The 288,358-nt window shown below is 45.9% G+C and overlaps 2 protein-coding genes across 3 annotated transcripts; both read right to left on the bottom strand.

Moving 5' to 3' along the window:
* Nucleotides 1–10,638: 10,638 nt before the first annotated feature.
* Nucleotides 10,639–68,391, bottom strand: SMAD2 (SMAD family member 2). Of its 2 annotated transcripts, XM_080919680.1 has the most exons (11): nt 68,347–68,391; nt 48,233–48,520; nt 28,442–28,531; nt 27,263–27,456; nt 26,242–26,376; nt 23,313–23,387; nt 17,273–17,326; nt 15,815–16,027; nt 13,962–14,099; nt 13,643–13,787; nt 10,639–11,616 (listed from the first exon to the last, which is right to left on the bottom strand). In XM_080919680.1, the coding sequence occupies exons 2-11, from the start codon at nt 48,466–48,468 to the stop codon at nt 11,493–11,495; spliced, it is 1,404 nt and encodes a 467-aa protein (XP_080775806.1). In that variant the 5' UTR covers nt 48,469–48,520; nt 68,347–68,391; the 3' UTR covers nt 10,639–11,492. The 2 variants fall into 2 exon arrangements, with proteins under 2 accessions (XP_080775806.1, XP_080775807.1); XM_080919681.1 differs by lacking the exon at nt 28,442–28,531.
* A 75,029-nt stretch (nt 68,392–143,420) lies between these two features.
* Nucleotides 143,421–267,735, bottom strand: ZBTB7C (zinc finger and BTB domain containing 7C; the record flags this gene model as incomplete). The annotated part of the gene is made up of 3 exons (XM_080919877.1): nt 267,679–267,735; nt 151,033–152,256; nt 143,421–144,072 (listed from the first exon to the last, which is right to left on the bottom strand). Exons 2-3 carry the CDS (start codon nt 152,238–152,240, stop codon nt 143,421–143,423), a joined length of 1,860 nt encoding a protein of 619 aa, XP_080776003.1. The 5' UTR covers nt 152,241–152,256; nt 267,679–267,735.
* Between the last annotated feature and the right edge of the window lie 20,623 nt (nt 267,736–288,358).

The following is a 288,358-nucleotide window of genomic DNA, read 5'->3' as shown; positions in this document are numbered from 1 at the left end:
AGAATGCTTCTTGTCACACAACACAGCAAGGTACACCGGTAGCTATAAACTGAGACAAAAACCACATGGCTTTGGTTTTCACTTTATATTGATTCAGTGTCCTATAAAGTCAAACACCTGGAACCAAATGAATATCGTTGACTCTGCTTGGTCTCTTCAGTCTCTCCATCTTCCTCTTGGATATACGGCCACCACATAGCAACAAACCAAGGGCCTGGTAGAGGAATTTCCAAGGCCCCCACTACCCGCAATTCTTGTGTCTCCATGCTTTCTTCAGCTCAGAAATGTAGCATTTTCCGCCGTGGTCCTGACCGAATGCTTACTTCTGTCAAGTACTAGTTAGCATGGGTCATGCTGACTTGATGAACTATGGGGATACTTAGTCACTGCTGCCGAGCCATGTCCACAAACACACGAGAGTGAAAGAGGTTAAGTACACAAGGGGAATCCCCACCTATTGAGGGCACAGTATGGCCATGCAGGTAGGACTGTTCTAGACACCCAGGTGATCCCAGGAGCAGGATGCTTCTGCACACTTGGCATTTCCTAGAGCTTCCTGTGGTTGGCATGCATTAGTTCTGTAGTCATGGCTCCAGATTTTAACTTTGCCAAGCTTGACATTCATTTTACAGACAGTGCGGAGTCTGACTAGTTATATCCGTGGTGCAAATGGCTCACATTCCAGCCCTTAGCCACCCTCAAAACTCAATGCCCCACTACAGGGAAACTTGGACTGATGAAATGATGTAATCACAGAGATACGCACAGCCAGATCTCAGGCCCTAAGTCTAACTTATTCCCATCACTCAGGAAATAAAAAGCAAGGCTTACGACTATCACAATATTCTAATTCTCTGACAGCTGGAGCAGGCAGCTAAGATTTGTCTCACACTGAAGACAGTGATCAGTACAGAACAATTTTCTTCAAGTTCTCCATCCCGTGCTCTCGGGGACACCACCTTTACATGTGCTACTTCTGTTGATAAATACTTGAGAGCACTTGCAATGTTCCAACCATGGCCCATAATCTTAAAGGGTTTATATGTGCAAATCTTTCCAACCACAGATACTGTGTTAAGCTATACTTGAAGAACTACTATCCTCAGTTGGTTTGAGTAAGGGCACACAGACTGTTAGGAGTCAGGCATACACTGAAAATCTGTGGACACACAATACTTACTTTTAATGATAACATCACTCTTGACTCTAAGCGTCTCTGTACTTAGCAAATATCAACAATTATATATTCTGATAATGGATTTTCTAAGGGTTTCTTTACTTACAGGGGGTAAGAGTGAAAGCAGGGCAGAAAATGTTGACATTCTGGCAAATTAAATTCCCCCCTGCTATACACAAACTGTTAGAAATTCTGAGCACCAACATTTAGTTCTCCAGAGTTTCATTTAACTCTATTCGCTTGTATTTGGTTTTATTTAAATAGAATTAAGAGTGTGTTGTGTGTAGAATGCTTTACTTAAAAATTAAAATGACACTCTTTTCAGTGATTTTCATTTTGAGAAAAAATTTTTTTCCTGTGTTTCTTGCTTCCCGTACACAAGAAGCCTATTATAGCCAGGTGGTGATGGCACACACCTTCAATCCCAGCACTTGGGAAGGCAGAAGCAGGCAGATTTCTATAAATTCAAGGCCAGCCTGGTGAGTTCTAGGACAGCCAAGGCTACACAGAAAAAACTGCCTCAACTCCACCTCCAACCCAACAAAACAACAAAAAACAACCAACCACACACAACAAAAAATGAAACCCTCAGGTGCACTGCAATAAAAAAGTTCCTCCTGTACCCACTACGGAGAGAAACCAGAGCTCTGCAGGCCACCAGCTCTGCTGCAGATGAGCGCACACAATTAATTCTATAAAATTCAGCTCCTTACAAAACATGTTCATGATTGACCAAGAGTGTTCTAAAATGCCACACACAAGATTAAAAAGCTAGAATGAGGTTGGGTAGCACACATCTTTAATCTCAGCACTCAGGAAACAGAGGCAGACACATCTCTTGTGAGTTCTAAGCCAGTGTGGTCTACAAAGAAAGTTCCAGAACAGCCAGAGCTATTACACAGAGAAATCTCTCTCAAAACCAAACCAAACCAAACCAAATCAAGAAAATTGGGTTGGTGGGCAAAGCATTTTTTTTTTTTTTTTTTAAACAGAAAGGGGCAAGCTAGACATTCCTATTAAGATACTTCATTCCAAGGGCAAAATAGACTTGTTTCAGTCTTCACCTTTTTACTGTAGCCCAAACACTTTTAGATAGCTACTTAAAAGTGAGTCGTGTACAAACATGGAATTTGCATGATACAGTATGATTAAATGTTGCTAATAACAAGCCTGGCTTCCTAGCAAACTGCTGTGAGGCACTGGCCTAAGACTGCCAATCTGCTAGCATCAAACCCCTAGGTGCCACTAGAATCTAGAGTTCTCTACCAAACCAGTTGTGTCAATGAATGAAAACTAGCATCTCCACATGCAGAGGCTGCTGGTGCAAATGTAGCACACAACACTGCCATGAACCTCACCCTCATGGGTACGTTCCTGAATGCTCCCAGCACAAAGACACCTGTGGTACTTCCTACAGCTCCCCAGACTTTATGGTAGCTTGTGGTTGTCAATCTTCTGCTCGACACAGGCAGTGGCTGCTTAGTGATGTCTGGGTTTCTTCCAAGCTCACATGCTCAAGGGGCACTCTGAGACCTCAAGACCACTCTAAGTCACCTCCTAACAAAATGAATCCTTGAACACGGAACTCACAACGTCCTTTCTGGATCAACTGTTAAGGACCTTTGCTTTCCTTCCTCTGGATCACATCTCTTTCCAATTTTAGAACTTTTAAAGTACTTAGTAGTATTATGAGAGGGACAAAAACAAATGAAACAAAATAACCTCAAATCCTACTTAAATTGTTAACCATTATGGTAACATTCAACTCCCAAGCTTCCTGGGGAAGTAAGCTTGGTCTATTACTGATTTATCCCTGAACATCTGCATGAATTTGAACTCAGTGATCTTGCCTTCTGTTAGTATGTTTAAGAATAAAAACCTTATAGTTCTAATATGTATAAAGTACCATAAAGCTTTTTTCACCAAAATGATCAGTTAAAAGGGTTCTTACAAATATTCCCATGCCTATTTACTGAAGACTTTTAGATTCCTGCTTGTGGACTTCTAAATTTCATAAAGTCTTGATTTTGACGGAAACAAGTCCGTCACAAGAGAAGCTGGAGCCCAAGAACTGCCGAGGAGGAGGAAAACATGTTAACTCCTTACTATCCTGTGTATGGTGTGTACATAGGCAGTGGAAGTCAGAGAACAACTCTGCAGTCACTTTGCTTCTTTTCTTCATGTGGGTTTGGGGATCAAGTTCAGGTCTAGAGGTTTGCACAGGAAGGGCTTTTACCCACTGAATCCTCTTGCTCTCTCCCACAAGCACTAAGAGCCGACTGCACGAGATGACAATCTGCCTGCCACCGACACTTCTGCTTCCTGAACTAAAGGACCTCAATTTACTTGGAGGAGGAAGAGTGACGTCCAAGTGTGAAGAGCTTAATGGTTCTCTGTGTTCTGCCATTTCATACACACGGCAGCCACGTCTCACCACAGAGAAACAGCACTATAGCAGGCTGGCCCACAGGCGCCAAGGTTGGGAGACACTCCAGGCAGGTTACTTCAAGGGCTGTTGCGGCAAGAATGTTAACAAGTGTTTTTAGACTGCTTTTTATTTTAGTTAGATGCTGTAGCAATGTTAATAGTAAACCTATTTACTTCCAATAAAAATGTTCAAGTTATTAATATTTGGGATGTTTGATGTCAAATAGGGGTGTGCGCTCCAGCTTTTGAGGTTCTTTTTCTCAGACAGGAAGTATGGCCCAACCAGGAAGCTTCTCAGTTACTTCATGTTGATCATGTAACTCTGAGATTAAGTCTCCTGTACTTTTCAAGGAGGCCTTAAAAACCAAACACAGCTACATGGTATTGTTAAGTATATTTACAGGATAAACTTGAATTTCATTATTTTAGTTTAAAACATAAATGTTGCCTATTATTACTAATTTGCCACAGATAAACTTGAATATGCAACTAGTACTGTGCTGTGTTTTGGGTAAGCAGAGCCAATCTGTCGAGAAAGGGACAGGAAAAGTCTGTGTGTATCATATCAAATTAAATTTTAAAAAAAGATATACTCTTAAGATTATACCTGCATAAATACAAACCCCTTTTTTCTTTTTGTATTAGACAGTAGATACCAAAATGTACTCATCTCATAAAGACTACCTTATACCAAAATCAAAACAAATCGGATCCCATAATAACATGGTAAATAACTCAAACGTTTCTTTTTAATGCTAGGGATAGAGTCCACCTTCCGAGGGAAAGAGGACTGTTAACACAGAGCAACAGCAGGAAGTGAATGCACAGACACACACAGATCTGTAAAAAAATGCACCAGGAATCACAGAACATTTAAGCAACATTTTCTTAAGCAGAACTATTTCTTTAATACATTAAATAGACTGAAATATTTGGTTGAGGACAGGAAATAAGTATTTCACAATTTTAACTGGAAACCAGCTGTAATAAAGCCTCAGCTCATTGTTTAACGCACGCACGCATGCACGCACGCACGCACACACCATTGTCTGACAATCACTGAGAGAAGGCTTACAAATAATACACTTAGTATCTCCATCACAGTGCATAGCATTAGCCACTGAGGACTAGCAGAGAACAGGAACAGGGTTTATGTCTGCCAAACAGCATTCTGAAGTCCATGGCATCTTAGAAAAACCCTTGGCTCCTGAGCTCAGTCTAGCTGGTGAGCACCTTGAGAGTAGGACATAAGACAAGAGCAAGTGGTTCCAATTCTATGGGGGACACTGATTCCTTTATCCACTTCTGGAAAACACATTTAGTCATTTTAAGACAGCATCCACCAAAAAGAAACACAGTATCACATTCTGGCTTCTTGGGCAGGACAGACTGGGAAATAGAGACCAAAGCATCAAAGACCATGTCTTCCCTTAGAAGAGAAGACATCTATAATTCCCACTGTTTCTGTTAGAAAAACTCCTAAAGACACAAAATGTACTCACACCTACACAGATCCATCACTATCTCATTGCCTCTTTTCATTACATACTCAACTCCATTTGCTCTTTGTGTTGTTTATCGTAAATCTTAGGTTGCATCCATAGTAATGAATGACTACAGAACACATAGGTGAGTCCTAAAAATGTTCTCAGCCATGGGCCAAGCCAACAGTTATCAGCTATGACCACATCAGTGTGAGAATAAGTCCTGAGGACACCTAAGGAGGACAACTCTTTCCAGGACCCCTAGAACTCACTTTGGTTAGCACTTAGCACTTATGCAGGACAGCTGTCCCAGGCATGTCAGGAAACTGGTCACCTTCCCTTAACATGTGCAGAGAAAAGAATTCCCAAGTACATAAGGCTCCTTAAAGACATTGGACTTTTAGCTCTCTTGCTAAAGACAACTTCCTCCAAACTAGCTAAACAGCTAGAAGCCCAGAAATACCTTAAGGTTAGTTAACTAAGACCAAGTACATTTAGTGGTAGTGTATCAGACCTCACTCTTGAATCCCACTTTCAGACAGACTTCCCAAGTCTCCTGTTCCCACCAGTTACAGAGCATCTTAACATGTGCTGAGATTTTCTAATGCTAAATGAATATTCCAGTTGTGTGTATTAGTTTATATCCCTTTATATGTGAAAACCTTCACTGCCAACTACTCCCACATTCTAATTTCATATATAAAGACAGCCAAGCTTGAAGGTCCAGAGCCACACTACTGTGTGTACTGTGCTCCCAGGAAGGCTGGCCTTAAGGCAGGAGGCAGCAGCATTCTCTGATGCTTTTGACTTGGCTTCCAATGAAGCTGCAGCCTTAGCCAGTCACTGAGGATTTTCTTGGTTTAGCCCACCTAGAACGTGCTGAGTGTTATAGATTACTGACACCAACATAGAGAGGCAAACACTTACACCTTATATTAGGGTTAATAAAAGTGTAAATAAAGCCTAAGGTAAAGCTGGTCTAATGTGTCCCCAATCTGAGTTTTGCAATTTACCAGGAAAAGGGCTGGATCAGCACGTACACATATGGTACGGTTAAGTTCAGAAGCCAGAGGCTGGTAAATTAATCTCCTAACTTAAACCCATCTCTGTAAACTCCCTCTACAAGCCAAGAATCCTCTGTACTTCTGAGGCAAGGACAGTTGTGCAGCAGCTCGGCACTAGCCTTTCAAGGCATGTTTCTTCTCAACTGGAGAAGATGACCAATGTCAACACTAATGGTGGCCGGCCAGTTTCTTAGGGACTTTCCGTAAGAAGATACTCTTCCATCCACACAGACAAATGCTCCCCAAAGCCAACTCTATGCCACAACACTGTGAAGGGCACAACATAATACAGCTTTAGAAACATAAAGTTACTTAGTGGTTAACACTGTAACCAGCCAGGAACCTTAAAGCCACAGAGGGAAAGGTAACAGCTGGGTTGGAAGTAGACTAACCAGATTTTTCCATTACTTTAAAGCTTTACATCTGTTTTTATATTGCGTATTTGGTTGTTCAAAAGGGACAAGGAGCAAATTCTTACCTTCCATCCCTACTCCCAAGGGATCCTACATCTCAAGCATCTGTGGAATTTACAGTCCACTCAGACTCAGAAGCTAGCCAACGAACACTTAGGTGGTTAGTGTACAGAGGCCTCAACAAGTCTTGGAAAGTAATTTCTGTTATCCCTGACAAGACAGGTCTCAACTACCTTCACTCAGGGTAGCATGTGGGAGTCTGACCTCATGGAGGTACTTCCCGGGTCTCTTACGTGGCAATCTCATAGGGAGGCATAACCCTCAGCACTGGGTGTACAGTTTAGGGACGAGGTGTATGGAAAGCTTTATTAATGGTAATTCATTTCTTATGATTTTCGCCACAGTGCCTAAACATCAAACAGCTGAATTGCCAAATTAGGACTGCTTCATTTTAAATCCACTTGTGGATTTAAACATGGATTGTGTCATGAGAGGAAAATGTCTACAAGAAAATGAGGAATGTTTTTACTGAGATCTAAGATTTAAACAATGTATCTTTCATCACTGTTAAGATAACCCCACTGTTTTTTGAGGGTGCATGTATATATTTACACACACACACACACACACACACACACACACACACACACACACAATGTTTGAGGCAACTCTCATATATATAAGCTAGCTATAATGTCCAAGGGTAAAAGTCTCTATTCAAGAAATAACACAAACACCAGTTCTTATTGAAAAAGCATTCATGAGATTAACTCAGCATTTTCTGGCTGCAAGTATTTAAAAACATAAACAAGACGTAACTTGTCCTTCAATCTCCTTGGACAAAAGGTAGTCTGAACAAGTAAAGTAATTAAGCAGGCTGGAAAACAGAAAAGGAGTTAATGGCAGAGGTCTAGCTCTGAAGACCACATACTCTTGACCTTACTAAATCTGACACTTTACAACAGTGGTTTTCAACCTGTGGGTTTGCAACCCCTTGGGGGAGGGGTGGTCAAATGACCTTTTCACAGGGGTGACCTGGGGGGGGGAACCAAAGATATTTACATGACAATTCAAAAACAGTAGCAAACTTACAGTTCTGAAGTAGCAACAAAATAATTTTATGGTTGGGGGTCACCACAATATGAGAACCTGTACTAAAAGGTCGCAGCATTCAGAAGGCTGAGAACCACACTGATCTAGACTGTCCCCAAACTGTGATGGAGATTATAATAAATAATGTTGACAGATTGCTACTTGTCCGTCACAAGGACATTTTAACTGGGCAAAACCCCAGAACCACCTGTAGGATTCCAACAGCAGAGCTGGAACCAACAATCCTAGCTTGCCTGTGGAGAAATGCACAGCACTAATGGAAGAACACAGAAAAGGAGAGCTGACAGGGGAAGGTAAGGTGCAAGGAAGCCTTGGGTCTCAAAGTGCTCACACAAAAACATGACAGGTAACAAGTCTGACATAGCAGGACAACAAAGCCTCAAGCCATGTTATGAAAGAGGGCCCTTGGCTGCCCTGAAGACACACTTGAGAAAGTTGCACAGGGAGGTGGAACACACAGGCAAGCTGGAAGGGTCAACTTAGATCATCTCCTGTTACTTTATACCCCATCACCACAACAGCTACTCTCCAGCAAAGGACACCTGAGAGAATAACTGTTCCAAGTAGTTAACCATCTTTTTAAAAAGGCTTAAAATACATATGGGCAGCTCTTGGCAGAGGTAGAGGAGGCAAATCTGCTTTCTTTGACTTCGACTAGCAAAAGCCTACTAACCTGACTGTTCCCATGTGGAGTCTCCGTCGGGATGTACTGACAACAAAGGCAGGATGGAGGTGAAATTAAAGAAACAAAGGGGGGAACTCTGACAGCATTAGAGACAAATGAGCTACATTAAACTGCATGTCATTTAAGGTAAAGAAACTAGGTATTAAGCAAGGTACAAATATATATTTAGAATATAGACAAAAGCTCAGAATTAGAAGATTCAGCTTTCAAGAAAGCACATGCAAATCCCTTCTGGCAAAGTGACAGGCCCTGAAAGCAACAGAAACTCTCACAGTACTAAGCCCAACTTCAGGGCCAGGACATGATCCCAGAATCATAGTGGCTAGGTAAACAACAGGCAGATACTATGCCAACCGGATGTGTGGCTCAGACGCTAGCAGAAAAGAGTCTTTAAGTCAGAGCCCACTTGGAATGCCAGTTTAGTGGCATTCCAAAAGGACTGGCCTAATCCTGCTGAATGTTCAAATCTGATCAAAAGGCATTCAAATTACTGCTGAGACATGATGCTAAATCATGTGAGTAACTTAAATAAAAAACAAAACAAAACAAAACAAAAAAAAAAAAAAAAAAAAACAACCAAGAAGAGGTCCTAGAAACATTTGGAACAAAACACTAGTCCTGCAAAAGAGGTAAAATCAACAAAAACTAGGCCACGGTAGACAAATCATAGTGCACACCCACAGCATTTCGGTGAAAAGCAAAGGTGACCACTGAATTCTTTTACCATGAGTTTACACAGTGACAGTCCATGTACAGTGGTACAGTGCTTCCCAAGGGAAAACATCATTCCATACTGTACAACAACCTACTCCTGAACCCCAATCATGGAGCTGTGTCTCACTGCTGACATCACCTTAACTGTTTGATAACCTCCTGCCACTTTGAAAGCTGTCTTCTGCCACCAGACAGCTAGAGTTTTCCAGTCTGTGAAAAGAGGGGCAGTTTATGTGCAATGACTATAGCTCAGCAGCAATAATGCACATGACACTTCCTCTATCACAAGATGAGCAGCAGGAGGGAACGTAGTGATAATCAGAATGCAGCAACCAGTCCAGAAGCAAGCTATGGGTCTCCAAACTGGACAGTATTTACATGAAGGGAGTTGTTAAATTAAGTGGCATGGACCTGGTGTAAGAAAACTGTACAACAAAGGACCAGATTACAGTGAGATGACAGAAGCAGCCTATCACAGAGCAGTCCCACCTTCAACAGATTCTAAACTGAACAACCACTGTCATCTTCGAGTGTGGGTGTGTGCAGGTGTGTGCACAATTATGATACCTGACAGGTAGTCTGGGCCTGAGCCTTTGGGTTAGATGCTGTCCCAGCAGTGTTAAATTGCCCTTGGCTCTTCACATGGCTTTCTCCTTCTAGGTCAGGTGTTGGCTTAAGCATCGCTCTCTCAGATGCCTTCCCAATGTCCTATCAAAAGCACTCTGCCACTCTCTAGACATACCCTGTTTACCTCCTAAGCAGACATTGAGTAGGCTTTAAACCAACTGCAATCTTAGCAAAGACCGGAACCACAGCTATCTTGTTCACCTTCACCCAAAGGTTAAGGAAGTTCATGGCACATTAACAGGTGAACAATAAATATTTGAATAAAAAAATTACTACACCAAATTTACATGAACACAGAACATACACACACAAATATAGGAAAATGAGAAATATCAAATAGAAAACAACCAAATGTTGAAAAGCATCAAAAATGATTACTGTACATACATGTGAGTATGGTCTCAAAGAGTTAAGTACCAAAGGTATTTGTCTGCAAAAATATGAAAGTTTACAAAAAGGAGACCAGGAAGTGTTTTTCCATTTGTACAGAGTTGCAAACAAGAAGGGAGTCAACACTGGACATGACTGCTGTGTGCTGCAGAACGGAGGGCCAACGGAACGCTGGGATCTCCTTTTTGCAGAGCAGAAAGGTCAGTAAACCACACACCCAGAATTAGTCAAAAGAGCTAAATCCACAGCTAACTGCAGGCTAGAAATCTTGCTAAACGGCTTAGCTCACAATATTTAAGTCTGAGACTAGGTAATATAACATTCTATTATAAGTTACATACAATACACTTTAAGAACAGATGTCCCTATCTGCTGACAATAGCTCAGCATCACTCTAACTAAAGGTCTGTTCTGTAATACAACCGGGCAGTGAAGTGAAACGAGGCCAAAGGTCAGCTGCCTTTACAGAAAGGTACTTTATTATTAGACTAGCGTCAGAAGAAGGAAACATACTGAGATGATTCTAGAATAGCCCTGAAAGTAATTATACTGCCACCTGTGCATATTTGAGAACAACTGGTTATACACCTCAGTTGTCATCTGTTGAAGTCTGGTTGTAAGACAAAAGGACTTACTGCCCACACACGCCATCAGTGCAACCACTTACGGGACATTATGCTGTACTGCTCCGTATCAGAACAGGAATGGCATGAAGAGCCTGAAGTTTCCAGTAAGGTTTCCTTCTAATGCAATTCAGCAGAAAACGATCACAAAAGAATGACTGCTGAGATCCACTGGACACATTAAGGTCAAGTTAATCCACTTTTCTTCCCCCAAGAGTTTGTTTATTTTTGGTAAAAGGCAGAAAAATTAGTTTCTACAAGGAAAATCTGCTTCTAAATGATAATTTGAAAATCTTGATATATATATATTATATATTAAAAAAGACACAAAAATAACGGAGAAGTGGGAATAACAGATTAGGTACTGTAATTTTATAAAGGCTTGCCTAGACCAAGAAGCAGCACACACAGCTCATTTATGCAAACTAAGAATGTATACAAACAGTACTGCAATACTGGGTCTGGACACATCACCTGGACACAACTACTACTGTTAGTAATAACCTTTGGACACTGTCTTACGCCCAACAAGACATCAGTAAGTCTTTAAGTCTTCTTTTCCCCTCTGGGGAGGGCATTTCTAGACACTAATTTTCCCATCTAATATTCAAATATAGGAAACAGATTCCACAAGGTGCTTTAACTGATGAGACCTCAAGTGCTGTTTTCGCTCTGGAATTTTTGGATAGCAAACAGTCCACGGGATCATACATGAATACTATGACGGAAGAGTTGGTACATGAAGTCTCTTGCTGAGCTCCACCGGTGATGGACTTTATGACATGCTTGAGCATCGCACTGAAGGGGATCCCATCTGAGTTAATACTTTGTCCAACCACTGCAGAGGGCCATTCAGATGAAGTTCAATCCAGCAAGGAGTACTTGTTACTGTCTGCCTCCTATTTGAAATAATACAAAAAACAATCAGAAAACTAAAAGGCTGTACATAATAAAATCTAGTTTTAGAATAATTATTAGTTTTATATATAGTTATTAATTTTTAAATGGTTGATTTTTACTGCTAAAACGAACTAATGAGTTTTGTCCTTTGTTAATAATTTTACTTATGTTGGTACATATGTATGTTTACAGGTATATGCAGAGGTCAGAAGGGAGTTGGGGGTCTTCCTCAACTTTACCTTGTTTCCTTGAGTTAGGGTCACTCACTGAATCTGAAGCTCCCTATGTGGCTAGACTGGCTGGCCTAGAATCCATCTGTCCCCCAGCCTCAGTTCCTCAGACCCAACAACCCCTTCTCTACCCCATGCTGGTGTCACAGGCACAGCCATGTCTGGTTCTTGTGGGTACTAGAGCTTCACACTCAAGTCCTCATACTTGCCAACTTCTGAGCTGGCAACTTACCGACTGAGCCATCTCTCCAGAATTCCATCTTTCTGAAAGATTTACAAAAACATCTTTTTCTTCTGAAGTTAGTCTACTGTCACTATTTAACAACCACCTCCAATGGGATGGCTATGGGGGAGAATTTAGGTTCTACTTTAATGAGGCCCGGAAGGAGAAACAAAACCCAGAAATGACTGCCAAGGAAACTGACACATATGGTCCCCCTAGTTTTACATGGATCAATGAAACCTAACTGGAACAAGGTTCAATTTTAAAGTCTGCTGACCTAAGCTACATCCTTGCCACACAAGGTTAATTTAAGACTTGAAGCTAGAGTTTCTCTAAGGTACACAACAAGCAACATCCTTGTCAATAACATCCCTGAGGCTTCTAGTTTAAAAAACAAGATTAAATCCTTCTAGTGCTGTGACAAGGGGCACTGCCTATTCCCTGGATCATAAAACATTGTTACTCTATTCTCAGGCACTGGACTGAGCTCTATCTGCTATACAGTTATTCAATACATTTACTTTTGCTTCCTTAACACAATATTCTTCAATTACGATAAAAGGCCATTATCAGCTCTCCATCTCTAAACACTTCATGCCCAATAACATTTAGAACTAGACACCCTAAGGGGCTGATGGCTCAGCAGGTAAGAGTATTCAATACTCTTTTTTAGAGGACCAAGTGTAGTGACCAGGACCCAGATCTGGCAACTCAAAATCCCTGTAACTCCAGCTCTAGGGGATCTACAACCCTCTTCTGGATTTCAGAGGCACTGCCATTCTTCACACAAGCACAGACATATGTATTCATGATACACACATAATTAAGAGCATTGTAGGGGGAAGCTTAGTGTCTAAGCAAATATGTAGTGCTCTTACCACATGGTATCAACCCAGTTGATCCCTGGGTTTTCAGTATGCTCTAGCCAACTTCCAGGTACAGGCATCTGATTTTCTATGCACGAGAATTTCTGCCATGCTTGCGTGTGTAGTATTTTGGGAGCTACAGTACACTAACATCAGCAGATGAGGGTAATGCGATGGAGGCCACAGGTGAGGGACTACACTCAGCTATCTCAGACGAACTGTTCAGTCTCACTTGTATCCTACTTCTAATCAAAGGGCTGCTCTGCTGCCAGCCTGACAGACCCACACTGCCCTTCCTATCTCCTGGCACCCACACGCAATGTCTGTCGTTCCAATCAGGAAGCTTCCTGAGTAGAAAGTAGACACCTCTAGTTTTATAAAATGCATGTTTACATACAATTTAGTCTTCTATAATACAGTGATTTCAAGTTTCTTATCTATGGACCTCCAACTTTCACTAAGTCTCAGTCTCATGTAATTCACGCACAACCATGAACTCCCAGAAATATCACAACACCTGGCTTATGTGTTTAAGAAGATCAAAATCCAACACCTCACACATGACACACAAGCATTCCACTAACTGAGTTACATACTTAGCCTTCTCTTTTATTATTTTATATAAAGATCTGTTGGAAACAGACATAAATGAACTACAGAAGATGTAAAGAAGGGAATAAAAAGAACCCAGGTGTGTGATTTGTACCGGTACTCTGCTCCCCAGCCCTTCACGAAGCTCATTCTTATGGTGCACATTCGAGTTAGCTGGTAAACGGCTTCAAAGCCCTGGTTAACAGACTGAGCCAGAAGAGCAGCAAATTCTTGATTGTTGAAGATCTTCAGGTTACAGCCTAGAATTGAGAAACAGTAAAATATACTATTGTCATTATTAGAAAATAATTTTAAGAGGATCTATGTTTTAGAATGAGCATACAAATCAGCTCCTCATTCCTAAAGCCATTAGCAATTAGCAAAGCTAACGGAGCAAGTAAGACAAGAGGCTTATTTACAAGTTGAATCCATACCTGGTGGGATCTTACACACGGTCGCGGGGTGCCAGCCGTATCTCTGGTTACAGTTGGGGCTCTGCACAAAGATTGCACTATCACTTAGGCACTCGGCAAACACTTCCCCACCTATGTAATACAAGCGAACTCCCCTTCCTAAAACGAAGCACAGGTGGTTAGCTGCAGCACGCTGCTCTCGTGTTCCTGTGCACATCCAGAGCAAATCCTAAGGTATCTCCATCACTTTGTGCTCACAGCCCTGCTTTCCTGAGCCGTAATTCTGAAATACACCACAGTATCTTCCCCAAGGATTTTTAACAATAATTTTGATTTTTCAAAGTAATGCTCATTTCTTGAATTGAAAAATATTTCAACAATATAGAAAAGTATATAATAGTGAGGCAGTTTCATACAAATTACCCGTTATTTTAAAATTCACTTAATAATTGAGTTAATTTTGAGAAAATTAATGTCTGGGCAAGTTATTCTTAAGGAGTTTACTAAGTCAAAAGTAAAAAGAAAAATCATGTCCACCCTGCTATGTAACTGCCTACTTCGTAGTACACTCACACACTAGGTTCAGAGACTTCAGACGAAGCTGAAGTAGCCGCACATCTACTTCTGTTATAAGACGGACAGAATAACCAGTCAAAAAAAATAGCCAGCCTCGGGTAGAGGAGAAAGGCAGATGCTGCCATCCTACTGGCCTAAGACCATGTGAAGCATCACTCGTGCATTTTGAGTAAAGGACGAGGTGCACACCTGTAGATAGAGCCAGAGGGCAGTGCCTGTGCAACACAGTCTTGGAAAACCCCAGCACAGGAATGGGTGGGTGGGAGAGGTAGCGATTAAAGTACAAAAGCAGACTTTTCAGACAATTCCCTGATTTAGCGGGGAAGGGGGGGGGGGATTTCTTTTAAACTGTAAAGATAATCTAAAATTATAATAAACTAAAATTCAGTTGGGTGACATAAAAAAGAGCAGAGGAAACCACTAAGGGCTCATGAAACACAAAGACACTGACAATGAAAACCTACGTAAGTAAATCAGGGAGGCTGCACACAGCTTGTATCTGCAGTGGTATTGGACTCCTTAGCAAGATGATCCAATGTAAGAAGATTTGACAAGCTCATACAAAGCCACCACACATTTTCTAGCTGTTATCATTTACAGAACCAGCATCAATATTTGGCAATCATCTTTCATCTGAGGAAATGGTCAATGTCAACTACACAAAAGTAAGCTGAGGTTGAAGACATTCAGGTGATGATCACTATTTGTAGCTCTACATTTTTTGCCTTGTTGGTTAAAAAAATACTACGTTTCCCAGACAATTTATGTATATGTGAATTATAATTATGAAAATTTACCACATTAGATGTGTAAACTGAGATAAAAACATAAAACAATGAATCTATTAATGCAAACATGTTTATAAAAAAGTAGCCATTTCAAAGTTAAAGCAGGAGCAAATGGGACTACTTCCGTTTAACCATCTTCTTCATGTCTGGTCAACAGAAGAGCTGCATCCCTAGATTAGGCCCACACTCATCTTAGAAATCCTGTGCGCTGAGCTCCACAATGCTCCACTTTCTGTTGAGAAGCAGCAGGCAGCCCCGCAGTATTACTGACCTCACACAAGTGCACTGCGTTCTGGATTATATACATCACTGAGAGAAGGGGTGAAGACGATGACTAAACATGGCTCTTTTTGTTTTTTGACAGACACTGAGCAAGTAGGTTCTATCAAAGGGTTTCACGGATGGAGACAAAGCTGAGCTTTTCTATATAAACTTTTGCTTGAATGAAAACTATATACTACTGTATTATGAGTAAATTGCAATTTTTCACACAAAGAAAATAAAACATACCTATATGCCTTCTTGTCATTTCTACAGTAGCATTTCGGTTAACGTTGGAGAGCAAACCTAAGCAGAACCTCTCCGAGTTTGATGGATCTGTAAAGCCGTCTACAGTCAGCGAGGGCTGTGACGCATGGAAGGTCTCTCCAACCCTCTGGTTTAGTTCATAATATGCGATTGAACACCAAAAGGCAGGTTCTGAGTAAGTAACTGGCTGCAAATCTGAAGTAAAAGAAGAGATGCTGCATGAACAATACAAGATGCTGAGCACCGTGCACACACTGCACACCGCAGACAGGCAGAAAGTCATTGGGACATCTGTACCAGTCTCCATACACCAGACTTGAGTTTCGGTGTTTTTCATATAAAACTTATTTCCATAGATCATACTAGATACAGTTTTTAAAAACCTCCCCATCTCATAAAGTAAATTTATGCTGGATTATTTATGTTTTAAATAACAACAGAGAAAATAGGTCACCCTACTGTACTTGGGTGCGTATCTAAAATGCATTGTGAAAGTAATTTTGGACATGACTAAATTAGAGTTGAATAAACAGAAAAGTCAAAAGTCACAGAAACTAGAGACATTACAATGAGAAAAGAACCAAAACATTTCCCAGACACCTACTGAACATCATACATGTAAGAAACACAGTGAAAGACAAATGTGCAAATGAAAACTGATTATGGCACCAAGAGATGACTTACTAAGAAAATGAGGACTGTGATGGTTTGTGCATGCTCAGCGCAGGGAGTGGCACTATTAGAGGGTATGACCCTGTTGGAATAGATGTGTCACTGTGGATGTGGGCTTTAAGACCCTCATCCTAGATGCCTAAAGTCAGTATGTGCTAGCAGCCTTCAGATGAAGTAGAACGTTCAGCTTCTCCTGAAAGACTGAATCTCTGAACCTGTAAGCCAGCCCCAATTAAATGCTGTCTTTATGAGAAAAGTTCTTGGTCATGACGTCTGTGCACAGCAATTAAAACCCTAACTAAGACAAGAAGTACATGCAAAAAATTAACTTTGTTCATTTTTACTGAGATGTATTGTAAGGAAGATTACAAGAGAAAAAAAATAACAGTTTTGTAAAATAAATTTCAAATATGTAGAAGCTGAAGAATATGAAACATCCAGGGAAATGTGGGCCCAAAATAAGAAACACGAATGTGTGCACATGTATGCGACTTTTGTATTACACATCTCTCCTAAAGACTACCACTGTAAAATACATCCTAAATAAACACCCATCAAAACCTTAAATTATACAACTTCATGAAGAGCAGTTCTAGTGACTCAGACTGTTTCTCCTAATCATGAAGAAAATGCCTTTAGTATAAACCGTTCTTAAAGACCTAATATAAACCATCTGAATAATTTTATTTTCCTCATACATACAAAAAGCAATTTCCAGAGAGAATTCTCCGTAAGACAGTGAGAACAGAAGAAGTCTTAGCTACTTACCCAAGCTGTGATTGACAGGAGAAAGAGTAGTAGGAGAGAGTTCAGCCGGAGAGCCTGAATTAGGGAAGAAAGCTGACATTGACATTTCTCCAGAACTCACAATCAAGTAACAAGGAAATGGTTCTGAATGTTTCACCAACAATAACTGTATAGACATTATTTAAGTTTAATTCAGGGAGTTGCAACACATGAGGCACAAAGGGTGATGCACTAAATAACACATTTCTCACGGTACAGACTGACTCATCTTAACCACCCAGGTCCCCCACCAGAGCCCACTACCTTCCAGAAGTATTCTATAAAATACACCAGCCAATATACTTCTATTTTGTGTCACTCCCTTTACATGACCAGTAGGAAGAGTTGTAAGCATCTGTATGAATTATCTCATTAGAAACCTGGGCAGATGTTTCTCTATAACTCTTCTACGATTACTTAAAGAACAAAGGTGCAACTGATCAGGGCCAGTTTTTATAAGTAAGTATCAGATCTAGGGGTCCGTGCCTTCCCAGTTTTGATAGATGCTGGCTAAATTATCATTCAGAAGGCTGTACCAGCACACATTCTCACTAACTATCGAGGTGTAACTTGGTTGCCCAGGGCATAACTGACAACAGATGAAAACATCTGCACCAGTGCAGCTCTGAGCTAGGATGGTGGTGCATGCCTGGAAGCTCACATCCCAGGAGGCAGAAGCACAAGATCTCAAGATCAGGATTTACGTCCAGCCTCAGCTACAGAGCAAGGTAGGGAGATTAGCATGGGTAGGCTTTTTTGAAGCAGGGCCTCAATATGTAGCACTGGCTGTCCTACCAGTTACTATCTAGACCAGGCTGGCCTTTGCACTCAGAGATCCGCCTGCCTGTCTCCTGAGTACTGGTTAGGGTTCAAGGTATACACCACCATAGCAGGCTAAGAGACCCTGTCTAAAATGGGCATTTGCATTTACATTTCTCTTGGTTTGTAATTATTTATGTTTTACTTCAGTTTTGTGATGTCTGCTATTTTGCTGACTCTCTTGTCCTGATCATTTACCCATCTTTAGGTGGCTCAGAATATATTAAAGGTTAAAATAATTAAAGTCTCTTCATAGTCAAGGTTATAGAGCATGTGGTCAGTTGTTCAGTGACTGGGTTATAATTTTGATAACAGCATTTATTGGGGCTCATGTCAATTAGAACAGCTTTGACAAAAGACACACACATTTGCATTGTGATTAGGGTTTTCCCACTAATAAAGCAGGACATCTGACTTTGAGCTGAAACAAATCACTTATTTAGAACCTCTCCAGGAATCTCAAGTAAGAGTAATAAGTAAACACAGGAGACAGGTATAAGGTTCTGTGACCAGACTTGCAGCAATTTACACCGATTATGTCATTTTCTACACTCTGTAACAAGTTCAGGTGTATGTCCACAGTACAGTTCTTAAAAAATTCTGTGAAATTCCAGCAAACAAATCTCTGAGAATTCTCTATCTGTGAGGTTTAGTTCTTTATTGAAATTAACTTTACAAAATTCTGTTTTCCTAGAAAAATATTCATTTTTCAGTCCTATGTAAATATTCTCAATCTAATCCAGAAAATAAAAGGCACAAAGACACAGAATGAGAGGAAAAGCCAGAGTCACAAACATCAGCGACCCCATGAGCAGTGCTCTCCTCTTCCAGGTCAGCTCCTAGCTGCACTGTGTGTGGCAGCACAGACAGAGGCTACAGTGCACCACACTCACCACCGTAATACCACAGACAATAGCGTGTTCAGGACACAAGTAAAGTGGCAGTCACCACACGCGGGTGACTGGAGAGAGCTGGCAATCACTATTTTTAGAAAACAATTGTATTTTCATTGAAAAGCCATTGGCTAACTACAACAGGTACAGATGAGAAATGTCAAAATACACTTGGCAAGATGAACCGAAACTCATGGTATTTCTGGCAGCAGAGATTTACAACTGGAGCTGGAGGAGCTGCTGGTAATTATTTACACATCTATGAAATACTCATTACAAGTAATCGGTAAACTTGCTGTCTGTTAATTCTTTAGACTGATGAAAGGCAACACAATCCTTTTTAAAGATACTGTTTTAAATAACTAATAACTGATCAAGTTACTATTCATGTTATAAATTCTGCTGAGGAGTCTGGCCTACCACAAGCCATCCTTCCATCCAGAAGACAGGGAGTGCCTGTCTTTACCCAAAGCATCTAGAGAAATACTTTCCTTACAAGTTTATGTATGTTTGAGTTTCTCAGAAAGGGAGCATAGTGTGGTTTTTTACGTGTCAAAGTTCACTCCCAAAATGTTTAGTTCTACTAAGAACTGACAAGTTTGTGTTTTTTTGGCATTATCACTGTGTGGTAACATTTGCCAAATTAGCATCCTTAAAAGAACAACTATTTTATAATTGTTTTTGTTTATAAGTAGTACATTCTTATTTTTGTCCACTTTTATTGTCTTTTCTCTCACTTTTGACTTCTGAATTTTAAAATCTAAACCAGTTTCTAGAAATCATTTGTAAACACTTTCCCTGATATTGAGATCTTCTTTAGTATATTTTTAAAGCTTCATTAAATCTCATTACAAAATATGAAACAAAAAATTCAACTTCCTCTTTAGAGTATTTTTAGAGGCAGAGTCTAATTGAGGGTCAAGTACAAAGAAGTCTCATATCCATGAGACTTCTGTCCATGATTCCCTACCCTGATAATATGCTACAACTGCTAAACATACTTTCAGGTATTGTTAATCAAGAGCCCAAAGTTTCTAATAACGCTTATTCATGTTTATTTTCCGTAGGTTTTGACAAATGTATAATACACTTCCCTCATTTTACTTTCACACAGATCAGCCTCATTGCTCTATACATGGAAAGGGTTTTACCTACTCGATTCTCCTCTATAACCCCTCAAGTCTTTACTTCAGGTTTGTCTCTTCAGAAGGTGACAGCTGGTGTAGAGTGCACATGGCCTTTACAGATCAGCATGCTTCATTTAGCATGCACCTAAAGTTTCACCACATCTTGTCATTTCTGACACTGCTGGATGGACTACACTTTTTCAACATGTTGGCTGTGTTCAGATTGTTTTAAAATTGTAAATCATGCTGCTATATGCACTCAAGCTAACATTGTTGTGTGGAGGATGTAAGTTCACCTGACTCTGTACTGTGTGATGAGTGTGAAGACAGTACTACAGAGCCACAGTTTTAAAACAGCAAAACAGATATAGTGGACCTGAACCAAACCAACCCAGCTGCAGCTACAGTGGCCTACCCCCCCCACGCACACACACGCACAGCCTACTCACTCCTGTGTGCACACACGAACTCATCCTGCCCTCAAGCCTCACACTCACACACACTCTTCTCACAATTAACACTATCATCAGAACCTCACACAATACAGAAGTTGTGCTAAAAGTACAGAAGAGTGGTAATGGGCTTGCCTAGCATGCATGAGACACTAGAATCTTCTATCATCATAACTAATAAATTGAGAAACAACTTTTTCAATCAGATAAAGAACATAAGATATTCAGTTAACATGCTCAATAGGGAATTGTGCAAGTATTTACTCTGTAATTAGAAATAATTATTATTTTATTTAAAAAATAAAACTAGTGTGTATGACATATACCCCGGTGTGTGTGGGGAGGTCAGAGGACAGACAGCTCTGCAGTTGCTTATCTCCTTCCCCTTCATGTGGGCTCCAGGTACAGAACTGTCTTATAAAAAAACATTGTAGGTTCTTTTCTAGTTCTTTATACTTTCATCTCAGTTTTTTACATATGCTTTAAAAGCACACATGGCCTGGCATTATCGTACATCTAAAATCCAGCAACTTGACAAGCTCGTGCAAGATGGCACCTGTGAGTTTGGGACTACTCTGCCGGGTTTTGGGCCATCCTGCGTATGATGATGGCCCTTTGTGATTGTGGTCCCATCTCAAAGCTTTAAAAAAAAAAATTAAAAAGTAGAATATAATAAGTACCTATGTAATTCATTAACTAAAAGTTATCAATATTAATAATGCATTCTCAAAACCTTACTGGTTTTATATTAGCCAGTGAAAACTTATCTAACAGTACCACAAGTTGACTAGCTTTAAACGAGTTTCTCTCACAGGTGTCAGCAGGGCCATGCTCTCTCAGGTTTCAGGTCATACTTATACTGTAGGAACATACGTCATGTTGTTCAGCCATTCAAAATATGGTAGACATCTGGGGTTGTTTCCATTTGGAAATGATACATAAAATGTTTACAACACAAACATTCTTGCAAGTTTTACATGGAGCTGTTTAAATCCTCTTGGGTATAGATCTAGGAGTCAAACGATGGGACTATGCAATAATATTCTATTTAATATTTGAAGAACAACAAAACTTACCTAAAATGATTATAATTTACATTCTTATCAGCAATATATGAGCACTCCAGCTTTTCCACAACCTCACTAACAGCTGTTACCGTCATGTTCTTCAAACAGATGTGGGCATCATCTCACTTGTAATACTTAGCAACTTTACATGCCACCCACTTTCAAGACCAAGGGAATGGCTATGACAGCACAGAAATACTGCTCATCAACAAATACTGAGGGTCACAGAGAGTTAACTGAAAAGCCAAGTATCTTATTAACATATGTAACATGCTATTTCCAATGATCAGTAGATTATCATCTATCTTTCTATCTGTAACTCTTACAGCCAGACATAGCTACAGCAAAGTCATCTTATCTGAGCATCTAACTAACAATGAAATTGATAGAAAGCCTTTCCCTCTCCCTTCAGTGCCCGTCCATTTAACAGTAACTTAGATAGGCTAGAGGTGGAGTCTCATACTCATGGTAAGTGGACCTGAGTTAGAGGGCAGTCCAGGCCTCATACCGAGTTTCGGGTCGATGGTTTGACTAAGATGGGTCCCCCCAAAGGCTCAAATATTTAAGTGCTTAGTCATTAGTGAGTGGCACTATTTAAAAGGATTAGAAGAATTGGCAGGTATAGGTTAGGTTTCCCTCTCTGCCTATCAATCGGTTACTGCTCCAACAGCTGCCTGCATGCTACCATGCCCCCACCAGGATGACAAAAGGCTAAACTTTGCATGCAAAGGCTATAAGCAAGACTTCAACTAAATGCTTTCTTTGCCTTGGTTGTGACTTCACTTCAGAGCAATAAAACAGTGACTAAGACACTAATCCTTAAGGTTGGACAGGTTGAATAAATCACAACAATGACATTACTTGGGTTATAGAATTACTATTTAACAAATAGTATAAAGCTTTAAGGTATATAATATTCATTACTTTATGCTGAAACTTTCCCAACACTGGATATAATAGCTAATTATCAGAAATTAATCAAAATTAGACCAGGAACAAGGTATTTTATATGAATAGTTTACTATATTCAGATTTCACTATTAAGTTAAAGACACATAGAAATGTGGGCCCCCCTATTCTGTTCGCAAATACTTCTTGCAAACCTGTTACTAGGGTGACCATGGTTTTTATGAACGGTACCCACTCATGGGGTAATTAGAACTTTAAACAGCAGCGTAGACTACTTGGAAAAGAAAAGCATTGAGAACTTTTAGGTTTTCAGTTAACTCTAGTAAGAGAAACATCTAACCAACTGCAAAGTAACACACATCTATGATAGTGGAGATACTGTCAAGATGGGAAGTTTGCTTTTAGGGTACATTTCTCAACATTTGGATACATCTCTAAATTCAGAATGCCAACAAGCATTACTGGTATTCTTTCACACTGTGAGGAGTAGCTGTTAAGAGTGTACATGCCTTCCGCAGTGCATGTGTGGTGGTCAAGAAACAACTTACAGGAGCTGATTTTCTCCTTTCTGCTCTGTGGTATCTGAGGACCAAACTCAAGTTGTCATAGCTGCAAACATCTTTAGCCATTGAGCCATCTTACTAGGTTCCACACTCAAGTTTTATCCTGACATATTCTTGATGTGTGGCTGGTGACATGCTCTAAGATCACAAAAGGCCAAATCAATGGCTAATTACTGAGAAGCTCATATTTACCTGTGTCCATACTTTGGTTCAACTGTTGGTCATTTGTTTCTCCATCTTCACTGATATATCCAGGTGGTGGTGTTTCTAGAAAAGTTTGGAACATGTCAAGTAGAGCTGGATTTGATTTCTGTTCTTTCTCTCAGTTACCAAATACATGCAATGAATCATTTGGAAAACCAAAGACGTAAGTATCATCATAAAAAGCAAAATTAGATACTTTGGGCGTGTGTACATAAAACATTAAGTTTTAATTCATATCTTGCAGGTGAATCTATAACACAGTTTATAACATAATCCAGCTTTCTTAGCATATTTTTTTAGACATTATTTACCACCAGGTATGTGTGTATATAATTCTGGGACAACAGCCAAAAACCTAACTTCAAAGATGCCTCTCATATGATTCAAAGACATTGGTACTCTCACTAAAAAGAAAACAAAACAAGACAAAAAAGGCTAGTGGACTGTAATAGGAGGTTACAGTAACATGACTCAGGACTGGCCTACCCTGGATTCTATCCGAAAAAGCTCCCACCTCCCCCTGCTCAGCTTCCTAAAATGATTAACCATTCAAAATGCTTAAAGCAGAAAACAGACATAATTACTGAAAAATTAGAATTCTAACACCATTTCCAATACATTTTCTGAATTAAATGTTTATACTTAAGAGGCATCTGTATAGCTGAGTAAATTTCAAAGATATTAAAAGCATGTATATAATTTCATCATTTGTGATTTTAGAGAAAAAAGTACAAAGATTTTTAATAGTATTCCATTTTCAATTTTTAACAGTAACTCAAAATAATGCAGGCACATGACATAAAAAAGATTCTGACATCAGTCAACAGGACAAAGGTACCTTAAAGCCCAGCATTTGGAAAGCAGAGATAGAAGGGTCTCTTTAAGTGTGAAGCTAGCCTGGTCTACATAGTGAGAACCTGTCTTAAAAAAACAAATACACAAACAAGTAGTCTGCCCCTAAATTCTCATTAGAAGTCAGTGTAGCAAAATAGCTAATGCTAAAATTTTAAGCTATTTTTATATAACCAAAAAATAAAAAGTAATAATTCATGTCACCATGTCCTATTTTAAAAATTAAAACTAAGAAAACGTAAAAAGCTGAGCTCTGCCAGTCTGAATATCAGTGTTTCAAAGTTCTAAGATGGAGAAAGCTCAACTTTAAGACTCTATCTCATTTTATTTCTTTACCATCCTCCACTATTATTTATCTACATATTGATAATAAGCTATTATCATTTTTTAAAACTGTCAAGAGTTCTTTCAGGGGCTGGAGAGATTCAGTAGTTAAGAGCAGGTATTATTCTTATAAAGAACTAGAATCAGTTTCTACCACCCAAGTCAAGGGGCTCAGCTCCAGGGTATCCAATGCCCTCTTCTGAACTCTGTGGACACCTACCCTCACATGCACATGGACACACAAGTGTGTGTATGTATGTATTATATGTATATGTATATAATTTTGAATAATAAAAATAAAAATTTTGAAGAAGGCTATTTTGAAATGGAGCAAAAGTTTGGTTTTGCTGTCACTGGCAGCTGACAGTGTCCAGAAAAACAACTGGTATATTTTATTTCTAATTTGCTACTTTATAAAACACTAATATCTAAAAGAATAAAGAAAAACATAAATCCAAACCTCTTAATATTTGAAGACCAAGCATTTTGAATAATGTAATTCTCTAGTGTGTGTCTCAGTGTGCTCACTTTAATTTCTTAGCATTATGGAGTAACAACAGGTGCCACATGAAAGACTTAAATCCTCCACTTTGTGTTTTACATACACACACACACACACTCACTCTCTCTCTCCCCTAGCCAGTTTGTAAAATTCTCGCAAAAAAGGAAATATTTCATTTTATGATTTTTCTCTTCCTTCATCTCACTCCACTGTAGTAGGATGCTCATATCTCCTCCCTGTTAATGTCAATAAAATGTTCTTTAATCCCAGGACTCAAGAGGTAGAGGCAGGTGAGTATCTGAGTTTGAGGCCAGCCTAGTCCATAGATCTCTTCCAGGACAAGCAGGGCTACACAGAGAAACCCTATTTCAAACAAAGCAAAATAGCAAAATCTTTTTAAAGTAAGTGAGATGAGGCAGGCAGAGACTGGGAGAGACGAAAAATCTAGAATACAATTAATTTCTAATTAGTTTCTGTTAATAGAAACACAAAGAAATAGTAGGTAAGAAAAATAACACAGTAGTTGTTTTTCTAGAAAATAGTAAGAACTATAAGCTTGGAACCAAATTGTGAACTATTATTAGGCCACAGACAAGCAGAGACTAGAGCAGAATTCGAGAGCCAGTGAATTAGGTCAGTGGGCAGTGTCCCCAACACGGTGTGGCCACCTGAGTTCACTCCCTGCATCCTTTTATTTCTTTTCTTGTTTTTTCGAGACAGGGTTTCCCTGTGGAGCCCTAGCTGTCCTGGAACTTACTCGTTAGACTAGGCTGGCAGTGAACTCAGAGATCTATCTGCCTCTGCCACCCCCTGTCCCCAACACTAGGATTAAAGGTATGCACCTCCACTGCCTGTCCAGGGATGCGTTCCTAAACCATACCCTATGCCTACGCTCTGCACTTGTCTCTACTTCAACAACTACTACAATCTTACAAGGGCCTTTTTTCTATTTCTCATAGTACCTTGTTTAAAGTCACTGAAAATAAAAGATAAGCCTTTATAATAAAAATATTATATAGTTTAATATTATACATTTTAATTTAATAATATGATTATTTTTATGTACTAAAAATATAAACAAGCCGTTTAATGTATTGAATACAAAATAACCACCCCACAAATCAGACTTTTCCATCCAAAAAGGGCCCTGAAAGATGAATCCATATTACTAACACTTAGCATTTATTACAAGACTGCTATTTACCTAAGTTCTAAGATACTCTCAGGGCAAAAAAGTACCTGGGATGTAATTACTCTGTGGCTCAATTCCTGCTGGGAAATTTGTATTCTCTGGAATGGAGTGGGTGTAGTCATCCAGCGGCGGCAGCTCTGTTAGAATCTCCGTGTGCCGAGGCACTAAGACCGGAGGCAAGACTGTAAGAGTTAGAGAAGTCTCTGTTAGTGACAGGGGTGAGGGGCCTTTGCTGAAGGTGGAGAGCAGTGGCTCACGTTTCAGAGTCTGGGCACACCTGCCTGGTATTATGACACTAGGGAACTCACAGATCTGATCATGCAGCTGATTTACATATTTACCATTTAAATCTCCAAATTAATGTTAGTTTATTTTGGGAGACAATGTGTCCCTATCATTACTATATTACCATAAGAATTTATAAAATTCTATTAGAAATGCTGAGGGAGCCCAGGGGTAGCAAAGGCTTTTAAATCCCAGCACTGGGAAGGCAGGAGGATCTCTGAGTTCAAGCCCAACCTGGTCTACAGAGAGTTCTAGACAGGCAAGGCTACACAGAAGAATCCTGTCTGAGGAAAAATAAAAAATATCTTAAATAAAATAGGATTTAATATTTTTTCTAATAATAAAATTGTTTTAGGTTTTAAGCCTACGTTCACTAAACCAATAGTCCTACTACAAAGTTCACTAAACCACTTCTAGAAAAATGTCATTCAAGCGCTTCCAAAAGAACTTAAAGACTAGAATGCTGGAAGCAAGTGGTACTACAGGGACACACGGACAGCTCTCAGAACAGCACATCCGAGGGGCTTCCTACATACATACCTTGCTGTCCAACTAACGAAGTATGCTCCCAAGAAACGGACGTGTCCCTTTCCAAGATACTTTTTTTTATAAAAGTTTAAAAAATTAAAAAAAAAAATTTAAGACTCCTACCAAATAATATGCTAAATTTAACATAGTTTATTAGAATTTTATATTAAAACTTCCCCAAGACACAGGGAATACTAGTCATCCTTTCAGTTTAAAAGCAGGAAAACAAAACCAAAGACCATCTAGTTTTCCTACCTGGTGTCTCCACCCTCTGGTAGTGGTAAGGATTTACACACACTTCATCTTTTTTCAGATTGAAAGCATATTCGCAGTTTTCGATTGCCTTGAGCTCATGATGACTGTGAAGGTCGGGCCAGCGCCACAGCCGGCAATATATAACATGTGGCAGCCCTTTCCGGTGTGACACCTGAAGACGGCCATCAAGAGACCTATTTGGAAGCAAGGGGAAAAAAGGAGGGCACTTTTAAAAGGAGAGACTAGGTGTTGTCAACAGGGCTAAGTTAACACACTAAGAGGACATGAAGGAAAGCACAGCCATCGAGTCAGCTTTAGTGATACCCAGGAAGGACACGACCTGGCTTGGATCTGAGCAGGCAGCGGCACTTGCTCCTGTCTCCTATCAGTGTGCATATAACAACTCACATGCCAATGCAAGGGTAGCCTTGTACGGCAAGTGATCTACAAAGTGTTTTGTGGTTATACTTGAAAACTTCATCAACATCCATATTTTAAAAGCTAAACCCTTTCAAAGGCATTAAATCTGAAGGCAGCTGGTTGTCAAAAAAAGGAAGTAGTATGAAAATGGCAAATATCAACAATGATGTGACAGTAACTTACTCAGACCAATGTGATTCATTTTAGTGTGACTCTCTCTTGATATCTGGGGCTTATTTATGAGGCTCACACAGAAATGCAGATGGTGATGAAATGGAATGGACAAATACCAATATGCTTAAAAGAGAATGATGTGATTTTAAAAAAAGGTGACAGGTAAACAAGTTAGCCTACTATTAACTGTGATGTAAGAGATTCATCAAATACGTATTAGTATAAAGATGAGCTTTAGATGGTAACAAGAAATTTAGAAAAAAACTAGTTATGTATCTACTTAAAAATTAGGCCAGTAACAAATTTATCTAATATTGGACTACAATGAATATAGTTATAAAAAGATCTTATCCTTTATGGGACACAATAATTTAATGATCCAAAACTAAAATTGCATTGACCAAAACATCAGCTGAAACATTGAATATATTTTTAATACTGGCACGCAGATATTTTACATGCTATGCCTTACTCACAGTATGTTAACATCCTAGGCAGAAGTTACACTAAACACCCCAGTCAAGATCTTCCACAGCACACCCTCCCACACGGTCTCTAGGGTCCCATGGAGGGCAGAATATTCACCTGGTTTGTTCAGAGAAGCTGTAAAGGCCTGTTGTGTCCCACTGATCTACCGTATTTGCTGTACTCAGTCCCCAAATTTCAGAGCAAGTGCTGTGCATAAATTGAAAAACAAAAAGTTGATGTGAACATGGAAGCATGGTTATTCAAAATACCATGATGCAAAGCATGGAGAATGTACAGAATACTTCCTTCACCCAGAAAATATACATAGCTTCACCCATAACGGGTCAGTACTAGCCACTATATTTTCTATATGAAGGAAGCCAATAAATGGAACATGTGACTCCAGATAAGTTATGATTATGTTTTTATATGTGACCACCAATCCTTGCTAACCTAATGAAATCATACCTATAAACGTCCTTGCCAATTTCTATTCAGAGTTCATCCTATGCTATCAACCCCATTAATGGGGCTTCATTTCTTTACTCAGTTTAAAAAAATAGCAACAAAAAACCACTTCAATTAACAGCTATCAACTGGCACTTTTAATACAGAAAAGGTCCAGCTAAAAGCAACACTTATTATCATTTGGGTATGGCAGCACACGCCTGTAATCCCAGCACGTGGAGGGTCAATTCACTGCTTGCCTAGGTTAACCCAGTAAATTCAAGGCCAGCAGGGTCTAAGAGATCCTATCTTAAAATAATCAAATAAACCAGGCACATCTACAGTTAATATTTATTTCTGGGTTATCTGTGATACTCAAAAAAATTCCATTTACATAAAGCTGTAATTGCTTTCATGCCACTATTTATAAAGGGCAAAATAACATAAACTAAGGTTATTTTATTATACACATCTTAATTTTTTTCACATCTCTTTCCAGAACATAGGCAGGTCAAAAGTAATTCACCCTATTTCCCCTGAACTATTATTTCATTTCAAAGTAACTATTGGCCTGTGGGTGAAGGGAAGACTTTAAAAGGAACCTTCAGAACAGACCTTTTGAGTGCCCTGTCTCTTGGCTATGAAGCTATGCTTTAAAATTCAGTCAAATATAATTTTTGAGACTCAGCTTTACTTCTTACATATTACCAAAGTCAATAAAATTTGAGGAAAAACAGGAACATTTCTAATAACTTTTAAAAATAAACAACTGATTAAGTTTCATATTTGTTAGGTAGGTGGATCAATAAAGAGCAACAGGAAAGCAAGTGCAGGCTTCCTTGAGGTTAGACATTCTATTGCAGTGGTGCTCAGCCTTCCTAATGCTTCAGTTCTTTAATACAGCTCCTCATGTTATGGTAACCCAAATGTAACAGTATTTTCATTACTACTTCATAAACTGTAATTTTGCTACTGTTATGAATTGTAATGTAAATATCAGCGTTTTCTGGTACTCTTAGGTGACTCTTATGAAAGGGTATTTTGAGGACCCTGTCAAGGGGTTGTAGCCCACAGCTTGAAAGCAGCTGTCTAGACTAACCCAGGACCCTTAAACAGCTAGCCAGCTGTAGGGTACTCCTGATTTTTAGAGTATGCAGTAACTGGAACTGAGCTTTCCTGGGAAAGAAGAGAGAAAGAAAAAAAAAAAAGAGTCTGGCAGACAGGAAGAGAAGGGTAAGGAAAGGAAAAAAATACACTTGGACATTTTCCTGAGCTGCCCTGACCTGTTTTAGACAGTCTCACTTTTTAAGAGTACATCACCATACTATGGTGCTTTTGCACAAGAGGCCAAGAAACAAGAGTAATCTAGACATCCCTCTTTTGACTATGAAGTGAACAGTATACAGCTGATTCTTTCTTTGAAAACAATATAAAGAAAGTAACAGCAGCCTAACTGGAGGCTGCTCTGCCATGGTATTAGGAAGAACATTTCACTCAGGTTCCTCTGAGAACAAAGAACCAGAATCTGGGGTACAATGGGTGGGAAAGAGAATGGCCAATGATGTAGACCCCCCTGCATGACCCACCTGCAAGCCACCAAGCAGCTCACAGCTTTCACTTGCTACATTCCTTCAAACTGGAAAGACTGTTTAAGAATACTGAGTCTAGCTAGTAAAACTGCTTGTTTTATGTGTAGCTCAGCCTGGCTTGAAACACAGAATCCTGCTTCAGCCTCCCAAGTGCTAGATTATGATTATGTGTCACCGCACCAGAACACTTCAAAACACATCCACTTAACAACACCCACAAAGCAACTAGTAAGTATGTGTAAGTATTAAAGAACCAACTTTAACATAACTAAACACAATGTACATGAACAGAAACACGCCCCTAATTCATAGAATGTTTATGACCCAGACAAGACTCTCCAAGTATATAACACATAATATGAGTCACGAGAAGGCCCAGGAGAGACTGGTCCTACCAGATTGAGAATTACATCACAAATCCGCCTGAGTTCAAAAGCACGCAGACACAAGAACATACTACCTCAAAGCAAACTGCTTCCAGTAAAGTCCAGGAGCTTCAATTAGGTCAGTTTTCCTCAAATCACAGCCCTGACCAACCAAATATTAAAGTATTTAAAGATAAATAGAAAAAAGTATGTAATGTGAAAGGTGCTGACTTGCAGATGAGTAAATGCCACACTGAATGCAAGCTGTGTTCTAACACTTTTTACCTGAGGGCAGTCCCCAGCCACAGTGATTCAGGACAACTGGAATGCATGCATAAAATTGGTAGTTTAACTGTAAATAAGGAGCCACAAGGGAGAAATCTTCAAAACAACAATGACCTCTGCCCAAACTCTAGACTGACACAAGTAGATAGTAGTGGGGTTGATGAAACCACACTTGGAAAAGTGCAAAGCTCTAAGAGTGCCAACAGCAGAAGTAGAGTCTGAACTGTGAAGCTACTAGACACTTGCTAAAACCAAACCCAACCTCTTCAGAGGGCGGGCGACACAATTCCACGTTTCTACAATGCTGTTCCACATAACTAGTATACAACTAAAATAACAAACAACTGGGAGAGCTTTATTAAAAATATGCTCCTGAAATTAATGAACAGATCAGGAATCTCAACAAACCTAAACTACAGAAATGCTAAAACTGGAAATTACAAAGTAAAATAATGAGCCCAATGGCCAAAGAACCTATCAGTAAATTTACATATTAGCAGAAATGACCTAACCAAAAATAGTAAAATAAGACTCACAAACAAAATAAAGCCAGTTATGTGTGCAGTTGTATAATAGAGAGGAAAAAAAAACCTGAAGTTAATGGTTGAGGAAAATGGCCAGAACATTCTCAAGTCTTAAAACATTCCAATTTAATAAAAAAACTAAACTGAAATACCCAAGAGGCCTGGTGAACACCAAAGAATTTAAACTACCTAACAAGTTATGACAGGCACTGACTTCTTTTAGAACTTTCTGGTATAAATCTTTCTCAAGTCTCTTGAGCTCCTCTAAAGACCCTCAGGCAGACAATTCCTCTTAAGGCCCTGCCCCTACTCCAGAAAAGCCAGTCCCTACCCCTGAGTGGGTACCAAGTTAGCACATGGAAGAGCCTACATGTACTGGCATGGATGGCTCTATGACCCCCTGTCCCTGCCTGGGGTCCCTATTTTTCTTCCTTTAATGCTCAGTCATCTCAAAAAACTGAAGCCACAACTACAAAGTAACTCCCATTCTTACTGCCTTTACAATCTTGCCTGCTTTATTTTGGCAGCAGTCTAGGAAGAACAAGCCATTACATAGAGACAGAAGCACAATATCTCTTAAAAAAACAATGAAAGCTGGAAGACAATGGAACATCTTTATGCAAGGGAAAGGAAGAACTTTTAACCCACAAGCCCATAAACAAGCAAAGTAGCCTTTACAAAGTTGAGATGCAAGTATGTTCTAAGGAACAAAAACTCAACCAACTTGTTTTTAGCAGACTTTGCAGAAATTAAATACCAAAGGAAAATAAATATTTCAGGATAAAGAAAAATTATAACAGAAAAAAAATCCAGTATCATGAAAAACTAAAACCTAAAAGTGTTAACAGGTAAATGTTATTTTCTTATAATTTCTAAGAAAGGGTGTGTAAAAAATTTTGCAACCTAAAGAACACATGAATGTAAGTTTTAGACAACAGTAGATAAACAGAATTATAAAAGCAACTGCATGATTACAAAGCTAAGGATGCTATTACAATACAAAAAGTAGCCAGAATGAAGACAACACCAAAAGGAAGACCAAAAATAAAATGAAATAGTAATAGTAATAATAATACATCCAAAGAGACAGAAGAAACACAAAGAACCACATATAGTAATAGACATCAAAGCCCAAATGATATTTAAATCTAGTCATAGCAACAGTAATTAACATCAATATAGCACTTCCAAGGAAAGGTAGAGAGAGAGAGAGTTGCCATATGAAAACAGAATCCATACAAAAATGATGTACTTGAACAAAGAACAGTTTTGATGATCTGTGCTTACAAAGGCAGTGTTTAGTCAAAGAAATGTTAAGAGTACTATCAGAAACAATGGTTGGCAGAACATAAAAATGGTGCAGTCAGTTTAAGAACAAGGACCAGATTCTTGCCCTTGGCCAGGAAGCTGGAAATACCCTTGGTCTCGTCCTAGATGGAAGCCAGAAATGGTACAAGTATTTAGGGATTTATGCTGATCCCTGGTCTGGTTTCTAAATAATTTAGAGTCTCAATTCTTGAGTGGAATCATTACAGGATTAACAGCTTTGGGAGACATTTAGGATGGGACATCCTTCCTCAACCTCCCATATTCCTGTAACACTACAAAGGCAAATATCAGAACTGCCTCTCCTTAACGCCCCGGTCAAATGAATGGAGTATATTTATCCCTGTGTAATAGCATGAAATCCCAACCCACATCAGTGATTAGATGAGTATATACTATTGTCTTTTCTCTTAAGAGTTAATCCAGTTGGGTTTGTAAATCACCTGGCTGGAAATCCACTTGAGAAAAGCTGATTTATCTGAGAACAGATGAAAAAAATAAAAGAAGGGCTGTAGAGATAAGTCAGTGATTTGTACTTGCTGCTATTACAGAATGCACTGGTTCAGTTTCTGGCACCCATACAGTAGCTTACAATCACTGCTAACTCAAGATTCAGGAAATCAAACACCATCTTTCAAACTCTGCGCACACACACGGTATGAACACATACATGCAAGCAAACAGTCATATACATAAAACACATGTACGAACATATACATAAAATACACAAGTCTTTGAGAATAGAAATCATTCCTTTATTGAGTAAAGTCCTTGACATCCTAGGAAACCCTCCACAAAGCCACTTACAAAGCTTCCACCAATGCAGTGCCCTGGGACTTGTGCTCTTTCTTGTTACCCAGGAAAGTGTAACTTTTCCTTTTTCTTCTTTACAATTTCCTTTTTCCCTCAAATACTGGCCAAAGCCTGAGCCTGCTTTCCTGAGATCCTTAGGGTTTTTTCACTCTCTCTGAAGCCCTTCCCCTTTTCTCCCTCTATTTGGTTGCTTGCCAAAACCCACTGCTTTATTTAGTCTTACATAAGGGGTGTGTGTGTGTGTGTGTGTGTGTGTGTGTGTGTGTGTGTGTGTGTGTGTGTGTCTGTCCGTGTCCCTTTCCTGGCAATTGCCAGGACAGTTTTCCTGTCCTGGTCTTCTCTGAAATCCTAAAAGTGTCCTTGAGTTTCCTTCCAAGTATACCTGTAAGTTCCTTACTGACAAGACTTGGAATACAAAAGAGATAGCCCCAAATCCCTAACAATAATATTTAAGACTAAAGATAAAATATTAAGACAAAGATTTAAAAGAAGACATGACACTAACAGTCCTGAAGTATTTAAAGTCAGATCCAAGATACAAATCGACTAGAGATATAGCTGAGGTCAGGGTGCTCTCTATCCTGCAGGAGGCCACTGCTCCACTCCTATCAGGTACCACAGGAAGAAAAGAAAGCAACAAAACAGGAAGCAAAACCTGACAGATCAGTAAGAAATCAATATGGGAACAATGTCAGTAATTCTTTAAGTGGACAGGACACACAAACCCTACCCACCTGCAAGTCACAGAAGACAGGTACAGTGATAACAAATTCAAATGTACAAAGAGTATTTAAACACACACAGACACACACACACACACACACACACACACACGCTAGAGCAATAAAAAGTCAATGAACTTTAGAATAACCAAGTGAATCTAAGTGAGAGAAGAAATCACAAAATACATTTTAAATTATTTTAAATGTTAATGATAGCACAATGTAAGAATGCTGGAGAGGTGGGAAGGCAGTACAGTGTAGAACACTTCAAATACGCAATTCTGAACCAGGCTTGGTGCTGCAGGCCTGTAGTGCTAGTGTGCAACTACTACAGATAGCAAAAGGAAGGTATGAAAAAGACGTGCAATGTGAAAATAGAGTGTCCTAAACAACAAGCTCTGTCTGTTGCTGTTTCTGTTTATTTTGCAGGATTGAAAGTTTTATCATCTCTTAACAATGATAGCAACACCCCAAACACATTGACTCTACATTCATTAGTTTGACTGCCTAACTTCAGGACATTTGTAAAACAGCTTAGCTATTGAAAATTATACCAAAAGAAATGGTCTACTCAGTCTAACTAAATTTACACTGCTTATTAATGCAGTTTAGAAGGAATATCGCAGCATGTTAAAGTAAGATGCACTAGACCACAGACCATCTACAATGATGTCCTTGCATTACTACAAAGTCAGATGTGCCAGCATGGTTGCATTTCACCTACTGCAGAGCCACACAAGTTCTTTGTATGGAACAGTTTCTCTAGAGCAAATGATCACATATGGATTATATAGCTTTTTGGCTTCTATACTCACCCTCCAAAAAAAGGAGGGGGTGTAGAAAAATGAAATACAACACATTAAAATCCCAAGGATGCAAACATGGCAACCATATTCATCAGCATAAGTAAATTACTAATTATCAAAATTATCAAAATTCCCTATTAATCACATTTATAGGAAGTACTATAACTAACACATTTAAAGTTTCCCTAGGCCTGCATAATGGTTCAGTAGTAAAAGTACTTGCCACGAAAGCCTAGCAGCCCGAGTCCAATCCCTACACATACAGGTGTCCAGTTATGTAATCCCAGCACTCCTAAGGGGAGATGGAAGGTAGAAACTAAAAAATCTCCTAGAAAGCTCCAGACTAGCAGGTCAGGTAGCTGGAACAGGCAATGTGACAAAGTAGATCCTGCTTCAACCAGGGGAAGGAAAGAACTAACTCCTGAAAGTTGTCAGACATTTACACTGTGGCATCTGTGCTCCCCCACCCCCACCCAGCAAACAAAAACAAAACTTTAAAAGTTTTTTATTCATCTAACACAATAAGCTTACATTTGAAGCTCAATTTAAAATTCAAATCTAACATCATTTATAAGATATACCCTAGAAGGCATATTTTATAAACTAACATTTTGTACTTCATTTCAAATATCCACAAACATGTTTGCATTCATATACTCTTTACATTTATGCATATACATATTATTGGAAAACAAAAAGAAGCACTTAGAACTCAGTTCAAGAACTAACTTGGTTCTAGATCTGCTGGTATACAAATTTGCTATACTAGCACTGCAAGCTAGCAGGAAACGTTTCAGGTTTAAGGCCAGCCTGAGCTACACAGCAAATTCAAAGCAAGCCCGAGATACAAACTGAGGTCTTCTTCCAAAACTCTCAGGGCTAAGGATATAGCCCAGTTATAGCATGTTTACCTAGCACATGTAAGGATCCTGGGTTTAGTTTTCAGTACTATATATAAACAGAAAGGAAAGACAAGGACAGGACAGGAGAAAAGTAGTCATGCCTTTTATTCAGCACTCAGAAAGCAGAGCAGAGGTAAGTGGATCTAAGTTCAAAGTTGGGGAGGAGGAGCCCTTGGGAGAGGGGGTTGGCAAAGAAGCATTAACTTTGGGCAAAAGAAGACCCAATCCTCAGAACCCAATAAATCCTTAAACTAATTTTACCCTTCATGTTATCTGCATGGTATATAACAGTAAACAACCGTTGTTTGACTTACTTGTTTTTTATAACCTTTGTCAAAGGAGAATGTTTCTTCTGCATATCCAGGCGGGTAAGAATATAGGGTACCCCATAGAAAAATTAAAGTAGGTTGAAAACTGAGCAAATTAAGTGGGTTAACCAATTAGAGAATGGCCTCACTTGAGACTCTAGCTTTTGATGAGTGATAAACTCACATAATGGATTTGTAGGGAACAATCTGTAACTAAGAAGTCATCATTATTTCTACTGATAAAAAAAAAATCAATCCTTTTATTTTTAAGTATCTAAAAATTTGCAATTTGGGTAATTCAGGAATCAAAGATGATCATAGTAACAAAAAGCCACCAAACTGAATACTCTACATGCTACCACCCTACACAAATGGTAAGGAAGACAGGGAGGGGAAGAGGAGGGAGAGGTTGCACATATGCAAGACAACCTTGGGAGTTGCTTCCCAGAGCTACATGGTGACTTCGGCTGATAACAAAGAACAACCAGTCCGCTCCATGGTTTTTGGTTTTTTTTTTTTGTTTTGTTTTGTTTTTTTGGCACCAAGACATCTCAGACACTAACTGATCGTGCCATTAGCTTCTGGAGATCCTCCTGCCTCCACCTCCCACTTCCCAATGAGGATATGCTGAGGCAGCACTCTGCTGCTACTGTATTAGGTTTTTATATGGCTTCCAGGGATCTGAACTCAGGCTTGAGCAGCCTAAGCCATCTCCCCAACCAAGTCCACCTTATGTTTATGACAGGGTCTCTCACTGACTTGGAACTCATCTAGTTATTTAGGCTAGCTGACAGCTGAGTCTCAGGGTTTTAGCTTTCTCTGCCCCCTTCCCCCCAAAAGTGCTGGCTCTGAAGTCCTCCTGCTTGCTTATGCCTTCTTCCCAGTACCTTCCATAGACTTTTCATGGTCCTTCTATGGCACCAAGAAAGCAGCTTTAGAATTCTTATCTTAACACATTAGCAAAAGATACAGGTAAACAATGAGTAAAAAACACTGACAAAAACCAAATCTATTGTATTAAAATGTTATTATTATATGCCATTTTATAGCTGAAGAAGCTACAATGTAGGCTGGACACTGCAGTGCATACGTTTAGCCCCAGCATGGGGAGGCACAGGCAGCTGAATCTTTCACTATATTCTTGAGTCTTGGGGAATGAACTCAGGTTACTGAAGGGCCTGGTAGCAAGCCCTTTTACCCACTAAACCACTCAAACATGTTTCAATCTATCTTACACTACTTATTTCTTTTTATGCCAATACCACACTGAAGTATTAAAGCCCATTAACCAATACTACTGAGTGCTTCAACTAACAGTTTCAATATCTAAGGTGTGTCTTGGTTGGCCACTCATAAGGAGCAGACAAGTTTTCTTTCTCTGCAGTTCAGTACTTCAGAGTTGGTTGAGAGCTGGATCTGGTGGATGGTTCTAGGTTTAGCCACATTCTTCCATCATCAGTCTCTGTTTTGGTTGGCTGGAATCAAATGGCACTCTGAGCAAGTCAAATCACTCTCTACCCTTCTTTGAAAAGACCTGTTTCTTTAATTTTCAGCAGGCTGCTGTAAGTCTGCTCTACATATGTGGTCAGCCAATAATCTTCAACATCATTTAAAAATATGTTGAGCTCCCCTATGTAGTCACTCCTTGCAGGGATTCTGGTCTCACTTCTCAGTTCAGTGTTGGTCCAAAGCTCAGACTTGTGCTAACTTCAGGCCCGAAACACAATGTGTTCTGCACTGAAACTTTAGCTACCTGAATAAAAGCAAAATCTACTATACCATTCCCTGTCTTCTTCCACCTGGCAACTGCTATCTAAATGTCTGCTCGTTTCTCTATCACCTCATGCTGCTTCAGCTCCATGCAGCATATTAAGTGTCACAGGATACCCTGGCTATGCTAAATAAAAACTGACTCTTCTTTGCATTTTCCTTTGATTTCTCTTAACAAAGCTTTACAATGTCATATAAAGATCTTCTATCTTTTAAGAAAGCTGTATTCCTAGGTATATTGCTTTACAAATGCAATTATTTTCTTATCATTTTATTTCCAACTGTCTGAGTTGGTATTTAAAATAATACTATTGGCTTCAGACAGACAATGAGTCTGTTAAGGTCAACCTTGCTAATTTCTCATTTGCTTCTTTCCTATGTTAAATCACATCACAATATGGTGATCCACTCCATTTTGTTTTCATTAACTCACTGAACTGATCAGTTCCTCCACTGAAATAACTAAGACACAAGAATAGGTATTTCTGTCTAGTTACTGAAGTTAAGAGAAATTGTGCTCTTCTGTAATTAAATGTATGAATGCCATCTCTTTTCTTCAATGTCCTTAATCAGACAGACTCCAATCTGCTGGACGTCTAAACAGACTGAGTTTTGTTAAGATGCTTTTGACCTTAACCTTCATGTTTCTGTTTTAAGACCAGTGAGTTGCAATGATTACATTTTGAAAACTACACTCTGACAAAAATATATTCATATAGTTTTATGCCAAAATGCCTTTAAAAAAAAAAGAAAGAAAGAAAGCTACACACTAATTCTTCACTGAGTATAGCATAGATCATATATACTCAGACCTGTGTTCCCCTTTTTGATGTTGAAAGACCCAAAAGGGCAGCTGTCCCCAGTGTCTTTCATGTCTAACTTTAAGTGTTGTCACAATGTTATCCAAGATCCTCATGGATGTTCACTGACTTTGAAAACAACAACAGGTCTCCCACAAACATACAACATCCTCGGCCATAGAAATAATCTAATATCAAGTCTAAAAATGGTTTGTGGGATTATTTCCAGCTCTTTAAAAATTAGGAACTTTTTACTTTAAAAAATTATAGGTAATGTTGAAAAGAGTACAAAGATGTTTAATACAACATACAGATGTTCTAATTTAATTTTCACATATAGTGTTTAACAACTCAAAAAAGTATCCCAAGTTGGAAAAAAAACCTAATAAAAATGCATCATTTTTCTCTTTCAAATTAGATGCAGAAAATCTGAAATATACACCAGACATAAGACGGGAACCACAATAAAGAATGAACTTTTGCAAAAAGCCAAAGCATAAATTTTTTTGTAATGCTTTAACTTGGTTATAAAGAAATGCTTCTATGGCCCTGAGAGATGGCACACTGGGGAAAGCAGCATCAGGTCAAGCCAGATGATCTGATTTAAACCCCGAGACCCACACAGGAGAGAGAGAACAAAGTTCTGCGGACTGTCCTCTGACTTCTATATACCTACTCTCCTACAAATACATGTTTTATAATATAATAACAAGTGTTCTAAAATTAGCACATCACCAAATAAAAATCAGCTCTCATTTATATTTCAAGGGTTTTCACAAAGAGATCAAAACGTTTAGGTAGAGCACCTGTTACCTACATCTGCTACTGCAAATGCAATATACACCACCATATACAGGCAATAAGAAAAAGCTTTCTATTTATTTATTTGAGACAGTGTCACACTACATAGCTCTGGCTGACCTGTACTCACTAAGTAGACCAGGTTCCAACTCAAGAGATTCACTTACCTCAGCCTCTGGAGTGTCAGGATTAAAGACATGAACCATCACACATGGCTTGGGAAAACTCTTTTATGTTACTTTTTCAATATATAATATACTAAAAAACAGTTTTAAAAGAAAAAGGCCAAGATGAACCAGTGTCTCCTAACACATTTCAATTCTCATTTCAGGATTTATTGATCAATTTCTCAAGAGTGTCAAAGTGACACTTCCTATAATATGTCTGCAACAAGCACAAAGCAGAGCTTTTGAAAAAGATTAAGCCAGGGCTGAGAGGTGCCTCAGTTGGTGAAGTGCTTGCCATTCAAACATGACAGACTTGTGTTTAGGCCCCAGCACCATACAAACAAGCCAAGCACAACAACAGACAAACTGGAAAGGCAGACATGTCATCCTGCAACTTACTGACTGGCCCAGTCTTGCTGAATCAGTGAGCTCCAATTCAATGAAGTCTGTCTCAAAAATAACGGAAACAGTGGTTCAGGAAGACGTCCACTGTCACTTCTGTCTTTCCTATACCTGAAACCACAAGTGTTCACGCACATGCACACACACTATGGCAATGATGGTAATAAAAGGAAATCCCAATTAAGGATGGTTTATGGTAAAATAGCTTCTAAGAATAAAGTAACATTGGCTAACTTAACAGACTTCTATGATCAAATAGTTTAAGCTGCTAAAATGACAGCTGCCTACAGATGCCTGTGATATCCTTCCAACATGCATTTCCCTTTGTCTCAGCTAACAAGTTAGAACTCCCAGTTCTAAAGGGAGACAACACATGGAACAAGCTGGCCCTGGCTGAGAGCCTCCAACTGCCCAGTACTAATACCCCAACAAGCTCTTGTCAGACTCTATCTCCTAAGGCTCTCATGGGGGTTCTAGTCATGGCCAAATACACACACATGACAAGTATCTTTAGAAATCAAATTTTCTGTCAACATGAACTTTCTTTACTACAATACTGAAAAGAACAGCTCTGGTTGGTCTCTCACTTTTTAGGCTTCTCCAAGAAGTCAGGTACTAATTTACACATCTCTCAAACCTTAGCAAACACCCAACAAATCGAGAAGCCATTCTGAAGACCTTCAACTTGAAGGGAAAGAGACATACAATCATAGATCCTACTCTTTCCAAGCAAGTTCTCATTTTGGGATTCTTCTCCTGAACGCATTTTACACAGTCTACACATGTGCAAGAAGTTTAAGTATAATAATCTTTAAACCATCACAATGGCTTGGTGGGGTGGGTAAATGGAGACTTGTTATCAAGCCTGATGATCTAAGCTTAACACCTAGGTCCCCTTATGGTTAAAGGAAAAAACAAACTCCTTCAAGCTGTCCTGACAGTAGACACAGAAGCTTCTAAGTACTCTACTCCAGACAGGAAGAGAATGAAACACAACTTTTAGAGGATACCTTGAATGCTAATGATCTTCCCAAAATTCAGTTAGCCATACAGGAATGATATGGACAAATTGAAATGGCTCCAGTTAAAACTGGAAACAGATTAAGGATATTAAGAAAACAAGAGGGTTGTCATTACTACTTTAGCTACAATGAGTTTCTCATTGAAGCCAACACAATTATGGTACAAGAAGAATCACGTTTTTTGCCCCAGATGTTAAAAATTAGTATTATAGGGACTATTTAATCTGGGAATAATTCACTAAGTTTTATAAATGAACAAAGGTCCTAAGGCAGGTATGTTTTCTCTGATGAATGATTAAAAAACAAAAATCCTGTGTGGGCTGGGACAATGCTCAGTGGGCAATAGCACTTGTTGCAAAAAACATGAGGGCCTGAGTTGGAATCCCCAGAACTCACACAAAATCCCGATACAATACAAGCATCTAATTCCAGAGCTCTAAGGAGGGATGGAAGGCAAAGACAGGACAATCCTAAATAAACACTTGAGGATCCAACTAGCCTGGCATACATAATGGAAAAAATGAGAAGTCTTGTCTTATACATAGTGGAAGGCAAGGGTGCCACTTAAGACTGTCCTCTAACCTCCACACAAATGCTGTGGCATGTGGCTGGCACCTACACACACATATGCACCCCCACACACAAAGTTCTATGCCTGATTGTATTATATTTACAAAAGGACTCTGAATGTGTTATAACAGAAGACCCCCCCCCCCCTTGCAAAACCTAAAAACCATAAAAGCAGGCATCTGGAAACCATCGAGAGTCTCAAACATGCTCTTCAAAGTACTTTACAGGATCCTTAACCACAACCCAAGCACTTTCACAATTTATAAACAGAACATATAAAAACTGTAATTGCATGCTAAGGCTGATAAAAGGCATTGTTACTTACAACCTCAAAGTTCTACTTTTGAATTTTTAGTTTCATTGATCTCATTGGTTTTACAAATAAACTACATATTTGAATTAAGTTAAATTATATGTAACACAATGCTGCCTACCAAAACAATGGGTAATACAATTTAATCCTTATTCTCTTGAAAAGCCTAAGAGTGAAGACATGGAATATGTGTGAATGTTTCAAATAAATTATATTCATGGCCAGTGCTGTGTATCTTACAACTCTCACACTATTTCCAACTGGACTGTGGAAGTCCTCACATCGCACACCATCTTCCCAAGCAAGGAAACAATAAAATAGTAGCCACACCCACTTCACAGGATCCACTTCTCAGTACTGAGTAAGCTAACTCAAAGCCAGGCAATCTAAGCAAACGTGAAGCTCCCCAATCAATGCTTCACGAAGAACCACACTTGCCCATCACCATGCATAAATGGGAACTTGTCAAGTGTTTTAAGAAAAGTAAAAGAACACCATACCATAGTTTAGGTTCCAAATGACTTCTCTGTGACTATTCCCTTTTGCCTAGACAAGTAAAAGGCATATAAATAGAAAGCCAGAAAAGAAAATTGACAAGCTAAACCAAGTTCCTTTTGATTTTCTGATGTTTAAAAGCTTAAAAGATGCAAAACTAAAACCAACCAGACCAAAAAAAAAAAAAAAAAAAAAAAAAAAAAAAGCCTACCAAGTATCAACCAATGACCACACTAAGTTTCTATCCTGAAGAAACAGAAGCCTAATAAGCAATTAAGACTTCACTGGAGAGGGAAACTGGGTGAGAAGGAGGGTGTGAGGCTTCTTCCCCAACAGTATATTCCAGGCTAACTTTCAACCACGTACATACACTGTTTCCATGGTTCTAAGTAACACTCTTCTGCTTTCCTAAAAAAAAAAAAAAAAAAAAAAACTTGTCTTTTAAATTTTTAAATTAGATTTTGTTTTCTTTTTCTTGAAACAGGGTCTTGCTGTGCATATAGCCCAGACTTTTGTAGCATTCATGAGCCTCTAAGAACTGAGACTACAGGCTACCAGGTCCATTTCAATTCCCCTTTTAACAGAAAAACTGACCTAAAAGAACAGCAAAAAGTGGTGCTAACTTCAGCAGTACCTAAACTACAAACTGTGATGATAGAGGAGAAAAAGTGAACAAGAAACATACACACACATATGTATGTGTCTGTGTAAATAGAGATTTGTTTACTTTTATATGAGTACACTTTAGCCCTCCAAACATACACCAGAAGAGGGCATGGGATCCTGTTACAGATGGTTGTGAGTCACCATGTGGTTGCTGGGAATTGATCTCAGGACCTCTGGAAGAGCAGTCAGTGCTCTGAACTGCCGAGCCATCTCTCCAGCCAAAACAAGAGGTATATTAAAGAGATAAGAATTAAATTGCCCTAAGTGCTATTTAAACATTTAACTGTATTAACTCTAAGAGTAAATCACACTTTTACATATAACAAGATTATAGGGCTTTTTTTCTTCCCATCCATAAATAACCACCAGTAAAAATGTGATATACCTGTCTTTTAAAAGTTTCATAATCATTTAAACCTAACATTTTAAATACACTCTTCATCAAACTATGAATATACTATTTTCTCCAGTATAAATAGTGAGTCTAATAGAAAGTTTTCAAGATTCATCAAGATGATGCCTAAGTCCTTCTTAAACCTAAGAAGGTGTTGGGTAAGAAGACTTTCAGCCAGCCACAGGGCACCCTTTAGTGTATGATAAACTTCACCTTGTCCTGCAGCAATTATCTGGGTTTTGTTTAAATAAACCAATGAACTGTAGCTAGCCTCTATAACTCTGCATCTGTTCACAAATGAGGTCAATAGAGCTGTCTGTTTTGCCATCCTTGTACAACTCATAAAACAAGTTGGGTCATTTTCTTTTATCAGAATTCAAGAAACTGAAGATCTCAAACTTTTCTTGCCTATGATAAAAGCAATATAAGAACATGAGAAATCTTTCCCTGTTCCCTTAGGATGAAAGACTAAAAATCAATGACATGATCAAAGCTCTTCCAACCTCAGCTTAGAAAAGTAAATTCTGCATTCCTATACATGTATGCGTAATGGCTCTGGCCACTATGATACTAGAATGTTAGGTCTCACAGTAACTTGGTTTTGGTTGTTTTTTTTTCCCTGAGTCAATTCCCATTCTGATTTTATGACTAAGGTTTTTCCCCCTTTCCCAGATCTTAAAAATGCAGATACAAGTATTCCCTGCAACTATGTTGTCTGGCCTATACTTCAAGTCCAGCTCATCTACTCGTGTAGACGTAGAGGAGCTGCTCTGAGCCATCTGTGCTACTGTACATCATGGCGCAAATAGGCAACTAGTGCTGTTAATGGTCTAGTTTCCAAACCTCTGAGGCAGCTTGAGATGGGGAGCGAAGGATAGAAAGCCAGGACTGTCCTAGGCAATTTTAATCCTAACCTAGTATTAGTGGGGTAAAGGGCACAAAGGGGAAAGTGCTTCAACAAAACAAGCGTTTTAGCTAAACACTTGCTACATTTTAAGTCAGCATGTTTCCCACCAATGGACCTTGTAGTTTTTAGCTTGTAAAAATCTTAAGGAATTTACTTTATCAATCAATACCTTACTTGTAGTTTTAAGTGAATGTGATTAAATCCATTTCATAACCCATTTTAGGTAACTTTAAATTCTTTTTCAATTCTCACCTCTCATCTTCATATGTACACTAAATAAAGATTTATGGTTTAAAAATATTTAATAGTTAAGAAATGACTAATAATTGACTTAATTTTTCTACTTCTACTGAAAAGATTTTAAAATATGCAACATTAAACTACAATGTAAGAAACTACAGTGCTGCTGCTGCTGCTTCTGATCAACAGCATCCACACAAACAAATCTACATCTTAAAACAGCACACTACGGTCACGTTTGCATGGCAAACAGCACACTACGGTCACGGCATGGCAAACTAGGCAGGAATGACCAGGAAGCTTCTTTGCTGCTGGTTAGCTTTCACAGTACTGGAAGATGCTATTGTGGGTTGCTAGGGAAGGCATTAGCAGTTTTGGCCAATTATACATCCTGTGAACCACAATAATGACAGACAGGGCAAGACATGCACAGGTGGGTGCAATAGTGGCATGAATGTGACTAGACAACCAAGAGTTTTCTGGCCTGTTCCACAAAGAAACACATACCTGCTACTGTGACTCTGGCCAAGACCTATGGCTGAGAAGTTCATAGACTCTAGGGGTGAACTAACTCACTGTTCTACTAAATAGACATAATATCAAACCACCCTCAACATTTCCACAGCACCCCTGACACTCTCAACCCTCACCAGAGACTTGTGTGCACTTGACATTGATTAACTTACAACCAACTAATCAATGTGTAAAGTTCCACCATGAAAGAAGATCGGTACCACACCATCCCCAAAGCTCAGGGACTGCTGTGGAAGAGGGAGTAGAAAGATCCTAAGATCCAGGGATTGGGAAGAACTAGATTAAAAATGTCTTCTAAACATGACAGGGTTTCTATACTCATGAATTCCCACATCTTAAATATCCACACAAGACCTAAACAAGAGCAAGGCAGCTAACATTCTAGTAGGGTGAGGAGGGGCTCACAGGTCCCCATCCTACTGAGCAGCTATTGACAGATAATGGCTTCTGGAAGAGAGAGAATCCATTTTTTTTTAAGGTATGGTCCCTTGTGAATCAAGCATGCTTAAGTGGATGGCCCAAAGCCATGTGTATATGAACAGTACAAATGGATTCAGTGGGGTTTTTGTTTTTGTTTTTTGTTTTTTTTAAGAGCCCAAAGTTGGAAGCCAGTGAGAAGGGTCTGGAAAAATTTGGGGAAAAATGGAAAGTGAAACAGTCAAAATAATTGCATAAAATTTATACTCAAAGAATACAAATATATTTTTTTTTAAAGTATAGTAAATCAAGTAAGATTCTAAACTTCAAGTACATGTTGATAGTAAAACCAAGGTAATATTTAATTGGGTAAGAGAGTACATTTCAAGCAGAAAACAAAGGAAGGGAAGCCATTACTATGTAAGGCACCACATGGATCACTTGTAACCTGCTACTTCACCAGTCCCACTCTGGCCCACCTCACTCTGACAGCAGGGGACTTGGATCCTACTCCCATTCCAGACAACCTCATGACCTACCTCCTCACTCACACAGCAAGCTTCAGGTACAGTAAGAGACTATCTCAAAAACTACTATGGAGAAGTAATCAGAAAGAAGGACATCTGCTTACAGGGAATGAACAATCTTTCTCCAATCTTACCATCTCCATCCCACAGTGGTTTCTTCTGACTAATTTCTACTCAACACCAAATTTCTAGTCTCTAGTAATTTCTTCACCGAAGAGACTCCCAATAGGGTTCCCATGGCTTCCCTAGGCATGGTTCTTTCCTAATAAATACTATACCTGGAAAATTATCTATGTCTTCCCCCTTAGTAACATGCAATTCCAGTGATTATCAGCCAAGCAGTAGGCACTTAAATATTTATAAACAGAACTACAACCAAACACACAATAAAAAACCAACAAGTAAAGCTTGACTCAATTAGCCAATCTGCCCGAGTCCTATGATCTCCACTTCCAAACACAGGTCAAATGCAGCCACTGAGTACCAGTCCATCAGTCCAAACTTGCTCATCTTGCACTAGACCATGACAGCATTACAACTGATTTTCACATTTCTATTCACCTAAATACACTCACTCACACGCACACAGCACTACCACTTCCTCCTCAGCACTTGTCTCTGCCTAAGATATCTTGTTAAGATAATCTTTTAAAAATGCAGTTAAAAAAAAAAAACAATCCTTATTTGATCCTTTGTTATTTAGTCATTCTAACGTCTCCCGCTCCCTAAATGCTAAGTGAACTGTCTCCCTTTTTTATTCTCCCTCCATGTGAGTCCATCCGTGCAGGAAGGCGCTTACTACCTTGGAATCTTGACACTGGCCCTTGCCTCCAGATAGAAGAACTCTGTCTCAGTGAGTTGCTGCTCCCTGAGATCAGCGCAAACCTTATCAAGCCAAAGCAGCTTCTTTAACCTTTACCCTGGCCTGCTCTCTATCCCACTGCTGCACTTTTGAGTTCATTACTATTTCAAACTGTTTGCTTCTTTAATGAATGGGTAAATCTCCCTCAGGAGCATTCTATCTGCTTATCTCTACATCCCCATTTGTCTAGGAAACAATACAGCACACACACACCATTTCATCAACATATGTAAAAAACAAACCGAGATGGTAGGTAACTTACTCAAGATATTCATGAAACAAAGAAAAACACACGGCTAATTAGTCTATCAAACAAGGCAAACCAACTACTACATCTGCCAAGAACAGAGTCTGGAACCCATTATCTACAGGCATCAGGTCCTACAGAACTTCTCAAAGTTCAGTGGAAGCAAGCAGAGCCAGCCCTACCTAAGGAAATTGTCTTCTGGACGGTCACATGCAGTTATGATGTACAAAGAAAACACTGGAATATACAAAGAGAAACAATCTGTCACCATCCTCCTAACCGCTGTTCTCACCTATAGAATGATTACAATTATACGCAAACTTCCAGCCTCGAGATGACTTCCAACTGCAATGCAGGCTGAGGCTCTGCCTTGCCTACTGTCCCTTCTCCTGTTGTCTCACTGAGAGTCAGCAGCCTCCTAACTATTCACTGACTGACCAAACTACTAGCCAGCACTTGTCAGCCACAGTTTTGAGTATTTGTTTAACTTTCATTCAGTGAACATTTATTTATTCGGTTTTCAGTCACAGAGATGAAAATTGCATGTAACTTTAAGTAACAGAGATAATAAGCCTTAAAATAATCAAGGTTTAACAGAACAAAATAATTGACTTTAATCACCACTCTGTACAGATGACTTGAAGTACCGCAGGCTCCCCCACCCAGCACAGCGCCCTGCCCACTTACCTTGGTATGGTGACACACTTAGTATTGCAATTCTGAGTGGTGATGGCTTTCTCAAGCTCATCTAATCGTCCTGTTTTCTTTAGCTTTTTCACCAGACTTTTCACTGCTTTTTCACACCACTTTTCTTCCTGTCCATTCTGTTCTCCACCACCTGCTCCTCCAGACCCACCGGCTGATTTTTTCCATCCCAGGAGTCTCTTCACCACTGGCGGAGTGAATGGCAAGATGGACGACATTTTCTTACAAAGGGTAACAATCCACACTCAGAAACTGCCTGGTAAATCTACCCTAGAAAAGACATTGAAACATTAATTTTAAGGCTAACTTAAAATAGTGATTTCAATATGCTACTGAATGCAAACCATGGCACACAACAGAAATTTAAACTCTTCACTTATTTTAAGTTCTTTCTATGTTGAAGAAGATGCTGCCGTCACTACTTTCAATGAATTGTGGCAACAAATTCTTCTGAAAATCAAGAAGACTCAAATATTGGGCAAATACAGTTTTGCAAATAAAATCCTTGTCAATGATCTAGACAAATCATTTTACTAAGGCCATTTTTCTTTAGTAACTTTTTCGAATTAAAACTTGATGACAATGAAGATATTTTTACAAACACCAAGTTTTTCACATTTTTAGGACTTCAGTATATTCTCAAAAGAGTTAGCAAAAACAGTCTTGGAGAATATATACTTACGTGGTATATGCTTGCCTAACATAAATAGGCACTGGGTTTAACACCCACCCCCCACCAGCAGCAGTAAGGAGTGGAGGACACTTAAAAATAAAATACATACACACCCAATGCTCAAAAAGTTTTACATTTTCACTAAGAATAAATAATAGTGATTAAGCTTATAGAGAAAAGGTTTTACTCAATCTCGTCTGCTTTAAGAAATCCTTTTAATCCCATCTATTCTTAATATCCAGTTCATTTTATCTAATAATGTACACACACAGTAAAATTAAGCATATTTGTCTTCCTATATCAATGTGCCATTCTGTAATGTCTTTTATGTACAGTAACAGGTTTGTAAGAGAATTCTTGCAAACATTAACCTCAGGCATCAGCTACTGATTCCCTAAGGAGATGATGGGCTAATTCCTGTGTGTCGGCCACTCATTTTCCTCACTATGAAAACTATTTGTAGTTATAAGAATTATGTGTATATTATCTGATATCAGCAGCGTTACTACGTAAGTACATTTCTGTAGACCTTTTTGTACTTAACAGAAATAATTTGTCTTTTCATTTGCTTATTTTTATGCACTTAGCACTAATTTTCCTATTTTTTGCCAGTCTCTCAATTAAAGTGTCAATCAACCGCCTTTTTAATTCTTCACACAGCCCCATACCCTAGAGTAAATTATCCTCCCACTCTGACCTGAAACATTACTACTGTCCTAGGAACCCCTTCACCTCTCTGTAAGCTAAAGTTGCTATTTTACTAATACCATGTCTCCATCATCCTGACTGACTGCATCTATTGTTTCATGGAGTATTTCCAAGAAAGAGATAAAGCTGTCAGTAAGACTCATTGGAACAGAATTTTTATACATTATTATTTACTTTTATAAGTAACAATACTGTCACTTGTTGCAATGACTAAGAAGTGGTATTACCTTAATTTTCCTTAAACAACAACAAAAAACAAGTCTCAGATAGTTATTTTAACCCTGTAACAGTATCCATAAGGGAAGTACAGAGATCCTCTTCTTGATCCTTATCAGAGCCTGGGATCATCTATTACCTACCATTTGCCTGGATGGTTCAAAAGAAAATTTCATCTTCTGGTTGTTTTAAGTCCAGGCACAAAGCAGACAATGCAACTGACTTGAACAGCTTGCCTCCAGTTGTTTTAAATCTAGAACAATTCCTACCTACTGCTTTTCTTTTCCTTCATAAAACTGATTCAGGAAGTAACATCAAGTCTTTATGTGAGTTTACATTCTTGAATTCTTTTCTTTGTCCTGCTACCAGCTTTTCTTCTATTTGTATAATAGGAGGTTAGCTATACACATGCTTTAGATTATATTTCAACCTACAACAAGATGCTGCATGTTCTACTTGTTGTGACAACTAATGACAAACTGTACCAGCTTGTAGGCTAAAAACTTCCACCATTTTTCATGCAATATGACCTCCCTTTTATGACCAGCAGCAAGACCTATTTATCAGGATTACTTTCCCATTCTAGCCCACCCATTATTACATTTGATTCCTTAAAAGGAATTTTTCCTCATCAACTAAGGCTGTGTATTTATCCTAAAACACATTTACTTTATTTCAGCTAAACCAGGTTCAATGCTTAAGTATTTCACTTTAATGTCCGTTATGTCTAGTTTCCTAAGGCACTGTCATAAATCACCACAAACCCTTATAAGGGCTCATCAAGAAAATTCACAACAATCTCATCTCAAGATCCATAACTGCATCTTTTTAAACCCTTTTATCCAAATAAATTCATGTTCACAGATTTGTGTCTGGAGGGGGATGTGTGTCCAATAGTGAACTCTAACTCTGATTTACTCTTATTTCCCTGTCTCTAACACTAAAAATCTTGATTTGAATACACAGTCACTTGTATTACCTTACTATAGATGTAAAAGTTTGAAATAATACCACTGTAAGTTCTAGAACTAGGATTATTAAGCAAAGTTTAAGATTTCTTTGCAGCTCTATCTACTGAGGACAGTTAAAAAAAAAAAACAAAACAAAACAACAACTGCTTTAAAAGTCACCTAAAATAACCATTTTCTCCAGAGGTATTAGCAACCTGAGATAGTTACAAGTCATTTCTGTTCCTCCTACTTTATGTTCCTTAAGTTTTACACTCTCTACGTCCATGTTTATACATAACAAGTGTCTGCCCACCCTATGAGTTTCTTCAGTTACAGAAATCATTCTTCTAGCTTTCTCTAGTCTGTCTGTTTACAGCACAAACACACAGACATCTGAACCCACTCTCACACCATTACATTACATACTGCATTAGTCTGTAACTAGATAGTCCATAACACCAATTTTATTTGCTGAAATCATTTTGTATCAGTTCATACTTGGAAGACAGGCCAAATTAAAGTATCCAAACTGAACCAAAAGGTGTGTGCAGGGTGGAGATCCCAGAACATCCAAGAAGAAATGTTAATTATGCTTAGTTAATGTCTAGTCTCCCCAATTTGAGCTGTCTCAGCACGCTTAGCTAAAGCCAAGTACAGTTCATTGGGTAGAGCATGTGCAGAGGAGTGAAGCTTGGGTTTTATCAGCAGCAGTGCAAGAGGAAAAGACAAAGACTCGAATGGGAACAGAGATGTGGAAAAATCAAACAGACTTTGAGAATGAAAAAGGAAACTAAGTTACCTACATCGCCTATTTCAAGATTTGGAAAAAAAAAAAAAAAAAACTAAACAAAATAAAAAACCTTAGTAATTATAGAGTAGGCACAAAGGGAAAGCCTACAATTCTAGAAGTAACAATATGTCCAGGAAGAGCCTACTGTTTACAGCCTACTTTTCACTAAGACAGTCCTCTTTCCAGGATGTCAATGATAAGTTATCTACCACTTTCTCATATCATTCTTCATAAGCTCTTACAGGACAGTACTTCTATAACCTTAAAAACTAAATGCACCAACCATAAATTCCTATAAAGTAACATCGAAGCTAAATAAACCTTATATAAAGTTACACTGAAAGGTAAGTAAGTAGACAAGTCACAAACTGGGGGAAATTTTATAAAACATATCTGACAAATGACTAGTTTAGAATGTATAAAGCCAAAACAAACAAAAAATTGAGAAAATACAGTTTGCTAAATAAGAGAAAAGCAAATTACAAACATTTAATTAAAGAGAGTAAAAGAACATACTTGAGGGTGTCTAGTACCACCAACTATCAGAAAAATGCTAATTAAAACCCTATTGAAATACTGTTTCACATCACTTAGGATGATTCTAAATGTTTCAGACAGTATCAAGTGTTGGTAAGAACACAGGCTACCTTAGTAGCCTACTGCTGCTGTACCAAATTCCCCCACACTCACTGCTCACAACAGCACACATGGACTAAATGTCAGTCAGTCTAGATTCTTCTGCATGCCTTTCCTTCCTCACTTGTGAGGACAACACTCTTGAGTTCACATCTGACACCTCCTTTTTGCCATTAAACCTCCCACTCATGTCTAATAAGGACATTGTGACTAATTTAGGGTTTATCCAGATCATCCAAACTAATCGCCACATCTCAAGATCTTAACAATTTTCTATGTATAAAATCCCTTTTGCTATATAAAGTAACATTCACAGGTCCTGGTCACTGCAACCTATGTATGCGTGAGAACATTTGGCCTACATGGAACAACTGCATACCCCTGCCCTACTCAAACACTGCTGACACAGCAGAAAATGACACAATGTCTTCCTAAAGACTTATGCATCTCCCCAAAATACCATTATACTCCCAGACACATATTCAAGAAAAAGAAAAATGGGAACCCATGAGCTGAGTTCTATTTCCAGAGAGAACCACTCCTTCAAGTTGTCCTCCTATAAGCACTCCATAGCATATGTTCTGTCCCCAAATAACAAAATCTTCATAAAAAAAAAAAAAAAAAGAGTGGGGGGGGGGGAGAGACAGAGAGAGAGAGAGAGAGACAGACAGACAGACAGACAGACAGACAGAGAAGAAAATGGTGATACAGGCCTATAATCTCAGCCCTCAGGTGGCTGAGGCAGGAGGATTACAAATTCAAGGCTAACTTCAGCAAAACTAACTCGTGGATAGGGGCTGGGAGTATAATGGTATTGTGGGGAACACTGACATCGTTCACAATTTACACAAACACACACACAAACACACAACTTCACAATATATAGACACCAAAAAAAAAAAAAAAAAAAAAGCAAATGTTGCTAATAAGATTCTGGAACTTTCCTTAGCAATACAGCAGACACAGTGGGCAGGCAGGTTTTGCTCAGCTGGGGAGTTGTAAAGCAATAAAGAAAACTATCAGGAGCTATTAAACTGTCAACAGGGGCTGACTAATAAAACATAAGCAAGCACCACAATGCATCAAGCTCCATTTGACAAAAAGGCAGACATATAAAAGCCTATCAGACAAGACAACCTTCATACCCCTAGCAAGAAGCAAAGGGTACTTTTGGCCCTGTTGTATTCCTACCATACCATAAAATATACTCTAGGGAAGCCAACTCTGTAACACCATGTGACACAGTCTCTTCCTAACACAAAGAACATGTTAATTCAACCTTTGGAAGGGAGAGGTACCACAGCAGTGATACCAGAGCAGAAGTCTCATATCAAACAGCCCACAGGCTAAGAGTTCACCATGTCTTAAGTCACAAAACATTTTTGGAGCTAATCACTAGAGTGTAGGTACAGAAACATCAGAGCAATTAAAGCCAAGTTGCCTTTTGCTTATCAAAAAGACTGTTAAATCAGTCATTTCAGAAACAAGTGCATTCAAAACCATCGGGAACACCCGGGGCAGCTTTCCAGAGCCAGGCCCCAGGATCAGTTTATACATGCTGTTAGACAAGGAGATGTGCTTGCCACACAGCTAGGGCCACGTAAAATACAGCAGAGCCTGGAGATCCAGAAAGGATGGACATGAACAGGTAGACCAAGCTTAGCAGACACAACTGTAGGCCAGTCAACCCTAAGACTTGCCTCAAGGCCATCAGCCTGTTGTACTACTGAGAATCTAATCTTTCAGGACAAATGATCTTCCTGGGTTAGTGACTGATCTGTGTGCCTGTGAAAAACTGTTAGAAAAAAAAAGTTCTAAGACTACCTTAAACGTTTTTGTACTTTGTGAAGTGGAAACTTCTAGTTTCTTTGGAAAGTTATGTGAAATGATGTTTTGCTGGGGCACACAGGTGAAAGGGTGTTCTTATTGAAGCAAACACATGAAAGAATGTTGTCCTTAAACAGACACAGGTGAAAGGATGTTTTGATATAACAAACACATGAAAAGTCCCATATGACCCCACAGAGAGTGGCAGATAGACACTGAGCTTCAGTCTGGTTTGCTCCACCTTGCTAACAACATTAACAACACACATGCATTGGTTTGCCTTATATAGCGTTGTTGAGCTCAACTTGTGACACTCAGCCACTGAGAGAACTCACCCAAGAACTGCTCACAAGGCTCCAAGGCAACTTGCCGCTTCTGCTATGTCTCATCAGGCTGGTTGGTGAACTACAGACCCTGGCTCGTGCTGGTGTCTGTCTGCCTAGGAGTGGTCTGCAGCTGCTGAGTCAGATTTGGTGTTTGCTATAGGACTGAACTGTTGCCAAAGAAGATCAAGCTCGCCCCTAAAGAACTAATAATGCTGAACAGGTCCACTTCCCCACATCCTAATAACTTTTCTCTTCTACGACCTCTGCTGGGTGGTGTGACAGAAGACAGTTGAACCCCTATTAAAAGTAGGTTGCAAAAAAATTGTGCCTATAACTTTGGGCTCAAATATTCCAGTCACAACAATTTAGCCAAAAAGAATAATGAAAATTAATTTTCTTGGCCATCAGCAAAAACTCAGAGATTTTCCTTAAAATCAGAAAGATCCCAGCAGATTCTCACTATTATGGTGAAGATATGAAAACACCTTAAATTTAAACCTGTTTTAGGTTATCTGAATCACATGATCTGTGCTGTCATTTATCAGTGTCCCTTATCATACCAGACCAATTATGACCAATCTGGAACCAAGCAAATAGATTACCTGCAGTAACTTTCCCTATCATGCTAACCAGGCTGGCCGACCCATAAATGACATAACATTTTCAGCAATACTAATTATAATATTGAATGGTCATTTATTGTACTTTAAATGAAAGTGTTTAGCCACTGCTTGAAATGCAAATGTATTGAAAATAAAATGACAAGACATGGCAATTTGTTCTAAGTTAAATACAAATGGAACAAAAATTAAACTCAACTTCTAATCATACCACAAAAATGTTAATGTGTCATTTACAGAACACAAAGGTTTTCTTCAACAGTGTAGCAGCAAGCTCACTGACATGGAGGGGCTTTTATTTTGTTTGTTAGCATCTGCAAGAACTAAGTTCAGATACTACCTGTTTCTAATTCCTGCAATAAATGATACTTAAATAATGCAGGTTTTTGAGAACAGTCAGTCCTGATGACAAAGACAGTTTAAAAACTATCTTAGTAAAATGCAGAGTCCAAGATCACTCACTGGAAAGTTTCGATTAGGTAAGATCTGACTATCCTAAGTTTCTAGCAAAGTCTTCTAATTATTAATAATTCTCTCCTAACATTAGCAAACAGCACTATATACATATTTTACTGAACTACAATTCCTCTTTTATGCTGTCTTTAACCATTGTTCTTTTTTTAAACCACTTTTGATGTAGATACCAGAAAATATACATTCTTAAAACAAAACAAAACCAAAAACAATAAAAACCCTCCCCCAATGTCTAGGGTAGTTTTTCATGCTCTGACATTTTCTGGAATGTATAGGCTCCATATAAAAGTGCAGTGGCTTTGTGAAGAATGTATCCATGTACGATAATGTGGTATTTGCAGTTATTTAGGACTGGATATTCATCAACATGTCATCAATTTTTTTTCTCATACATTTTGCTAAATTTACTTATTCCTCCAAGCATCATGGGATGTTAAAAACAAAAACAAACAAACAAAAAACAGTAAGGTTCTGAGAATCTGCCACTGTAGGCAAAGCAGGTTTAACATGTGCAAGCAACCCTAAGTTCCAATCCCAGAATACACACTTTATATTAAATACTATCCTTGACCCATTATAAAATGTTAGCATTGGGCAATAATCAAATATAAGGCATGCCAAATATAGTTAACAAGTTGTAAACATTTTTTTAATCCCAATCCCTCCGGTACTTCTCAGAAGAACTATCCTGCCTGCCACTCTTCACTTATGGATTCTGTCTCATTCTATCCAAAGTTTCTTACACTTTATAAGCTTATGTTGAACCTCACCTCAGGCCAACTGGCTCTCTTCACTCACTGTTGCAACTATCTGTGCTAACCTATAAAGATCTTTACCTTCACTCACTAACTCCGTGAATCTCCTCTCTGCTTGAGTTCCAGTTCCCCATCTCAGAGTCCTGCAGCAAACATACTTCACACAGCAACCTAATGTGCATTTATTCGTATAACTCCTCAGAGACATTTCCCTGTGTGCTGTACTCTTCTGTTTTTCTAATGAACCATGACTGAGTAGGAGAGAGAATCAAGGTAGCAGATCCTGAGACCTACCAATTTTAAAAAATCAAAAGGAAAAAGACAGGTAACCAGTTTTGATTCTACGTTTGTAACATTTTAAAAACATAATAAAGCTATCATCTTGAAATATACTATCTGCAAGGAGAAATGGTACAGAGAACACAAATGTCCAATTTTACCAAGTACACCAAGTACTTGCACCAACTGCCAGTCCTCCAGAAATCATGAGTCTTTTCAATTATCTAAAACATGACATTGTCTGGACTTTCTAATTTTAGTTGTAAGGCATGTTTCATATACAGGGGTTGTGATAAGGACTTTGGGGACATCTGCCACTGCTGACTATTTACGATTCTATTCCTTATCAACCCTTGCTTCAAATTCACTATCTTTTCTCTTAATTCACAGTAATCACATGTATATTCAATTAAATAAGCTTTATATGTCTGCAGTCAGCAAGTGATTTTTGAAGGTACAGGAGTATACTGTTGTATACGTTAATATTTCCCACCAATGTGTTCAGATGTATCAGCGGCTACTTCAAGTGTTATTTAGTGTGTGTATCACTTCTACTGTTAAGATCATCCCAGGTGGTTTACTTTGTACTTGTCTAACACATTTAACATTTTCGCCTCTAGTAGCCTATTTTGAACGGATTTACACACATAGTGTTCTACTCGACACACTGTGTTTCTGGGCTCTTTGGTTTTCTTCTGGTAGCATACACAGTGGTATTTCCTCAGACAAAAACCACTGAACCTTAACCACTAAAGCTACATATCTTCTTCAGGTATCTGCTTCATTCCTACTTGCCTGTCAAGATGCCCTCAGCTGTTGTTTCAGCGATCCCATAATGGAGGCTCACTCTTTCTGGAGTCATAAATCCTTCTCCTCAGAAGTCCTTCCTTCTGTAAGATGCCTTGATCACAGTGTTTTATCATAGCAACAGAAAAGTAACTAATACAAGCTTATTGACACATTTAATTTTCAACATTTTATATTTTCTAATTTCTATGTATTTATTCATGTTTTTCTCATCCCTCCCTATCAGCAATTTTTCTTCATTTCTATCAACTTACCCCTCACCAACTTGTTAAACTACACATTCTATTTTAATTCTCCAAAGGGTGACTCTTAAATTTGTTTGAATGGAAAACTTGGCCTCATCGGTGGATTACAGGTAAAGAAAGTAGCCCATTAAAAGGCATTAAAATTTAACTTTGAATTATAAATAATAAAGGGCCCAGATATAGTGTCATCCATACCAGACCTCAGCTACAAGGAAGCTATAAAGAATGACCTTTTAAGCCCACATGTTCAAGACCAGCCTAGCACAATCCATGCTTCCCTTTAAAAATAGATGAATTAGAAGTCTCTGGGCTGGAGAGATGGCTCAGCGGTTAAGAGGACTGACTGCTCTTCCAGAGGTCCTGAGTTCAATTCCCAGCAACCACATGGTGGCTCACAACCATCTGTAATAGGATTTGATGCCCTCTTCTGGTGTATCTGAAGACAGCTACAGTGTACACATACAAACACTGTAAATAACTGAGAAACTAATTACCTCTACGTTGGGCTGTAGAGGAAGCTAAGAAACATCAAGCTAACTCACAAGGTTTTACTACAGCTGGGGGTCAGGAGAAAGAAAATAAAACTGACAGGGCTGTGAGAACTGATCCTTAGGGAATACACTCCTTAAGCTTTCTCTAGGTAAGTGCTTCTCTGTCTCACTGTTGTGTGGGGTAAAACAGAAGCCCTGACCAGGGAATGGCTAGGTACACCTGGGAACAGAGTAAATGCACACAAGTCCACACTAAAGACACTCCCAAGCCCTGTCCCCTGTTGGCTTCTGCCTCTTAAACATGAGCAGCCAGACTTCTACCTTGATGGTCAGATTCTTAAGACTCTTCAAGAGAATTCAACCAACCTCAGAACACACACATACTAATCCTGAGAGCTCACAAACAGCCTACTCAGCCCCTTCATCCATGAAACTTAAAGGGGCAAGCTTCTCCCACAGCTCCTGTTTCTGTAAGCTTTTTTGTTCCTTCTTAATGAAGCAATCACCGACTTTCTAAAGAAAAATGGCAAATAGAAACAGAAAAGGGGAGCTTCCAGAAAACTGAGATTATATGGAAGGAAGAAAAAGTCAATCAAGACCAAGAGCAGTTAAGACAGCAACACCGAAGCAAACAGAAAAATCACACACACACACACACACACACACTCTCTCTCTCTCTCTCTCTCTCTCTCTCTCTCTCCAAAATGAAAACTCCCCAAAAGTATTAGCAAAAAGAACAGGTGAGAAAAACAGGAGGGGCTAAGGCCCAGCATCCAAACAGGAGTTATAGAAAGACAGTGGAGGTGATAAAAGAGAAGGGTGCCAAAGATGCCAAGGAAACCGCCTGAAACTAGACAGGTGCTTCCACATAGAAGGCCTACCAACTGCAGCACAGCAAATGGTCAAAACCCACCTGGCCCCAGAGCTGGTGACAAAAAAGTCACAATGCTGAGGACAAAGCATGAAGATAAGGGAAAAAGCCATACAGATAAAAATATTCAAATGGCTCCGGTTTTCTCAAGGCAACACAAGTCAACTGAACAATATGGTCAATCTGAATTTCTCTTCCGGCAATAAAGTGGCGTTCACTGTGGTTTGCTTCAGTGATCAGTGCAGTTGAGTGTATTTTCAAATGCCTCTGCCTATTTGCACATCTTCAAGTTTTGTCCATTTGAGTCCTTTACCTACTTTTTAGGGGTTTTTTTGTTCTAAAACTCTTTAAAATACTCTGAATAAAAAAACTTTATAAGATATACTATTTCCAACTATAATCTCATTTTGAGAATTATCTTACATTTTCTTTTCTTTGACGCACAAACCCTTTTAACTTTCATAAAGTCCAACTTCCCTTTTCCATTTGTGCCCGTGCCTGTGGTGTCATTCACAGAACCAGGCAAACCTCCTGGTAGGAAGAGGGCTCGGCTCTGCTTTGGACACTTGTGCTTTTGGAAGTCTTTCTTTGTAATTACTACATTTATGTTTTGCAGAGTCCCTATAGTCCATCTAAATTCAGACTAACCATCTGAAGAGCTGCAGAGCCACACATAGCTAAAGGCTATCCTACCAGACTGAAGAACTCCAAAATATGGAAGAAACTAGCAATAACAGCAGCATTTCTGAAAAGTAAAACTGCAAGTAGGAGGTCAGAGGGAAATTACTTTGCATTTCAATTTCCTATTTTGTTGTTTTTGAACTTTGTACTATATGTATAACTATTACCTACGCAAAAAGATAATTAATTTACCTTTCCTTAAGATAGATATTCTAGGTCTACTATTCTACATCTAAAAGACACAGCTGTACAGGTATACTCAGTGAGGTACAAAGGTACCATCCACAGCAGCGTTATTTCTAACATCCCAAGATTAAAAGTAACCTAAACATCCATCAACAAGAGTTCTTAGGAAACATAAGAATATCACACGCTCTCAGGGCAAAGGCACTTGCCACCAAGCCTGATGACCTGAGTAAATTTCTAAAACTCCTATGTAGAAGGAGAACCAAATTCTAAGTTGTCCTGTGACATCCAGGAGCATATAACATACATGTGCATGCATAAGTGTGAATGTGAATACAAAACACACAATGCCCAAATGTCAACATAACCAAAACAAAAGGTATTCAACATGAACTGCCATAAAGCAACCTACAAGATGAACTTTAAAGAACAGCTGGCCAAATCTGTTAAAAGACTAAACTTGTCCAAGTGTGCTTAGAGGTGAACAGATTAGTGGCAAGGACTCACTATGTATCATCTGGTTTTCAGATAGACTAACATGCTTACATGGACATCATGACACATTTAACTCTGGTTTACTTTCGTTTATTCTGCTTCACCTTCTTGTGATGTTAAAATCCAGCTGAAAACTAGTGTTCCTAGCTCCTCTTACAGCCTGGGTAACTCCCAGAAGCAGATTCAGGAACACCAGAAGCTTTACTTTTGACTTACTTTTTTTTACCATTTCTCAACTAACTTAAGAAACTATGTAATCTTTTATCTGGCATGTCTGTGTTTGCAGTGGGAGAAATGGGCCTAACCTGTGTCTGTTCTGGCAATTTGTTTGTGTCACCACAAGAAAGCTAGATTAGGTATGAGCACACACACCTTTAATCAGAGGCCTAAAAGGCTGACTCAGGAAGATCTCCGGTTCCTATCATGGGCTACACACAGAGACCATGTCTGGGAAAAGTAAACAAGCAAACAGCATTTGGATAACAGGTCAACAGCCATGAAAGCAGCACGGCCTGATGAGAAAATACCTCGAAACTTGATGAAATATCTTAGAGAACAAGAGAAATCTGGCAAGAAAAATACTTGGCAAAAGTTGAAACGGAGAAAAGAAGCAGGTGGTAAATACAGAAAGCAAATCTAGGGCTGGAGAGGTGCCTCAATGGTAGAACACTTGTCTAGCATGTAAGAAGCTCTAGGTAGAGTCCCAGGTACAGAGAGAGAAAGAAACCAAATATAAATTGTTCTTTTTTAAAGCTACAAAATGAGGAGAAATTTCAAGTATCTTTAAATGGCAAAAGAAAATGAAGTATCCCCTAACACATACATGAATTTTCACTTCAATAAAGTCTAGAGCTGGGGAAATCACAGTGGGTAGGAGCCCTTGTAGCACAAACATGAGGACTTGAGTCTGAATCCCCTGCACCTATGTAAAAAGGAATGAACCAGCAGTGGAGGGGTATAAAACAAAGTTTCAGGTTCAACCGAGGAAATATGACAGAGATGGGTTGAAAAGAAGTCACCTGATATCCTTGAGGCTCTGAGAGGGTTGCTGATACAAGCTAAATGAATCTCTTCCTACAGAACCTACAAAGGGTGGACAAGAACCAATTCCGGAGCCAATCATGTGCACCTCAGCATTCACTCCCACCCCATACACAACAATAAATAAAACAGCAATGCTAAAGAGAAACCCAAAGGTAAATATGTCAACTACAACCAAAAAAAGAAAAAAGAAAGACATCGATGAATGCCTTCTCAAATACCCAAAGCTCCAATGGAAATACTATTTTAAAAAATCACTATTTTTGACTGCTGGAAATATATGTTCAAACACAGCACACTAAGCAGAGAAAAGCATCACCAATGATCTAAAATTTCTGTTGTTAGTCAAAGAAATCACTAGCAATAAAGGCAATAATAATAAAGATTTTTAAAATTAAAATGTAAATCTCAGTGGGAGTGTTTGCTTAGTAGATTCAATCAGTACCACTAATCCCCTCCCCATTAAAATACATATTTTAAAAAACTGAAAACCAGATTTCTCAATTTTCTAAGTAATAAGGTTCTTTCCAAAGTTTTAAATTAGTAAAGGACAATGCCATGGAGGATGGTGGGTAATATGCCTTTTAACTAAGCAGAAAACATTCACATGTGCAATTTCATGGACTATTTCAACTAGATGTTGGTCTGGCACCTAGTTCAATGACCATTCACCTCACTTAAGGGGTGAGCTCTGTATCGACAAGCTGTTCCATTTAATTCAATGGACAGCCTCCTGACACAAGGAGCACTATGTAGACAACCTGTTCCATACTGGCCAAACACACCTTTAACAGGCTGCGCAGAAGCTGCATCTGTCACCAGCCCATGCTCATTCAACTTCCCCAGATCATAAATGTGCACCAAGACTGCACAGGTGCAAATGCAAGTCAGCAGAATGCCATGGACTCATATTGGCCTTCCCAGTTCCCAGGTTGGTCTTGCCTTACTCCTGAAGCATTACCTAGTACCACATCAAACATGTAGTTAGATCTTGTAGGCTGCAAATTCAACTAAGCATATCTAAAGCAGTTGGTGCCAAAAGAACATTCTACAATGGGGAAAATGGTCTTTATTTGTGATGCCTTATACAGCAGCCAGTTCTTGTAATATGGCCAACTAAAATTAGATTAAAGCTAACCAAAAATAATATAAAATGTAAGGAGTTCCCCAACCTCATTATCTGTACTTCAAAGCACCATGGCAGACAGATACAGATATGCAAGCAAGCTTTATCTTGAATCTTTTCACAGAATATTCTTTCTTCCTGAGTACATTAAACTTACAACTGTCCCCCACAAAAAAAAGGAAAAGAAGCTGGGAGTTGGGCTTTGCAGATAACACAAAGAAACATAGGGAGCTTCCTTCAGAGGCAGCTTCTCCTTACTACTGCTTTATAGACTTGTATCCAAAGAAATCCCAGATTTTTCAAAAAAAAAAAAAAAAAAAAAAAAAAGCAATATAAAAAAGTCAGTAACAATTCCACATTAAGTTTCAGATTTTAACAACAAATTGAGAATCTGTTCAGGATACTGTCATGGGTACAACCATAAAGACGGAATGTGTGTACAGGCCAGGAAGTCAGAAAGGAAATGGAGGGGATGAGGAGATGATGGAGAGAATTAACAGAACTAATGATGTATGAAGGAGTCATATGGAAACCTACTATTTTATAAGCCAATTTACCTTTTCATGAGTTATCAGGGAGATCCCAACCCTGCAAAACAACAAAACAAAAACAAACAAAAACCAAGCAACAGCCATTTGTCTTGTTTGACCACCAGAATTAAATGTTTGCCAAAGTCATCACACAATTTATTTCAGCACATAAAGACATCAAGTGAGCTAGAAGCTTCCCCCTGCCAGATAGTTTTTATAGTACTGAAAGGAAGAAAACATCACCAACTGTTTGACTTAGCTTTAAGTCTTAAAACCTACCAACCTGCCAGGCAAGATGTGCCCACAAGTGCAATAGTGGCAAGATCATTTTGGGATAACCAACTGATTCCTGGAACTGTAAACTGGGTCCAAAGCCCATGCCTAGAGAGAGGTCACAGACTAGAAGGAAAAACCTACTACTTGTGTTTTGCTAAAATGGGCAAAAAATCAAATTGTCATCAAATTCTTACAAACTAGTTTACATAGTCAGGGCGATGGTTAATGTGCAGATCATAAACTGTCAACATGCTCAGAACAAGAGATCTGCTGAGTATTCAACCCTAAACAGGACACCTTTTTCATCTTCCTCCAAGGCTCAGACATCATCAATGGAAGAGAGAGAAAAAAACAACAGAGCCAAAAGATGGAAAGGAGGGCTGCAGAGAAGGGTTTTGGTGGGAGGTGGAGTGGAGCAAGAAAGGGTAACCAGAGGAGTTTTCAAAGAATACTATACTTGTATATTTTTAAAAACAAATATAAAACCACACCAAATCACCAGGCAACTGTCTTAAGAGAAGACTCAGTTACAACTACACAAAACCAGTTGAGCTACAGAAAGAACCACTCACACTGTAGGCAAGTATGCAGATCACAAAACCACTCTAAACATGTCTAGCTATCTGGCTGAACTAGAGGCAATGTCTAAAGCCAACTGACTTAGTAAAATTATTATTTTTCTTGTATCAAATTACTGAAGTGTCTTAGAGCCATGTTTGATGACATAAATCTAGAACCAGTGTCTTAGAGCCATGTTTGATGACATAAATCTAGAACCATAACTGAATGCATCACAACAATGTAGAGAAATAACCAAAATTGGTCAGTGACAGTAAGACTAGCTTATTTAATACAGCAAAACCAGGGATGGCTGACTTCTTTATTAGAAGGTTACCAATAATTATCTGATAGAGACTTTGAAAATAACCCTGAGATAGACAGGAGGACCCAAATAATCAAAGTCATTGGGCATAGTGGTTTACACTTGTAATCTTAACATTTGGTAGTCTAAATCACTGAGTTCAAGGCCATGCTGAACTACATAGAAAGTCTGATCTATACAAGAGAGACCATGTCTCAGTAAGTAATTTTTTCCCCAAAATCAAAGCTAGTAATATGAAGAAACAAGAAACCATGACCAGTTAGGTGAACTGTTCACATTGCTCTATCCAGGAAACTCTAACATACTGCCTCTTAAAAGCCTGAGTGAAATCTTTTACCTAATACCAGCAGGCTTACAAAAAGGATGGCCTCCTGTCAAGTGTGATCCAGTGCTGTATCTCTAAGGTCACCTTTCTTGAGTGCTGGCTAGCAGAAAGACTTTTCAGTCTGAAATCAGAGCTCTCTTAGACAAGATACTGTGGGTCTTTCATAAAATCCTTGGCTACAGCACAATGTTCTATAATCCATTTGTTAACCACCCCAAATAATCATCTAAGTATATTAAGTAGATAGTAAGGTCTTAAAAATGTTTTCCCAAACCAAATTTAAGCTAACTGATGTACATTTACTGCTAGGCTTTCCAGTTCGGTCCTGCTCTGAATGGCCACAGACATGCTAGTCAAGCTATGGGTACTTGTTCTGTGTCTTGAAGATTATTTCTATTATCCTCTCCAAGCGGTTATCTGCTTTCTCATAACAAAGAACAGAAAGCTTAAAGTTCCCCCACATCCTATCTACTCCTCACCACACCCAGTTAAGCCTCCCACACTATCCATAAACTACTAGTTTCATTCTACAGTGGCCTTAGATGACAGATAACTGTTAAAACATTTTAAATAAATATCATCAGGTTTTAAGTAAAACCTGAAAGGATTCCTCTGTGCTTTAAGGTACTGACCTGGACAATAGGCTGAAGGCCTGGTTGTTCAATGTCCATAAGATAATGGTGTTGGCAAATCATTTGCATTAAGAAGAGCCCAGATAACTAAAGAGCAAGAACTTTAACCTGAGAATCTGTCTCAAAAGAATGTTCTCAATCTTCTAACTTATCTTTCAACAACCTTAAGAGGTAAAAACTTTTTCCACTTTTAGTAAAAAAAAAAAAAAAAAAAGACTTGGAAGTTTAATTTACCCAATACCATAACCAGAAAACCAAGTATCAGCCTAGGGCTTTGATTCCAAACTCTTTTACAGGACTTGCGGCCTAGTCTGAATTCTTGGCCTATTTGCATACAATACTTTCACTGGAACCCAAATGACTCAAGTGCCTTTTCTTTTCTTAACCTAACTACAGGGCAATGGTTAATCAGATTGAGACCAAATTAAGCTCAGCAACTGTACATCTGCTCAACAAGCATACAACTGAAAGATTAGCTGTATCTTCAGTTTGAATGAACTGCAAAAAGTGGCAGACAATATACCCACTCCAACAAAGACATCATTCTTAGTGTGGTAGGAGCTAACACAGCCCACCTCCCCTAGTATCATCCTTTACACTTGATAGAAAACAACGCAAGCATGCTTCAGGAAGTGACTTCAGGAATGCTCAAGCTCAGCTTATGCCCTAACATAATTACTTTTCTTACTTTAGGGCCTTGGTCACAAGACATGGGATTCTTATTTTCCTAATTCCACTGAGGAGTAGTGGTATGACTAGCCACAGAAAGTTGGTTGTGTGAGTGTTACTTGTCCAATAAAGTGGTACTGAACTCTTTATAGTCAGTTTCTGATAAACCTTTGCAATACTTAGTAGAAAACTTCTTTGCACTTACAGAAACCAAGGGCCTAAAAATGTCTCTTCTGCTTTTACCCAGACAAAGCATCTAAAAAGATATGCCTCTCTCCACCCTCTAAAAAGGATTCTTGTCCCAAGAATATGAATAAGCCTCCATCTGCCAGACTACACTATATCCAGCCCCTGCATGCATTACAAAAGCACCTGGATAAAAAAGGCTGCTGCAAACATGGTTTCTGGAGTGCGAAGCATTAAACCTACAGCATCCAAACCAAGCATGAAGGGAAACAGGCCCAGAGTCAAATCTTAAAAACTCAAAAGGTCCTTAACCACCAGTTCATGCAGCTAAACTAGTTAAGGCTGTTTGTCTGTTCACTCAGCCTCCCAAGTGAAAGCACTGACTGCAGCAACAGCATCTATTTGTTATCAAAATGAAGAGACCTCTTGCTCTACTGAATTAGTAACTCCTCTGTTCACACAAAGGGAAGGGTGATATAGAAAACCATCCCCAAAATTCCTACCGTGAGTTAAATCACACAACCAAGTCTAACAGGAAATTACTCTGCAGTTTCTCCCAACACATACTTTATGAGCCATACAGATTGCTTAGCTATTTAGTGACAAGTACCTCAGAACCCTAAAGACCAAACTTTGCTGAACACCTACACTATGAAGTCACTTTAGGTGTAGCTACAAAATAGGAAACAACAGTATTTTAAAAGCAGTGTCTTGCTAAGGAACAAGGATGTTTATAATCCCAGCACAGTCATTAAGCCTGGCCAGTGAGGACCCTTAAACTTAATTAAGTCAACTGGATTTTAACATTAAGCATGTACCTGGGCATTCAGTTTAAAAAAGTCCAAAGACCACAACAAATTTTATTACCACCACAGGTAAGTTTATGCAAAAACAAAGAAATTTTAAAAATAACATCAATGTTACTGTATAAATTTAACATAAACATTTGCCAAATGACCTAACACAGAAGGGGGAGGAACCTCTTTATGGAGCTGTTTCATAGCTAAATGGGAGAGGGGGAAAAAAACCTTAAAACTATAATACATTTGCTTCTCCCATGTCTGGATTCCATCTGCTTCACTAGCTCATGGATTGAAACTATTCCAACTCTCTTTTAACTACTTAACACTTCTCTGTAAAGGGAAAATTTGCTTTTTACAGGAACCAAAGTAAACTAATAGGAAAGATATTTCCAGCATGACAGCAAATGTATTCTTGTACTAGGCACAAGAGAAAAAATTTTCCTATTAGTGTTATGGGGTTAAGTCAGAAATAAGAGATTTTGAAAATTGACATTCCAGGGTGCCATTTTTGTAAAGATAATCTTCTGGTAAATTTGCCTGATACTGATTTATTTACATATGTCGTTTCATTAGTTTAAAACATCACCGTTTAGAATATCTGAACAAGGCATGACAATAAGGCGGAATGCTGCTGAATTATGTTCACCTGGGCATCTTCTTTCAAACCGGCGTGACAACAAACAGGTAGTGTTTACCTTTAAGTGTAAAAGGAATAAATAACAAAACCAACCTCGATTTTTGTTTTTCTTTTGTTTGGATTCACAAGGAAACCATAACATGCAAAGGGTAAGAGGACAAAAGTACCTGGCCCAAGGACAGTATCCCTAGAAGAAAATAATCCAAGCACCGATTGTGAAAACCAAGTCTGAAATAAGTGCACTTAATTATCATGCTTCCTAAAGGCGTGTGATCAGACACTAATAGGCTGTACCCACGGAGCAACTTTCCCAAGTGCGTGGAGGATGAGCACGGCAGCCTCAGCCGCGAGCGTGTTTCTGAGTCCACACTGTGATTCGGAACCCGCGACTGTTACGGTTAACAAAGGCCACAGGAAAGAAGGGAAGAAAAAAAAAAAAGGAAAAAGTAGAAGCAAAGTACCACACGCCCCTAACTCGGCTCCAGGGCCATTCTGCAACGCAAAAAAGCAAGAGCGGCCGCGCGCCGGGACAGAAGCGGGCCGCAGCGGGGCTGGGCGGGGCGGGGGCTCGCGGCCCTGCCCACGGCGCCGACCCCGGCCCGCGCGACACGGCCCGCCACACCCCACACGGGCGGCCACGTGACCCGGCCCCGCACACCCCTGTCCGGTTCCCCCGGCGCCCCGGCTTTACCTGCACCCAGCGCCTGGTCCTGGCCCGTCCGAGCCGGGCCCCGGACCTTTTGTTCCTTCCTCTTCCGACGGGCTCCGCGCTGCCGGAGGAGTGGGCGCGCGCAGGCGGAACTGCGCCGCGGGCCCCCGCCCCGCCCCCAGGCCCGCGCTCGCCGCGGCCGACGGCCGGCGGGGGAGAGGGCCGCCTGCCCCACTCCGCGCGGCCCCGCGCCCGGGCACTGCCTGCACCCCGCGCCGCCGCCCTCTGCCCCGGCCGCCGCGCACTTACCTACGGGCGGCTCGCTCAGCGCTCGCGAGCTGCAGGCAGGCGAGCTGCTCCTCCGCCGCCGCGCGCGGTAGCCCCGCCTCCCTCCCCGAGCCGCGGGCCCCGCCGATTCGCCGGCGCAGCCCCGGGCTGGCACCCTGCCGCCCGCTGATTGGCGCCCGCGGCCGCCCGTTAGGCGTGAGGCACGCCGGCCGAGCGGGCGCGCACGGAAGACGGAGGGAGCACGGCAGGGACGGAAGGAGGCCGGTCGCTGCGGGCAGGGCCGGGGGCTGAGCGGGGCGCGGGCAGGCGCGGGCCGCCGCCTCCCGCCTCCGGCCCGACCGGCGGCACACGCAGCCAATCAGCGAACGGGGAGCCCGGGGTGTGAGCACCGCGTCGGGGGCCTGGAATCGGAAGGGAAACGTCGCTCGCTGATTGGTTCCGCCTTCCCCGTCGAGCGTGAGGCGAGGCGAGGCCGGGTGGGGTGGCACGCCCGTGGTTGCGCTTGAGTTCGTGTCCGGCGCGCTCCCACCGGGCTCGTGGAGAATCGCGGAAGGCCGCGCGGCGTGCCACGCCCGCAGACCCCCCCCTCCCTGGCGCCTCTGGGTGGAGCGCCGCGGCTGAGCCCTCGCCCACCTCCGTCGTGAGGCTAGAATGGACACGTGCTCGGGCCCGGACCCGCCCCCAGCCGAGTCTGAGCCGCTGGACTGGCAAAGCTTTGGGGAAGCCTGGGTGCTGGCTGCTGAGGGGCGCGCCCTATGCAAATAAGTGGGCGGGGGCTCGCGCTGGGGGCGGGGGCGGGTGGCGAAAACCACAGAGCTGGGGCTCTTGTCTGTGCGGTTGGTGTTTCAGGGCTGGGCAGCTTCTTGGGTGTGTTTCTCCAACCCGAGACTTTGGGTTCTTCTGAAGTAGAAGTATTAGTGACACATGTTTCGAATGCTCATTGTAAAGTGTGAGCACCTAGGAGTGTGCTCCTTGATTTGCTAGCTTCTCCCTAGCTCGTTTTTCCTCCACTGTGCCCCTGTTCCTAGACCCATACTTTTCACCAAGTTCCCAAATTTAAGACTACCCACAGTGGCTTGACCAGTTTGATTTTTAACTCAACCCGGGCAGATGAAAGACTGTGTTAGAATAATAAACCTAAATTTGAAATGTCTCTTTCAGGTTGCTAGTGGAAAAAGAAGATACCAGAACACAGTTTCCTTGACTATTGGTCATGCCTACCTGTACTTACCTGCCTCTTCATAGGATTTCTGGGAGAGGCAAGTTAATCCAACAAGCCTCACTAGCACTACAGAGGTGTGCAGGAGTACCAACACAAGAGTGGGGCATGCTCTCTCAGATGTGAGGGCCTCCAGAGCAGGGGCCTTTATGTGGGCCTTGAGTTACTTGCACTTCCCTCCAGACTTACAGATTTTCAAAATCTCCCATCACTGTTCTCATGGAAAAGATGTGGCTCGCCCCAGATGTAAACCAGTCATTGTTTTGAATACCGTTCTATCCAAAATCCAAGGCCTTTGGATTTGGTACTCACTTGCTAGCATAATACCAACTTACATATTATAAGTAGAAACGTAAATGTTATATAGACCTTTGTAGTTATTAAAGAAATCATGAATGTAGACATGAACACGACTTTGAAATTAAAGGAAAAATAAAGATTATCAGCTACTCTTTGCTTATGAACAAATATTTATGCTAACACAAACTTAGCAGAAAGGCACCTTCAAAGGGTGGTTTCAAAGGCCACATAATCCCTGTGTTGATGGGTAGAGGATGTGCTTCACTGGTAGAGCACTTGTCTGGCCCACCGTAGGCCCTGATTTTTACTCTAGAACCACCAAAAGAAAAGTTCAGTTTGAGGGGCATCAGTTAAGGAGTGCTCTCAGCTCAGCCTTCCAAAGCCGCCTGGGAATGTGGTTAGGGCAAATGATGCTCAACTTGGAAGAAGGAAAACTGGTTCTGACTTGCAACCCTTCTTTATACTGATAGAAATCAACAGCTTTAATACAGAATGTCCTGTTAAAAGTGGTCGTGAATCATACAAAATTGTGCAATTCCTGTGTGGATTTTGGTGTCCACGTGAGGGGAAAGCAGAGCTGGATAGATTTTAAAGGAATAGGCATCTTGAGTTAAACCATCTCTCCAAAGGGTCAGACTTTGAGATCATAGCTCCTCCATTTACACAGCCTTCCAAGACCTGGAGTCTAGAGCAGTGGTTATCAACCCTCTGAAGGCTGTGACCCTTTAATACAGCTCCTCATGCTGGGCTGACCCCCAGCCAGAAACTTCTTTGCATTGCTATTTTATAATTTTGTTTCTGTTATGAGTTGTAGCATAAATATATTTTTGAGTTAGAGGGTTATTGAAGGAGTCAGTTGAGAACCACTGTGCTGTAGGTTGTGAAAGACTGAGGAAGGGAATAGGGGGCAGTCTGGCTACTAATTCAGTCTCCGAGGGCATTGAAATGGGAGCATGCCTGCTATCCCCTCCGTTACAAATGCATCTAAACCAAAGTGGGTCAAGACGAGCTGAAGGCACATGGAGCAAGGGTTGCCATGGCAACAATCGGCTTGGAAATCCACTAGAGTACCTGAAGATCTATAAGTGGGTCCCTATTGTGTAAGTTATATTGAATGGGTCTTTTTTTTTTTAATATGAATGGACAAGTTTAACCCCTCATTACTTATGCTACTCCAAAATCAATTAAACCTAAATCAATTCAGAGTGTATTTAAAACACATAAGAAAAAATGACAGCTATTTCTAGAAAAAGCCTAAGAGTCAATGAGGGAAAAAAAAAACTTTAATTTCATTGTCAATTTTTCTATAGTTTGTTTTATTTTAAATAATTTATGCTTTAGTTTTTCCAAAGACCCAACTCATGTTCGTCTCCTGTCAATGTATAAATCTCTTCTGGTCTACTCAGACCAAAGTTACATCATTACCTGTGCACTTTCTTTGTTAATGCTGATTCACTCACACAGCATGACTTTACCCGAATTGGTGTTTTGACCAATGGTTTACTCATACAGTGATGGGAGTTTCTTCACTTCTCATATGTGCTTTCTTTGTCTGCACATCCAGGCTGTGAACTCCTGAATATCAAAGCAGCTGCTTCCCATTTTCTTCCTCACACCCTTACCAGCATGCCAAGAAGTGATACAAGGTCAGATACAGTGTTTCTATGACAGGAACTTGCCTGGGAGCCTCAGGGATGCATCCTACATTAGTACATCAGTACAATGCTCTGTGTAGTTCTCTGTGTAACTGTTGGGCTCTTCTCAAGACTTAGTTCACTTAGCCTGGTGGAACTAAGTAGCAGTGAACATTGTCAGGTAAGGAAGGATGGTTATTTGAAATTGAAACAATACTGACTGAATGAGATAACCTGAGCAGAATTAATTGTATGTGGTTGCTTTTATTCAAATTATGAGGATATTCAAAACCAGCTAGGTTTGTATATACCAGGAATCCCCATATTTTAAATGAGTTTGTAGTGGTGTTTACACATACCTACACACACCAGAGAGAGGTTAAATTCAACCAACAGGAGTTCATCGGGCACCTAGCGTAAAAGTATTGGTTGAATTTTCTCATTCTTTTGACAAACTCCCTCTTTGGGGGGGGGGGGGGGGGACAGAGGTAGAGTTTTTGAAAATTAGAGGTTATAAGACATATTGACTTGTTGAAATGAGAAAGCTGGTGCCTACCTAGAGCCTTCACCTCTTTAGGCTAGTACTCTTGATTCTGGAAGATCCTCTGCATACTACCAAAGGAGAAATGTCGACACCAGCCCAGCTACAGACCCTTTGATGTACAATGCCTGCAAGGTATGCTAGTGCAGTGGTGGGCCAAAGCTTGACCAATCAGTGTATGACTTACTTAAGATCCACTCCATAAGATGGAACCTATACCCGAGATGATGATCCTGGGTGACCAAGAATCAGAGTAGATAACCCAGGGACCTAGGAGAAAACAAATAGCACTGTTCTGCTAAAGGATGTAGTAATAACGTGACTCCTACTCACAGGCTCAACTCTGAGGAAAGGGAGGCAGAGAGAGTATAAGAGCCAGAGGAGACAGATCTGACACCAAAGAACCAAGATGGTACAGCAGGGTCGACATACACAAGAACTCACAGATGCCAAGGCAGTGTGCACAGGCCCTGCACAGATCTGCACCAGATACAGTCTAGGAGCTAAAATAGGAAGTGGTCACACGCCCCACTTACAAATGAAAATTTTGTTTTCTCCAGGGGAGTCTCTCTGGAACAACAAACAACTCGTAAGGGTAGCAGCGGGTGGCCAACAGAAAACAAACTCAATTTCATCTTCAGTGGCTCTTTGTCTCCTGTCTGTCAGGGATAGTTGCTTTTTTTTTAATCCTTTTTTTAATTATTATTTATTTCATCTCTCTTCCTCCCTCTTCCCCCTCTCTTTTCCTTCCCTCCCACTTCCCTTCCCTACAGGTCCCTTGTGTTTTTACTATGGCTTCCAGTTCTGTGGTTTTATGGGATTCCTAAGTGTGTGAACACGTGTTTCAGTTTATATCTGATTTCTGCCTTTCCTTGGGCTCCTCTCCTTCTGTTTGTTTGTTTTGTCCTATTCCAATTGGTTTGGTTTGGTTTGATCTATCTTATTTTATTATTATCCTTTAGAAGCCTGTTTGTTTTCTTCTAATGAGAGACAGAATGGGAGTGGACCCAGAGGGGTGGAGGAGGTGGGTAGGAACTGGGAGGGGAGATCTTGATCTGGGTATATTTATGTGAGAGAAGAAAATATGTCTTCAATAAAAAAAAAGTGAGATCTAGAGATAGAGCTTTTGAGAATTAGAGAATTAGAGTTTATAAGACTTTGGTTGAGAGAAAAATGGTATGATAAAACAAGAAGCTGTACTTCTCATTCTTGTTTACATCTTAAAATCCACAAACAATTATTAGATTAATTGGTCATTAGATAACTCCTAAGTGACTGTTGACTTGATACTTGGAAAACTGTAATAGAGTTGCAGTGCACTGAGCATTCCAGGCCTCAAGGCATCTGAACGTTATCAAAGAGCTACATGTTTGGGAAAAGCTAGACAAGAGCCAATGTCTAAATCCTGGGAGAACAATATACAAGCTGTGTAAAGTCCTTTGTGAAGGAAAATAATATGCTAGTCAGATGTCAACAATAGGGCCTTATGCCTCAATTATAATAGTCTGTGTGACCATATTGGCTGAGCCAGGCTGCTCTTAGGCAAGATAAGTGAATTACTCTCGGGAGTCAGTCATCTTGGTCTACTTGCTCAACGAAGACAGTTGACTGCAGCCAACAATGCATACATAGTCGGTGTCTTGATGACTGAATAAATGAGCTTCAATTGCCCTTCTAGTAAACAGTTCTTAGCTATGACAGAGATACTTTGCTGGAGGAACTGATGGTCATATTATCTGATAGAGGGACAAACTGATAATGTTTTTACCCCAACTATGTGCATCTTAGATAAGTTCCCTAGAAAACAGAGCAAGAGACAAGGTGTAAGTCCTGGTGCTTTGTGTAAGAGGTGTGAATCCAAGACATCAGTAGTGAGATGAGAAGCCTAAGAAGACTGAAGAATAGTGCATTGTGACAGAGGTTTGTACTAACAAAGTTCCAGGACCAGCCCTGAAGAAAGTACAGCCTTCCTCTCCAAAGATGGGACAACCCATCCATACAGGACATCACCAAGTAATCAGGACAGAGAAGTCAAGCTTTACCACATCAAAAAAAGAAGAGACTTTATACCCAGTTGGTCAAAGCTGATCCCACAGTGTGTTAGCTTTCCTTAGGTTGCAGGTGTGCTATCCAAGGTTTTCCAGAGCAGCTTAGAAACCCAGGTCCCATGGCCTAGTGTCTAGAAGTATCAGAAAGAAACTAAGTACATAAAGCTGGTTGGTCTCAACAATTGCAGCATAAAAGACTTAAATAAGTCTTGTGTTGGCATATGGGATGGAGCAAAATATTAGGTCCTAAAATATCTGAGAATGTATCTGATGATACTGATAGTGTCTTAGGGTTTTACTGCTGTGAGTAGACACCATGACCAAGGCAACTCTTACAAAGACAACATTTAATTGGGGCTGACTTACAGGTTCAGAGATTCAGACCATTATCATCAAGGCAATAACGTGGCAGCATCCAGACAGGCATGGTGCAGGCAGAGCTGAGAGTTCTACATCTTCATCTGAAGGCTGCTGGTGGAAGATTGACTTCCAGGCAGCTAGGATGAGGGTCGTAAAGCCACACCCACAGTGACACACCTACTTCAACAGAGCCACACCTCCAAATAGTGCCAAGGATAAGCATATTCCAAACCATGAGGACAGTTACTGGTGCTGCAGCAAAGGTAGGCCAGCTTTGCTTTGCCTGGGGCATTATAGCCAGGCCCTACCACAACAAGCACTGTCAAGTAAGTAAACACCTAAATAATATCACCACTCACTCACTGTACATAGAATAAAATCCTTAGAGTCATCTGTGAGCTGCCCCCTACATATCACAATAAAAGCTCTGCTACCTTAGTGTCTCCCAGACCCAGCACCTCCTCTCCAGGATCTCTGCTTTGGTTCCCACTGTCACCATGGAATAGGAATTTTGCTGTAGCTCCTTAGCTTCCTGTCCAATGTCAGTCCTGCTGCCAGGCTAAGAGTACTGTCTAAACACAAAGCTGATGTTGCTACCTAATTTTCTAGGACAAAACTACATCTCTTTATCATAATCTGGAAGATCTCTTATAGTGTGTAAACAGACCCATTAGACTGGGCTGTGATGCGTGCTCTGCTTCGCAGGAAGGTTGGGAAGAGGCTGACATTTAGGGGCCTCTGTTTTATAACTGGGATCTGCTTCTCTCTAGCATTTTTAAAGGAACTCCGCAAATAAATGAAATACAGTCGAGTACTTGGGAACATGCAAGTGAGAAAAGTCTACTATGCCAGCTTTTCACCCGGGTAACAAAATGTGTCAGAAAGTCAGCTGAGGAGGAGAGATTTGTTTTGTTAGAGATGCTAGAGATTCTAGTCTATCTCCGTTGGCTCACCCCATTTTGAGTTTGAGGCGAGGCAGAGCATCAAATCAGGAAACACCTAAAGCAAAGCTGTTCACAGCATGACAGCCAGAAAGGCAAAGAAAAGGGGAGCAAGTAGATAGAGAAGGGACAAGACCTCAGCTTCATCAGTGTACCCTCAGGGAGTACCGTGACCTTCGTCCAGCCAGGCCCTAGTCTCCATCTTCCCAGTGGTCTCCATCTACACTTCAAACTACACCTGAAGTGTTCATCATCCAGACATTCCATTATTTATGACCACATTGTTGCATTAATTAAACCATAGCATCAATCTGCCATGACCAATCTCTTCCCCCACAAAAGCCCTGCCTCCAAATATGAGTGCTGCTGCACTGGGGAGCCTTGCCACACAAAAGCTTTGGGTCAGCATTACAGACCCAATGCATAAAATCCAGCTGGTTCTCAAATGCACTCAGCAAGTAAGCTAGACAACCTCCAGAGCCAGGTTGTCTTTGAGGCACAAAAGATATGACGAGAATATGTCATACTCACTGGCATGGCTGGGATCACAAAGACAGAAAATCACAAGCGATCTCAAGGACATGGAGAAATTGGAACCCTCATATACAGTTGCTCCAAATGTGAAATAGTGTAGTCACCATTGAAAGAAATCTGGCAATTGCCTGATGATTAAACAAAATTAATATGAAACCCAGAAGTTTTATTTCTAGGAGCACACCCATAAAAATGACAATGTATGTCCACACAGAAATCTGTACGGTGTTCACAGTGGCAATATTTATTTTAGATTTATTTATTATGTATACAGTGTTATGCCTGCATATAGGCTTCAGGCCAGAAGAGGGCACCAGATCTCATTACAGATGGTTGTGAGCCACCATGTGGTTGCTGGGAATTGAACTCAGGACCTCTGGAAGAGCGGTCAGTGCTTTTAACCACCGAGCCATCTCTCCAGCCCAGTGGCAATAATCTAAGAGTCAACAAATAAGTGCTTAAGCACAAATGGCTTATCCACTAAAAGGAATAAAGTATCTGACACATATTATACTATGAATGAATCTTGAACCTTGTGGAAGTTTGAATATGTTTGGTCCACGAGAAGTGGCACTTTTAGGAGTTGTAGCCTTGTTGGAATAGATGTGGCCTTGTTGGAGGATGTGTGTCACCGTGGAGGTGGGCTTTGAAATTTTGGTGTTCAAGCTCTGCCTAGTGTGGAAGAGACTCTCCTGGCTGCCTTTGGATGAAGGTATAGAATTCTTGGTTCCTCCAGCACTGTGTCTGCCTGCACACCGCCATGATGATAATGGGCTGAACCTCTGAAACTGTAAGCCAACCCCAATTAAATATTTGCCTTTGTAAGAGTTGCCTTGGCCCTAGAGTCTTTCTCGTGAGAGCACACAAGAGGACAAAGTCTGTGCTGGGCTTTTCTGACTTCCTTTGTCAATGCAATTAATTTGAATCTCTGAGTTAGACTCAGGCAGACTCTTCAGAAAAAGGCAAAAAGTCACATTCTTCTCTAACACATCCTAAGAATAGTCTCTAGGCAACAAACTAAAATTCTTCTCCTCTGAAACCTCTTGAGCCAGGCCCTCAGAATTCAAATCACCCTCAGCAAATCCTACTGGCATGGGCCAACAGTCCCTGGAGAATTCTACCCCTTGATCCAGAGGCAGCCAGGAGGAGACTGTCTTCTCCAGGCACCCAAGAGAAGGTCTCTTCCACACTTTCGGAGCTTAAGCACTGAAACCTCAAAGCCCACCTCCACAGTGACACACTTCCTCTAAAAAAACCACACCTCCTAGTAGTGCCACTTCCCATGGGCCAAGCATATTCCAACTTCACTTGAAACCTTATTCAAACTGAAAGAAGCAAGTCACAGGGGCATCATACCCTCTGATTCCATTTACATTATTAGTCAGTTCAAATTCTGTAAATCCATACACACAGTAGATTAACCATTGCAAGATACGGGATGGAGGGAGTAGGAGAGCCTTGCCTATTCCTGGCTACCAAATGTCTTTGATAATGAAATCACTTAGATTGTGATTGTTATCATTTGGACCTGAAATGTAGCTCACAGGCTCATGTATTTCAGCATCTGGTCACCAGCTAGTAGCACTGCTTAGAAGCTGTAGAACCTTTTGGGTATGGAGGCTAGCTGTTCAGATATAGGGGAGACCTCGAGTTCTGCAGGCAAGCCTCCCTTATGATGTGGCTCTCTTCTTCCAGATCTGCTGAAACGAAGCAGTACACACCACAAGTTCCCAAACCCCAGCCATCATGTTCTCTGTGTAACCATAGACTGTGTCTCCCAAACTGTGAGCCAGCATCTCCTTCCATGTGTCTATGCGTATGTGTCTGTCTTTTCTTCACTTCCTCACCACCCCCCAGTCAGGCTTCTCTGGAGCCAAGCAAAGAACACAGCAGCTTTGGTTTGGTTTACTTTAGGTGAAACAGGGTCTTGCAGTGTAAGTCAGGCATCAGCCTGTTGTTTCCTGGGATTACAGACAACTACCCTATGCCTAGCTTCTACAGTATTTTTAAAAAAAAAGGTTTTGTTGATATTTATCATTTGCCATACAACTTAATCATTTAAAATGTCTAATTATATTGTTGAAGCACTATGGCGTGACCATAAGGCTTAGTCACAGAGGGTAGGATCAGTGCAGGTGAGGACCAAGGAACAGAGCCAAGGCCTAGGACAAACCTCCATTAGAATGATTGTTACAACCCGATCCACTGAAGAAGGCCCTTTTTTCTCTGTAGCCATCTGTGTTGTCCCACAGAGGGAAAGCAGGTATGGAACACAAAGTTAGAGGTGAAGACAAGAAAGGAAGAAGACCCTGGAGGTGTGAAACCTCCTACAATCAGGGGTCTCCACAACTAGATTTCTGCTTTCTACTGTTCAGTTGGGTTTTTTGTTCTGTTCCGTTTTGTATTCTTGTTTTATAGAGGAGGTAATTTGTCGATCCATCCCCTTCTTCCATGGTTTGAATTGCAGTCCTGTTGTCTATAATAACAATAAAGTGACTAATGAGGAAGTCTACTTCCCATCCTGTAGTCCCAGGAATCTAATACAAGGTTCAGACATGAGGCTCTCTCAGATGCAAGAAGAGGTTGCAGTTCTGAGAGAGTTAAGGAAAACATCTCCTTAAGATGAATGCCCAAGTTTGCCTGAATGCTGCCCTTTGCCAGCTGGTGGGAAGTGTGTCTGAGGGCTTCCTCTCTGACTCTTGCCTTGCTCACTGAGGTCAAAGGTGATGAAGGCATCTTCTACCTCACCTCCCTTTGTCCCTTGCTAAGACACTGTGCATGTTTGGAGAATTGTAATGTAGAATTTCCTGCCCTAAAAGCTTACTCCTTGGTTAAGAGCACTTGTGGTTCTTACAGAAGACCTGAGTTTGGTTCCCAGCACTCACATTGGGTGACACACAACAGCCTGTAATTTCAGTTCCAGGGATCTAGCACTTTGGGGGGGGGTGTTCTTCACTGGTCCACATGGGTCTACACAATTAAAAATGAGATCTTTGGGGGAAATGTTTATTTACCCTAAAAAAGTGGGAAGGATTTTCTTTGTATTCACTCTGGTTGCCTAGAAGCTCATAGGCAAACATAAAGGCCATACCTTAGTTTGTTTTACCAACAACTTGACACAATTTAGCCCTTGAGAAGAGGAAACTTCAACTGAAGAATTGTCTCAATCAGATTGAGCAGTTCTCAGTGTGAATCACAATCCCCTTGGGAGTCGCCTATCAGATCTGCTACAAAGCAAATATTTACATTATGATTCTTTCCTTTCTTTTTCTCTTTTTCTTTTTTTTCCCTTCCTTCCTTTCTTTTTTCTTTTATTTATTCCACTGTAGCTGTCCTCAGACTCACCAGAAGAGGGCATCGGATTCCATTACAGAGGGTTGTGAGCCACCATGTGGTTGCTGGGAATTGAACTCAGGACCTCTGGAAGAGCAGCCAGTGCTCTTAACCACTGAACCATCTCTCCAGCCCTGACAACTCAGAGCATATGTAACTTTGAACGCCTTTGTATTTTTAGCAGACAGGTACAAGGCCTCAGCGGTTCACAAAGTAGTTAAGACTGAGTATGGGCTGGTTGACCTGCATCTCTGGACATCTGTACCGTTCACTTAAGCCTATGCTTTTTGTACAGGGAAGAGACCTGGTTTAATGAATTTGGACAGTCGGGTCATAGCCCTATCATCTCTAACTAGATGGACACCTACTTCAACTCTTTATTTTCATCCACTCTTTTGAAACCAAACACGTAGTCGAAATAGCAAACATATAGAGCCCACAAAGGCACATGGTACCCAGAGAAATGAATGAATAGATTTGTAATGTAGGAATGACAACGAACTGTATCAGAAGATCGAGGCTTACCTTAGCCTTTGTTCAATAACATGACTTTTGCCGTCAGAAAAAGACACTTCCTATTGGTTGTTCGCTCTAAACAACCCCTAGCTACAGACCTTGTGCCTCTACCAGCTGTCTATTGTCAAAGAATGGAATGGTGATGTAGCCATCGTTGCGGAGGGATTAAACCAGGAGTTATTAAATTAAACAATCCCAGATCACAAAAAAGATTTGGCCCTAATCGGAGACTACTGCTTTTCCACTAATCAAGCAGAATTTTCCTGCTGCCACTGTGGACTAGGGTACACAAGAATACATTTTCTGATCAGATTATTCAGCTGGAAATATATTCTTATGTATTTGTATTTGACTTTAGGCAGGAACTCATGATCCAGCCTTGGTTGGCCTGGCACTCCCTATGTAGACCAGACTGGTCTCTAATCGTAGAACACTGCCTGCCTCTGCCTCCTGAGAACTGAGATTGACGGTGTGTACCTCTATACCTGTCTTATACTATTTTATTCTTATTCATCTTACTGAGAGCAACGGTTAGTACTTAACAGGTGCTAAGCAGCATTCTTACCGATTTCCTGAATGTTCCCACATGTGCCACGCCATGTTTAACATGGCATTCCAGTTATTGCTGTCAGCAACCTCACTGATAAAGGCCCAGTATTGCCCTGTTTTAATAAAGCAAAGGAAAAAGAAAATGTTTTAGTTCGAGTTGAGGACCTTGTGCTTCCGATTCCAAAGCATGTACTTCCAAAAGCATCTGCTTACGTCACTATGGAAGGAAGCAATCTCTGGAGAAATGGTGTTAACAGGAGCTGCCATCTTGCCACTTTGAAGAAGGCAGGCTCTACGCCACACTGTCTTTGTAACTTCTATACGTATCATGCTTTGCACAGAACAGAAAGTGTTACATGCCACGTTCTCAGTTAAGTCCCTTCTGGACATCAGCTGACTCCTCAATATGAGACCCTACAGGAACCCCCGATGTGCGGTGAAGCCAACTCAACGTGTTTCATGTGGCTCACTCCGGCCGGTGAATCTTTTGAACTCTCCCTTCTCTAGTGAGTCTTGCCTTATGAGGGGGCACCTCTAGGCTCCTGTCCTTGAATTCAGAACTTGGGAGGTTTGGATTTAGCTGTCTAAACTACCTCAAAACTCAAAGTGTTTGGATTTTTGCTCTAATGTCCCCTACGATCCTGTTGATGTCCACATTCTTTGGACTGTTTTGAAAATCCAATGAACAAACAAGCAAGCAAGCAAACAAATAGCAGGCAGGTAAATGTTTCATATGGGGGCCGTAAATGTGTCAATTTATCCTCATAAATCACTTTCCTTTTGGTTTTTGTTGCTGTTCACTTTAAGCGATGTAACTCTTCTCCAGCAAGTCTTTTACTGAAAAGTGCGAGTAGGCTTTTTCTACATAACTCTTACAACGTCCTTTCAAACCAAGATCTTGTATGCTGTTTAGTTCCGGAAATTTTCAGTTACTATTTCAATTAATTACCATTATTTCCTTGATGTGTTCTTCTGCAACTCTTCTGAGATATGTGGTCTCAATCTTCCATGTTCATAATCTTCACCCTTCTTCATTATTCTCACTTGGGAGGGCTGAAGCAGGAAGTTCACAGCTTCAAGATGAACTTGTACCACCTAGTGATACCCTTCTTCAAAATACAGAGTAAAAGGAAGAGCAGGCAGGTCGAGTGCTCGCACAGATTCGCAGAGTGGAGCGGAGGGCCGGTCCCTCACTGCAGAGAGGATCTTCCAGTTCTAACGTGCTCTCTTCGGTTTTTCCAAGCCTGTCTCTGCAATGTCTTCCTAATGAAGCAACGTTGTAGTTCAGTTACTGATCCGGACAGTGCCCCTTCTTTGGGTTATTGTTGCTTTCTTCCAATGTCTTATGATAATTTCAGTTCCCAAGCTCATCTCGAAGGATGTTTGTTTATTTAGCTTTTGGTGTATCTCTACTTACTGCTCAGCAGGTTTGTGAGTTTCTCTCCACCTGGACCCAGCAGCTCCTGTGGATTCACCATTCCTGCTGCGGGTCTAAGCATGCTCCCAGTGTTTCAGATGGAGGGCCAGGGCCAGTGTGGTCCTGTAGTTCTTGACTCTTAGCTGTGCTCTGGGCTCTTATCTTCCTCAGTTTCCCTCCTTTTTTTTTTTTTTTTAAATCAAATCAGCAACCTTACACCTAATCCAACAACAGCTTCTTAAGTAACCTTTCACATTCTGGTAAAGTATTCTTACCTTAACACATCGCCCAACATGGGGCCACTTGGGCCAGGTTACCCTGCAGGAGCTGAAGTCACTGTGAAGTCATCCTAACCCAGGACCCCAGGCAACAATGACTACAGCCCTGTTTACTACGTGAGCTTTGTGTTCTGTTTCTGGGTCAGTTGGCTTTTGATTTTGCATTTGAAGCTGGGTTTCGGTTTGTCGGAGCACTACAATGGTGCTTCAAGAGAAAGGCTGTGCTTCAGAACTTACTATCACCCCTGGGGGAAGCCTCACACCATCAGGATTCTCTGCCTTTCTCAGCTCCACCTCCAACTCTGTGTTCCCTAACTGGGTTCTCTCTGTGGCACAACGCAGACAGGTCCTGTAAAGGACCGCAAGTTGCAGCCAAAGAGAAAGGGGCGTCCGTGACCCGTCGATCCACTGGTCACTTGATCACTTCACTCTACAGCCAATGATGAAAGAATAACGGGCCTTTCTTTTTGCCTAACCCTCGGGAAATACTGATCCCTCTTCCAAGGTTTACCCTGGACCTCGGCTTCTCAGGCCCTTGACCCCTCACCCCCACTAACCTTGCCCTCTGTCTCACCAAGCCCTTAAACAAAGCAGAAATTTTAATTCCATATTTTTACAGGGAACGATGATGTTCCAGAGAGATGTTCCTCAGATCGAATATTAGTATGTATACTTTGTTGTATTACAGAAATGAAGACATATCAGAAAACATATAATAAAATGGTAAAATATACGTAAGGTATTAGATGATAAAATATAAATATTAGAATCTAAAAAATATATAAAGTAACATATTCAAGTATGCAGAGTACAAGATTCCATATGTTGGTCTGTGCTCATTTGCTTTTCTGTCACTGTGATAAAAGTCATGACTAAAAGCAACACAGGGAGCAAAGGTTTTATTTCGACTTTTGACTTTCAGGTCATACCCCCAACATTAATGCAGTTCAGGACAGGAACTCTAAGCAGTGACCTGAAGGCAGGAATTGAAGAAGAACTCATGGAGGGACTCTCCTTATTCACCGGCTTTCTCCCTTGTACTCAGTTTTCTTATTCAGCCCCAAACTGTCTGCCTAGGGATGGTGCCACCCAAAGTGGACTAGATCTTCCTGCCTTAGTCATCAATAAACACAAAACCCTATTCAATGGTTTCTCAACCTCCTTAATGTGGGTGACCTCTGACCATAAAGTTATTTCATTGCTGTTTCATAAATGTAATATTGCTACTGTTATGAATCATAATGTAGGGCTGGAGAGATGGCTCAGCAGTTAAGAGTACTGACTGCTCTTCCAGAGGTTCTGAGTTCAGTTCCCATCAACCACATAGTGGCTCACAACCATCTGTAACAGGATCAGATGTGTCTAAAGACAGCTACAGTATATATATATATATATATACCAAATCTAAACAAAATAAAACACGAGTTGTTACCCTATCAGAGTTTCAGTTTAGCAAGAAAAGGATCAAAATCAAGAAACTCTTCTGAAGTAGAAAGAAAACGAACATCTGCTGCCATGAGCAGGGAGTGAGATGTTCAGGTAGCAGTTTGCTTGCTCAGCATGTCCGTTTTCAGGTCCCGGCTCCTTTCTAAAACGTAGGGATTCTGGAGAGACGCTAATATTCTTAAATAACCTCCACTTACAGGTGTTTGATCTAGGGGCTGGGCTCCTTACCCAACCTTTGCAAATCTAAATGTCCCAGCCCAGATCCACCCAATGATATATTTGGGTAACTTTTTTGTTACACAATGATACTTTTGTATACTCTTAGAAAATGAGCCTTTCCTCATTAGGCCAATCCTAATAGAGGTGATTGTTGACTGTTTAGTTTGTGGTACCAGTGGTGTCCTGGAGTTTGAGCAGTCAGTGTAACAGCAGGGCTTTTTAAGTGTACATTAGAACCAGTAGAGCAAGTATGACTCTAGAATTGAGTACAATTCACTTTAGGATAGACACCCACTCTGACACACGGAAAGAGCAGGTCTGCATCAAGACAGACATAAGACAGCATGCGGGAAGAAGTATAAGATGAGCGAGAGAGAATGATGCTGTCACCTTCGGAGTCAATGCTCCAACCATCCTGGAAAGCCAGCAGGGTCTCTGACTCTCCCGCTATTGGGATGTTCAAACTTGTTTCTGCCCACAAGTTGAAATATCCCTGGTTTTTGTTTATGCAAAAAATCACATAGCATGTTTTTAAAATTTTTTTGTTGTTATTTGCAGCTAATGCAGCTGTGAATTTAATTTCGCTAATTTCTGCATCCCTCAGTTTTACAAGTGAACAGGGGAGGGCACATCAGCTTTAATCTCAACTTGATCAAGTATGGTTTTCACACAAAGGGAAACGGTTCTGTTCCTCTCCTTTCCAACGCAGTATGTCACTTCTCCCCTGTCCGTGCCTAAAACGAAAATTACCCGTTGGCTGCCCACTTTAATTGTTTGTAATCACTGAAATTTGCAGTCCCGTCCTGTGGTGTGTTCTGAGACCTCTCCCTATGGGGCACCATTGAGTGGGTATTGTTGGCAGTAGCTGTGGCAATTAGGAAATTGGGGGATGTATAAAATCCAGGGGGGATATCCATTTTGGCATTTCTTTCCTTTAGCTGGTGCTGTTAGAAGTACGAGGGGCTTAAGAAACAAAAAATCAACAGAAATATGGGCTTGGCTCCTGACGGATAGCGTCCAATCTGTTCCAAGTACCATTCGCTGTCCTCATGGATGGTTGCAGCTTTCAGAGCATCAGGAACCAATGCTCATCTTCCTGGAGGCAGTGGGGAAGAGTTTTTCTTGTCTATACTCAGAGGCCAATGTCTTTCCAAAGTTATCTTCTTCCCAAATACCCAAGGCTTTTTCTTCTTCTCTTCATGGTTCCGGTCATAAACGCAGAGCAGAAAAGTGGAACCTCCATTGTGTGTGTGTGTGTGTGTGTGTGTGTGTGCACCCTGTCTCTGCTGTCAAACATAACTGTTAGAAGACTAGCCTAAGAGAACACATAAAACAGAGACCCAGCGTACCCCCCATCTTCAGCATGCTTCCAAGTGTAATTCCCCATTTTGAAGCAGGAAGGAGCCATTTGAATCACATTACCTAAGGAAAGGGGTGTAATCAGGCTACAGGATGTAATTTAGGGTCGGAGAAAGCACTATTAACTTGTAAAACTGGTTTCCAATGTGGCCCAAAAACTGCCTCCAAAAACAATCTCCAAAGGAACTTAGCAAAGAACTTAACCAGCAATGGAAGCATCCTGAGGCTGACTGCCAATCTTCCGAAGCCATTGCTCAGAAGAGAAACCGCTCTTTAGATGTGAGAGGTTAATGTCCTTACCAGTCAAGAAACGCACAAAGCAATCCAGTCTCCTTACGTGTGGGGATGTACTAGCTCCTCGACAATCATCAAGGATTCTGAGAAAGTAGTACTTCAGAACTATGCAAGCTTGGCTTTTCCCATCCTTACCATTCTAAAATAAATTCCCAGACTATGAAGGGTGGGGGAACCAAAAAGCTGTTGTGATATCAAAATGTGATAGAAAAGATGACAAATATGTGTGAAGTGGCTTTGAAGTTTATCCTCCAAGTACGAAAGAAAAAGATTGTAAGAATGGGCTACCTACATAAAACACAGCTCAAGAAGAAAAGCATTTACGGAAGAAAGGTTCGTTGAGTCTGGGTGTGGTAGCACACGCCTTTAGTCCCAGCACTTGGGAGGCAGAAGCAAGAAGATCTCTGTGAGTTTGAGGCCAGCCTGGTCTACAGACTGAGCTCCAGGACAGCCTGGGCTTGTTGCACAGGGAAACCCTGTCATGAAAAAATAAACCATCAAGGATCACACAACAAACAAAAAGGGTATGTCGGATGCAAAGGCTAGATACGTTGTGCACACAGAACTACCACAAATCAGCAAGAAAATGTGGTGTATAAGCTTGAGGCACATCGTGGAACTGTTTATTCTTGCTCATTGCTCCCCTAGAAATGTATAGAAAAGGAACTACAACCAGACGGCCACTGAGCTTTAGTTCTGTGTGTGGCTTTGCCTTCATCTAATTTAATTCATTCATGAAATTAGAGAGGAGCTGATGGTATAAGAGGAGGTGACAGACAGGACAGATAAGATGTCTTGCTGTAACCAAAAGAAAGAGCCCATAATTTGCTCTTGATGTCCACAATACGGTCTGATAGCATGGGAAAAGACTGGAGAGACAGATTTCATCAGGAGAAGGAAGACGGCTCAGTTCCTGAAGCCTTTGTTAGGGCCTGGTTCAGGATGACTCAGAGCCTGCAGTCCCTTGCTCTGTGGAGGGACCTCTGCCCATGGTAGTGGAACTGTGGGGACCACCAGTCCAAGAGACAGCAGCAGTGGAGAACTCAGAGTAGACTCACTGTGCACCCATGGGAAGAAACAACAGAGTAGGACCCCACTTTTCTCCCATCATATGCCAGGAAAGACTTTTAGCGTTCCGAGAAGTTTGGGGTGGGGAATGCCCAGTGGGAACAGAGATCACTTTCCTGGATACACATTAGGAGAAAGCCTACTTTGGGGGTACTTTGGGCCCAATGGAGACTGTGGCAGGTTTGGCAGGAGCTGGACAGTTGCATGGGTCATGTGCTTCTGGTTCCACGTGGCTTCCCTGTTCCGAGCAAAATTTCCACTCAAACCAAGTGTCCAGTAGGAAATGTGGTGGGTGGGCTGAGGTCAGGAGTCCAGCACAAGCAAGCGGGGGCAACCCGGCAAGCTCAGAGCACTCGGCAATGAGCACCAGCACAGTCAATCTGAAGAGGCCTGCTGCTCCCCAAATGCTTTAGATTGGGTTCTCATGGAGCAGCTGAGGTGTGTGTGGGGGGGGAGTGGAGGGCGAAGGGATGTGTGTGTTTGTGTGTGTGTGTGTGCATGTGTGTGCATATTTAATCAGCTCAATACTAAGCCTCCGTGATACTACATTTTCTTAATATGGCAAAGAGCAGTTTGAATAGTTTGAAACCTTACTGACAGCCTCCCTTCTGCCTCCCTTCTGCCCCCTTCTGCCCCCTCATTTGCTGTCTCCCTGCTTCAGGGTCCAGGTGCTCAGATTAACCCATTAACCCAGTTATCTGTTTTTTACTTTTTTTTTTTTTTTTTTTTTTTTGAGACAGCTTACCTTCCATAGCTTACCTTCAAACTTGTGATCCTCCTGTCTCAGCTTTCAAAGTGCTGGTATTACAAGTGTGTACCACCACACCGGGCATCCCATAGATCTTACTTTTGCTATTATACTGTCGTGTGTTTTCCATAAAGAAGTATATAAAATTACCTGTGTGTAAAAGCATGCATTGCCTTTGCAATAAAAGACACAATAAATAATTTTATTAGGTGGGATCAGAAGGATTAGCATTGTGGTTAAACTTATTTTCTGTAAAATGAAATGTACCATAAAAATTCCAGACAAGTATATCTCATCATTTTCAAGCACAAAAACCAGTCATCTCCTGCTCGGATTTCAATTATCTGTGCGCGGAAGCCCAACACACCTTGCCTAATTAAGCATGTGCTGACCGGGATTAGCGCCACTGAGATTTATGGCCCTGCATGGTTCTCCCCTGTCCCTGGCGCCATCTGTGCATGTGTGCTTAGTGGATCCTCTGAGTCACCCAGTGAGGAGGCTGGCGAGGCTCCCGTAACGAACAGGATGCGGTGATTCTCGCAAGGCTTCGCCCACCTCTGCTCTGGGGTCCTTGACACACTCTCTGGTTCCCCTGCCAGCCTTCAGTAAGTTTCTTGCTCTTTGATGGTGGTTGGTGCGTGCACAAACACCCTGGTCAGGCAGAAACAGTGAGTGTGTGAGTGAGTTGCTTCTCTGTGAGGCTTGAGGAGGGGAGAGACGCGGGTTCTTGCCTAAGGTCATAGCTAGCAGATAGCCTGATGAGGACACAACCCAGCATCAGAACGTCTCACCGGCGCAGTTCTAGAACATTCGAGGAAAACACAACCCTTCATAATAGAACAGCACTCGTTACCCACCAACAGGTATTATGACCCCCACTTTCATCTTTATAATGTATTTGCTAATTGAATCTCCCTTGGGTTTCACCACAAACAATTTCTAAACTGGGGCAGGGTTGAGTTATGGTTAAATGTAATCATTTTTCTCCGTTAGCAGTCAACCACATGCATTCGTCAGCCCTTGGACCTAGATAGCTAATCACCAATCAACATTCTATCTCTATACATTTGTTCTATTTTATATAAATTGAATCACACAATATTGAATTGTTACAGATAAGCTTCCTTCACCTCGTGGGCCCTCAAAGTTTGCCCATGTGGTACCTTGTGCCATTACTTCATTTATTTTAATGGCTAAGTAATATTTCATATGGGTATACCACAGCTACTCATCAGCCATTGGGAATTAGGCTTTTGTCATACGGCTTCTTATGTATAGTGTTTGTACAGATATTTTTTTGTAGAGATACAACATTTCATTTTTTTTGTGCCTTCTGTCATTTTTAATTTCTCTAAAACAAAGATTAGCTAACTTTTACAGCACAGGGCAAGACGGCAAGTATTCTTGGGCTGTTTGGAGCAGATAATTTCTGTCGAAATGACCAGACTTGCTACTGTAGTGCAAAGCAGCCAGATAAGCCACAAACAGACAGCCCTAGCTGGATGCCAATAAGATGTGATCTGTGGACGCTGCGATTTAAAACTTCACCTGATTTGCACGGGCTGTGAAATGATGTTCATCTTCTTCCCCCGATAATGGAAAAACCATAAAAATCATTGTTAGCTTCCAAGCCAAACAAAACGAAGAGGTAACACCAGACTCTGCCCTGGTCTACGTACATCTCACCAACCCGTGCTCTGAATACACCATGTTCATTCCTGTCAGGGCATGTGCTAAAAACCTTGTGTGGGTCCCTGGCGAGTTACCGGCTCTACAGTTCTCTCCTCACAGGGAAGCTCATGATAGCTCAGACGACAAACCTACCATCCATATTTGGTCGGGTTACTAACTATACTTGAATCTGTCTCAGTGATGCCATACAACACAATTTTATTTTTAAAGTTGGGTTCAGTTTTGAGAAACTACAGAAATGCTGTCAGGAAGGCTCCTGCCGATGAGTGTAAATGTTCTTAACTTTAATGGCTCTGACAAGCCTTCTTCCTACAGAGGTAGGCTAACAGCAGACATGATGTACCCGCTTCCCATGCCCAGGCAGACACTGGCTATTGTCCAGAAGACAAAGGGACAGATGAGAATACATGTGACATCTTGGGGGCTTTAAAAAAATGATTGAGTTCTTAGTTTATACAGAAGTGGAAATTAATGTTTTACATTTTGAGTGTGTTGCAAGAAAAGATTACTTTGTAAATTACACTTTTTAACAAATTTATCTTAGATACAAGTTTTCCTCGTGGTATTTTCAGACATACTTTGTTTTTATTGGCCCTCCTCCCCATCCTTGGCTGGACCCTTTCAGCTCCTGCGCATCTCTTACCACATTCCTATGACACATGCTCTGTGTGCTCCTGAGTTTTCCCCTCAAGCACTCCCTTTTCTCCTCTCAAGGAATAATTTCTAGTTTCCTGGTCTCTATATACGCACAAACTCACTCCCACATATGAAAATTTGAGGCTAAAACCCGGACATGAGAGAGAACACATTGTGCTTATGTTTCTGAGCCAGAGGTAACTTGGTTGAGCGAGCATTGTCCAGTTCCATCGACTTTTCTGCAGATTTCATTATTTCTTCTTTTTCTTTATGGATGAACGAAGTTCCATTGTGCACAGGAACCACATTTCCATTACCAGTTGATTGACATCTAGGCTGCTCCATTTCCTTGCTGTGTCAACAGAGCAGCAATGAGCAGGCATGTGCAGGAATCTCTATAGTGGCAGGTAGGGTTCTCTGGGTGTATACCCAGGAAGTATATCTGGATGGTATCTGGTGTTAGCTTTTTGAGAAACGTCCACACTGATTTCCATAGTGGTTGCACCAGTTTATTGTCCCACAGCCAGTCAGGGCTCCTCCTTCCCACTCCCTTGCCAACAATTGTTGTAATTCGCTTTCTTGATAACAGGCATCCTGACGGGTGAAATGGGCTCTCAGGGCAGTTTTGATTGGCATTTCTCTGACACCAATAAACAGCAATTTCTTTGTATTCCTTTTTTACAGAACTCTGTTTCATTCCTTGACCCTTTTAAACAAATATCAGATTGTTTGCTTTCTCTGCGTACTTGGCATTAGTCACCAGTGGGGGGATACAGTTAGTTTGAGTTCTTTGAGTATGTGGAGTTGGTCGCTAGTGAGGGGCGCGGTTTGCAGAGGGTTCCCGCCACTCCTTAGGCCACCTTCCACTTAGCTAATACTTTCCTTTGCTCTACAGAATCAGTTTACTTTTCTGAGGCCTCCTTTGTTACTGGTTGGTGTTATTTCTCCAGTGTCTGAAATCTTATTCACAAAGTCCTTGCCTGTTCTCAAGTCTTGAAGCATTTCCCCCACTGATTTCCTCTAAGAGTTTGCATTTTGGGCCTTATGTTAAGGTCTTTGACCTATTGGTAGCTGATTTTTATTTTTTTTAAATAGACAGCGAGAAGTAAAGATTCAGTTTCCTTCTTACAACATGCAAAGGCTGATTTTTCCCAGGCCCATTTGTTAAGAAGTTGTCTTTTTTCCAGAGAGTGTTTTTTGGGCATCTGTATTGGTTACTTTTCTATTGCTGTCATAAAATACCTTGCCCAAAAAGAACTTGGGGAAGAAAGAATTTTAGTTGGCAGTTCCAGAGGTATAGAGTTCATCATAGCAGCAAAGGCGTGGCAACAAACCTTAGGCGGGTGGGGGAGGGGAGCACAGGAAGAGGAGCCGGAAGCTGACTTGTTCGCATTTCATCTGCATACCGGAAGCAGAAAGAGAACAGGAGTGGGGTCAGGTTATAAAGCTCTCCAAAGCAATGTACTTCCTCCAGCATGGCGCCAAGTCCTAGTGGCTTCATAACCTTCCCAAACACTGCCACCGGCTGCAGATCAAGTGTTCCAATACGCGAGCCTATGGGAGGCATTTCTTATCAAACCATCTTCTTCTACTCTGTGCTACCAATGTCCGCGTCTGCTCTGTGTCCGTGCCTGCTGTGTTCGTTACTATGACTCTGTAGTATAACTTGAAATCGAGGTGCAGAAGAAATGGCAAGGCATTTATTTCTCTGGCATAGGACCTGATTTCTGTTCTCTGTATCCACACCACGTGGCTCACAGTTGTTAATTCTGGTTCCAGGGGCTCCGATGTCCTCTTCCAGCCTCCGAGGGCACTGCATGTACATAAACTGGCAGGCACACACACACACACACACACACACACACACACACACACATATAAACAAGCAAACCATAAATATATTCAACTTGAAACCAGGTAAGAGACACATCCAGCATTACTGTTTTTGGTAAGGGTTGTTTACCTTGACTATCTGAGGCCTTTGTGTTTCTGAATAAATTTTAAGACCCCACCCCCACCCCTTTCTTCGGAGAATATTATTCGATGCACTGAATTGATGAGGAATGCTTCTTTGTGAGCTCTCCATTTTCATCGTATTGATTCTTCCATCCAGGAGCCTGGATTTTCAGTTGTCGCCTTTGACTCTTCCTTGGAGTGTTTGCAAGTCTTTCACTTCTCTGGTTACATTTATTCCAAGTTTTGGGGGGAGGGGCGTGGGGCGGAGCAGCCAGCTGTGAACAAGACCTTTTCCTTGATTTCTCCCTCAGTACGTTTGTTACTGGTGTACAGGAAGGACATTTCTGTGTTACTTTTGTGCCCCGCCACTTTGCAGAAAGGGTTTGTAAGTTCTAGGAGTTTTCTGGTGGAGACTTTAGGGTCTCTTATGTAGAGAACTATGTCACCTGCAAGGAAGGGTTCTTTGGCTCCTTCCTTTCCTGTTTGTATCACTTTGGTTTTCCTGTTACTCTTGTAAGACTCCCCAGCCGTGGGTTAGGAATGAAGAAGGCAGACACCTGTCTTCTTCCTGATGTGCTGGGCCGTCAGTGAAGTCTCAGCTGTATGTCTGTTGTGCGTTAGCCTTTATTCTGCTCAGACATGATACTCAGCTTCTTGGAACTTCTATCTCGAAGGGATCTGGACCTTGTCAAAAGTCATTTTTGCATCTGTTAAAACGATCGTGAGTTTGACAGTGTGCTGGGCTAAATGGAGAAATTCTTGTCTCAATAACAAAAAGAAAAAAAAAGACAGCAGGAGGCTGGAAACATTGATTCCGTGGGTAAGAGCACTTGCTTTGCAAGCATGAGGACCTGAGTTCAAATCCCCACCCAGCACTCACATAAAAACCTGATTGGTGTGGTTGGAGGGATGGCTCAGAAGTCAGGAGCACAAACTCTTCTCTCACCACCTCCATGGAAGGTCAAAGTCATCTGTAATTCCACTCTCAGGGGATCCAGCGCCCTCTTCTGGGCTCCACAGATGCTTACATGGTGCACAGATGCACACAGTGCACAGATACATACATAGTGCACAGATACATACATAGTGCACAGATACATACATAGTGCACAGATGCACACATAGTGCACAGATACATAGTGCACAGATGCACACATAGTGCACAGATGCACACATAGTGCACAGATGCACACATAGTGCACAGATGCACACAGTACACAGATGCACACATAGTGCACAGATGCATACATAGTGCACAGATACATACATAGTGCACAGATACATAGTGCACAGATGCACACAGTGCACAGATGCACACATAGTGCACAGATACATACATAGTGCACAGATGCACACATAGTGCACAGATACATAGTGCACAGATGCCCACAGTGCACAGATGCACACATAGTGCACAGATACATACATAGTGCACAGATACACACATAGTGCACAGATACACACATAGTGCACAGATACACACATAGTGAACAGATGCACACATAGTGCACAGATGCACACATAGTGCACAGATGCACACAGTGCACAGATACATACATAGTGCACAGATGCATACATAGTGCACAGATACATACATAGTGCACAGATGCATACATAGTGCACAGATACACACATAGTGAACAGATGCACACATAGTGCACAGATACACACACAGTGCACAGATGCACACAGTGCACAGATACATACATAGTGCACAGATACACACATAGTGCACAGATACACACATAGTGCACAGATACACACATAGTGCACAGATGCACACAGTGCACAGATGCACACATAGTGCACAGATACATACATAGTGCACAGATACACACATAGTGCACAGATGCACACATAGTGCACAGATGCACAGGCAGGCAACACCCATAGGCATAAAATGAAACAAAGTGAGCTCCCTCGGTGTTGTCGATGGAGACAGGTGGAAAGTGAGCCGGGGATGGGGGATGGGCTTCAGGTTCAGTGAGAGTATGGGAATGAGACAGAAATTTCTGAAAGAAGAAACCTGATGTGTCCCCATGAACAGGCACACTGACACGCACACCCACACACCCATACAACTCATGAAACCCATGCTGCACACCAGAAGAGGGCATTGCATGTTGTTATAGACGGTTGTGAGTGGTCATGTGTGTGCTGGGATTGAACTCAGGACCTATGAAAAAGCAGCCGTTGCTCTTAACCACCGAGTCATCTCTCCAGCCCAGGGGTGGGGGATTAAAGATGAAATTACTCACCAACACACTTCAAAGACAAATATGCACCATTCAACAAAGGTTGGGGGTATGGGGGGGTTCATTTTTAAAGTCTGTTTTTATCAAATGCTTCCTTTTTAAAAAATCAAAAATTTAAAAAGTTCAAAAGTATTTCTAGACCAAATGCAATATAAGCCCCTGGCCAGGGAACAGGCAGATTAGAACACACAGTAGGCTGTCAGGTGGTGTGGGCCAGGAGTTCATTTTTGTGCTTGGTTCTGGCTTGTGGTTCTATCTACTGCTGTGTTCTCGCCCTGGGGCTGTGGTCCCAAGGCCTTTACCATGTGCCTGAACTACGGTGAAATATCCACCATAGACTTCTGACAGCCTCAGCTGGAAGTGCAGTAACATATAAGCCATCTTTATTTTACCCCAGCTCGAAGTGTCCCTGGACTGCTTGTGTACAGAGGCACACGCGTGTCTGCTCCGTTCAGCAACTTTTAGTGTCACTCCTGCGCTGAGTGTGTGGACAAAAGGAGGTCAGAAAGTGCCCCTTACTTTGTGATGCTCTGGGACATCAGAGAGCAGCCCAATGAGTCTTTTTCTTGAAGAAAATCACAACACTCTCCAGACATGGAACGCTGACAATTTTCTCATTCCATTCATCTTGCTGCTTTTATTCCTGCCATGGATAATTTGAATTTGTCTTCTTTTTTTAAAAAATATATAATTTTGAATAATTTGTAGTTTCTTAGAAAACCAGCTTCTGATATTACTAAGTACTGCTCAGTTACTTCTTGTTCTTGCTTGAAACCGGGTCTCACGTAGACCAGGCTGACCCTGAAGTCTCCGTGGAGCTGAGAGGATGCCCTTAAATTTCTGATCCTCCTGCCTCAACCTCCCAAGAGCAGGTGCATACTGCCACACTCTGATACTCCTGCTGGAAGTTATGTGGGTTGTTAGGGTGAAGAGTTTAGTAAGGGTTCTCCAAATGTTTCAGGTAAGATACCTAGGAATTAAGATGCTATGCAGATAGGGCTGAAGTTCAGAACTTCTAGTAAATGGTGAGCTTGGGAAAAATCACTTGATGACACTGTACATCACATGGTAATGCTATCCAAACATATCTTGTGTGTCTGAAGCTAAGTCTCTTGGAGATTGCTTTACCTGACACACCCCTCCAGTCCTTTTTTTTTTAATTCCAGCTCATTAGTGCAAGAATGCTGTTCGTGGGTCATTCTGAACTGCTCTCTCTCTCCCTCTCCCTCCCCCTTTCTCTCCCTCAGATGTTTAAAATGTGCTTTGAGTCCAAAGGTGAGTTACTAACCTAGGAACATGTGCCTGGAGGAGACATGGGCAGGGGCAGCCCCAGGAATCAGCAGGAACATCTGTCTACAGTCTCTTTCCACACTGCCTTTCATCCTACACAAGAGGAGTCCCCCACTTTGAGAGCACCAGGGCATCCTCAGGGTTCACTCGACTGAAGAAACCAGAATGAAATAGAAAGAAAATACCTTGGGAATCCTCCTCCTAGTCATTCTTTGTCATGAAAATGGAGCCCCAGATGAAGCCCTAAATGATGGAGCCCCAGTTGCCTTTTCCTTCAGTGTTCTGCTCATAGTCTTCCTCCATATCTATGGAAACAGTTCCCATAATACGAGAAAGGAACGGTCGACCAGACCATACTACAGTCAAAGGTTTGAGAGTTTCTAAGGCAACCCGTATGTTTTCTCACGGTTATGAGTTATTAGGTAGAGAGGACACTGGTTAAAGTCAGCCAGGGCTTGCACCTAAGCCCTGGGCAGGAAGTTCCCAGCACAGAGCTCTGCGTGTGTTGGGGGTTGGGACAGTGTTGTTTTCCCATCAATGCCTGCTGCACACACAGGTTCTGGACAGCCAGAGAAGCTGGCCCCGGCTTTATTAGAGCCCTGTCGCTGAATAGGCAGGGCTGGTTTCATGGCTGGCCCCAGTTCCCAGTTCTTCTGGATGTGGAGCTCATAGCACATGACCCAAATCCTTAGCTTCCACTATCTGGAGTGGCCCACGGCTCCCAGACAAACAAAAACATTCCTATCAGGCCTGGCATTCCAAGGGCTTTAGAGCTTCCCTCCCACTGGTAGACCAAAGACCAGCCCTTTCTTAGGCAGGGTTAAATTCTTCACTACAGAGCCCCTATGAACAGAAAGTCACATTTCTGACCCTCCTATCAACTAGAGGAAATGACATTAGACCTTGGTACTCCTCTTCCTTTGGGTTCAGTTTTCTTTCTAGCTGTTGTTATAAGACAGTGGTCATTTCCTGTGATGTTGTAGCTGACAATTTACTTTGTCCTGATGGGTTTCAGAGAATAGAGATGTCATTCTGGGGGGAGACAGCCTTCTTGGCTTACAGACAAAGAAGGAAGCTCAAGAAGACTGAGTTACTTGTCCACCAGGGATAGACAGGCAGAAATAGGCTCAGAACATAGGCTCCCCAACTTCTGAGAACACCCTTCATCCACCTGCCTTGTTTCTTCTCTCCTTACAAAAAACGCCAAGCAAGTGATACTTACTGATGGATTTGTACTAACCAGCAAGTGGCCCTGATGGGGCAGTGCAGAGCCTGTCTGTGGTAACCTGGTAAGACAAAGATCCATCAGCTTCAAAGATGGAATAGGGAAGATACGAGGTTCCACTGAGATGGGTACCCCTGAATGCTCACCCCCAGATGGACACCACTCTGACAGCAGAGACTTCTCAGACTGTCCAGGTGATGTTCCCAGGGTGTTCTGAACACTCCAGCATCAAAGGAAAGTTTCTGTTAGGGTACATAGGGGTGAATTACTCAAAAAGTACTTTTTAACTGTTATGTTGGTGTATATCCTAATCTCCCTCCTCTAAAGGCCGAGGCAGGAGGGTTTGTGGTTGAAGGACAGGCTGGGCTACATAGAAAGGCTCTATCTAAAAAAAAAAATACATGCACAGTATGGGTATTGAGTGACTCCGTAACTATGACAAAGAGACAAAACAGGCTTATTCAGGGGTTGAGAAGAGACTGTGTAACAGCATATAATGCATGGGCTGCTCACTGAGACCTCTGGAATCTGAGGTTCCCAAAACATTTGCAGGAGATTAGGTTTCTTGAGATTAACACTCACTCAGCCTTGCTATGCACGGGGCCATTTTCTAGGTGTGTGTCATAAACAACAAAGAATTTATTCTCCACTTTGCCCTGTGACCTACTGTCCTTAGCATCCCTCATGGGTACACAAGGAAAGGTTAGGTGACTTATCCATGTTCACTCGGTGAGTTAGTAGCCCTGCGATTCAATCAGCAGCAACTGAGTTTGAGTCCTATAGATACACTGACTTCCTCTGCACTACACCCAGTTGTGACTAAAACATTTAAATTAAAATGAACGTTGAAGAGGAGTCATTGGAACTCTCTGTTTCTTTCTTTTTTGTGTGAGTGGGAAAGGAATGTTGGTTTAGAATCTCATTCTGTAGCCCAGGCTATCCTAGAATTTACTATGGAGCTCAGGTTACCCCCCAAACTCTCAGCAATTCTCTGCTTCTGTCTCCCAAGACCTGAGATTATAGCTATGCAGCGCCATATCAGTGTTCCCCCTCCCTCCTTTTCCTTCCTGTTGTGTGAAAGGTTTTTCTTGTGTAGATACAACACACATGTCCAAATTACCCCAGATAGGTAGCACACCACAGAACAAGACATGGATACCACTGAAGTCTGGCTTGATGAACCAACATTATTGGAGTTAATTAAAAGAATGTGGGTGAGGGGTCACTTACAGGAGCAGAAATGACTCAAAGACAGGTGCATCGCCAAATCCCACTCTAGCACGGGTAACAGCTTACAAAGCTGAAATCCTGGAGCACACCGCACAGCCTGCAAGCAGCTCAGCAGGTTGGAGTACACCCTTTCCAGGCGACTGTTGGTCTAACCTCTTCCAGACAGCTTGGCAGACTTGTGTTTCTTCTAGATAGTTTTGCTAGTCTCTGCTGCTCCTGGGCTGCTTGGCTGGTCTCAGAGTCTTCTTTGTAGCTTGGCTTGCCTGCCTGTGAGGCTGAGCAGTCTTATCTGTTTCCTCTTAGGGAGGGAGGAGCTAGTGAATCTAGTCAGTTTCAGGAACTTCCTGAAGCTACTTTGGATTTGTTCAGTTCCTATCTTAAGTTTCATCTTAAATTCCCTGCGGGGTTTCAACTTCCCCTTAGACCACTCTATCTTATAAACTTCCTGAAAACATCCTGTTTTAAGAAGTTTCCCTCCAAAATGGAAGATTTTAATCTATGTGCATGTGGGGAGGGGGCAGAGAAGGGGATGGATGATGATGGATAACAGCTACACAGCCCTTCCTTCCTCTCTACTCATCCCCCTCTTTCTATGGGTCAGAGAGATGGGAACCTGGGGACAAAATCCTATCGCTTATGCATGCTAAATGCTACATGTCTTTTTCTTTGACAACAGACTGGCACAATGCAGTGACTTTATACACACATGAAAGATTTGTGGGCATGAGGGCTGATTGGACCAGATGTCAGTAGACTCAGCTACCAATATAAAGAACTAACTCAAGCCCTCCCCTTCAGGTATCACCAGCTAAAGACCAGTAAGCTGGCCCAGGTTCCCCTGTCACCCCAAACTTAGCCCTGGCTATCAGAAGAATCCAGTGTCTTGTGTTTGTAGATCTGAGAGCCCCAAAGTCTCAAGAGCTGCCTACTGTCCTCTGCCCTGTGACCCTATTATGGCAGCAGCTTCCCCAGGGCCAGCAGTGGATGCTGCTGCTAAAAGATCTCCCAACGAAGGTAGGTCTGTCCCCGAGAGTTTGCTTCGAGTCTCCTGATGTCAAGCTTACATCAGCAAAATCTTTTCACCTCTGCCTTATATCTGAGCCACACACTCACAGGGCATAGACAAGGCTAGCATCTTCAGGGCCATCCTTGGGTAACACTGCCTTAGAAACGGTCTCTAAAGGTAGAATAGAAGAAGGGAAGTTTCCACTCTCTCTCCTATGCAGCAGGAGGCTCCCTCCTCACCCTACCACCACACTATGACCTCCAAGAGCCACCCAGGCATGCTGGGTTTTCTTACTCGATAGAAACCCTTCGCATCCTCCTATCCCCCATCCCAGGTCCTCAGGCTCTGACCCATTCATTGTGTCGCCTCTGTCCTCTCTGGCATTCTGTGTGGTTGGTAGCAGCTCTGGTCCCTCAGCATGGCACACCCCACTCTCAGATCCATAGCCTCGGATCTTTGGGTCGCCCCCGGGCTTCCCGGCTACCACCGTCTTATCTTCGTCACATCACTTAGCTAACCACACATCGTCGCCGTGAGCAGGCTGTGGCTGGGGCAGCCATGCCTGGGTTAGGGAATAAAGTCACACGGGCCAGTTCTTTCCGAGGGCGGGGCAAGGACTATGTGTGTTTGCTCATGAGATAAGGGTGTCTTCTGTTGTTCGATAAAACTGATGCTAAAAAGAAAGGCAGGGAGCCGCACGATCCCAGCAATCGCGAGGGGTGGAAAATCTCGAAGCAGTGTGGACGGAGGTGTGGTAGCGCTGGCCAATGGTTAGCGTCAGGCAAGCATTCCCTGACCTTTAAAGGCCCTCGCTCTGCAATCTTCCGGCAGCCAGCCTAGCTCTGGGCTCCACAGCTTCTCGGACACTCACAGAGAGCAGTTGGAGTGGGGGTGGGGTGGGGTGGGGTGGGGGTTAGTTCAGTGTTGCCTGTTGTTCGTTTCTGAAAGGCCTGTACTCCTTGAATCCTACCCTGCAACTGCTCCCTACCGCCAGACCTAGTAGGGCTTATATGAGGTGGAACAGCTTGTCTCTCTCTAAGGCCTGGCGAATCTGCTGCAAAGGGAGTGAAGCCTTGTTGCCCTCACTGTGGGAATGGATGCATTTTATTCCACTGAGATACAACCTCACCCTAAAGGATCTTACTTTATAATCCACATTATATATGGATTATATAATAATATATATATTATTATATATTATATATTATATATATAAGACCTGAAAAGAAAGACACCCCCCTCCCCCGGCTATAGGCATGTACTAAAAGGTCTTTTCAGTTCCCAGAGTACAAGGCCAGTGTGTCACTGTGGCCACTGTATCTGCACAGGCCTTCTTTAAGTCAAAAGTTAAATCTCACATCTCCCTGGAAATCCAGAAATAAATAGTTCTTAAGTGAGGGCTAGCCCTCAAGGAAGAAATACTGATTTTAGTGGTCGTCTCAAAAGCCAAGACTTTGTTCGTCCTGCCATAACAGAGCTACTTTTCAGTGGGCGGCTCGAATCCACAGCCTGCATCGCAGCCTTCCCAGGACTGCCTGCCCGGTTCCTGGCAAGCGTGCTGACCCTGAGCCACGCCCACGACGCAGCTCCCGACCCACCCCCACCCCCGACTGAAGGCTGTGCTTTCCGGGGTTCAGGCGAGAGCATATTTCTCTGCTTTCTGTCCTTACTATGGGGATTTCTAGGTAGAAGAATAAACAGATGGGAAAAGGAGAAGCTGAACAGCAGGGGAGACGTGTGTAAAGACGAAAACATTTGATTCCATCCCTCACTGAACTCCCATTCGCGTGCCAGAGAAGGGAGTTTTAAACCCACATCAGTAGGGAAAATTGGAGAGGAGAGAACAGCAGTAAAACTGGAAACCCACGATGCAACCAGATAAGGGGTAATTTACTACACAGGCCCAGAAAATGGAGAGAAAATGGGATCCTAAGCCAATAGCACAGAATGTGGGAAACCAGCTCAATTTGTAAGCCAGAATCCCCGGAAGGCTCAGAGTTGGCAGCTCCAGGCCCTTCCAGACGTGGAGGTGAGGGTAGGAGATAGAATTAGAAGGACTGGTTAAAGACTTGTATGCAAAGTAGTCTCCATAGTTCTCTTCTATATCTGCAACAGGATGGTTATCAGGGACCTGGGAGCGGCGGCAGAAGACCGGGATTGGGAGTGGGGGAGGTGGGGTGGGGGGATGCTGCGATCCCCAGGCGCCATCTCTCTCTCTCTCTCTCTCATCCTCCAGCAGAAGTCTGTGAGTCAGCCTGTCATTCTGTAGATCGGAACTTGGTACAGTGGTATAGTTCCTTCTGATGAAACGGTGGCTCCAAGGGAAAAACTTAAAAGACTCTACCGGGAAATACCAGGAAAAGGGCCAGACTCACCAGAGCCCTATAGCCCCGAGCTTGCTGTGAGTTTCTTTGTCTCCTGTACTTAAATAACACGCCCATTATTTTCACCCTCGGAGAGTGTGAGACACATTGTTGCTATCCATTTGTACAGGCATTTTTTTTTTTTTTAAGTCACACTTGTGAAGTGAAGAGCACTGAGTGTACCGGGCACACATTAGGATGTAATGGGTTTTTGATGTTGGCAGATACATAGGGCTGGTGAGGTAGCTAAGTCAGTAAAACAACTTTGTCACCAGTGTGAGGACCTCAGCACTCATATGAAAATATGTTGGGGAGGCAGAGGCAGGGGGATACCTGGGGCTTACTGGCTAGACAGCACAGCTCCTTCACCAATTTCTGCCTCAGAGAAAGTAGACCACATTCCTGAGGATGACATCAGAAGTCCTCTCAATCCCATACGTGCACACACGTGTGCACAAGCACTCCGGTCATGAACATAAATACACGTGGGTGCACACACACGCGCACACACACACACACACATGCATATAAAAATTTCAAAGGTAAATAAACAAGGTTTCTCAGAAAGGTCTAAGAAAACCTCCTATCACGAACTATTAGAGACTAAAACAGACAGAAAATGGAAAACCAATGGAATGTTCTGAGAACTTCGTTCCTTAAAACAAGAAACATCATCACCCTAAACCCGTAATCTACATTAACATAGCTAGAGACATGGAAATACGTGGTATCGGGTTAAAGATATGTCTGTGTGTACATACATACCTGCATGAAGAATTCTCTTAAAATTGAGAGAGTCGACACCATGAGCCCTGCCGACCCTCACCTGACCCGTGCAGCAAAAAGAAAGCAAGCAGGTGGTGGCAAGGCGGAAGCCCAGTCGTTTATACAGGACAAAGAGGCAAAATGCAGATGGACGTGGTGAGGAACAGCCTGGTGTGAGAACCCTGAGCAGCCACCTGAGGCCATGGTGATGCCCGGGCCACTGTTGCCACAGAGAGCCATGGCTGGCTCCACAGCCCTGTGGCGACCGCCGTCCGTGTTGATGTCAGTGGCCCGTGTTTCTGCAGCAGGCTATGAAGGTGCCTGGGATCTGTACTGCAGCCGGAAGTTGATGTCTGAGGGCCACGCTGAGATTCTCTGATCCGCACCAGCCACATGTTGGTGCGAACAGTGATGTGGGTGAGGAAGAGCTGGCCCAGATGTAATGGGGTTGGGAAAGCTGACCCCAGAGTCATGGGCAGAGAGAGGAGCCGGAGAGCTGGCTCGGCCCCACCCTCACCTGGCCAACCGGAGACCCAGCTTTCAGCTGGTGTGGGTGCAGAAAAGCAGGCAGGCTGACAAACTCAACTACTACCCAGGCCCAGCTCACCCCAACATCTTCCCCATCTATGAGCTGTCGGAGTGTGTGAAGAGGCTGGACCTATATATCCTTAGCCACAGTATCCCCACGACTCCGGGAAGCAGCAGGGTGTCTGAGAGTCTTTTTGAGGCTCCAGTATTTATGTTATAGCGGAAGCTAGAGGCCTTGAACTAGCTGCCTGGGCTTTTTGGACAGAAGGGTATACTGCATGCATAGCACACCTCAGCTTCCAGTGCCACTACAGATGAATGTGTGCTGGCGATGTGGGTAAGACCGAGGCGCGGAGTGGTGCATGCGCAGAACCCTGTGGTTGATAGAGACTTCTGTTTGTCTTTATTTCTTCATTTAGTTTTGGGGGGAGGATACAAGGGGGGGTGAATATGGTCATGTAGAAATTACTTTAATCCCATCCCGAGGTTTTCCACCCCACTTTAGTTAATTAAGTTCCCGGAGATGAAAGGCACACACACCCTTTATATTTACAATAAGCCTTAAGCAGCACAAGAGCTGGGCAGATACCTAGGCTCCATGCTATTAGAATCTTCTTCCTGACCCATAGCCCTGAATTGTTACTTACTACTTACTGGGTTTCATCTGGGCTGCTCTTAACTCCAATTGGCCAGCCCTCAGGGCCACATTTTCTTTACTTCTAACCCATGGTGGCTTCTTCTTTCTCTCCTACCCATGGCAGCTTCTTCTCTGACCCTAAGACCCTGAACCTCAACCCCACCTATGTCTATTCTGCTCAGGAGAACATAATGGTTGTTGGCATCTTTATTTACCTAGGGGCAGGGTCACTCAGTATTTACAGGTCGACTCTGCACCCCCCCCCCAAATTAGCCTTAGAATACAAGCAGGCCAACCCAGAGGAACCGGGAAAGTAGAGTGCATGGTGTGAAATTCCTAAAGGCCAAATAAAAAATGTGTAAGAGGGGTAACACTTACAAATAAAAATGGAATAAATTCAAAAGTGTAAATCTGACAACTTGGTTAGTTAAAACTGAATAACTCTCTTAGAAAACAAAGTAAAAAAGTTATATACATATATATATATATAAGCTTTTAAAAAGTGAGCAAAGTAAAGATAAGATGAATGAATCAGCCAGTGTAGGATTTCTGAGACAATAGTTTAGGAGCTACAGGAAGTAAGAAAAAGGAAAGCATAAGGAAAGGAAATGATACTGACAAGAAGCTCAGTGGTTAGACACTTGCTACTGTTCGAGAGGGCTGGGGCTTAGTTCCTAACACCCACACTGGGCAGCTCACAGCCTCTAGTAACTCTAGATCCCCAAGCCCTCTTTTGGCTTCTGAGCAGAAGTCTTACTTAGGGTTTCCACTGCTGTAAAGAGACACCATGACCAAATGCCACTCTTATAAAGGCAAACCTATAGAGCTGGCTGACAGGTTCAGAGGGTCAGTCCGTTATCATCAGGCAGGAAGCATGGCGGTGTCTAGGCAGACAGGGTAGTAGAGGAAGGAATGAGAGTTCCCTGTCTTGATCAGAAGTCAGCCAGAAGGAGGCTCTCTTCTGCACAGAGAGGAGCTTGAGCAAAGGAGACCCCACCCACACAGTGACAACTTCCGACACCAAGGCCACACCTCCTAAGAGTGCCACTTTCCATGGGCTAAGCACATTCAAAACACCACAGCAGACATCCACATTTATGTACACAGACATACACACACACACACAAATAAAATTAATAAAATAAATCTTTTGTCAAAAGTTCTGTCAAAGTCCCATACCAACACTCTTTCTGTCCTGGGGAGCCACACAGAGGCATACAAACAGAAATTTAGGAACAGTAGATTCAGGTAGATCTTGTCATGACCAGGAAAAAGACAAAAATCAGATACACTGTGATCAAGAATCGGGAAGGCAGGAGAAATGCCCGACTGCAGTACTGGAAAAAGCCAAGACATTCAGAGTTCTAGAGGAATTTCCAGACATTGTCCAGCTATGCAAGTAAAGGTGATGTTCTCTTATAATCAAAGCCTGAAAAGATGATCCTTCCTGCATGGTTTTCTGAGGGATATGCTTTACCAAAATGAGGGGATAAACAAACCCAGGAGAGGACAGTGGGAAGGCAGGAACCCAAACCACAAACTGAACGGGCGTGGAGAGAGCAGAGGAGCAGACAATCCTAAGAAAGCAGCCTAGAGTAATGATGGGTCTGAGGCAGAACAGAACCAGTTCAACCTGGGGGAACCCAGGGAGGTTTCGGAGGGCCTTCTTACAAATATTAAATTGCTAGAAAAACTGTGATCCTGTTAGAAGACAGACAGCTACAGAGAGAATCGGGGTTGGAGGACGGAGAGGCAGACAGCCACACAGACAAAAGAAAACGGGATAGGAATTCTAGTGAAAATTAAAGGGGAGGAGTGTGAAGGAGGCCATAGCACGGAGCCGTTCACCTCGCTGTAATGATGCGGAGCTTCAATGGGGATCTGACCCAGTGTGGTGGGAGCTAGGCAGGGGCCAGAGCAGGACAGTGGAGGGGAAGGAGTGCTGAGGACCCCCCACCACGGGAAATCATCAGTTACACAGGGCAGGGACATTACCCAGAGACAAATATGTGAACACAGAAGCAATCAGTGACTAAAAGGGGTTACGTATCAAAAAAGAGAAATTTGAGATAGTGGAAAGTGGGTTTCGTTAGCCAGAAGAAAAGTGGGAAATAGTTGGTTTTACAAGAGAAAGTAAATGTAATTGTGATTTGTATTAATAATATAAGTGTGTGTAAATATTGTAAATTGCACATATGTGTGTAAATTTGCATAAAAACAGGACTTGAAAGAATGAATTCTGTCAACTTGATCAGATCAGAGAGCACCTAGGATACCAGTTAAACACATCCATGTGTTAGTTGGAGGGTTCCAGACAGAAGCATCTGAAGAAGCAGATTTCCAAATGTGGGCGCCATCCCATGGGCAAGGATACCAGACAAGAGAGGGTAGAGGTTTGAGAAATAGTTCAGAGGTTAATTTCTGCTCTTACAGACAAGCTACCCTCAGCTCCCAGCACCCACTCTGGGTGGCTCCCAACAGCCTGTGACTCCAGCTCTGGGAGATGCAACGGGCTATTCTGTCCTCTGCAGGCCCAAATCCATGCACAATTAACAGAACAAAAATAAAATATAAAAAAAAGGAGGGAACTGGGAAATGGCTCAGTGGGTTATGGACTTATTGCATAAGGACCCTAGTCTAGATCCCGGCTCTCACGTAAAATTCCGGGTGCAATAGAGTTTGCCTGCGGTGTCAGTGTTGGAGATGCCAGGGTAGGTGGATTGCAGGGGTGTGTAGGCAAGCCAGGCTGCAAAACCGGGAGCTCAAGGTTCCGTGGGAGGTCTGTCTGAAAACCTAAGGTGAGAGTGATGGAGGTAATATTGGACAGGCCTCTATATGTGCACATGTGGACAAGGACATCTAAAATACACATGGGGGGGGGGAGGGAGAGAGAGAGAGAGGGAGAGAGAGAGAGGCTGTCACGCTGTCACTTTCCTTTGTCTCTATGATCCACCTAGATGTGAGCAAGTATTTTTTTTCTGCGGCAGGTAGAAACTTCCCGACAGGACGGACTCTGCCCCCTCAGCTGTGAGCCGCAACAAACAGTTACATTCTCGGCTTGCTTTTTGTCAGATATTTAATCACAGAAACAAAGATGAGCGATGAATACAAGCACAAAACAGGCCCCTTTCCAATTCTTCTCCTTTCTTGCCAGGCAGAAGGAAACGCCCTATGATCATCCCCATCAACGGTGTTGGCGCTGTCATTTATTTGCTTTATTAAAGTCAATATCCTACGTGTGGCCTCTTAGCCTTTACCATAAGCAATAACCACGATTTGTCCTGGTTATCCTGGGGGAGGAAAGCTAACCCTCACCACACTGGATGCTGCGTATCATCTGGGGAAAGCTATGCTATGGTCAGTCACTCGTCCCGAGGGTCAGAAGCCCCCGACTGTTGTTCTTCTTATGAATTTCTGGATGATTTTCACTGCCCCAAACCTTGCCTTGTCTTGTCCCTGGCCTTTTTGCATTTGATCTGTGAAAACGGTGTGTCCCTGCACAGGAAGGATGTACATCCTGTTCTTTCCCTTCCTGACCCACCGGTACCTGCAGGGGGAAACCAGTCTAAAGCTCACCCGGGATGCTTTTGGAAAGCCACCAATGTCATGGCTCCTTGCCTGAGCTCCTGTAACTCTTTCATCGCCAGCCTCACCATTTTCCACACATGGATGCTGTAATGAGAGATTAGCCCTGTTTTTGTTTGCATGTGTGCTCCTCCGCTGTGATCCGGGCTTGTTGCCTTTGAGTGGATGGAAAGTTACCCAGGGCACGAGCCCACGTTACTCCTCCATTCCTCTACCCCAGAGCTGAATCTGTCAGTCTGGATCAATGGTACTTTTGGAGGTAGAGACACTTGCTACTAACCTTGCTCTGCTTGTCTGTTTTTTTCCTCCTGTGTGTCACCAGCATCCAGGTGAGTGGTTCTCAACCTGTGGGGCATGGCCCCAGACCTTTTACGGGGTTACATATGAGATATTTACATTGTAATTCATAACAGTAGCAGAATTACAGTTATGAAGTAGCAATGGAATAATCTTGTGGTTTGGGGGCCGCACCACAAATGAGGAACTGTACTAACCGGTTGCAGCTTTAGGAAGGCTGAGAATCTCTGATCCAGATGCCACAGGTTTTGTTGGATAAATGAATGCACTTAAAAGAAAAGCAAGGAGGGGACTTGATGGTTAGAAACAAGGAGCTGTTGTGTCCTCTATTCCCAGCGAGGGGCTGGAAAAGCCTCATCTTCATCCTTGTTAGGATTTCTCATGGTCAGTGTAAACAGTACCATACCTTGGGATAGTGACTTACCTAGATATTTAAAGCCTTATAATTCTGCATTTCCAACATCTTCTAGCCTCAAGAGCCTTTCTCTAAAGATGCACAGCCCTGTAAATGCAAGGTAGTGACTAAGAACTTTTCTGAACTCCCTTTTTTAAAAACTTTTTAAAAGACTCTTGCCTCCCTATATAGTCCAGACTGACCCTGAGCTCAAGATGTTCTTGCTTCTGCATCCCAAATACTGGGCTCTTGACCAGTATAACAGAAAAATTGGAAGCAAGCACCTCACGTGTTTGATTCTAAGGTGCTGGGCCCAGGGAAAGAATTTGCTCAGCATTGCTTCAGAAGAAAGGGAAGACAAGATCTTTTGTCTTCTGAATTTATTTATGCATGCTCGGATAGATTTGCACGTATGTATACATGTAGCCGACGCCTGAGATGCTGGGAGAGTTTACAAATTGATGGTAGAAAGAATGAAAAGTTTAGTGTTTGGGGCTGGAACCTGCAGTTAAGGGCCCTCTCTGTTAAAAGCACTTGCTGCTCTTGCAGAGGATCTGAGTTTGGCTCCCTGCACTCACAGTTAGCTGCGACTCCAGCTCTAGGGCATCCAATACTCCCTTTCAACTTCTGCAGAACCTACACATTGATCCACATAATAAAAAAAATAAATAAGTGAAAATAAGTCTTTCATTTAAAAGGCTACATTTTCACTTTTCCCCTGCGTACTTGTCTGCATTTTTAATGTTTGTGCTCGCTTTGTATTTAGAGTAAGATCTCTTTTGTTCCTTTGAATGACATCATGATTACACCCCCTACCCATGTATTGTAGACAATGACATCGTGAACACATTTGAAGAAACTTGGAGACAGCAGGAACTCACACTGGCCACGCCCACTGCGAGGAAAGTGGAGCTCATGCTGGCCACGCCCACGGCAAGGTAAGTGGAGGAGCTCACACTGGCCACGCGAGGAAAGTGGAGCTCACACTGGCCACGCCCACTGCGAGGAAAGTGGAGAATTATTCTGGGTGTACTTAAGAGGCAAGTGTGATGCTGAATGATGCTCCAATTAACTTGGGTGTGTAACTTGTCCGCGGGGAACATCCATGTTAAAACTGATGGGTGGAAAACCAAGTGAGAGTTTAGGAAAAGTGGTTGTTTTTAATGGTTGGGGGATGGGACCGGAGCAGGGGCTTCAAGAAGAAGGAGCAAATTGAAAACCCAAGCCCTGTGGAGTCAGAGATATCATTAAACTTTTACCAAGGCCCACTCTAGGGCAGATGCTCTGAGAGGGATTAGAGACGCAAGAGACGGTTTGCAGTCTAATTGGAAAGGCAAGACTAGCACTTACAAAGCCATTAAAGACAAGGGCCAGACTGGGTTGTTTATAATTAGCATCAAAGAGTGTCATTCAGATGAGTGCTCTGATAATAGTCTCGATTTTTAAATATTTTAAGATGCTCTCAAGATAAATATTTGCATATCTATATATGTTTATATGTGCACTTTTAAAAAGCAAACTTTTATTGAGTTTAACGGGTTAAAAGTTAATAAGAATTTGACATTAGTATTTTATGAATATCTACAGGATTTTGCAATTGGAACTTCATAGCCACGGGTTCTGTATCTATTTATCAACCAACCATGGGTCAAAAATATTGGGGGAATAAAAAAGACCAATAGAAAAGAACAATGCAGCAATACAAATTAATGCAAATAAAAATGCACCTCATTTTATATAATAATATCAACATTGTATTTGGTAGTATCCTAAAACTAGAGGTGGATTAACATGTCTGGGAGAACATGTGCATATTACTTGTAAATACCACAAAAGAGGTCTGAATGTCCATGGATTTTTTTTTTTTTTTTTTTTTTTTTGGTACTGGCGAGGTCACACAACCTCTTAGTAAGGATGTTCCCTGGCTGAGACAGAAGAGATCGACAGATAATGGAGCTGAGGCCTCTTTTCTCCCAGGACAGGCTTGATGGACAGGCAAGATCTATAAGGCCTGAGGCTTCAAGGTTCCAAGGCAGTTAGTTAATGGGTTTGCCTGAGAGGGAGGAAGAAGAGAGATGGGGAACCTGGAGCTTTATGGAGGTTGTACGAGACAGACACTGATGCATCTTATGAGGGCATAGGCTGAGCTGCTGCAGTCTGGGATCTCGGACCTGGGAACAGTGCTACAATGAGTTGATGCCTGTCTAGGGTCCCTCACTGTCCCCAGACTGTACGTAGACCCAGCCTGACAACAAGACCATGGTTTGCACAGGAATTAGAGTGTGTGCATTAGGATTGTCCCCCACAGCACCAAAACAATACTGTTCACCAGAGAGCAAATCTGCAGTCCGAGGGGGAAATAAAAATCACCCGCATGCTGCCTACAGCAGGGGTTGATAGATTGAACAAAGAAAGCAGAATGCAACTCCTAGGGGGTCTGAAGGCTAAAGCATTTCCTGTTCGTCTGGTCTGAGCTCCCAGGCTGACTCATATCTTATAGGGCAGCCTTTAGGGCAACTGCTTCTGTCTGCCTGATTGTCCTCCCTTCAAATCAAACGCTGTTCTTTTAAAAATTATTATTATACTTTTATATTTTTTATTATACTTTTTGGGTGGGGTGGGGGAGGTGTGGTGAGGGAGGTGCACCTTCCAACAACTCCCATCTCCGTGGGGGACAGGGTTTGTCCTAGACAACGTCTTTGTTCAGAAACTTGACAAAGTGCATTTAGGGTATAAATTTGAGGTTCGACAGCCCCAGCAGGTCTCTACTTCCAGGCCCACTCACTCCCTAAAGCTATCTGAATTCACTCAGACAGGACCATCCAGAACCCCCCACTGCCGGCCAACCTATACCTGATTCATTTCTCTCCTTTTGGGCCTCAGCCTCTTACAGGCCATCAGACCGATTCCCAGTTCTGTGACCAGCCATCACAGTACCCCAAACCGTGAAAGGACACAAATAAACCCAGCAAAAATTGCCTTGGTCCTGCGCACTGTGGCTCCCAGCCCAGTTCCTAGTCTCCCATCCTTTAGGACCATTGTCCTGGAGTCTCTTGGGTTTCCACAAACCTCCTTCATGCCAACGTCTGTAGTCCAGGGTCCTCTGTGCCCTCCTCTTGGTCTCCTTCGGTGTGCATAGCCTCTAAGATCTGTGTAAGAAATGAGGGGTTACCTTCCCATTTGAGGGGTGAGGTAAGAAAGGGACAGGACAGAAAAGTAGGGAGATACCACCAGAATCAACTCCTCCTTCTGTCTTCCGAGTCGAGGCAAGCTGTGTCTGTTTTGCTTTTAGCAAGAAGATCTGGGTTATTCTAAAGTGATTTCTGGCAATTCTGCATCCACGGTCTTGATAATGCGTGGGCATCACACTTGGGGACTCACTCAAATAATTACCTGATTTTCCCAGAAATATCTGATCAACTTCAATGCCCGCTTCAGTTCCAAACACTCGGCACTGGAGGAAATATTCCTTAACATATCACTTAACCTCTTAATCTGACAGCCGAGATGGAAAATATCAATCCTTACTGCTCAGCTGCCAGGGCGAAGCAAAGAACACTGCTGTCCCTCCGGAGACCCCAGGAGACAGAGAGTTCAGATGTGGGGTTCACAGTCACAGGGAGGAATGCATTTCTCTCACTTAAAGCCCATCATCATACAGAGAAGCAAAATGAGCAAAGGAAAAAAAAAAGTTTGTCCCATGTAATTGTGTTTGATGACTCCTTTTATTTCCCACCCTTGTCATTTATTTTAAAAACATTCAGAGGACACACTTGCTCTTTGTTTAAAACAACAAGACTTTTAATCAGAGATACAAGGAGGAACGTGAAAGAAGGGGAAGCGTTTTTTTTGTTTTGTTTAGTTATTTTTCCCCTGATGCTCTGGGGTACTTAGGCTCAAGACTTTACAGCTGACGAGGCTAATGTGCAGATGGTCAATCATAGCAACAAGGCAGCAAGAGCTGGGGCTCCAAGGCTCCAAGAGGAAGGTCAGCCATGCCCCTGACAAGTTTTTGCTGAGTTGTTGCTATTTTTAACTAAAAGTTACTATAGTGGCCTTTGAGGACACCTGGAGGAGGCAGACAGTGAGGGGAGCGGAAGCTGCCTTTCAAGGTCAAAGGCCAAAGGGTCATGATGAACGAGACCCAGCTAAGCACCCAGCTCACTCTAGCCACCCTCTCTGAAGGATCCTCCTGACTCCGATGTGCCTGGGAGAGCCAGGCCCTACATTTGCCTTGCCTCCTATCCCCCACCCCCTAGCTGTAAACTTCACAAAAAAATATTTAATTTCAGGTGGGGGACCTTCAGTTGCATGTTGAGTCAAGTACAGAAGTTAAATATTTTCTGTTGCTGAAAACTCCACGCAGGGTGCCTAGCATTATGGCACCACCCCTCTGGCAGTCTACGTGGCTCACTGCTGAATTCTCAGGCGATGTGTAAGCATCCTGTAGCTTCGCTTGAAGGACCTGCCATGCTGTCACTCCATCTACACATAGGGCTTCCCTTCTGATATTAGCCAACATGACAGTGGGAGCCAGTGACAGGGAGACTCTGGTGGCTGGTGCCGAGACAGGGAGTACATTTCCAGTGATGTGGGTAGCACTTTCTCTGTTATTTATTCAACCAAAGATCCCACAATGCCAGATACCTGGACCTGTTGACCTGGTCTTAGTCCTCTCACCTCCCTATCACGATGGTCCAGAATCCAGAATCCACAGCGTTCCTGCAAGACAGCAGTAATGGTCTTTTGGACACCCTGGACTGGCTAGCTACTGTTCCCCGCCTTTCTCTCCCATTCTTCTTCTCCCATCCCTTCTTTTTTCCCTTCCTCTGACCTGACACCATCGAACCCCCAAATTTGTCTTTCTTTCTGTAGATGGATTGGGCCGCCCTCCTATACTGTCTCCTTCCCGTTCTGCTCTTCCGTGACGGGAACTTGGAGCTTGTCATTTTGCGCGGTCGCAGGCCAGCTGAAGCCTCTTTAAGGCACCCTTTTCTCCTAGTTGCCATTTTTATTTCATTTGGGGGTTTGACCACAGCCTAACTCTGTGGTGTCCCAGGAGGGCTGAACACCCAGGGGAGGTTCTCACGCTTCAGTGGGCATGGGATTGGCTGAGAAGAACTCAGGTTGCTGGGGCTGGATGGATGGTTCAGTGATGAGAACCCTGGATGCTCTTCCAGAAGACCCACGTTGCATCCCTATCTCCCACATGGTGGCTCTCACTTCTGTGTGTTCACTCGCTACTGCTTGTAAATCTGACGCCCTCATCTGGCCTCCTTGGGTACCAGGTATGCACATGGTATACATGTGGGCAAAACACCTATATACATTAAACATATAAACAACACAGAATGGTATACATGTGGGCAAAACACCTATATACATTAAACATATAGACAACACAGAATGGTATACATGTGGGCAAAACACCTATATACATTAAACATATAGACAACACAGATGGCTGTGCCCAAGAGGAAGTCTGATTCTGTGGGGCCGGTTTAAGACTGAGCCTGGGCTTCTTTTTAATTCCAAATGTTGCTACTGCTTATGTTCCAGAGAATGTACTTTGAGAACCACCAGTCTCAGCCCTCAGGTTCCAAGCAAACCTGAGGTCATTTGATGTCTTTACCGATCTTCTAGAAAAGACGAGGGTCCTTAGCAGTTGATGCCCTTGGGAGGAAGAACATTAGCTGCCTTCTATGCCCTGCCCCTCCCTGTTTCTTTCTTTCTGCTCTTGTTTAACCTACTTTTCTCCTCTCCCGTGCATGCTTCTCTATCTGAATCTTTGGGACTCCCCGGCCACGAGCTGGCATTAGGTCTGTGGAGCGTGCTCACAGCCATCTGGAGAAGCTGGGCCACCCTGACTGACATATGCTAAAATCCAGGCAGCAGAAAGAGTCTGGGCAGAGAAAGCAGTTTGTTAATTTAATTGAGTCACAAACAAGCGGGAAGCCAACAGAGTCTGGAGGGAGCCAATCAGGTGTTATCCAATCAGACTCCAGGCTGGCTTGAACTGAGGGCTTGTCTTTAGGGGGGTCTGGGAGGGGTGGGGCATGCAGGCTGTGTGAGATACAGCAGAGAGATGGTTCACTAGCTCTTGCCTGTCCAGTAGAAACAAGCAGATGCCCCACCCTTTGCCTTCCAGATCCCCTTTCTGGGCTGGTGTATCCCTAGAGCTCAGCCCTGGATCTAGGCCTGACCAGCATCAACTGGTCTTGGCTCCTTCATGCTAAGGGATAGTTCAAAGACATAACTTGCTGGTCTGGAATTGGAAAGATGGATTCCCCCCAATAATGATGTTTACTACAGGTTGAGGAGTTTCAGTTTTGAGGAGGGTGGTTGGTTACCCTGTCACTACCTTGTGGTGGCAAGGCCACAAAATGCAGTCTACCCTCCAAAGCTCCCTTGGATCAAGCTGAGATTGCCACGGAGCTAAGTCACAGCCTTGAGGAGCTAGGCTGCCCTGTGCTCCCAGTTTCTGTGTGCACTCTCCCAACAATCATGCTGAATCCTTGCCTCAGGTTCTGCTTTGAGCATGCTCCGGCTAAGAAGCTGCTCAGTCCTACCTGCCACTGTGATTAAACACGTGGGAAGGGGATTCTTCATCTCTGCTTATGATTCTGCAGGTAAAGACCATCCCAGGGATTGAATGTTGAATATGGGCGATATGCTCTATGCTGCCCTGAGCTCTGTGGGGGAAGAGAATGAGGAGGCTACAGGCCCTGGCCTTCTATATAGCTCTACTGGCAAGCATTTTGCACAAACTTACAAGGCCATCCAGGCATGAGTTCCAGTTCCTGGGGTGGGTGTAGGGGTGAAAGGAGGGGTCTGCAGTGGAGCTTTCATGGGTCCAGGGTTATGCAAAGTAAAAAGAAGACAGCAAGACAGTCAGGATGCAAGTCCAGGCAGAGAGAGGATGTGTCCTGAAGGGAATGCTTGCATGAGGAAGGAGGGGATTCAGCCTGGTGACCTTTGCACCATGCTGAGAAGCCACTGATGCATTCTGGGTAGTGGATTCCTGCAAATTGGTCCTTTGTGTCGATTCACACTGCTCTGAAAGCATCACCATCTCTCCTGGGGGGGGGGGGGGCTACAGGTTGCTACTGAGGAGGCCCTGTCTGTCACTTGGAAGGTGAGGCTTTGTCTTTTCCAGTCAGGCCTTTCCTTCCCCCTCTGCTCCCTACAGGAAAGTTGCCTTGGTGACTATGGAGGCTGACAAGCCCAAACTCAGTGGGAAGTTGCTGATATTTAACCAGCTCTAGAACCAGTAAGAAATGACATCACAGGTAACATTCCAAAGATGTGTTCTGGAGAGCCCTCTGTTGTTGCTGGATAAGGCTGGCTTTTTGTTCCACTCAGCCTCTGACTGCGTAGAAAAGACCCATTTGATGGACAAGAGCACAAGGCTTTACTCGAAGCCAACTAATAGAAATCTGCTGCAAACCCTCACAGAAACACTCAGAATGCTTGACAAAGATTTGGATGCCGTGGTCCATCCAAGCTGATAAAATTAACAACCGCACTGGCAACCCAGATGTCACTTGCTTCCTGATTTTTTTTCTTACCTGGCTTCATGAGGAGTGGTTCCTCATTTTTAAAAAGGATTTATTTATTATATATATAAGTACACTATATCTGTCTTCAGACACACCAGAAGAGGGCATCGAATTCCATTACAGATGGTTGTGAGCCACCATGTGGTTGCTGAGATTTGAACTCAGGACCTCTGGAAGAGCAGTCAGTGCTCTTAACCACTGAGCCATCTCTCCAGCCCCCTCAACTGTCATTTTAAACAAAGGATTAAGAGCCCTTGCCCAGTGTTCCTCTGGCGGGCCGCCAGTCATGGAGGGAGGAGTGAAATCAAAGTTGGTGGGACCCCAGATACCCATTTTCTGCCTCCCTCCCTCCCTCCCTCTCTCTCGCTCTTTTTTATTCTTTTCTTTCTTTTATTCATGAGAAAAAAGAAACCAGGATTCTTAACACTCATTTTATCAAGAACGATAAAAATGCTTTGGGGCTGCCTGTTTTTAATCCACAACGAAGATAATTCCATTCAGTCTCACCGGGAAATATATTCTCAAGTAGAAATCGGGCAATTCGTTACTGGAAACACTCTTGCCGTTTTAGTCATAGAAGTGTTTCTGGGCTGGTTGAGGAGGAAACAGGTTTCAGATATTTTACCCTATGAGAGAAGTGAAGCGGGCTGTGCTTTCTGTTCCCAAACTCCTGCACCTTCCAGAAGGTATCTGAGGACAAGCCAGCCGACCCCCCGAAAAGGCTGTAGCAGATGCCCACAGCACTACCACCCGAGGTTCCCACAGCTCTGGCTCTTTATCCTTTCCAATTCTTTTTCCTTCAAGACTTTGGATGTGCCTTTTTCCCTAGAGGAAAAGCATTAGCAGCCAGCACCTTGATTATTAAACTTGACCTGATGCTTCTGCAGGTTTTGAACCCAGAGGATGAAGGCGATAGAAAAGAAAGGGGGGGTGAGAGAGGAAGAGGCAGAGATGGTGCGTAAAGGAGGGAGAAGAGAGAACAAATCGAAGTGAGAGTTGTTTTCTGAAGAGAAGGGAGGGAGCATCAGGGGACAGGGAATGTGGTTAAGAATGTGTGAGATCTGCAGCGGTGGACAGTAGGAAGAGAGAGGGCAGACTAATGGAGGACGGACCAGCGGAGGTGAGATGTGCTGAGAAGTCGGGAAGTTTGTGAGAGCGAAGAGATGTGGTTGATAGAATGGAGGATGGGCCTGCAGATGTCTCCAAGACAACGTAGGACTGTCCTGATATTAATTTATCTCTCTCCCACCAGAGGCAAGAGTTCAGGTTTTTAGATAGGTATATATATTTTGAAATTCAATTAAACAATAATGCCTCGTTGAGGTTTGTTTACTTTGTTGGTTTGAAGACAAGGTCTCCTGTGTGGACCAGGCTGGCCTTGAGTTTGAGATAGTTGCCTCAGCCTCCTGAGTGCTGGGATTGCAGACACGCACCATCACACACCCCTGTTTGGTTTTCTGATATGTGATCTTATGTTGCCCAGGATGCTCTAGAACTCCTGCGCTCATGTGATCCTTGTAATTTCCCAAGAAGCTGGGAATACAGGTGTGCCCTGCACCTTGCTTTATAGCAATACTTGTGTGTGTGTGTGTGTGTGTGTGTGTGTGTGTGTGTGTGTGTGTGTTACAAAACAATGTTCCAGTCAATGAAAGACTAAATGCTCAATAGTGGTCCTATGAGAGTAGTGTTAAGGCTGGTGACATCATCTCGACTCTGATATCACATGGTGACGAATAGTGCTAACACACAGTAATACCCATGCAAACAAAGGTACTGAGTTGGCAGTCATAGAAAATAGCACATACAATTGCATGTGGTGTGTAATGCTAGATAATGCAGCCAGCAACAGTGCTACCCAGTTGGAGGTCAACACATTATACTATGTATCCTTGTTTCCGAGTATAAAATACAAACACTTACAAAAATAGAAAATAATAATAAAACAATAAAAGCAGTTCCCAGCAAACCATGGGCCACGGGACATGGGCGGCACCCTCTGACAAATTCCATTTGTTGCGATTCTTGATGGTCTTATCAAGAGGCCACCAGTGACTACCTACTCCCATACAGAAATATGTAGGCTAGCTCTAAGATGCTGAATCAATGACCAATTATGCAATAGCCCAATTCTTTTCAAGCAATGTATCATATAAAATGACACATGGCTGTATTATCTATGTGCTTCTGGTCTTCATACAGAGAGAATAGTATTTATCATTTCTCCCAAGATGTGGGAGATGATGAAGAGGATTGTGGGGTTCCAGACTGAGAGCTGGCTTTCCTTCCAGACTGGCTCATCCTGAATGTACATTTGCTGCTGCTGCTGTCGGTCGCTGGTTCTCGCCTGTTATTTTCTCCCTCTGCTGAGATCAAAAACCTCAAAGGCAAAGACTAGGTCACAGAAAAGAGTGAGGTAGGGAGGGAGGGAAAGAGGGAGGGAGGGATAGAGTGAGGGAAGCGAGATAAAGGGAAGGTTCTAGGAGTTAGACTGTAGGCACAGCTGTGGTGCTACCATGACTGTGATCTTGGACAAGTTATTTCCCTGCTGGAGCTCAGTTATTTTTTTTTTTTCTCACCTGTCCAGTGATGAGAAGAGCAGCTGCCAGGCAGAGATGCGATGAGCATTATGAAAAGGGGAGGCCCCACATCTGTCTCAACAAGCTTTGAACAAATGGTTGCCCACAGAGCACACATCCCAGAGCTAGGCTGGCAGCAGGTGCTCAACAGATCTCCCTGGAGCTTCCCCAAAACCCAGTCACAGGCCTAGCAAGTTTTTCAATTGCCAGTGAGATTCTGGATTTTGTAAACCTATAAGCTAAATGTATCGGTGAAGAGCACCCAGGGACAAGGAGGCCAAGTCTCTGGCCTTCATGTGTCTAGAAAGAGGTGTGGGTGTGCCTTCTGTGATCCATGTGAGGTCTCCTCTCATGCAGACAGCAGGTTCCCAGCCTCTTGTTCATTTGCCAAAGGCAGACCTTTGGTTTCATCTTCCCCTTCTTCTATGATTTTGGAATGCTAAGATCTGGGAGACATGAAACCCATTTGTCAGATTCCCCAGGGATGAGAGGGACTCAACGGCTCCCTCCTGCAGTCCCCTGTTCCTGTATGGAAGCCACACAGTCCTTAGAGGTGGCCTGCTGGGATAGATCCACCTTTCAAGGAGAGAGGTCACAGGTCACAGGTACTTGGAGAGATGGAGGTAGCCTTCTCCATCCTGATTTGATTGTTCTCTCTCTCTCTCTCTCTCTCTCTCTCTCTCTCTCTGTCTGTGTGTGTGTGTGTGTGTGTGTGTGTGTGTGTGATCATCATCCAGGTCAGCTCTATTGTGCAATCAGTACTCTCTCCTCCCTATCAGGAAGTGTCTTGGGGGGGAAGCTCTTAGCTGTCTTCACCTTTATATCCCTCAGGTCTTGCTCCCCACCTATGGACCCTAACCTGAGTGTGAGCAAGCCTTTAGGCCAAACCAAGTGCTTTCTGTCCCTTAGTGGTGTGCAGTTCTCCTTCTCCATTCAGCTTCCCCGACCTCCAACCTTGGTTCATCAGAATCACTTCTGACCTCTAGTTGCCCTTGGAGGTGCCCTGGGCTGTGGCTATGCCTCCCATGTTCTAACTCTTCCACTGGCAGGGCTTTTATTTTGGTGTTGGGAATTAAATTCGGGGTTTCGTGGATATTAGTCAGGTAATCTGCCTCTGAGACACATTCCCTAGAACCTCAAGATGGCTCTTGTCTCCTGATGTACTGATTAACTATATGGTTCCTTTCTTCCTCTCTCATCTCTCTCCAGTACATGACCACTAGTCTCCTTCTAGCCATCTTTGAGACCCTAAGCCACTGAAAGAGCCTTTTGAGTGACTTTGTGTAGCCCTCCATGACCTATTAGGCAGAATCTTATTACTATAACAAATGCCTAGGAGAAAAATGTCAGGGAGGCAGGATTTATTTCGGCCCAGGGATTTTAGTTCCTGGTTAGTTGGCTCTATCTCTTTAGGTCTAGTGGCAAGGCAGAATTATCACAGCAGAAGTGTATGTCAGAGGATAGTTGTTCACCTCCTGCTAGCCAGAAAGAGGGGTGAGAAAGGAAAGACACACCTTCAAAGACATGCCTTCCAGGATGCATCTTCAGTGACTAGCTCCCTCTAAGCCCCACCTCTTCGTTTCTGTCACTTCCCAATGCTGCCATTGGATTGTGCCTCTGTTGAGGGATGAATCCGCTGAGGAAAGGTGCTGTCTCATTCAGTTACCTCCCCACGTTCACATCTGTAGCCACCAGCCAAGGACCACGCCCTCTGCCCATCCATCCTCCATTCACCTGCAGACCATGGCAGCTGGCACAGAACTATGGTGCAGGCAAGACGGTTCCACTGGTGACAGAGGCCACTGTGTAAGCCTTGTGACCTGAGTTGGAGCCCAAGGATCCATGCAAAAGTGGAAGCAGAGGACCAACTTCTGGAAGTTGTCCTTTTATCTCTACATGTGTACACTCGCTCATATCACATAAACACAAACGCATGTACGCACACACACAACACATACAGCACAGATGCACATGCATATACACAGACAACACACACATGCACAAAAGCACACACACAACACATACAAGCACACATGCACACATATATACAGAGACAACACACACAAACACAGACAACACACACACATGCTCACACACACACCCTCACACGCATGCACAACATATACAAGCTCACACACAACACACATGCACATACACACTTCACTGTCTCTCTGTCTCTGTCTCTCTTTCTCTGTCTCTGCCTGTCTCTCTCCCATACACTAATTGAAAAACAAACAAGCAAACAGAAACCCTAGAAATACAGCTCTGTAATCTCAAGTCTCATTCCCGGCTCTTCTCTGCAAAGTCAGCCATGTTTTCCCATTGCCAAGAGAGCGGCTCACCAGCACACTGAGACCTGGTGACCCAGAGCACGGAAGCAGCAGCGTGCTCAGGCTGCTCTTCCTAGTTAGAGTGTAAGTCCTCTGAGAGCAGGGAGCACGTCTGGCCGACTCCCAACGCATGTGTCCAGCCTGCTGCTTAAAAACTCAACACATTTCTGAATGCCTGGATGAACAATGGTCCCGGGGCAGCCCCGAGGCTGCCGTTAGTGGGGTTCCATTTAGTCTCTCTCCTAGGTGGAGTTGTCTGGTAGCAGATGACTGGCAGAGTCATGTGCCCACAAATTATGAAGGAGAGGTCCCCAGGGAAAACAGCACGTAAACTGGCTTGGAATCAAAGATACATTTGATCTTTGCCCAGTTTCCTGGCACTGAGATTTCTAAAACCCTTGGAATTTCCTGAATGACAGGAGCATGTTTTGTTATTCACAGTGAGCCTCCTGCAACATTACCTGAGCTTCTGCTGAGGGGGGCTGGGAGGACTCTTGGCTGAGCCCCTAGAGACCTTTAGGATAGGGCTGGTCATGGGGGCGGGGCTGCACATGACAGAGGGCTGTGTGAAAGTATGAAGCCACTTTTCTTTCGTACCATACATTGTCTCAGCTTGTCACAGAATGATGGCTGTCTCCCTTGCTTCTTCTGTGCTAGCATTATTTTCTTCTTGAGTCTTGGAGGGCAGCATCAAGTCCCCAAATACATACATCCTGCCTCGGGGGATTCTGGGTGAAGGGCCACTCTGACTGTGCTGGGCTGTGACCTGTGGCTTTTTCTCTGTGCCTGGCTAGGCACAGAATGGAGCCTTTGAGAGCCAGCCTGGTAGGGTGATGCCTGTGCTGGTGAGGGTTATGTCACCTTGACGTGAGCTAGAGTCATCAGAGAGGAGGGAGCCTCAAATGGGGAAATGCCTCAAGGTTGGGCTACAGGCAAGCCTATAGGGCATTTTGTTATTTAGTGACTGCTGGGGGAGGAACCACATTGTGGGCAGGAATACCCCAGGGCTGGCTTCTATTAAAAAAAAAATCAGGTCAAAAAAGCCATGGAGAGCAAGCCAATGAGCGGTACTCCTATAGGATCTCCTGACTTCTTAAATAAACAGCCGTGTGGAGCATAAGCTAAATGAACCCTGTCCTCCCCACGTTGCTCTGGTCATGGTGCTTTATCAGAGCAACAGTGGCCCTAACTAATGCCCTGTCTGGGGTGAGGGGCCTGGATGGTCTTATGGGGAAGCCCCTGGGGGATCAGCAACTGCTGAGTCAGCCATTCATAGTCACAAGGCTCCATTGCAGTTGCTGACGGGCTCTCAGTTTTCATCTGTGACAGATCACAAAACTAGGCTCTGTCCCTACTCCCTGCCACCTCCTTTTAATATTAATTGCAGCCAAAGCAAATTAGAGGAACAAATCTGCCACTCCTGGAACGAGCTGTGCAGGATAGAGCCAAGTAGGATTTTTTTATTTTTATGCACATTATTTATGTGATTGCTCTCTTCAGTCGGTGCCGATTAAAAGATTAAAAGACAACTGCCTTCCAGCGGGAGGCGAGGGCCCTTCCCTTACAGCCAAGGGGTAACTGCTGGAAGAGGCCAGATCCCAAGATTACAGCAGCATTTATGCCTCACGGAGGGATGAGGGAAGGAAGTCCTGACAAACCTGGGTGGATAAAGGGCTGGGCGTGCTTTGAGGGTCTGCTCTCTCTTAACACTGGGAAAAACGCACGTCCCAAAGTCCCTTCTATTCTGTGGCATGTCAAACCAAGACTACATTTGTCTACTGGATCGCTGCCCCGGGCTGCCTGACATCGGAACAGATCCTCTGTGCCCCTCACCTCCTTGGACTGAACACAAAGAATGCGCCTGGGAACCTGGCCTGCGGAGGTTTGCTCGGGTAGCCTTGAATGAAAAAGTGTGCCCTGCTTGAGGGCGGGATAGGCTGGACTTTATTCAGTGCAGAAAAAGCATTAAACTTGATGGTACGTTCATCAAGGCAGGACACTATGTTCATCGGCAGACCGCCTATTGTACTGTTAAAAGATACCAGATGTGTATGTGTGAGTGGGCTGCACAGCACACAATCCTTCAGAATAGAGGGCCCGAGTAGTCATAGGCCTCTCATGGAAGGGTGGAGAAAAGATGGGATAAAACACCAATAATTTGTGTGAGAGATTTTTCTGTTAGGAAGGCAGGGGTGCAGCTGAGATTCTCCTCACCCCCATTAAATCAGGCTTTATCTAGAGGTAGTTAGCATCCTATGCATTTATCTCTTGTGGGGCCAGAGATGCCTTTCCCTGCACACACCTGAGAAAACTCCAGCATCTCCTGAAATAATACCCTTGCTGGTTCCAGGTGGCTGAGCCCACCCAGAGTTTCAGGGTCAAAAGGCCAGAGTGGGGCCCAGTGATTTACACCTCTGCGGGTGCCAGCAGGAAGCTGGAGTGAAGGTCATTTCCAGAGGTGAGGAGGGTGTGGGACAAACAGCTGCTGGGAGTGGCCAAAAGTTACAATGTAACAGGAAGCTGAGGTGGTCGCTAAAGCTCAAGCAGCCATACAGCACTAAATGTTTAGTAACAGGCTCTTGGGCAGGTGCTGCTGATTGTAGCCTTGGCCAATTTATTGCTTTTAGTAATTTTACCGAAAAATATGTATGTGTGTTCTAGTTTGTGTTAAGATTTTAAAAATATTTTTGATTGTGTGTGTGTTTGCGTGTTTATGCAGTGAGTACCAGGGTGTATCAAGGTGGTCCGTGTCACATTTACCTGCAGTTGTAAACCTTTCTCCGGTTCCTTACTTTGTTTGGTTTAGTTGTTTTTGTTGTTGCTTTTTGAAACAATGACTCTCTGTGTACCTCTGCCTAGGCTAGAACTCACTACCGAGATCAGGTTGGCCTTGAGTTTGTGGATACCTTCTGTCTCTTCCCAGTTGCTGGGACTATAGTTGTATGTCACCATACTGGAACTACAGGTTATGTCACCTCTGGCTTTACTAACATTTTAAATTGTCATTTATTTGTTGCCCATGGTACTGAGTATGCTAAGGATACTTAGAAGTACATTACAAGTATTTCAAGTGGCAAAATGTATCTTGGGAATATTTCACCTGTCCCCACACTCCCACTTCCCACCCCATAGTCTTCCTTTCCCTTTCATGCACCTATATATAGATGACTTTATATATCTACATAAAATCTAGGATCCACAAGTAAGGGGAAACGTGATATCTCTCTTTCTAAGACTAAATTTGTTTGCCATGAATGTCACCAGCTGTATTAACTTTTCTGCTAGTGACATAACTTTGTTCTTCTTCATGGCTGAAAACTTTTCATTGTGCATATGCACAACATTTTCTTTATTTATTCCTCTGCTGATGGACAGCTAAAGTGTCTCATACTTTAGCCACTGTGGACAGTGCAATGGTAACCACTGATGTACAAGTATCCCCTTGGTGTGTTGGCTTGGAGTCCTTTGTTTAACTATCCTGGGGTAGTACAGAAAGAAGGGTCATAGGGCAGATCTATTTTTAGTAAATTGAGACGCCTCTATGCTGGCTTCCGTTGTGGCTGGACTAGTTTCTATCCCAGCCAGAAATGTATATTAGGGCTCTAGTTTGTCCGCATCCTTACCAGCATTTGCTGTTTTCTTTTAATTAAAAGGATTAAGACATTCTTTGAGATTTATTTTATATGTTTGAGTGTTTCGCATGCATGCCTATGTACTGTGTCTGGTACCCCAGTTCAGAAGAGGTTGTCAGATCTCCTAGAAATGTAGGTACACATGGTTGTGAGCCACCATGAGGATACTGGAACCAGACCAGGTTAAGAGTCAGTACTCTAAATGCTGAACCATCTCTACAGCCGGGGTTGCCATCTTTACCAAAGCCATTCTGACTGCTGTGATACAAAATCGCCACACAGTTTCTTTTTGATTCTGACTGCTGTGATACAAAGTCACCACACGGTTTCTATTTGTGTTCCTGAATGGCTAGCCATGCTGAACATTGGTAGTTTACCTTGCTAGAATGGGTAGTTCATCTCATCCATCCATTTGTGCATTTGGCTGTTTGATGTGCATTTTAGTTCTTTGTCGCTTCTGCATCTCCATGCTCTGTCAGATGTGCTGTTGGTCAGGCTTTCCTCTCAGCCTGTGGGCTGTCTTTTCACCCAGCCGCTGTGCAGAGACGGGTTCCATCCATCAGTTGGCTTTTGCTTCATGAGTGGCTGGAGCAAATTCAGAAAGTCCTTACCTATGCCTGTGTCTTGAACTGTGACTCTTATCTTGTCCTCTAATGATTTTGAAATCTTAGGGCTTATTTAAGGTCTTTGATCCTTTTGGAGTTGACTTTTGTGCAGGCTGAAAGATAGGGATGGAACTCTACTGGTCTACATGTGGAAACTCAGCTTCCCCAACACCAGTGGTTGAAGAGATGCATGTCTTTTTCAAACACATAGTTGTTTTGTGTTTTGTTTTTCATCTCTGTCAAATATCAGATGGCTGTATCTGTTTCTATCTGGATCCTCTAGTTTACTTCAATGGTCACGTGCCTGTTTCTGTGACAGTCACAGGCTGTGGCTCTATAGTGTAACCTGAAGTCAGGTTGGATGATCCTTCCAGTGTGTTCTTTCTGCTCTGAGTTGCTTTGGCTGTCAGGAGCTTTTGCCAACTTCTAGGATATATAAAAATCGAAGCACAGCCAGCTGCAAGCTACCAGAATGATGTCAGTGAATACACCTGAAAAAGACTCTCAAAATTAGTGTTTTTTCAGGCTTGAGGTATATGTGGGTGGGGGTTGGGGAATACTAGAGGGCAACGGGCTTGTAACTAAGACTAATACTGAAGAGACACATATACCAAACACTATGTGAAATTTCTGGGGTCTCCCACTGGAAGAATAAGAAACAGAAGTAGCTGGCCTGGGACAGAATTACGGCTTCTTTTTTTTTTTTTTTCTCAGTGGCAGATCTTTATGTGTGTAAATATTTTTTCCTTGTTAAGAAAGCTAGACTTCAAGAGGTATGAGAAAGAAAAGAAGTATATGTTATCCCACTATGCAGAACTAAACATTTAATATTTTACACTATATCCTAGGTTTTAAACAAATTAATAAGCTACACTCTAATGATTGTATAGGTTTCAAGGTGTGTGGTTCACGCAGATATTTTGAAACCCAATTATTGCGGTTAATAAGAGTGTAGGGAGCTGCCTTTCCTGCCATTAAATGTTCACCAACATAAATTTTAATGAGCAAAGTGTATTCCCTTATTAAATGCATTGCTTATCTGACTTCCTATTCTTGGAAATATACTTTGTAGCCGACAGACACTGTTCAATTACAGAGACATTCTCCTAAGCTTCCTTCTAGATCCATGTATCTGTCCTGTGGTTATTTCTTCTCTGTATCCAGTTGTCTGGAATAAACAGAAAACAAAACAAAATGAAACAAAACTAATGGGCTCACATGGAAGTAGGCATATTTTGGACCTTTGTTGATTTTTAGCTTACACTTCCAGGTTCCATTACTGAGAGAAGCCAAGGTAGGGACTTAAGCAGAAACCCAAGGCATCAGGTTGCCTTTTAAAGTAGCTATGGGTCCTCTCACTGGTCTCCATTTCAGCCTTTCTTAATAACTCAAACTTATTACTTATAGTTAGTTCATTTGATGTTTGCTTTAATTACAATAAAAGTCATGTGAGAAACGGACTGGTGGCAGTCACAGGAAAGGAGGTGACCTTAAACCTCAAAGTACCACACAATACTGCAATATTTGGCATCCAAGGAGATAATAAAACCCGTCTCTCTCTCTCTCTCTCTCTCTCTCTCTCTCTCTCTCTCTCTCTCTCTCTCTCTCATTGTGTGTGTGTGTGTGTGTGTGTGTGTGTGTTGATTGAAGCAGCTTGTGGGTTGGAGATTCAGGTACCAGCTGGGCACAGAGAGGCCAGAAACCAAAGAGTGGCTGGGCTGAGTCATCTCACACAGTAGAAGAGTGACATTTGGTGATCTTAATTCCTCAGAGGAACAAAGAATAGACAGTCGTGGGGAGTGGGGATGTGGGGCAGAAGGAGGGCATGCTATTAACAGGCAAATTAAGACTGGACAAGAGCCACAGATCAGAAGTGACCTGGTAGCCAACCCTGGATTAAGTGCATCTGGGTCTCCCAGGGATTTCACAGTTGTTTGCTTCAAATTGCTAATCTTTTCTGAGAGCTTCTCTTCAGGCTGTCTGGAAGGGATGGGTAAGTGGCTACCTTACCCAAACCATTGCTCTCTAATGTTTTATGCATGGCTGTTTAGCTAGATTGCCATGCCTATTGAGTCAGGACTTAAAGGGTGGCTACTGCAGAGAGTTACAGAATTTTAAAGACAAAGGGGAGTCAGACATTTTCCCTACCTGTCATTTTCCAAATGGAAATCAAGTCCCAGGAAAATACTATGATCTCACACCTAAACTCCCACATTACACTGTTGCCAGAGCTTGAACCAGAACCCAGAGCACCAACCTGTAGCCTAGTACCAGTCTTCAGATTTGTTAGCGTTTATTTACCCCAGTATTATCTTACCATGAAGAGACACCATGACTACGGCAACTCTTTTAAGTCACCAAACTAGGGGCTTGCTTATGGTTTCAGAGGTTTAGTGACCTATCTTCATGGCAGAGTGCCTGGTGGCACACAGGCAGACATGGTATTGGAGAAGGAGCTAAGAGCTGTACACTCTGACCTGCAGGCAGAGGAAGAAAAAACACCGGGCTTGGTGTGGGCTTTTGAAACCTCAAAGCACACCCCCAGTAACACAGTTCCTCCAACAAGGCCACATCCACTCCAGCAAGACCACACCCACTCCAGCAAGACCACACCCACTCCAGCAAGACCACACCCACTCCAGCAAGACCACACCTCCTAATCCTTCTAATCTTTTCCAAAGTTCCACTCCTTGGTGACTAAGCATTAGAATGAGCCCATGGGAGCCATTCTTAACCACCACAAGTATTTTCTGAACTTCCTCAACAGGATGACGGAAAGAACTAATATGGAAAACTCAGTGAAAAAAGTAGGACAAACAATCTCATTAGCTTTCCTTCCTAGGTGGGGCATGACATGGGCAAGCACAAGTTTCTCAGTAGATGCCACCTGGATGCATTTCCTCTCTCTGCATCATGGGCTTATAAAGTGCCTACCTCAGCCAGGCAATGGTGGCACACACATTTATTTCCAGACCTTGGGAGGAAGAAGCAGGTGGATCTCTGAGGTTGAAGACAGCATGACCTATGGAGAGGGTTCTAGGACAGCCAGAGTTACACAGAGAAACCTTGTCTAGAAAAACAGTAATAAAACCACCATAACAAATACACACATACATACATATATTTCTATTTATTTATTTATTCATTCATTTATTTTTATGTCTCACTGCAGTGGTCCAGGAGACAGCTTGAGACTCAATAGGTGTTGTTTCCCCCTCTTCTTTTTCTTGCATTTTCTTTCCTTCTTCCTCCCTTCAATCTTTCCTCTCACACCTTTCTTTCTCTTCCTCAGCAACCCCTTCTTGTTCCTCTCCCTCCTTCTTCTTCCTCTACATTTGCTTCTTTCCTGTTCTTCTCCTTCATCTTCCTCCTTCTCTCTCTGTTTCTTCCTCTCCATCTCCCCTTTCTTCTAGAACGTAGTTGCTTCTTGTTTTATGTTGAGGCAGAGATCTCGAAGGAGAAACTTTTCTTTCATGCAGACATCTAAAACAATAGAGGGGCCGGTCACTCTAGGAGGAGAATGTGGCAAGTCAAGACGTTCTGTGACTGAATTCTTGGAGCTGGGTCCTGACTGGGGAGGATGAGGACAGTTGTCTGAGAGGGAGGCAAAGCACCCAAACAGCAGGAAAGGAAACCTGTCCCAGGTAATTTTATTATCAAGTCTCATACAAGATTTAAAGTCAATGCTAGAGAACTGTCCCCAGATACACACACAGTATGCTTGTGGACAGAAACCCTGGCTGTGTGGGAAAGGCATATGGGAAGGGAGAGGCTGTGTCAGAGCTCTAAGCTGAGGCAAGTAAATGTCCAATGGGTCGCACTATGGTGCATCACAGAGGCCCACTTGGGGGGTGGGGAACAGATAAAGGTCTCACTGACCTTTACCCATAAAAGCCCAACGACCTCTTGTAGCCTAGGACCGAGCACTCTTGCACCCCAGTTTCCAGTCTCTTGGACAACACCTCAGTTATCTGCTGACTTCTCCCTTGCTTCCAGACCACTCTTTTCCCTCTGCTTTCTGCTTGGTGTCCCGGTCTGAGCCTATCAGCCTGAGGTCTGGCCAAGAGCATGGGAACCGCAGAGCATTCATTTCAGGGGGCATGAGATCACCACCCACTGCCCACGAGGTCAGCCTGCATCATTTGATGGCCTTGTTGGCAGCTCATAAAAGCTGGAGATGCCTGATGAGGTCATTGTCTCTAGGCTCTGGCTGGACCCTGCTGGCTCCCTGGGTATCTACCCATCCCACTACCTCCCTATGGAGCAACAGAGCAATCAGGTCCAGGCAGAGAAAGTGATTCTTCTTCTTCTTTTTAAACTTCTTTATTATATATATATAGAGTACACTGTAGCTATCTTCAGACATACCAGAAGAAAGAGGGTGTCAGGTCTCATTACAGATGGTTGTGAACCACAATTTAGTTGCTGGGAATTGAACTCAAGACCTTTGCAAGAGCAGTCAGTGCTCTTTACCACTGAGCCATATCTCAGGCCTGAGAAAGTGATTCTTGACTTAATGTTTTCCTGTCTTCCCTGTGGGCTTTACCCTTGGCTTTGGGAGGAGAAGGCAGAGCCTTCGTATTGGGCAGCCTCAAGTCCTTGAGGCTCTGCTGATATTCCTGAGCCTTTGCCCTGGGGCTCTTCCAGGAGGGTCCAAGCAGCTATCCCATTGATACAGAGAGTGTGGAAGGGCAGAAAGGGCAAAACAGCAAATGCAGTATTACCTACTAGTGTGGGAAGCTGCCTGTTCTGGTAACTTGGGAAGACCCCTTCTCAGAATGGTGCTATTGGCTGGCAAAGTGACCACTTCCTCCCCTGGGCTAACGTTCTAATCTGAACAGATTTGTTTGTCGGCTCAGAGCCAAGGGTCATAATTTACTGGGAACCCAGGGCCCTTGGTGCAAAGGCAAAGGGCAAAGTTATGAGAACATGGGCTCCAGGGTGGCCGCCTGGCGCCTACCACAGACACTACACTGCCCGCCCCTCAGCAAGGCCAGGCCTTTGAAAGCCCGTCCCATCTAACAACCTCTGCTACTTGAAGGTCACCAGGAAATGACACAGAAGGCTCTGGAGCTGTGCCTAAATACCCACAGAGTCCAAATCCTGCAGCTTCAAGGGCCAGTGTCTGGGGCAGGGAGGGTACCAATCCAGCCAGCTTCTCAGAGTGGGACTGAGCAGAGTCTTTGGAGTTCTGGCCTAGGTCAATGGAGGAATTCGGAAGCTCAAGGGGACAGAAAGTAGCTCAGTCCTGTGCCTGAGGTTGGCCACATCATGTTCCAGTTCGGGTGGGAACTTTTGCTTTGCAGCTGCAATTAACCAGCTGGGGTTGAAAGGCTAGGCGCTGGAGGAATAGCACGGGTAAGACCCGAGAAAGTGCTCAGCTTGTGGCAGGTATTTCAAAGATGCAGGGCAGTAGGCAAGGGCATCTTCCAGCCATTTATCCAAACAAAAACCTACTAGGTCAAGCTCAGGCCCCCATACCTACCAGGACCTTTTACACTTGTCCCCTGATGCTTGGGTCATCAGATGGTTCACACTGGGCAACTTATAAGTATGGAGCACTTCAGAGTTTATAAAAATTGTCTGTGGGTATTAACACTGTTGGCCCAGGGAGTGGCACTATTTGGAGGTGTGGCCTTGTTGGAGTAGATGTGTCACTCTGGATGTGGGCTTTAAGACCCGCATTCTAGCCACCTGGAAGCCAGTATTCTGCTAGCAGCCTTCAGATGAAGATGTAGAACTCTCAGCTCCTCCTGCACCAAGTCTGCCTGGATGCTACCATGGTCCCTCTTTGATGATAATGGACTGAACCTCTGAACCTGTAAGCCAGTCCCAATTAAATGTTGTCCTGGTAAGAGTTGCCTTGGTTTTGGTGTCTGTTCACAGCAGTAAAACCATAACTAAGACAAAAACCTTATGTTAACTCAGCTTACACCAGAGGCCTGTAGAATTGGAGGTCTCTGTCGATCTTTGATATCCTCTATATTCATTATTCCGATTTTAAGAGTCAAGAAGGGCTGAAGAGATGGCTCAGCAGTTAAGAGCACCGACTGCTCTTCCAGAGGTCCTGAGTTCAATTCCCAGAAACTACATGGTGGCTCACAACCATCTGTAATGGGATCTGACACCCTCTTCTGGTGTGTCTGAAGACAGTGACAGTGTACTCATATAAATGAAATAAATTGTTTTTAAAAAAAGAGTTAAGAAAACAGGCTCAGAGTTACCCAGCTATGAAACATGGGTTTACCCTTGCTGTCTAGATCAGCGGTTCTCGACTTGTATGTTGAGACCCTTTTGGGGGTCTCCTGGCTGACCCTTTCACAGGGGTAGCCTAAGACCATCAGAAAACACAGATGTTTGCATTACAATTCATAGCAGCAGCTACATTACAGTTATGAAGTAGCAGTGAGAATAAGTTTATGGTTGGGGTCACAGCATTAAAGGGTCGCAGCATTAGGGAGGGTGAGGACCACTGTTCTAGATCTTCTGAAGACAGACTGCTTACCTCATACAGTCAATTGAGTTATGATGCCAAAGTACAAATTATAGGTCTAAACCCAAGGTAAGCGATGGAAAGGCTCCTTCAAATGTGCCTGGCTCCTTGCTTTTATAAATAAACATTTATTGGCATATACTTGTGCATTCATGTGTCTTCTGGAACAGCTTTTATTATGGGATTAGAGCTAGTCTTGCAACACAGTCTGCAAGGTTCAGTCTGAAGTATTTCCTACCTGTTTTTTCCTGGCCTAGAGTATATATACATTAAGATGGATTTTCCTAAGAAAGCAGGTCACCAGGGAGTGACTTCCAAACCCTGACATCTAAGTGTACACAATAGTGTCACAAGTGACCACAAGCATCTGTATTTAGTCAGCTGTTAATGCAGGCGGTTCATCCCAAGCACTGGAGTGTCAGGCTCAGCACATCCACACTCAAACTGGCTGAGAACTTTGAAAAGTACTTACCTTAATTAGGGTTTCTGTTGCTGTGATGAAACACCATGACCAAAAACAAACTGGAGAGGAAAAGGTTTATTCAGTTTATACTTTTACACTGTAGTCAATCTTTGAAGAAAGTCAGGACAGAAACTGGAACAGGGCAGGAATTTGGAGGCAGGAGCTGATGCTGAGGCCAAGGAGGGGTGCTGCTTACTTGCTTGCTCCTCATGGCTTGCTCAGCCTGCTTTCTTACAGAACCAGAACCATCAGCCCTGGGATGGCACCACCTACAATAGGCTGGGACCTCCCCCATCCCTCACTAATTAAGAAGATGCCTTACAGCTGAATCTAGCGGAGGCATTTCCTCAACTGAGGTTCCCTCCTTTCAGATGACTCTAGCTTGTGTGTCAAGGTGACATGAGACCGGCCACCATACTAGTCACCAGAGGAAGAGGCTGTGTCTGAGATATAAAGTTTGGGGTGGGACAGGCTTGAAAGGACCTTCCTTCTGTGGGCTGACTATGAGGGTAGAGACTCTTGGAAAAACTCCTAGTTGGATGGGAAGGTATGAAGTGTCCTTCCCCCCACAGCCCCCAGGGTCTTGCACCATCAGCATTCCTGATGAAAATGTTAGCTACTGCTGGGGGGAGCAGGACTATTGAAGAGAACTCTATGGCCAAGAATTGAGTGGGAGAGGATGGTTAGTACCTGACAGCTCTTGTGTGTGTGTGTGTGTGTGTGTGTGTGTGTGTGTGTGTGTGTTCAAGTGTCTGTTTCTGAGAAAAAGGGAGGTGCTCTTAGGTAACCTTTGAACTACTCCTTCCCGAAGCTCACCTTAGAAGGTGGAAGGTGGTTTGATTTGGACCCTAGAATAGAGCTGGACGGTCCTATAGGCCATGTGTTGGGGAAGGAGAGAGTCTAGAGTCAGGGGATCTTTTATTGCCCCCCCCCCCCCGCCTCTAGTGGGGCCTTGATGAGCGGTCCAGCTGGGTCTTAGCCAGACCCAGTGTGCAGAAGAGGGATCTTGGGCCAGTTCTTGGTCGGAGCAAGGGACAGCAGTGGTAGCACTGCCCTCACCAGGGTCCAAGGTTCTTGACAAAGTGGTCAGCTCTGAACTTGTTTTATAGGTGTTGGTGGCATTTCCTTCTTTGGTCCTAGGGTGGTGCTACTGAGCAAGGGCGGCCTTTATCGCCCGGACCAGAAAACTTAGAAGCATCAAGCTTGGCTTGGCTCCTGGCAGGGGCCGGACTAGGGGCTGGAAGGATGATGAGCGGATAACTGTGCGCCGCTGGTCCAGCGCCACGGAAGTGGCCTTTTACTCTCATTCTCCTATACTTGGCGCGAGTCTCATCTCTGCAGCTCAGCGGGATGGCTTTCCCAAGACAGACGAGGAGAAACTGAAACAGAACAGCAGGGGTGTCTCGACGTATTCTCTCTTTCGCCACTCGCAGTAATGTCCAGCGACAGTTTGCTTTCTTGAAGGACCTGTAGCCTCGGCGTTCCCAGCCCCGCCCCGCCCGGGAGCCGCTTTGTTTCCCGCGAACGTAGTGCACAAGGCGGCCACGCGAGGGCGCCGGGGCCTGGGGCGTGTGCCTCCCAGTCTCGTCTGCTTATCTTCCTCCCTGACTTCTGCTAGTAACCACACTGGGACATCGTTGCCTTTCAGTCATAGTGACCCACGCGTGGTTCATGTTCTCTTCGGGACGATTTCTCACCACCTTTTGGACTCCCAGCTCTCCGTGGTCCATAAGCAATACCTACTTTATATTCTTATTTGGTACCTAGACACTGATACTTAGTAGGCACTCAAAGAATGTCCTTTAAAGAGGTTACTAAGTGCACATTACTTTGCCTTTTAAAACTTTCCCCTCCCCTAGCTCTTTCAGGGTTACAGAAGAAATGAACGGAAGACACTGAGCGTTCGTATCCCTCCCATTCCACACGTACCTGTAATCTGGCAAGCGTCAACATCCACAGTGGTCCATCAAATACCATTGAACCCCCACTCACATATCACAAGTAGTATCTCACGGCTTAGTGGCCAGAACTGGTATCACGCAAATAGTCTTCTCTCTCAACCCCAACTCCTGGTCCTTACATGGTGTCTTTAGTTTTGCAGAATCATACCTAATTTCCTCACTCATCAAGGAAGATGTTCGTGTTACATCCAGTGCTGTGTATTTCCTTGGAGACAGGGTCTCTCTAAGTTCCCGAAGCTGACGCACGGGCTTCTGTTTCCACACTGGTTGATTTGCTGGTCCGCACCAACACATCCCGCTCCACTCTGTCTCCCGAGCCGAGCAAACCCCAGGCCTCTCCTAGACGCTTTCCTTCTTTTAATCACACCCTTGGATGAACAGGGGTCCCTCATCTCTGTCTGTACATTGAATCCGTCTTCTCTTCTGTGGCTGGTGTGTAATCGGGATGTTTGAAGATATCCCCTCTTCTGTGGAAGCTTTATTGCTTTGCATCTCAAACCGAAAGCAACTGTTTACCTGGTTGGTTTTTTATGCACGGTGTGAGGTGGGGTTCGGGTTTCAGTGCCCCCAGCTCTCCTTAATGAGAAGCCCCTGCTCTCCTCAGATCTCTACAGAGCGCTTTCATCTGTCAACTGTGAGTGTTCTGTTTCAGTTTCTCCTCGTCTGTCTTACACAGTAGTGCAGTGCCTGAACTTATGAATCTCAGCAACCTTGAGATCTGCTGGAGCAGACCCTCCTGTTCTTCATAGTTGACTTACTGCATTTTAATCAACTCCCTGCTAAGACTTACATATGGACAAATCTTAACTTTGTTTTCTATTAACAACCTTATTTGACTTAGAAGTTCTTCATTCACACTTTACATCTATTGCTGTCTGGTTTAATATATGTGTATGTGTGTGTTTGCACACATGTGCATGTATTACACCTGAACATATGAGTGCATGCATGTATATGCATGTGGGTGCATATGTGCATGTAAATGTGAATGTATATTTATTCCAACTTCTCTGCTAGTGCATTACTTTAAAAATCCATAGTAGTTTTCTTAGAGATAGACACATATGCCTACAGTCTAGTCTAATAGATATGTCTAACATTCCCAGGCCCCGAGCATCATGTATAACATGTAGGTTTCTCCTACTCCAATTGTTTTCTGATGCCTTAAACAGATTTTAAAAACACATACTTTTTTCCCCTTAGGTTTTCTAAATTGTTTCAGTGGACATTTGGTCTGGGGGGCCTTAGCCATCGTTGGGAATTGATTCTCTGGTTAAGTGACATAAATGATTCGGAGGCTGGGGATGGACAGAGGTAGAATTTGCATGCTCTACAAAGATTCCTGGGTGCTAAAAACTAGACCCTGCATTTCTCTGGTGCTTCCAGGTGATCACAGACAGTAGCGAGAATGGCTCTAGTTTGTCTCTGGAAAGTGACTAGATTCCTTTGCTTTTCCTCCGTCTCTCCATCCTTCCACCTGGACCACACTTTTTGCCTGACCTTTGCTTTCTGCCCCACTGCAAGGTGGGTTGGTGTCTGGAGGGTGCCTTGCCCTGAGATGCAGCATCCCCACCTTCTGGGTATCCTGAGGCCCAGTCCTGGGGCACCACAGCCTCTGGAAACTGGCCTAGATTGATGTCAGAACACCTGTAGAGAAGCCTCTTTGCTGTGAAATGCTGTGAGTGTAGACTGAAGCTGTTTGTATTTTAATGTTAATTCCACTTCCCCAAGAAGGGCTGCCTAGTCATGTGCTCTTGAGGTGACTTCAACTGAACCTTTCCATTTTAATTAGTAAAATAAAGAAAAGCCAGTGACTGGGTGGGGCAAGGGAGGTGGAGAGAGGAGAGGTCTGAGAGGTTGGAGGACCAAAGGTGAGAGGACAGAGGTTAGAGGTCGTGGCAATATGGAGTTTCCCAAGGACCAGCTAGACCCAAGTGGGATTGATTGGTGTTAAAAAGCTATGAGCATCAAGGATTTTATAAGTCTAATATCTCATATAGAAGGGCAGTTTGTATCTTTGTCTATCTGATGCAATCTTGTTGTGTAGAGGGTTTGTGGATTGAGAGCTGAATATATAAACCTGAGTGAAAAGCAGTCAGGCTGTGGAGTTGTGTTTGTGTTGAGTTTTGGGATAAACGAACATCCGGGATGGAAGTGAAAGGCAGGCGGAGGAAGACTGCCAAGGGAAGGGAATTGTGTGGTCAGGGTTGGGCCGTGGGGGCTCATGACTGGGTGGCTTGGGCCAAGTGACAGAGGTGTGCACGGCTTTGTATCAAGGTCGGGCTTGAGGAGTGAGGCCTCAGGACCCATAAAGAGATAAACCCATATATATATATATATATATATATATATATATATATATATATATTTTTTTTTTTTTTACTGTTTTTAGTACAAGACAGTACGTGTGGGGTGTGGGGAGATTTTTGTTGTCGTTGCTAAGAATGCTGCTTGTGGGACCAAGAGAACAGTCTTGAGAAGATACTCTGGGGTCACAGTTCCAGCCCACACATACCAGTTCCCATCCACTCTGATTACCTCATAGGGGCTCCCAAAAGCTCTGCTCTGGAACATTGATAGAGCTGAGGGGAACTGCATGAAAGCCAGCCGGCATCACCATCCAAGAATACCTCTAAAAAAATTCATAACCATATACAGAATCTTCTCACGATGAAGGCACTTTTCATCAAACCCCTCTCCCATGCTGGCTGCTCCTTCCCCCCATGACTCCACAGTGGAAGAGACTGAGACTGGTCCCCAGAGTCTAGAGACAAGGACTTGTGTCTGAGCATAAGACCCTTGATGAGGAGGGGCATGCCCACAGACAGGTGATTGGTCTGGCACAGGGAATAAAGTAAAAAGCCAAGTGCAAAATGGACGGAATGTCCAGGGACCAGCCCTGTGTCTGCAAAGCCGTCCACATGGGTTACCTCCCAGAATGGCTCAGGAAAACTCAGGTGCCGTCCTCCTGTGTAGAAAACCTAGCATTGGGACACATCTGTGCACTGCAGCACAGGACAGTGGTGTGAACTGGGATTTCTTAACAGTGTTCATAATATCCTGCCCCTTGGGTAGCCTCAGTCCTGAAGAGAGAAAACGTCTTAGGTCAGGACATGAGGCCTCTGCCAACTGCTGTTTGGACAATCTTTTAAATAAATTCTGGTCCACTTATCTTGTGAGAGTGGAGAGAAGTTTTGAGGTTCCTTCCATGAACTTCATCATTCTCCAGGTGACAAAGCTCAGGTTCAGAGTAAGGTCACTTTCTCAGGGTTGCCCAGGGAATTGGTACATGGAGAGGCTGGGAAGCCAACCTCCTAGTTGTGTGACACACGGGGCCATTCTCAGCAATACTGTTTTCTTTCTTTCTTTCTTTCTTTCTTTCTTTCTTTCTTTCTTTCTTTCTTTCTTCCTTCCTTTCTTTTTTTCTTTCTTTTTTAAAGGATGGAGCATAATAAACAATTAAGGAAACTTTACAAATCCCTAAATTACAAACACAAGTCTTTGAAAGGCAAAAGTCATACCAATGGTTAGACTTGGAGTCCAGTGCCAGTCTGCCCTGTGACGGCTTCAAAATTTGAAACCTGTGGTCGGTGCTGTTCCCCTTGGCTCTCCTTCATGCAGCCCGTTTCTAGGTCTGAAGACACCCACAAGGTGAGGCAGAACCTTGGAGGCCAGGGACATCTACTTCTGGCCTCATGGCAGCCCCATTTAGGACACTCAGCCTTGGGCATTTTTATGTTTCCAGGGAAGGCTGGAGAGAGTACTGTGTGGACCAGACAGTAGTTCCGGGGTGGCTGGGGAGCTGCGGGTGCCAGTGCCTGCCTCCAACGCACACAGCACCAGGTCATGACATCGCCCCATTTTGCTGATGTGCTGTTTCTTTCCCCTGTTTTTCTGAACCCCGTGTGCTCTCACACTCTGCCCACCTTCTGTGTTCCTTGAATAACTCCCCTGATCCCTTTCAGTCAAGGCCCCTCTATGTAGCTCAGGTTAGCCTGAATTTGGCCAGTCTCCTGCCTCAGCTTCCCTGGTGCTTTACAGGTGTATGCTAGGATGCCAGTAAATGTATCCCCTTTCTTTTTTCAATTGGTCTATCTTTCTTGTATCTAAGAACCTTGACTGATGGGGCTATGGAGTAGAGCCGGTGGCCCCACAGGCTCCCAGATCCCACCTGCGGTGCTGTGAGGAACTCCTTGCTACACACATCTCACTACAAAGATCAGACAACCTTTGATGTCCAAATAAAGAAAAATAACGGAGGCTTTAATCAAATTTTGCCTTGCCTGGGGTGGGGGAGGGATTTAATGGTTCAGAACATCTTGATTTCTCAATGACTACCCAACGGGACCTGTAGAAACCTGTCTGGAGGGCTCTCTTCTGCCATCTGCACCCTGCAAGTGACCGGCGCTCACTCAGGTGAGGATTCCACTAGCTAAGACCTGTTTTCAGGCAAGGGGATGTTTGGAGCAGGCCGCTGGTGTGCAAGGGATGAGCTAGAGGTATGTCCTACTGATGTCATTTCCACAGGAACTCTGGCTTGTTTGTGGGGACGCCGTGGTGTGATGGGAACTCAGCCTAAGGGGGGACTTTGAGGCCTGGTGGGGGAGGGGAGAACAGTTGGGTTCGAGCATCAGGCACTCCCAGGGTGCTGCCGCTGCCTCTGCATCCCTGAGCAGCTGGGAACAGTGACTGTCATGTGGAATGTCAGAAGATCTGTGCCTGTAGTCACTATAACACAGAGCAGATCTGTCCAGGCGTGGCGACCCTCCAGTGTGGAGGTAGTACCCAACCTACCCTGGCAGCCCCACCCTGTGGAAATCCTGTTAGAGATTTAATTTCCTCTAACAAATGCCATTTATAGATAGGATGGTATTGGGCCAGGAGTCCCAAGTAACAGAAATGAAGCTAAGCTTCCTTTCTGCCTCTAGATGGCACTGGAGGTGACCTCCGCAGGCAAGTTCACACAACACACCCAGGATACCCAGACAAGTCATTTCATGCTTCACTTGGTCATTTTTGGACAAACAGGAGAGTCTGACTCGATTGGACTTCCTTCCTCATTCTTGAAACCCATTGGCTCGTCCTTTTGATTTTGTCTTCTGGGTTATGGCTAAAGACGGGAGCCACAGGGACGAAGAATGTCAGGTGTGAATATCCCAGACCTGTGAGCAAAATGGCTGCGCTCACTTACTTTGGTGCACTCTGGGTCCCCCATGGCTACGAGCAGTCCAGGTGTGTCTTTTCTGGCATGCTGGCTGGATTTTGTCAGATTGACACAATCCTAAACATATCCAGGAATAGGAAACATAAATCTAGAAAACACCTTCATAAGATCGGCGTGTAGGCAAGCGCATGTTCCATTTCCTTGATTAATGATTTGATGTGGGAGCTGCCATCCCAGGGCAGGTGGTTCTAGGTTGTGTAAAAAGCAGGGTAAGCTAAACCGCAGGGAGCAAGCCAGTAAGCAGTGTCCCCACAGGGTTTCTTCTTGGCGTCTCTCAGGGGTGGACTGAGACCTGAAAGTATAGGTGAAGTAAATACCTTCTGCTCCGTGTTGCTTTTGGTCGTGGTCTTCATCAAAGCAATAGAAATCTAAGCTATCTGGTGATCCAGAGTGTCTGCATGTGCATGTGTGTGTGAAGTGCCTATGAATATATATGCATGGGGGTTGTGTTTTTGTGCAAGACTGGCTGTTGTTAAAATGATCAATTGCCAGGTTTATTATTATTATTATTATTAATTATTATTATTATTATTGATGTTTTTGATGTCCTGTTTTGACTAGAACCGTTTTGAGTTAATTATTTGGTTTAGATCAGTGGGCACTCTGGCTCCTGGAAGCCTCTACCCAGGGGATAGACATGAAGAAAAGGAGTACGGTTTTACCAGTGAATCCTTTCATCCTTGTATGGAAATTGGGTTGTTGACTGGTCTTCAGCATTCTCTGAGCGCTAGAAGGACCAATACCCTTAGTTTTCATCTGCGAGCTCAAGCACCTCCGGCAAGAGCCAGCAGGGGGAGCTAGAGAGCCACGCTGCGTCTGTGCCTTCAGCCTCGACTTCTGCAGGTTGTCACATCGTGGAAGCAGTCTCAGCAGGGAGGGGCCTGAAGTAGGGGGGAGGAGAACACGGAGACTAGGAGTGGGGTATCAGTGACCACCAAATTTCACTGCGGAACTGTTTCAGAATATTCCTGTTTGCACGGCTCAGCGAGCAACGGGTGCAAACTCTCCGTAGAGTCTCCAGCCCTGCTCCTGGTCAAGGAACACATGGCGTGAAGCTTCCTGCTCAGCTCTTGCGTTCTTCTTAGAGCCCCAGCTACCTGATCCGTACTTGGCCCCTAGCGTGCCCCTTCCTGCTCTGCAGCGAGCTGAGAGGGCCACCAGGAGGAAGGCAGGTGAAGGGAAAGAGAGGATCGTTAAAGCCCCAGACAGCCCGAGACACTGAGGTGATAGTACTTGGGCCCCATCTCCTGGCCACTCACTTTTCTCCAGCCCCAACCTGGGCACCAGTAGAGCGGAGGGATGTCCCAGAAGCTCTGGACCAAGGTAGCTTTGTGAAACTGTCCCTTTGTTTCTTTTGCAGCTGTCCTTCCTGAGTCACAGGCAGATGTGACATCACAGTTCACAAACCAGATGGGAACTTTCTCCACCCCAGCATCCCTGAAACGCTGGGTACCAGGTTCAGAGCATGCTCTTCATGAATGGCCTCATGCCTCTCAGGGTAACTCGAATGTTAGGAAGTTAACTTCTTTTTAGACACCTGTTCTCTTTCCTACTGGCTCAAGCTGGCCAAACTTTTGGCTAAGCCCCCCCCCCCCCCAGTCCATTGCAGCCCCAGGGTCTTCACTAAACTTTCTTTTCCAGTTGAAGGTGAGGCCTCCTCCTGCTCTCTTCCCTCCCTGAAGGCCTCCCTGGCTCGCTCTCTGGTACTATCAGGCCTGAAGGGTCAGCCTGAGCCGGGTGGGGCTCTGTGCAATTCTCATATGGTGAGGGTAGATTTTCCTTCCAGGAGAATGCCATGGAGCAGTCAAAGGTTGGGGGTCTGCTGGTTTCTAACCCCTACTCCTTCTCTGTCATGATTTATACCTCTTAGGCGACTCTCCCAATAGGCCCGAACAATCCCAGAATGCCTGAATCCCTGGGAACACGTAGTTTATGTTCCTGCCCTCAGCTATGAACTGATCTCCCAACACTGCAGAGCAGCCAAGCCATCTTGATGTCGCTAAGAGACTGTTTAGAAGTAAGCTGCTTGCCTGGTAAACCGTCTGGGCATTATTTATGCTCAGATAAATGTATACATGTATCAGAGTGGAGAGGTGTGGACCGTAAACACCTGGGTGACCTCAGAAGCCCTCTGCCCTTACAGGAAGGGCTTGCCAGGCTACCTTTTGCTTCTGTCAGGAAGGCTGGATTGGGTCCTCTGTTGAGGCTATTTGGGCAGAGAACTTGGTAATTTCTTTTTTTTTTTTTTTTTAATTTCAAGATTTCTGAAGGTAATAATCAGAGTGGGGAAGTGATTAGTCTGAGAACAGCTCAGAGGAGATGGGGTTCAAATCCAGGATTTTTACCCTGACTGGATTCTTTCCCCTGTATTGGGAACTGCTACAGAGAAAGGGCCTATCCCATCCACAAAGGGGCCAGGAGTGGAGAAGGGGCCCTGGGTTGACCCTCAGTGTGTCCACAATGCAGCTCAACAACTTTACTGCAAGAATCTGAGCTCTGGGCCTGTCAAGTGCACAGGGGAGACCTCATTCAGTTCTGAGAGTATTTTCTTCTCTCCAGCAGGACCAGAGTCTCTGGTTGAATGAGGCTCTGGTGAGAGGAGGAGGAGCCCGGCTCCTCAGAGGGGCCTGGCCTGGCAGCAAGGCTGACTGGAGGCTAGTGGGCCCCAGACAGGGAACTGGCAGGACCAGATGAACTGCCCAGTTAGCATCCTCAGGACTGTCCTTGTCACCTGTTCCAGGCTGCGTCTACACATGCTGGGTGCACACGACGTACCATGAAGAATTGAGTTCTGGCCTTCCTCCTACCCCAGCCCCGGAAATGAGAAGGGAAAGCAGAAAGCCAGTCTGAGCTATGGCATTAGACAAACAGAGCTTACTTTTGCTCAAAACACTTAAGGTGTGAAGGCTGAGGCAAGAAGGTGGTGAGTTCAAGGCTAGCCTGGGATTCTTAGTGATAAAATGACATCTCCCACTATCCTTCAAGCAATTAGTGCCAAAGATCTTGGGCTGGAGAGATGACTTAGCAGTTAGTCCAGAGGACCTACATTTGATTTTGAACACCCATATGGCAGCTCACAACCATTTTTAACTCTAGTACCTTTCTCTGGCCTTCTTGGGCACCAGGCACACACATGGTACAGAGAGATAGATGTAGGCAAAATCTGTAGACATAAAATAATGATAATGGTAATAATAATAATAATAATAATAATAATAGAGTCAAAGGTTTGTGTTTTGTAAAGGTGTCTTTGACATTAAAATAGTTGTGCCCAGCGGTGTCAACTGTAAACAAGGAACTTCTGTATAGGTGGGCTTGTTGCTGTCCCCTGAGCTTCTAGAAGTCACACAGAAGGCCACTCTCAGTATCATTTAATCAAGTCAGTTAATATTGTTTAATAAATAGGCCAGAAAATTATCTGAGCATTTCTGGGCAGGATGCAGCGTGCGACCAAAGTTATGGAAGATTGTCCCCTGAATCACTAAGGCAAACTTCATTGTATGTCTTTTTTATACAGAGAGGCGTCACATAAAAAGTTTTATAAATAGAAAAAATTCCAAAGCTCTCCCACAGACAGACAGGGAAGTCAGGAACAGAAAACAAAACAATAATAATAATAATAAAAAACCTCCCTAGCCACCCCTCCCCCACCAAGCCCATGTGTTTCAAGTGCTTGCTCATACAGTACTCAACATCTTTGGGTATTTTACAATGTACAATTCCAAACGGCAGCCCAGAAGACAAACAAGTGACAAAAAGAACTAGCCAGTCATCTGAAAAAGTGAGTTTATAAGAAGTCATTACCTTTACAAAATAAAAACAGAAACCTGACAGCGCTGCCCTCCCCTGGGTCCCTCTGTTGGTTCCGAGTCTGGTTCGGCTACAGCCACTTGGTTGCTGGGGCGATATGTGCATATTGGCAACTGTCTGAGGTGCAGACAGGAAGTTAAGAGGCAGCTGCCCAGCGGGTGACTGATGAGGACAGGGAAACTGAGGAAAATCCTCCCTGATGGACTGTCTTCTGGTGGCATGGGCAGGCAGGGACTTTCTTGGGAGCTTCAGGAGGGATAAAGTCTACTGTCTTTTCTGGCCTTTCTGTTTGTGTTTGTACATGAAGAAGCCAAGGCAATTGATTTAGGAAGAGGTGAGTCTCCTGTACCCACAGTTTGGGGCTCTGGGACTCCAGGCCTAGGCCTTCCAAGCAAGTGGATTCTCCTTCCTGGGATCTCAAGAAACCAATGCAAACTCGAGAAAGCATGGGCCAGCAAAGTTGTCCTGTAACTGCCAACCCAGAACCAGCCCGAGTATGACTTGCTACACAGCCCATCACGACCCAAGGGACTCCACCTCCTTACATGAGAGCCTTTGGGTCAAATCTGGAAAGGGGGATCAGGGGCTCAAACAAAATAGAAGGGTGTCATCAGCAAAGCCCAGGCCTAGAGAAACCTCAACTCAAGGAGTAAATAGCTGAGCCCTGGGTGACTAGGTTCTGTGACATTGGCAGGGTTTGGGGGAGGCAGGCAGATGGTACTGTTAGAAGTTGTCCCATCCGCCCTTGAGTGTTGGCTAAAGGAGACTGAACACGGAGGGCATGTGGGGTGAGCCAATGCTGACTCTTGTGTTCAGGGGGTGTCTAGATGTGGCAGTGGCCTGCCAGAAGTGAGGCAGAATTTGGGGTTCCTGAAGCTACCTATGGGTATTGAAAGCCGTGAAGCCCAGCCTCTCTCTCTCATTCCGTCGTTCCTGTCTTGTTCTGCCGCATGTCTCGCGGAGGCTAACATGCTGAAGTCCACGTGGGGGCGATGAAACCAACTCTAGGAACATAGACAGTCTCCCCGGTAACTCTGGGGAATGCTAAACTTCCTCCTTCCAAGGAACTCCTGTCATCATGGGAACAGGATGAATATGTATGGGAGCAAGGGGAGGGGAATGTAAGTTACCATCTCCCTTCACAGCAGGGTGACTGTGAGGCACAGAGAGTTGACCCACGTGAGGTCACAGGTCAAGCCAATATAAAGTGGGCCCATTCCATGCAGGAGGCCTTTCTGCCCAGTAGAGATGGGTTTTCCTCTCTGCCCCAGAAGCAGTGCTCAATTGAATCGGGACCTCTGAGCTGGAACCTGACTCTGAAAGCAGTGTTGGGAGTGATTCCCTCATAGGGCAGTATGGCTCAACCAAGGTGCTTGGCCAGGACAGAGTCCTCAGGCTAGCTCCTCCCGGCCAGCCTCCTGGCAGAGTGCTCCCTTCATACAGCCCCATAGCCCTGCAAAGTGCTCCTGGCACCAGTGCAGAGCCTTCTGAGACGTGACACCCTGTGTATTTCTATGTGAACCAGAGGCAGCCAGAGAGAGGTGGGGGAGGGGGTAGGGTTCCAAACCCTCAGGGAAGAGATGTCTACCTCAGACACCAGCAAAAAGGAGATGCTGCCCTCGAAAAGGCCAGGAAAATTGCATCTCAGCTAAAATGAATTTTTTTTTTCATTTTTCCTTTGTGTTTGCAAACTAGAAAGTTCAGGTCCATTGGGTGGGGCAGGACAGGACTTAGAGAGACTTAAGACAGAGTTTGGGACTAGAGTGGACCAGGGCCAGCCTAGTTGTTGGCTTCAGACATAGAGGCCACGTGGTTGAGGCCGGTGAGACCAGGGAGGCCAGCCAGGCCTGCTGCCCAGGGGTCGGGCAGTGGGAAGTAGGGCCTAGTGGCGGCCACGTTCTCGGCCAGTGCCAGGGCCAGGAGGCCACCCGCGTTCCTCTCGGCCTCGAGCTGCGCACGTCCGAACAACTTCATCTGCGTCTCCTCGAACTGCCTTTCCAGCTCCTGGAGGCTCAGGGTGCCCTTGGGTGACGCCAGGAAGTGCTTAGCGGGGCTGGGGCCCGGGAGGCACACAGCTGTGCCGCCCAGGTGACCACCCACGTCGCCCAGCGCGGGTGGCATCACGAAGGCTGCCTTGTCGGATGAGGGGCCACCGGGCCCAAAGAGCAGGCTGGCCGCCCTCCAGGCAGCAGGCTTGCGACCGCGCCGGGGTCGCGCCATGCGGCAGCTCTGCCGCTTGATGTGGCGGTGCAGATGGTCGGAGCGCGTGAAGCTCTTGTAGCAGAACTCGCACTGATAGGGCCGCACACCCGTGTGGATGCGCATGTGGTTCTTGAGGTCGTAGTTGTGCACGAACTTGGCGTTGCAGTGAATGCACAGGTAGGGCCGCTCCCCCGTATGTTTCCGCATGTGGATCTTCAGCTTGTCTTGCCTGCAACACAGAAGCCAGGGTTTAGTCCCCGCCTGGAACACTGGCGCCCGCTCTGCACACTCTTACCCGCTAGAACCGGCTTCTTGTATCCATGGTGCCAGCCCACGAGTAGGGGTCATCCTAAAACAGACCTTCAACGTCTGCCTCACCTCAGGGTTAAAGCAGGAAGGAACTGAAAGATATCCCACAATTCCTTGTACACACAGGTTTGAGATGAAAGTCTCCTACTGATTATTAGGGGCCTATCTCACATTTTTGAAGGCAATCTTCTTGGAGAGATAGTTCATCACTCTGGTCTCAGCCCTGTAATGATGAAGGGCCTTCCCAAGCAGGATACCCTTTGATCTCTGGTCTTGCTCATCCTCAGTCCCCAGCCCCACACCAGCCCCGGTCCTCCAGCACCCATTGGGAGACTCCAGAGGCTTAGCACACCGTGCTGAGAGCTCCTCTGGTGTGGTGGTGGTTTCTTGCCTAAGCCCTGGGCTCTGCTCTTTGCAGACATTTTAGGGCGTATGAAAGAGCCAGGTGCTGTAAGAATGCAGCCTGATGTTGGGCAGATTTCTGGAATTAGAGGCATTATTCAGAGACAAGGCAAGGTGGGGTGGGGCTCCAGCTGTGCCCCCCCACCCACTTGCTGGGTGACCCTAGGCAAGTTAGGTAAACTGTCTAGGCAAACATGATGTCTGTTGTCTAGGGTTGCTAGAGACCCCAGGCTTGCTTGAGGGTGGTCCTGAAATGATCTTCTGGTTTTGTTGTCTAAAGACTGAGCACCCAGGACACCAGTAGAAGGAGCCCTTCTGCCTGGCTGGGGCTTGTGGCTTGAGCTGTGTAGGATGCTTTTTCAAACAGCTAGAGGCCAGGGGCACCGTGTACTGTCTCCACCACCTCCTTGCAGGTGGGGCACTGGGCGGTGCCTCTGCTGTAACTCCAGATTAGGCTTCGAGGTCAGAGCAGATATGGAGTCCGGGCGCCCTCCCTGAAATGCCCAGATTTAAATCACCCTCAACAGAACCCTGGACTGCAGGGTGCGGTCTGGCCACTAGAGGTCGCATGGGATCTCATTTAGAAAAATCGTTTTCCTGGGTTGATGGAAGAAGGAAATAGACAGTCCTTGTGGGCACTGTCAGGCGCATGTGTGCATGTCCCCTCCTGTGTGCAGAGCCCCCCTCTTTCCTGTGTTCCATGGGGCCCCCAGAGCCTGGGCAGTGGGGAATGGGAGTACCAGAGAAGCAGAAGAGGAAGGGCATGAGGTGCTCCGAGTTCCTTCCCACCAGACTTCCCTCCTTCCGTACAACCTCCAGACACCCTTTCCTGCCCAGTTACCCTGTGGCTTCCCAGTCCCCAGCAGCTGTGCACAGCGGCATCTGCAACCTAAGTGACTGTTTAACATGAAGGGGACACAGGGAGCACCTGGCTACTGGGTCTGTCTTGAACAAGCAAGACCTGAGACACTAGTGAACTGAACATTCCTCTTCAAGGCAAGTCACCTGACGGCCAAGGAGGGAGTGACCACAGAAAGTGAAGCTTCGAATGTCCAAGGTCCAGGCTTCAATTCTCAGCACTGGAGGAAAAACTCAAATCTAAACCCAAGCCCTGAACCAGGCAACCAGAGTCAGCAGCTCTTCTGGGCCAGTAATCACATACCTATTTGCATGTTTCCCAAGTCAGGGAACAGGGCCCTCCCCGCATGCTAGGCTGGCAAGGGAAGACACCTCTTTAGAGGTGGCATGGGTGTACTGTTTCCAGACAAGGGTCTCTGCGTGTCCACACCGATCTGTCCCGTAACGGTAGGAGCTATGGGACACAGGGTGCAGTAACTGCATGTACAAGTCCACAGAGATCTTGGGTGAGAGAAGGGACCGATGGTAAGGGTCAGCCTGCAGGTCAGTCTTCACAGTGCTCGAAACAGCCCGTCTATCCTTCCTGATCTCTCTGGGACCAATTAAAGGCCAGTCCCTCCAGGCATTGAGGGCTGAGACAAGCAGCTCATAGCTCCCTTGCCTCGGCTATTTGGATGGACTCTGGGAGCTGGAAGCAACCTTAGGAGCACTTGCTTCATGCCCTCAAGAGACACTATGGGACCTGAGGCCTGGAGATGGCAGGCAGCTGGGTAAAGACTCACAGCTGGGCAGAGGCAGAAGTTGGTCCAGCTCTAGGCCTCTTGATGACCTGATGCTCTTTTCAAAATGCCATGACCCACAGCAAGCTGGGGAGCCCAGTGGTCATTCCTTTGGTGACTGACTGGTGACAAGCAATGTCAGTTGAGAACTTCTCGGTCTGTGTGAACACATTTTAAAAATATTTTACACTGTGCAGGTGTGCTCATGTATATATGCATGCACACACATTCTTGTATGAATGGATGATCATCCCTGTGCTAGAGTGTGTACATGGGGACCAGAGGACACCCTTCGGGGGTCGGTTCTTTCCTCCCACGACATTCTTCAGGCTTGGCTTTGGTGGCATGTGTCTTTGCCCACAGTGCTGCTTTGTCACCAAGAAGATGGGCACAGTACCTACCCTCACTCATCGGCTCTGCTTTCCCCACCTCATCTCATTTTCCTGCCCTGGAGACCCAGCTTGTTAGAGCACCAACTCCTTCCAGCCAGAGGGAGGCTCGTGGTAACAAAGAGTGATTAGGGGCTTATGAGCTTCTTCTAGTGAAAGGCAAGGTCAGGGCCGGAGCCCCAGCCTCTGGGAGGCCCCCAGTTAGTCTGCCACCACTGTCCACACGGACTTTCCATGGCTTGATGGGTCTGCTGTGACTCTTCCTGCCACCAAAGCTGATGGCATCTCTCAAGTGTGCCAAGGTTCTCAGAGCTGTGGGAAGGGGTTCACTGGAGAGAAAGGGAAGGAAGCTAGGGCAGGCCTTGTTGATACCCAGGGAGAGAGGTTCAGAATCCAGCTGACACTGTTGCAGGACAAAGGTGGGACTATTTGCGAGGGATTCTGCAGAAAATGGTGGTGTTGTAGCTCTCAGAGAGGCAGTGCCACCTAACTTTTGCCTTGGTGCCATGTCCTCCAAGGGGAAAGCATCTTCTCACCTTGCTCCCTTCTTGCTGTCAGGTATTGTGAGGCATCCGAATGAGGAGGCTTAGGGAAGCCCGAGGAACACCGTGTGACCCTGATCTCTAAGGGTTCCTGGCCCAAAGGCCAGGAGAAGCATAGGGCAGCACATCATGGCTTGTAACCAAGTATGCAATGGAAGGGGAAGGAGGGGACTCTGTCCTTCTGGTAGCAATAGTCGTTGTTGGGGAAACTAAGTGCTCCAGAAGTCAGCTTCAGAGTGAGGTCAGGTGAGCCTCTTCCCATTTTCCCTCTATTTCTGGACTCATCTGAGGTGTCCTCTCTCTAGAGCCTTTGAAGTTCTTTCCTTTGGCCCCCCAGAGTCTGATAACTGGGGGTGGTGGGAGCAGCTGAAACTGAGCTCTCACAAGGAGAACTAGGTAATAGCAAGGTGTAAGAAGTCACTCCTCTTGGAGACCCATAGAATGGTCTCCAAGGCAGCAGATAGGACTTGGGGGTGGCAGGGCTTCTGCTTGGAGAATTCTACCTTGGGTAGTAGCATAGAGTCAAAAGGGATGATGTCCCCATATGGTGTGACATCTACACAACATAACTCAGAGCCTATTACCACAGAGGAAGGGCTTCAAACATCCATAGGAAGGCTGAGGTAAACCAAAGGCCTAAGTTCTGTCCAGCACTGAAGAAGAGACAAGGCCCTGTTGGCCCAGGAGCTTAGCTGTGGAGGGGAAGAACTGAGCCTTTTTTTTTTAAAGGGAGTCTGGGAAGTCCAGGTCTGGAGGCAGCCACCCTGCTGAAGAGCCTTGTAATCCACGATAGCTAAGGAGCTCAGCCCTGAAGCATTACCCTCATGAAAAGGGTGCAAGGGAACTTGCTTCAGAGAGGATCACAGGGAAATCTCTGGCAGGTCAAGGCTGTGGCTTCTGATGCATAGCTTTTGTCTGGATAGGAGAGGATTCTTTCAGGGTAGCCCTGGGGAGGGCAGAAAGCCAAGGACCAGTGGCTCTGAAGAATGTGAAGGGGAGAGATCAGGCCACAGTGAGAAAATGTCCCTGACAGGAGGGAGTCTGGATTCCAGCAGAATCTCCTCTGTAGTTCCTGCCCTTGACCTTGGAGAGAGCTCCTAAAGCCTGTCTGATCTTGTTCCGAAGGGTCAGGGGAGTGGGAACCAAGAGGGGGTGAGATGGGGACAGGAATGCAGTTGCTAGAGACGGGCCTAGAGTCCAGATGGTGGTCATCTTGCAAAGGAGGAAGAGGAGGAGGAGAGGGAGGAGGAAGAGGAGTGACTCTGGGACAGGCAGGGTGGAACCTGATAGCTAGAAACTCTCCAGGGCTGACTGACCTGCAGGGACAGGGGGACTGTATGCAGAGTTCACACGAAGTGGCCTTCAGGAATTTGTTGGGAGGAAACACTGTGGAATTTTATTCTTCTATAAAAAACAGCATTGTTTTCTGGACACAGGGCTCTCCCCTGGAGAGTGTGCTAGAGTCTGGAGAAGTAAAAGTCTATTTGCAGGGAGTGCACACATTTAAGATTCTGCCTGGGAAAGTCAGGGTCTAGAGACTGCACTGAACACTCAGAAGGCTGGCTTGTAGGAAATCGGGGAAGGGGCAGAATTGAAGGAAGAAGGGGGCTTGTGCTTCTAGTAGCTCAGTGTGTGTTCCCTTCCATGCCTCTTCCATCTATCGTGTGGCCTGTGGGCAGAGGCATAGAGAACAAGCTAGAGACCAATGGAGCCAGCAAGTTGTGGAGCCGCCCTCACTGTGCTGAGCATCCTCACATCCTCTTCTGTGGGGCATCTGAAGTCCACACCTGTCATGTTGACCACACAGAGGATCTCCAGGCACAAGCTCCGAGAACTTCCTAGGCTACCATCACCCCAGACATCTGTCAACTGTGCAGATTCCCCAGCCCCAGTGAGGGCCTGCTGATCCTGAACTGCAGTGGGCCTGTTTAACCCCTTCAAGAGGCCGGAGAGCATGGAGATCTGCTACAACAGAACCAGAAAGCAAGTGGATGTGGGTCCTGCCTGGAGGAGATTTCAAGAAGCCACTAGGAACTGGCCTGGTAGGGTGGGGAGACAGGAGGATGACGCTGGAAAGAGGAAGAGACTAGAGAAGGCTCTGCATGGATTGCATTCCATTAGAAACCTCCAGTTTGGAGAGAAACATGCCAATTGGCATGGGAAGGCACAAGAAGTGTGGGCTGGGGTGCTGGCAGCTACACTCCACATTTGGTCTGTGTTATTGACATCTGTCCCTTGGGGTTGGACTCTCAGGCAGGAGAAAGACCCTGCTGAAGATGAATGAAGCACTCTTGGGCTTAGCCATCCTTTGGGTGCTGGCTAAGCCTTGTCCAGGCATTTGCAGGCCAGCTGGCTATGAGACCAACTGAATTGAGGGGAAGAGAGGACCAGAGTTAGGGACAGCCAGCATAACTCAACAGATTTCAGTGTGTTTGGGACATTATCAGGGACACTGGGGGGGTTGAATCTGAGAGTTTGGGGTCCAGATGCCTTGTGAGATAACAGAAAACACACTGTCCCCGAAACCAGCATCTCAGGGCTGCTGTAGCCATCTGCAAAGAGGAAGGGCACAAAACCACGGTGAGATTATCCCTCCAAGCCCCCTGGAAGTATCCAGGACAGATGCTGTTTGTGGTTTCCCTCCCAGAAGTAGTTTGGAACCCCCCCCCCCCGGTGTCACCTTCAAAGCAGTCCCCAGACTGCTGGCTGAGCCATGTCAGCAGGGTCCTAGTCATCAGAACACACTCTGAAGCCCCTTCTCAGCTACTTCAAATAGAGTTTCCTGCCATGCCTTGTCATCCTTGCCAACAAGGGTTCATTTTGTCCTCTGGAAAGGCACAGTTGTTAGGTTGACATGATGCAAAAATTGAATCCATCTACGGAGGCCGAAACATTATGTTTACTATCAAAAAAAAAAAAAAATCAAAGCAATAAAATTCCAAGAGAGACTATCAGAGCGAAGAGGTCTGTTAAGGCAAGTTCTATGACGTCCACAGTGTTAGTGGGAAAGGACCTAAATCAGTAAGCCACGGCTGCGAGACAGGCTTGTAAGACACCAGACACATGGAAACTATGTGAGGATGTTCATTAGAACTTCCACTGTGAAACCTAGCTGAGAAGACCTACCTTACCCAGTGACACTAATGATACCAACTGGTCAGATTAAAACAACAACAACAACGATAACAACAACAAAACCCAAAATAACAACAACAACAACAAAACCCAAAACAATAACAAGAACAACAAAACAGAACCTTTGCAAGTGCTCAGCAGTGATGGCTGTGACCCCATACCCATCCCTTCCACCCATACACTGGTTTGGGTCACAAAAGTCACCGCACAAGGAAGGTACACAACACACATTTGTTGGATGGAAGGATGTCTCTGAAGTACTGACTTCAGATCTCAAGTTACCCTTCTGACAACACGGAGACATAAGGAGGAGACATGACAAGAGGCCATCCCGTCAGGAGGATGGAAAGAGCCTACAGGAATCTCCGAAGCCTCCTATTCATTAGACTTCATTGTCACAGAAGGACTGGGATTCTAGTCCTATCTCTGTGATTGTCCAGCTGCTCATGGGAGAAGCCAGCTAGAGATGAGCAATGTCTGGGAAATACTGGCACCAAGCACAAACAGGGCTTACTGGGGGCCTACCTGGTGCCTCAGTTCTCTCCCCAGCACAGCCCTACTCTGATCTCTATGTTTTCCTTCACCCTACTATTGTATTTGAGAAATAGCTTAGTTCCTGAAAGGGGGTTGAAGTCATTGCGCCAATTAATGCTTAGCATCTCTCCAAGCAATGAGCACAATTTGTGATCTTTCTCCATCCCATGCCCTCCATACTCGGACCTATGGCCTCTGGCCCTGGCCCCTCCCTCTCCGTCTTTCCCCTGCCGCTGCGCACCTGGTGAAGCGGACCTCGCAGATGCTACACATGTACGGCTTCTCTCCGGTGTGGGTCCTCATGTGCCGGGGCAGCTTCCCCGCCCCCATGATGACCTTGTGGCAGATGGGGCACTGCTGAGAGGCCTTGGGCTTCAGCTTGCGCTCCTCCACCAGCGGCCAGGGTGGGAAGAGACTCCCCAGGTGGGTGGCACTCAGGAAGTTGAGATAGGCACCATAGTCATTCTCTGCCTTGATGGGGCCCAGCGGCCCACCAGGCAGGTCAGGAAACATGTCCTTGAAGAAGTCACTAGAGAAGGGAGGGGGAGGGGGTGGGGCCAGCTCCTCTTTCTCCTCCTCCTTGATTTTGCGGTTCTTGATGACTAGATCCAATGGCCCACTGTCCATGGGCTGCTCAGGCAGCTGGGCAAAGGCACCAAAGTCACCTGGCCACAGGTGTGGGAAGAATTCTGGGGCAAATGGAGATAAGGAGGGTCTTCTGTCAGGGATGTTGGCTTTGGGGTACAAGTTCTCCCTCAGCAGAGATTCAATGGAGAAGTCCCTGATCACTCCCAGATGGCCAGGGCTTTCTGGCTGGAAGGAGTCGGGGAAGTCCCTGGGTGTATCAGAATAGTCCTTCTCCGTGAGATGGTCCGTCTTGGAGGGGCTTTGGGGGCAGTTGATGTCCTGGGGGTCAGGCAAGTTTTCCTGGTCAGCAAAGTCCTCTGTGTCATCCTCCTCCTCCTCCTCCTCCTCTTCCTCCTCCTCTTCGTCATCTTCATCCTCGTCATCTTCATCATCGTCCTCCTCCTCCTTGTCATCCTCCTCACCGACAGTGCCACCGGGCTCCATGATCTCCAGGCACACATTCACGATGCACTGGATCTCCAGCATCCTGGCAGCGTTGAGGATGTGCTTGACGTTGGAGGCGGTGATGGTGAGCGTAGAGGTGTAGGCAAACTCCAGGATGGCAGCCAGAGCTTCAGGCTGGACAAAGTCAATCTCATACACGTAGGGCTGGCTGGCCAGGCTACCTGCCGTGAAGAGCTTCTTGAAGTATTTGCTGCAGGCCGCCAGCACCGAGCGGTGCGTTCGGTACTCCTGCTCCTGAACCACCAGCAGCACGTCACACAGCAGTCCGGCATGCCGCTGTTCATTGAGGCTGCACAGCACCTCGCTGCTGTGGTTAGGGAAAGGGATGCCGATGAGCTCGTCAATGTCGCTGGCCATGTTCTCAGCCAGAGCCCTGCAGGGATACACAGAAAGACCAGTTATTGAGCACAGCAGGTTGGGGACTTTATCTCTCCTAGACTAAGCCTTACCTGTAGGTCACCACCCAGCTCAAGCTGGGGTTTTCGGTGTGCCTTAAGACTCTTGGTGTTAGCATCTTACCAGTGAGCATCAGATGCTCAGGAAAAGCCACCTAGACCCCTTGACTTGAATTCTGCTTTGGTAAGATGGACTTGGTGTGGGGGGCATATCCTGCCCTCGTATGGGGGACTCCTGGTGATTCTTCTGAGACATTCTCACAAATTCCCAGGTGATGGAGCCATCTCACATTTTGCACATGCTACCAGGAAGTCACAACTCAACTTTGTGGCCCATTTTCAGTGAGTGACCAGAGGCCTGGGGGCATATGGTTTACCTCCTGACCTTACTTCTGACTTCGCAGTGCCTAACAGAGTGCCTTTCACTTTCAGGTCAGCAATTCCTAACCTTAAAAATCCCCGGCATTCTACGTATGGACATGTAAACCGTTTCTCTCGTAAACGGACACTTAGAGTCAGTATAGATATGAGTGCTTTGTGGATCACTTTCTCAGGTCTGGCTAGTTAACCTCACAGCTCTTTAAACCCCGAAAGAGACAGAGTCTGAGGCTTCTGGACAACATGATGCTCTCTGATGTGCAGTGACTTGATATAGGACTTTTGACCTCATGGTAGAGTAAAGGGTACTCATTTGGTCATTCGCTTTATCCTCTTTCAGCACAGTGAGTCAACACACTATAAGGTGTTTGGTATTTTTATTGTTAAGTTGGTTGTATTCAGTGATTTTTGTTTGGCTAGTGTAGATGCTCTGAGCATTTCCAAGGCAGGCTTTGGCAAAAGGCTAGGCATAATAAATACATCTTTAAATCTTAAAAGTTTATCATTATTATTATTATTATTATTATTATTATTATTATTATTATTATTATTATTATTATTTATTGTGTTTGTATGCATATGGCACTCCGTTTATGTGGAGGTCCGAGGACAACCATGTTGTCTCCCTTTTTACCTTTATGTGGTTCCAGGGATCAAACTTAGGGCTAAAAAGAAAAATAGTGGGGAGAAAATGAATGACTCATACTTTGCAAGGGGAGGCAGCATGGTCAGCCCTCTCTAAAAAGCACTACAAGCATTTTTAAAGAGCCAACACTCAACGACCACCGATCCAGCAGTGGCGCCTTCAAAACCTGAAAGCTAACAGCCCTGAACTGCAACCCACAAGGCTCTTTGTCAGGGGGCTGGCTGGGGGCGCTATAGACTCTCAGCTTGTCGGAGTCCTGCTGGCCAGTGAAAAGGAACACCTGAGACTCTGATCCGTTCAGCAGCATGGATGGATCTTCAGAGTCGGACTGAGAGAACAGAGCCAGTCCCCAGACAGGTGCTTCGACGTTGCACCCTTGAAACTGCCATTTCTTAGATGGAAAGAATGGCTGAGGGTTGCGGACAGCGAGCAGGGGAGTGCTGGAGGGAGGGGCGGGGGTGTGGCTCTAAAGGGGCACAGGTGGGGGCGGGGCACAGGTGGGGGTGGGTCTTGTGCACAGGAAGTGCTCCATGTCTTGTCCATAGCACTGTCAGTGTCTGGATATAATACTATACTGTGGTTTTGAAAATGTAGCACTGAAGGAAGCCAGGCGATTCCTCTGCATTTTCTGTTATAAACCTACATGAAACTATATCAAAGGAGAAAGTTTTAGTTTTTAGAAAACAAATGATACAAAATAGCCTAGGACAGTCTACGTGACTTGTGCCGGCTGATTTGGGGGTCAACTTGACACAAGCTGGAGTTATCACTGAGAAAGGAGCCTCCCTTGAGGAAATGCCTCCATGAGATCCAGCTGTAAGGCATTTTCTCAACTAGTGGTCAAGTGGGGAGGGCCCAGCCCACTGTGGGTGGTGCCATCTCTAGGCTGGTAGTCTTGGGTTCTGTAAGAAAGCAGGGTGAGCAAGCCAGGGGAAGCAAGCCAGTAAGTAACATTCCTCCATGGCCTCTACATCAGCTCCTGCCTCCAATTTCCTGCCCTGTGTGAGTTCCTGTCTTGACTTACTTTGGTGATGAACAGCAATGTTAGAAGTGTAAGCTGAATAAACCCTTTCCTCCCCAACTTGTTTCTTGGTCTTGATGTTTTGTGCATGAATACAAACCCTGACTAAGACTGTGGCTGAATACAGGGGTGTCTTTCAAGGCCATCAGCTACGGGAGGGTGAATTTGTGGGCGGATTGAATGAAGCCTACTGGGCAGCCCTTCGAGGCCTGGGCCAGAATGGAGACCTCAAGTCCTCAAGCTGTGTGTAATTTTGACTGTGCAGAGGTAGGTTCAGTGTGACTTTTGTGCATGAGCAAGGGGAACTGGGGACACCTGTCCCAGGGCCTCAGCTCCCTGCCACAGATGTTCAGGACCTGGGCTGACAAGGCTTAACAACAGAGTTCTTAGATGAGGACTTAGAGCCACCATCTTTGCTCACCCTAGCCACTCCATTTCAGAATTTGTTACATCAAAGTAGACAATTGACAGAGGGCCACTGTTTGGTTTATAGATGTTATAGGTCTGGAACTTTTATTCTGACATTTTCTGGTAGATGGCAATTGCATGTGTCAGTGTCAAGAAGTCCACACAAGAGTGAATTTACTGAAAAACCAACAAACCAACCACTTGTTCTAATTCCCACAAAGCCATTCTGTGAGTAACTGGGTCCTGAGCCTCAGGGATGAACAGTCTTACCCTCTAAATGAAAGCCAAGGTTGGTGGAATGCTGAAGAATGAGTGTTCACAGAAAGCTGCAGTTTTGTTTACTAGGGACTTAAGCTATTCAGCATAGCAATGGCTGGAAATGCTTCTCAGATTATGGGGTATTCCAGAACACAGTTAGTCTTGCAATTGTTTCATGTGTACTTGAAAATACTTATGCTGTCTAGGTTTAGGCATTGATTACTGTTTATATTTTTACCTTTTTGTTTTGTTTGGGGGCAGTGTTAAGAATTAAACTAGGATCTGGGACATGCTGAGCAGGTACTCTATCACAGAGCTACATTTCTGGCCCTATAAAATATTCTATGTTCATATTAATATTGTGTATAATCAATAGGTAAATATATGATAAAATACATATAAACATCACCCACAGTGACTAGAGTTTATCACGGTCTCATACAGGCTCATTAAATTTTGCCTTATCTTTTTGAAAACTATTGCTTGGTCATACAAATTCATCTGTTCTCAGGGAGAGCTCCCTCCTCTGCCTTCTTAGAGGAGCCAGAGCCTGTGACCAGGTGTGGCATTGTGTCTTATTCTGTGATGAGTAGATCCAAGCCATCAGCTGGGACACAGTAAGACTCCCAGGCTGCTGATCTTGTAGAGCAGTGTCTTCTTTGGGATGTAGAATCATGAAGATACAGTTGTGGTGACATGGCTTTAGAGGCCTCTCCACCTCTCCTGTCAATAGATGACCATGAAAGGTCTGGTAATTGACATGACCATGAAAAGCTTGGGGAGGGGTTAACAGGCTGGTGGCCTTGATACCTTTTGTTCTACTGGCTACTTCTTACAGCGTTTTGGTTCATGGTCTTATTCCATTCCTGGAGGAAGGGATGGGTTCATGGTAGCTCAGGGGTATTTCTCTAGACAGAGGACTAACTTCAGGGCGTGGGCTGGGAGGAGTACACTGTGCTCAGGGAGTAGGCAGAGGCCCTTCAATGGCTGTTTCATTATTTCTTTGGGAAGAAACACCTATGTGCTGGGAGCTTCATCTAGTGACCCTGAAGTTCCCATGCCTGGGTGAGCTAGGAGACAGTAGTGTCCCAGAGGGGAAGCCATGCCCCTCCCTTACTTTCTTACCCAAGCATTCCTTCCCCCTATTTTCCTCACCCAAGCCAGGATAAAGACCAAAGCCAAGAATAACAGAGAGGGAAAACAAACACACGTGCATGCAAATGTTCAACAGCAAGCAGAGTTGTGATAAGAACTGTAAGCTTCTGGTGGGAAGAAAATAGCAAAGCAGATTAGGAATAAAGGACACAGGAGAGAGTGGGAGGAGTGGTCATGTATGGAGGAAAAAGGTAATTAGGTATGATTAGCATTCTAGAGCGTGCCAGGCCTAACTTAGCAGAACCTTGTTCTCTGCCACAGTAGAAGTTTCAAGAATCCATATGGGCCCAAGTAACAGATATTCAACTATCAAATGAGTTTTTCCTTTCTCAGAGAGAACTGTGCCTCTCAGTTGGCCTCCATGAGGCCAAAGGCATCCATTCCTGGTAGCCAACACCGACAGCCACATTAACCATTGCCATCATTTATCAAGTGTCTGCCACACCTGAGTCATCGCACGGCTAATCCTTTCTCAAACGCACAACTGTTGGAGGCATGGGTTCTTAGCATCATTCACAATGCTCAGATAAAGGAGCAGCTATGTAGAGGCTGAGAGATGAGCCCAAGGCCACACAGATGGCAAGTGTCTGCATGATCTGAGCCCAGTTGTGTTGCAAGCAGATGCCTTTGCCTTCTGCCAGACAGAGAAGCCCTACTACGTCTAGTTTAGGGACAGAGAAATCTGAACTTTTCTCTCTGAAGGATTTGATTTGAGGCCATCATGAGTGATGTGTATCACATGACCCACACTTGTAGATAACTAGTGGGGTAGGCAGCTTGGAGCCCTGTGAAAGAGGTGTGGACAGAAAGGCACGAGGCCCTGTGGGTACTCTATCAGAGATCTTTCTAGAAGCAAGGCCTTATCTGAGCAGTGGGGGATGGTGTTGGGCTTATGGGACCCCCATATTAACCTACCTCATTTGAATCTGGAAGGTTTTTGATTTCTAGAATTCCTCCCCAAAATGTGTATAACCTGGATCCTGGTGGTTCTCAGCCAGCTTGTCCTTAGAGGCACCAATAGCAAGGACTCATCTGCTCAGGGCTCATGCCAGTCTCTGGAACTTCTCCTCCTGGAATTCTTTCCTCCTACACACAGGGGCTGCCTCTCATCCAATGGTTGTAAAGCATATCTACTTTCTGAAACACTGTTGGCCAGTGTGAGCAGAGAGGAATCCAGAAAGGACAACTGCCCCCAAACAGGGGTTCTGGGCATATGGGACTGTCCCAGGAGTCAATCTACCTTTGTAGCTTTGTGAAGGTCTATGTTCTTAAGGTATCTTCTCACAAGACCTTCTAAGAACAGTTTCTCTGACCTCCCATTCTATCCCTGGAATGCACCAGGACTCAACCTATTTCTTGTCCCAAGGGACTCCTAATCCAACAAGGCAGACAGAGTTTGGAAAAGCATGTCCATTTTGCAGATCAGGAAAATAAGGCACATGGGGGAGCCTGTGTCCAGGAGCATGTGGCAAGATGAACTAGAAGTGTGGTGCTTTAATGCCTAAGCCAATCTAGCCCCTGTTAGACAGTGATGCTCTTGACTTGTGCAGGACTGCCTGGCTAGCAGAGGATTCTTGCTGGCATTCCCTTGCGGGGAGCACATTGCACCCACTGTTGTCTTTGATTCCCTAGTCTTGAAAATGGGAATTAAGTGTGTTGATGGTGTACAGTGAGTTCTTTGCAAGACTCATTGCTCCTAGGATGAGTTGGTGTAGGGCAGACTCTGTTTTTTCTATGTCTGTGTCATTCTGAGGACACCGCCAAGCTGTGACTGGGTAGAAGCTACAGGCAGAGATCAGCTCAGCATGGTGCGGGGGTAAGGCTCAAGCCGCACCACTCTTTGGGGAGCTATTGGCAGGAAATGGCTCTGGCAGGAGAGGAGAGCTGGTTTTCTTTAAGGGTGGCCTCTGGTAGGTTGACCAGGCTCTAGTAGATCATCTCACACCCCCATGAGTTTATGTAGGTAACCAACAGTGCGGGGTATAGGAGGCTCAGAGCCCCATGGTAAATTAGACTCTAAAGATTATTTAAAAAAAAAAAAAGAGCTGGGAGGGAATTAGAAAGTGACCCAAGAAGACTTAGGAGAAGAAATGGAGGAAATATGATAAAAATGCATTGTCATGCATGTATGAAATTCTCAAAGAACAAAATCACTATACTAAGATTAACTAACAAATCGACTTTAAAGGCATTGGCCCAGAGAAACAAAGAGATATGAGTAATGGGGGGCAGGACAACCCCAGCCTTGGGACCCCCAGACATTTGAACACAACCTTAGACCAGGCTCACGAAGCATTCGGACTTAAATTCAGTCTGGTCACGTGTTCTATTGCTATTGTGAAGCCCATTTGATGGGGTCTGAGAATCTCACAGCTAGAAAACAGTGGAGTGCCGCTGTTGCCTGATCTGTCATGGCTGCCGCAGTACTGACTTGGGAGACAATTCTGTTACTATGCTGGGTAATGCAGCTGCCTCCAGTGTGGTGCTCAGCTCAGCAAACCTGAGCCTAGTAGAGTGTTGTCCTCTGCCAGTCCCCTGGGCAGGTGGCCCAGCCAGCAGGTTTTCCCTTCCACACCCCGTCTCTCTCCTAGCTTCTCCATACCCAGCCCTGGAGCATGACAGCCACCTGGTGGGATTAGTGGTTGTAGTGGGGACAGATGGTGCTATGCAGGGGCAGGTGGAATATAGGTTTCCTCTGCAGACCCAGGAATTAGACAGTGACTGTGCCTTTTTTGAGCAGGTCTTTATTCTTTATAGTCTTCATGCATTGAAGCAGGAGGTGGGCTAGGTGGGAGGGAGGGCGAGGAGTCCTGGCTCAGAACATTTGTTCTGGGTGTGCCTCACCCTGGCTTTGGAAGATTCCCCAAGCAGAATGGCTACACCCTTTAGCCCCAGGATGCCCCTAAGCCTCGGATGCCCCAGAGGCTGGGGCCAGACATGTAGGCTGGAAGGCTGGGCAGAGCTACTTCAACTTCTATTCTGTGCCCCACTTGTAGCAAACACCCTGGGCAGAGTGCCCGCACTGGGTGAAGCCAGCCACACCTGCTCTGCCACCTTGCCAGGACATGCCTAGAGCCCTCAGCCCACAGCTCAGTTGGGCCTGTGCAGCCCCCTGGGTCTCAGAGCCATCACATGACCTTAGAAGCCCACCCCCCACTACACACTATGCACCCCGTTACTATGGTAGAGGCAAAACCCAGGAGTCGGGCATTCCAGGTTCTCCTTCCAACCACAGGCGGGTTTCACGTGAAGACCTTGGGTCAACCTTCTTTGTTAGGCACGCAGTGCTCATTTCATGTTGTGCTCACCCCAAAGTGATTGTTGAAACTCACGGGAGAGAAGCACCTCACACCCACACTTCTTGTAGATTTCCCTAGGGCTAGAGTACATGATAAGATGTGCACATTCCTACAATCCTTGCAACATGGGAGGTAGAGGCAAAGAAATCTCAGGTTCCAGGCCAGTTTGCACTGTGAGTTCAAGCCAGCGTGCAATCCTGCCTCAAAAAGAAAAAAAAATGGAGGCAGAGATGGAGACTGAGGTGATAGCGATTAAGGAAGACATTTATGGAAGGTCTCATGGTACTCACTGAACCCCACCCTGGGCTCTGTCCACGTCAAGCTATACCTTCATGCGCCACCATCACCACTTCCTGTTCTGCCTCCACAGATTGGGTAGGGTGGAGAGCATGGCTGTTTTCTTTGAAGAAAAGTTGCACATCCATTTCTTCTCATTCAGAATAAAGAACTGATGATGTGTGTTTATTACAGGTGATTGCCTGGGCCAGAGAAGTCCTTGGGAGGCCTTTAAAACCTTATTACATCACGAAACATCTAGATGATGACATAAATCACCAACATCTATAGACAGTTCCAGGTCATCCTGGTGGTGTGAGACTGACCCATCCCAGGGTCCACTGTCTGTTCTGGCAGGCACATGCGGCTGCCGTAATGACCTGGGAGCACCACCCTGTCTGCCCTCTCCATCTCCTGCTTCATGCTCCCAGTGTGGAGGACAGGGGAATTTATACTGGCCAGAAGGGAGAGCGGTGACAAGCGTGTCACAGCCAGCGCCAAGAAAGAGAGTTGTGAGGAGGTGAGGTTGACGGTCCAGGTGAGCATTCAGTGGAAAGGGGCCCAATCCCTCTGGGGAAGGGACCATAGTTAACTGTCCCAGATCTGCTCTGCGATAGATTAAAACTGTGACCCTGGACAGGACAAGTTTCTCTTGGAGTTCCAGTGTTTTCTCTGCTGGTCTAGGAGACTGTGAGGTCTGGTGGTCCTACGGCACCCTGTAGGTAACCTGCCATTTTTGTTTACATGATGGGGCACTTCATTCCCAAGTCATGACTAGCTCGACTTTGGATGTTGGGGAGATGGTGGTAATGGGGTGTTTCTCAATATGAGTTTCCTCTGACTTGACTTTACCCTTACCCTCACTCTAGGTCTTTCAGGAACTCAGGCAGGCTACACGGAGCTGTAAGTATGAGCACATTGGGACATTTAGATGGGTGTGATACACAGCCAAGGTGGCATGTCATTTGACCACACCATCTCTGGGGCTTGACTGATGATATCAAGACCAGCTGTACTCCCTCTCCTGCCTGAGGAAGGGTGAGAAAGTGCATCTTTTCCCCTCCTCATAGTGGCCAAGGGTGTTTGCAGACCTGGGGTGACTGCTTCTTTTAATGGGCAACTGTTGTGAAAATGGGACAGGGGCACAGACAGGAACAGCGACATGCAGGTGTGTGCACCAGGCACTGTATGTGGGAGACCGGGTTTTATTTAGAGGCTCCTCCTACTTACACTGAATCCTGAATCCAACTGGTGAACAGGAGGTATCGTGTTTGGGCTTTATTGCTGGTCATGTATTTTACTCGGGGGGGGGGGGGGTGTTGTCTCAGATCATTCTTATCAAAACCTGTTTGAGGTAGTTACTGTCACCATGGCCATCTTTATTCAAATGGGGCATTGAGGACAAGCTGGGTTTTCACAGCAGTGTGGCTCTGCATTTGTCATGCAGGTGGCCAGGCTGCCTCTTCATGCTGGGGCTTTAGATAATAGGGGCTCTAAGGCATGAAGCCTTCAGGAAGCCAGGGCTTGGGACAGGGGGACAGAACATTCTGGAAGAGAGGAAAACATGCACAAGGTGAAGCAGAGAGGCTGAGCAAGCACTGCGCATGCGCACAGGCCCAGCGCTTGTTAGGCACAGAGGCGGAAGGCAGATGAGCTTAGAAACATACAGGCCTGGACAGAAGACTTCGTATAATAACATGCTATGGCCGCAGTCAGGGTTGGAAAGTGAGGCAGGGGGATGAGGAGATCCTCCAAACATCTGGGCTCTGTTAAAGAGGCCACACAAGGATCTGGAATCGGAGGGATGAGGCTGGCACTGCACTGCATTTGAGCAAGGGATGGGCAACAGGCAGGCTGGAGGAGGGAAGGGCGCTAAACCCTCAGGAGAGCCTACCCACCCCGGCAGCGGCTTCCATTACTCACAACCTTTCCTGCCCTTCCCTTGCCCCAGACCTCATGCAGGATCTGGTCAGGGAGGGCTCCTTCGGTGGCAACAGCTGTGGCAGGAAGACGACCAGAATCACGGACCCAGCCTGCCGCAGGTGTGCAGTTGTCTCAGTTACGCCCCAGCCCTTGAACAAACACTCCGGTCTCCTTGCAATTGTCTCAATTTGGAGAGACGAGCCAGATGAGCGGCAAAGCTGGATGGTCAGAAGATCCAACCCGGCCTGTGTTTTCCGAAGGAAGTAAAACCTCAGATTTGCCTCCAAACTTGCAGTTTTCTTCTAAGTAAATGCCTTTTACCACGAGCACCGCCTAGTATTTGGCTGGGAAAGAACATACTGGCAGCTTGCAATTTCTAGGCTTAATTGCACAGTTGTGTGTAATATCATTATATAGAACTTTTATTGCCTTGAGAAGTCCAAGTATTTCCTCTTCCTATTTATACTCAGGCCCAGTCTCTCCTGGGCCATAATTTCTCCCCTTGCCCACTGAGGGCTATTTGGTGCTAGGAACCGTTTCTAAAGAGAGAGCTAGACACTGCTGTCTGAAGCAGCCCCAGTCACCGGCCAGTTCCACTGTCAGTACCAAGGGAATGGTCTGGAGGACCTCTAAATGTGGGTGCTCTATAAAACATCCAACACTTGCTCACTCAGCAGGGAAAGCTAAGCCAAAGCAAAATATTACAGATCAATAGGCGGCAATAAGGAACCCAGGTAGGCACAGCCTGCAATCAGGAGTGAGTCACACGGGACTGTCTCGGCAGGTTCCCTCGGTCATGGTCCAGGAGATGTATGGCAGCAAGGTTGGAGCTCTCCTGAGTGCCAGATGCCAGTCTCCTCTCTGCCAACCTTTGCCTGTAGCCGCCGAGGTCCAGCAATAAGGACTCTGGAATCTGGGAAGCTGCTAGCATAGAGAAACCATCCCCAACGCGCATTCCCACCCCGTTCCCACCACTGCCAACCCATTTTCCCTGAGAATGTTGATCCTCAGACAGTCATAAATCACAGCGAAAATATTCTCCAGACACGGAATTTCCCCCAGCCCACCCTACTCAGGGGAACCTGCCAGATCCAGTCTACCCATGAATTAGAGTCAGCACTGAGTTTCCTCTTACCCGGGGCAGCTGCTCCCCGAGATGTCTCCAAATCAGAAACCAAGGTTACAAAGTTAGCAGCAGGGAGCTAGCAAACCAATACTTGCAGATGTGACCGGGCACTTTTCTATGCAATAGCAGGCAGGCCCACAGATGTACTAGACAACTCCACTCACTTGGCTCCAGAACCAGAAACAATACCCAGGTCAAAAGAAACATGTAGGGTCCATAGAAAGAAAGTTCCAAATGCAACCGGGGGGGGGGGCAACTGGGGGGCAACCGGGGCTCTTTGAAAAGATTTGTGTAGTTAATAGAAACATATATCCTATTCTTGGATATCAAATTCACCCTAAATTATTTTTTAAGTGCAATATGATCCTAACAAAGACATCAATAAGAACTTCCACTGACGTTAGATAAGATTTTTTTTACGAGATTTCCAAAGTTCATATAGAAAAATAAGCATTTAAGATAAACCAAGAAGATTATGAAACAGATGTTTGATAGGAAAAGGGACACCAGACAGTCATAGAGTAGCCACCAGGTAGAAAAGTACAGGAACAGGGAAAGAACAGAGGAAAGGCATGTATCAATATATATTCATATATATATATATATATATAAGAATAAAACATGCTGCAAAGACAAAACTTCCAACTGTGCTTTAACATGGATTTAACATAGAAGTATAGGAAAACAAATACTCCTCAAATGTGGGGGAGTCCTCAGCATCACTCAGGATTGAAGAGCAAAAGTAAATGCTCAGGGCTGTAGAGACAGACAGCTCAGTGATTATGAGACTTGCAGAGGACCTAGTCTTCTGTTCCCAGCCTTATGTCTGGCCATTTACAACTGCCTGTAATTCCAGCTCCGAGGATCTGATGGCCTCTTCTGGTCTTTGTGGGTACCTGTACACCTGAAGTACACCTAGACACATGTACAAACAGACACAGGCACATACATACATACAGATAGATACAGACATACACATAGATAGATGCAGACATCCAGACACACTCTCACACACAGAGACATGTGTATAGACACACACACACACACACACACACACACACACACACACACACACACACACACACCACTGTGGCATATGACGGCTCATTCCCGAACTCTGCTTCACAGAGCAACTGCTGAGCTGTAAGGTTGAACTGGCTGTCCTGGGCAATGCCCCTTCTCTGTTTCCCAGGAGTCTCTTGAAGGCTTCTCTTGTCCCAATTTTCTGAACCTAGTTTTGTCACTATCCCTGTCTTTCTTTAGAGCAGGCCTCTGAACTGCCCTGCAAACACACCATGTCCATTTCGCCCTGCATGCCTGTTTCTTAGATTCCCTCACACATTTTCAACCCTGCACCTATCCTTTTCACAAAGGTCTACATTGCTATGCATATGAATGTTTGACTCCATGTATGTATTAGCTCTGTATGCATTCAGTGCCCGCAGAGGCCAGAAGAGGGCATCAGATCCCCTGGAGCTGGAGTTACTGATGGCTGTGGGTGCTGGGAACTGGACTTCTCCGTGAGAGCGACAAGTACTCTGAGACACTGAGGCTCCAGCCCCTCACTCCCCTCTTGTCTTCCCATCCTGGCAAGATTCAGTGTGAGTCAGTCAGCCTTCCTTCTTCTGACTCTGTCCTCTCTAACCCAGGTGACTCTGTGTCAGGGTCAGCCAGCCTCTTTGCTGCCCGGTTATTTTTACCTCCTGATATTCCTGCTCTGTGTGAGTTCCTCCCACAGTGTATCTGGAATGGGTGGTGTGTCCTTGGAGGGGTGAAGGAGGGGAACTTCCAAGGTTAGCTTACATGAGAACTTCCACTTTTGTTAGGCTGCTTTTTCTCCTGGGAGCTCTTTGTGGAGGAGTCTGTTACCAGGCTTGGAGATTGTCTAACAAGAGAGAGGAGAACCAAGGTTTTCTACTATCAACATACATCAACCGGACAGCTACACGAGGGACTGGGCTCTCAGGACAACTTGGCCTCCTGTCCCAACAAGACCTGTAGATGACCGAAGCCTCAATCTCTAGATTGCAGCCCTATCAGAGTCCTAGGCCAGAACTCTGTAGCTGAGATGCTCCTGAACTCCCAGCTATAAATACTTTGTTGTTTCAGGCAGCTAAAGCTTAGGCACATTTTGTTACACTGCAGTAGCTAAAGGCATACACTAGCTCAGGGAGCCCAGATATCTGGTTTCCTTCTTGCCCATTTACTCTCCCATCCATGTTTTTGTGTGTTTAGTCTTGTCTCTTTGACAAGACAGTAAAGACGTCCGAGCATTGTGTATATTATATGTCCCATCATGCTTAGGGGTAGCTGGGGGACGTTCCCACTGACTGTACCTACTGTGTGCAATCGAGTTCCCGAGAGAGCCTGCATGTGCCAGCCCACACGCGTGCCTGTCCTGTGCCCTCTAAGCACTGCCTCAGCATGAGTGAGACTGCTAAATGTCCCCGTGCTGTGAACTTGATCTCCAATGTGGTGACACCGAACTGGTTTAAGCAAAAGGGCCTAAAGCGCGGTGATTAGGTTAGGTTACCTGGGGTGAGATTCTCTGAAAGAGTTAATGTAGATCTTGAGGGAACCCCGGCTCATTCCTATGAAAGTGTGTTGTTCCAAAAACAAGAAAATGTGCCTGGCCCGTAAGTTTCTCTGACTTCCTGGTTCATCATGACTGTGCTTTACCATGATGCCATATTGTGAGGTAGTCAGAGGGACTGACCAGAGCTAAACAAATGCTAGCACTATGCTCTTGAAGCTTCAGAACTGTGAACTAAATAAAACCTCTTTTCTATAAAGTACCCAGACTCAGGTACTTTATCACAGCAACAGAAAATGGACCAGAGCAGTATCTGGTCCATTTTCAGTATCCTATCTGTAAACACACAATGTGTTGTGTGTGTTTACAGATAGGATACCTACAAACTCACACCTGAGACACAAAACTCACTATTATGCCCAAGCATGCCCATGTCCGAAGTTCCAAATATCCTCGCATGTTGAGAGGAAGGGAAGGAGAGCCTAGAGAGGACTCCTATTATATCCAGCGCTGTCCATGATTTATTTATGCACTCCACACCCTTTCCAAAAATATTTCCTTTAAAACCAGAGGAACAAGCCCCCTTTCAATTTTTCCTGATGGTCAGTTCTAAATAGATGGTATGCTTAACCCTACACAACAATTTAGGAACTTAAGATTAAAAAAACAAGTGCTGGGCGTGGGGCAGCTTCTGGAAGGGCCCTGGCCCAACACCTCCGGGAGCCACCTGGCCCATCCCTAGACTCGCCTCCCAGTCCTGGCCTTCTCCCTAAAGACAAAACACAAGAGGATGTGACCCTTCCTGCTTGGTCTCTGGCCCATTTGTAAACCCGTGGGAGATATTTCTAGGCTGACGAACACGGGGAAGGGGAGGAGAGCTGTGTTGTATGAAGCCTTCTAATGGCTCAGGGGCAGCTTTGGCCGGGTGGGTGGAGGTGACCAAAGATGCAATTAGTTTGGAGCCCATCCTCTCCCACAAGACCATTTTGTCCCAGGGAAATAAAGCACCGGCTTATCCGCCCTCTGATTTGGGTTGGATGAGATGAATTTTTAGCATTTTCTGGGGAGTCTTTGCCAGCGGGGAGGCAGCAGGGAGAGGAAGGGTGTCAGTACTAAGCAAACATAACTCCTGTTCTTCAAAGCAAGGGCAGAGGGAGGGCAATGCGCATGCGCGCGGCCGGGGATGTGTTCTCACACATGCGCAGCAGCACGCACGTGGTTGGGGACATTAGTTCGTTCTCACTTCCACCAACCATGTTTTTTTTTTTTTTCTCTATTTGTCCAATTAGCGACCCACTGTTACCAGGTGGCATCTCACATACTACCTGTCCCTCTATCCTTAGCTCCTGGCTCCCAGGGCATCCCACGCTCAACCTGCTTACCTGTTTGCTGGCCTATTACTGGTTTTATGGATTGCCAGCAAGCCCAGTTTCTACCATTTTAACATCGCTTATTCCTTCCTGTCAGTTAAAATATAGTCACCACCACTACCACCTATGCCTAACCCTTGCTCACTTCTTAAGACTCGCTCATGCCTCGCCTCCTCCAGGAAGCCTTCCTGAACCAGGTGTTTATCCTTCTGCTTCCTTCCTTCTATCAAAAGCGTGGGGTACACAGGAGAAGAGTGTGAAAATAATTCATGTTTTCTCTGTGTCTGTGTCAAGACGGGGCACAGGCTGCTCCAGTATAGGACAGAACCTGTGGCTTCTTAGTAGGTACCAGTGTCTACGGGCTGAGTTGCTGAGCACACTAGGCTGTTCTCCCTGAAGTAGTCAGCCTCACCTCTACCGTGGTAAAGAGGGAAGGGCTTGGGAAAATGAGGAATGAGGAAACAGGGCGGCAACGGTTTTGCCATTCCAAGAAGGCAAGAGACACCAACACATCCATCTGCTTACCTGTGGCAAAGAGAGTGACATGCTAAACCAGACTGTGTGTTAAACGTGGACTAAACTTCTGCAGGAAAAAAAACCCCACCAAAACTCTAATTCTCCTGATTAAACTTAAACACTTAGCACAGAAAGGATTTCTTTGGAGACTTTGGGACCCAATGATGCTTCAATATGGTGATAATTCCATGGCACTCGCTGTGGAACATTCCACTTGGTTCCTTAGCACAGGCTTCCCTTTATCCTGGGGGACAGGGGCCCAGACCTACCCAGAATGCCAGAACTGTGGGAGGCACACCCACACTCAGCTTCCCCTATATGCATGGACCTGTACTAGAGTTCAGCTTCGAAGTTAGACAAGCAAGAGATGAGCAATAACGATACAAGAGAATACTTATAACAACATGCTGTAATAAAGGTTATTGAATATGTTTGAACTATTCATTTCTGGATATTTCTATTTACTATTTCAGGGCAGTGGCCAATCCTGGTAAGTACAGCCGCAGAGAAGGGATTGTCAGAATTATTGGAAACGCAGTTTGAGGTGTAAGGGGACACCTCAGAAGGGTCTGGATGCCATGGGAAGGCACAGAAGGCATAGTAGGTCTTTTGAGGACCTACTATGTGCCAGGTAGTGCTCTGGCTTTTGCATGTTTACCTCAGTCATCATGAAGATACTATGGGATGAGAGGTAAGGCTCTGAGGCAGGTCAGGGCCCGAGCCGTTGCAGGAGTTCTACAGAGCTCAGCAGTGGTTGGGAGGACTGATGAGGGTGACTGAAGACATAAGAAGGTAGCCTGGCCTTATCAGAACAGGATGGGACCACTCCGGGTTGAAGATGTAGAGGCTTGGAGAATGACAAGAGACATCTACCTAGTTAAAGTAGAAAGTACTCCACTGTGGCCAGAATGCTTGTGCTGGCCTGGAAACCAGACCGTTTACCCCATACCTTGCTATTCCCCTGTTCAGCTCTCCATTGTAGAAGTATGTCCAGGCAACCAGAGGTGAAAGAACTCATGGTCTCTATCTACCAGTGCCCTGGAAAGGTCTCTAAAAACACCACCTTCACCTCTAGGTAACCCCCTTCCCTTCTTGCTTGTCAAACCTAGAGGTGAGATCAAGTGTCCAGGTTCCCAGGACTCTTCTGGCTTATACTTTGAATCTCTCGCATTCCACAAACCTTCTCTGTTCAGGGCAAGCTGTGACAGTTGGTCACCGAAGACGGTCTCTACCTCCTTGTCCACACCACCCACCTTCTTAGCCTTTAGAGATGACATGACTCCATGAAACACAGTGAGGTTTTTGAAGTCCACACCCTTGAATCGCTGCCTGCTCCATTGGATGCCAAAGAATTCCTGTCACCTGCATTGCTCAACTCTGGCACCTTTCCACCTTAGCTGTGAGGGGACAGTCCCCCACCTGCCTCTAAGAGGACAAAGAAGGCAGAAGGTAGGAAGATGGAAAGATGGAAATGGGAGGGAGAAAAAGGAGGTGAAGGAAAGTAAAGTATGGGGAAGGAGGAGGTCGAACTGAGGCGGTGACAAGGAGAGAAAGCCGTGGTGGCAAAGTAGATGACCAACAAGGATGATATACGGATGCTGAGGCCTGGACCATGTCGGTCAATGGGCGCTCTCTGTGTCTGTGGGGTTGCCAGACTCAATATTATCATTTTGACCTTCTGGAGCTTACACAGTTGAGGATGAGGACCTTCATGGCAGCAAGCCTGAGGGACTCTGTGTACCTCTGAGAATGTCCCTGGTCTCTAATATGTGGCACGGTTTTAAGTGTTCCTTAATAGGAACACTGACACTTGTGATATTGATCTCTGGCAATCCAGACCTCTGCGGTGTGCCTTTCCGAGTCACTGTCAACACAAGGTTGAGTAATCATCTTGGAAATTTGAGCAATGTGTCCAGGAAGATGAGAAGGTGGCCCAGTCCCTTGGGAAGGAGAATCAGGGTTGGCTTCATCCATACGCAGGTGGTACTGGATGAAGTAACTGGAGGGCATCCTTCTGAGTTCCAACCAACCCAACCTTCTAGCAGCCTGACCCAAGGCTACCCAGCCTGCCTTGTGGCCACTGGGAATTCCCACCAGGAGACATTTGAACATGAGACCCGGGCACTCAAGTTAGTCTAGGATTTCTGTGTTAATCCCAGGGTTAAACATGAGAGTTCATCAGGTCAATGACTTGTCTCCTTGGAGACCACAGTCATGTCATTAGCCATATGTGGCGTCAGAGAGAGAAGCTAGACCAGAGTCATGACAGGTCTCTCTGGGAGGGGGAGAGGAGGACGGCAGACTGGACCCTGATTTATGGGAAATGGCTGGGACACAGGTGAGATTCTCCCAACATGGTCCTCCAACCCAAGTACTAGGCATGTCTTTCAGGTTAGAAGGGGTCTCAATGTGACAGCTTTGGTGGTAGGAAGTAGTCCTTAGCCTCCCACTAAGAAATAGGCTTTTCCTACTCTCGTTCCCCACGGTGAGCTCACAAGATTTTCCCTGGGCCCAGCCAGCTATACATGGACACCAGGACCATGAATCTTTAGCAACATCTAGAGCCATATTGCAGCCTTCATTGTCTACTATGAACCCAGCACCCAGATTTCGGATCCCTGTCTGAAATACGTACCTTGCCCCACTGCAAGCCCTCTGGAAGAGGCTCACATAACTGTTTAATGCGGCATATTCTGGTCTCCCACTTGACTTTTGTATGGTTTGAGATTTTTGTGCTTGTTATTTGTTTGTTTTGTTTTTTTATGAGACAGGGCCTCATGTAGCTCTCTGGGTTTGAACTTGTAGTGGAGGATAGCCACGAACTTGGACTGTTCTGCCTCTACCACAGCAGCTCCCCCACCCTCACCCCGAGGTTCCAGATGGGCCCACAGACATGTGAGAATCAGAGTAAGTGGTTAGGGTTACGGTTAGTGTTAGAGGGTTAGGGTTAGGGTTAGGGTTAGAGGGTTAGGGTTAGAGTTAAAGGGTTAGGGTTAGAGTTAGGGTTAGGGTTAGAGGGTTAGGGTTAGAGTTAGAGGGTTAGGGTTAGGGTTAGGGGGTTAGGGTTAGGGTTAAAGTTAGGGTTAGAGTTAGGGTTAGGGTTAGAGTTAGGGTTAGGGTTAGAGTTAGGGTTAGGGTTCGAGGGTTAGGGTTAGAGTTAGAGGGTTAGGGTTAGGGTTAAAGGGTTAAGCTTAGGGTTAGGATTAAGGTTAGGGTTAGAGGGTTAGAGTTAGGTTCGAGGGTTAGGGCTTAGGATTAGGGTTTGAGTTAGTGTTAGGGTTATTGTTAGAGTGGTAGATTTAGAGTTAGAGTGTTTGGATTAGAGGGTTTAGGCTAGAGGGTTAGGGTTAGAGAGTTAGGGTTAGAGGGGTAGAGTTAGTGTTTTAGTGTGGTCCTGCTCTGCTTCACCTGACCACACCTGTCACTGTGGTATGACTCACACAGCTTGAGGAAAACTGGCATGTGACTATGCTTTGCAAACTTTCTAGTCCTAAAACTCTCATGTAATGCCCTTTATATGGCACACAAGAATCCGAGTGTTCTGGGTGGGTGGTGGCAGGATAACTTGGCTGACTAGAATTTCAAGGTGGTCAGTGTCTGTCTCTGTCTAGGAAGCTTAGAAATGGACAGGTGGAGGGACAGAAATCTGGGAGCCTGATCTCATCCTGTCATTTGCAGCCTCCTAAGGCCACATAGGTATCCTGAGACCTTCTTGGCTATACGGTATGGGCTCTCTCCGTGGCCCCTGGATCACTGACTTCATCTAAAGGCATGCTTGATATCAGAAGTGGGGAGAAAGTAGGGCTGGACATTTCCTGGTCAATTCCCTTCCCTGGGGTTATCACAGAGTAAGGCACTGTCAGCTCTACCTTCTGTCCATGAGCCCTTAGCCCTCTTCCTGTTTGAGGCTTCTTGCCTCCATCATGTGATTTTGGTTCTCTATCTACTAGAGGGTACCATCTTCTGAGTGGGCCCAACTTTGGCACCCACACCACACATCTCTAGAGGATTTATAATCCCTACAGGGCATCCCTGAGACCTATGTTCCACCATCCCTGATTTTTGGTCCTGCCTCTAAAGTCCACTGTCTTCCCGTAGCCCATCCTATCCTGTCTTTTTGGATGCATCTATAGCCCATAGCACATCACTCTATCAATGGGATGCTGGCAGCCCTTGGGGAGCAGGGGTGCTGTGTTACAAACAAGACCAATAATCATAACTGGGCTTTGATTTAAAGAGAAAACTGACTTCACATGTCATATTTAATGCAGAGCAAGAGATGGGTGTGTGTGCATTGTATGTGTAGGTTATGGCATTAAGTGTGGGAACCAAAGCATAAATAAAGCAGCTACAGATTTATAGGTGCCATCAGGACCTAGATATTAATCCAGAGATACTGAGCGAGAGAGAGAGAGAGAGAGAGAGAGAGAGAGAGAGAGAGAGAGAGAGAGAGAGTGAATTCATAGTCTCCCCCGTTATAAGGGGAGAAAAGGGTAATGAGACAGTTCAGTGTCTGGTGTCATATGGCTGACAAAGGGTTCTCCTTCAGCCATGTGTGGGACAGGAGTGCCCACTAAGAGTTAAAGGTTGGTGTAAAGCCCAGGTCAGCTCTCTGTCAAGATGTGTGACTTGGAAGGAATGACCTCTTGAGTCACAGGTTTCTTCTCTGTGGAGGACTTCGGATTTACCTCGAATGCCCGTTCACAGTGGCAGAACGGGCCAACAGACAGGCTTCCTCCTTCTCCTTTATGTCAAAGGCTGTAATGGCCAGTTTTCTGTCTTAACTCAGCACCCAGGTATTTCGTCCAGGACGAGTAGGCATTGCTGTAAAGTGTTTTTGTTTTTCTATAAAGATGAGATTACCATTTACATTTAGCAATGGAATAAACCTAAAGAGCCAGACATACCTTCACACACCTATGGATACCTATTTTCTTTTCTTTACACAGAAGAAAAAAATACACAGGAAAAAAAATTGAATCTTCAACCAATGCTGCTGGTCAAGCTGGGTCAGTATGAAAACAGAACCATACCTGTCGCCCTGTCTAGAACTTAACTCCAAATGAATCCTTCATCTCAACTTAAGACAAGATACTCTGAATCCTACAAAAGAGCAAGTAGGTACTATATTTGAATTCATAGGCCCAGGAGTGGACTTTCTGAACAGGATCCTAGTAGCACAGCCACTAAAGCCCAACAACAAACGAGACCTCACAAAGCTAAATAGCTTCTGTACAGCAAAAATCATTTGGACAAAGAATGGGAAAACAGACAACCTTCACTGATGATACATCTGGCAGAGCATTAATATCTAGGATATATAAAGAATTAAAAGACAAACAAACATATAACAAACAACCCAATTAAAAATTAAAACACAGAACTAAGCAAAGTTCTCAAGAGACAAGACAATGCCTGAGGAACATTTAACAAAATGTTCAACATCCTTAGCCATCAGGGAAATGCAAATTAAAACTACTTTGAGACTTTGTCTTATACCAGTCAAAATGGCCAAGACCAATAAAACAAATGGCAGCAAATGCTGGCCAGGATTCAGGGAAAGGGGAGACCTCCACTGCAGGTGGGAGTGCAAGCAGGTACAGCCACTATGGAAGTCAGTGTGGCAGTTCCACAGGAGGATGGGAATCCATCGAAGTCAAGACCCCAGCTCTACCACGTTTGGATATAACTGAAGGATTCTACATCCTCCTATAGGGACACCTGCTCATTCATGTGCATTGCTGTTCTATGCATAACAGCCAGACATTGTCTGTCAATGGATAGGTAATGAAAATGTGGTCCATTCACACTAGCGAATATGACTCAGCTGTTAAGAAAAACACAATTATGAAGTTTGCAGGTAAACAAATGGAACTCGAAACAACCATCATGAGGTAATCTGGGCACAGAGGGACAAACATTGAATTTCTCTCACATGTAGATGAGCCCTTTTAAGTTTTAGGTGTGTGTGTGTGTGTGTGTGTTTTCTTTAGAATATCCACAGAGGTTAGAGATGGTGCCCATGCATTTCTGCTGCCTGACTAGATCTGTGCCCACACTGTTCCATTGTCAGCAGGCTCGGCCTTTTCCAGGTGTCTCTCTCTCTGTGGGTGGCACTCCTCTGGCCTTGCCCAACTCTCCCCTGCCACCATCAGAAAGTGCCCTTCCCTTCCTTGTTGCCTCATCTCTTAGCACCGGGCCCAGGGGCTGCCACTGTCCTTGACTCTGTTCCTTTCTCTACTGGTTCTTATCACTGTAGCAGGCAGATGCCTTCAGCTCTGGAGCTCTCCCTATAGCTGTGCCCAAGGCTGGTCACCTTCCTTCTCTGTTTTCTCCAGAGTGAGAACAGCTTGTGGGTGAGGTGCACAGGCAGAGCCATGAGGACTCTCTGCCTGTGGTCAATGGGAAGTGCCAGGAAGCCAGTCATTGAATTGTACCATCTACTGCTGGGGACCAGGCTCTGGGCCACACTCATGGCTTTGAGTTGTATTTTTACCAGAGTGCAAGGTGCAAGGCTTGCACAGGGGGCATAGGGATACCACTGTACCAGGGGCACAGGTCAGCACTAGAGTTAACAGTGATATTCTGTGTTGCTGAAAACATCTAGAAGAGATGGTTCCCAATGTTTTCCCATGAACATGATAAATGTTGAAGTTGGACATTCTAAATATCTGATATGATCATTCCCTAGGGCGAGCATGATACCATATCCCATAAATATGTACAATCATATGTGGAAATAAAAATGAAATAAAACTTCAAATGGGGGCAGAGAGGAGGGAGACCCTGCCTCTCCCGCTCCCAGATACAGGTTCATGCCAAGTTTGCAATGAGAATTTAAATTTAACATTTAGTGTGAAATTATATAAAGCCAACAAATGTTCCTGCTCTTTCATAGCTTTGTTACAGGCTTGTTAATATGTTTGAATAAACCCTTTCTCTTGAGACAACAACAACAACAACAACAACAACAACAAAAAGGCCTGTATCTGAGTGTCTAGAAACGACCAGAGACTCTGTAGCAGGAATCAGGAATGGAGGGCAGCGATATCCCAGGTGCTCGCCGGCCCTCTGCTTATGGGCTTTGGATGAGAGTCTTGGAGTCATGCCATGGGCAAGCCAACAGAGTCTCATGGAGCAGATGCAACTCACCCGAGGTGTTAGTGCTCCTATGTCCTGGAGAGAGGACCCCGGGTAAATTCAGGCGACATCAAAGTCATGTCACAGAAGCAGAAAGGGACACACCTTTCCAGTCACTCAGCACATGCCCTGTGTGCCAGGCATCGCCAGGTTTGCAGCAGTGAGCAATCCAAGCCACAATGAATATACAGTGTAGCTAGTCGGGGTAGGTGGGGTCAGGTTGCTGGTCCAGGATCAGACGCAGCAGAGGGAAGAGGAGGAGGAAGCCTGCCCCATCCTTGTGGGTCTGAGCCAAGGGCACAGCTGGAAAGAGCTGAGTCCATCCGTGTGGGAGCCTGGGACAGGCAAACAAGACTAAGGAGGGGAAGAGAGAATTTATTCTCTGTGGGGAGTGTGCGGTAGAGGTATTTTTAGGATGGGCCGTTCTACCCATTACCCTAAAACCCCTCCTTGTGGGGAAGAGAAAGGAGGTGGCACTAGATGATTTGGGGGATCAGCTGGCACCCTCTGCAGAGGAGGAAGTGGCTCTAGGCATTGTCCTTGGACTAGGGCCCTGGGTATTTGACCCAGGCCAGGTTCCTGCCCGCCACTTCCCCTTTGGGACTGGAGCCTACTGCTACCCCCCTACCCCCTGCCACATCCCCACTCTCCCTTCAGAATGACCTGAAAAGAAGGTTTATAGAGGAAAAGGAATGAAAAGGATCCCATTTAACAGCACATACTGGGCGGAGGAACTTCCTGACAGGAACCCGTGTGGAAACCAGGCCCGGCTTGGCCATGAAAAACTGGTTTGGCTCAGGACTGGCCAGAGTGGACAGGGGACCTCGGGCAGCTGTACATCGCAATTAAACCGGCCTCATCCAAATCCACTTTCCTTCTCGCACCCCCAAAGCAGGCAGACACTATAATAATCTGTATACCACAGGGCGAGAAAGGTACCGTTCTTTTTTCAACCCGGGGAAGGGGAAATCACCCTCATTGAGGTCACAGAGACATGGACAGCAAATCGAGAGCAGATGCGGACAGCTGAGCAGGCCAGAGAGCAGAGCGGCTACCACCAGGCGCCCAGCCTGAGTCACCGGGTGGGGAGGGCAGGCGGTGGTGGGCAGGGCAGGCTATCTTTATTCTCCTGCCTGGGTGTGGGCTGTATGAAACAATGCACACAGAAGAGTCCTCGGGGCTGGGACAGGCACAGGGTTGGGACTGGCACGGGGCCGGGCAGGTACCGACAGGATCTTGGCAGTCTGTTCTTAAGATCCAAGAATTACAACAGGCCCCAAATCCAAACGGGAGAAGATCTTTCCTCCTCTGCCCTGCTTTCCCCGCACCTACTCCGGTAGACTGTCCAGTGCTACGCCTGGCTGCAGCTGGCTGTCCTGGTTTCCGGGCCTGTTCCCCACCACCTTTCTTTAAAAGCCAGGCTGGCCAGTGGCTGGCCAGAAAGGTCTGCTGTGGGCGGTTCAGTCCCTGCCCAGCTCCACAGGGCTTCCAGGCCACGTTGTGGTAATGTCTCATCCTTTCTCATTTCTCCTTTCCTCTCCGCTTGGCCTCCTGTAGTCTCCGACAGAAACGCTGGCTCCCTAGGGCCTAGAGTCTGTGCAGCCCTGCCAGGCCCCAGCTGAAGTATGTTCCCAAGCTTCCTTTGCCTCAGCCTTTGCCAAAGTCCTCCTCCACCTGTGTCAGCCTTCTGAGAGCCGATTTTTCATCCACGTGACACTGTCCCCCCTGCCCTTCAGTGGGAGCACAGCAGATGCTAATCATGTAACAGAGGAGGGTCTCTGGGCACTGGGGCGGCCCATGTGGAGCACTGTGGCTTAGAGCACTCTAAAACCACACGCCCAATGCATCGGGACTGTCCCCTGGAACATTCTTGTGTCAAGAGGAGGGCTGACAGGATGGTTTGTGACGAGTGACCCTTATGAGGGAGGGGAGAGTGACAGTGTTTTCCCCAAGGCCCTCCCCACAGCAAACATGGAGCTCTTTACCCTGAAGTCTGGGGGGGGGGGGGGGACAAGGACACTTGACCTCAGAAGACTCCAAGCCCAGGACTCCTACTGCTCCAGTGACACTTTTTTGATGGGTCACACGGTAACAGACACAGCACCCCCTTTTCATTAATCTCAACTTTCCCTTGACCTTTTGATCACTCTTATTAATTAAACTCAGATCAAACTAACCCTCCATTAAAGTGTTTAAAGGGGAGGAAGGCATCACAGGTATGGGGAGAGGCAAGTTTGGCATCATCTCTGGCCTTGGCAGTCTCTACCCTGGCCCCTACAAGTCTGTAGCGCTGAGGGCACTATGTGTAGTAAATACACATGCATGTGCACTACCAGGCTGTAGGCTGGATAGCTTCCTCGACAGGCTTGGGTTTTCCCCTCAACATCTTCCAAGTTCCATGTTGTTCCATGGGAGCCAAAAGGAAAGCCCCAGAGAGGCCCCCAGTGTCAGAGGCAGCCTGTTGCATTTCTGTCCACAGAGGCTGGCAATGTGGCAAAGGGCTTCTAGTCCTGTGCTCAACACGAAGCAAATTGCAACTGGCAGCAGCTTGTCTACAGAGGAAGAACACTCTAGAACCTCCTCTTCCTCAAGATCTTCTGATGCTTGGACATCCAGAGAACCCCAAACAACCCCTTTTACCCCACTGCAGGCTTGGCTGAGTCAAGGCTGAGAAGCCACAGCTCTGGGTTGATCTGCCTGATGGCTCAATCTGGGGGGAAGCCAAGACTCCCAGCCTCACCTCATGCAGGTGGCTCCCTTCTGCCTTTTCAAGCCTTAGTTTTGTCCTTTCTGCCACATGAATGAGAGAATGGCAGAGTTCAACAGAGTTCACCTGACCCGTGGCTAATCCCTCAGCACCTGTTGGTGACGCCCATCGTCCCCAGTGCCTGCTCTCTGGACCCCAGCTCTCCTCCTAGAGTGAACACATAATCCATCTCCGAGCCCTAAGAGGGGCCTGGCATGCAGGCCTAGAAATACCCTCTCTCCCTTCCCCCTCCTTGCACCTGCTAGGCAAATTCAGCAAACGCTTGTTGGGTAGCTGGTGAAGCCAGAAGCCAGCACCCAGAGGCTCATGGTGTTTCTCCCTCAGGTAAATCACGACTCGGTATCCTTGTGACGGTTCTGTAATGTCCAGGACACAGTAAGCACCAAAGATGTGTAGAGCGAATGAAAGAAAGCAAATGTTTACACCCTGTTTTGTTTTGTGTTAGCTATTCTGAAAAGGGAGGTGCCGGTTATTCCAGCTTGGAGCTTCAAGGCACCAGGTAGACTGGAGGGTGAGGATGAATGGGCTCAGGGGAAATGGGACGCCGGGCCTGGGTGCTTGCCAACCTACTTGCTAACTGTTCCTTCCTGGCTATGTCACCACCTCCCTCACCTAAATAAAGGGTGAAACTGGTTGGTTCTGGGGAGTTACAGTGACCCAGGAGAGGTCTGTGACCCTGGCTCCCCTTAGGCCCATACCATAGCAAATATGGAAGGAAATACGGACTTAGGCTCCACTTGGTGGGCCACCTGAACCTCTGGACTCTGGTCCAGGTTGTTCTACTTTGTGGGACACTACAGAAGCCCCTGGACCTCATGCCTATGGCCTCTAGAGAATGAGGGAAAGGCTGCATTTCCTCTTCAAGAGAGAAATACCTCCTACACCTCTCTGCAATGAAATAGCAAGTCCAGCCAGGTGGTTTGAATGTCCCTCAGGCACAGGACAGAGATGCCAAGCTTCTGTGTTTCAGTGCCTTTACAGCAGCCCTAATGGGAGAGCACAGGCCCATTTGATAGATGAGTCTCGGGGGTTCAGTGATTTATGCAGGGCCCAGAGCAGATGGTAGCTTTGGCTCTGGAGCTGAATATCTACTGCACTGCACCTCACACCACCTGCATCCTCATTTTACCTCACCCCACCCCCACCCTCACTGCACCTCACCCCACCCTCACTGCACCTCACCCCACCCCCACCCTCACTGCACCTCACCCCACCCCCACCCTCACTGCACCTCACCCCACCCCCACCCTCACTGCACCTCACCCCACCCTCACTGCACCTCACCCCACCCCCACCCTCACTGCACCTCACCCCACCCCCACCCTCACTGCACCTCACCCCACCCTCACTGCACCTCACCCCACCCCCACCCTCACTGCACCTCACCCCACCCCCACCCTCACTGCACCTCACCCCACCCTCACTGCACCTCACCCCACCCCCACCCTCACTGCACCTCACCCCACCCCCACCCTCACTGCACCTCACCCCACCCTCACTGCACCTCACCCCACCCTCACCCTCACTGCACCTCACCCCACCCCCACCCTCACTGCACCTCACCCCACCCCCACCCTCACTGCACCTCACCCCACCCCCACCCTCACTGCACCTCACCCCACCCCCACCCTCACTGCACCTCACCCCACCCCCACCCTCACTGCACCTCACCCCACCCCCACCCTCACTGCACCTCACCCCACCCCCACCCTCACTGCACCTCACCCCACCCCCACCCTCACTGCACCTCACCCCACCCCCACCCTCACTGCACCTCACCCCACCCCCACCCTCACTGCACCTCATCCCACCCCCACCCTCACTGTACCTCACCCCACCCCCACCCTCACTGCACCTCACCCCACCCCCACCCTCACTGCACCTCACCCCACCCCCACCCTCACTGCACCTCACCCCACCCCCACCCTCACTGCACCTCACCCCACCCCCACCCTCACTGCACCTCACCCCACCCCCACCCTCACTGCACCTCACCCCACCCCCACCCTCACTGCACCTCACCCCACCCCCACCCTCACTGCACCTCACCCCACCCCCACCCTCACTGCACCACACCCCACCCCCACCCTCACTGCACCTCACCCCACTCCTACCCTCACTGCACCTCACCCCACCCCCACCCTCACTGCACCTCACCCCACCCCCACCCTCACTGTACCTCATCCCACCCCCATCCCAAAAGGCAAAGGCTCTGGTCTCAGCGTTCCTAAAATCAAAATGGAGGTGATTGTAGCAATAAATTCTCAGAGTTGGGCCAGCTCAAACACAGTAGAACATTTTTCTTCATGGCTGGTATAGGGAATATGGAAAATAGAAAGGTCTTTCCCACTATTTACAAGTGTGTGTGTGTGTGTGTGTGTGTGTGTGTGTGTGTGTACGTGTGTATGTGCCAGAAGTCAATCATTGAATGTGTTTCTCCAGCATCATTTTCCGTCTTGCTTTTTGAGACTTGGTCTGTCCCTGAACCCAGAGCTTGCTGATGGCTAGCTTGTCTGAGTTGATGGGCCTAATAAACTCTAGAGTTCTGCTCTCTACCGCTCCACTGGAGTTAGACACCTGCCACCACACGTGGCTTTTAGGTGAGCGCTGGGTATACAAACCCAGGTTCTCACGTTTGCACAGAAGCTTTGACCAGCTGAGCATCTCCCAGCCAGTGAACCTCAAGCTCATTGATCATCTTTCACTCTGCCCATTGGCGTTTTCTATTATATTCAGGTTTTCTTTCTTTCCTTTCCAAAGCTGGAGGCTGTTACCTGCTGGATCAATCAAATGGCCTGTAAGAACATAACACGTGCAGCCTGAAGAACACTATCATGCAGTGCAGGCTCCGCGAATCTTCCAGCGCTAACATGAGGGGCTGGCACTCTGAAGCACCAAGCCTCCACCCTGCTTTCCTGTCTGCTCAGCAACCATTCATCCTCTCTTTAGCCCCCGTTCCTGAGCCTCCCTCACTCACCTGCATCTACACATACACATACACACACATACATGCATGCACACACACACACACATACATGCATGCACACACACACACACATACACGCACCCATGCAAGGAAGGTCACTTTGGAGCCAGGGGAAGGAGAAAGAAAATGCAGGCCAGAGTTTGCCTCTGACTTCTTTAATAGAGCCCACTCCACAGGCTGACTGCTGACATGGAAATCTCTCTATTACAACTGAACACTTGTCAGTAATAGAATTTGTCCTAACAGGGCTTTACTACCCAAATCTAGTAGTGAAAACATTTCAGAGCTCTGAAAAAATGAAACCGAGAAGTTCCTCTGGCTATGAATGCTCCGGCAGAAGGGCACTAACTCCATTTTCCCTTCTGATGAAATTATAAAGAGCCTAATTCTACTTTATTCTCTCCTCATACACTGTCCTAGAGAAATAAAGTGTTCTGAAGCTGATGCGGGAACCTGCATCCCACACAGCACACTGTGAATGGTGTTGGCCAAGGTGTCTGCACAAGGGACTTTCTGGAATCTTCCATGGAATGAGGCCTCCTCTGTAATTATCTTCTGTTGTCCACACACCTGGATTGCAGTCCCAGTGGGATGACCTGTGGCAGTGCAGCTTGTACAGGGAGCATGTCTCCTCACTTAGAGCAGACAGAAAAGGAAGTGCTCAATCTTGGGACCCTTGATCTTGGGTCAGGACCAGCCAGCGAGGAATGAGGTCATGTCAGTGGTAGGCTGTCCTCTCCCAATGTATAAGTTTCAAGGTCTCTACTTGTTACCTGGGTCGGCCCAACAGCTTTATGTACCTTTTTATATCACTGTCCTATGCAGATTATTTGATTATTGACTCCTGTGAAAGGCTTATTTGACCCCCAAAAGGTCTTGACCCACAGGTTCAGAACCTCTGTTCTAACCTCTTCCTACAGATCCCCAAACTTTACCAACTGGTTGAGGCCCAAGATTCTTCATTGAGGCCTAGTCTTCTTCCCTCTAGTCTAAGGCAAGCCTGTAGTCTAAAATACCAGCCCCTGGAGTCCAGCCTCCTGGAGAATCCCAGCCCCTAGGAGTGGTGTCATGAAGCCTTATCAGTCAAGAGCATCTGGGGACAGGGAGGTTCATTCTAATCAACCCAGCTGAGCTCAACAGCCTCCCTGCAAGCCACCCTCTGCTGGGACTTTTGGGGTAAAATGGAGAAGAGGAATGTGAGCCCTCTTTAAGAACTTGGGGTCTCCCCCAAGAGTAGGCTTTGGAGCTGGAAAGGAGACTACTGAAGAGAGAAAAGGGGAAGGAGAAAGTCCCTTACCCAAGCATGCTTAGCCTCCCATGCTTGCCCATACAGCCATCATCTCTCCCTACAGGACTTTATCACCAAGGAAATCTATTGCAGATATGTTTGCACTGACAGACTGGTACAAAATGACAGGGAATGAGGAAGGTGGCCCCAGACCGCTGTCTGCACCCTACTTCATAGCTGTTGAGTTGTGTGGCTGAGCACAGGCCCAACCCTAAGGGGCCTCGGGTTTCCCTGATGTTGACTGAGAAGAATAAAAGCAATTTCTCAGGGTTAGCAGTTTGAGCATCAGAGAACAGTGTCTGCCTGGGGAGACGCCTGTTTGTTAAGTGCTGACTCCATGTGAGGCACAGCACTGAAGTGTTAACATGTGTTTTCTCAAGAGCTCCCCCTAATTATTCTGAAAAAATAAAAACCAACTTTAAATTATCTCTCCTTTTGAGATAAGAGTAAAAAGAGAGTTAGAAACATTAAGGGACCAAACCAAGAATATTGAATAACTAGAAAAGAGGGAGAAGTTGGGACCAACCTGGGGTCTCCTGGTGCTGGCCCCTCGGCCTGGACTTAGTTGGGAAGGGCCTACTATGCTCCCAGGTCTGGAACCCAAAGACCAAGAGCATACTTTAATTCTGTAAACAAAGGCGAGAAGGTTTAGAATGTTCCCGTGTGCTTAGGCGATCCGGAAAGTGACTAGCTTTCCTACTTGGTGGTCACTCTGAGGGAAAGAGGGGACCTCTCGCCTCCTGGCTGCCCTTGGGGTAAAGGCTGCAGACCTTTCACAGCCACAGTGGACTGGGTTTTTATCCCCATCACTGCCCCTTCTTGAATTTTACTCACAGTGGCTTGAGCTGTGTGTGACACCATCTGGCCCTGGCTGACACAGGACCCTGGCTCAGTGACTAATGCGTCCTGGAGTACCAATATGCTTGCCCAGGTTTTTCTCCCTTCTTCCGAAAGAGCTTTAAATTCCCCGACATATTATTTCATCCTTTTCCTTCTGGGTTTTAAACTGGGTACTTTTTGAAGAGACCTAAACCACAGATTTATGTGAATCTGCAAGTGTTATCAGTCTGTGGGATGGCTGCCTTGGGCATCCTCATCAAGGCTTAACTCTGAAATCTACCTTCCGCCAGAGACTGATGGAATGATCTGAGCAAAGGTTGCAGGGCTGATTCTACCTCCATTTGGATAAGAATGGCCTCCATAGGCTCACATGTTTGAATGTTCACTCACAAAGGAGTAAAGCTCTTTGAAAGGATTAGAAGGATTAAGAGGTGTGGCTTTGTTGTAGGAGGTGTGTCATTGAGGCCTGAGCTCTGAGGTTTCAAAACCAATGCCATCCCCAGTCTCTCTGTTTGTCTGTCTCCCTCCCTCCCTCCCTCCCTCCCTCCCTTCTCCTCTCCTTCCCTGTCTGCCAGCAGATCAGGATGTCAAGCTCTCAGCCCCAGGAGCATGCCTGTCTGCATGCTGCCATGCTTCTCACTATGATGACAATGGACTCAACTTCTGAAACAATGGGCAAGTCCCCAATTAAATGTTTCCTCTTATAAGAACTGCCGCAGTTGGTCATGGTGTCTCCTCCCAGCAATAGAACAGTGACCAAGATAGGAAGTGAGAAATGGTCGCAGGAAAGACACAAAGTTGTGACTCGTGACTTCCTGTGGCCTCGCTCTCTAACAGAACTCAAAGAATCCATGTCTAGGTAAAAGGCTCTGCACAGAGTACATTCCCATCTGCTGCCCCATAGGCCACACCTTTCCCTGTGATTTACAGGTCTCATGTTCTCAGCTACTCACTTCCACCAAGTGAATGATACGATCCTATATTGGTCCTTCATGAGCTTGGAGTAGGCACACATTGTTCTGGCTTTGAGCTGCCAGGAAAAAAAGTGGTCTTTAAAGATAGAACACTTAGGGAGAGATAAACTTTCAGGCAGTTAAAGGTCTAGACAACTAGGTATATTGACTCATGTCGTTAATCCTAGCATTTGGGCAGCTGAGGCAGGAGGACAACTATGAGTTCCAGGGTAGCCTAGGCCATACAGTGAATTACAGAGCTACAGGATGTGATCCTGTCTCTAAGAAGGAAAAGGAGGAGGAGATGATTAATGATGATGATGATGATGATGATGATGATGATGGAGCTTCTTCAATGCCAGGCCAAGGGATATGACTTGACTTTGGGCATTCTCAGCAGAAAATATCTGGATGCAAGAGCAACAGACTGAAAACAGAGTTTACCTGATGGTGAGCCCACCCTCCATTGAGCCCCATTTGCCAATGACAGAATAAAAAATATGCTTAAAAACCATCATTCCAACTCGTTAGAATCATCTGGATGATTATTTAGCAAGGATATCTTCCCCTGACCAGACTTAAGAGCCAGATTCAGAGATGAGAGCTCAGAAATATGAACACCCTGACTTCCCAGATGACTCCGAGTCACGCAGAGGAGAGAGACTGTGCACACCACCTCTGACAACCTCACTACTTGCACTTTGACTGGGTAATAAAGTAGAGCGTCAGGTTTCTATCAGCTTACATCAGACAGATGTCTTTTCGAAGGCCACATTTGGGGTATGGAGTGATAAGCTTTTGTCCTACCTGCTGCTTCTTCAAGACAGAAAAATGAAAACAAGCAAACTAAGACCCCTAAATTAAAACAAGACACACCAACCTGCCCAGTGGGTCAGACTCTTCTGAGGGAAGGTCTAGAGGCTGGGGCATGGTTTAAAAACCTCCCTGGGAAAAATCTTCTGATCCATTAGGCTGAGAGTCACAATCTCAGAGCTCTGCAAAGTAGATGGCCCCCTCTTCATAAGACTCTCAAGAATCGTGCCATGATTCAGCACTGTGCCCAAATGTGGGCAGGGCCAGGAAACTGAGCGGTTAGGCGGGCATCCCCAAGCCTGGGGTAGGCTGCATGGGTCTAAAGAGATAACTGAACTGAAGCATGGTTGGAGGATGACAGTTACAGAACCCTCTTACAGCGTCAGACCACGTGATCATTCAAGTGGTAAGGGACCCAGATCACCCTGGGACCAACAGAGCCATCTAGACACCTGCTAACTGCCCCTTGCTTCATTACAATGGCATCTCCATGTCATTTATAAGGTTGCCTGCTGCCATCACGTATCTGATGCCCTGTCACACCCAAAAGCCCTATATGAGGACAGAAAAGGGGGAGTAAACGATTCTAGGGAAATCTTGATTCACTCTCGGAATTCCCCTCCTTTTCCTGCCTGGATTCATGAGTAATCCTCCTCTCTGCTCAGGTCACCCATAAAACGAGCTACACAGATTCCCAGTGACACACTCTCTCTAGGGAACCACACTCAAATCTTGAGTGCACAGTTATGCTTTGAAATAAATTTCTAATTTTTTACTCATCTCATCCCGAGACAAAAACCTAGAACTGCTGTATACAGCCCTCCTTCCCCCTTCAGAGATCTTCCCAGGCTTTACTGCTGACCTTTGACCCTTGACCCACAGCTGGTGCCCAGAGAGTGCTGGGAACGCCACAGTCCTCTGCATCCCCTCCTCCGCTCCTCCCAGACATAATGTGAGAGGAAGGGCATGTCTCTGGGTCACCAAAGCTGCAGGCAAGATGGCAGTATGCTCGAAGCCAGTCCCATGGACGGCTGGTGCTGCTTGCTGATGAAGTGTGAGGGCCAAGATCAAGGAAATGGAGTGTGTGTGCTCAACAGTAGCAATCCACATCTGGCTCTGGTTTTGATGACTCATCTTGAGGAGTCTCAAATGGATCAAAGACTAATCTTTGTAATGAATCTACAAGGTCCCAAGCATCAGCGTGAACTTTCCCGAATGGTTATTGTCCCCACACACGTGAGTCACGTTGAACTAGCCTCATAGACAAGCCCTAGATGAGCTGAGCATGCTCAGAGGGGAGCCTCGAAGTGGAGGTTAGAAGACAGAACTTGTGCAGTAGAGCTAGAGGGCTGGAGAGAGGTTGAGACTGTGAAGGCTCTGCAGAACCGAGGCCTGGCTCCCTGGTCTTCGATCTCCATGGCCCATTCAGGTCAGCTCCAGCACAGGGTCTGGCTGGCACAGGCTCGAGCTTCTGAACAAGACTCTGATGACATTTTCCTCTTAGTGTTCTGATTCCGTCTGTACAGGTGGACTCTGCTATCCCACCCACTGTGGAACTTCAGCAAACCCAAAGATACCTCCATTTGTCCCTCTTTGTATACTCCAGGGCTCAGAGGTCCACTCTAAGTCAGTGCCTGCCTTGGGCTCCAAGCCCTTGCAGGCCTCCGTTTGCAAAGTGGAAAGGTAGCTACGGGAAGAAGGAACCTTAGCAGGTGTGGCTGTCAGTCATTGCAGGGGGGTAGGAGGAGTCTCTGTGGACTCACTAACACACTGATGCTGCAGTAATGAGATTCCATGCACCCAATGAGCTCCATGCTCATCTCTCTAAAGGGGGCTCAAGTCACCAAAGCCCAGGAGACCCCCAGGTTCTTGCTGAACTGCTGTCACCGGCCATTGCTGCCTTGCCTTGTGCAAGCCCACTGAACACATCCTGGATACCAGAAGCTACTGAGTGTGTGTGGGTGCCCGCAGCCATCGGCTGAACTACGTGCCTGGGAAGGAGCAAAGCTGAACCAGACCTGTTCAAGTTCGCTGTTCCTGTCGGTGTGCAGATTTCGAAATATTAATGGATGAAGCTCGCAGAGGAGGGAGGTTGAAGTTTCTATGCACACTAAGTAGCCAAGCTCAAAGCTGACTCATTAAGAGACACCGTTGAGGTAATAAAATGTTTTACTTATTTATTTATTATCATTTAAGTTTATTTAATTTGTTTTAATTAATTTAACTTAAATAATATTTAGAATCGTTTAAACACATGAGGTGATACTGTTTAAATAGTTAAAATTATACGAGATAATAAAATATGGGGAAGCAAACCAGAAACCTGGCAGGATATTTCACCTGAATATGTATATGCCTTTGAGTTTATACATCAGAAACCACTGAAGATTCTTTAACGGAAGCTCACGCAGGACAACAGTGAAGTACCCCAACAACTACACCTATATACACATGATAGATCTTGAGTCACCCCAAAAGACTGGTCGGAAGATCCACACTTACCAGCTCTGTGTCAAACAAGTTGTGTGAAATGTTGAGGCAGTTTGGATTTCTGCTTTGAATTCTTGAAATGGGGTCTCATTATGTTACCCAGGCTGGTCTCAAACTCAAGATTTTCCTGCTTGTGCTTGATTACAGGCACGTGCCACCAGGTAACTTTGGCTTTGTGTGTTTTGTTTTGTGTTGAGACAGGGTGTCACTGTGTAGCCCTGGCTGTCCTGGAACTCACGGAGCTCTCTCTGTCTCTGCCTCCCTAGGGCTGAGATTAAAGGTGTGCGCCACCACCCCTGGTTAGTTTTGGTTTCCGATCTTTGCTTTCAGTGACACTTTGGGATGGGCCACTGCAGATTCTGATCAGGCAGACACAGGCTGGCTTCGTGTTTGCAGGGCATTGCCAGCCAGGGAAAAGCTTTCGGAAGGCAGCCAGTCTCCACTGAACACAGACTGGATGTCCGATGGTGCCTTGCTTACTAGGCCCATTGCTATCCAGTCTCTTCTTGATCTTGTCTTCCTCCTATTGAATAAACTGAACTAGAAGCAAAGACTGTACTGCTGGAGAGAAGAAGGTTTCCCAGGCTACAGAGCAGGGGAAAATGTGAGGGTATCCGGGGGCAACGGGCACAGGCCTGTCCCAGATCTTCTGAAATCCAAAAAAGTCCAAAATGACTCAGAGTGGAATTTAAGACACTGGGCAGGGAAAAGTGAATATTTGAGGCTGGAGCGGGGAGAGGGCTGTGTTCTTGGAGCTCCTTGACTAAGAGGAGAAGGGCTGTAGAGCTGAGCCTGGAGAATGAGGGAGGAGAAAGTAGGCCAGAGGCGGACTCAAAAGAGAGTAGGAGCTCAGGAAGGTAGAGGTCACAAATTGCCCCCAGGAAGGTCTGCACCAGGAGGTGCTTCCATATTTTTAAAAGAAAAATTTAAGGTCAATAGGTTGCTCATTTTTGATAACTTAAGCCCAAAGAGTCCCAGCTGGTCCACTTAGTCTTGTTTCTGCTTTTTGAGACCCAGCCTTACAATGCAACCCAGACTGGCTTTGAACTCACAAAAATTCTGCCTGCAGTGATGCAGCTACCAGCATACATCACTATGACTGGCAAATGAGGTGAATTAAGATTTACTTAGTACATGTGCATAAGTGCTTTACCTGCGTGTATGTCTGTATACGGGTGTGTGTTTGTACACAGGTGCATGTCTGGTGCCTGTGGAGATCAGAAGATGATGGTGGGTCCTCTGGAACTGGAATCACAGACAATTGTGAACTGCCATGTAGGTGCTAAAAATCAAACTTGAGTCCTCTGCAAGAGCAACACATGCTGTTTCTGATGAACCATCTCTCCAGCTCCGAGTGTAGCTGATTTAAATGACATTGCACTCCGTTTGAGCTCCTTTCCAGGATGGCAGTGCATTCACACTTATGCTGGCAAAACACACTTACATGTAAAATAAATAAATCTGACTAGCCGCATCCACCAGGTCCGGTCATTTAATCCAGTAGCTGAAACACTCAAAGGCTGTACAGCTCTCCCCAAATGAGGCAGCCAAGTATGGGGGTGGCCGTGAGCAACGGCTGTAGCATTTGACTGGCCTAGCATCCTGCAGGCTTTGCAGCCTGTGACCACAGCTGTGTCTCTGAGCAACTCTTGGGTCTCAGGACCCTCTTTGTGAAATGAGGAACAGGAACTGACCCTGTGTACCAGGTTGTCACTCCGAGTCCTGCACACTGTCCAGTGTTGAGGAAGAAAGACAGGAACAGAAGAGATGATGAGTTAGGTAGGACTAGGCAGACTTCAGAAATAGTTTTTTAAAACCTAAGATGAGCTGACCTTGCTGCCATGGGCCTCTGATCAAAGCTATCTGGGAAGCTGAGGCAGGAGGATGACAAGTTCAAATTCTGAGCTACAAACCTCAAGGCCAGCCTGGACAACTTAGTAAAACCCTGCTTTCAAATTTAAAAGTAAGTTTTGCACCGACAACATCATGTGTGTGTGTGTGTGTGTGTGTGTGTGTGTGTTTCATTTCTTTCTCCGTATACATAAAACATTAAGCTTCCCTCACTCCTTTGGAGCCCCCAAAGCAAGCCTGTTTTCAAGGGAACACACACATTCAGTTCCGAGGAGTCAGCTGGGGTGGGGTCTACTTGTAGCTGATGGCACCCATGTGTCTTGCCTCGGCTATAGACAGAGGCCCAGAGAATGTCTCGGGCACCGAGAAGGCCGGTGCTCTGGCTCCAGCGCCCTCTGCACAGCCACAGCCACCCACACTGTTGCTCAAGCTGTCCACCATCTGGTGTTCACTGCTCTCTCTCTTCTCTGTTCGTTCTGGCCAACTACAAACTGAAAGTTACAGTGGGCAAGCTGGCCCTGGAGAGTCCCCGAGTCAACATCTGGGCTGCAGATGAGCCCTGCAGCCTGTAGGCTCTGCCACACCTGCTTTATTCTTTCTGCTCTGTACTCCAGGATGTTCACGGAGTACATCCTGGAATGGGGAGGGCCACAGTTGGGAGTGCTGGTAGAAAATAAGTACATGTTTTCAAGGGGCTGGGGACCTAGCTTGGTTATAGAGTGCTTGCCTATGGTGTGAGGTCCTAGTTCTGTGTACCGGGGGCTCCCAGTTCTGAAAAAAGAATCCTGAGAGGAGATACCCCTTTTTTTATTAATCATACCTACTGCCCTAAAAGCAGAATCCTAAGAACTAAATCACAAGTCTAAATCAGAGGTCTGGTTACTGGGGGGGGGGGGTGCTTAATCAAGATTTTACTGCATTTCCAGTTGTAGTGGCTTATGCCGTGGTTTGCATATGCAGTTACTTCGTAAGTGGCTTCTGTTCCCTGACCTCATATGTGTTTCATTAAAATTGAACACCCTGAAATGAGGAAAGGAGCAAGGTGCAGAATGCCTCCACCTGGATACAGCTCTAGGGAACCAGCAGTCAAGGTGATTAAAGGCTAAGCCCGTCAGCTGCCCTGCTTGGGAGGCAGTGTGTTTTCCACCACACTGCATAGGTTTCAGCCTGTGAGGCACTTCTGGATGATCTTGCTTTCTCTGGGGCAGGTGAGTGTGGGGTAAAAATCTCTCTCTCTCTCTCTCTCTCTCTCTCTCTCACACACACACACACACACACACACACACACACACACACACACACACACACTTTCCTCCTAGATTTTAACTTTAACTGGCTATGGAATGTCTTCTGTGCTTCTAAAAGGTTGTGCAATGGGCCTCAGGTACACGCTAAAGTCTGTAAAGGAACAGCAGTCCTTGAATGATCGTGGCCATTGGAGGTACTTCCCCAGTAAGCACAAGGTGGCCATCTTACTGAGCAGGTCTGCAGATATGAGGAGAGACCTGCGTCCTCATCCTGCCAGAGGTTGAATGGTAGAAGCTGGTGAGAGCAGGATGCTCAGACTAGCCCGGCAGGGTGGCCCTGGAGCAGGCATCATAACAACAATCATCTGGCGAAGGAATGGATGGATGGATGACTGCTCTTCACCAAGATGTCTTACAGCCCACAGCTGCAGGACTGACACCCTTCCTTCCCATTGAGGAGCCAAAGGGGGGAATCCCAGGGCTTCCAGCAGGTAAGGGGCTGTGGACGCTCTTTCCTTGGGGTGGGACTGTGTATGTCATTAAGACAGCTCCAGAAGTGCCATCCTCCCTTCAAGAATAGAAATGTCCACCCCATCCTTCAGCAATGGGAGCTCTGCCTTGACGTGGTCCCATGAGTACCCACCATCCTTTTTATAGATGTCTCCTTTAGTTTGGGAGGGAACAAATGGTCACCTTCTTAGGAAAATAGAAGAAGGGCCCATTGTAAATCTCTGGGGGGGGGGGGAAGTTGGAAACCAGAGAGTGGACAGACATTTCTCTGTTGTAACATCAAGTGTGAAAGAAAGAGGAACAAAGGGAATTGATTTCCCCTGAACAAGGAGGGTCAATTGAGGTGAGTTTTGTTTCTCTGGTTTTGAGGCAGGGTCTCTCTGTGGAGCCAAGGCTGATTTCAGACTCTAGATCCCCGATCTCTGCACCTAAGCCTTCCAAGTGCTGGGATTACAGATGTGTGCCAGTGTGTCGGCCTCTGGAAGACTCTGTGTGTGTGTGTGTGTGTGTGTGTGTGTGTGTGTGCATGCATATTTGTTTCAAGTGTGTTAGTGCTTATGTGTGCAAGTCTGCATGCATATGTGTGCAGGTCTGAAGTTGATTTGAGTGTCTCCTTCTATTTCTCTCCACTTTATTCACTGAGACATGGTTCCTCTCCAAAGCCAGAGCTTTCCTGTTCCAGGTAGCCAGCTTGGCTCTGGAATCTGCTGTCTCTTGAGTTCTGGGATTGTAGACTACTCCTATGACTGCTCTATATTAACCTGGCTTTTGATCTGATGAACTCTAATCCCCACACTTACAACAGCCATCTCCCTAGCCCCCAAGCCCACCCCCAGGGCGATTTTGAATGAAAGCTCTATGAATTGCTCAGGGCACAAGTCCCAGATGGCAGGACCTGGCCAGGACCCTTAGGAGAGGCTTCTGTGGGCATGTGGCCACTGGTGGCTTTCCATGTCTCCTGCACAGCCTCACACTTACTTTTTCTTTCCATATAATGATCAGGATGGCACAGTGTGGGACAGTGGACTATGCCAGGAAACTTGGTAAGGTAGAGAGAGTCTGAGACTCTGGAAACTCAGGTGCATACTTGACATGGTAGAAGCCTCCCTTCTCCCACTAGATTCATGGCCTAAAATGTGCCACACTCCCCTGCTCCTTGCCAGACTCCTGGCCTAGATAATATGCCACATTCCCCATGTTGGTCATGTAGCCCAGAACAGAGTTCTCTGTGCTAATGAGGTACCTAGAGGTCCTGAGGGTCTAGCCAATAAGCTTCCTTTCCCAGACATCCCTCCTTGCAAAAGGTATCTGATCTCTGGTCCACCCAGAGAAGGTGGGGTGTTCCCATTTTCCATGACGAACAACCAATGAACAGTTTGGAACCAAGGACTGTCTCTCATCGAGAGCTGCCCTGGGGAGCATGGAGAAGGCCTTCACCTGCTCTTCCAGCCAACCTAGGACAATCTAAGGACAATCACCTATGAGGTAAGCCAGAGCTCCCATTCCCCTGCCCCCACGCCTCAATCCTGGCCTAGACGCTCTCTTCAGTATGTAACTCCCAACTCCTCAAGGCATGGTGATGCCTGGATGTCCAGGAGTTTTGGAACCCCCAGTCCCATGGGGGATTTTTTGCATGCCATGGACCCCCAGAACTTCATTCCTGACTTCTCTGTGTGGTACCCCTTCAACTGAGTGCCCGGGGGTCAGGGAACCCCAACCTCGGCTTCCCACACCTTGGACTGCATCCTGCCACCCCCTGAACTTTGTGACTCAGAGCTTTCTTAAAGCCCAGCCCCCGACAGGTACAGAGAGACACAGTCAAGCACTCCCCACATTTCGCCTCTCCAACGGGCCGTGCCCAGCATCCCATTGGAGGGGTGTCTGACAGGAGGTGGTAGAGTGGGCTGGGGTCCGGCCGATGTCACTTAGGTGCTATACTGCAAGGTCCTGCTTATGGTACACATGCTACTGCTGCAGTGGTTGTCCAGGGATGGAGAAGTGACCCGTGACAATGCACGTCCACCTGTGGTCAAAAGTCTGAATTGTATCATGACTGTGAAGCTTGTGAGTAAATATCACCTTATTTTGTGTGTGGTCAGAGAGGAATGGGGGTTGGGGGACAGGAACCGTGTCTAGGTCAACTCGGTGAGCCCCCATGCCAGCTCCAGCAATTTCTTAGCAGTTATCAAACTGCATGTTGGGTATGGGCCACTTCCCTCTCTCTACTAGACCCTAAGTCCTTTGCAGGACCTGAGTTGTTTTTATTTCTGTGTGTGTCCCTGCCACCATCATCACCATTGTCACGACTACGACCAAGGAGTCTCCTGTGGGAGCATCCACTCCCTGATGGCGCTTGTGGTTTGAATGAGAAATGCCCCACCTAGGCTCATGTATTTGAATACCTGGTTCATGTATTTGAATACCTCCAGCAAGTGGTGAAGTTGGGAGAAGTTATGGGACCTTTGGGAGGTATAGCCTTGCTGGAGGAAATACATCAGTGGGGCCAGGATTTGAGAATCTATAGCCACCTCCTGCTCTTGCTCTCTGCTTCCTGTGTGTAGCTGAGATGTGATCTCTCTGTTTCTCGGCCCTGCCACCCACATCTGTACTTCCAAGGTCATTATGGACTCTCCTTCTGAAACCACAGGCCAAAATAAACTTTCTCTCCTATTCGTTGTTCTTAGTGGTAGCCTTTTGGTAGCAATACCGGGAAAGTGGCTAATACAGCTCTCTTTTACAGTTCCCCTTTTCCTGTTCTCTCCTCGTCAATTAGCCTTGATTTGATACCTGGGCTATTTTTTCAGAGGTCGATAAGGCCAGCTAAGACTTCTACACGTGCTTTGACCTGGCTGTGAATACCTTTTACATTCTCTCGTGTGCAAGGAAAAACAGAGCATTATCTATAGAAGGGAGAAGGCAAAGAAACCAGGAATATATAAGGCCCTGAGTATGTTGAGGAAATCACTGGTCACCAGGCTTCCCTGGCTCATAGCTTGAGAGGCCCCCTTTGGTGAATTTCCTGCTTTTAAGACCCATAACAAACCTCTTTGTCTGTATAATAAATGGCATTTTCAGCTTAAGCTGGTTTGAGTCCTGTGGTCTATACTCGCAGAGAAAAGCTTCTTAAGGAATACAATGCAGTGTCATCACCCTGGCTCTCAGCAGGCATCACTAATCAATCACAGCAGTTGCCCTGCTAAGCCTCAGAATCCTTCATCTGGCAGGCATTACCAATTGAGTTAAGTAAGTAGGCAAGTTAAAAATCTACTTGCAAAACCAAACAAAAACCTCCATAAAGTACGGAGTCTACAGTGACTGAGAGGGTCAACAGAAGCACATGGGAGGGACAGAGTCGCCGATGGGTCCTGCTAAGTGTGGACTTTAGTGACAGACAGGGTGCAGGTCAGGGCAGAGGAAGATACTAGCAGCTGGTGTGGTCGCTGCATTGTTTGGGAATACGTCCAGTTCTCACCTCAGTGTCTCTTAACCACATTTTAACAAGCTGACTCCAGATCCTGGAATATTTTCTTAGTGTTGTTTGGGATTCTAGAATGATCCATTTAGAAAAGGGATACTAAACAAACGGTAGGGTTGGCTTGGCCAGAAATTCATTGCTGATTCTTTCTCTGCTTCCCAGTTTCTGTGGGTCTTGGGGAGGAGCCAAACCATTCCTACAGTCTCAAGTTTCCAGGCTTGGCTCTGTAAGGAGCGCTCCTTCTCTAAGAGGCTGTGTTTTTGACTACCCAGAATCCATTGCTCTTCTTTAGTCTTCCTTAGCTCCTGATTTGTTTTGAGAAACTATAGGGTTCGAAAGATTCCATACCTGGTTCTAGGGTGAGGCATGTGACTGGCTTTAGACACAGACATGTGACCTAAAATAGCCAATCAGGATCAACCACAACTAACCCCAAGGCTTGGTTTTAAACAGTGTTTTATTTTGTTCTCCCCTACTGGACCTGGTTGGGAGAGGCTGGGAGATAAATGTGCTGTCATTTGTCATCTTTGTAGAACACAATGAGAAACTGGCCCATCCACGTGTAAAGCAGTTGGGAAGCAGATACACCAGAACCCCCGAGCCTGCTGCTCTGGTAGCTTAGTCTGGCCTTGATGGATTGGATTGCTGCTTTCCATAGCCAATAGCATTCTGTTTGGCCCAAGCCCCTTCGATATGTCGTCCTTTTCCCCCCTGCAACCCAAACCACCTGGTTACACTCTGCCTCAGCTGCCTTGTCAGTAAAATGGAGTTTGTAACAATTTCCTTCCCATAGACTGTTGCCAAGAATAACGTTAGCACCTACAATTGTACTCTAGTAGACAATGTTTAGGACAAGGTGTCTGTGTTCTCCTAAGAAAAGTAAAGCTGAGATTTGTGGGCTAATCTTTCACATAATTTATTCTTGTGCCTACCACTTAGGAGGTGCTTAATAAGTAAACACTGTGGGTGCAATGAGAAGTGTTAAAGTCACGCTTCTCTAGTGGTCCACCTTCCCTACAGGTTCTCCCTAGCAGTCCATTCCTAGAGCTAGTCCAAAGGAGCCCATCTCATATACAGCATTTAAGCGGGCTTCCATCCTGGCCTCAAACCTGGCCAACTCTCAGTATCTCTTCCCCCCAACACCTTCGAGAAGCCCCATGCCTGCCTCAGCTCAGGAGAGGTCATGGCTGAGAACTGTGCTGTGCTTGCTAACATTAAACCCTTAGGGCATTTCCACTAAGTGCTTCCGCAGGGTAGGGTAGGGAGAGAGGTCAGGTATCACGGCTGGTTCCTCTGAATTGCCTGCCCTGATAAGGAAGCTGTCTGCCACCTCATTCATCCCCAAGCATCCAGCAGTCTTCCCCCACCCACTAGGACAGGTACCAGGGCTCCATTCTCCCGATAGTACAAATATCATTCATCACCCAAGGGTAACATAATAAAAGGCTAGTAGTGTCCTCCAAGAGCTATCTCTGAACACATTTCACCTAAAGTTACCCGATCTCCTTCAAGCTGCTGGCCGTAGACTTGACAAGTATCTTTTAAAAGGTTGAGCCTAGTACCATCCTAGGAAAAGGACCTGCACACACAGCACAGACACACAGACATACACAGAGACACAAACACAGACATACATACACAGACACAGACACACAAACACACAGAGAGACACAGACACACACAGCACAGACACCCACAGCACACACACACATATACACAGCATAGACACACACAGCACACAAACACACACAGACACACATACACACAGACATACACACAGACATGCAGACACAGACACACACACAGACACACATACACACACAGACATGCAGACACAGACACACACACAGATAGACACACATAGACATACACACAGAGATATACAGACACACATAGACACATACACACACAGACATACAGACACACACACACACACACACACACACACAGAGGCACGCACACTTGATCGCCTTTGGCAGGACAATTCCCTTGTGCCTTCCCACACTCTTTCCATCAGCGCACTCCCTGGGACACAGGTTTGGGGGAGTCGGATGCTATCTCCCAGGTTTTTCTCATAAGCTCTCCCTTTTCCACTGTTCCGCCAGCGTCAGCAGATTAGTGTTGGAAATCATTTATGTGGAAGAAGGTGATCCTATAGTTCAGCCGGCATGCTTGACAATTAGCTAAATAAACTGCTCAGGGTCACTTGGAGTAACAATTCACAGACTTTCCTGTGACAGGCAAAAGTTAAACCCCTTCAGTGAGAGGGACCTCCCCACGGGTTGAGGAGGAGGCTGCTTTTGCTGGAAGAGAATTCTAGGCATTTTATTATTCACTCGCTCCCTTCCAGTTCTGACCTTAAGAGTACTCTTAACCTTCCTCCTCCAGCTTGCTAATGGGGAAATAAATCTTGGGAGAGTATCTTAAATTCTTCTTTATCACAGACTGTATCACCGAGATAATAAGACCAGCCTTCAGAGTAACCATTAAGCCACAAAAGGTGTGGTCATCATTTATGATTTTCTTAGCCTTAATTGCTAGACAGACACTTTAAGTGGGAAGTCTGTCTAATGAGCCCAGTCATTAAAACATCAAAAACTGTTATCTGGGGTTTCTATTTTAGTTAGACATTACATTATTTTAATAAGGGGGCTGCATTTCTTGTCACAAGCTTTGGTAATGGAGGCGGAAGCAACCCTGTGGGGAGAGAGGGGGAGGGGAATTGGCTTGCCTTTGGAAAACAGGGTCACAAATCAAGCTGGAGTCTTAGGCAGAGGAGGCTGAGGGAGAAGGGCCTGGCTGCATAGAGGGGTGGCAGACTGGAAGCACCACCCAAGTCCCTGCTGGGGACTAGGGAAGGCCATCGGTCCTGGGTGTTCTGGCTTTCTTGTCCACCAGGCAGAACATTATGATCTGTCCCCTAACCTTTGCAAACAGTGTCCTTGTCCCTACAGGATCTTTTTTTCAGCCTTAGATGAATCCAGTCAGCAGATTCCCCGCGGGTCCCATCCTCTCTGAGATCTCCTCTTACCATCTGAATCAACTCAACTTTCCTCCCCACAACTCTTTATCAGACCTCCAGTGGCTGCCTTCCTGCAGCCCACCAGTTCAGCTCCCGATCCCATCCTTGGCCTTATCAGGTAGGGCATACCAGATTTGGGTGATCTTTGTTTACTCCTCTTTATTGATCTGGACCAGCATTGTTCTCAAGAACGAACAAGTGCCCAAATACGCTAGTAGTCACATTAAAGAAATAAGAATAAACAGATAAATTCAATGTTAACTTATTTTACTTAAAATGATATGTCCAAAACATCATTTCGATATATAACCAATAGTTCAAAATGGTTTATAAGATAGCTTATTTTCTTATTCCCTCACGATAAGTCCTATACCTACAACTCATCTAACGTTGGAAAGGACACATCCTCTGAGCTCACCCAGACTTTGATCTTCCACATCAATAACCATCAGCGGATATTTACTTCCTGCCCGGCTCTGGACGTTAACATTCTCAATATGCTATTACTTGCCAGTTCCCAGATGAGGACACTGAGGCACAGGGAGGTTGGAGCCATGGATATCCCCAGACACAGAGCAGGTGAGGGCTCAGCATGCATTTGTCACGAAGTTTAGCTGAGCTCTAACTAATGCTCCCACCAAACCAGGGCAGCTGGTTCTCTCCCTCCATGTGACATCCTTGGTCATGCTGTCCTAAGACACCTACCTTCCTGCATAGGTGAGCCCTAGTTTCCAGGCAGGCATGGGCCGTGTAGCAGAGGATTTCCCACCCATTATTTCAGGCTGAGTGAGCCTGACCTGGGCTAAGCACACTTCTTTCCTACTTCTCACACAGGACTGCATCTGCACATCAGCTAAGCTACGCTTGCATAAGTCCACCTGACCCCAGGCTGAGCTCTGGACTCTGCAGAGACAGTATGGCCTACCCCTTTCTTTCTGTCCTTTCCTCAAAAGATGGCCCCTCCGTTTCGTTCCTAGCTCTGCCGCTAAGGAATATGCTACTTACTTCTCCCATTGCTGTGACTAAACACCTGACAGGTAGAAACAGCTTAAGGAAGGGAGTGGGAGCAGCCACAGTTGTGGCAGGGAGTTAGAGACAGCAGGCAGCTAGGGGGCAGGGAGACACGAACACTGGTGTTTATTTACCCCCCCCCCGTTTGATTCAGTCTGGGAGTTCCACCAGCACTACCAAACGCATGTACACATGCAAATACTGGAGAGTGTGCACCTGTGCATGCACCAGACCATGGGGTAACACTTCTTACATGCAGTGTGGGTTTCCTTCCTCAGCTAAAGCTCTTTAGAAACACCCTCACCAGCATGGCCCAAGTATGTCTCCACGGTGATTCCAAACAAAGTCAGGATGAGGGTGCCTAGTGCAAGGACAGGGTAGGGAATGAAATTCAGGCTGGTGGTGACCTTAGTTCCTGTGGCCCCTAGAGACAGACCGTCAAAAAGCAAAGTGGTATCAGGACCCTGGGAAGGCAGAGCCATATGGCATTCATCTTTGCCATGGCCACATAATGTCAAATATACTCTGAATCGGTTCAGATCTCTGACCTCAGAGCCTGGCTGAGACTCAGTGCTCCTCACGCAGGGGCTGTTACATGGAAGGCGTTACCATTGGATCACGTGATGGGGCATCCACGCATGGTCCTGGTTCACTAAATAGCATCAGTGCCCCTTGGTGGTGGGACAACTGCAAAAACCCCATTCCCACTTTCCAGATGCTCTTGAGGTAGGGAGGGGACTGTTCCAGAGAGAGGCCGGTGTGGCTGTATACCCCTGAACACCCTGGAGTTTATCTAGCCCTGAACCTGGTGTGCTAATGAAAGTTAAACCACTAAAACGGCCCAGCTGTTTGTAAGCATAACTGTTTGGAACAGCTGGTTCACAGCGTTGTTATAACTGGCGGAGCTGGCCAGTTAGCAGAGCTACCGCAGGCCAACCTCTGCCCAGCATCTCCGTTCTCTCTGCTAAGCACCAATTTAAAAGGCAGGCTCACTGAAGAAGCCCTTGGAAACAGTCTTTCCTGTGGCCTCACATTTTAGAACCAAACAGTACTATTGGGAACTAAAAATCTTGATAACACATCCTGGGACTGAGCCAGGTCACACGAGAAAGGTTTAAGCAACTGGTGAGGTTGTTGATGCTAGGCAAAAGGCAAGGGACCCAGGCCACAGGGAGCTTCATCCTCTTCACCCTGGAGGCTGGCCTCTGCCTTTGTGGCTGCTGCAACACTCTGGGAGGGGTTCATTGCCTTGACTTAGTGCCCCTGAGCTCCTCTTGCCCTCTAGCCCGCCCCCGAAGGTGCCTCATCCTGGGGGGCAGGGCAGGGAGAGGCACAGAACGTTCACCTCCTCTAAGAGAGCTTGCATTATCAAAAGTGGCAAAGGAGGTGAGGTAGGAGGGGTGGCCCAGAGAGTCTCTGTAGATACCAGGTTGGCAAACAGCCTTGAAAAGCTGGTCGCTCCAAGAGATGGCTGACTGTCATAGAAACAAGAGGCCAGAAGCCTGCTGTGTGAAGGGAGAATGAGAAGGGGTAGGGTTGTATAAGCAAGAACGTGAGAACTCTGCTGGGCAGGGGCGTGGGGTGGAGAGAGCAGGAGGGGGGCTGGAAAGAGGCACAGGGAGAGCTTTGCTGGCTTTGCTCACCAGCTGATGGTTTCCAAGGAGTCTCCGTGAGCCAGAACCTATCAAACGATGCTTGAAATGCAGGTTTATTGTACATCAATTATATCTATGAAGCTGCTAAAAATGGTAGAGATGAGCAGCCACCAGCTTGGAACAAAGCCGTTCTGGCCTTGAGGAGGGACAGGGAAAGGGTTTGGGAGCAGTGGGGGATGGGATCTCCTCCGAATCCCACCTCCATACCGTAGGGGCTGGGGGCTGGGAGGCAGGAGACCAGAAACCAGTTATATAATGCAGCCCTGCGGGAACCAGCAAAACCCAGCGAGTGTCAGGCTGCCCGGAACTATCTGGTAGATGAAGGTGATTTAATTGACATCAGAGCTTCGGCTGAACCAGGAAAGGAGTAGGATCTAAATATCAGGATGCACAGTTCACCTAAGGGGTAGAGCCAGGAACGGGAAGGGGAGGATGTAGGGAGGAACCTTGCACAGAAGGGTGGAGACCGGGGGCAGGAAAGGGAGGGGGAGGAGGTGATGGAGAGAGGTTGGGCAAGGTGGAGGAGGGGTGGAAACAGTTGGAAGGGATGGAGAAAGGAGAGAAGTGGGAAGACACTGGCGGGAGAGGAGGGAGAACTGTGGCCCCGCAGAGGCACTGACTCTGGACTTCTGGGAAGGATTCTTATAGGTGGCTGACACCTCTCATGAGGCAGAGAAAAACGAGAGAGCTCTGAGGAGGTCTTTTCTGGAGATGAGGTTGGCAGGAGCCACTAAAAAATCTGAGGTGGCAAGTCTCACCTATGTTGGGACTCTTCGCAGGTCCCCTCATGACTGAGGAGGGTGTATGTTCACACAATAACAGTTTGGGGCCATATGTTTGGCTCAGTTAAGCAGACAGAGTCTAGCTGCCAGTGGCTAACTGGACCTAGAAGCCACTATGAGAGACATCTTAGCTGACTAGGCCATCTTATAAGTTCCTATCTCCTTTGTTTTCCAAAGACTCCCAGGATGCACTTTTGTGCTTAGCCTCACCCCTCAAACATTTGACAGGGCGTGGGGAATTCCACCAGGGTCATTCCTTTGAGAAGAAGTTGACTCTGGGGGTGGAGTAACTCACTTATGGGCACAGGTGTCTGACTCCAGAGTCCCGTGCACCTTCTACCTGTGGGGTATATCTGGGTGCCCCGTGCAGCTGTAGGAAAGGGAGAAAGGCCTGGCATTCTCTCCTGCAGGCAAGATGGAGGAAGGAGGAAGAATGCAGTCTGGAGAGCTGGCAGTTTGAGGAGTGAGTGGGGGTGTCGGCCTCAGACCCCCATTGTGCTGAGCTGCCTCTGGGATGACCTCACACTCAGCAGAACGAAGAGAAACAGACAATGCCTCCCATAGCTCTTTGTTGCTATCCACGCTTCCAGCCTCCCTGCTGGGGACAAGAGCATTCAATCGCCTCATGTTGCTGTCCACTGCCGTTTAGACACGGGGAGAAACAAATCTAAAGTCTTAAAGTTATCTGCCCTGACTTTTTAATTTTGGAATCAGTTGTTCTTTTCACAAATAAATACATCATGAGTTCATTCTACTCCTTAGGGAAATACTATGCATAATAAACAACTCTCTCTGCACTGTCTTCAGCCCAAACATCCTCCTTTGCACGCATGTGGGGCCATGGGCATTGTCTATGTATGTGGGACTGTGATTGCTAGTTGAATCAGATGTTCCTTTTATTCTGACCCAATATTCAGAAACACCGATGTGTGTTCTGGGGCTGTGGGAGGTGCCAAGGTCACGGGCAGGAAGAATGGGACATAACCTTGGCCTTGGTGGGAATGGGGAAAGGAGAAATTCGGGAAGTTCACAGCTGAGGACCAGTTTGCCGCCCAGACAGTCCAGCTAGTTCTGGACATGTTTGTGACTGGCAGAAAATCGCTGTGCAAAGTCCAAGCCAAATGTCCGTAGAGGGTACACACTGCTTGTCATCTGTCACCTGAGCAAAGGAAGACGGCCTCATTTCTGTCTCCTGGAATCTCCAACTATACCATTCCCCTCTCCAAATTCTCATCACACTAGCCCCTAGGCTGTAGTTTGATCACCGAAATTCTAAAATCCTGTCCTTGGGCCTCCCTTTTCTCAGCACAGTGCCATCCAGGTGGCAGCTGGATCCGAGTAGGAATAATGGCTGCTGGCTACCTGCAGCGACTCCTTGTTGCCCAGGAGAGAACTGTGAATTCCAGGCAAACCACACGAAGAAGCAAATTAACTCTCAGGGATTCCGATCTGATAGGAGAGATTAAGAATCGTAATTAATAATCCGAAGCAGATGAAGAGTTTGATAGATAAGAGCTGTCAGCCATGACAGTTTCAGGGTCTCTCTGCCTCTTTAGCAGCCTAAGACTTAAGCAAGACTTAAGCTTTCCTCTAGGTGCACTAATTAGGTAATTAACTCTCCAAAGGTCACTTAGGAGCGACAACCGAGTAAAAAGCACCTTCACAGCAGGGTCTCCGAACAGTTGAAGGATAGCGAATTGGTAGAGGACAGACACAGATGTGGGGCATCTTGGGACATCCTCCATGAGATAGTGTCACCCTTTGACCAGCCTGCACCAGGGTGTAAAATGCACGTGTACAATGACCACTCCTTATCCCTGCCAAAGGACAGCAATGGGCTGACGGTGACACACTGATGTTAACAAATGCCTTGGGGGCCAAACCTTTGGGGGTTGGTTCCAAACCAACCAATATAGAGAATAGGAAGAAGTGACAACCCAAGATGGGGGTCTGTGGTCTTCAGGTCTGTGTCAAGTTTCACTTCACCTCAAGGTGCCTCCAATATCCTTGTTTGTTAATGGGCCCTTCTTGCACTCAGTACCTTATTGACTGAGCCCATTTGATGGTACAACTTCCTCTGAGGACTGCTCCTGCTAGGGGAAAATTCCAGGTTCCCACGTTGAGGGTGAGGTAGAGAAGGGTTCATGAGCTGTTAATTCAACTGCACTAAGGAAGTCTTCTTTTGAAAGAGTGCAGTCTCTTTTTTTCTTTTTGTAAGTTACATTTATTTGGCTCTCTCTCTTTCTCTCTCCCTCTCTCTCTCCCCCCCCCTCTCTCTCTCTCTCTCTCTCTCTCTCTCTCTCTCTCTCTCACACACACACACACACACTTTGTTCTTTGTTTCTGTTGTTATTGCTTTAATGGAGTGTGGAAATCTGAGGTCTTAGAGGATCGAACTCAGGTTGGCAGTCTTGCAAGGCAAATGCCCTTTCTGACTGAGCCTGTGCACAAAACACATTTTCATAAGCTGTTTCACAGGACAGAAGTTGCCTTGGAACTTTCCAGTACCAGAAAAGGACAGACTTCAGGGAGCCCAGGCACACTGGAGAACCAGTGATGGGCAGGGATGGCAGAGGCCCCTCTATTTGGAGACTTGCCATTTCTTTCTCCCACTGGCCCTTGACAGCTCATTTTCTCTCCTCTCAGCCATGTTCCCAAGTGGTGGACCTTCTGAGGACTTCCTAGTGCCCCTCTTACTCTCTAGAAAGCCCGACTCCTCCAGTACTCTCTGAAAAAAAGTGTCCCCACCAGTCACAACCCTGCCTGGCTAGATCTGTCTGGAGTGAGAACTCCCACCTCCCTATTGTTTTGCACAAAGGTATTTAGTAGCTCCTATAGTCCAGAGGTCCTGGGGTACTCAAGACAGCACAGAGAAGGACAACAACAACACAACAAGCCCTTTCCACCCCCCCCCCCCAGTCTCAGAAAGTCTGCTTGGAGAGGCAGACCCTTGGGTGCCCCTGAGCCTAACCCCAGGAGACTTCCACAGGTGCCAGCTCACTGTCCCATGCCTCTGTGCTCTGGAGGTGGAAAGCTTCTCCTTTCCTGGTGCCTCTGAGCTCACCTTCTGCTGGGATGCAGTAACCTCCTTACCTTAACCACAGCTTTTTTTTTTGTTTTAGTTGTTGGTGGTTGTTTTTTATATTTTTGGGGGTAGGCAAGGCAATTAAGTAGCCTAAGACCCCAAACTGATAAGTTACATTTTCTTAGAGCAAATAATTCCATACTTGTTTATCCTAAAAATTAAGTGTATTCAATGGTTAGGTTACATAATGTTAATCTCAGTGTTGCTATGTTGTGGCAAAAAATTTGAATGTTCAACAAAAAGACATATTGGTTAAATAGAAAGCGTGGGGTTGTACATTTATACAGTGAGATGACTGTGGCCATTAAAATAGCACAGTTAGCGTCTAACTGACATAGGGCTATGCTGAGCTGGGTTGTGGCATGTACAGTGTGTACAAATATATCCCAAGTGTGCGTGTGTATGTTTTTGTGTGTATGTGTGTGTGTGTGTGTGCGTGTGTGCGTGTGTATGTTTTTGTGTGTATGTGTGTGTATGTGTGTGTGTGTGTGTGTGTGTATAGCACTCAGAGGATTCCATGATTATAAGTTTAGCTGTCATTTCTTGCTTATCCCTCCATTCTCCCCCCCACTTCTCCCTTTCTTCTTTTTACAAGTGGGTCACTTTTCTAACTTGAAAAGAGTTTAAAATTATGTCCAAGTTTTTGTGGAGAAAGTTCACTATAAATGGTTGAAGGAAAAAGAAAGCAGTCTGGGAAGTGTCCATGCGGTAAAACACCACGATCGTTCTGTATGTGGGAAAGTAGAGGAAACAAATTCTAATTAACGGGACAAGATTCCGGTTCTAAGTTGATGGGATTGTTTTCCCCTCATCTTTTGCATCCAGTTTTATAAGATGTGCACTTCAGTGATCATGATTTTGAGCTTCATAACTTTGTGGAACCAAATGCTGGCTGGCTGTGGTGGACTTGGAGCCTCTGAGGGAGCAATACAGGGCTGCCGGGGGAAACCAAATAGAAAAATGTGCCCACAGAACCCTGAGTTGGCAGGTCCTGACTTGAGAATCCTGGGGTTTGTCCTTGCCTTTTGATGGGCGTGTGACAAGAGGTCCAGTCTTTGGACCTGCTGACCAGGAGACTCTTTACGATGACATCCCCCAGACAGTTATCCCATGTGTACACTGAGATGCTCCACTCTCTTTTTAGGGTTCTGGATCTGGCAGAGAAAGTGAAACTCACCAGATTTCAGCCCCATGCTTAGTTACCAGGAAAACCAAGAAAAAGTAACACTGGAGCAAAACAGGCTTCTGGCCAGCTTGGAACTTACTCTATTCAGCAGGATAGTGAGAGGAAAGGGACTATCCAGGAGGTATCCCAGCTGGCCTAGGTCACTTGGCCTCATGTAGAGCTATTAGGGTGTGGCCATTTTCATCTGGCTCCCAGTCAAGGGGAAAGCCAAGGAAATCCCCACATCGGGCATTCCCTCCAGGGTCTTAGGGACAGAACATGTGCAAACAATGAACTCATCCCAGGCTCAGCCGTGGACACAGATTCATCTCAAGGGGTTTTCTGGCCACCAGCAGTGTTGATGCAACAGTAGCTCGGCTTACTGACTGAGGCAGGGCTCTGCCTTTCATCAGCCCAGCTCACTCCAAGGAACAGGCTACTCACTACTGCTCCAGATGGCTTGCCGAAAGACCCTGACCACATACTAGGTCTATCCACTCCAGGTCTCTGTTTCCTTGTCTGTAGAGCAGGGCTGTGTGGTCTCACAAAGGCCTTTCTTACTTTTCAGACCCTCTTTGGGTCACTTGGCCTGGAGGAGGCAGGTCTATCCTTGACAATGGCCACCGTGACAATGAGTCTGCTGTAAACTTTGAATGGAAGTCTGGGGATCAAGAAAAGACTTGATACTCTTGATGATGGATGTGGGGTAACCCAGACGTGCTGGGCATCTGGGAGACAGCAGTGGTACTGGTCTATGGAAAACAACCTGGAATTGTGTTATGAAGTTGAACATGTGTACAACCTCTGAACCAGCAGCCTCACTCCTGATGCAGAACAGAAAAACCCCTAGACACGTGTTCTGGGAGAACAGAAACTGATGTTCCCAGAAGCATTGTTTTTAAGAGCAAAAGCCCTGGAAACATCTCCGATGTCACTCGTTTAAGAACAAAGAATGAGTACGCTGTGGTTTGGTTCATGTGCAGTAGCCACTCAGTAAGGAGGGCAGCCCCGCCCATGCCTTACACAGATGAACCGTGGAGACCACAGGGCTGCAGAAGAATGCAGTTTGACTTGACTATGCACAGTCCAAAGCTCAGAAACACAAATAAACATGCATTTCAGACTTTTAAAGAGACTAATTTTAACTTAAAATGTAAACAAACAAACACACACACACAATTACGACTACCTATTTCTAGCCTTTTATCACTCCCAGAGACCTGGTGTTGCTTAAACACAAATTCTCCATTCTTCTCCATTTATCTTTTGATGACCAACAAGTGTGTGTATGTATGCATGCATGCATGTATGTATGTAGGTGTATGTACACACACACAGTCCCATAATAATCTGGACAGAAGTGTCTCAAAGGGATATGTTATAAAAAGGGGGGAGTCTTGGAGTTTGGAGTATATCTTTTCCTGACATATTTTTATCTGTGTCCATATCAGCATAGTTGAGACTCATGTGCTACATTTGTTCACACACACACACACACACACACACACACACACACACACACAATTACTTTACACGTATCTTTTACATATATACAGATGCTATTTTTAAAAATTTAGAAACATGTAAAACTAAAGTGTGTCCTTCCATCCTGCCCCCACGGGACCGCAGTTTTTCCTGATGTCACTGGGTGGAAGAGGGGAAGGCCACCACTGTATGGAGTACAGTTCTTAGCATGTCTTGTTTGGTAGCTTCTTCCTTTCCTTTCTGGTCTGTGTCCTCCTGGAGGGCAGTGACAGACCCTGGCAGACTACAGTGCTTGTTTGCATGTGATGGCTCCATATTACATGACTTGCCTTTCTACAGAGCGACCATCTGTGTTGTGCCACAATTCACACCACCAAGCCACTCACAATCTGACCTCAGGGCAGGTTCACAGGCAGCTGTTGCCTTCTGTTACCATTATCTCTGGTATCTAAGCCATATGCTGGCCTGCCTGTAGCTATGGTTGGACCCTTGTACCTGCACCTGTCCTGAATGGCTGTCACTGGCCAGGACCTCTGGTGTCCTTTTTGGCTGACAACTGTGAGCTGGGCCCTCTCTCTCTGCATTGCTTTCACTTAGACTTGGGGCATGTCGCTTCGTGTGCTTGATGAGAAAAGACACCACAGGGGCCACGGAGCCTAGGACATGGTTGCTGGGTAAGGAGCTAATGGTTCAGGATTGTGTGTTGGGGTATAGGGGTAGCATCTACTGCTGGACTTATGTCACTCTGCTGCTGACAACAAGGAGCAAGGTACAATCTGCCTGTCTTGTGGAACTAATCTCCCTAACATAACCAAATCGCCCAGGGTCCAGGACTGCACATTCTCCGTCCATTCTGCTCCCTCTGGGCTCCTGCCTTTTTGTATATCCTATGTCACATAGAGATGGCCCAGTATCACTCAGATGCCAGGCCAGGGCCAAATCCATCTCATGAAGTACTGAGATGTAGCAAGACCTCATATTCCTGTATCAGTCTGGACAGCAGCTTCAACAGGGTGTGCTATGAAGAGGGGGCTCATGAAGTTCGGAGTGCACCTTTTCTTAAGTACAAACCAGTCATCAACATATCTACATTGTCGCTCATATCTGCATAGATGAGAGTCTTGGATATATTTGTAAACCATCACTTCCTTCACATCTCTTACACCCCAGCAGTGCAGGGAATAGTCTAAGCCCCTACTTTTATATGAAGTTTTAATTTTTTGTTATATATGCTATGAATGTATATGTTTTAAATTTTTCTTAAAGGTAACATGTTTATGAAAGTCTTTGACTTGTCCTTGTGTAATACAATAATCAGTGTATGGGCCAGAATAGGAATACTTATTCCCATGCCTTTTATGTCATAGGGGGATTAGGAAGTGTGTAAATACATAGATGCTCAGGTTTGGGGTCACTAATAGACAGGAAGTGACATAGCCTGGGGCCATTCAGAAGGTTTCTGTCCTACAGGGCTCAGTGAAGTCAGGTAAAGCATCCATTAAAGCAATGCTGTCTGCAAGGAATCAACCCAATTGTCAGATTTAGCCCTACGACCTGGGGATTGTAGGCTGGGTATCATCTCCCCATCTCTCCTGGCTGATTGGCTCCTTTAATTGCCAACACTTACTTTGGGGCAAAGTGACTGCTACTAGAACCGTTGTGTTCTGTGGGTTGATGAAACAGCCCAAGCTGAAGCCTGTATTCTGTGCCCCTGACTGTGACCCCATGAGGCTGGGAGGAGAGGAATTGGAATGGGTGTCCTGGGGCGGATTCTAGGAGACAAGGTGCACAGAATGGAATAGAGTCTAGCACCACTAGACAGAGAGCAAGCCTCGTACATACATGCATGAGACCCACAATACACCGCTAATGACCCCCTCAGACACTTTACCACTGAATTATTGTCTCTCCTGTTACTGATTCAATTAGTCCTTACTACAGAGAAGCCAGCTGGAGCTGAGGTATGAACCTGGGTGTGCACAGTCTTCTGATACAGTGATGCAGAGGGCTTACAGGTGATCCCAGCATCTTAGGATTAAACCTGGGCACTCACCTTCTGATGGCATTGTCGTTTTCCTGTGTGTTAAGTACTGGAGCACTCAGGGAAAAACAAAAAAAAAAAAAAAAAAAAAAACAACAGAAAAAAAAACAAAACAAAACAAAAAAAACTAGGACAACAAAGGTACCTTTTGGGGGGGACACAGATTGGAGGAGTTTAAACACTAGTGAGGAAAAAGACCCTAGATGTCACCCCCTCTCCTAACATCTCTGTGAGTAGCAATGGCCAATATGGGGATAACCTGGAAATAATCTAAGGCCGGACACTGACTGTTGCTACATGCTATCATGGTGGCAATGGTGGCAGGGAAATGCTACAGTCACCTCATTTGGTGGCCCCACTAGACCAGGTGACTCAGGGCAGCAGCCCTGACAAACAGCCCTCCCTGCCTGGGTGATGCTGTCCAGCAGATGGCCCTCTGGCAAGGAGTGGTAGCAGGGCAGGAGCGGGCTGTGCATTCTAAGAATGTGGGACACTGTAACCCATCCCCAGGCACTGCCAAGAGCAAAGGAAGTCTGCAGCAGCTGCGGAGCCACCGAGGGAGCACACAAGCACCTGCAGCCTGGCGGTGGACGTGCCACACATGTGGCCAGACTAGTCTTTGCTGATGTCATTTTTATTACATCTGATCTTATCAAAGGGTATTATTTCAAACGTTTACAAGCTTATGTTAGTGTTTTATGTTTTCTTCCTTGCCTCTTCTTCATTCCCCTGCAGAATTACCTTTTCCCATTGAGTCCCTGGGAAGAATTACTTCGAGAAACTCATTATCAGGCAATTCTTCATTATTGCTGATCCGCATCTGTTAGTCAGTTAGATCTAGGGTGTCTCTGGCTTCACAGACAGAATGACTTTGCCTTTAACCACTGTACCCCAGAAACTTTGGGACCTGAATGCTGAATGTTGAGCGTTGTTCATCACATTAGAGTTTTGCTTTGGCCCAGCCCTAACCAGTGTGACCCTCCCTGCCCCTACAACTTCTCCTGAATTCAATTACCCACAACTGACTATGAGCTTAAGCCCCCTTGTATTTCAGAATAACTAATTTCTAAAATTCGGGACAGTTCAAGGCCCCAGGGGGATCCTGTCTAAGTGAGGACCCTCACCAGCTTCATGTCCCTGGGAACGGTTGCCATGGTGATCCACAGTGTCCACTCACACTTTCTTGGGAGAATTCTGTGGGACATTTACATGGCTCTGGGTTTCATGGGTCACTCTGAGAGCCCCACACTGAGTCCATGGAGCTGTGAAGTCACAGACAGCAGCTTCTGGGCGAACATTTGGGAGAAGAATCTGAGCATCACAGACCTAGGACACAGAGGAGGGGACACTTGCCCCCTATCTGCTTGTAGGTTAGAGCTGTCACCTTCAGAAAGACAGAAAGCGATAGGAAAGGGTGGAGGAAGGGGAGAGTGGTGGAGAACGGGAAGGGTGGGGAAATAGAGGGAAAAGTATGCTCAGCTCGGCAAAGGTCCTTCCAAAGGGCCCCACGTAGAGAGCATGCTCCACCAGCCAAGGCATCGAGAAGCCCGCTCATCATCCCTGAGGCCTCATTTTCGGTGCCAACAGGGAAACCAGCATAAACAGCTCCAACAACAAGGTCAAGGTTACAAAACATACTAATGGAAGCAGAGACTGGCCTCAGGCCCACTACAGAGCCTATGGGCTAAGAGCCTGAGTCTCATGGCCTTGCTGGACATCATCCATTCCAGCCTTGACCACCTCCTTGGGCCCCCATCGTATCCCTCCATCTGACTGGACAGCTCTCCTTCCTGGACCAGTCAGCTGAGGAGTGATAACTGTATAGACTCATGCTTTCTTTTCAAGTTCAGTCGCACTTGTCTAGACAGATGGCAGCCACTGAGAAGGTGGGGCAGAGCCAACAGGGGCCTGGGCAACAGTAGGTGCTGCCCTGTCTCCACTGACAATATCCTTCTTCTAGTGGTCACGTGAGCTGTGAGAATGGGCTTGTGCCCCTTCTGGGAACGACTTTGTCCTCTCCTCAGATCCCCTCAAGCCAGGCCCACGGGGCCTCTCCTCCCAGTCAGTGCTCAGTCTGGCCGGTGCTCAGCTCTCTCCTCTGCCTGTGTCTGCAGAGCTCCTCTATGCTCTTGTTATTGGACAAGCTTCCAAGAGCTAGAGGTCAGGTTCACTCAGAGGCTAAGCCATGGGAGTGGAAAAGGAGGGGCAGGGAGCATGGTGGGAGGCTGCCTCGAAGCATGGAACGGTGTCAGAGAAAGGAGTGGGGAAGGAGCAGCAGTGTGGAGCACCCCACCCACGGCAGCCTGCTGGAACACTCCTTCCCAAGGCCTGAGACATCTGGAATGGGAGTAGCTGGTGGGCTCTATTAAACCCCTACCTGCCTGAGGCCGCACCGACTGCAGCTGGAAGAAGCCCAGTGCATGGAGAAGGCAGGCTCTGTTCCTTCAGTGCAGCTTGTCTTTCTACTTACTCCTGGCGCTCCCCCACCCCGCCACACGGCCAGGCCAACCAACTGCTGTCCCTTCCCTGCTATCTCAGGTCCTCCAACCTCCTTCCAACTCAGCCAGCCACCTGCAGCGGATCCGGGGCACAGGCCTACGAGCGGTCTCCGAGTCCTGTGATTCACATGGTTCCAGGCTCCCACTTCACAGGTGTGGCTGGTCCCGTACTGCCCGGAGAAGCTGCTTCTCTTCTTATCGGAGGATGGAGAAGGATGGACCAGCCAGTCTACGCTATTAACACCACACAATCTGAACAGGGAGGTTGTATCCTGTGACCTAGTGTGAAGACCTGGGTTTTCCTAGAACCAACTCTCCTTATCCCGTCAGAGCCGTGGGATGAGGAAAGTTCTGGAAGGATGGTAAGAGCTCCAAGGGGACAACTATGGAATACGGAATAAAGCCAGGGCGAGCAGGCGCCTGTGCGGTGGAGCGCAGTGGGGCAATTGAGGAAAGTCTGAAAGACAGTTTGCATTAATATCTGCTTTCCTGTCCCCAGGGAGATGCTAAAGGGAGAGAAAATCAAATGAAACCAAGGGTCAGGGCCTGGAGAGAGGGCTTAGCAGTTAAGAGCTCTTGCTGTTCTTGCAAAGGACCAGACTCTGGCTCTTAGCTTCCATATGAGGTGGTTCACAACTACTTATAACTCCAGTCTCAGGAGGTCCAATGCTCTCTTCTGATCCTCACTGGCGCCCCCACCTGCCACTCACGTGCATATGTAAACACACACACACATAAATAAGTCTTTAGAATTCCCCAAATCCCAAATTTATACCAAACCAAACCAATAAACAATAACAACATCAAGGGCTGCGGCAATCCCAGCGCTGGGAGCACATGGGAAGGGGAAGCAAGAAGACCAGCTTGGGCTGCAGGGTGAGACCCTGTCTTGAAAAACAATCATCAAACCAGCACCAAGGGCATTCAGGGTAGTTTCATAACTTCCCAGTGTCCTCTTACCTTCAAATTAGTTACCTAAGCTAAGTTTAGGTGTTCAGCCAAGACACACATACATACACAAATACATATACACACATACACAACTATACACACACACACAGGAATACCATACAAACACACACACATACACACAGGAACACCACACACACAAACACACACACATACAGAAACACGACACACACACACACACATACACACAAACCCCACAAACCATACACATGCTCCAGAGCAAAGCAGCCATGCCCAGGTGACTCCCCCAAACTTGTTCCTTTCAAAGCTGCCAAGTAGGAGGCTCCTCGTGAGCTGGAAGCACACAAGCCCATTTCCTTTTATTGCAATTTCCCCCCTCCTAGAATTTCTCCTCCTGGGCAGGTCCAGGCCACAGGGACATTAATCCCTATTCAAATGAACCTTCAAGGCTCTTCCTGCGTTAAAAAGAGAAAGATGTCTCCCACCTCCCAAAGCTCCTGTAAGCACTCCCAGGGAGGGGGGAGGGGCTCAGTGCTGACACAGAAGCTGCCTCAAGTTTCCTCACCTGGCTCTCTCTTTTTGGAAAGTAGAAATGCGACCCTTCTTTACCTCCTCCCTGAGGCCCCCCTCCAAGAGCTTTAATAAACACTGATTATTTCTGTCCTGGGCACAGCTGTCCTGTGAATTGTCCGGCTAGGGTTATAGGGTGGGAGCCAAGGCTGGAGCTCAGATCCCTGGAGTAGAGCTGCTACTTTCTCTCCCCCACCACTTGGCTCAGCAGGGGAGGGGGAGTCCCCCTCCTGCCTCTGCTTTCAGATCGCCAGTGTTCTTCATCCTCTCTCCCTTCTCATGGGCCACATTCTAGTTTCATAACCTCCACTTTCCCATATATATGAAAATATAAAAGTTAAAATCTATGATCCACATATAAAAGAACATGTGATATTTATCTTTCTGAGTGGCTTTTTTCACGTAACACACTAATTTCCAGTTGTACTCACTTTGCCTGAAAATGCCATTATTTAACTTTTCTTTGGGGCCGAACAAATTCCACTGTGTGTGGGTATCACATCTTCATTACCCATCTATCTCTGGACAGACACAGGATGCATTAAGAAGATCATACATCACCACCATCTTGGCTTCATCCCCGGGCATGCAAGGTGGGTCATCGTATACAAATGCGTATAGAAACGTGTATGCATAATACAGCATGTAAGGACAGAAACCACCGTCATCTCAATGGACACAGAAAAGGCATTGGACAAAGTTCAGCATCCCTTCAGGATAAGATCCCTGAAGAGATTAGAGACAGAAGGGATGGATTTCAATGTAATAAAGGTTACATAAGACAAAGCTATAACCAACATTCTACTAAACAAGGGGAGACTGAAAGAATTCCTCTAAAACATGGAGCCAGCGAGAACCCACTTCCTCACTCTTCTTTAGCGCCGTGAACTCTGAACTTTTTGCTGCAGCTATGAGAAAGGAATCTGTAGGAAAGCAGGAAGTCAAGTGATCTCAGCTGTAGCTGATGTGATTCTTAAATCATGCTTAAAGGACCTGGGAGACTCAACCAGAAACACGAACATCTGATAAATATGCTCCAAGTAGCAGAATACAGAACCACCCACTTTTCTAACAATAATGAACACACTGAGAAATTCCGAAAGAAAGTTTTTCATTCACAGCAGCTTCAAAAGTAAAATAAAATGTCCAGAAATCAACCAAAGGCGGTAAAAGAGCTGCACGATTAAAACTTTAAGACAATAAAGAACAAATGGAGGAAGATAGTGTTCTGTGATAGAACTAACGTGGCAGAAATGGATACACTGCTAAATGTACAGACTCAAAGCAGTCCTCGTGAAAATCCCAACAGTATTCTTCATAGAACCAGGGAAAGATTCTAAAACACACATGAAAATGCAAAATAGCAAAAGCAGTCCTAACCAGAAAGAAACCATGTTGGCGGTATCACAATGTCTGATTTCAACGTCTACCACAGAGCCATAGAGACAAAGATAGCATGATTCTCTCACACACACACACACACACACACACACACACACACACTGAGAGAGAGAGAGAGAGAGAGGAGAGAGAGAGAAAGAGAGAAAGAGAGAGAGAGAGGCAGCAAACTGACTAGAATTGAGGCATAAACCCACATAGCTACAACCACCACATTTTTTTATGTATGCATCAAAAATATACATTAGATTAAAAAAAACCCTTCAACAAATAGTGATGAGAAATCTGATATCCTCAAACAAAATAACAGAATTAGACACATATCTCTCACCCTGCACACACACACATACACACACACACACACACACACAGAAACGTGCTCAGAATTGAGCATGGCCTTAATATGAGGGAAACACATTAGGACACAGGCACAGACAGAAAGGGACCCCGATAACACAGGAAGGAGTGCCAGGAATTGATAGATGCGACTGTGCGTGGTTAAAAGGTTTCTATACAGCAAATGAAACCATCACCAGAGTGAAGAGGCGCTGGCAAAATGGGAAAAAGTCTTTGACAACTAAACTTTAGACAAACATTTAATACAGAGATTATATAAAGAAAAGAAAGGAAGCTTGACCACAGCCAAATCTTCCATTCACTGAATGGGTTAATACATTGAACAGACAGCTCTCAGGGACATAATGGGGCCTGAGGAGATGGCTTAGAGGGTAAAGGTAGTTGGTATTAAGCCCAAGTTCAATCCCTGGGATCCACGTGGTAGTAAGAGACAACTGACTTTTACAAAATGTCCTTTGACCTTCACACATGAGCTCCATGGTACATACTTGCACACACACACACACACACACACACACACACACACACACACACACACATCAAAGATAGAGAAAGCTTCTGAGAGTTAATGGGACATTATATTTTTAAAAGCATAAATGACCAGTAGATAGTTTAAGAAGTGTTCGACATCCTAGCCATCAGGAAACAGACATTTAACTATTGTAAGATTCTATCTCACTCCAGTCAGATTGGCTCAGATGGAGGAAGCAAATGAAAACACATGCTGTCTAGGCACTGCTGCTGGGAGTGCAAACTGGTGGGGCCACTATGGAGATCAGCACGGAGGTTTCCCAACAGCTAAAAATAGTACAGCCATATAGGACTGAGCTATACCACCCCAGGGTTGGTACCCGGGAAACTTACCACATAGATGCTTGCACATCTGTGTTTACTGTGTCTTTATGCAGAAGGGTTAACACATTGAGACAGGCAGAAGCATCTTTTGAGCAACTTGCCTAGGGCCAAGCTGCAGTGAGGAACGGTGGGAAGCAGAGCTTGGAGACAGGTTCAAGGGCAGAGCTGCCTTCCCTTTGCCAGGAATTAGTCTTGATGACTCTCTTGTGTCTAAGTCTGGGATCTCTAAAATTGTACCCATGGGAATTAGTTTCAGGATGCTTCTCGGCTTACAATTTGCTGGTACAACTTTTGAGGGCAGAAGCTGAGTTTTGGTTGATTTGCTACTCACAGAAAGGGGTTGGGAAATGTTGGCTGAGGGAGGGAGGAAAGGAGGAAGAGAGGAGAGAAGGGAGGGAGGGAGGAAGGAAGGGGTGAGTGGGTGGGTGGATAGATGGATGGCACTCTAAGCTGCTATGAGACCTATTAGTAAAATAAGGCAGGGAATACTCTAAGGCTCTACACAGAAGCAGGTAGAATATCATGGGGAGAGGACAGAGAAGAAAGTGGCACCAAGTCAAATTCTGTCACATCCCAGCTGTTTACATCCCCAGACCAGCCAGGGATGATACAGTAGCTCATCTGGTCCTTGTCCTCAGAGAGCATTGCTCTGAGCATGTAAGTTCCATTTCATAATTCCTGCTAACTCCTGCTCCGAGAAATGGAAACACTTGTCCTCTGAGTATGTGACATTCAGAATGGTCAGAGCTAAACCTCAGCGTCTTCTTTCTATCTGAGGACTCTGAGTCGCTCCAAACGATAGGAACTCTGTTCAAATTAAATGCTTTTTGCCCTGAACTGCTCTACATGTGTCAGCTGTGTGGAAGTCTCTGGAGAAGGAGATCCTGACTGATTACCACGTCAGTGGAGGGAGCCAAGGCACAGAGGAGACTGTGAGTTCTCAGACTTCATCACCATCACCTGCCTGGTTGCTGCTTTGATTCCTTTTCCACCCCCCCCCACCCCCCGTGGAACCAGAACCCACCAGATTTTAAAAGGCTTCAAGATGAGAGCAACATGTGGTCAAGACTAGGTGCTAGAGGACTAAACACTGATTTGACAGTACAAAGCCTGATCCATCCAGCCTGTTCTTGAGACAAATTCTTACACAGTGACTCCCCCAAGGATCTACTGGAATCCCCTTCTAGTGATCACGAAGCCACAGAATGTCTAATGACCTGCAGTCAACACACTCAGAGGCAGGGCAAGCTTGTGAAACCTTTGGATACTATTAAAGTGAGTCCTCTGTTTCTCGTGTCTGTTGAGAGAGTATTCAGCACCTGCCTCATCACAGCAATCACAAAAACTCTTTCATTGTAGACTTTAGATGCTACTGAGAAACAGAGCACCCAGCCACACAGGAATGACCGAAAAACTTAGAGAGGAAACTGGACATTAGGTCAGGGGGCACATTGGTAACAGGACATCCCAGAGGGCAAATGTGACAATGCTTCCCTAGATAGTTGCACCTTAGTGAAAGGATGGCCTCCGGGAATGCAGGGAGTACACACCTGTAATCCCAAAAGTCAGGAGGTTGTGGAAAGAGAATCAAGAGTCCAAGGCCAAACTGGGCTACACAGCATCTCTCCTCACCTCAGTAAACAAAACAAGACAAACCAAAGAAAGCAAGAAGGCTGTAACTAAAACATATTACTCGGCAGTACTGATAAGGGTTTGGAGAAAGGAAAGTCTTCTTCCTTCTTACACTGTAGTTTGCAATGTGAGACTTTGGCCACTATGAAAAACTGTTTAGCAGTTTCCCAAAGTTTAAACAGGATTGTTATGTGGCTAGAAATCCCACTTTTATGAATATATTCAGGAGAATAAAACCCAGGTCACCCGAAAGCTTATACATAGATGATCACAGAAGCGTTATTTATAAAAATGTGAAAACAACCCGAATATCATCAACTGGTTAGGAGATAAATAAAATGTGGCAGAGCTATGCCAGAGTGCTGATGCATGCTCCAAGTAGTGGAGCTCTGAGAAGGATCATGTGAACTAAAGAGACAGATCACATATGATGTCAAATTCCATCTAGATAATGTCCAGAACAAAGTCTAGGAAGACAGAAAGTAGACTATTGATGGAGATGGAGTGGCCAGGGCACTTCTTTTGGTTGTGATAAAAATACTCTAAAATTGATTATAGAGCAGTTGCAGGACCCTATATATAATCTAGAAGACCACCATTAAAAAAACAAAAGCACATCTTTAACCCTAGTATTTCAAAGCAGAGGCAGGAGGATCAGGAGTTCTAGGATATCCTCAGCTACCCGGAGAATTTGAGACAAGCATGGGATACATGAGTTTCTGTCTCAAAGGCACAACCGCACAGGAAGCTGCTGAATATGGCTTAACAGTTAACTGCTCACGTGGTGGTTCACCATCATCCAAAGCTCTAGGTCTAGAGGATCCGATGCCTTCATCTGGCTTTTTGCAGGCATCAAACCCTATGAGTCACTAATGTAGGCAAAACACACACACACAAAAGAATAAATGAAGAGATCTTAAAAAGAACACCCAAACCCATCCACAGCACCCCAAATCTAAACCAAAGCAATCCTTTAGAAAAATGCTTATTTCACCTTTAATCCCAGCTCTCAGGAGGCAGGGATCTCTGGTCTACAGATGGAGTTCTGGGACAGCCAGGGCTACACACAGAAACCCTGTCTCAAAACTCCCCCATCCCACAGAAAGTTCTTTTCCCTGTCCTGCCTCCTAGCAGTGGCCTCTGCTAAACTATCTCATTCTAAAGAAGCATCAATAGGAGCCGGGCCCAGTGTTCATTCTGCAGCAGTATATAGTAGTAAGCTTCACAGAGATCAGTGGGGCAGTTGGTTATCTCTAGATAACGGAGTAGAACCGCCTGTCAGAAACCTAGCACGGTGGCTCAGCAGGCAAAAGGGTTTGCAGACAACCTGAGTCTGAGCCCAGAAACAAACAGGGTGGAAGGAGAGAATCAACTCAAGTTATCAGCTAAATCACCATGTACGCTCTATGGAATATCTGTGCTCCCCATGTATACACACACACACACACACACACACACACACACACACACACACACACACGCATGCACGCACAATACAATTTTAAAAAATATAAAAAGAATGGAGAAATTGCGTAGACAACAAAAAGTGAGAGTCGTGCATGTGTAAGTTCCCATACATGAGTAGGCAGTCCTGACATTGCTGAGGTCCAAGGCCGATTACATGACATCAGTGGGAGGGTCACAAATTCGGTTGCATCAAGTTTGTATGTAACTTGGAAGAGCCCACAGAGACCGCGCACCTTCTCAGGCTACCTCTCAAGTTCGAATCTTTGCTGTCCTGCTCTTTTTGTCCTGTGGGTGGATCAACCACTGACTACTGTATTACCGTCAGCCCCTGGGTTCCTGTCTAGGATCAGCAGGCTGTGGCTGGGTAAGCTTCTCTGTCCCCTGCTCCCAGAGCATCCCTGTCATGTCTTTAGTGGGAAGGGAGAGGCACACAGTGAAGGCAAGATTGAAAGGAGACCCTAGATGGAGCACCTCCACATCAGACCGGATGGAGGGACTGGCCAGATGAAGCAAAAACAAGGGCAGCCAGTGTCCCTCCTCTAAGCCCAAGATCAATCCCTCTGAGGGATATGAAAATCAGGCTTCAATCCCAAAGGTCATCCACCAAAGACCAATTCTCTCTTCTCTCATGATACTTCATCATAGAACCTCAGAGTCGCTCGGTATTCAAATGTATTAAGTAACAACAAGCAGAGGCTGGTGTCATCACTCCACCCTCGAGCTGTTCTCTTTTTCTTTTTGTGCTTAGTCATGAGAAGTCTAGCAAGTTAAAAATCAAAACAAATACTAACATATATACACACAGAAAGGGAGAGAGGGAGACAGAAGGAGGGAGGGAGACAGACAGACAGAGAAAGAGACAGAGAGACAGAGAGAGACACAGAGAGACAGAGAGACAGAGACAGACAGAGACACATACACACACATACACACACACACACACACACACACACACACACATACACACACACAGAGAGAGAGAGAGAGAGAGAGAGAGAGAGAGAGAGAGATGCCCTTCGTGGAAGTTGCTATGTGGTGACTTCAGAAAGGAAAACACAGTCTGACTAATATGAAGGAGACTCCAAATTGCTCTTGGCAACAATCTCTCAACCCGATTCCCCTCCCTCTATTCATCTCTGCAGATCCCAGCCAAAGGAAAACAAACTGAACAGCCCTCTCCCTGGCCCAACCTGTGGGGCTGCACGGCTGAGCAGGGCTGAGCCAACAAACATCCCTATGTAATTATACACCTGTGTAATTGCTGTAAACACAGGACAGTCAGCCCAGTGCGAGCCACCCTGAAGCTAAGCATCTCAGAACCAGGAGGCAATGACTCTGTTCTGACAGAGGGATATCAAAAGCAGATCGCAATCTGATCAAGCTCAGATATTTTTCCCCCTTTAGGAAAAGGGGTAGAGCAACTATCATTCTGGCCAGAGTGCTGAGATTATCATCCAGGCGAGATCTCAGAGCATTACCCAGCCAGCCAGGAGCTGTAATGTCTGTCAGCCGTGGTCCTCCCAGTTCAGGTAGAGGTAGTTATCACGCCACTTAAGTTGGGAGGAGAATTAACAGACCAGACCCTGAAACAAGCTTCAACTCTCCATCTGACATCCTTCTATCGGGACAGGTACGTCTGGTCCGCTAAGGAAGAGGGCAGAGTATCAGGCGATACGGTTAAGGCAGGGATCTTTTTAGCTGAGCCCAGCAACCTCCATGGTAGGCGATTATAAGCATTCAGAGACATGGGACTGGCCAGAGACCTGACTCACCAAGTCCTGTGAGAGTGGGCAAGCTCATGTCTTTTAGTAAGGTCAGGGGCTTGAAACAGCGTGTGAGCCATGAGAATGCGGGACATGCCATTCTGGCTACCGAGGAGTGTGACAGACTGGGTATTTGCTCCAAAGAGGGCCCGATCCTCTCAGAAGCTGCACAGGGCTGCTTCTTCATCTGTACTAGTCACGTGCCAAAAACCTAGAGACTCATTTCAGAACCCACAACTGTAGTGCCTGCGACCATCCAAACGGCAGGTGCTCCACTGGCTTCCTGGGCATTCAGAGCAGTGACTAATTCTTCTGTGTGCACTCTTAAAGCCAGGGACAAGCACTGTGACTTTAGCATGGGGACAGTTGTTAGTCCCACTTCCTCCTTGCCTTCTCCCATCCCCCTCTCTTCACCCAGGTCTATGACATCTCCCCACCCACAGCCTTACTCAGTCAACCATTTCCAGCGAGAGCAGGGCATTCACATTACTACTCCCACTGGCAGAGGTCAGGGCCTGTCTGATTTCATTTACTGACGGGTGCCCAGCATTTACCACAGTGCCCAGAAACACATGTCACACAATACAATAGCTGTTTTAAATTGGTCTGACGGGAAAACAATCATTTTTTTAATTAATCCTATCTGTAATATTTATATATGTCTATATCATGTAATTGAAACTCTTCTCAATTATTGGCATATGATTCTAAAAGACATAGGATATGACAGGTGGCTCTGAATTCAGGCTCATAGATCGCTTACCCAATCCTTTTGGGCCTCAGTTTAGTTATCTGGAGAGTGGGACTAATGATGTCGACCCAGTGGCTGGTGGAGTTCAGGAAGAAACGTGGACAATGCTCTCTGGCACCCTGTGTCTCTCTGAGCGCCACCTCTTCCTATGGCCTCCCTGATTTATTGCCAACCCTGAACCTGACCAGGTAATCTGCAGGCCTTTGCTCTCTTGGTCTTCCTACCTAGAGTCCCTGGCCCCATGTCACGTGCTTTTTGAAGTCTATCTTGAATCCCTCCAGCAGTGAAGAATCTTCACTTCTTCCCTGGGTATCACATAGAGCAGTGGCTCTCATCCCTCATAATGCCGAGACCCTTTAATATAGCACCTCATGCTGTGGTGACCCCCCAGCCATCAAACGGTTTTGTTGCTACTTCATAACTATCATACTGCTACGGTTATGAATCGCAATGTAAACATCTGGGTTTCCCGGTAGTCTTGGGTGAACCCTGGGAAAGGGGTCCATGAGTTAGAGCTGCCTGTGGGTCGCCTGTGGGCTTATCCTCTGCCTCTGGAGGGGGAAAGGAGAACATCTAATTCCAGCACTCTGTGTCTCCCCTGGCAGGGCTCAAAGAGGTCCTGTGCATCCCTTCCACGTTTACCACTTATACAAAGTCTGCTCCCTCCGTGGGTGGAAGGCAGTGTCATGGGACCCAGTTGGTACAGGTGCCCACTGTTCTGAGTAAGAGGTCTGGACTCCTATGCTGTCCCTGGTGTGACTGACACCCAGTCTCTCACCTGTAAAATGGAAAGGGTCTGGGAGAGGGCGTGGCTTAGGGGAGCTTAAGAACAGCACCATAGAAATACTAAACTCATCCGACTAGTGTGGGGGATGGGGGTGGGGGTAATTGGCGAGGTGGCAGGGTGGGGGAGGTTGGAAGAATGGACTTCTTTTCCCAGTCAGCTCCTGTTGGGCTTTAAGGGGACACGTGGTGGCAGTACCCAGGTTGCTTTTAGTTCCTGAAAGTCCATCCTGAGGGGGCTCCTAAGAACCACATCAGTGAAGGCCCTAGGGGAGGAGTGGAGCTAAAAGTGAACTTTGGCGAGTTGACTCCACTCCCTCATGCCTCCAGAACTATACCCACTCCCATCCTCATGCCCCTTTCAGAAATCCATCTACTCTGAGGAAAACCACCTACCTGCCCCGATCACTTCCTCCACATTTAAAAGTCCAGAAGTTAGAGAAGGGTTGGCAGCAGCATCATCCCAGTCAGCAACGGGAAGGCGCAGAGCCAGGCCGAGCTGCTAAACCAAGAGGGCAGCTGCCCCCTGCCTGTCTGAATATCTGGCAGCAGAAGTCAGCATGGCCGCACGGAACCCTCCCCATGAGGCATAAAGACTACAGGACTCAGCACGGAGACGCTCCATGCAGGGTTGGGCTGGGTGGTGGGCCATTCTTTCTAGCCTCTGGCCAGAGCCAAGACCCCAGGGACTCAGAGAGAGACAGAGGCACTTCCCACACCAGACTGTCCCACTCCCAACAGAACTGCAAGACCTCAGCTTGAGTTACTGGACCAGGAAGAGTTTTCCTCATCTGCCCACTCGGGGTAGAGGGCACAAAGGTCAGCTCCAGATTCAAACCTTAGGTCTCTGACTCTTACCAGAACACTTAAGGCCATCGGTGGATCCCCCTATAGTTTTCTGCTCACATCTGGGGACCACACGACTTCTGCCAAATTGCCATAGTTTTTGTCCCTTCAAGTTTTTGCATCCGATACTCGGGCCGACTAACTTTTTTTTTTCTTCCCGGGGACGCGGGGTGCGAAATTTAAACCGGTCATATTTGTTCACAACCGCCTTTAGTGGTTTCAAGGGAAGCTGTAAGGAGGAGAGGCTACCAGTGTCGCCACAGAGTCCCAGTTCTGCCCCAGGTTGGACCCGCATCTCCGCACCCTCATCCAGAGAGGCTAGGCTCAGAAACGATTCAGTCGCGGTGCCAGGCAGAGGCAGCAGGAGCCACTCTGACTCGGAGGTGCCACCCGACCAGGCGCCCGTGGAGCTTCCCGTCTCCTCCTCCCAGCAGCCCAGATACCCCAGAACCCAGATCGCCTCCCCATCCTAGCCGAGCTGCCGCAGACCCACCTGATCACCCCGGGGAAATCGTGCTCGTGCCCGGGCTGTGTCCTGAGCGCCGCCAGGGTCCGAGGCTGGGCGTCCACGCGGCAGGGCTGTTCCGGGAGCCTGCGGCAGCCGGGGAGAGGTTGTCATTGATTCGCGCTGGGCGAGTTAAGCCATTCCAGGAGTGGTTTGGAGCGAGCACTCCCACCCCTCCCTCCAACCAGAAGTATTTGGCAGCCAGCCGCTTTCGTCCACCTGTACTGTTGAACGCGGGACAAGGACCAATTGCTCCAGTGGCTTTTTCTGCTTTTCTTTAGAATATGCAAACCAACACTTTAGGAAAGGTAAATCAGAAATGAAAGCAAGGGCGGTGAAGTGTTTTTTCCCTCCCCCCATCCCCCTCCTTTTCTCTAATATTTCACAAAAAGCCTTACCTCTTATCTCCAGGCAAGGGAGGCTTTTTATTATTATTGTTTTATTCAATTCTCTGTGTCTGTGTTTTATTTTTAGAGGCAATTTTGTTTCCATTTGCCTGAAACCTGAGCCCAATAAAATTACTAGAATTATATGTTTTCTCCTTAAAGGGTCGTGATTGTAACTTAACCAAATCAAACAGTGTACAGCGATCATTCAAACCACACACACACACACACACACACACACACACACACACACACACACACACACACATACATACACACAAGGAAGTACCAGCCCATAAGCATTAGCACAGAGCTGCAGATCCTGGGGGTCATGTGGCCTGGCCTGGGTTGGGTCATGAAGTCTGAGGAAGTTTCCATCAGCAAACATTCATTTCACAGTCCGGACTCAATGCTAGCCCACTGGGGGTGGGCCGGCCACCATTACAGAGCTGTGGCCCAACACCCTCTCCCCAGCCTGCCCACACCACACCCTTTTTGTAAACTGCCTTCTGGGAGGCTCTGGCTGGTTGATTCTGTCAGGTCTCCCTCCCAGAGCTGTCTGATCACCTGGGGGAAATGGCTATTAACTCCCGAACAGCTGGGTGTTCTCAGGAATGGGGGAGGGGCCAGGGAGAGAGTCCCTGTTGACCAGATGTCCCATATGTCACAGACCACAGGAGATTGGAAGATGCTTGGCCTTCCTATGCCACGGTTCCATGGGCAGAGACCTTAGCTCATCCTGCAGCCAGACTTCAGGACCCAAGAATTAGCATTGGAGGCTGCAGAGCCCTTAAAGATGTTCCCTCTAAAGTATGACAGTCTTCTTGGAGTGTGTCTGCCCAGAACCCATAGAAAGGGTCTCTCTGTAGTTTGGACAGAACCCAAAGTGCTTGGGACAGGGTTTCTGTATAGACTGGACTGAATTTGTCAGGTTTTTCAAGCTCAGCAGAAGAGTCCAGGGGGGCAGTGTGATGGGGGAGGGGTTGCAGTGGAATAAGGAATTGGGAGATGAGGGAAGAAGAGAGCACTGTGGGTAGACAGTCTCCAAGATCAAATGAGTCTACCATCATCAAAAACCAAAGAACTAAAAGTCAAATGTTTGTCCACGAGCCACTAGTTCTATGAATACAAAACCAGGGGAAATTCTGCTCCACTCCCAGTCCTGGGCAGGTAAATAGTCCAAAACAAGACCTGTACGAAGTTGGTACCCAAGGGGTCTGCCTTAGCAGCGACGGGTGGGAAAGTGCAGTGGGGGCCACTCCTCCATGGGGCAGATAAAGCATGGATGGGGGATGGGAGGGTGTGGGGCAAAGCGCATGAAGTGCCATCCCCTGAGGAGCAGGGTGTGATTTCTTCGGAGTGCCAAGGGACTGTAGCAGCTAGAAGGCTTATGTGCTTATGTGCACAGGCAGGCCAGAAGTTTATGCAGCTGTGAGAGGGAGGGCATGTGGGAGTGAAGGCCGGAGTGAAGCCCTGGGCACAGAGACAGCTGGCCTGGTTCAGCGCGTCTTCTCAGCGGGTCAAACATTAGGTGGGGGCCTGAGGGGGGGGGAAGCCTGTTCATGGATATGGCTTCAGTGCCGGGGGGGGGGGGCTGCTTTGAGGGATGCTCAGAGCTAGCTGAGACAGGGGTGTACAAAGAGGATATGGGCAAAAGGGGTGCAGGAGGGCTGGCTGCTGGAAGGGAGAGAAGAGAGGAGGGGACTGGCTCAGCTTGTACCAAGCGGCCCTTCCTCACAGGACTCCAGCCAGCTCGGGAAGGAGTGTCTGGGTAGGCCAGAGGGTGGTGCCAGGGCCACTGAATTTACAGCCAAGAGCCCAGAGGAGAGCTGGCCAATGTCCAGTCTACCCGCTGGGTCCTGTAGTGGACAGTTAGTGTCACGCCTCCCTCCCTCTTAATCACAGTGTGTGCGCCCTGCTGGGACACTCCCTTTGGAATAGCTTTGGGCAAAAATAAATAAATAAATAAATAAATAAATTTTTAAAATGGGGAGAACCACCCCTTTAGCCTTACTCTGTGCCAGCTGCCTCCTGGGAATGGGAACATAAACAAAAGCAACTGAGAAAGGGCTGGGTAGGTAGAGGGCACTGGAGGCTCCCAAAGCCACCCACAGAAGGGGCTCTAGTCAGGGCAGACTCTGGACCTGTGATTGCCCATTTCCTGCTAGGCTGGTTCCTTCTTCCCCAGCTCTCTGTGGTCCCCTCCCTCTTACTCAGCAGCTCTCCTGCCCTCTCCCTCCTTCCTTACCAGCTGACCTCCCCACCACCACCCTGCCCTCCTAGGTCAGATCAGCCATAGCACTAAGTAGGTTGGCTTCACAGGCACCCTGACTCTTGCTGGCCCGCAAGCAACAGTCCCCACAATCTAGTGACAATAGGATCCTTCTTCAATCAGAGATGTGGCCCAGGACCCACAGAAAACCCCCCAGTCAAATCAGCTCCTGTCCTTACAGGAAACTCAGGCAGGGCCTGCTTGTCACTGTGTTGTGACCAATACAGACAGCTTCTACGCACGGGCCACACAGGAGCACAGGGTCCACATATCCAAGATGTGTCTCCGGAGAAGCGACAGAAACCTTTGCTGAGGGTCTAGTCCCTCTCTGGGCTCTCGCACAGATACCCCGAGGCAGCTCCTGTTGCCTTGCACTGATGAGGAAACAGGGGCTCTGAGAGATCTTAGAACTCCCTACGGTCGGTCACATTGCCAGACAGATTATAAAGCTGGTCACCACAGCTTGGTCTTCAAGGCTTGGGGGCCCAAGGGCTGCCTTGGAGTTCAAGCCCTAGCTCTTTGTCTCTAGGTATATTATTGGCTCTCTGTAGAGCTGGGTTTGGTCCATAGGTGCCTCAGTTTCTCCGTCTGCTGAACACGAGCAGTGTTTCTTACTGACCCCAGAAGGGATTATTAGACAGAAGGCTGCACTCAGCTGGTGCCTAGTCTCACTCAACAGGTACTCCATTTCCACGACAGACTACAAATCTTTTCCTGCTACCCCTTTGGCTGTGTTCCCCTAAAGCCTCACACTGACTTCTGCAGAGACCTCTTGGCCCATCTCTATGACTCATCTGTATGCTGCTTCTTAGCCCCACGCCACATGACTGCCCACACAACCTGAGTGAGCATGAAGCTGGCCCTGGAATCTATCTACGGTCAGTAGTACAGTGTTTGCCTCACACACATGAGGTCCCGGGTTCTCTCACTGGCACTATACTAAAAAAAAAAAATCAGATCATGTACAGGACACTTGAAATGCACTCTGGACGGTGCACTAAGGCACTGAAAACCCTGCTGCTCTCTCCAAAGGGCCTCCCCCCTCCCCCTCCTCCTCCTTCTCCCTCCTCCTCCTCCCCCTCCTCCTCTTACCCCCTTCCTCCTCCTCTCCCCTCCTCCCCCACCTCCACTTCTGCCATACAGGCAGGTCACATCCCCTTTCCTTGCCTTTCATTCCCTAACTTGAAATGCCTCCTTCCACCTCCGGTCTCACAGAAATATCATCCCCTCGAACGGGGCTCTTCAGAACACACAGATAAATCAGAGGGGCCTTCCTCCCTGCCTGTCCTCTGTCCAAGGCCTTTGATCAAAGCACCATGTCACTGATATATTTTACTGGGTGCGCCTGTTGATTGAGTTCTTTTACTGTTCCTCCTTTAGAATGGAGGTTTCCTGGGTGCAGGACCGCTGTGTGTGACGACTGCTGGCTGAGAGGACACACAGCCTGGGAAGCACGGCCCTGGATCTGGTCTGGGCTTTGCCACGGGTAAGCTGTGAGCCCCTAAAGATGTTCTGTGCCCTCGGTGATAGCGCGTGCCTCTCCAGATCCACAGCCTCACCGAGTGAGTGAGGATCATAGATGAGCTGCTGGGCAAGAGCCTTCCAGCACGTGTCTAGACCTACTTTCATCCCGGGGAGAACTTGTGGAAGGGATGGCACACAGCAGACATCCTGCCTATAGCTCTGCATCTGCCTGTGGCTAATGCTCACCTCTCTCCCTTTAGGCCTTTGACTCTCTGTCCTGGAGGACTTTAAGCCTTATCACAGTCCTGACACAGACTTAGTGATGGTCTGCGATGCTACCCTGCCCCCGCCACAGATCAGCCTCTCCACTCGGGCTTTGGACACTGAGCTTCTCCGGATGACCCAGCACGACAATTGCCTTTCTAGTAGCCATTTGCTCCCAGTGCACCAGCTCTGAGGGTGCAGACCTATGGTGGTGACAACTGGTGTTTGCACAGAGTATGTTTACTTCTTACAGGTGTCCTGAACCTGCTACCCTTATTATTGCGGCTGTGGTTATGGTTACTCTTATTATTTGGTGGTGCTCTAGATCAAACCTAGTGTTCCCTGTATTCTAGACAACTGCTTTACCACCAAGTCACATCGTCGGCTCTAAACATGAAGTCTCACTTGGTCTTTACAATAGTCTTTAAGAATAGCCCTATAAAGATCTCTTTCCCTTTGCAGACGAGGAAACCAAGGCCCAAATTAAAATGTGAATGACAAAAAACCAAAACAAAACAACTAAACAAAAAAAAAAAAAACAAATAAAAAACCAAAAACGAAAAAAAAAAAAAACAAAAAAAAAAAAAAAACCAAACAGGAGCCTTTAGACAGCAATGAGATTCAGATTCAAGTAAAACACATATATGGCATTTTCCCAAGGTACAGAAACTTTACGAAACTGGAGAGAGGTCACCCATGGTGGGAGAGCACAGGCAAGCGGTCCCCCATCCTTCCTCTCTAAGCAACACCACACTGCGTTCAGTCCTCCCTTGACGACAACAACTTGAACTTGTCAGGTGCACAGCAAACATTTAATCTGAGTTTGAGGAAAACAGAAGCCCCAGTAATAGGAGCAACAGGACACTGTGGCACTTCCCGCAGAGATTGCCCCAGAGGAGCAGCTTTTCCCTTCCCTGCTTCTCTGGGTTTCACTTTGACTAGACAAGATCTCTACTCACACACTGGTGGTCTCTGAGATCATCCTGCGCTATCTTTTTGACCCATAACCAAGTACAGAGATGGAGCTATGAACACACGATTCCACGTTGACAGTCCTACATGCAGACACCCAGTTTATTAGTGGACCCTCTGCCACTGTGCTTTAGACAGACCCAGTCACTGTTAAGCCCCCCAAACTCCTCCATTCCTCCAAGTACCCAGCAATCACCCAGAGAAGTAGACTTCAGGAGTTGGCAGGCCATTGGCTACCCTGTCCCGTGGGAGTTGGACAATGAGGGCGAGGGGCCGGGCCTCAGAGGGAAGGACTAAATGTCTTTGGAGATCTGCCTCTCACTTGTTCCTGGGCCAGCTGGTGCTTGTCTGGGGCCAGGGAGCCTCAGAGGGGAGGTGCTGATTAAGCATAGGTGCTGGGGTGTTTGCCCTTGGGGGAGTAAAGAAAAGAGCTCTGTTGAGTTGGGACATAGGGCAGAGCTAAGCCACTGGAACAGGGACAGGCTCTGAGTCTGGTTGGATGTGTGGTTAGCTGGGAGAGAGAACAGTGTCCTAACCCTCTGCCCAAGGTCTAACTTCCTCTTCCACTGTATGGCACTCGGGGCAAGAGGAGGAAAGGGTGCCAACTAGGAGCCTGAGCTAAGCCTGGCTGGGGTGGGGCTGGGCCTGTCACCACCGGAGCAGGCTGGCAGCAGAGGACAGGAGGAGGCTAGGTCAGATCTGTGGCAGGAAGAGGGCAGCATCAACCATGGCTGGGTAGGTTTTCCTTAATTCTGCACGTCATTCTTACCTGTCATTCCTTCTCTTTCCCTTCCTTTCACAGGTATACACTAACCCCACCCCCACCCTGCTTTCCCACCCTGACTAAGGCTTTGGCTATAATGTAGTAAACAAAATCTCCTAGAGCTGACCTTCCAACAGAGGGACAATATACAGACAGATGAGTGTCTACTAAGGTCTCAGGTAGGTCAGAGGACTCTCAGTCCCTTCCACAGCACAGTCCCTCTCACCTTAATTGATCCTCACCCTGGGACACCAGGAGAGCAGGAATGATAACGTCCCGCCCATATCCAGTGAGGAAACAGGATGAAAGGTGGGGAGTTGATTTACTCAAGGTCACCCGGGGAGTAGGCCTGATTCCCCACCCACTGTTCCTTCTGCCAGCCTCTTCCCCCAGCAGAGGAGGCTTAATTCTGTACTTAGAGACAAGTTTATGTTTTCTTTAAAAAAAAATTTTTTTGTACATAGAAAACTAAGAGAAAAAGAAAAGATGAACAAAGAATTTTGACCTAGACAGGCTATGAATTTGCCTAACATTAAGTGAATATTTGCTATGCAAGATAGGCTCCCTAGGGGTCCAGCTTCTCTCTGGCCTTGACCCATACTCCCTTGGGTAGACATGGTAGGCTCTGGATTGACCTCTCTGGGTCCTTTTCATTTGTGAATTCTCCTTGCCCACATAGATTACTGGGACCCTCGGGGCATAAGAGATATTTCCAGGGTGTGAAGAGTCTATCCCTTACCAGCTTTAGACATGTGCCTCCAATCCTACTTAATTAGGTCATGTCCTTAAGCTCTGTCTTAGGTCTGCTGAGGCCAATTTCAACAAAATCCTCCTAAGTTTGGGGAAATGCTATCTACCCCACTCCAGATATCTAACTGCTCTGGCCTCCTTCTGGGAGAGTCTTAACTTTGTTCAGCAAGAATCTGATGTTTTCTCTTAATGTTTTTTCCTACCCACAGCGCTGTGACCCCCACCCCACCCACACACATTCAGAGCTGAACCCTTTGTTGCAGCCCTGGCTCAACTATAATCAAAGCAAGAAGAGGAGACCCACTTTTACTGTCATAGCCCCAAGCAAGTTATTCCTTAGTCATCTTAGCGACTATGAATAAGTGTTCCTTTAAAAGCTACCAGCTCGGACATAGCCACATCTAGTTCTGACACCTAGATTCTTATCTAATGTTCCAAGTTTCTTCTGGATGGAGTGACCAGAGAGGCTCATTCCTTATCCAATACAGAGTTCCAGATGAGAGTCTCCTGAGACAAATTCTGAGCAACTTTTATTCTGAGTATACTCTCCCAGGCTAAGTTAGAGTTCCAGACTCCTTCAGTTAAAAAGGTTATTTGAAACAAAGCTTCCTGAATGGTAATCTCTTTCATTCTTTCCTGGGGATTTGTTCCCTGACTCCAGGGCAGGGGGCTCCTGGCTCTCTTGTAAGGTACTGAGCCCAGAAGCTGTGTTAGAGTCAGAGGCACAGTGCAGAAGCTGTGTTCAAGTGCTAGGCTTGTCTGCTTAGAAGACAGAGGCTGAGAGAGACCAGGCTTCTTTGTTTGGGAGTTATCATTAGTTAAGAACATGGGAGCTTCTGAGTTGAGCCACCCCAGTCCTGCTGACCTTATTCGCCGGTACTGCATTAACTCTGCCTTCCTCTTCTCTGTTGGTGTGATTAGATAAGGTAACTTTTGAAGTTTAGTAGCTTTTCTAGGAGGTATTCTTCCTCCTTTTACCCTTCAATCTTAAACTTACCATAAACTTACCATATGTTTCCCTGTAAAGCCTTTCTCCCCCGGTCCCTTCCCCCCAAAGCTCTGTTCTTCCCACTCCAGCCAGCCAGGTTCTCACAGTCACCTGAACTTTAGACCCTTGACCCTCTTGAGGGAATCCACAAGCAACCATACATCAGGGCAAAAGATAATCTTGAAAGTCTCCTCCATAAATATTGGTAACTAGCTCCGGCCTTCCTATTGAATGCTAAGCTTATAACCTTAGCTCAGTTCATCTGCCAGAAGCAACTCTGATGAAAATAGGAAGTCTAACACAGCTGAGGGAAACCTATAGTGTAAAAACCCAGGAGAGCCATAGTGTATAAACCCAGAAGAGCTACAGTGTACAAACCTAGGAGAGCTACCTACAGTGTACAAACCCAGAAGAGGAGCTACAGTGTACAAACCTAGGAGAGCTACCTACAGTGTACAAACCCAGAAGAGGAGCTACAGTGTACAAACCCAGGAGAGCTATAGTGTACAAACCCAGGAATTTACATCTCTATATTTGAACAACTTACAGCTCAGGCTTAAGAAGCAAAGCTATAGTGTCAGACACAGATGACTGTCGGCGTCTGCTCATGTATTCGTGTGCATATCATATATATGTGCTGCCTTTTATCTCCAGATGGTCAAATTAACTTATCGAGCTCTCTAGGACATCTGTACTCAAACTGGCTTAGATATAAAGTATATTTGTCTCATTTTGTCGGTGGGTGTCTACAGTCATTGTATACAGTTAGCTATTGACAGTCAACTAGGATCAAAACTATCAAACAGAAAATTCCAAAAAGAAACAATTCATTGTGTTTGGAAATATATACTGTCTGGGGGTCACTTGAGCACAAATAGTGTGATCCCGTAGCAGCTGATTTGACAGATGAGATTGTCACTAACCGGTGGGTGGGGAGCACACACACTGGCTACACTGGACATAGGGGCGATTCACATCCTAGGCATGACAATTGGGAAGGCAGATGTCATCACGTGATCCACAATGACAGCCTAGGGATCAATGCAGGAAAATAGCAGTTAACGTCACCACACCCGATGACCAGCCTGCGTTGTTCACCTCAGTTGGTCCCATCACGTGGGTATTGTATTCTAGTCTTCCATTGTCATGGCTCAGTACAATAGAATACTTGGAGAATAGAGACCACATTTACCTCGGTTTTATTTATGATTATTCTGTTTCATTATTAATTATTGTTATTAATCTTTCACTATGATTAACTGACAAGGTAAACTTTCTATAAGCATTCAAAGATAGAAAAGATAGTGTATTGTTTTGTAGGAATTCATGGGGGGTGTTGGGACATACTATTGTAAGGGCTTCTATAGATTAAATATTCCTCAAACTCTCGAATATATGACTTTATCCAAATATTTTCCAGGTTCATGTAATTTAGGTAAACCTTTTGTAATAAGACAATTTTAATATTGTTGACTTCATAAAACTAGCCACCCAGTAAGTATGATAAAATCAAGCTGGGTGTTAGTATGCATGCCTTTAATCCCAGCATTGGGAGGCCAAGGCAGGTGGATCTCTGTGAGTTCAAGGTCAGCTTGGTCTTCAGAGTGAATACCAGGACAGCCAGGACTATACAGAAAAACCATGTCTTAAACAAACAAACAAACAAACATATGATACAATCATATATTTTGTATTTAATGTTTTTGCTATGTGTGTATGTCTATCTGTGTGTGTGCGTGTGTGTACGTGTGTGTGTGTGTGTGTGTGTGTGTGTGTGTGTGTGTGTGTATGGCATAAGGTGTAATATGTGTGTATTGTAAAACAAAAACAGCTAACAGGGAAACAACCTAAATTAATAGACAGTTCTGTTTGATGTCTTACACAGTTTTTATGAACATATTGACCGTAGGTTGGCAAACATTTTATGAATAGACTTTTCAATAGTAATTATATAGGTTGGCTAAAATAGTTTTCAAAATCTCTTTAGTAATTTGCTATCTAAGATCCAAACAACAGATCTTCATTGTGCCTAGGTCATTTCTAAGTAAGCCAAACTATAGAGACATGAGTCATGTAGTCCAAGTTCCGTGTGTATGCCCTTGGGTCTTTCTTTTTATATAATACAGGAAGGCTCTATATTTTGGGTCTGTTCATAAACACACTCTTTTTACCACACGGCAGAGGTACTGTAAGACAGTATATCTCATAAAAAGAGTGAGATGAGCTGAGGAACTTAGACATTTTCTAGTTTGCTGCAAAATCTTTGTCTGAGATAGACAATTTGTCTATTTCAAATTCTGAATAAAATGCTGACATTGGATTACTTGCAAAGGATATTTTTTCTTTCATCTTGTTAAAAAAAAAAAGACATGGTAAAAGACAATTAGGATGAGCCTTGAAGGCTCATGCCTATAATCTCAGCACTTGGAAGGCTGAGGCAGGAGGATAGCTATGAGTTTAAGGCTAGCTTTGGCTACACAGTGAGTTTTAGGCCAGTCTGTGTTACAGTGTCAGATCCTGTCTAGAAGAACAACAGCTTATCTGATGAGTTGAGTTGCATGAAATATATTAAATAAAAAATAAGATATATATTTTTTTACTTGTGTGACATGTGTGGATAAACGGTGTTAGTGAGAATATTTTGGAATCCACATAAAGGTCTTCAGATGTGTGGCTACCCTTGCTGTTCACTACATGCCCAGTAAAATGTCAACAGCCTTAACTTTGAACATTGTTTTCAAGCTTTTCGCCATGGAAGCAACCAAACTTTCTACAAATAAACTCTCATCAGATCTTTGGCTATGACGTTAACAATGCTGTCCCGTGTGGAAGGCTTTCACTTTCCGAATTTCTCTTTGAAAGGTGGCCAACAACCGCTCCAGAGTTCTCTGTCCTCAGGAGAAAGGGGACTTCTCAGAGCCTCTCTGAGGGAACTGTGGTATGTTCTCTGGGATCCAGGCTCCTGGTGGCTCTCCTTATGTAATGCTGAGCCCCGTCTCTACAGTAAATCGGGACAAAACTTCTAGGACAAAAGCTTCTGTATTCATAAGCTTGCTCGCCCCAGGGAGAATAAACCCAGGAATGATGATATGAGACAGAATAGAGGGATGAAGGGGGGTGATGGACACAGTAATGACTTTGCTGCTGCTTTGGATGGGGGAAGGACCTCCTTTGCTTTGCATTAAGCTATCCAGAACCTACAGCCATTGAGCTGACAAAACAGCCACCTTTTCCTCATGTAGGGTCTGTCCACAACTCAGAAAGTTCTCCCATTACAGAAGGATCATCTGTTTGTACATATTTACTACTAATATGCTTTCTTTATAACAGGACATGATTAGAAACACTGGCTGTGTATATGATTGGCTGGAATGTCACATTTGAGGCTATGGTGTCAGATAATGACTAGGCATTCTAAAAAGCTAAGGGTGACTTCAGAAAGCCAGTGCTTATAGTGATCTCTTGGGAAAATCAGACTAGAACCTGGCTTGTACATGCATAACAAAGGTCACTTCTAGTGTGTGTGTGTGTGTGTGTGTGTGTGTGTGTGTGTGTGTGTCTGTGTATGTGTCTGTGTCCCAAAGGCACAATGGTGGCAGGTTTCTGTTTTGCTTCCCTGCTCTGAGAAGCTTGTCAGGGTGCAGCCTCAGAGTCCCTAGGTTAAGTTTCAGCTTAGCAAACAAACAAACAAATCCCAAGTTATCAGTTACCATTTTTGCTTCACCCATGTTCACAATCTGGGCAAACCCGACGAGACCAGACGTATTTTATAAACAAGAATAATCCTACATTGATGGCCCCTGTAAAGTGGACAGCGAATACCGAAGGTAACTTTGTATTTCTGTGAGAAGTATCAGTGTGCACTCGGGTGAGAAGTGTCTGTCCTCTTTATCAGCTGTGGGGTTGGGTCCTCCGCTCACAGGCTGACCTGCATCCTGCCTTCTTACACACCTTCCCATTGCTAGGGTTTGACTATGAAGAGTGCAGGGATGGGAAGATGAAGGCAGGTGTGTGTGTGTGTGCATATGTGCACACTTACATATGTGCACACTTACAGGCCAGACTGGAGAGCACAGCAGCTCTGCACAATGACGCTGGTCTCATCACAGTGATCTTTGAACTGCAGCTAGACATTTTCTGTGCTCTCAGGTCAGACTTCTGGGAGAGACGGGAGGACAGAAAGAACTAAATAGCCACTACGAGATCAAAACAGTGTGCTTGGCTTCCTAAAGGAACCACATCGAAAAAAACCCTCATTGTTTGCCCCCAGAGACAGGAAAATGATCTGGATAGATGCGGAACTACGCTTGGAGCTCTGCACAAGTGACTTTTTTAAAAAACGATTTAAGAATTCTATAGTCAGTACACTCTTTTCTTTTCTACAGGACAACTTTGAGTGAGGGTCTGAACTCAGTTCACATTTACCACCTCTGAAATCAGCCTCCATGGTGGGGAACTGGGTGTTTTGGGGGCTCTGAATGCAACAGGAAAAACTAAAGCAAAGTAAGTACAAGGCAGGCTCAGCAGGAAACCATGAGCCAGGGCCCTTGCTTAAGGCTGTCGATGCTGTTTCGGGACATCTGCTAGCGGAGAAGCAACAGCCTTCTCTCCGCTGGGTCTACTGAGAGATACGTTTCAGAGTGAGGTGACTGTAAAGGGCTTGACAGACCGAGTCTCACAGGTGGCCACGCTGTGCAGCCAGGGAGGAAAGTGCATCCTTTGGAGCCACAGCCAACTCTCCTGGACATGTGGGTAGGAGGTAGATTCCTGGGACCCACATGGACCCACAGAATTGGAATTTAAACCCCAATTCTACATTCTCTCAGGTTTCCCGAGGGTTCTGAATGAAGCAGTGCTGGTTGGTGATAAGGTTTGGCTGAATTGTCATATGTAGGCAACACCATCTTTGAGATGGTACCCAAGGAGTTCATGGGCCAGGGAGTTGGGCACTTCCACTTCCCCAGTGTCCCACCAGACTGGGTCCTGGTTGCTTTCTCAGCTCCTACCCCAGCTATATTGGCAGCTTCCAGCTCCATGTTCCTCCTCGTATTTCTGCTCTGAGATCTGAGCCTCTCTGTTCTGCCCATCCCCCATGCCTTTTCCTCTGGCCAGACAGGGGGAGGTCATGTCCATTTACACTGTGAGTTGGACACAGATAAGGGCTGTGGGTAGTGTATTTGAGAGCAGAGAAATGGGTCAGAGGTAAGGTGACAGCCAAGAGGGACAAAGGCCAGCCACCTAACAAGCCTGATCCAAAAACATTTGTGCATGCAAAGGAAAATGTTGTGGGAAGATGGTTGGGGCCAGGTGACAGATGTGACATGTGCCAGACTGTGCAGTCTACAGATTGAGGAACAATAAGCAATGTACCTTAACAGCCATTACTGGGACATGGCTCTTTATGAAGGACCTTGACTCTGGTTTGTCAGGCTCCTTAGTGGCGTGCCATGGTGGGTGTCAAGGGCTCCTTCAACCCTAGACCACTCTATGGAACTGAGTGTGGAATGTGTTTCTTTTTCTGGGGGGAACAGGTTGCGTCATGCATTCGGTTTTCAAAAGAGCTTATGAACTCCAGAAGAGTTCAAGATAGACTATTCTGGTGAGGAAATATAAGCCAGCTGGAAGTACAGCCTGTTTCACGAGTTTCATACATATTGTAGAGAGGAGAGGTAACAGCTACAAAGTGGTCTTCCTCACACCGAGAGACGACAGGACAGAAAGATGGGAAGGTATGGGTGAGAGCAAGATGAACGAACTGTTAACATATTCGTAGGACAAACAGGCCCACCCACCACATGAAGGGGCAGCAAGGAGTCATGACCTCTACCACCCTCACTTTTCCCCTGCATACATGGTGATATCGAAGCCAGGGAGAGTCAGGCCCCGGTGGCAGAGGTGTCCAGAGTCATCGCCCTCCGAGGACAATGGGAGGCAGACATCCCTATAGTGATGAAGTCACTTTGTGGGAAAATGGGTTTCACAACTTTTCCAGAACTGTTTCTTGCGTAAGATGGGACACATTTGACAAGAATCCCATGGAGCCCTTATTGAGTGCTTGGGCACCGTGAGAAGCACCTTACAAGTACTGTCTTGTTTATTTCTTACAGGAGCCCTGGCAGTTTGAGCAGCACTATAGCTTTTGTTTTACAGAGGGAGGAAATGGAGGCCCAGAGGTGTTGAATCACATTCCCCAAAGCAAACCGCTGTTAGTGAGGCAGTTGTACCGGGAGCTTGTGAATTGGTCCACAGTGGGGCTGGTACTTGGATACCCTATTGATAGTGGTGATATCCTACGTTCTAAATCTCTGCCTTCCATAACAGGGCTGGACCTGATTTACCATTTGCTTTTACAAAGACAGTGCTGTGTGCGCGTGCTTAAAATTACGCTGCCCCTTAGTTCATGCAAGTGTGTCGGCACTTGCATTTGTCACCCCTCTAGATGAGTCACTTTCTGGACGCCATCCTTTGGAGTTATCATTTCATTGATGAGGCAGAGAGGTAGAAGGAGGGGCCCATGGAGCCCACCTCAGATCAGCTATTAAGCTGAGGGGCTTGATGAGACCCATCCCCTTTCTGCTTCTCAGCCTCTTGAACAAAGAATGGACTAGAGACGCAAGGGTTAGCTTCCTTGATGAACTACTCCTGATGACTGGGCACAGCAAAGCTCCTGCTGTGGTCAAAGGAGGGAAGGAAAGAGAAAGAGGGGAAGGAAGGCAGGAAAGAGCCAAAGGAGGGGGAGGGGAACTTGGATGAATGTGGGATATATTTCAGGAAGCATTAAAAATCGGGGGAATGATTATATCTGAAATATAATATATCTGAGATCTCAAAACCTGGGGGGGGTCTAGGGCTCAGTTTGCTCCTGACTACTCCTTCCTGAATACACAGGTATGAACCATATTTCCTGGACCATGGTTTGAGGCCAGAACCTACTACTTCATTATATGTTCCCATGAAGCCAAGTGTGGCCCTTCAGCTAAAATTCTGTGGTTCCCTGAGCTTCTTTTCTTTCTCAGGGTTTGATTTTGACTTTTGGAGCCCTAGCACAGTGGTTCTCAACCTTCCCAATGCTGTGACTCTTTAGTATAGTTTCTCATGCTGTGGTGATTTCTCCAACCATAAAGTTATTTTCATTGCTATTTCATAACTGCAATTTCGCTGCTGTTCTGAATTGTAATGTAAATATCCTTTTTCATGTTTTTCCAATGGTCTTAGGTGACTCCCTGTGAAAGGATCATTTGACCCCCAAAGGTGAGAATCTCTGCCCTAAGGTCTAAGCATGAAGTACAACAGGCCATAGAAATAGCACCCAGAGGACAGAGGTAGCAGATATGAGTGGATGGAGCAGCTTGTATAGGTCTTGACAAGTCTAGAAGTCAAGATGGACACAGAACCTGTGAAGCCCTTAGTGTCAGAGCATGCAGCCATTGCTCCAAGTAGGGGTCAGAGCTGGCCTGATTTCAGATGTGTGCCCTGGGTACTGACTCCATCTGAACACGGATAGTGAAGTAATTTGGGGATGGTCCCAGTGGGAAGAGTAGCCCCTTCCAGGTAACCCAGTGACCTCTCGGGACTCTGGCAAGGAAGGAAGTCCATGGACGGAGGCATTGAGCTATGGAGCCATCCTTAGAGGTAGAGGTGTGGCCTGGGGGAGTTGTTATACTCCCGACTATGACTCAGAACTCAGGCTGACCCCACAGAAGCCTTTCTGCCCTGACAATCTCCCTGTTGGTTCTTAGAGGCTCACTCTCCAAACTACAGTCTTCCTGAGTGTGCTTTCCTTCCACTTTTAAAATAAAAACTGTTCTTAGTCTTGAGAGAGAAAAAAAAAGAAAGAAAGAAACATGTGTTGACCTTGCTTTCTTTTGTCACTTACTATTTTATGATGGGCATCTTCCCATGATGCACTTTCCTTCATCTTCTATTCCTACATTTCTCACCACTATCTTACCTGCAGATGCCTTAGGCTGCCATCCTCTGGTCAGCCCAGTGGCCCTCTGAGCTACACTGTTAAAACATTCAAGTCCCAAATTGCTTACAGGGTCTGAAGAAGCTTGCTTAACAGAAAACCCTTGAAACCCTACACCCTGACCCCAAGGCAACAGCCTCACCTGGGCAGTCTCTCAGGGTTCCCGAACCAGGCAAGAGCTGGTAACAAATGGATTTTCCTCAGTAGGCCTCTACTACAGATTTCCCTCCATTCCCATTTGCCATCTGGTGCCACGAAGACTTGGGAACCCAGAAGCTAAGTATGTTAGGATTGTGTATAAGTCAGGAGCACCTAGTCTCCACCTGACATATTAGTTATAGTACTGGCTGGTTTTGTATCAACTTGACACAAGCTGGAGTTATCACAGAGAAAGGAGCCTCAGTTGAAGAAATGCTTCCATCAGATCCAGCTGTAAGGCATTTTCTCAATAATCGATCAAGGGGGGAGAGCCCTGCCCATTGTGGGTGGTGCCATCCCTGGGCTGGTAGACCTGGGTTCTATAAGAAAGCAGGCTGAGCAAGCCAGGGAAAGCAAGCCAGTAAGTAACATCCCTCCATGGTCTCTGCATCAGCTCCTGCTTCCTGACCTGCTTGAGTTCCAGTCCTGACTTCCTTTGGTGATGAACAGCAGTCTGGAAGTGTAAGCTGAATAAACCCTTTTCTCCCCAACTTGCTTCTTGGTCATGATGCTTGTTCAGGAATAGAAATCCTGACTAAGACAAATTGGGCCTCAGAGAAATGTGTGTTAAGGCATGTGTTTTGTGGCCTCTTTGAGTGGTTCAAAGTTATTTGATTCTCTTTCAGGTTGCTGGCTCCCAGTTACATTCAGGAGGCAAGTCCTAGAGGAACGAGTTTCTCTGGACTGAACATATTCTTTACTGGATTACATGGAGTTTTATTTCTTTAAAAAATTAAGTTAGGTTTTCCCTGCCACCTAGGATATTTGCATGGTGGAGAAGAGAGCTTTCCTGGGCTCTGCTGGTCAGTCTGAGAGCCACAAGTTCAATATAAGCTGTAGCCCAGATAAATGGGTTTCTGTTTGTTCCATTCTTTTGAAGTAAGGTCTCATGTGGCCCAGGATGGCCTTGAACTTGCTACACAGCCAAGACTGGCTTTGAACTGTTGATACTTCTTGAGTGGCAGAGTTAGAGGTGTGTGCTACCAGGGCATGCAAAAGCAGATTTATAGATATCCCTTTGCAATCCAGCTGTGTGATCCTAAAGGGCAGGGGATACAAGCAACCTTGAGCTGTCAAACATCTGCTGGGCTCTTGGAAGACCCTGTATACCCTCTTATTCCTAAGAAAGTGGGGTGTGCCCAAGGTTACAGAAGGCACCTGCATCTAATTAGTGTACTCTGTAGAGATCTCTGACATGATCTACAGCCATCTGGGAGGTATGTGTGCACTTTCACCCCACACCTGGGGCATGTGGACACTTACATCCACCCTCATCAGGAAGTGAATGGGACCAGCATTCAAATATGACTGCAGTTTATGGGAGACATGAAATCTCAGGAAACAAAACGAGGTAAGGGAAAGTGGTTCAGGTGGAGCCAGGCTTGAGGTAAGCCTGAAGAATGCCCACAGGACCTTGATGTCCACAGACTGAGATCTGAGGAGGAGGCCTCTGCTTTCTTAGTCTCAAGGATTTGCCGCTTATTCACCGTGGGCAAATCTTTGTGCAGATGAAGTTACACCAGAAATACAGAAGGGCATATCTTGTGACTTTATCTTTAAAAATCCCTCCCACACTGGTCCAGGGCATGCTATGACTGAGGCTGCCATCACTGTTCAGTAACTCTGAATAAACTCTCAAAGGTTATCAAGCAAAATGAGGCCTAAGCAAACCTGGGAAGCAGCATGACTTTTTCAGAGTTCAAATTACACCCATTTAGCATGTGTGTGTGTGTGTGTGTGTGTGTGTGTGTGTGTGTGTATGCCATAGTTCTGTGTGCCCTCTCCTGGCTTCAAATTGGTACACTAAAGTACCTAGAAGGGATCAAGAACATTATATCATAGTGTAAAGTTTAGTTCTTCCTCAAGACTTTCTGTGGCAAGAATGATGTGAGATATAAGAAGAAAAATACTGAGGAGAAAACCTCACACCTTCCAGGGCCTCTCTTGCTGCAAGATGACAGGCAAAGGCCCCAACTGTCACTCAGAGAGCTAGTTGAGGTGGGACAATTCACCTTTAGAATGAAGGCCAAGATTTTAGCTGAGAGGTAATTGGGGGGCCCTCTGCTTTTCCAGGAGAGACAGTCCCAGGGCTGATGGAGAGAGACTTAACCATCCAGGTTTTACAGAGACTGAACCTGGGGTTGCTAAACCAGGCCATCGCGTGGCAAGGGTCTGGCCGTCCCTGAAATCGCCCTAACCGGAATGGGATTCTGCCTGACTCTGGCAACTCTAACTATGCAGCCTGTGGCAAATTCTTTAGCTTCTCTCTACCTCAGGTTCCTCACGTAGAAATGCTTCTGGCTAAACCACACAAGCCAGTATATGGGAAGTGGCAAGAACAACCCTTGACATAGACACAGTGTGACATCAATGTGCCAAAGACCCCAGAGTGGAGTAACAAAGGGAGGCCATGCCAGGTCCCAAATATATACCTCATGTAGTAAGAGAATCCCACTAGTCCGGTGGTCTCTGCAGGGCAGAGAGGGCCTACAGCCCAAGAGATGTAGGGATCAGGCATCTGGAAGATTTCCCTAGTGTTCTGGAAATCTCTACTTCCTGCCTCAGAACTTTCCCAAAGAGGAATGCATACTCTGGCTAAGCCTAAACTGGACAGGAACAAGAAGGTATAAGGGCTGGACAAGCTGGAAAGTTAAATATGCCCAGGCTAACAGTGGGGCAAGTGCCAGCTCCCAGTCATGTCCCTTTCTTCCCCAACTCCTTCTCGCTGCTCTTGGGGTTCTGTTTTAGTTCCAGCCAAGGGTCCCCTCAAAAAGAAGGCCGGTTTGCTTTAGGGGAGGGCTGCAGAGGAGGTGGGTAAAAAAAAAAAAAAAAAAAAAAAAAAAAAAAAAAAAAAAACTCTGGCTAGCTCTCTCATCACTTTGGATTTAACAGGTCACTGTTAAGAGTGAAGTTGGTTTTGAAGTCCTGGACCCCAAACCTTAGGAGCAGGGTGTCAGTTGTAGGGCAAGAAACTGCTCCTAGCCCTGGTCTTGATTCTATGGGTACATGCCCCAGGAGAAGGGCTTCTCTCTTCCTGGTCCTCACTGTCTCCTGGGTTTGGAGGGGCTGAGAGAGGTAGGTGGACTTAAAGATTTTGGCTCTCTATTCTGTTAGTTTGGTGGAAATCTTAGTCAGCGAACCAGGAGTATTTTCTACGGCTTTGGACATGGACAGGGTGATGGAGGCACGGGGCATGACTGACCCCCTTGGTGGAGACTGCCGCTATGAATCCATTAAGCTCAGATAACCAGGATATTCAACGCAGATAGGTCACCTGCATCATCAGTAAACTCTAGGCTGATTATCTCTGGCCAGAGTTGCCTGACTTCTCCTGGCTCCTGATTTCTCTTCGTGAAGAATTTCCATGTTTTTCTTACTGGCTTGGCAGGACACTGGGGTGTTCGTTCACTCGGCCAATGCACAGCGTCTTTGCGCCTCTGGCTGCAAGGGAGGGTGGTAAGGAAAGAATATTGATTATGGCTTCTCCACATTACTGTCATGCCCATCCATCGGAGGCTCTGGAAGACATCCAGTATTAATGATGGTTTGGGACAAGACGTGTATCTTCTGGGAAGGGGACAAACAAGGGTTTATCAGGACGCTAGGAGAAAGGTTGTAAGGTGCCGTCCCCAGTGCCATCTCTTCAGGGGTTAGAGATATGAAGAGGATGGGAAGAGAGATGATGAAGGCTCAGCCAAAACCTTGACTCCCTGCTTTCTCAGTCCTACATCCGCTTCCAAGCAGCCAATAGAAAAGCTATGTGGGCTTTCATATCAGAGACGTGCTATGGTGGATAAGCCCCTCCCCCTCACATACTGTACCCCCATGCTACAGACTTTCCAAATCCTCTTCTCTGTCAGGGTCTCCTGCATCCTAGGTTGGCCATGAGGGTGAGGTATAGCTGAGGAGGGCCTTAAGTTGTCTCTTTGCCCCCATCTTACAACTGCTGGGGTTACAGGCATATACCACCGCGCCAGGTGCATGTGTTGTTGGGGCTCAAACTCAGGGCTTTGTGCATGCTAGGAGAGCACCCTACCAACTGAACTACACCCCTAGTGTCATCCTGAGGTTTTAGTGGTTGCTTCATTTCTATCAGGCACAAACATTATGCGGTGAGCAGGGGAGAAGAGGGACCTAGCCCATCTTCAACAAGCACAGCCCATGCCATTATCCACCCGGTGACCTAGTGGTTCCATTGACGAATGGTTGAGTAAATGCCAGGCCCCACGTCCACCTCTGTAAGAAGTTTCTGGAGGGGGTGGGAGTCATAATTTATTATTTTACCCCTTGCTTTCCCAACACACAAAATGTCCGCACATTGTAAAGCCAGACTGCCCTGTAAAGCCAAAATGCAGTTGCCTTCCTCTCACCAGCCTCAGACTTTTTGACCATAAAATGGGAAGAACAACCAAAGCTACCTCCTGGCTTTCTATAAAGAGTGGATAAAGTAACCCCATAGGTTATGCAGCCCAGGGGCAGGGAGGTAGACGATGTCTAGTCAATGTTTGCAAATAAAAGGTTTGTGAATACAGTCAAATTACTTCTGACCAAAATTTTTCCTCATAAGCAAGTTACACAGTGTACCTTCCTCCTGCTCCAAATCACACAGCATTGGTAATTTGTTCATGTGGAATCCATGACCAAGGACAATACAAAAGCCAGCTGTCACAAGCCCACTGACCTTGGTGTCCGAGGGACTGGTGTCTGGGTTTACAATCTTCTAACACCAGAAGAATTACCCTCATCCACATTAGCCTAGCTCCTCTCTCCATACTTTGTTAAAATCGACAGCAGTGGCCCGGATGACTGGCAGTTCTGTTGTACACTTCCCAGCGCTGTCCCCTCCCATGTGTGTGCAGCAGCGGTGCTCAGTAACCGCTAGTACCCGGCAGATGACAACCAGGGCCCTCCCAAACTCAGCTCCCCGGAGCCATGGTCCCCTGGTACACTGTCTGGCAGGACGGCAGAATGACAAACGGCCCTACAGGAGCAGACATGCCAGTCTTGTGCAACCTGTTGGGATATTGCTGGGACATAATGAATGGAAAAGAATCACCATGTTAATCGCTCTGATCTGAAGTTGCCAATTTGGCTCACACTTATACTTCCCTTCCGACTATGTTGTCCTCAGCACAATGGCTGGGCTTGAAGGACTGTGATTCCAGGCTCCTGCTAACAGTCACCTCTGGCTGGCTGCCCTGGGGAAACAGTTGGTTGCCACTGTGAGTGAGAAGGGGCCATAATCCAAGTGTTTCCGGGCAACCCAGAGTCTTCCCACTTCTTCCCTAGGCAATGTTAAACCAACTGCTTTGCTGAGGGTTGACAGTGTGGTCACCTTATCTGTTTTCCCTGGGCCATGCTACGTCCCTAACAGAGATGCCCTGAAAGTAAAGCACAGTGTAGTAGAAAGCACAGTAGGGTAGCAGCCAGGAGGCTGGATAGAGTTCCAACTCTGACGCTAATGAGCAGTGTGACCACAGGTCCCTTCCCCCTCTGAGACTCAAGGGGTTCCATCCACAAAACCTTGGGCTTGGCTGCTGATGTCTGTGGTCTGGCTCTGTTAAAAATCCTGATTATTTTAATCTGTGGAGGAGCATCTGAGGGGTGTAGGTGAGTGACAATCTTGGTCAAGGGACTCCAGGCATGCAAAAAACAAGTGACGCATCTGTTTCCTCGAGGCCACAAGGAAGTTTGATATCTACAAGTGAAGCTTTGGAATGGACGAGAAGTTGAGCCAGCCATACGGAGAGTCAGGGAAGAGCACAAAATCTCTAGGGTATATGGCCGCCTTTCTTTCTTTGACAGAAAGCATTCATGAAAGACTTCCCTTGCCCCAAATAACTGCTCCCGACCTCCCAATCTAGGTTCCCACCCTGGGATTCCACCATTTAAGAGATATCGTTGAGGTTGAGATATCTTTGATTTGAGGGCTCTGCATGCCCAAGGTGGACAGCCAGAGAAGGGTACTGGTCCCACTCAGATAGGGATCCTCTGTGTCTGCCAGGACAAGCCTAACAGTCTGAACTTGGAACAGATATAGTAGCCCCATGGAGGTTGCAAAAAAGGAGGGCCTCCTAGGATGAATTTAAGTTAGAAAACCTTGAGTTAAGTTCTGGCGGGCCCAGGGAGCAGGGCAGAAAAAGAAAAGCGAGGGGTGCGCCCAGATTTGAATTCCCCAGGAGAAGGCAAACTGGGAGTGAGGGCATGGGTGTTTGCCTTTGGCTAAGTGAGCCCATCCAGAGGAGGATGCAACCCCACAAGGGAAGGAAGGGAGGGAGGCTCAGGAGACAGGGTGGGGCCTGCATGGGGGAAACTATACAGCCAACTGGGCGGACTCAAGAAAGATTCTCCAGGCCGGAAAAGTAGAGTGCAGGGAAGCACCCCTCCCACGCCCCTTCGGGCTACCCGGCCTGTTCAGACCAGCCCTCCGCCCTCTCCCACACTGGGCCTTTAGCTGAAAACCTGAGAAATCAAAATGGGTAACATTTGGTCACTCCTGCCACCAACCCTGGGACTGAGCACGTGTTCTCAGGTCCTTTTCCCCGCCCCCACCTCTTCTGGCCCTGTCCTTTACTTCGCCCTCTGTTCCGACCTCGCCCCCTCCCCGCCCCGCCACGCCCCCACCCTGCTCTAACCACTTTTCTTTCAGTCTCATGGACCTGCCCATCTCCCAACACCACACCTCCTCTGATATGCCCCGCCCCTTCCGTCTCAGGGTCTGCCCACCTCTCGTGACCTCTTGGGTCCTTGCTGCCCCGTGCCCAGGGTGAGTTTTCGGGCCCTCCCAGCGCTCCCCGACGCCAGGACCCACCCACCGATCCCGCCGGTCTCCGGCCACTCCTCTGCAGTCTCACCACGCCCTCGACCTCTCACCCGCCACCTCCCCGGGGAACCAGGGCTGGGCGTCTCTCCTGCCCGCGGTGTCGGCGGGAGAGGCCAGAACAGCCCTGGAACACGGGAACCTTTGCTGACCCCGGAGAGCCAAGGATGCAGGGCCGGGATCTGTCCAGTTCCGAACGTGTTTCCGCCCTCAGGCCGCCAGCCTGGCTGCCACTATCATTGGGGTGACCCCAAAGGCCCAGATGCTGGCAGCACCTCTGCCAGAGACACAGAGGCAGAAGAGCGCTGTGACTAGAGTCTAGCGAGCCCAAAGCCCCGGCTCAGTTATTTTCAGAGTGGCTTTGGCACCTTGTTGTCACTCAGCCTCTATTGTTACATCTGTGAAATGGAGATAACGGAACCTCCAGGGATGTTGTGAGTTTACTAGTAATAATTCACCACGACTTTCTTGCCAATGCCGAGAGGGGTGTGGACGTGCTGAATCCCGAGGCTGTGTGTTTGCACGGGTGGCCGCTTGGGGTGCTGCAAATCTTATGTTTGGGGTTGAATCCCTGAGCACAGCCTTTGGAAAGGTATTTCTCCTTTCTGTAGTCACCTCACAGTGAAGGAAACCATGAGGAGCCAATGCTTGGGTTAGATCATGTGAGGGTGGTCCAGGGGAGCATTCAGCACGTAGTAGACATCATTCGGAAGAACCGATTCCCTGGCTGCTTCAGCAGAACCTTAAGGAGGCCTGGTTCTGTGGTGGGGATCAGTGTTTAGGGCTATCTCTGAGGTCAGTAGGAAGGCAGAAGGCAGATCTTAGAAATCCTTGGGGGATGACAGGGAATGGATAGGCCCCTCCACCTCCCACCAGAGCTAGGTGTGGCAAGCACTGAGCTCACGAAGGAACGACTGTGTCCCTCAGTCAGTGACTACAAGGCTGATACAAGCTTCTGCCTTATTTCCTGACCCCAACACTTCACCTCCTCTCCTGGCGAAGGAATGCACAGACAGCTGGAACATCAGCCCTTTGAGATATCTCAGCCTTCTGTAGACTGTGAAGATGGCCAATCCTGTTTGCTGCCCTGGGTGGTGGCTTTGTGACGGGAGCTTCGAAGACCCTGCATTTAACATGAAAGGTTGACCAGATGCTGTGTAGGTAGGGCTCCTGAGTTCGTCCTTGCTTCCTGACTATGTAGGGTTACCAGACCTGGAGGAATATAGGAGAGAAGCCGCTCCTTAGGGGTGCACATGTCCTGCTGTGAGAAAGTACTTCAGAAGGCGAGGGAGGCACTCTAAGCAGCCAGCAAGCCTGTCCTCTCTGGGGGAAGCTTTTGGTGTGCAGTGGACAGCAGAGCTTGGCAGTTCCGGGGGATTTGCTTTTGTGCTCAATACTTCAGACTCTATGAAGAGAGTCCAAGGGCGCGGGGCTCTGAGTACTAATATGCATTTTTATTCTGCAATAATTTTCATACCGAGTTCAAGAGGTACCAGCTCCAAGTACATAAAACCAAATCAAATTAAATTAATTGATTTTATTGAAACCTGCGGCGGTTGTACTCAAGCCCACAGCCAGGGGCATGACCCTCGTGAAATACCAAAGGGGCTTTTGAAATAATTAAATTAATCACACCCTGGGTTGTGCACAAGGGCTTGCTTCTGTACTCGAAGGCCAGCATGTTCCAGTCACGGCACAGGCAAAGGGGCATGTGGCCGCCACTCAACCACAAAAAATGTGGTGCTGTCTATTAGGAGGGAGCCCAAGACCCAGACTGGTTTAGGGATCAGCCTTTGTTAAGGCTCTGTAAGCCTATCTACACTCACGTGCAGAGGATCAGAGCAGCGCACACACATTCACATGTGCACATAGACGTGTGTGTGCCCACCAACTATGACTCCCTTCTTACAACAGTAAGACAACAACTCGGCTCAGGCCAAGTGCTTTCTACTTGCCTCAGCTCCGCATCTAGGCTGGATTCATGACTCTACACTCTTAATTCACCCAGGCCTCCTTCCTGGCAGCCCCTGCTCTCCTCCCAGGTGGAATCACTGACCTTTAATTTTGGGACTGTGTGCCTCTGGCTGGCCTCTTACCTTGGCCTCTGCGGCTGGGATTCGAGGGATGTGCCCCCATTCCCAACTTGTCTCTATTTTCAAGAGGAAGATGGTAAGACACAGAACAGGTGTAACTTACCTAGTTCACACAGTTGGTGAAGGACCCAGGGCTGCTTTCTGGTGCATCTTACACGAGAGTTCCTTAGACTGCTGAGCCTACTGACAGTTCACTGTCAGTTTCACAAGCCCTTGCCGCTTGTGAAAACATCTAGCTGCTAGGGGCCCATGTTACCAGCGCTGCAGTGGAACGGTCCCCGGCTAACCCTTTACTACACAGAGTAGTGCATTGGCAAGCCAGCGAGAGAAGTTTCTTGTCCATTGTTACAGAGCAACTTAGAGAGGGAGTAGGCTGTCTCCTGTTAGCACCCAGCTCTGCAGTTCCTGAGCTGGAAAACGTTGTTGGGTCCAGAAAACACTCCTATGTTTGGGACTACATTAACTTTTAGCCACACAACTGTTTGGGAAGTGACCCACAAATGGTGGCCTCCACAGCCTCTGTTCTTCTACCTTGCCTTAACTGGCCTGGCCACCTGAGAAGGTAAGGCCTGTATTCCAGCCCTGAATGACAATCTCCCAGAGCCCCCTCCTATTCCTTACCAGATCTCAGCACCAAGTGCTCTGTCCTCAAAGTAAAGCTATGGCCGCTGGCCCCACACATCTCTTCCCTGAGTCTGAATTTGAACATTTAGCATTAGTGAGTGGCACCATCATCAAAACCATGACAGGTACTGCTCCAGGCTTGTGTGCGCAGCTTGGGGCCTGGCGTGTCACTGCAGCCCCCCTCGGCTCCCTGGCAGGTTCGTTTTACAGGTAAAGAACCCGTAATGGGAAGTGGGTGGCCGGCCGAGGATACGAAGCTAGCGCTGGGCAGATAATGCTGGATGGAGCCTGGCCGCAAAAGCCAGTATCCTTTTCTGTTTTAAAAGTCACCAACAAAAGAATCTCTCTGGGGTACTTGTATCATCTCCCACTGTGCTGGCTAGTTTTGTATCAACTTGACACAAGCTAGAGTCATTTTGGAAGAGGAAACCTTCATTGAGAAAATGCCCCCACTCGATTGGCCTGCAGTGAGGCCTGAGGTGCACTTTCTTGATTGGTGATTGGTGTGGGAGGGCCCAGCTCACCATGGGCAGTGCCATGCCGCAGCTGCTGGTCCTAGGCTCTGTGAGAGGGCAGCTTAAGCAAGCCATGAGAAGCAGGTCCATAAGAAGTGCTCTCGTGGTCTCTGCTTCAATTTCTGCCGTGAGTTTTACCTTGACTTCCTTTGATGACGGACTGGGACCAGAGGTGAGATTAAACCCTTCCTCCCCAAGTTGCTTCAGGTCATGGTATATTATCACAGCTACAAAAAAACGGTAACTACACAGCTTTTCAGGGGAAAGGCTCTTGACGTGAACTACAGGTCATACTTGAACTCCTTGTGCCTCGGATTCCCGAGTGCTGGGACTGTAGGCGCCTAGAGACCTGGTTTTCCCTCATATTTTTGGACTTTTACTACTCGTCACTTTTCAGGATAATAATTTTAAAACTGTGGTGACTATGGAAAAATTAAACAGTCCTATCTCGACCACTCTGAGTGTACAGCTCAATATCATCAGGTACATTTACAGTGTTGTATGACTGATATCACTGTTGCCAACCACTAAGTCCAGGCAGGCTGAATCTGTTAGGCAGAACCTTTTCTTCCTGATTCCCTAGCCCTGGCTACTTCTGATATCCCTCTACCCTATGAGCCTGTGTCCTATGGACCCTATAGGGTCCATGCAAGTGGACACATATAACATTGGTGCTCAGTGTCAGCAGACCAGATTCTGCTACATCAAGAATCCCTAGTCTATGAGAGCTTCGTTGTCTTGGTAAACAGACCCAGGGACCATCCCACCAGGGTTACTGAGGGAGGGACGCCACCATGAGGAACATCATCCTGAGAGGGCCAGCAGTAGGATGAAGAGGTACCTGGTCCTTCAAAGACAAGAAGTAGTTCAGTCCAGAGTCAGAGCAACAGTGCTGCCCAACAGCCCACCCAACAGAGAAGCAGCCGATGAAGAAAAGGGAGACGCTGGCAGGAAGGCAAAGCAAGAAGAATTGCTCTCCAACACTCCCAGAGCCCACGTACCAAGCTGACACAGAGGCCAGGGACAGCTTGGATACTGACCATCCTGCCTGCGGCACTGAGTAATGGTTTTGCTTTGTGGGCCTGAAAGCTACTGTCCACGGAAGAACAGCCTCATGGGACTTGGGGAAGCCAGTGAGTGACACTGAGTACTTCCGGTATAGTGGGTAAGAGGTTGTGTTGTCACTACTGAAGCTATTAAATATAAACAGCTCTTGATGCTGTCTCCAGCCCCCAGCCTCCATCCTGGACAGAGGAGGATGGAGGTTATCAGAAGCCATACCCCTCACTCCAAGGTCCAGGCTGAGCTGGCCTGAATTCCCACCCAGGCTTCTGATCTCCATCCTTCCCTTCTGGCAACACTGTATATGCCATGCCAGGCTCTAAACAGGGAGTGTTTGGAGGTGGCACGGAGACCCTTCCTTCTCTGGCCAGAGGAAATATCTAGCGCCTCCTACTACCCTCAAAAACCTCATATCTATTCCTGAACCCCAACTCACTCAGCAAAGTCTTACGGAGCTGTGATCTGCCACAGGCCACAGCCACATGCCCATCCTCCTTCCTCCCCTCCCAGGGGCTAGTCTGCCCATTTCCTCTGCCCTTTTCAGCCCTTGGCGCCAGGGCTGGCTATTCTGAGCCTTTGGCTCAGCGCCTTCCTCCTTCTAGCCGCTCCTTGACACAAGGGCTTCCTTGAAGTTAACTGTTACCTAGCCCAGGCACACGAAGTGTTCACACACAGCCATGACCCTTGTCATACGAAGATAAAGGTGCACCCTAGGCTGTGACTCAGCACATATCCAGTACCTTAGTTACCTGCTTGAAAATGTTACACAGTAGCCATTGAACTGCAGAGAGGGAAGGGGAGGGAACCGGGAGGGACTGATAGCTGACTCTAGATCTGTCCATTTTGAAGCTGTCCTTCCCACCTTACCAGAAATAAGTAAGGATGAACCCTAGGAGGACAGAGATTCCTTTTCTGGTCACCCACACTTCTGTCATTCTTTGGAACCCAGCATTGGCTGGGGTTCAAGGTTCCTATGAGTAGATACGAGACCAATTACTGCAGAGCTCATAAAACCACACCGAATGCTATGTTTGAAAAGATAATTCTCTGTGTTCTGCTCAGGGAAAAGGTTTTCATAGAAGCAGTCACAGGCAGATAAAGGTGCCACCCACATCACAGGGTTTCAGATCTTTGCCAGAAGGGAGGGGAGAAGAGAGGACCACTCCAAAGCAAAGCAGGTCTGCCTGTGATCTGACCTCAATGACTAGGAAAACATACCCGGAAGCTGTCATGGTCAGTATTCGCTCCACTGAGCGTATGATTAAGCCCAGACCCTTGGGAAGCTGGGGTAGAGCCTGGCACAAAGTATTAACGGGTGAGGATCCAGTGTGATGGGCACTCTGATGAGTTGTACAGGCCTCCTGTATGAACACAGCCCTGGGAGGGGCTTGTTTGCTGTGGGACAGCCTCCTTGGGCTTCTGCCCTGAAGCTTACAGATGTGCAATGGCAAGCCTGTGGTTTATAGGGAAAATCTATGATGTGTCACATAGAACACATCTGGGTTCAAAACAGCAGATGTTAAACTTAGCAGATAAAGGCTGAACCTGATAATAAGAAAGTCTTTAAATCCAACAAGGAAAGAGATACAGATGCCCACTGATTCTTGAAACTGGGGGCCAGGAGTGTGTCTCAGAGGCACAGTGCTCACAGTGTGTTTAGGGCTGTGTGCAGCAGCCCTGTTTAAAAACTGCTCTTTTTTTTAGCGTTTTAAAATATGAAAATAACTGTAAAGTGCATATGAAAGGGGGGTGGGGGCAGGTGACTGTTCACCTGACCCGTGAGACCTCAGGCAAATCCTTTCCCCCGTGAGGATCAGCATCCTAGTTAATATTTTAATTTGAAATCGAATCAAGAATGGTATTGGTCTTGTGACCTGTGCACCAAAAAATGAAAGTGGTTTCTGACGACGCCCCTCCCAGTATCCCTTGAGAGACTTTGTACATTTTCCTCCCCATCTGTGTCCATCCTGGACTGAGGTTAGAAAGGAGACGACTGTATCTCAGCTGTGGATCCAAGAGCACAGGACGGGAGTGGCGGGGCAGATCTAGAGCAGCCACGGTGAGTGTTGCCACCAGCCCGGGTATCTGGGCCCACTGCTGTGGGATCTACTTGCACCCCAAGATCTGTTGTCCAGGTGGCTGTCCATAGGCTGGGGTTCAGGCAAAGGATAAACAATAGAAGAAGGAATGGAGGAGAGGGCTCTCCTGGGAGGCAGCTTAATTTGAATCTCTGCTCTCTCTGCAGGTCTCCTTTGCCCTAAAACTTATCCTCTGTACCCGAGAGAGTATGCCTTCACCAAAGCACTGGGCACATTTCACAGGGAGACTGGCCCTGCTCTTACACAACTGGTTACCCTCTCTCCAACTGCTACCTGCATCTGCATGAGTAGGGATGTCACTAACCCTGTCCCTTTAGTGACACTTCATGGATTAGTCATGGATTAGTCTGTAGACTTGGAGCATTTGGTAAACCATTTTACATGCAGAAGCCACACAATTGTATTTGTAGAATGAATGAAATTTGCAAATGAGGATGACAAGTGTCAGGGAGGTGGGGGACTTGATCTATAGGACCCTAGTGACCCAGATAGGTTGGGGAGCCCATCTTTGTCTTGGGCATAATGAAGAGGAGAAGATAAGGTGACCAAATTCACTGGCTTATGTCTCCTGTTTGCCAGGAAAATGCCCACTCTGCACCCGCTTTTCCTTGTAACAACACTACTTTTCAAAAGTGTCCCTTTGGGGACAATGAACTGCCTGTCCTCCCTGTTATGACGAAGAGGAGAGGAACAGATTCTTTTCTGACTTCTTCTCTTTCCTCATTTGACATCCATCTTAACTTTTGCCAAAAATACTGTCATTCCATCACCTATTCCTTGAGAGCCCCAAGTGAACACTGCTCACCCAAAGGCACACTACCCGCCCCACCCCCATCAAAACCAACAAAGATACAGGGCAGCTGTAGAGGGGGCCTGCATGGTGGAATGTTAGGTGTCCTGCTGCATTGCTGTGCCTACTCAGCAGACCTGGATCCTGCTGGAACATCCTCCCTAATGAACTACATGACCGTGAGCGCACCTTTTACAGACCTGGCTCAAAGGCATGTCAAACAACACCAAACCTTTCAGTCTGGGGGCATCTCATCTTGTTCCATCAGAGAGTGAGGAGAGACTTATATATCACCTTCCATGGTGGAGTGGAGGCTGTAGTGTGAGTGCCTGCTCCTGAGCTCCATCCTCCCGGGTTTGGGTTGAGACCATCTGAGAGGTATCAGGACCAAAAGAGACATTCTACTTGGGGAGCTCATTAAGTTGGGGACAGACACAGAGACAATCATTTCCAGACCTGATCTTTTGCATCTTAACTGATGGGTTGAGAGGACAGGACTGTTCTCCTGATTAGAGGGGTCCAGGAAGATAACCTTAACGTAGCACTCGGGTAGTCCCCGTGAGTCTGTGCACACAGTGCCTTCTAGAGTTTTCTGCACCGGTTCACTCCCCTACCCCAACCCATGGTCATGCTCTGTGCCAACAGATGGCTAAACACAGAAGATCTGGTGTGGCTCTGGGAACTTCCTTTGCACTTTCCAGGCATGCCACGGGAGTGTGGTCCTCCCTTGGACTGACCACTGAGTTCCTAGGGCAGCTGCCTCCACTTGGTACTCATTACACAGCCAGGGGTGGAGCACAAGAGGAAGGGGGTGGTGGGCTCCACTCTTTTGTGCCCAAATACCATTGGCAGCAGGTCTCTCTGACACTCTCTCCCTGTCTGAGCCCATAGGGCCTCAATGTCCAAGTCCTGGCTACAAGCTAAACAAGGGAAGAAAGCCGCCTTCATGGTCTCCTTCCCATGCTGGATTCACCCACACCCCAGAAGGTGGAACCTGGCCAATCTACCATCTCTTGTTCAGCAGTGGAGACTTAAGAACAGAGCAATGGGGACCTCTAGATTCCTTCTCCCACAATGCCCGTGTTCCCTACTTTAGGAGGGCCCTGCCTCTCTGTGAGCCATTATCTCAGAGAATGGCCTTCGATGAGTTCTGGGTGCTAATCTTGACTGCATGGTTGTAAGGATGGGGGGCGGAGACTGTTAAGTGTGTGAGGATGCAGACACTGTACCCATCCCCCAGCCAGCTAGATAGCTCTTCCAGAGGTCTGAACATGGCCCTCGAGTGTCAGCTTCCGGTCCTGGTCGGCCCTGGAGCACAGGTGCATAGCCCTCCTCTGTGACCAGAAGATGACAACCAGCTGGAGCCAGCTGCCGAACACACTGCTTTGCTCGTGTAGGAGTCCTGCAAGGCAGATACCTCTGTACCCTGGTAGCAAACAAGGAGGCAGAGGCTCGGGCAGGGCATGTGGCTTCCCTGACACCAAACAGTGAGAGTCGGGTCAGAGTTCAAGCTCAATCCTTTCTGTCCAGAAAGACTGTGCTCTCTTCCTTTAAGGCTGGGGAGGGGTGGGATTTCAACGTTGAGTAAGCACAGTCCCAGCTCACAGCTATCGCAGACAAAACACAAGCCCTGCCAACGAGTGCGACAAAAACGGAGACATAGCAGGTAGTGTGCAGAAGGAGGTGACCGGCCGCCCCTGGACTTTGACAGGCATCTGGGACAGGCTGCAGAGCCATGCCTAGGGCAGAGTGAGGTTGGTAAAGCTGGCAAACGAGTCTGAAATGGCACACTTGTGAGGAACCTTAGTGGGATGAACATCCCCAGAACCCATGAAACAGACCAGTGCAGCCAGTTCTTCAGCTCCTGGTGTGGGCCTCAAGGTGGGGGAGGGGAAGGCAGGGGGAGGGGCGCCTGAGAAATCTGCTCCTGGATGTTTAATTCTCATCGGGACCTGCAGAGCTGAAGGTGGCAGAAGGGTGAGGAGGTCCTCATCTGCCCTTCCTCCTCTCCACTAAGCTTCTGGAAGATTCAGCAACCTCTTGGCCTCCATCAGCAGGAGCCCGGGGAGCAGATAAGCCAGCTCGAAAGGACATGGTGGCCGCATCGCTGGAGACTTATTATTTTTCTCACACGCTTGATTGGCATGACCCACGGGGCCACAGAGGAAGGCTTTTGTCGGACTGTTTGCTAGGCCCCTCACTCGAGTTGGGGAGGAAAGGAATGAAGTCTGGGGGTCCTGGGTGACCCTCCCTCAGGGATAGCCCCAAGTACAAAAAGCATCAGAATCTGTTGCCTCCCTGGTTCCTCTCACTGCTGCTAGCTCTGTACAAAGAGAAGTCCCCACTCAAGGCTGCTTAGCGAGGCCTCGGACAGAGAGAGAATCAGGGGCTGGAAGAAAGCAAGAGGTCTGGATGAGTCTCCCCATGAACAAAGCCTAAAGTGACAGCAGGCCATTGTTTCTGTAAAGTCCCCCATGCTAATTTCTTGTCCCTGCTTCTGCAAATACATCTGTCAGCTCCGACTTCCTCTAGTCCCTGAGCAGGCCCCTCTTCCAAGATGTTTCTAGACCTGAATCGAGCTCAAGCTTGCATAGCGTCATGTGAATACCAGGCAAGAGCTCTGTCCCTGAGCCCCCTGCCCTCTCTCTAGATGTGTGCTAGCTTCTTGCCCCGCCTTGGGATTTGAATAGGCCCAGTGTCATGGGCATCTGACTTGAAACCTGATTTAAAAAAATCAGTAGGTCAAAAATACCAGAAATAATTATTGAAGTGCGCTGAGCGGCCTAATGGCAGCTGAAATGGTTTCAACAATTGTCTTATTCAATTTTGACGTCGGCTCCGGGAAGAAGCCGTTCTTGCTCTTATCCTCATGCGGGCGTAATGTCTTTAGTTTACTAGGATTGCAGTGATTTCTCACCACCTTTGGCATGAAGTCCAGGTGCCTCCCACCCATCTTTCCAACAGCACATTGGTCCCTCACTTCCAACATCTAACCTGATATCCTGGCCTCAGGAAGCAGCCCTATGCTCTCAGGGCCTCCAGAGGGAGTCCTTCCTTACATATTGCCTGGCCCTGCCTTATGCTTCTTGGCAGTCCAAAGGACCTCCATCTTCCAAATGCCCTGCCACTGGATGGCATCTGGCTATGATTATGCCATGTATCTTGTTTTCTTGTGCCAGGTGCCCATGGCTGCAGGGCAGGGACCACCCTTCCTCTGTCCTTTTCCTAAAACCAAAACTGGGCTTCAGTGTCTCTAGACTGAACTCTTCCTCCACCCTCCTCTGGCCTTCACTCAACAGCCTGAGGACACACATCCATCTTTTAGGATTAATCTTTAAGTTATGGCTCATCTTTTCAGTGAAACATATAGCTGTTAAAAGTTGTGTTTTTACATAGGTAGATTCTTCTATAGCTTGGGTACATGACAAGTTTTCCCCCAAATCAGTGCAAATCAGAGGTAAGACAAGACTGAATAATTGGCTACACACACACACACACACACACACACACACACACACACACATGCACGCACACGCACATATGCGCACACACCATGGAAAGTAAATCGAGAGGAAAATTATAAACCAGAAGAAAATATTTGACACATATCATAAACAAAGGTTTACTACTAATATGTACAAAAAGTTTCTGAGCAGGTTGTTTTTATATATTTAGGAAGGTGTGTGTGTGTGTGTGTGTGTGTGTGAGAGAGAGAGAGAGAGAGAGAGAGAGAGAGAGAGAGAGGGAGGGAGGGAGGGAGGGAGAGAAGGTGAGGGAAAAGCGTAACAAAGAAAAGGGACAAATGATTTCAGGGGGTGGGAGTTACAGGAGAGGAATTTGAAGATGGAAGGGGGAGTGTAATATAATTGTATTTTAATTTTTAAAAAGTAAAAAAAAATAATTAGAAATTTGAGGAACAGAGGACTGAAAGCCCAGTGGAAAACAGGTAAAAGCAGTTTCAGAAGCACAAACCTGCATGCTTTCCTGATCTGTTTCTTTCTTTCTATCTATCTATCTATCTATCTATCTATCTATCTATCTATCTATCTATCTATCATCTATCTAAATGGCTGTGGGAGTGGGCAGAGAGGGGACCAGGGATGTGGAGAAAGGCTGCAGAGGGCAAGAGGTCACATGTCAGGAAAGGCAGCTCCTGGGATGGGGGTGGGGCACAAGGGAGCCAGAGGAGATGAGGAAGCAGGTGGGGAAGGAAACAACAAAAGTAGTTTTTTTTCGGGGGGATGCTATAATGAAACCTAATCCTTTATAAGTTTATTAAAAATGAAGTAAGACTTAGGTAAGCAAAGATAAAGGAAACAGGCAAAAGATAGGAACAGAAAATTTACACGAAAAGATGTTAAAGTCGTCCTAAAACATATGAAAGTATGTTCTACTTGCATTCATAAGAAAATAAAAATCAAAATTACAGCAAGATGCTGTGTCATGGCCATGTGATTGGCCAAAGTTCCAGGGATGGGCAGCCCCTGCTGTAGACAAGCAGGTGGGACAGAGTGCAGGACAGTACCTCCCCGGGGGAGGGGACCTGGAGACACCTAACAAGCCACACACAGTGCTTCACAGCCCAAGTCCTAGAAACAGACCCTAAAAGAACTTAAGATAAAGTGCAAAGTTGCTTAGGTTGCCACACCTAGAGGGCGGCCAGTAAGCATCTGTACACCTTGGAGTAAGTTGTAGCTGCGAGACAGTGGGGAAGCCCTCTATGAGCTCTCGTGACGTGCGTCCCATGATCTATTACCGAATGAATAAAATATTTAAGAGTACATAGATGTACTACCTTCTGTGTAAGAAAGAAGGGGATACAGAAGTTCAAGGTAAACTGGGCATGCATGTGGGAGGAGAATGATGTTCCTAGACATACCCTTTGCTGTGCGTAGAGCCTTCAGAAGGATGCTGGAGTCTTACGTAGCTGAGAGGTTAAATTATAGGGCTCTGTGACAAACACAACTGGACAAATGTTTCTCTCGGCTGTCACCCCTCCCAGTGAGAGCTGCTGGATACAGAGATGCACAGGGCACCGAGAATAAATGACACAGGAGGGCACAATCCTCAGCAAGATGCACATGCCATCCCTTCTATAGGGAAAAAGCATTAGGCAGACTGGGTAAAAAGAGGGTCTGAGCTAGAAGAGAGGGGGAAGGGCTCAAAAAAAAAATCTTCTGAACAAAAGAGAGATGCTGAACTTGATACTGATGCGTGTGTTGGGTCTGTAAAAGAACATGCTGGTCAGCAATTAGTCGTGGACCTAAAAGGGCTCAGAAAGGCCTAAATTTCACTAATGAATTATTTTCCTCTGATTGGTTTAGGGACAGGGTAGTCAGAGCCTTCAGTTGTGAGTCCCCTGGTGACCCCACCAGGCTCCAGTGGTCACACAGATGAACCTGGTTAAACTAAATGGGAGACAAAAACAATATAAATACATAAATAAATACATATAAATAAATATAAATAAATGTCCTGAAGGAGTCTTGGGAAAGGACTGGGAGGAAGCAGAGAGGGTTGATTAGAGCAGGAGGGAGAAGAGAGGGAATGTGGGAAGGTACGTGGGAGGGAAGGATCAGATCATTATGCAAACCTAGTTAATAAAAAGAAATTAAATTAAATCTGTAAGAATAGGAAGCAAAGAGAATCCCTCCGGTTGAAAGAAAAATCAAACCCAACCGTATTTTAAATAAATAGTATAACACACTAATGGGTCAAAGAGAAGAGGAGAGGAGAGACTAAGTGGGCAAGTTTTGAGTAGTGCACATTGTGGTGGAGAAGGCTGCTTGGTGTGGTTTCAGAGACGCGATTCCCAGAGAGATTTAGGTGTAATGAAGGACTGCGGAGCTGAGCGTGTGTGGCTGATCTCACCAGAGAAGGAGGACATGGAAATATGGGTTAGGGAGGAAGAAACTACTCCATGGTCATGACTTGGAATCAGAGTATGAATGTAGGATCGTGATTTCTAGAAGTGTGTATGTGTGTGTGTGTGTGTGTGTGTCTGTGTATTCAGACATGCATGTGTTTCTGTGTATGTCTGTCTGTGTGTGTCTGTCTGTATGCATCTGTGTATGTGTGTCTGTGTGTGCAGACATGCATGCATCTGTGTGTATGTCTGTGTGTGTATCTGTGTGTCTGTGTCTGTCTGTGTGTGTGTCTGTCTGTACAGACATGTATGTGTTAGTGTGTATGTCTGTGTGTCTGCATGTCTGTGTGTCTGTTTATGTGTGTGTGTCTGTGAGTATCTTCTGTGTGTGTGTCTATGTGTATGTCTGTGTGTCTGTGTGTCTGTGTGTGCAGACATGCATGTGTCTGTGTGTATGTCTGTGTGTGTCTGTGTATGTGTCTCTGTGTGTGTGTGTGTAAGTATGTGGATTAGTTACTTTTTTGTTGTTGAGATAAAATGCTATGACTGAGAGCAACTTGTAGACGGTTTACTTTGGCTGGTTGTTGGCAGTTCATGATGGGGGGGGGGGGAAGCACAGTAATGGGTGGACAGATCAGGAACTATCGTCTTTAACCCCAGGCACAAAGCACAGCAAGTGAACTGCAAGCAAGGAGAGGCTATAAGTCAGAGCTCCTACTTCCTCCAGCAATGCTGCCTCACTTCTGAAAGGTCCCACCATCTCCCCAAACAGTACCACTGACTGGAGGCCAACAGCTCAAACACCTGAGCTCTGCAGGGCATTTGTTTCTCATTCAAACCACCACGTGTACGAGTTTATATGTATCTGTGTGACTCGAGGTTCATGTTGGGTATGAACTTATGCATGTTTATATGGGCATGCATGTGCATGCTCACATATGTATGAGAGGTATGTAAATATACATATATGTCTGCATTTTTTTCAGAGAGACAAGAAATAAAGAGCCCAGCAGTATGCACTGATGTTAGAGTCTAATATCATTGTCCAAGACAAGGAGCCCGAAGTCCCAAGAGAACATTGATCCCAGGGCTGAGGTAGGGGCAAGTGGAAGATGGGCTTGGAGCCTCTCTTTAGGCCTGCTTGAGGGTGACACTGCGGGAGTCCAGGCAGGGAAGTGAGCTGCAAAGAGATGAGAATGAAAACATAGCTCAGGTTGATTTTTATGAAGAGTCTAATGCCAGGGATTTCACTGTCATCGGATTTAAAACAGTACGTACGACTCAGAGTACAAGTTTCCTAGTGTTAACTAAGCCCTGGTGCACAAGGAAGCAGACTTACATTAACTCAACTTAGGGCACATGCTATTTCATCTAAGAAGATGGCTTCTAGAAATAGGCTACCTTAAGGGGCCAAGGAAGGCTCTTGCCTGGTCTCAGTCTTAGTGATACTGTAGTCATCTGGGCTTTTAGCCTCCTCTGGTCCTGGTTATGGAAGTTTGAGGGAGCCTCTGGCAATAAAGATAGTGTAAGGGTCATTTAGACTATTAGGTATCTCTGATCCAGGTTGTGCGAGCTTTGGGAACTGCTGGCTGCAAGGGTCATTTAGATTACTAGCCACCTCCAGCTCTGGTTGTAGGAGTTTGATGTGGCCTGGCCCAATGGCTAATGCAGAACACCAGGTTGCTAATCACTGGTAATTCCAAGCTTTCTGGATAAACAGGCCTTTCCCTTCAAAAGAACAGTCCTGAGTGCTTAATATTCTTGGGTTGCCTGGAGAGCTATGGGTGCAAGAGCCTTCATGTTCCCAACACTTGCTCATGGCAGGACGCTGGTGCAGCAAAGATCCATGGGAGGCGGCTTGCAAGGCCCCAGTCATTAAATCGGAAACAGTGTAAAACCAACAGAAATAATAAAGCCCCAGGAAATGGGTTCCTGAGGCATACAGTGGATAAAAAGGTAAGTAATTCTGGCTGACCAGTAGCTCTGGCGGCAAGGCGAAGTTAGATGAGACAATCTTTCGCAACCATCATGTTCAGAACTGGATGAGAAGAGGGCTGTGAGTGATGGTGCATCTCAGGAAGCTGTCTAAGCTAACCCTGAAGACACTCCCCACTGACTGCCAGCTCATCCTAATGAAACTGGAAATGAGAGAAAGCAAGAGCCGAGTCCCAGAAAAACCAGACGATAGCTAGTTCAGGAATCAAAATCAACCTCAGCAGGGAAGAAGGCCAACAAGCCCCTCTACATGTGATGTTCCAAGAGGGACAGACCAAGAGGCCCTGATGGGAGGCAGTGGCAAGAGGATTGAGAGTTCAAAAGCCAGCGTGGGCTACATGGAAAGGCATTATGTCAAAACAAACACACAAACAAAATCTCCTCCAAAGATGTGTGTTATGCAGGACTCTGACCCCAGGCACAATCTGGATCTAATTACAAGGAAACATTAGATTAAATGGGGGAGGGATTTCATCTATTAAAATGAGGGCATCATATTTTTCAAAGATGTCCATGTCATGGAAAACAAAGAGAGGCTGTAGAAGTGTTTTAGCTTAAGACGAAGGGTAACACTGCCCTCCAAGAAATGCTGCAGCAATGGCGAAGTGGATGGTGGGTTGGACAATCGTGCGCATTAATGTCGGCTGTGGTTATGTCAGGGGATGGGCCTTCCATCACAAACACGTGCTGGGATACATAGGGACGTGAAGGGCCATGGCGTGTCCACCATGTCCTCCCGTGGTCTAGAAACTCAGGCGATTGAAAACCCATCATACCTGCAAGTGCCGAGCACAGGCCGGGCCCGGGGAAGCCTGCCCCACTGCCACTTTACATTTGGCTGTGCAGATATTTATCAGTCATGGCTGAGCATTGCCTATCTTTCCCAGAAAGAAGCAGTTGGGATCCCAGAACAAGGACCTGCTCGGGGATGGCCTTTGGCCGGCTTCCACATGGCGATGCTCCATGGGTTGTGGGCCTCTGCCAAGTCTTGGGAACTCAGGCATTTGCACTCTGACCTTGACCTACACTGGTTCCCACTGGCAACACGCCTTTCCTTGGGTTTGACCTACTTCCAGGCTTCCCTGGACTCGGTGGGCCCCTGCCAGGCTATTGTAATCCTCAATATGGGCTCCTTCATGAAAGGACCCAATGAGGCACTCCAGCTTGGGTTCATCAGAACTCCACTCTCTTCTCTCAAGACCCTCTGCACCAACGCCAATGCTCCCAAGTTCCTGCCAAAAAGAAGTGGTGTGGTCTCTGGCAAGCAGGCTTGCTTGCTTTCCCACCTCTATTTTGGGGCCTGGAATTCTCCTGGGGGGTCTTTAAATTGGTCCTCAGGCCAGGCACACCCTGATGAGGCCTCTGGGTATAGTGTCTTTCTTGGCCCAGTGCAGGTGGACTGGGCTGCTTTCCAATTGTCCTCTGATCCTGCTTGTCACCCTCCTCAAGCAGACACCTTGTCCCCAAAGCTATAAATACAGTCATGAGCTTCCTGTTCATCAATGAGGAAGAAAGGAGTGGGAACCAGAGGGATGGAGGGTAGAGGTCTGTGTGCTTAAAGCCTTGTCTCCATTTCCTCAGACTGGGTGTGTCCTTGGGTCAGACACCACAGCCCAGGAAAGGAGGCCCCTCCCTATACCCTCCCTCCTCCTAGCAATAGGCTTCTCCCTGCTCACCTCTTCTGTCCCAGGAGAGACAGCATCCCATGTTGACAGTCTTGGTGTCTGCAGTGGGAATACTTTAGGAGCCCGACTCAAGGAGGGGGCGTGGCTGTGGCTGAGTGTGTTCTTCAAAATTGGTTCTAAAAGACACTTGGGGCTTCTTATCATTCATTCTATTAAAATCAGGATATTAGCTAATGCCTGTCGTGTCCTTAGAGCAGGACTGGCAACTTCTCTGATGCTTTGTCTGCTTGAAAGTGAAGGAGAAGGCCTTTGATGTGATCCCTCAGTCAAGTCCGGTCTGTCCCCTGCCCTGTAGCAGAGATACTGTCAGCTCCAGGACAAAGCAGTGGGGCTAACAGCACGCCCCACCCCCACCCCACCCCTGCACCCCTGTGCCAGGCCTCACTCTACCTTGCTTGCCGTACTCAAGGGAATAGCCAGGACAAGCCCCTCCAGTCCCCAGGGGGTGAACCCCATATCCGAGGTCAGCAGTGATTTGGAGTTAAGTAGATGGGTGGAGACCAGAAGCCTTGCTGAGAAATCAGAACTGCTGAGCAGTGTCTGGTTCTCCTTTGCAGCCCCATCTCTGGAAGGAACGGCGTAATACAAGTACGTTCCAGACCAGTGGGAAAGAACCAGTGCTTGGCATCTGGAGTCCTGGCATCTCCAGGTGAGTGGACGATTTTTTGGCCTTGGCCAGTGACATGCTTTGTTGGTCCTATGGAGGGACTAGTGGCTTCTAGCTGGCGAGGGTTCTGAGGTGGCTGAGCAGGGCTTTTGACAGGTGGCCTGGGTCACAAAATAGACACATGTGTGTCAGGGAATTTTACAGTGAGTTGAGGAGCAAGCGTTCTTAAAGGGCTGCTCATGGTTGGTGGGGGGATTCTCAGGGTCAGGCTGGTGGGTCCAGGATTGTTTCTCAGGGGAGGTGGGATGGACAGGTGGGGACAATGAAGACAGAAAAGCACCGGGAGAAGTGACAGGCCAGAGATCAGGGTGGCGGGAGCAGAGTGAGAGTCAGGGAAAGGTCAGAGGTCAGGCTGGAAGGCTCTTGACTACAAGCCGGGGAACTTCTCCCTTTGTCTCCCCGAGCAACCTCAAGTTCGCTATTAATCTCCCAAGACCGGTCTTGTTGATCAATGTTGATTTCTCCCGCACACCTGTTCCTGTTTCAGATGAAAATGGATTATGAAATCATTCCATTCGGCTGGTGATTACCATGGCAATCAGGTGTGCCCGCTGACAGACCAGCGCTTCTCCTGAAGTCAGGATTCTGCTGATAGCAGCCTTTAGCCACTTACACCTGGTGGGGGAGGGAGGGGCACGAAGGGACTCAGGGTGAGGCTGGAGGATGACGTTCTTCCCCAGGAGGCCCAGGCAGGTAGCAGAGCCCCAAGGGCCTTAGGGGTGGGGGTGGGGGATGGGAGGCAGGGAAGGGTCTCTGCAGGGAGATGGGGTTGGGTCAGATGGTTGGCAGGCCAGTGGTTGGCAAACCACTTTATACACAGCTGAGAACAGCCTGGAAAGGCCCAACCTAGAGGCTGTATCTAAGCTGCCCGCACCCATAGTTAGGCATCTTGTCTGCATCACCAGACCCCCAACTCACAGCAGAGTCTATCTCTGTGCCTCCTGGACTGCCACAGACACGGGACTGTTGTTGCTGCTGTTCTGTGACAGGATTAAGGTGTGCGCTTTGATAAAAGCCGGAGTGATTTCAAATTGTTTCGTTCATGATTAAGTCTTAAAAGGCTTCAAGCTGACTACTCAGCTTCATTCATACCCAGTTCCCTCACCTGGGGTAAGTTACGTAGCCTTTCTGTGCCTCTGCCATTAAAGGCAGGTACTCAGACACACTTGTGTAAGATCGAGCATGAAACCCATTAGAACAGAACTGGTACACAGAAAGCCCTCCAAAGTCAGACGCTGGCGTCCTGAAGTCACTTCTATATTGTCCCAAGGGAGGGTGCTGAGGCAAGGCCATGTGGCCAACTGGTCTAGATAGGCTGGCCTTATTTTCTGATGTCAAGGAAGCTTCTTTGATGCAAGGGTGTATATGTGAGAAACGCATCCTTGAAAGCATCCACATTTGACATCCACAGGGCTGGCCCTGGGACTGGCAGAGCCTCTTCAGCTAGTGGAGCAGAAAGGTAGAGAGGAGGAGCTGGGAGCACGGACTGTACATAACCATTGCCCTTTTCTCCTGATGTCCCCCTTGGTGCTACTCTCCTCTGGACTGACAGAAGCCCGGAGCCCAAGCGATCAGAGCTGACCTGTATCAGTGGTGGATGAGATCAGCACTCTCCCCCGGATGTCTGTCAGTGTGCTTCCTACGACTGATCCCTTTACTAGCCTAAGAGAGGTCTGATCCACCTTCTCAAGTTGCCATCCCTTACCCCAGCTGCAGCTCTTGAAGCTTAGCATGGGGAACAGGACCTTGGCATACTCCCCCTCTGAAAGCATAAGAATGTGCACCATGCTGCCGGGCGCCCATGAGGGCTGTCTGAGGGGCACAGGCCCTGCAGAACATTGCTCAGGCTGGTCTAGGCTCCACACCACTTCTATGTCTCCTATAACGACATCTGCCATTAATAGCATTGTCTCTCGGTGCCACAGATGCCGAGTGTGCAAAGCAGGACAAGAGCCACCATGGTCTCTCCACGGCAGAACCCACCAGCCCGAGGCAGTGACAGGCCATTACTCTGTGTCCTGCAAGCTGCAGCGATAAGGAAACTCCACCAATTCGAGCCTTTATCTTGTCTCAGGTTGAGGGAAGATATTATTTCAATCTAGATAATGATTCAATTTCTCGGACGGAAATGAGATTTTTTTCCCCAAGTCTTCAAGGGGGTGCCACCAACACCCCTCTTGGGGCTGGAGCAGGCCATGCTCAAGTTAGAGGATTCGTTGTAATTTAGAGAACATAGCAGATGGGGAGATGTGAGGATGGAGAGCAGGAAGTTTGATGGTAACAGGAAAACATACAAGCTGGGTCAGACTACAAAGCAACCACTCTTTGGATATCCATAGCATTAACCCAAACCCAGAAGGCCTAATTCAGAAGACAGGCACGCAGAGTGAGCCAACGGCCTAAGATCCAGTGAGGTACAGAATACGAATTCACAAACTAGCCCTGCTGTCAAAGGGCCATCCAGGTCTTCCATGTTAGCCTGTCACATGAGGGAGATCTCCAGGGTCATTTTGCTGGCAGATGGCCTCAATACCATTACAGTACTTCCTACCACAGGGGAGGCAGGGAGCCTGCCCCATCCCTGACCAACTGTGCCTCCAAACTGAAGTGAGATCACCTCATCGAAGGAAGCCACAAGGTGCTGACAATGCAGATCATCTCTGTGCACTCTGGAAACATCAGGAAGCCATTAAAGAAGATGGGAATGACATCGGAGGACACACATGCCAATACCTCAATGGTTTGCTCTAAATAACGAGTTTAGAGAAATACAACATTATTATAAAGGCCTAAGTACCCCAAAAACTGTGTGGTTTGCCTTAAACAATTACTGCAATTAGTGATTGTTGGATCAGTTGTAGGGACAGAAGTAAGTCTAAGGAGTTTGGAACATCCACCATGGGTGTGCATTTGGGCCACCCCACAAACAGATGTTCCTTCTCCAGAGAGAAGGCTCGGTTCAGCTCAGCCCCTTCTGGAATAGCCCCAACCACTGACTCCCAGTCACGGGAAGGTGGTAACCATACTTGAGCATCTACATGGTGCTGTGGAACATTGGGTGTCTCTAGGAGAATAGAGGCTTGGGGCTAGGGATCAGCAGGGGACATTTTACTAGAGACCTTCTGGTACTTTCCAATTAAGCTCCACGAGGCTATCGCCAATCAAGAATAAAACTGCAGTTGGTAAAAGTGCTACTTCAGTATCTCTATTTGAACTCTGACCTTATCCCCAGCCTATGCTTTGAAAATGCAAAGGTAGTTGCACTCAAGATGACTAACAGGTCAAGTGGCTGTGACATGTGTCTTTACAACAGAGATGCAGACTAGGTATGAATGTAAATCCAGTGAGTTCCAGGACCAGAGCCTCTTTACCCACCAGCACACAGCATCCCAGCTGAGTATACAGCATGTGGCTTTTGCCGGAGACAGTCTCTGGATTCCTGGCTCTAGACTCAGGCGGGCCAAGGAAGTGGCAATACTCTAGAAGTGACAGAGGGAGAGTAATGGGGAAAATAAGTCCCAAGCCTTGTCTCCAACCCAAGGATCACCGCGGCGCTGTGTGTGGAACACAGGAGACTCGCCTTAGCATATACACTTGCTGGTAACCTAGCTCCCGGGTCACATGCACCCTATTCCATCTCAGGCTCTGCTCTCAGGACACTCCAGTAGGTCTTTCAACCATAGCGGAACCCTCTCATGCTGACAGAGCAGCCTCTACTCTTAGATGTGCACATGGTCATCTGCTTCGGGGGAGGGAGCATAGCCACCATCCTTCTTAGGATGCATTGCCTTCAGAAACCATTTATCGGATGCATTGCCTATGAAACCCAGAGACACAACACACTAGCCTCAGAACCAGAATCCAGACAATGGGACCTGGGGACCATATGATCATCATTACTCTCTCTTTCTCCAACAGGGTTGCAGGTAACCCCAGCACGGCCTGCTTCCTAATCGGAGGGAGATCCAGTCTTCTGCAGCAGAAGGTTGGAGAGAACATCTTAGAAGCACCACATACCAGCTCAGTGAACCTGAACAGATATGTTAGTCTAAACTTGGTTTTTCTAATTCTAGGAGAGGAATACCTAGTAACCTTGTCAGCTCTCATGAGGCAAGACTGTCAGCTGGGTAGAAACAGCTAATGCTATGTAAACACTGCTTACTAGTCTTGGTATTTCAAAATAGCCAGCCACTCCTGCTAACTTACATTTATTAAGTGCATAGATTTCGGTTGTCCCTCAGTCTGGGCAGCAGTGGCTCTTCCGGAGAACAAGCAGGATCTCGGTGACAATCCACTTAAGCTTAGTGTATCCTCTCTCAGTGCCAACTCCATGGGTCTTAGTGGCCTCCAGTTGCTGCTGTCTGTGGAAGGCTCAGTGTGTGTTTGAGGACATGTTCTGAGACCCAAGGAAGATCCCAAACGCGGGTTTCCTGTGTCTATCTAGTGTGTACATGCGCTGATCGCGTGGTCAGCCTCACAGTCATCTGCACACAATGGAGTAGCGGACAAACGGAGCAGAACTTTCCTTTATTGGCACAGGTGAGGGGTACTTTACAGCATGCTCGCTCTTCGTACCTAGACCCGTCCTGTAGCCACTCTGGGCCCTCCGCACCTTGCCCGGCCTCACCAACCTCTCCGCCATCCACCAGGCCCACGCATGTGTCCTCCACACAGGCCTTAGTATGTTCCCAGGCAAGGTCTCTGATTTGCTCCCCCACCACCCCTGTGGCCCAGGTCAAGTCTGTCACTTAATATAGGGCACTTCGCTGGCCACTCCCACCACCGTGTCTCTTTCCATGCCATGGGAACCAGAGTAGGTCTATGTACCCCTCTAGAAGGTTTTTTTTTTTTTTTTTCTTTTGTCTCATACACCTCTTCCCTCAATGATAGGAGTAGTTTGACTCTGGGTTAAGCACACTGTCCTGTAGTAAGAGAACTTTTTGATAGAGACAACCTAACAGCAAACTTAGACCATCAGAGACACAGCCTCTCAGTGTCTCCAGGTTAGTTTTTGACTGCCCACTTACAGACTCACAGCCAAGGAGTTCTGTCTGAGACGCACCCAGAGGTGTCCTCTAGTTAGAGGGCAGAGCAGGGTTCAGAGCACCCTTCCTTCAACTTGATGTCTTATGTGCTTGGGACCGGCCCTATCCAGTGACAGGGACCTTCCAGAAGACTCCAAAGCTAATTCCACACAGCCACACAGTGTCTGCCCTTAGCAGGAAAACGGCCCATTTCGCAGACGCATTGTTAAACCACAAAACTCAACAAGCAAAATTCATACTCACAAGCACCGACTCCTTGGGCTTCAATTTTAGGCCACCAGTCTTTCTGCACACCTTCTCATTTCCTGCAAAGAGAGGGACAGGCGGAGAGAAGCACATTAGCATCTGCTCTGGGTATCCTTCAAGCTTTCCTGGCTGGCCTCAGGCTCCACACCTTCTCCTCACGTTCCTTCCTGCAGCACTCACTCCCTTCCCCTCCCTGGGAACACCATGTTCTGTTAGGTGGGCGCCCCCACCCCTGCAGGCCTGTGGGCTCTGCCCACGCCGCCGCCTCCTCCCGCTCCCGGCGCCCTGCCAGTCTCAGATTGACCACTGCCTCCAATTCCCTGAAGGCACTGGGCTTCTTCCCACTCCAGAGCCAGCGAGGCCTCCGCTTCTGTAGCATGGGGTTGCCTAGCAACGGTGCGCGCCGGCTCAGAAGGCCCTCCTAAATTGGACCTCACAGCGCAGGGCATCTCCTTGTACAGCTGCCTGCATCTTAACAATCCGCCTCTGAATAATAACACAATGGTAATTGCATTCACGGACCCCAAACTACATTTAAATAATGTTCAAGAGCTGACACAAACCAACAAAGGCCAGAAAATGCATCGGGGAGGTTGACTGTGAGGCCACGCAGGGACGCTCCGCTGTGGGAGGGAGTTGACACCAAAGACTTGAGTTAATGACAATGTCGCCCTGAACTGTGAATTCTCCTGCTTCTGCCTGAACATGTCACCGCTGTAATGCGTTGTAATGTAAGTTTGAGCAATTAACGCAGAGCGGGTAGGGATGCCTCAAGACAGGGTGCCCTCCGGTTCTGCTGACTTGTACCTCAATTTTGGGTGAACAGGAGAGGGAAGATTTCACAGGAAAGAAAGCTTGAAAGTAAATTTCTTTGGCTTTGGCTTTTCAAAATGTGGCTAAATACCTACTACCTTTCTTTCTCTTTCTCTCTCTCTTTCTTCCTTCCTTCACTTTCTTTCTTTTTTCTTTCTTTCTTCCTTCTCTTTCTTTCTTCTTTCCTTCTTACTTCCTTCTCTTTCTTTTTTCTTTCTTCTTTCCTTCTCTTTCTTTCTTCCTTCCTTCCTTCTCTTTCTTTCTTTTTTTCTTTCTTCCTTCCTTTCTTTCTTCCTTCCTTCCTTCTCTTTCTTTCTTTTTTCTTTCTTCCTTCTCTTTCTTTCTTTCTTTCTTTCTTTCTTTCTTACTTTCTTTCTTTCTGTCTTTCCTTTCTCCTTCCCTCCTTCCTCTCCCTTCCTTCCTTTCTCCCTTCCTTCCTTCCTTCCTCCCTCCCTCCCTTCCTCCTTCCTCTCTCTTCCTCCCTCCCTCCCTCCCTCCCCTCCTTCCTTCCTTCCTTCCTTCCTTCCTTCCTTCCTTCTTTCCTTCCTTAACAAAGTCTCATTCTATGCCTGTTTAGCCTGGAGCTCACTCTGCAGACTAGGCTGACCTCAGACTCACCTGAGCACCTCCTGCCTCTGCCTCTGAGGTTCTAGGACCACATCATGCCATGCTTTAAAAGGAAAGGGAAGAACTTAGTAACCCAGAGAAAGAGACACATACCCCACAACTGGTGTATAGCAGGATGAAAAATGAAGATCCTTATAAAGTCACAGCAGCGGGGCAGGTTGACCATGTCAATGCCTAAAGCCCCACAAGACTTCACTTCTGTGCAGCCATGTTCATCACAGACTCATTCCCAACAGGCAAAGGTAGAGGCAGCCCAAGTCTCTAACAGTCATTGAGTGATTAATAAAACTCGGTAGGTACAGTCATGTAATGGAATATCATTTGTGCTTCAAAAAGAAAGAAATTCTGATATATCTATCCTGGGCATGACCCAGTCACACAGAATAACCACTTCCACATTCTTCCCCTTGAGAAGTCTGGGGCAGTTATATCTGTAGAGACAGAAAGTACAGGGCAGGAGCTGGGGTGTGGGTACGGGTGTGGGTGGGGATGGGGATGTGGGTGGGGATAGGGATGGGGGTATGGGTGTGGGTGGGGATGGGGGTGTGGGTGGGGATAGGGATGGGGTGTGGGTGGGGATGGGGGTGTGGGTGGGGATGGGGGTGTGGGTGGGGGTGGGATGGGGGTGTGGGTGGGGATGGGATTGTGGGTGGAGATGGGATTGTGGGTGGGGATGGGGGTGTGGGTGGGGATGGGGGTGTGAGTGGGGATGGGGGTACGAGTGGGGGTGTGGGTATGGGTGGGGATAGGGGTGTGGGTGGGGATGGGGTGTGGGTGGGGTTGTGGGTGTGAGTGGGAATGGGGGTGTGGGTAGGGATGGGGTGTGGGTGGGGATGGGGTGTGGGTGTGGGTGGGGGTGGGGATGGGATTGTGGGTGTGGGTGGGGGTGGGGGTGTGAGTGGGGATGGGGGTGTGGGTGTTAGTGTCTTATAAGCACAGATGGAGAAGAGGAGAGAGCTCCAAAAGGAGTGCTGGGTATGAATGACAATACAGCACTGTGACAAACTTAATGCCATGGAACATCACACTGAAAAGCAGTTAAATTATATGTGTGTATATATATATATATATATATATATATATATATATATATATATATAATATGTATATATATATATAATATGTATAATGTGTATACATATATAATTTATATATACATATATAATTTATATATAAATACATATATGTGTGTACACATACACATTTTTTAAGCATCCATTTGTAATACTGGTGTAAGGCTCACTAGGCTCTTCAAGACTCAAGTCTATCTTCATCTTGGAAATTAGAGTGGCCCATGTCACTTTCAAGCTTGACCAGAGTAGCTGTCACCAGGACCAAAGCCACACTGCTTAGGGCCACTGACAAGCATGGGCCTGTGCCATATGGCTGCCCACAGGGCCTACATGCTGAGAGGCAAGGTTCTTCTACACATCTGCTTACAGCATCTGCTTTCCTCTGGGGACAGTGCCATCTCCTCCCTGTCTTCCACCTGCTCTCACCTGTCACACAGGCTGCATCTCCCTGTGCCTGCCCTCTGTGCCTTAGCTGACTCTTCTGGGCTCCCATCGAATCCCACAGCCCCCAGGAGCCTTCCGGATTCCAGACCTCTTCCAAGGTTGCCTTGTGAAAATACTGTAGCCTGCATTGACCGGATTAGCCTCGCTTTGCATTCTAGTCAGAGTGTGGTGCCCCTCCCAGTGACGCTCCGGACAAAGGACAGGAACCTATGCCTGCCTCAGCTCTACACATCCCATTGCAACAGCTGCTGGGACCCTCTGCCTCCTATTCAGCGAATACCTGGTGTGAAGCACCTCTGCAGGCTGTGCTGTGGAACCCTGGACTCAGGCTTCAGGTAGAACCCACCAGCGGCTGCTCCCAGTTGACAGCAGTTGGGTATTTACAGTGCTGATTAATTTGGAAGGGTCATTACAGCTAAGGGCTTCTGCGAGCAAAAATGAATAAACAGCATAGGTGATTTTTTTTTCAGTGTCCCAGATTTTTTTTCCCCCTTGGAGTGTGCTTTAAGTCTTAAACCAGTGCTACAAGAAAAAGGAAGAAATGAGGAGAAGAAGGAGATTTTAAGCCTGCAGCATAGGAAGAGCCCAACAGCTGCTTCGGACAAGCTTTCTCTGTCTCTCTGCTGATAAATGGGCCATGATCTGGAAGGTCCTTCCAACCCCAACAGATAATAACGTGATGGCTGGAGGTGAGTATTTGGATGCTGGGCAGCAACCTTCCATGTTTGCACACTCCACTTCACCACCGCCCTGGTACTAGGTACCACTATCTGGGGACAAGGTGCCAGCCAGCCCCCTTGCTGGACAAGACAAGGTTTGCAGTCACTCCGCTGTCTTCCCGGACACTGACCCTGGAGCTTTCAAACTTGTGACCTGGCTTTTCCTGGCGCTCATCTGGTCATTAAAGTCCTCCAGACTAATGACTTGTTTTCCTGAATCTCCAGGAATGGCTGGAAACAGGCCAAAGGGCATAGTCTAGGCCCCGCCTCTCCAGACCTTGGCTCTGTGACCAGCAGCCCTGTCTGTCAAGGCTGGCTGCTGTAGGACAGATGCCCCTGGCTCTCCCAGACAGGCTAGATTAAATGGATGTGCTATTCACAGAACAGAGAGCTCTGGCTCCAGACTGCCATCCCAGGGAGAGACAGTCTGGGCGCATGACTGTAGTGTTCTCTTGTGGCTCTGTTTCCTGGTCATTGTATTGCTTCCCTCTGCCTTGGTGCAGACAGAAGAGGGACAGCAGGAAGCAAACACACAGGTCCCTACTTCTGGAATGCTTGTGGCATTTGGTGGCAAGGAGATGAATTGTAAATGATAAGTGATGAATGCTGACAATGACACTAATGTTAACAACTTCCCTTAACTAACGTCTGGACAAGGTCCTGCGTGCCTGTCAGGCAGGTGGGATAGCTTCAGACTATTTATTGAGTCCAACATCTGTTTCCTACTAGAGATGCAGCCATGAGAAGGCAGGTTCTAGCCACACTCCTCTCAGGAGGCTCCCAGACAGAGAAGGAGCTAAGTTCTGAGCCACTTGCTCAGAACCTTCTAGAAAATGAGACTCGTGGTCTCTGTTTGCTCTATTCACTCTTTCCAATTATTCCTGTATAGTCCTGGAGTGAGACGTCTAGCCCACATAATGTCATCCTGAAGGATAACGCCCTGGACAGCATGACATGGGGACAGAGGGCCTGAGAAGAAACAGATGTGCCTGTCCACCATGGTACAGAGCACGCAGTGGACATAAAAGGTCCTCACCCTTTAGCCTATCCTGAGAAACCGGCGTAGGGGCTTGAGGATAGCTGGTGAAAATTCGACATCTCCGGAGTCTTTAAGGAAATGGCAGAACTCGGCCAGTTAGTATCCGACACATTGGTATTGTTTTTGGAGTTGCTATTGGATTGTTTTTAGAGGAGAAAAATCCATACTCAGAAGATAACTGCAAATCCTCACTCAGTCCCCAGGGAGCACCTCGGCACTGGGAGGACAAATGCTCCAGCTAGAGTTCTATTCATAAGCTCACAGGCACACAAGGAGGTGTTCAATGCAAGCCATACCCTGCTGTCCTCTTCCGGTGCTGGTCATCAGCAGTCAGGCAACTGGGACAAGGGCTCCTTGGTGTTGGAAGGCGCATCATTCAGACACATAGACTTTAGAATCAAGTGCAGATTGGCAGAAGCCACCAGAAGTTCTCTCAGGGGACCGTCCCTGGGGCAGGGTCTGTAGCTTTAGAATCTGTGAAGTCTGATGGGTTTTTTTTTTTTTTTTTCAGTGTTCTGGTTTTTGTTTTGTTTTAAAGAGTGTGCTTCAAGTCTTAAAACAATGTTACAAGAAAAAGAAAGAAATGATGATGATGAGGAGGAGAAGGTACTGGCCATCTGTGTGGTCTTGGGTAATTGACCTAACCTCTCTGTGCATTAGATTTTCATTAGCTATCCCATACTCCCGGCAAAGGCAAGCCCAACAGTCCCATTCTTAGGCACCCACACGAACTGGAGATGCGCGTCCTCATGAAGACCCGTGTGCCACTGCTTAAGCAGTTTCTTTTGACTGAAGACACCAACACATCCTTCAGTAAGAGGGTGGATTGATATGTAGTAAGTCCAGACAGCAGACTACTTGTGTTTGCTGGTGAGAAATGAGCTATTGGCTGTGCGCAAACATGGAGGAAGCTGATGCACAGAGCTGACTGGAGGAGGCTAGGCAGACAAGAAGACAACTGTGCCACGTTCTAGAGAGGGAACAACATGGAGATGGCCTAAAGGTTCTTAAAGGATCGAGGTTAGCAGGGGCTGGGAGAGGAAGGATGAACACACGGGGCGCAGAGAGCTCTCAGGATGGCAAGACCTTTTCTGTATGTTCACATTTGCCAAAACCCACTGGGCATAACCCACTAAGAAGGACCCAACTGTGAGCCCGTTACCCCAGTGGGTGGGGGGTTGAAAGCACTCTCATCTTTGCTCATCCATCTTGACAGGGCGGTGTTGGTCCTCCGGAAATCTGGGGGAAGAAGTGAGGTGAGAGAGGCCTATGGGTCCCCTCTGCGCTTCCCCTTGGATATTTCTGTCAATGTCGTCTTGGGACAGCACAGCAGGTGGCTGCGGAGGAATAGCTGGGGTCTAAGCCATCCATCTCATGCGGGGCTGACTTGTTCCTTCTGAATCGATGCCGGTGAAGGCAGTATGTGGAGAGAAGGCTGAGCGTGGCCCTCTCAGGCAATGGAGTCCTCTGTCCATGCTTTGGGGACAATGGCTCCTCAGAAGTCTGAGTCTCAGTGGCCTTAGCCTGGAATATTAAAATAGCCCTAAGAAGGAACAGCTAAGCCCAGAGCTAAACCGACCCTGGAGCCTTGAACGGGAGTAGAGGCAAGGGGTGGGCAGCCTGTCAAAGGAACAAAGGAATAATCTGTGGTCAGGCTGCCCCACCCTGCTTTCTGTTCAGCCTCTCTCTCTCTCTCTCTCTCTCTCTCTCTCTCTCTCTCTCTCTCTCTCTCTCTCTCTCTCTCTTACACACACACACACACACACACACACACACACACATTTTTTTCTGGCCTCAAAAGGCGACCTCAGAGGAGTGTGTTCCTGGGCTGGGTAAATCTGAGTCCCCGCAGATTCCGCCTGGGGCTGCTGAGAGAAGAGGTAAGGCCATTCAGACCCTCCCGAAAGCCCATACCTCCCCAGCAGCAAGCAAGGGACAGTCAGAGTTAACACTGAATGGCAGTTTAAGTTTGGAAAAGGAAAAGGGTTCTCATGATACAAAGGAGTGGATTGTGGTAATGCCGTGTGTCTCCTGGACTAGCCCATCTCCGTGTCCTTCCAGACAAGCTGTACCGAGGACTCAAACATCCCAGCAGGCCCAGTGCCTAAGTCTAGCTCTGCAGGGAATAGTGGCTATGACCATGACCGTGGGGTCCCCTGGTGGTGGCCTTAGCCCTGCCAGTTTCTGTGGCCCGTGAGGCAGGCATAGGGCTGTGGTGATGGGGGTGGGGTACTCTGAGTTTGGTCAGCTCGAGACTTTTGTGTGATATGGGCACCAGTTGTTCAGGCTTTGGTGAGCTTTCTGCTCTTTTTATCTTTTGTCTTAGTTCCCAGGGCCCAAGTCCTGTGACTCATTCCTCCGTCTCAACCTACATTCCAGAAAGTTCTATTTCTACCTGGTGTCCAGTGTGACAACTAACCGTTCTTTTTCTACCTGGTGTCCCAACTGTTCTTTCTCTCAGAACAAAAGCATCCTCTCAGGTGGAAGAGAAAGCTGTCTTCCCTGAACCCTGCTCTTCCGGACCCAGCACAGTAAAGACAAGCCTGGGCACAGACAGGTGAGTGTGTGGGGGTGGGGGGTGGGGCTTCTCCAGCTGAGGGGCTGAAGTGTTGCTGGGATACAGCAGCTTTGAAGTGACCACCTCTCCTGTCTCTCCAGAACTCAATCCAACCTAACATGCAATGCAGTTCTGGAACGGGGTCACATATACACACAGCAGGCTACTCCTCAGATTGTAAGGGGACACTGGGACACTGTCACCCAGGGTAGTAGGTATAAAAGTGCTTAGCTATGCCAACCATGCTTGCAGCCCCCACCAGAACCACTGAGCTCTTGGGGCTTGGGAAAGTTTTCCCGGGCTCTTCCTGGAACAGCTATCCTGAGGTCACCAGCATACTCACCGGCCCAGCCAAAGCAACCTTCTGCCTCAGCATACTCCAAGGCTCTCCCTAATGCTAACTCCTACAGGGAGCTTGCCTGCACACTTCCTGTCTCATGAGCTTGGGTCCCTCACAGATGTGGCCATCTCTATCAAGAGAAAGAGGACTACTGTTTGTCACTGACCTCTGGAATGCCTGTCCCTGCCTTCCCCACCCTGAGTTTCTGAGGCAACAGATGGAGGGTGGGAGGGTGGGAGGATCCAGAGTGTAGATGAAGGACAGCTGCTAAGTGGAGCCACACAGACATCAAGATCATGGGTCAGCAGGTCTCAGAGGAGCAGAGGGCATTCGTGTGCAGAGGAAACACAGGCTTCGGCTCCAAGCAGAGGCAGAGCTGGGCAGCTGTGAATTCACCACCCGCTGCTGTACACTCTGAGGAAGAAGGAAGACGTAGGGCTAGCTTTTGATCCCAGAGAAACTTCTAGCAGAGGCAGACGAACTGAGCGAGGTTGAAGCCATCTCTGCTTCCTGCTTCCCTGTGTCTACTTCTATTTCGGCCAGTACCAGAGAACCTAGCTAAGTACACAGGGCTCAGAGGAGATTTATTCACCCCAGCCTGAACCCAACGGAGTAAAAGATGGCCTCCAATGGCAGTGGCTGACTGGTGCAGCTGGTGAGTCACCTGAAGCATCTTAATACCTATCCCCACCAAACACCACATAACCAATGACCAGCCCTCCAGGGTAGTGATGCCTCTTCATAACTCTGTGCCTCCTGGGGACATCATGCCTGTCACCTTTTATGTGTAAGTGACACTCAGATGATACTGCTTACCGTTTATGACTCCGGTATTTTATTTTCCAGTAGATTAAAGAATTAAAGTATTCTATGTCTATGCCGGAGTGTAGCTCGGCTGGCAGGGTGCTTTCCTCGAGTGCACAAGGGCTTGGGTTCGAGCCTTAGCATCCAGTAAACTGAGCGTGGTAGCTCATGTCTGGTAATCCAAGCACTTGGATGTTACAATGAAGATCAGAAGTTCAAAGCCAACCTCAGTTACAGAGAAGGTTTAAGGTTAGCCTGGGCTATGTGTGAACCCATCCCACAACAAACAAACTAAACTAAAACATGTGTGTAAAAATGTCTGCTGAGGGTTTTTTTTTTTTTTTTTTTTTTTTTTTGATGGTTCCCCAAGCTTTTATTGTTTTACCTCATCCTAACTTAACAAGATATATATTTTTAAATTACCAGCCTTTCCCCGTCCTTTTCAAAGCTTCAATTCAGTTTTCACAGAAGCAACTTTTTCCTTTTCTTTTGCAGCAGGACTTAAGTGATTTGTATACTATTTAATTAAATTGTGTAATTACAATAGCAAGTTTCACTGACAAGAACAGGTTTGGGCGCTAAGCCAGCTGTTCCAGGGAAGCACTGGGCTCAGCTGCTGGGAGCAGATGTGGGGAATTTTTGGGTAGTTGCCTGCCTGATTTCAGTGCTTCCTCAGCTGAAGCTATCAGTCACAGGGATAGGGGAGGCTGGGAAATCTGGCAAGGTAGTTCATTGCAGCCATGATGGAAGATAATTCTCCAGGGCTTACGGACCCATTGCTGAGCCCCCTGACCTGTGTAACGCTCCTCCCACCTCTACCTGGACTTGTTGACCAGGTGCCCTCTCTCCACGTGCACTCTGCCCTGCTCTGTTAAAGAGTAGATCCATTCCCAGGAAGCTGTCTTTCCAATGGACGCTACAGTTTCAGTGACAAATGGCCACTCCGTGCAGCCCTCTCTTGAACCAGTAGGTATCTCTTCCAGAGGACTCGCTACTCAAGTCCTTCCAGGCTTATTCGGTAAGAAGTTGGGGCTGAGGGTGGGGTCAGGGGGCATCTACAAGCCCTTCAGTCTTACCATCTAGATGTCCAGGTTATACCCAGCACACATATCTCCCAAGATGCCACGGTGGGCTCCTCTGGAGCTTTCAAATTCCTAAATCCCCTTTTACTGTAGGATACTTTGCATCCTAACCCTATCAGGGTTATCATCTTCATGAGTATCTGTTCTTACCTCACGAGCCACACAATTAGCACACCTACCATCCAGCCAGCCAACTGACCAGCCACTGTTGCCAGGCACCTGCTGCTCCCAAGAGAGGGAAATGCTCCCGTGAGAACAGGTTCACACTGGATTTGCTGATTTAAGCTGCCTACCATTCCTCTTCCTTTCCTCTTGGTAAAAGCTTTGTAATTTCCTTCTAGGTTAATTTGCAACATGCCCTCAGAGCCAATGGGGGTAGAACCGTGGTTAACTTGAGCCAATCAGTTCATGTCAACTTAATCACAAAATTCAAAGACATATTTTGTGGGGGCTTCAGGAGAAGAAGCCATCACTTACAATGTGGAGGGGGCCTGTGAGGCCTGGATCTATGACAGCCTGTTTGTTATCAGAAGGAGCCCTGAGGGCAGTACTGGGAAGACTACAGACCAAATAAATGAAGACCAGTCTGCCTTTGTGCTTCTCACAACCTGAGTCAATAAAATGCTCCCCCCATCTTAACTACTTAGCATTTAAAATTCACACACACACACACACACACACACACACACACACACACACACACACGCACATACAGCATCATATATATATATATATATATATATACATATATGAATGCTTTGAAAAATAAAAATCAATTAAAGCGTGATAAGGAAGATATGTAGTCATTACTCTAGTTGTCTCTACACTGAACTGCAATTTCTGGTGGTGAACTTCTCTCAACTGTTGTAGCTACTTCTCCTGCTCTATGCTGGCCCATTTCTACATAAAACATGGTGCATTAGTCATCAGGGGATGCTGTAACAAAATACCACAGACCAGTAGCTTAGAGAACAAAACATTGTCATTGCAGGGGTTAAATCACAGTGGGGATGCGGCACAGGTCACAGGGTGGGTTCCATTTTGTCCACCCTTAGAGAGTATCCCTCAATATCCCACAGTGGAAGTGGGCATTCTCTCAACTTTACCTCTACTCCACCTCCATCAAACAGTTCCCGTCTCTGTATCGTCCCATGTTTAATCAACCGTGGATGTTCACAGCAGTACACCCACGCAGGTGATGCTCGTGGGTGAACTGCATGGAAATGCTTCCTTCCCTGCAAAACTTTGACATTTTTCTCTAGCATTAACCATGGTTCTCTAAGCACCTATTTCCACAGAAGCTGCCCTGAGGGCTGGTAAAATCCCTTTGGGATTTTCTGGAGTCTGCCCTATCTAGAGTTCCCATTCTCCGCTCAATCCTTACCCCAGGCACCTTCACAGGGGAATTCTCTGAGAAGCAGTTTCTGGCCCTGCCCCCCCCCCCCCCCCTCAGCATAAAGAAAGCTACAGGAGCCATACTTCCCACAGCATACACGCTCGGCTGCCTTCTCACTCCCCTTTCCCTCATGAAGGCCCGAGTGGCTATTCTGAGGCCCACCTAATCCAGGCCCTCTCCCTATCCAGGGTGGCTGATTCCCAGGCAGCCTGCTCTCATCTGCTAGGGGAAGGCCCTTTTGGCATAAGACCTGCCATTTTCATGGGCTCTGGCATGAGGAGGTGAGTGTGCCCCACTATTGTTTCCGGGCACTCATCTTCCTGATGTAGCCTTAGGAAGGGAGATGCTGGGGACACTGCGTTGAAGACCACACTGTCTGCAATGACCTGCTTCTCCTCCCTCTCTGCCCAGTCCATTTTGGAAGTGAACAGGTGACTTGGAGGCACTGCTCCCCCACCCCACCCCCACCCCAGGTCTTCTAAACGCCTCCAGGCTTGTCTGCCCTACTCACTGTGTGCCCATGCAACTGGAAGTCAGTCCAGGGGACTCTTAAAAGTTCTCCGACACTTTCCTTTTCTTGTGTGCCTTCCTTCTTCAGGGCACAGAGCCTCCTGCTGGCCCTGCTGGGCTGGCTTTTTCTTAGTTTTTCCTCTTCCAGTCTCCACACGGATATCGTCAACATTCTAATACAACCCTTCAGTTCCAACACAGACTTTCCATGGTGCCTGTGATGTCTGCTGCTCTGTGTGCGCATCTCTATCACCCTTCTGAGGTCTTTTTATAACCTCTGGTCTCTTTCTATAGTGATGCCATCTTCCCCTGTCTTTGGGACAACACCAATTACAGTTAAGAAGTTTTTCTCTAGCCTGAGCTGTGACCCCAGCCTTAGACAAGTCCCCAGACATAGGGGTGGCTCCAGCCTTAGACATGGTCTTAGACGTGGCCCCAGATGTAGGGGTGGCTTCCGCCTTAGATGTGTCTCCTTCCCTCCTGCTCCTTCTTTGTTCATTTGCTTCACCTCCTTCTCTGCTTTTCTTTTTTCCTTGTTTCCATAGTGATCAGGTGGTCTTTGTCCACCAAACATGTTTAGGAATGAGACACAGCCAGGTATGTAGCTCAGGCCTGAAATCTCTGCACCCAGAAGCTGAGGCAAGAGAATCTCAAGTTCATGAACTATAGTTTGGAAAACTTGTCAAAAAAAAAAAAAAAACTTGTTAAAAAAGATAATTTTAAAATGGATGGGGAGAAGAAATAAAAGCCAAAGCCAGAGATCGGGGCCTATGGCTGCCTCGCCACATTAAAGCCAATAGTTTCCACAATCTTCCAGGTAACTCTTAGTAGGGTTGGGCACATGCCATGCTGCCTGCTTCTGCCTGGCCGCCAAGTTCTTAACACAGTTCTCATCTGAAGTGCATAGGTCTCTGCCCTCCCTAGGACTCACACTGCCTTCTGTGAGACAGGACCTTTTGACACAGCCGCCAGCCCACAGCCACGTTTCTACCTGATGTGCCCCCTACCCAGATTAACCAAGCACACTTATCAAGGACTCAGGCTACTCTGGACCTGCAGTGTTTCCCAAGAGACCCTCGGATCGAGCAAGTTGGCACCAGTTGGCAAAAAAAAAAAAAAAAAGAAAAAAAGAAAAGAAAAGAAAAGAAAAGAAAAAGTTCTTAAGAAGACACAGGAGCCCAAGAGGATCACATCTCTTGACACACATGGAGCCCAGGTGGGCCACATCCCTAGCTTGCACACTTTAATGAGCCTATGTCAGAAATCCCATAATGGAGAGGGAGTTGTGTGGCTGGTATGTGTGCAAACCTTAACCAAGCAAGACAAAGAAGGCAAACCTTGCTAACAAGGGTCCACATGCCTCCAGGAGAACACAGATGGGACATGTGACCCCACAAGCCTGCGTGCACCATCCAGTCATTGAGACTGGCTGATCACCGGCTTGCGGCCATCATTTCCTCATTGAGAGAGGGGAGGAAGGAGGGAGGGAGAGGGGAGAGGGAGAGAGAGAGCTAACGAATTGTCCAGCCGAAAGGCGTCCTTTAGCACAACCATGGCCCAGAAGAGGAATGATCCAAAGCCACCAGCCACGTAGTCTGAGCTGAGTTCAGATTCTTTCTATACAGGAACAATAGGGGAAGTCCCTCCTGTTCTCTGGATGGCAGCAGACAGAGTCCTAGCTGCTGAGGGGAAGTATCAGCGGTGGGTCCACAGTGGGAGCAGGAGAGCACAGTAGGCTGTATCAGGCAGGACTCGCCTCTGCACATCCAGAGCAGACCCAGGGCACAAACATGCATGGTGAGGGCTTTGTACCTGGCAAGGGACATGTTCCTTCCCATACTAAACTGAAGACAAGCATCCTCACCCCCAAGTCTCACTCGAGCCAGGGAATGTATTGCTATTCAAGTGGGTCAGTTAAAGCAAACAACTCCCCCGTGAGCGTCCTCTCTTCCCAGTGGCAGATACTGTACTTGTCCTTTGAAAGCCAGACTCGGAGCACCAGAGGGTCATCTATGCCTGAATTGGGTTTTAAACATGAGAACAACAATACTCTGAAGGGCGTTGCCTCCTCTGAAAATAACCCCCAAATAGCTAGAAACATGACTCTGGCTGCCGAGCCACACAGGACTCTCTTGCAGCCTAGTGAAGCTCTTCTGTTGCCTATGCCCACGATGACAGCTTGGCTCTGGCCTGACCTGGCCATGCTCTGGTGAGTCCCTGTAGTCCCAGTGACTCACAATTCAGATTTCCACATACCTCCTTCTGTCTCTTCACTAGAATCGTATCTTCCTTCTACCTACACTCCAGGTGGCCTGTCTTTTCTCAGGCTTCTCTCCCTCCATCGTGGGTGGCCCTGTGCTCCTCTTCCTTTAAAAACTGGTGTCACAAAATATTCCAGACACATGAAAAGGCAAATATGACACCTTTAAACACACCCCCACAGTTCTGTAATCCAAGGACCTGCCCCTTGAGATGCACAATAGCATCCTCTTCTATTCTTCCTGGAAGGAGTTCACCAGATGAACCTACAGCAGTCAAGAGAGAGCTAGATCTTACCTCCATCCCTGGCTCACACCAAGTAGCTGGGACCAGGACACTGTCTATCCCGGGCAGAGAAGGGGCTGGGCCAGAAGTCCGAGGTATCAGATGAGATCTGCAACGGGGTCAGTGAGATCCTCTCTCAGGCCTTCAGTGGGGGAGATATGTCCCTTTAGAAACCCTTTGTGACTGACTTTTTCTGTCCCAACCTACTCTTACCAAACACCCCTTGGAAGGGGACAGACAGCAGGGCTGTTGATGCCGGTGCTTCCTGATCAGAGTGGACCATGACTTGCTGGATACCTTCTTATGGCAGCAGAGGCTGAATCATCAAAATGAACATCTGAATGGGACCAGCTGGCAGGGAAGGACCAGAGCGCCTCCTCACCTGGGCTGTGTGCAGTAAATGGGGCGAGTGCCAGCAAAGTCCACGCTGGACAAACTTGGGAAGGGCTGGCGGAATAAAATGGCCTCCATGACTAAGGGATCATGCTCCTCGAATCTCGGGCTATCCATTTGTCTCAGGAGCCCGAGTCTACCTTGGGGGTCTCTCACTTTCCATTTCTTAATAAGCCGCTTCTTTTGCCAAGTATAGACACGTCCCTGGTGCAGTCCTTTGACTCAGATCTGCAGCCCAGCTCTAGGCTCGCGCTGTTTCCTTTTCTTTATCTTTTTTCTTGGTGTGTGCCGAAAGCCTAAACACACTTAAGACTTCCTCACTATTGTTCTGACCTCATGCCATTTTTTTAAAAGGCAGGATTTTCTTTTTGTCCCTTCTTCCTGGCTACTGCCTGCCCTGTTGCTTCTCTCCCAAACTGTAATAAAACTGTCCTCAAGCTTCCGTTTGTGTCTGTCTCTAAATTATCTTATCAACAAGGCTAAGAATTCAAATTCAGAAGCTGGTTCCCTGCAGCAGTCTCAAACCGTAGCCTCGAACCCCAGAAGATCAGGGGTATTCAGTGGTCTGGAGTGCCATGGGGCTGGCATCCATGTCTCAAGACAGAGGAGGAAGTTCAGGGCTAGGATAACTCCTACCTCACATCCTTGGTGCCATAAGTGTGGTGAAGATTATGCCTGCTTGGTCATTTATGTGGCCAGGCCCCACGCTTACCACATCTGTCTATGAACCTTCAACAGACCATGAAGCACTGTCAAGAACTCCAAAAAGCAAGACTTAAGAGGGTTTTTTTAAATCTGTCACCTCTGTCTATGCCCAGGGCATCTTTACACAACTCCTGGTCCCCAGGTGATGCCCATATCTGGGAAGGTTGTAATTGGGAACTTTGGAACATGGAGTCTAGCTGATACAGGTTTCCAGGCACAGTCTTGAAAGGATAGTTCAGGTCCTGATTCCAGAGGAGCTCTCTGCTTCTTGGTTGGTGTCACGTAAGAAGCTGCCGTGATAAGGTCCCATCACCATGGGCTGACCCACTCAGGCTCTGTGCCTTCCCCACCATGATGGGCTGAAGGCCACAGCGTCCAGCCAGAATAGAGTTCTCCTTCCTTGTATGGCTTTTTCCAAGGATTTCATCATAGCAACAAGGACAATAAGTAATACAAGTAGTGACAAATATGTGGAATATAGAGTGTGTGTGTGCATTTGTGTATGTGTGTGTTTATCTGTGTGTATGTGTGTGTGTGCATGTGTGTGTACGTGTGTGTATGTGTGTGTATTTGTGTATGTGTGTATGAACGTGGTGTACATGTGTGTGTACATGTGTATATGTGTGTGTACATGTGTGTGTATGCATGTGTGTGTATGTGTGTGTGCATGTGTGTGTATGTGTGTGTCACTTGTTATCACATTCTCTCAGAAAGCACCCAAGGAATAAGTACTTCAATGAAACATGGGCACACCCTTCTCTGGGCAGTACAAAACAACACTGAGACAAATCAAAGACTTAGGGAACAGCCAAAGCGCTCTCTCTAGGACTGAGAGAAGTGAGAGTGCTAGTGTGTCTGTTTCCCCCAATTTGATCTGCAGATTCAGTGCAACGCTTATCAAAATCCAAGACTTATGCCATGGGGCACATGCATGTCTGTGCATGGGTGGAGAGTCGGGTGCGTGATTCCACAACTATATGAAAATCCAAAGGATCTAGAGCAGCTGAGGTGGTGACAAAAAATTAAGCTGGAGGAACTGGCATAACCAGGTGACAACACTTCAGCCCTTAAGTTACAAAATGGGCAAAGTGAGATGGGTTCAGGGATGAGCCAAGGGGCTGATGGAGGGGGATGGATCCATTCATGATGACGTAGAATGTAGACCCCCAGCCTGCGGTGGAAAGGACGGGTTTGCAGCGAACACTGCTGAGCCAGTTGGGTATCTGCATTAAAAATAAAGATGGAACTCTATTGCACGCTAAAGAAAAATTAATTTGAGAGGGAATATAAGCCTAAGCAGAAAGGCTAATAGAACTGTAAGAGAAACCTCAGAGAATACATCTAAGACCTTGAATGGGAGAAAAAAAAAGTCCCTTAGCAGGACAGAAAAAGCATTAGCTACTAGTGAAAAGACTGATAAATTGGGCTTCACTTAAATTAAGAATGTCTGTTCATTAAGAGACGACATTAAAAACACAAAAGAAAGTCACACGGTGAGAAAAGGTTGATGGCAAAGAACTCATCCAGATACACCGAGAAAGACCAGCAGCCATTAAAACCAGGGGATTCCTGAATAGGCTTTTCACAGGAGACGACAGAAGAGTGCCCCCTAAACACACAAGTGTGCAGATGTGAAAAGGCAGAGCCACAGTGACACATCACACTCTGGACAGAAGAACAGAATAAGATATCAAGGCTGGTGAGGGTGTGCGGAACCGGGGACTCCCAGACTCCCCGGAGCAGCCTCAATCAACACACACCTACTTCAGAGCATATTTGGTATCACTTATAGGAGCTTGTAGCATATACAAGTCAGCAGATCCACACCTGGTGTGATGTAACAGGAAAGATATTTATGTACACACACAAGAAAACATATCAGCATATGTCTTCACGGAAGCTTTTAGCAAAATAGTTGTAAATGAGACGTGACCCAGATGTCCATTCATAATAGAACTGGCAAAAAAATGTGTCATGGTCACACATCTGTATGAGATCTGCATTGTCTGCAGTGTGGAGAGGCCTCGGGGTGTATCGTGAGAGAAATACAAAACGGATGAATATGATCAGACCCCACTTAGGCCCCACTGAAAACAGGAGCCATTGTCTTATAATGAAGTCAGGAGTCCTATGGAGAGGGACTGCCTCTCTTGTAAGAGACAAGAGAGAGTCATCTAGACTGGCAAGAGCAACTCAGAACATGGCTATAATTTGATTCTGAGAATGTCTATCTATGTACAAATTCATCATGCTATACACTCAAGATCATGCTATATACTTTATCAATAAGGTGCATACATCAGCTGGTACCGTGAGGAGAGACAGGATCACAGTTAGAGACAGGATGAACAAAGACCACACAAGTATGTTTTAACGAGGATAGACAGCAGGCCTCCGTGACCTGTCTTGTGCATAAGAGTTTCAGGGGAACAGAAACAAAATTAGTGTCATAAGGCTAATGCATCAAGGGGCAGCTCCCCAAATACTCTGGCACCTTCACCAATACCCAGTCCACTTTGAGGTGACAAAAAAGTGAGAATGGTTCCTGTGGGCCATGATACTCAGACAGACACGGGGGACCACAGCAGTCTGCCCTGGCTTTGAGTCAAGTTTGGACTATTGTAGAAGAAACCAGTGAAATGAACTGTATTTTCTGCCTCTTTAAAAACTGAGATGGACGAACACACGCGCCAGGACCATAGTGATACTATGAATGACTACTCCTCCTTCCCGAGAGACCTGCTGACCCCTGGCCTGAGTGGGTCTTTTCCCAGTAAGAGTGCTGTGACTTTACAGTTCACTGAACTTGCAAGCAGGATCCTCTGGAAGCCCCACCCACCTCCGCTCACCCGCTTTAAGACTTGGAGTCACAGAACGATCACTTCCTGTGCTACCTCCTGATTCGTTCTTCCTCCCCTCGTTTGATTCTCGATTTACGGATATTTGTTTGCCTTTAGCAATCTGGCAGTCTGGCTCTCCTCTCCCACCCCTGTGTCTTCCGTTGGGGCGCTCTGGAGTCTGGCTCTGCACTCCATCTGTCCTGTGAGCAGTGTGGCGGTGCCTCACGTTATACTGTTTAAAAATAAAGTCAGAAAAGTAACAACCAAATAGATGACAGCCTGCAAAAACAGCAGCTGTTGCCCATAAGGGAAGATTGAAAACATCCCCTGGATGTATTTCTAGAGAGATGAATATCATGAATGGGGGGGGGCTCAGCCAATGGGTATGCTTAACCCTCCCCTATGCAGAGATAGTGAATGCTCCAGGCACCTGTTGCTCAGTCCTCTGGCTGGAGATGAGGATGAATAAGAGAAAAGAGGCCTCAGAGGCACTGGGTCTCTGGAGACCCTGACTAGACAGCAAGTAGACTGCAAACCAAGCCAACAGGTTCTGATGTCAATATGGAAAAGTTAAACTTGCACACGGATGCTGCCAGTTGGCTAGGTTAACGTACAGAACTAACCAAATACAATGCTGCTAGAAGCTCACAATAACATTGGGTTTAAACTCCAGAGTCACTTGTCACCAGGATCCTAGTGAAATTCTTCAAACTTTAATATGTTTGCTTCAATGGGCATTGTCAAGAAAGTGTGAGGCAGGAAGCGTGGAGGACCCCATCCATAAGCCATGAGTTTGGGAGGCAGAGATCAGCCTGAGATACAGAAAAAGATGCTATTAAAAAAAAAAGAAAAGAAAAGGAATATGGCTGGGGAGATGGCCCAGTGAGTAGAGTCCCTGCTCTGCAAGCCTGAGTTCAGGTGACCAGCACCTAGGGAAAGAGCCAGGAATGGGCACATAAGCACACACAACCCCAGCACAGCAGAGAGGGCAGAGACAGGAGGATAGCAAGGGATGGCTGGCTGCCAGTCCAGCCAAAAGTCCAAACAACAAGTGTCAGATTCACAGAAAGATCCTGTCTCCGAGGAGTAAGGATCCGGGGAATAAGAAAGCAGGACACTTTGTATTCCACAGTCCTGAAAACACAACACATGCATATGGGATAAGATATCATGAAGACAATAAAAATTTTCAATATGGTAAAGGATTTGAGCTGCTGCCACTATCACCCGTTAGGATGTCTAGAATCTACAACTCAGCTAATAGCAAAAGAAGGCACGGTAGAGAGACTGGAGCCCTCATATGCTGCTGGTGGGACTGTAAGATGGTGTGGTCACTTCCAGATATAGTCTGAGGGCTATCTAGTACTAGAGAGTTGTGCCTTGTGTGCATGAAGCCCTTAAATACAGTCTTCATATCATTCAGTGACCGAGCTTATAGGAAGATACATACACTCCCAAGGAAATTATATGTCTGCATGTAAATTTATGTATAGTTATAATAATACCCAAAATAGTCAAAAGTGATCAATAAAATTTATAATGTTCAATGGAAATCACCTAGCCATAAAAATAAAATTTGAGACATACCTCATCACAAATGTACCTGAAACATTACACAAAATGAAAAGGCCAATCACAGAAGGCCACATGTCAATAAGTCCATGTATATGGTCTATTCAAATAGGCAAATATATAGAGGCAAAAAGTACCTGAAGTTGTTGTCTAGGCTAAAAGAAGAGGGGAACGAAAAATGGTTTTCTCAAAAGAATGGTGGATGTTTGGGGATGCCTTAAACGTTCTGGAATTAGATACTGTCAGTTGTGTAACTTTGCAAAAGCACCAAAAAGCCATTAAGTTATACATTTTAAGTGGGCAAATTGCATACTATGTAAACTATATCTCAACTGAGACACTGGAAGGGAAAAAAAAGCTAGTAGAAGATTAGATCCCCGAGGTAGAGACTTTCTAGAATTCATGCACCCCTGCGCTAGCACAGAATATGAAGTTAATGAAGGGTGGGCAAGGTGGGCCAGACCTATAACCCCAGCACTGTAAGACGGCAGCACGGGGGTGACTGTGAGTTTGGGGGCAACCTGGGCTACAGACCAAGGCCCCCTCTCAACCCTCCTTTACAGAAATAAATACATTTATAAGGTTCATATACAGAGAGCCCACATAATCAACTCAGTGTGGGAGAAGAAAATTAAGTTATTAGCGGGCTGTAACTACCCAACCTGAAGACTTGCTCGAAGTTGGTGTGATTTTGATCACGTAAAGACCGTGTACTCTTGATGAGACAACTGGCAGATCAGTGGAACAGAACAGAGAGCGTAGAAACAGGCGGGCATACAGGAAGTGCCCTTTGACAGAGGAGTCAAGGCAATACAGTGGGTCAGCAGAGGTGGCCAACAGTGATACTGTAGCAACAGCTGGACACCCACAGGCGGTGGTGAATCTGGACACGGAGCTTCCCATCTTTACGTAATTTAGAACATATGCTAGGCATGAAAGCAATATCACAAAAACTACACAAGATAAGGAGACAACCGCTGGAGAGATGGCTCAGCGGTTAAGAACACTGACCGTTCTTCCAGAGGTCCTGAGTTCAAATCCTAGCAACCATATGGTGACTCACAACCATCTGTAATGGAATCTGACACCCTCTTCTGGTGTGTCTGAAGACAGCAACAGTGTACTCACATACATAAAATAAGTAAATAAATCTCTTTTTTCTGGAGATTTTAATATGTTTATTTGAAAAGCAAATTTTGTGAAAGAGAACACTGAACAG

Source organism: Micromys minutus, assembly GCF_963924665.1.
Source record: "Micromys minutus genome assembly, chromosome: 8".
Lineage (NCBI taxonomy): Eukaryota > Metazoa > Chordata > Mammalia > Rodentia > Muridae > Micromys > Micromys minutus.
Note: the sequence above shows the minus strand (reverse complement) of the source record. Positions and strands in the feature narration are given on the sequence as shown.

Bases quoted from the DNA above. Each gene is read 5' to 3' on its own strand.
- SMAD2 (XM_080919680.1), bottom strand. From the start codon at position 48,468: ATGTCGTCCATCTTGCCATTCACTCCGCCAGTGGTGAAGAGACTCCTG. The intron at 27,457-28,441 runs GTGAATATTCTG...GCTTCCAAATAG, and splicing joins AGCTTCTCTGAACAAACCAG to GTCTCTTGATGGCCGTCTTC. The intron at 17,327-23,312 runs GTAAATATGAGC...TCCCTAATTCAG, and splicing joins GAACCAAAGTATGGACACAG to GCTCTCCGGCTGAACTCTCT.